General features: G+C 51.2%; 1 protein-coding gene and 1 pseudogene across 2 annotated transcripts; both read right to left on the bottom strand.

Annotated features, from left to right (window-relative positions):
- Nucleotides 1-19,700: 19,700 nt before the first annotated feature.
- Nucleotides 19,701-178,118, bottom strand: COL13A1 (collagen type XIII alpha 1 chain; the record flags this gene model as incomplete). Its single annotated transcript, XM_080694674.1, has 40 exons — nucleotides 19,701-19,733; nucleotides 27,280-27,318; nucleotides 31,330-31,416; nucleotides 36,058-36,093; nucleotides 37,280-37,333; nucleotides 38,384-38,437; nucleotides 41,190-41,225; nucleotides 44,830-44,910; nucleotides 45,778-45,804; nucleotides 46,595-46,636; nucleotides 50,307-50,351; nucleotides 51,807-51,905; nucleotides 52,421-52,564; nucleotides 52,793-52,837; nucleotides 54,004-54,066; nucleotides 55,956-55,979; nucleotides 57,344-57,412; nucleotides 57,731-57,775; nucleotides 59,043-59,096; nucleotides 60,439-60,525; nucleotides 61,332-61,385; nucleotides 62,639-62,665; nucleotides 63,327-63,359; nucleotides 64,164-64,208; nucleotides 73,830-73,865; nucleotides 74,775-74,801; nucleotides 76,423-76,530; nucleotides 80,338-80,403; nucleotides 83,401-83,427; nucleotides 84,404-84,430; nucleotides 84,526-84,552; nucleotides 88,654-88,680; nucleotides 89,805-89,831; nucleotides 90,596-90,631; nucleotides 104,721-104,771; nucleotides 106,913-106,939; nucleotides 110,111-110,146; nucleotides 113,008-113,034; nucleotides 162,464-162,547; nucleotides 177,837-178,118. 40 exons carry the CDS (start codon nucleotides 178,116-178,118, stop codon nucleotides 19,701-19,703), a joined length of 2,238 nt encoding a protein of 745 aa, XP_080550800.1.
- An 83,789-nt stretch (nucleotides 178,119-261,907) lies between these two features.
- Nucleotides 261,908-262,506, bottom strand: LOC308262015 (small nuclear ribonucleoprotein Sm D2-like; annotated as a pseudogene). Its single transcript has one exon. The product of its transcript is annotated as a small nuclear ribonucleoprotein Sm D2-like (transcript).
- Between the last annotated feature and the right edge of the window lie 490 nt (nucleotides 262,507-262,996).

Here is a 262,996-nt window from a genome sequence, read left to right as displayed (position 1 = left end):
AGCGCGGGGATTACAAGCGTGCGCCACCACGCCCGGCAATAATAATTTTTAAAAAGGCTGGAATGTTAGGTCAGAGGGCACATGGGCCCTGGTGGGTTTCACAATGACAGCCATCTGGGTCTCACAAGCAGGCTGCGCCATGATAACGCAGAGGAGTCTGACCCAGTCTAAGGAGCAACTACCAAAAATTTAGAAAATAGTCACAAGGGGGTAATATTTCAGCCCTGACCACCAAGGCCACCCCTCACCACCGAAGAGCAACTGAGTCTGGCTGGTCCCGGGACCAGGCATGACCCCCTCCCTTGCTCTGTCTGATATAAAAAGTTTCTTGCCTCCTCCTAGTACGGCCCTGTCCCGTGAGAGACAGCCGGGCAGCTAATTCCTGCAATAAACTTTCCCTAAGTGGACCGGCCTCCAGGGTCTTGTCTCTTTGGTCGTGCTGATGATCGTACACCTTCCTTATGATTACTTTGGGTTTAATTTACCCTTCTTTTTCTATTTTCTTAAGGTAATCGACTGAGGTTTTTCTCTTTGACTCATTGGCTGTTTAGGAGTATGTTATTTTCACATATTTGTGAAATTTCCAGTTTCCTTCAGTTGACAATTTCTAATTGAATTTCACTGCAGTCAGAGAATATACTTTGTATCATTTTAATCTTTATTATCACTATGTTTTTGCAGTGGGAATTAAACCTAGGGGCATTCTATCTCTGAGCTACATCACCAGCCCTATTTTATTTTTTATTGTGAAACAGCTAAGTTGTTGAGAGTCTTATGTTGTTGAGGCTGGCCCTGAATCTATGATCCTCCTGTCTCAGCCTCCCAAGTACTGGGATTACAAGTGTGTGCCACCACACCTAGCTATTTATTTTCTAAGAGTCTGTTTCCCCCTTCAATTCTATCAGTTTTTGCTTTGTGTAGTTGGGGATCTTGCTAGGGGTTTCTGTGTTTATAACTGTCGTATTGTCTGAAAGGGCTGATTCTTCTTTTACTTTAAAATGTCCTGCTTTTTCTCTGATCACAGCTTCGCCTGTCTCATTGCCTTCGACGAAGCAGACCCTCTCTCAGCTTCCATTACTTTGTTCTTGTTCTTCAAGTTCACAGCTCTGGTGAAGGGGGACGTGCTCAACTGGCTTTCTGCCTTCTTTCCTCCTTAATCGCATTTAATTTTGTTTCCAGGGCAGTCACTCAATGTGGCTTCTTATAGATAACATTTGCCATGGGTTTTGTAAGCTTAAGGACCATGATTAAAAAAAAAAAAGCGACAACATGAGATTAAATGAAGCACAAGAGGAAAAGATTCAATCAAGACACTCTGAAAACACAAGGTAGGATTAGAACTGGAGCAGAAGAGGAGGCAAGAGAGAAGAAAACTGCAGGAGAAGAAAAGGTAACCTCTGAAAGAATTCATGGTGAAGGATGAGACTAGACAATGGCGTGGGGCAGTTTTCTGAAGCCCGGCTTGCGACTGGGCGCTCTGAACTGGTTCCACCCACCAAGTTGCCATGACTACCCCCAAACCCAGTGGCTCTGGGCTGTTGATTTTCACATTTCCCAGGATACTGCTGGGCCCGGGAGCAGGCATGGAAATAGGGCAGGTTCAAGCTCTACAGATCTCTGTTCTTACCAAGTTTTAGCCAGTTTTCTCATACAGATTGTAGAAGTTTTTCATTAATTTCCAGAATTCTGAAAAGTTCCTTCTGACATTTATTGGTCATTGTTCTGGCTGATTTTATGGAGAGAATGTTTGAGACTTCTTACTACTCTGCCGTTCTCAGTGTTTGTCATCCTGGAGAACATTTAAACTTTTAGCACACAGTGTATCCCTTCAGTGTGTCCACGGTTAATCAACCTCTGTTGCTCTTATTCAGAATAAGGAATGATCTGCTTGATTTTACTTCCTCCTTCCAAAAGTTTCCACCACTGTCCTTCCTGAGGCTGGTGGGAGTTTGGTTTGTCCTAGATTCTATCAAAATAACAACAACAATTATTTAGGCGGAGGTATTATTCATTTCATTAATTGTATCCTGTCTTCTTTTTCTGCCAGAGTACATTTTCTGGTACTAATTTCAGTGAAGAAATGGTCTAAGAAATATTCTGAGTCCTCTGATCTGAACATGTACGTATTTTGTTCTACTACTTGAATAATAGTTTGATTAGATAGACTATCAGCTCAAAATTATTTTGCTTTATAACTTTGAAGTTATTTCTACATTGTCTTCTTTTAAATATGTGTTTTGAAATAATTTCAAACTCCTAGAAAAATGACAATGGTATAAAGAACACATACATACCTTCACTCAGACTTGAACATGTTTTATTATTTCCCACAATTGTCTTATTTTCTCTTTCTCTTTATTTTTCTGATCTATTCGATTTGGGGTGGTACTAGGGATTAAACTCAGGGGGACTCTACCTCTGAGGTCCATCCCCAGAATTTTTTATTTTTTATTTTGAAATAGGGTCTTGCTAATTTGCCGAGCGTCTCCTTAAGTCGCTGAGGCCGGCCTTAAACCTAAAATCCTCTGTCTTAAGCTCCCAAGTACTGGGATTGCTGCTGTGCACTGCCACGCCCAGCTTCTCTGATCTATTTAAGAGCAAGTTGTAGACATTCTTTCTCTTTACCTGTAAATACTCAGTGAGTATTTCGTACAGGCAAGAATAACCTCAGATCACATTCAAGTGCTGTCAGTTGCCCTATAATGAACTTCAGAGCATTTTTACTATCTGTTTCCTGGCTTAGGATCCTTTTAGTTTCCATGTCTCTTTGATCTTTTGGTTAATTTGGACCACTTCCTCAGTTTTTCACGACTCTCTTTGTAGAGTACAGGCCAGTGTTTTTTTTTTTTTTTTTTTTTTTACTTTCCCTCCGTTATGGTCTTCTTCCTTCCGATGTTGCCAGTGAGAATTTGGAGGTAGAGGGATTGAACAAGAGTGGATTTAATGCCAGTATCTTCCATCCTATTTATTTGTTTATTTATTTATTTATTTATTTTGGTGGTACTGGGGTTCCTGGAAGCCCTTCTACCTCCGGGCTACACTCCCAGACCTATTTTTACATTTTTATTTGGAAACAGGGTCTCCTGAGCCAGTGCATGGCTGGCTTCGAACCTGCGCGATCCTCCTGTCTCCGCCTCCCAAGTGCGGGGATTACAAGTGTGCGCCACCACGCCCGGCCCCATCCTCTCTTTTTAAAGCCAGAGAGATAAGAAATCTGCTGTTGGTATCTCCAATCCCAGAGGCCCTGTTCAACTCCTGGAGGTGCCATTTAGCGGTTCCTTTTGGGGGGGGGGTCCTGCTTCTTCTGGTGAAGCATGAACTAGAAGAGACCTCTGTATGGCTGGAGCTAGCCCGCATGGCATAAGTCTTAGGTCAGAGACTGTACACTGCTACTGTCAACCACACCTTGAGTGGTCAACAGTAATTCCAGCCACATCGCAATGGAAATGTCAATGGCCACAGTATATCTCCAGCCATTACTGTAGAACACGATGGTATCTGAAGAGATTTAGACTTCAATGTCTTCACTTTTTGTGTGTGTGTGTGTGTGTGTGTGTGTGTGTATTGGGAATTGAACCCAGAGGCTTTTTTTTTTTTTTTGGTGGTACTGGGGGTGGAACCCAGGGGCTTTCTACCTCTGGGCTATACTCCCAGACCTATTTTATACTTTATTTGGAAACAAGGTCTTACTAAGTTTCTGAGAGCCTCACTAAGTAGCTGAGGCTGGCTTCGAACCTGTGCGATGCTCCCGTCTCAGCCTACTAAGCGCTGGGATTACAAGCGTGTGCCACTACTCCTGGCTGAACCCACAGGCATTTTACGTCTAAGCTATACCCTCAGCCATTTTGACCCTTTTTTGTGTTTTGAAACAGGGTCTCACTAGATTGCTGAAAGCCTTACTACATTGCTGAGGCTGTCCTCAAATCTGTGATCCTCTAGTCTAAGTCTCCCAAGTACTGGGATTACAGGTGTGCGCCATCATGCCTGGCTCAATATCTTTACTTTTATGAAGTAGCAGCTTAGGGAGATGAAGGGCTGGTGAAGGCCATAAAACTTGTTAGTGTCATAGCCACATCTTGAATTAATATTCTGATTTATTATTTAAACTTGAAATGATCCAGCACTGCTAAGAAACCACTGTTCATCAAGGGCAAGAATCCATTGGCCACATTAATTAATACTGGAAAAAAGGGGGTGGGAGAGACAGTTCATGTCTCCAGGGCTAAGACGCTGTGGTTCTGAAAGCCCAAAGAAAAACACCAGGTAGATGATATGCATGAGGTAGCATTGGATGGGCTCTCTGAGGTCAGAAACAGACTCCACAATCCATTATCCTAAGAGCATCTTAACTGTCAGCACATTGAATTAAGGGGCCAGTAACAAAGAGATTCTTCCCATTTAACAGGCACCAATGTGAAGGGCCAGAGGTCTTTAATTCAGCAGAAAGACTCTAGCTATATAAACTTAGAGATTTATTGCTCAGCCAGAGACGAGTGCAATTCGATCTAGGCTCCACCTCCTTCCTACATCTGCTTTTGATCAGCTCTGCAGAATTATTTATGTCAAGAGTTCTTAGCCTCAGGCTATGTGGGGATGGGGAGTGGGGGGAGAGAGTGAACAGAGAGAGGGGAAGGGGTTAGAGTTCAGAGGTCAGAAGATTAACACTCATACAGGGCTCCATCAATATGTGCCCAAAGGTTTTTCTTGATTGCATATTTACCGGCAGGATGTATGAGTTGAAAACGATGTAGCTTAATGTCTGTGAAATAGGTCTGGGTGTTAAATAAAGCAAAGCATTCCTTTGTGATTATACAGAAATCTGTGTTTGTGTGTTTCCGTGAAAAACGATACCTTGTCTATACCCTGTACTATACCCTTTTGAGTTATCAGATTATGGACCTATTCATTATCTCTGGGGCATTTTGAAATCCTGTATAAATTGTGGTAACTGATACATAGGTATTTTCTGTCCTGATGTGATAACTGATCTTGTTTCCATTTGCAGTTCATTTCAACATTCTTTACTTCATATAAATCTGTGCTTTTTTCTTCTGTGTGGTTCCCTCATCATTTAAGTCAAATAAAAGCTTTAATAGGTGATCATTTTCTAAAGTATTAGGATAGGAGTGTGATGGTACCTCTTTTGAACATTATTATCTTTTAACAAAAAAGAGTTACTTGCACAGACTGATTACTTTAGAAAGGTTTGGCCACTCTTAATTTTCTTTGTCTTTCTGAGATTTGAGTTCCTAGATCAGTTCTCTGGAGACTTTTTTTTTTTTTTTTTGTCCATACTGGGGATTAAACCCAGGGGCATTCTAACTCCGAGCTATACCTCCAGCCTTTTTTTTTTTCTTTCTTTATTTTTTTCTTTATTTTGTGGTTCTGGGGGTGGAATCCAGGGGCTTTTCTACCTCTGGGCTGTACTCCCAGACCTATTTTATACTTTATTTGGAAACAGGGTCTCACTAAGTTGCTGAGAGCCTCACTAAGTAGCTGAGGCTGGCTTCGAACTTGTGCAGTCCTCCTGTCTCCGCCTTCCAAGCACAAGTGTGCGCCACCATGCCTGGCCTATTCTTTATTTTGAAGCAGGGTCTCACTAAATTGAAGGGGCCCTCTCTAAATATCTGGGGCTGGCCGCAAACTTGTGCGATTTTCCTGTCTTAGCCTCTCAAGTACTGGGATTACAAACATGCACCACCACGCCCGGCCTCTGGAGACTTTTTAACTAGAGCTTTTAACCATCAGTCATTTAAAAGAAAACACAACTAGAATCCTTTTTTAAACACTGCTTTCTGAGTTGTTGTCTGAGTTAATTGGAAACTACAGGACTGTGTACTATAAGTCTGCCTGTTTTTTTTTCCTTTGAATTTTATTTATTTTATTTTTTATTGGTGCATTGTAGTCATACATCTTAATGGAGTACAAGATGGTGGAGGCATACATGCACACATCACCCAATTAGCCCTTACCTAATCAAGGACATGATAGAAGTTCAGGGGCAATAGAAGAAGAGGGAAAGTCAGAAAAGAGAGAATAGAGCTGGGTGTGGTGGCGCATGCTTGTAATGCCAGTACTTGGGAGGCTGAGGCAGGAAGGATCGCAGGTATGTGGCCAGCTTTGGCTACTTAGTGAGGCCCTCTACGACTTAGTGAGACCCTATTTTAAAATTAAAAAAGTTAGGCATGGTGGTGCATGTTTGTAACCCCAGCATTCCGGAGGCTGAGACCAGAGGATCATGGTTCGCGGACAGCCTCAGCTACTTAGTGAGGCCCTCTGCAACTCAGTGAGACCCGGTTTCAAAATAAAGAATAAAAAATAGGGCAGGGGGTGTTGCTTGGAGGTCAAATGCCCCTGGGTTCCATACCCAAAACTGCAATAAATAAATAAATAAATAATAAAATAAAATAAAAATAGGGCTGGGGGTGTAGCTTAGAGGTAGAATGTCCCTGGGTTCAATCCTCAGTGCTTAAAAGAGAGAGAGAGAGGAGAGAAAGACAGACAGAGAGAGAGAGAGAGAGAGAGAGAGAGAGAGAGAGAGAGACAGAGAGAGAGAGACAGAGAGAGAGAGAGACAGAGAGAGAGAGACAGAGAGAGAGGAACACTTCTAAGAAGGCAGTTCAGAGCAGGAAGGGGTTATGATTCCATTTAACAGCAATCCCAGACCCGGGACCCACATCTCCACAGTCTGCCCCGCAGCTCTCTCTACTCAGCCTTTTATAAAAGGAGGAGAGATGGAAACATACGCTTTTCAAAGTCCCTCATTCATCGTGGAGTTCCAGGTTGTACAATGCAATGACTCTGTTTCTGACGGCCTAAGAAGATGGCAGCCCATAGGTGACCAAAAGGAAAAGGGAGTTCAGGGGCCTCTTCCACCTGCTTCCACGTCCTGCCTCCAGAGGGCCTGGACCACAGCACCAGGAAAGGGCCCACAGGGTTCCTTTACCCTTAGATATTTTTTTTTCTCATGAACTGGAGGGAATAAGATGTCAAGTGACTGTGGGGAGTCCACACAAATTCTCAATCTCTCTTCTGTAAGGTGAGAGGATGTAGATGACCTTGAGGGATTCTTTTTCCACTGAGCGTCCAAGGTCAAGCCTTTGGGTCTATGGAAGTGGGGAGCAACCTGTTAATCACCATGGCTCTCTTAAATTGTATCAGTTTGTCATTCACAAAGCATAAGAAGGTGCTTCTTGGTTTAATGTAGTGATATACACAGTAGAATTGCCTGGAACATTCTTTGGATTCCTGTTTACCAATTCCAGGTCCTTTTATTATAGTTATGGGTTTTTTTTTTTTTTTTTTTTTTTTTTTTGGTGGTACTGGGGGTGGAACCCAGAGGCTTTCTACCTCCGGGCTATACTCCCAGACCATTTTTATATTTTATTTGGAAACAGGGTCTCACTAAGTTGCCTAGAGTCTCACTAAGTAGCTAAGGCTGGCTTTGAACCTGTGCGATCCTCCTGTCTCAGCCTCCCAAGCGCGGGGATTACAAGCATGTGCCACCACGCCCGGCTATAGTTCTGTTTTTTAAAAGCCTTGTGAAGTATTAGACACTAATGAAGTTTTCATCAAAACAGGAACAATATATGCAAAACTTAAGTATTTTGCTAAAAATCGTTCAAACTTTCCACTCAGTATTTAACAGGGCATTAAACAACTGTGACGATCGGTCATGGATCTTTAGAAGTGCCAACAGGAAGAGAAGTTAACTTTACACTCAATTTCTTGTTGGTTTCGACCCAAAATAGAATTAGAGCAAAATAAAATATTAAACAGAAATCTTCACATAAGAACTATCCATTTCCCAACCAAAGGACATCACCACAGCTAAGATGTAGTAATCCCGTGCCTTTGAGCACGATGTTTTACTTTCAGAGTATTTCGCATCTGTTCCTTTGTTGAATTTTAAAACAACTGCAGCAGCTGTTTTCATTTTCAGATGAGGCTCCAAGAGGTTCAGCGGCTCAGGCAGGGTCTCACACCTGTTAATGAAAGAGTCAGAACTAAACAGGCTCCCCTGACCCCTAATCCTTGCCTCTTTACATGGCACCATCTTACTTCCATTAGTGAGGAATGAAGGCTCTCTTTAATCATGAAACTCTTTCCCTTCTGAAAGATATTAAAGTAAAAACATCATTTCTAAAAAAAAAAAACATTTCAAAAGACAACAAGATGTAGATGATTCGTGATTTATTACTTGGATTAATTTCCATTTTAGAAAAGACAAGAACGAAATATACAATTAATATTTACATATTTTACAATGAAAAGTATTTACATCATGGAGAATAAATACAAAATAGCAAAATAAAACTCTAGGACAACACAGACAGCCAGGCCCACAATTTCAACAAGGGATTTTTTTGGCTATGTTTTTTTCTTGCATAAAGTGGATAAAGAAAAGTTGTCTATTTTGCTTTTTTTTTTTTTTTTTTCGGTACTAGGCCAGAGACATTCTACATTCGGTACTAACATTGCGATACTAACCCAGAGACATTCTACATTCGAGCTACACCCCTAGACCTATTTTTTAAATTCTTTATTTTGAAACAGGGTCTCACTGAGTTGCAAAGGGCCTCACTAAGTAGCTGAGGCTGGCCGCGAACCGTGATCCTCCTGTTTCAGCCTCCCAAATGCTGGGATTACAAGCATGAGCCACCACGCTGGCCTCTATTTTGCTAATTTAGCCAGTTTTTAGCTTGAGAGCCTCTCCCAAAGAGTCTTTGTTTAGTGTAACTAGGAACCATTCTTCCTACACCAATTCCCTTGGGTTCACCTTTGATCTTTAGGATACTGAGGACATCACTGTGGCTTGAGTTCTACGACCCTGAAGAGAGCAGATGTACTCCTCTGCTACCATTCTCCCCATCTAGGCAGTGGCAAAATTACAATTCAAGGAATAGTCTAATTTGTTCAGCTAATTCAGAATTTTCAAGTTGCACGAATGTTGGGTCCTATACTTAAGAACTGAGGCCCGCAAGGCTGCCCGCTGGCGCACCAGTGGCAGAACTGGGACCAGAACCTGAGCCTCTTCTCCCCATGTGTGGCCTGGGGTTATGGGGTTACCTCTGGTCTCTTCTGTTCTCTGGTCTCTTTTTGCCTTGGGGCTATGGGGTGGTTCCCTGATCTCTTCTGAGTTGGGACCACACTGTCTGCCTCTGTGCCTGCTGCCACCTTGGGAAGCAGAGCCTGAGTTGCCAAATATTTCTAGAGTTTCAAGTCTGTCTCCAGTTGGGGAAGTGGGAAGAAGGGAGTTTCAGACAGGTGAGGTAAGTTGTGCGCCTGCTCGGGGTGTGTGTCCCCCAGTCCCCAAACACTTCAGAAGCCACTTGTGAACACATCTCTTTAGTTGGGATTTAGGGTAACTCAGGCTTCTCGGGGTGTTTTAGTCTGCCATTCATTTTTAGCCTAGAAGTTATATAGAGGAGAAAATATGCTCTCCTCAAGAGAAATAGCTATCTGACCTGCTGTATTCAGGTATTGGCACATTGAGCTACTGGTGATTAAAAAAATTAAAGAAATGGAAAGGACAGAAAAATCCAGCAAGGAAACAAGTTTTGTTGAAATAGCACCTGATAATGGGAAGAAGACCATGTATTTAAAAGAACCAATATTTTAGGGTCAGTATCTACCATTTTTAACAAAGTACTTCCCTACATCTGTTTACAGAAATGAGTAAGAAACTTTCAAAAGATTCAAGGTGGTTAAGAAAATAGAATGCACCAGAAAAAAACCCCACAAAATTAAGAATGATAATAGAACCATTGTGATAATGAACATAATAAAAAAGAAACAGAACTTAAAACATGAAGATATGTCTACAGGTATTCACATAGACAAAATTAGCAATAGCACAACATATATAAAATGGATGTGAAGATTTAAACATTTCTGAAATCATCTGAAGGCTGTGTGAAGTAAGAGAAACCCTATTTCGTGATCAACAAATTCTGTATGTTTACATATTATGCACACAAGGCACCCAATAACAAGAAAAATAGTTTAAATGAAAATCAAGGGTTCAAATGTATAAAATCCAATGCCCTCAGTAAGCAGGCTGGTGCCTTCAGCCTGGATGCTGCGGACCTTTGTAGGGCTCAGTTGGGCAGAAAGGAAGTGTTAAGAAGAAGGGGATTGACACCTGGCTTTTAGAATTGTTTTCCTGGTAAAAATGGCATTTCCAATAAATTATTGAAATATAATAGGAGGTTCTATAATCTGTCTTATAAAGTTCTCAAACACATGAAATAATTAAAATTATTTTTAGTTTTTTTTGCAGTACTGGGAATGGAAACCAGGGATTCTACCTCTGAGCTACACCCCCAGCCCTGTTTTTTTTATTCTTTATTTTGAAACAGGGTCTCACTGAGTTGCAAAGGGTCTCACTAAGTAGTTGAGGCTGGCCACGAACCACGATCCTCCTGTCTTAGCCTCCCAAATGCTGGGATTACAAGTGTGTGCCACCACACCCAGCTTTATTTATTTATTTATTTATTTATTTATTTATTTACTTGCAGGTCTGGGGATGAAACCCAGGGGTATTCAACCTCTGAACTATACCCCCTGACCTATTTTTTAATTCTTTATTTTGAAACAGGGTCTCATTAAGTTGCGGAGGGCCTCACTAAGTAGCTGAGGCTGTCCGCGAACTATGAATCCTCCTGTCTCAGCTTCCCGATTGCTGGGATTACAAGCGTGTGCCACCATACCCGGCTTCCAGCTTTATTTTTAGATTTTTTTTTTTTGGTGTGTGTGGTACTGGGGTTCCTAGAAACCCTTCTTCTACCTCTGTGCTACACTCCCAGACATAATTTTTTAAAATATTTTTAAAAATTTGGAAACAGAGACTTCCGGGAAGATGGCGACCGAGAAAAGCGGGGCTTAAGAGTCCCGCTAACAACCAATCTCCATTACCACAAAAAGAGCGCCTTTCATAGCCAGAAAACACCATCACCAGAAAAACAAAAAAACCACCAGGTTCCAGAGAGAAAGCAGACTGAGAACAGAGCTCAGGGCCACAGAGGAGACACACGCGCCCGAGGACGCGGCAGCAGCGCCATACTGCCGGCAGCAGCGGCGAACTCAGCGGACGGCTACAGCAAGCCGAGGTGAGCCGATGCGGAACAGCCAGGCGGGATCTTTCGGCGCAGACAGCATTTAAAGCTCCCAGTGGCTGAGCTCAGCACACGCTGCAGGGATTCAGAGTGGAAATCAAAACCAGAGAAGAAAAAATACGCCAGTCTCATGGCCGAGGGCGTGGCAGAGGCGCCATATTGCCACCGGCGGCGGCAGCAGCAGTGAATTCACCGAGTCCAGTACAGCTACATCTACGTACTCAAGAACAGTGAGTCAAATTGCAGGCCACAGAGGAGAAATCCCAGTATTGGGCCTCCTGGGACTTGACCCAGTGAGGGAGTGGTGGTGGCAGAGATATCACACCATAGGAGAGCGTGCAACCTGGCACCCCCCATAGTTTAAAGCAGCCTCTATCGACTCCCTGGGTCGGAGACTCTGTGATAAAACCCAGTAAAGGAGTAGTAGGGTCTGAGATAATACAGACTCGAGATCCAGAGCACCTTAAGTGAAGCCATAGTGACCCAAGGGAAGAACCCAGAGAAGGCACAAACCTCCGAAATCATGGGAAAGAGGAATAACACTGAAGTAATGAATGTGCACAACCCCACAACATCAGAACCCGATAAAACAGAAAATCAGAGATTTCTAGAAGATCAAATCAGGAAAATAACTGTAGAAATAATAGAGGTGCTTCGAAAAGAACTCAGAGAGAGCCAAAAAGAGATAAAGGATGCAATTAATGAAGTAAAGGCTTCAATTCAAAGCACAAACAACCGATTAGACCACATGGAGAACAGAATCTCGCTCTTAGAAGATGAGCAATCCAAAAATGAACGCATAGTTTCTAATCTAGAAAAAAATATCCGACAACAGGAATCTGACATTGAAGAAATATGGGCCCATCTTAAGAGAGCTAACCTAAGAATAATTGGAATAGAGGAGGGAAAAGAAAGTGATACCAAAGGGATCAACAATCTCTTCAAGGAAGTAATAGCAGAAAATTTTCCAAATATAGAGCAAGAGGTTGATACACAGATCCAGGAAACTTATAGAACTCCCTTTAGACAGGATCGGAGAAGAGGATCCCCACGCCATATAATTGTCAAAATGACCAATGTGGAAGCCAAGCAGAGAATCTTAAAGGCAACAAAAACAAAGGGCCAAGTGACATTCAGAGGCAAACCAATTAGAATCACTCCAGACTTCCCAAACCAAGTCATGAGAGCCAGAAGGGCTTGGAGTAACATATTCCAAACTCTGAAAGAAAACAACTTCCAGCCAAAAATTTCCTATCCAGCAAAACTTTCTATCAAATTAGATGGAGAAATAAGAAGCTTCCATGACAAACAGAAACTGCAGGAATTTATGTCTTCAAAACCAGCGCTAGAGAAAATACTCAAAGAGATTAACTACAAAGAAGAAATAGGTAACACTCACCAGAACCAGAGAAACAAGAGTTTCCATCCAACAGACAACTAAGATTGGTTATCTGTGGAGATTCATTATTTATGTTAGTCTTTTACCTATCTCTAAATTGTATTGTTTGCCTTTATTGTTGTTAATTTTTAGGATTTCTAGTTGGAATATTAATATACCTTCAGATATAGCATTTGGAAATATTTTATCCAATTCTATTAGTAACTTTTAACTCTGTTTACTTTGTCTTTGGATATACAATATTTTCTTTTATTTTTAGGGAGTTTGTATATTCTTCTGTTGCCTGTGCCATTGAAATCATATCCAAGAAATCACTGCCAATTTCAATGTTGTGAGGTTTTATGACCCAGATTTTCTCCTAAAAGTTTATAGTCTTAAGATTTATATTTAGGTCTTTTATCTATTTTGAGTTAATACTTGTATGTGGGATTAGGTAAGGGTCCAATTTTATTCTTTTCCATGTAATTATTATTTTTCAACAATATTTAGTTAAAAGATTATTATTTCCACCACCAAATGTTCGTGGAAACCTTGTCAAAAATAACTTGACAATATAGGGAAGAAGTTAGCTCTAGGCTTGTATTTAACTCCAATGGTCTATATAACTGCCTTTAGAACAGTACTACACTGTTTCAATTATTGTAGCTTTATATGGTTTGAAATCAGAAAATATACATCTTCTAGCTTTGTTTTTGCTTCGAGATTGTTTTGGGTATCTAGAGTCCATATTCCATATCAGGATAGATTTTTTTCTGAAAAATAAATATATGATAGTTTCACCTAAAAAAAAGAAAAAAATATTCTCTGGTAAGAAAGAAAGCAAAAAGAAATATTGAAATGTTATCTTTAAGACATCAAAAGCTTGGTATCAGACAAAGGAAACTGTTATGTGAGATTATCATTTTTAATTTTGGATAAATTGCTATAATACTAGATGTCAACCACTAAGCCAAGCATGGGAGGGAGGGATGGGGAGAGAATGGGGTGGGGATCGGGTGGGGGCTGACTGGGCGATGTGTGCATGTATGTCTACAAAAGTTTGTATCCCACTATGATGTATGAATACAGTGCACCAATAAAATAAAAAAAAAAAATTTGGAAACAGGGTCTCCTAAGCCAGCGAGGCTGGCTTTGAACCTGCGCGATCCTGATCCTCCTGTCTCCACCTCCCAAATACGGGGATTACAAGCATGCGCCACCACGCCCGGCTATTTTTAGATTTTTAACCAGGGACCATGGGGATGGTTTTGTGCTGGGTGAAGTCTGGTTGAAGGCACTCTGGGTTGTTGGAGACACAGGAATTCTGCTTAGATGGGACCCTTGGTTGGTCCCAAGAGGCTGAGTTTGGGGCCAGGCCTGCAGGAGACCCCCAAAGCCCATCATGCTCTGGGTTATCACCATCCAGTGCAATGGCTTCTGAAGTCTGGGAGCCAGCAGCCCGCTGTGGACAGGCAGAGTGTGTCAACCTTCAGCCCCGCATGCTTTGAGGAGTCCTAAGCAAGTGCTCAGGCACGTTCACAGCAGAAGATGAATGGAGGAACCAGACTTCTTTCAGGGTCCCCTTCCCTGTGGGGACCTCCTTGCCTAATGACTAAATTAATGTTTGGGAGACTGGAGGCTCTGGCTCAGTGTGGACCCAACAGTCCCTCTGAATTTTTGTTTTGGTCAATTAGTGTCTTCATGAACTTGACTCTGCCTCTGCCCTGCTGGGCAAAGGATCGCAGGACACGCGCTGGAACATGGTCCAGGCCAATCACATTCCTAGAGACATAGCCCTACCTCCATCAACCTGTGGCTATACCTCCCCTTATCAGGAAAAACACAGGTACTGATTGTCTTTATAGACTTTTTGGCAGAACCACTTAGAGGCTTACATGTTTACACTGGCATTCTAGATCACATGAAACTGGCTCATTTACTTTTGGCTAATTCATAAACCAAAGAGTTTTTTTTTTTTTCAGTATTGGGGCACTGCAACCCTTGAGCTATACCCCCAACCCTTTTAATTTTTATTTTGACACAGGATCTTACTAAGTTACTGGGGCTGGCCTCAAACTATTGATCCTCTTGCTGCAGCCTCCCAAAGTTGCTGGGATTACTGGCATGAACCAAATGATGGGCCTGTTTTTTCTTTTCTTTTCTCTTTTCTTTTCTGTGCTAGGGATTGAAGCCAGGCCTTGCACATGCTAGGCAAGTGCTCTACCACTGCTGGACTCCCAGCCCCAAAGAGTCGGTTTTTAAGAAAAAGATGAGTTCTTCTGTATTCTCCTGCAAATATCAGGCACTGTGTTTCTCTTATTTCTTGTTTATTGGGGACTTAATCATAGAGTCCAGCAACTCATGCATTGAGGAAACTCCAAATGTATTCTGAAAAGAAAAGGAAAAAATACAGCAAGAAGGGTTTGCTTGACTTTTCCTGTGCGGAGAAGTGTAGCTCTTCTTTGGCCACTGCAAACTTCTATCTACATTAGGGGGAGGGGGAAAGGGCCTGAACCAAAGTGCCTCTTTAAGTGAGAAAGATTAGACACCTACATGGTTAAAACCAATAAAATCTTGAGAGCTACCAGGAAAAATGTGCCTGGCTTCCTGAAATGATCAGAAAAGTTACTAAATTATAGAATCACAAAATGTTCCATCCAGTCGCACCCTTCATATTAAACGCTTTGCACTGTCTGCCGTCTTCCTCCACAGAGATGCGGTGTGTCACAGTCCTATGTAAATCCACAGTGAACCCTAGAGACTTCGCTTATGGCCAACTTGACAAAAATCATCCGAAGCAAAGGAAAAACCGTGCGCTCCTTTGCTATTAGTTCCCAATCGACAACGTTTCATCAGACTTATAATAGAAACTAAAAATCAGATCAAATAAAAGTGTGTAATTTTCTCTCTAATGGGGAACATAACAAGATATATCAGTTAAAGAATCAATTTAAATAGAAGGCACCAGAAAAACAAAGCTGTCAGACAGGTTGACAAGACTGTAGATTCTTTTCCCCTCCCTCCCTCCCCCGGGGATGCAGGAGAGGTGGGCTCAGTGGAAGAGAGCCTAGGGGGCTCTTGGGAACCGAGGGATGAAGACAAAAAAGAGATGGGGACAGGGACAAGGGAGGGAGCCAGGGCATCTGAGGGTGGGAACAAGGGTGGGTACAAGAGAAGGAGGCCAGAAATCATGATTGGCTGTCAAAGGAAAATGGGGCAGAGCTAGGAACAGCAATAGCGAGAGGACCCTCAGAGGGGAAGGGCTGGGGCATCTGCCCTGAGGGGCCAGAGGTTGTCAAGGGGCTTGGGAACCATTTGGTGAAGCGCCAAAAGGCAGCAAGAAGGCAGAAAACTTCCCAGCTCTCTCTCCATCTGCTGGATAAGGTGACACCATGGAGGCCAGTGAGACCAGTCATCATGGTCAGTGTGGTCAGCCAGGAAAGGTCCTGGCTGCTCACAAGTGAGCCCTTTTGGGTAAAGGGCACTAAGGTACCAGGGGCCAGCGTGTGTGCATGCATGTGTGCATGCGTGTGTGTGTGTGTGTGTGTGTGTGTGTGTGTGTGTGTGAGTATGCGTTCGTGTGTTTGGGACTCTGTAGGTGAGGAAGAGGAAGATGGGGGATGTTTAGGCAGCTGGGGTGGGGGGCTTAGAACCATTAGAACAGGAGGTACTTCTGACCCAAATGAGAGTTTAGGGGAAAGAGCCTGTAGAAGGCGTAGGAAGAAGACAACATTTAGCAAAAGGAAGGCATAGCACGTTGAATTCAAAACAGAAATTATAGGAAAACTTAAACCCTTGGCAAGTGATACACAAGTTCAGGTTTTTTTCTTCCATATAAAAGACCCACTGCCTGCAGTATGGACAGGTTCTTACCGAAAATAATTACCGCAAGGAAAAAAAAAGCCATTAGTGTTTTTTAAAAATCGTCTAGGAATCACTCTGGACCCCCCCGCCCCCATACCTAACCTCTAGAGTAGCCTGATAGGTTGTTGACCTTCATTGCGTGATTCTGAAAGTTAGGTTCTGTCTGATTTTAAGAAAATACATTAAAACCTCAATTAACCAGACTGAAGTTTAGAGCAAGACACAATGAAATAGTACTTTTTGTATGGAAATACTGAGGTAATGATTTTTAAACTTAAGACATCAGGTTGGCCACATGGGGAGTCTGTTCAAGTGTCCACAGGTGGGCAATGCAGGTGAGCAGTAGAAAGGAGGGGCTGCCGGGGAGGTGGAGGCAGCGCTAAGCTCACTTAGTCAGGAATATTGCTAACTGGAATTTTAAGGCAAAGTTTTTTTTTCTCTTTTAGGAAAAATGAAATAAAAACTTTATGAACATTTGTGGAATCTACTTTTAAGATGCAACTTCTGGAGTCAGTCTGTCCTCACCTTCACCACCACTGGGCAATCAGGTCTTCTGCTCACTCAGGGACCAGGAAGGCCTCTTTGAACCGTCTTCTCCTCCTCCTCCTCCTCCTTTTTTTTTTTTTTTGCAGTACTGGGGATTGACCCCGGGGCTTCTCTACCACTGAGCCATATCTCCATCCCTTTTATTTTGTTATTTTGAGGCAGGGTCTTGCTAAGTTGCCCAGGCTGGCCTTGAACTTGGCATCCTTCTGCCTCAGTCTTTGGAATAGCTGGGATTACAGGGCGCAACACTGTGTGTGGCTTCTCTTTGAACCTAATTTTGCCAGGAATTCTAATGAATCATTTCTTAAGTGATTCAGTTAATCAAGGTCTACTATTTATAAAAAGGAAGTTTTTTTCTTGCTGTTTATTTTTTTCTAAACAAATGAACACTAACAACCCTACTGTCTAGCCTTGTACAACTCGTTTTGTGTTCCGTGTGCTTTCCCAGAGGTAGCCCTCCCAGACTGGGCAGTAGGCGACACCGCGTCCCCTGTCCAGAGGAGGAGCGGAGGCTGGGAGTGGGAAGCCCTGGCTGAGGCCGCCCAGCTGCAAGGGCAAGCCCACCTGTTCCCTCACCCCCTGCCGGAGCGTGCTTGCACTGGAGGAGGAAGTTCCAGAAGCACTTGTTTTGGTGGACTTCTCAATAAGAACACTTTGTCTCTGGAATGAGCGGAGTGTAAGAAAAACCGTCTCTTAGAAAGGATTTCGCAGCGAGCCCGGGGCCATTTCCTCTCTGAAAACGTGACCATGTTGAGAGTGTCCTCGACTGTCCTTGCTTCAAGGCGGGAGATTGGCTGGCAGGTGTTGAAGACCATTCACGTATCCACAGATGCCCGGGCACCTGTGAATTACGCCAACTCCTCAAGCCCATTCACGGTGTGTCATTTTATATTGGGAAGATTTTGGATTCCCATGCCCCGGCGATGGCAGGGATTGGGTGGCTGGTTAACTTGGCTGTGAAGAATCCCACAGTGCCCACCCAACCTTACGTTGTGTCTGGATCCATTAGCTACGACTTTGCCATGTGCCCTTGACCCCAAAGGGCCCAATGTGGACTGAAGCCTTTTATCGGCAGCCCTGGACATGCTACTCCCAGCTGTGTAAAAAAGCTATTCCGACTGCTCCACGAGCTCCTAACAAGGGCAGAGGAGTGAAATTACTAAGCAAAGATCAGTGTGGCACTTTGTCAAGCTTTGTGGATCGGACACTGTGAATGGGGGTGGGTGGCCCAAGCTTGTCTAAATGCGTGTGTGTGTGTGTGTGTGTGTGTGTGTGTGTGTGTGTGTGTGTTACTGGGGATTGAATTCCCCCAGCCTTATTTTATTTTTTTTATTTGGACATTAAGTAGCTGAGGCTGACTGCAAACCCGCAGTCCTCCTGTCTCAGTCTCCCAATTACTGGGATTACAGGCATGTCCCACCACACCCAGTTTATTTTTAAATTTTGAAACAGGGTCTCACTAAGTCGCAGAGGGCCTCACTAAGTTGCTGAGGCTGGCCGTGAACTTGCGATCTTCCCGTCTCAGCCTCCCAAGTACTGAGGTTACAGGCGTGCGCCCCCACACCTGGCTCCATTGCTGTTTCCTTAACTTTAAAGGGCTGAGAAAAGATGCTGTTAGGGATTTAAAGCCAAGATCCCAGGATTTAAGGTCAGCCTCACCATCTTGAAATGATCGTGGGAGGGATCCCTTTGGGGTGTCAGTCTATTCAAGATCTCTCTCTCTCTCTCTCTCTCTCTCTCTCTCTCTCTCTCTCTCTCTCTCTGTTGAAGCCTTTGCTCAGCCTTCCTCAGGACTGCCCTTCCTTCTGAGGCAGGGGTCCTTTGTGTTCTGTCTTTATCTCCCTGCCAGGGGAGGCCAGGGGAGGTGAGAACAGAGGTGTGTTCACCTTCCTTCTCCATCTAACGCCCCCCCTCCCCCCCGGTTCTGTGGCCCCCTGAGGCCAGCAGTAATGGTTGCAGCTCTAAGTAAGAGGTGGTGGGGCTGGAGGATGACTTAGAAATTGGGTCCTTGTGAGTGTGACCTCCCAGGTTGACATCTGTTATCACAGTATAATTATGAGCAGTGACCTCCTTCACTTGAAAGTGTCCGAGGTTGGGCGAGAGCATCTGGTCACCTTATTCCTTGAAGAAATCATCTGAGCATCACTACAACCAGAGATGTAGGTGGCTCATCTCCTTCGACAATCCTGCTAAAGGAAGGGGGCTTATTCCAGACCTCGATGCTCCGTGGGCTGCAGCCTTGCTCCATCCATGCTGGTTCAGTAGCGGCCGGGCGTGGCTCTGCGGGCCAGCCCAGGCAGCCAGTATCATCACCCGGCCTTGCAGGCGGGCTTCTCTCCTCTACTGCATCTGTTGTTCCCTCCTTTCTGAGGCAAATGCTCTCTGCTTCCCAGCTTGGTACATACATTAGCTTATGACATCTGAAAAAGCCCTGGAAGTCAAAGAGTTAAGGGCAGCAGCACCAAAGACATAAAAGGAGCCCTGTGGAGAAGGATCTGGGAAGGGCACTGCTCTCGGGCCACAGCCTCCTGGGGAGGCTTCCCAAAGTTGAGGCTGGGCATCACTGACAGCCTCTCCTGCAGAGACATTGCTCAAACAGCCCAGTGCCTGAGATAAGGGGCACCCAGGAGCCCTTGAAATTGCGGCTGCAGGCCCTGGAGCGGGAAGGGAGCAGGTGGGGGACCCGGCTCACTCTGCCCTGGTCACCAGGTGATGCCTCCTCACGCCAGCCAGCAGCAGCTCCTCCATCTTCTCTGCCTCTGAGGCCGGTGCTTTCCCCAAGGCTCTGGCCGGATTCACTTCTTGGCCACTAACCAAGGACTCTGGCCCTTGAGGAGATGCAGAGAAAGGGGTGTTTGAGAAGGAGCCTTGCAGGAGACAGGCACATCTTAATGGCACCTCACGAGGGCATGAATTCCCCTCCACCCAACTGCTGCCTGCTCCTTCTCCCACCGTAGTCTCCTTTGTCCTCCTTGACTTCAGAATCCACATGGCCGAGGCTTGCACTCGCTGGGATTTTTCTATCAGGGAAAGGAGCGTGAGCCACAGAGGGGCCACCTGTGGCAGTGCAGCTCCCCCTCTGCTTTATGATCCTTTCCTGGCTACTCTGGCCTCCACAGTGTCCTCTGTCCTCAGCATCGGGTCCCTGGCTGGCTGTGCCTGTCACCAGGCCCTTGGCACACATGCCCTCCTGCTGTGGGCTGTCGTTGACTCCTGGAGCCCTGGGCTATGTCTTAGAGCCCATATTGGCCCTCTCTGCACCTTATCACTGCCTGGCAGGATGCACAGAGCCTGCACATAGTAGGTGCTTCATAAAAACAGTTGATAGCTCCGTAGGCCACAGGTGTGGATGAGCCCTGACTAGAGGGGACACTGAGTGAAGGCCTTTGGGGGACCAATGAACAGGGGAGTCCCTACCTCTCAGGTTCACCATCTAATATGGACCTCCCCACACACACTCTAATGTGAGGTGGAGGAAGAGAAGCGCGGAGTAACGGGGAGAGGTTACCCTCTCCAGGGCCTCAGATCTGAGCTGGGCCTTGAAAGGAGATAGGGCACTGACTGATGGAGAAGAACAGGGGCCTGTGAGGGGAGATTGGGGCTTGAGGGTCCCTGAGCAGACCCTGGGGTGGGGCTGCTGGGGAGGGGACCTCGTCCAGCTCAGCTCTGCACTCACCGTGTCTGCCTTGCACAGGAGCTGGGCTGCTTCCCAGGGACAGGGCCCTTCTAGAGCCGAGGCCACTCTGCATATGAAGTTTTGCCAAAGTTCACCCTTCCCTCGCCACCTGAGGAGCCTGTGGCTCTGGAATATTCTCCTTTGAGAAATGGATGCTGGCTCCTCCCTGGCTTCCCTCCTCTGCTCTCTGTATTGATGGGGCTCTCTGCTCTCTGCTCTCTGTCTTGATGTCTGCTCCTCTTGATGTCCCTCCTCTGCTCTCTGTCTTGATGGGGCTCTCTGCTCTCTGTCTTGATGTCTCTGAATTGCTGCCTGGGGGCCTGTCCTCTCCCTTATTTTATTTTTTCCCCCCTAGTACTAGAGTTTGAACCCAGGGGCACTCTACCACTGAGCTCCTAGCCCTATTTTATTTAAACAGGGCCTTGCTAAGTTACCAGCGCTGGCCTGGAACCTGTGATCCTCCTGTCTCAGTCTCAAGTACTGGGATTACAGGCATGCACCACGGTGCTGGACTTTCTCTTTTTTTTTTTTTTTAAAAAAAATTATAACGTCTCAGGTGTGTAACATCTCAAGTTGTCTGAAAATGTGCCCAGGCCCAGGGCCAGGGGAAAAGCCAGGCTTTTGCAGCTTGTGGGGTCGTGTGTGGGAGGGGACGCAGGGGTCTGATAGGGAAGGCGGCAAACCTTACCACACCAGCCAGTGTTCCCTAATGCTTGTGGGGACACACAAGCTCTAGCACCATTCTTGCTCTCATGGAAGCCCGTGCTTTTCACCTCTACAGGGGCACTGGAGTCTAGACATTCAGTGTTACGATGCACACGCATGCCACACATGTGGTCCTGCAATACCAAGTCCATGCACAGTGCTAACCCCGGGTGCTGGGGCACACAGCGCTCCAGGGTCCAAGTCTCCTCGAGAGCTCACTTGTCCACAGAATCAGAGGGTTTCAGGCTGTCAGAGCTCAAGGGGGCTGTGGAGGGCCCTCATATCTAACTTCCTCATTTGATTCCCGGGGTATCTGAGACCTGGAGTGAGTTGCCCACGGCCAGGCAGCCAGGTAGTGGTTGAAAGAGGACCAAAAGCTGAGTCTCGGACTTGCTGGATGGGGCCTCACGCCTGCTGGGGCTCGACCCGACCCTCTCACCCTGTCTGTCCACTGTATCCTGTCTGCTGAAGTCGGGAGCTGTGGATGGAGGCAGGACAGCAAGTGGGGCGGGGCTGAGGCAGGTAGGCATGCGGGAAGGACTCCCCTTTCCTTCAGCAAGGCAGGATTTCCTCTGGCCCATATGGGCCACTGCACGAAGTGCCCACCTTGGGGGGAGTGCCTGCTGGGGCCTCGATGAGACTGACACAGCGCTGACGGGACACTGCTTCAGTGTTTGTGAGCTAGAGTGTGGCATGTCTACGGGTGGACAATGCTGGGCAACGCAGAACCTCCCGGGGGCAGTCACGGGCGCTGGGACCAGAGAGTGACTGTGGCAGGAAAAGGCTTCAAGACCCAGGACCTTATGGTTTACAAAGAGCTTTCACCAACAGGAAGGCAGGAGTGTTAGGGCTAGGGCTAGGGCAGGCAGTTCTCAGCAGGAGAGCAGAGGAGAGTGGAGGAGAATGAGCATCTATAACCTCCAAGAGCCTCTAGGCCCTCCAGTGACCTCTCCCTTAGGGCTCCTGCAATGAGCCTGCATCTCCCATCCAGGACTTGAGTTCTACCCCGCCTAGTCCTGGTCCATGGGTATTAGTGCCGATGCCTGGTTAACTTGAGTTCTACCCCGCCTAGTCCTGGTCCATGGGTATTAGTGCCGATGCCTGGTTACTTGATGACTCTATGTATATATATTTGGTACTGGATATTGATCCCAGGGAAATTCTATCTCCAAGTTACACCCCTGACCTTTTTAAAAATTTTACTTTGAAATGGGATCCTGCTAATTTTCTGAGTGTCTTGCTAAGTTGCCGAGGCTGGCCTTGAGCGTGCGATCCTTTGGTCTTAGCCTCTTATGTACTGGGACTACAGGTGTGCACCTGGCTTACTCCCAAACGTCTTGGCTACTTGTCTTCCTACTTCTAACCTTCCTGCACCTCACTGGACTCAGAGTTAAGATCCGAGTGTTGAAGCCAGGGCTAGGATGGGGCTGAAGTCAGGGGGCCCATGCACATCTCTTTGCCTGGTAACAGAGGGGAGGGGGCTTCTGGCCCAGGGGTCCCAGGGTATTAACCACTCGGGGAGGCAGTGCGCTTACACATTTGGAGCTAAACTTCAGTAAACTGAAACCAAGTGTGCAGGGCGGTGTGAAGGCCACAGCCAGGCTGGTGGTGGCTTGAAGTGGCACGTGGGGCCCACCTCAGTTGCGGTGGAGACCGTTCCCTGACCAGTTAGGGCCCCCTGCCAATGCTGTTCCCTTCTACTAATTTTTCCTTGACTTAGACTTTTAAATTTCTTTGCACACATATTTATATTTTCTTGCATATATCCTTGTAGGTGACTTGAAATAGTTTGTAGTAAGGAGGCATAGTGCTTGCCCTTTGACTCTTTGAAGGCCAAATGAGTTTTGGTAAGTAGATGGATCACACCGGTTCTGAGACAGGAGAAGAGAGGTTTCTGTTTGCCCTGAGTCACCCTGGGTGTTCAGCTAACATGGAACCCCCATTTCTAGGGGTTTCCTACCAATGTTTAACCTATTCTGAGTCAGGGTAAGGGCAAATTCCAAGGAGCAGAGCTTGTGGGCACATTTGCCTTTGTGGGTTCCTTCCCCCATAAAAGTAAAAAAGTTAGATTTTGTGACTGTTGACAAAAGGACAAATACGATCCTGGTTGGATTCATTGTTATATATTTGCCCTTTTCCTGCTCAATCTAAAAGCATTGAATATTAAACTATTTTGGAGGCTTCTAAGAAAATGGTAGATCCAATGTCTGTGGCCACGATGCCAGGGGGAAGCTGCCCTGGGATGGATCAGGGAGCATGGATGGGGTGAGGGGCATCCCTGGCTCAGAGTGAACTGGCAAGTGCTAAGTCCTGGGGGCTGAGTGCTGCAGGCTTCTGTCTCATGGGGGCGGGGACAGAAGAGCGCCTTTGTGTCTAGAGGATCTACTCTAGTTTAGCAACTTCACTTTTCAAAGGAGGAAGCCAAGACTTAGAGGAAGAGATGGTCTTGGTTTCCAAAAAACTAGTGGATGTAGAATGAAAATTCAGGCCCAGGCAACAAGAGTTGGAGAGTGTGAGCCCACCCCAGCCTGGCAGGGCGCTCACAATGTGAAGTCCACTGAGTAAAGAGTGTGGGGACAGAGGCCAAGTTTGTTTGGACAGATAAAGAAAATGTACAATGTAAACATGATGGGAAGTGTTTAAATTCCCAGAATTCTTTGTTTCCCAGGCTTTTGAAGCACCAATTTATGTTGTAAAATAGCTAATAATAAACCTGCGTGCTGTGCCTTAGTAATAGTTACCTAGTCATTAAAATAGGTTTCCTGAGACCTTTACAAAGCAGTGTGCTATGAATAGAAAGAAATACAACTCTATTTTTTTTCTTCCTTCCTCCCTCCCTTCCTTTTGGTACTAGGGATTAAATACAGGAATGTTCTACCTCTGAACTATACTTCCAGATATTTTTTTTATTTTTTTTTATTTTTTACGGTACTGGGGATGGAACCCAGGGGCATTCTATTTCTGAGCTACACCTCCAGCCCTATTTTTTATTTATTTATTTATTTTTTGAAACAGCATCTCACTAAATTGTGGAGGGCCTCACTAAGTAGCTGAAGCTGGCCATGAACTGCGATCCTCCTGTCTCAGCCTCCTGAATGCCGGGATTACAAGCGTGTGCCACCATGGATGGCTCTTATTTTTTGTTTTTTGAAACAGGGTCTTGATAGGTTGCAGAGAGTCTAGCTAAGTTGTTGATGCTACTCTTGAACCTGTGATCCTCCTGTCTCAGCCTCCCAAGTACTCAGATTATAGGTACGCACCACCAAACCTAGCTACAACTCTATTAAAACAACAGCAACAACAACAGCTTCAGGCTCCCCCACCTGGCCTGGACCTGGGTGTTTTCTGACTGTTCTTTACTAGAGAGGAATAGCAGATGGGGCCAAGCCCCTCGACTGGTTAGTTCTGTGTGTGTACCTTCAAGTTCGTATCATGTGAACAGCATGATCTGCAGAAGCTGGTACTATGACTTGCTCAAAGGGGAAAACCAAACCAAAACGAAACAGAATCCCCACCCAAACCCCACAGCAAAAGCAAATGGCACCTTTGTAGCCCTGTGGGCCCGAGCACAGCAGAACCCCCATGCTCAAAAGACACTGATGCACCTGGGACAAGTCACCAAGTTACAGCAGACGGTGCCTCATGGAAGTCCTCCTTCCCTTTGCTGGATTTAACATTTCAAAGCATCACCCCATCACCCCATGCTTCTGAGGACTCCTGCTCTGGGACTTCCTGCTTGCACAAGAGGGAATCTATTTAAGTGATTAATCAGGATCATGGGCTGTCATGTTTCATCTTTTCTTTTAATAGTGAAAAGCCATAAGAGTTTAAAATATTCTCAGATACATCTAGTCTGGCAAACATCATGGACCTCGACGTTTATGTGAATTCACACATAAGGTAGCAGCACCTCAGTGCTGGCTGGCCTCCTTTGGCACTGGAACATAATAATTTATTAAGCTTTGGTACTTAATAAGCGTGCACAAATATCGTGCAAACATTAGGACCGTACTCACAACAGAAACTGTATTAGAGACATACAGAACATCTTATAAACAAAAGGGAAGGAGTTTTTTTTTTTGTACAAAATATGCAGGTTTCTCTATTTTTTTTTAATAATCTGCAAGATGCATCATATGTCTGGCATTTTCAAAAAGTGAAAACTGTATAAAAATAAATATTCTATGTACAAACACACACACAGGCCAATCCAAGGTTAGAGGCATCACTGCAAAACAAAAGCAAAACAACATTCAGTTAGTTTCAGGGCACTTGTGGGCTAGTTTAAGTAAACTAGGTTGTCCTAGGCTTGACTCAGGAACTCTAGATAGGGAAACTGGGGAATCAGAAGCCGTCCCCAAACCCTGGTGGGGGAAGCAACTCAGTGGACTTTAAGCACCCAGAGGGCAGAAGCCCGACTTTCACTCTGCCCTTCGTGGCCACTAGAGGGCAATCGCTCTCTATGTTGTCTTGGAGGCTGGGTTATTTATAACATTCTTGTAAATTGAATTTACGTGGGAATCAACAGGCAGGAGCCTCTCTAGTTGCTTCTTTAAGAGTCATAGGTGTGTGTGTGTGTGTGTGTGTGTGTGTGTGTGTGTGTGTGTGTGTTGCAGTACTGGGGATTGAACCCAGGGGTGCTCTACCACTGAGCTACACCCCCGGCCCTTTTTAGTTTTTGAGGCAGGGTCTAAGTTGCTGAGGCTGGCCTTGAACTTGTGATCCTCCTGCCTCAGCCTTCTGAATAGCTGGGATTACAGGTGTGCACTACTGCACCGAGCTGCACTGTAGTTGTTGCTAGAGGCTGCTGTTCCCTTGCTAAGCTCAATTATTTCTATCTCTTATCGGCAGAATCTTGAAGGAGTGAGGGGCCGGTGGTCTCATTGGGCCCACCTTCGAGCTGCTTCTGTGGCACTTGAACTAGGTCTTGATGGAACTGAGTGAGAGGCTGAGCTTTTCTTTTCTGTTTGAGGTGCCTGGGCAAGTAGGTATCCAGCCCAGGGCCCAGTGTCCTGGTGCTTTCACTGCTTATACTAACCCCTGCCAGCTAATGAGTTTCTGAGTGTTGTCATATCGCAGGAGACTCAGTCATCTCACTGTAAGGTGGCTCTGCGGTCACTGGGACAGGACGGGACTAGCTAAGCTCCAAGTCCCGAGCAGGCTGGGGTCCCCAGGCCTCTTAGGAGACACACGAGGGCCTGGAGAGAACAGTGGTGGTGGTGGTGGGGGCATTGGTCAGAGGATGCTGAGCGGGAGTGAGGTGGAGGGAGGCAGCACCTGGGTGGGGCAGTGTGGTGCTGCTACCTATGCTGGGGACAGAGGTGGGCTTCTGGATAGCAAGCCAATGGCCCTTAGGCTGGGAGCCCTGTGTCCTGGGGAGCTGTGGTTGAGTGGGCTGCGCTTGTGGCAGGACATGGCTCTAGGGCACCGGCCTGCTTTACCAATGGCTAAGGCAAGTGTGAGTAAGTGAGGCCTCGCTATTGGTGGGAACTCCAGGAGCACAGGAGAGGGTGGGCTGCAGGTAGCCTGGATGGCAGCCGGAGCTCAAGGGGAAGGGCAGAGTGCTGAGCTGGACAAGCTGCTCTGGTAGTGAAACCATTCGGGTTTAGAGTTAGATGCCTTAAATCTGGACAAATGTCCTTATGTGGCTTAACTGTCTTCCTCTGAATGCTAGGAGAGTAGCTAATTGAGAACCTGTATTAAAGCATGGCCTGGAAGTCCTCCGAGGACTCAATTAGCTACTCTCCTAGCATTCAGAGGTAGCTACACAGAAACCACACATTGGGGCTTACTGACACCTTGAAAAGCATCTTTAGACGTTTTCTAAGTACAGCAGTGCTGGGATGCTTCATGGAGACCCTGCCTTTGAAACAGTCCTTTTTTCAACCCATGTTTTCTTGCCTTATCTGCAGAAAGGCAGGATGGAAACTCTTGTGGGCAAGGGGGCAGTGAGCTTGCCCCCTCTGGGCTGTGCAAACCTCTGAAAAGCTTACCTTGTTCCAGCAGCCCTGGACTGGTAAGCCATCTTCACCCTGCAAAAAGGAAGGGAGGCAAAGGCTCAGGCCACACACATTTTGGCAGCAGATTGGGATGCAGCCAACCCACCATTGCCCGTTTCTTTACTCTAGGTCAGAACCTTGGAAGGGTGTGGGAAACATGCATGGCTCTTTTTCCATGGGCTAAGGTCACAGGTAGCTGCAGTGCTGGACTAAGAGGGACATCCTTGCCTGTGAGATCAGCACACACAGGTGTGCTTGGGTACGGTGGGAGGACAATCTGCTCTTGCTCTATGGAGCACTGGATGCTCAAGTCTCCCAGCACTTGGGCCTCAATATCTGCCTCTGCAAAACCTGGACAAGGCCAGGGGTATGGGCAGGATGTGCAGCGACCTTCCCAGCCCTCCCAGTCTCTTACTTGTCTTTCTTCCTCAGGAGGAGGACATCTAGACAGTCCCAGATGATGGTCAGTGGTGGGTGGCATTGAGAGTACAAAGGGACAGGTGACCTCAGGGGTATGACAACACGACCCTGAGATGCCTTCAGCAAAAGGCCCAGGGTTTCTGGCTGGGCCTTGGACCCTGCAGAGGATCTGGGTACAGTGCAGCCACAGGGTGGGGAGCAGCTGCCTGTGATTGGTGCTGCATGGGGCACCCTGCAGCCTCAGGACATTCTGCCCCCAGCGATGGGCCTTCCTGAGTCTTCTCCGGTCTAATATCCTGGCTTTCCTGGCACACTCTGGGGGAGGCTTAGTAATCTTCAGGCAGGGCTGAACCAAGGGCGAAGTTTGGGTTCTCTATATAGGTGTAGAAGGGCAGCCCAGGTGCTAGGAGAGCAGGCTCCCGGGCAGAGCAGAGGGGCAAGTGCTCAGTCTTGAGGGAGGTGAGTGGGAGTCCTCTGAACTGGATGGACAGCCCCCCTCCAGGCACCTGCACCTTTCTCATTACCTGGCAGTCAGTGGGTGCCCCCACCCCGTGCCAGGGCCAAGGGTGGAGGAGGAAGTCTAGTTGTCTTGTACTAAAAGTTAGGATCAATAGTTCCCCTGTCCCCCAAGTCCATAAGAGTGCAGTGCATGGGGCAGGAGAAAAGGAAGGGACGCTCTGGGAGCTTCCACAGAAAATTAATAGGCAAATGAGACAACACTAAGGATGTCATTAGGGAGATGTCACTCTGCATGAAGGATCAAATAGGAATGAACTTCATCTCCTCTGTGTCAGAAGGGGACTGCAGAGGGAGGTGACACAATCCACAGTTCCATGGCGACGCTCCGCTCCTCCCCGGCCCCCACATCACAGTGGCACACTGCACACGGACCCTGGGAAGGACAGGAGCCTCCGGCCACAGCGGCATTCCCATTGGTGCAGGGATGGTGGCAGGGGCGGGGAGGGAAAGTAGCAGGTGTGGAGCAGCAGGGGGACCTTGGCCCAAGAAGGCCCGGCCTTGATCAGCGCAGGCGCTTGGGCATGGCTGGGAAAAGGCGCCTGCACGTGGTGCGCATGCTCGGGCCCAGCGGGGGCAGAAAGCGCGATAGGCTGCATGCTGGTCCCGTGTTCGCTTTTTTATTTTATTATTTTTTTTAATTGTACATGCTGGCCCCTAAAAGTCCCTGGTGTCTTCAGGGGCTCTGTGCTCACCCATGTTTTCTTGCCCCAGGATGGGATGTGAGGCTGGAAGTTCTGGTATAAAAACTGCCTCTAGCTGAGCGTGGTGGCGCACGCTTGTAATCCCAGCATTCAGGAGGCTGAGACAGGATGAGCGTGATTCGTGGACAGCCTCAGCTGCTTAGTGGGGACCTTTGTAACTCAGCGAGACCCTGTTTCAAAATAAAGAATAAAAAATAGGGCTGGGAGTGTAGCTCAGAGGTAGAATGCCCCTGGGTTCAATCCCCAGTACCGGGAAAAAAAAAAAAGCCTCTGAACCCCTACCCTTTTGGGTAAATGTGGGGTCACAGGGGCCTCTCCAGCCAGTCCCCTGGAAATCATAGTCACCTCTGCTTCTCTTGCAGGGTTGTTAGAAGGTTCAAGTGGAGGAGACCTAGGATATCCTTAGCCCAGGGCATGCAGGGAAGAGGGGTCTTTGGTGCTCCCAGCCTCCTCCTCAACTAGGTTTCACCTAGCAGACTCCTCAGTGTAAGCTGCCTGAGAGGAGGGTCAGCACAACTCTAGTAATGTTTTCAGGGATTTGAGTGAGAAGGACAAACCTGTTAGGCTTTAAACACCTAACCTTGGGCCATCGTCTGATTCCAACAGTGTCACCTGGGCAGTGACCCAGGACCCAGCCTGGAGAGAGTGGGAGGGCAGCCTTCCCCCAACTTCAGTTCTAGAACTTCTCAGTCTGCCCGAGGTCTAGAGCCTGGCTTGCCCCTTGTCCAGGTGTGAGGAGGCAGAAGGGCAGAGAGGCAGCTCAGTGCCTAGTGCTGCGAGGGGCCCAGCAGTGCATTCGGAACTAACTGCACTGCACCGCAGGAGGAAACAGAAGTATCCATTCTAAGTACTTGGGAGGCTGAGATAGGAGGGTCACAGGCTTGCAGCGATCCTCAGCAGCTTGGGAGGCCCTCCACAATTTAGTGAGACCCTGTTTCAAAATAAAGAATAAAAAAATAGGACTGGGGGTGTAGCTCGGAGGTTGAATGACCCTGGGTTCGATCCCCAGTTCTGCAAAAACAAAAACCAAAAAACAAAACCTGTCCAGAGAATGCATTTTCCTATGTTTGGTCTTGGGTGGCGGATTTGTCTAGAAGCAGTTGGATAATGAGACTCAGATGCAGCTGAAGCTGGCTCAAGGCAACATGCTTCAGAAGCAGCAACAGGAGGAAGCCAAGAGCACACCCCACAAACTTTGCATGCATGAGGGCAGTATGGCTGGGAGCCCCCCCCCCCCCCGAGACTCGCTAAGCAGGGTCATCACCAGTGTCTAACGGCTGAAGATTCAGGAAGTGTGGATCAGGCAGATGGAGCAGGGCAAATGTGAAGATAGGTACAAACCACACAGGTAGGAAAGCCCAAATCGGCCATGCAGCGAGGGAGGGAGATGCCATACCAATGGGCACGGGGCATCCAGTCCGTCCAGCCCTGGTAACCCTGGCTCCCCTTTCTCTCCTTTAAAACCTCGGTGTCCCTGTTCACAAAACCAACCACGATGATTATTTAGGTCAAGGCTGGCCAGCTCCGAGTGTGGAGTGGAGAGGGGCAGTCCTACCTTGGCCGGGATGCAGGACCCTCCAGGCATCTACAGATAACAGGCTAAATCCCGTCTCATCTCCCAAGCACTGCCTTGTGCCCTCAGGACTGGGGAGAGTTCAGCTATGGTTCGCATATGGCCATCCCTCTCTGTGCTGTCCCCTCCCCATTTACAGACTCAGCTGGAGTCATCACAGTAACCTTCAACTTCAGTGCATCACAAATATCAGGAAAGGCCCTCAAGAAGCCAGGCAGACCCCAGCTACAAATCATTCAACACTGACTCTGCGGAAGGCCTGCCATACGGTATGGGTTGTGTGCCTGCTGACTTCAGCCTGCTGCTTTTCACGTTTTAACTGGCTGGTGGGTGTTGCCAGGCTGGGGATGAGAAGCTCCTCGCCTGGCCTTGTTCTGCCCAGCATTGAGCATCCATAGCCCCCAGGAGACACTAACTCTGGTGTCCTGCATCCTGACCAAGTGAGGATTCAGATAACTAGAACTGCTGGCCGCAGAAGCTGCCACAAAACAAAGAAGGCAAATCCACTGCTCATGAATACTATGCTGGTGGCTTCGAAAGCCACGCTGGAGCTAGGAGCCAAGGCTTCCTCCAAGAATCCCTTTCCTTCTGGTTTCTTCACTCCCATGCATCAATTGTTCTGCTTCTTCAAAGCAAGAGGATTCAAAGGAAAGGGATTTGGTCGTAATTACTTGCAGCTGTGGTCATAAGGCAACCCACAGCAGGCAGAATTTCAAATGAACAGACAGACAGTGGTAGCAACAGGGTAGTCATCTGGTTCTCGTTGGAGCCTATCTGCCTTCTTTGTTAGGGAGGGAACCAGAACGATGCGAGTGAGACATGAACACCTACCAGTGGGCAGGGGGCATCTAATCCGGGCGCTCCTTGGTCTCCCTTATCCCCTTTAGGCCCTCTAGAGCCTTTCTTCCCCCTCTCCCCCTGTAAATAATGGTTTAGTCCAAGAAAAAAAACACATACACACACAAGTCAAAACTTTAGGAACATTCATGTGTTCAGGTTAGAAAAAGGAAAAGAAAAATAAAATTAAAGAGGGAAAAGCAGATTCTCTTAATTAGGATATTCTCCCTAGTAGGATTTGGGTCAATACCCCCCCCAACCCCCTACCCCAAGCATCTGAGAATTTGGCTGAGGGGAGGGGGAGGCGGGGAGGCAGAGGCAGCTCTGAGCTGGAGCTGGAGGGAAACGTGGAGCGGAGATGCTAGCACCCAGTTTGCCACTACTAAGCTCAAAGAGGGTCGGAGATGAGCCAGTGATGAAGGAGGCCACGTCTGTTTTTGAAGGGCTTTGGGCCACCAGTGACCTTTTGTCCCAAGTCATTTTCATCCCTTTGATGTTCTAATAGGGGGAAAGGTGATTTTGTTTACAGCCCTGGGGCACGCCTGCATGTGTGTGTGAACAGAGCAAGCTTGAGCAGAGGTAAGTACATGCCTGTGTGCTGTGTGTGGGGAGCACATGCTTGGACTTGTGTACGCGTGCACATGTGTATTTATGTGTTGTAAAGTGGGCCCTCCTATTTGATGGATGTCTCTGTTCATCCTGTCTGAAGTCATAGCTACTTTTATGTCTTTTAGTTCCTTATAGACTGCTCTTTGTATATAGGGATATTGATATTAGGATTCATTGGTTTTTGCAGAGCTTCAGTAAATGTCATCTTTCAAAATTGAGCTTTTATTTTTTTAATGTGAAAGGGCTCATTTAAACAAGGGATGTGGGGAATCCTTAAAAGTGAACAACCACCTCATAGTGAACTTGGATTTGGACCTCTGCACTTGGTATTTCCTTCATGAGGGGCCACGTGTGACCTTAGAGTCTCCCAGAGCTCTCCTCGCTGAAGGGCAGTGACCTAGTGCTTGGGGCATCCACGGTGCTACTCCAGGACGATGAGGCTGTGAAGGCCGGGAAGAGCGCTGGTCAGAGCAAAGGTCTGGAGTTAGAGCTGCTTCTGCCAGTTGTCAGTGGCCTGACTTTGGGAAGGTACTTACCTTCCCTGAGCCTCGACTTCTTCACTTGTGAAAGTGGTATAAAACACCTGCTTCAACAATTTGTTGAGAGGTCGCTGTGTACACTAAAGGCTTAGTAATGGCTCAAGTAAGTGATAGCTGCTTCATGATAATAATAGTAATGACTATTATTTCTTGCAGGCAGTATGGGAGTTAAAGCTGCTGCCAGAGGCAAGTCTCGGGGCCAGAGGTCTTGTGGCCTCTGCAGAGTTTCCACAGCGGAAGGCTACAGGGTGTTGTGTTTGTTAGAAGGAGGAAGACATTAAGAATACTTTGATGCTTCCCTGGGTTTTTGGAAATTACCCAAATTTCTTGATTCCAGAGGTTGCCTGCAATTGTCAATGCATGTTTTTAACTGAGGATGACATGTGTTTAAAGAGGAAACATGTATGTGCATACTAGGGAAAATCCCATCGGCTCAAGGAGACCCCACCAAGGAGAACGTCATGATGTAAGTAATCCCCAAGCATCGGATAAACTGTTTGCATGAAGAAGCTCAAGGCAAACGTTCTCGGGAGTGTGGCCCCACATTCTCTTTGAATGCGGTTTTCTATTTAAGGAGGTGGGCAAGGTGCTCAAGGATGGGGGTCCCCCCCGTAAAGGAGAGTGGATCATGAGCCAGGCTTTTATGGTCACTTATATCTAGTGCAGTGGCCCCAAGTCAAGTGCCCTTTAAAGGCATCAGAGTAGTAGTGTCCCCCCATTCCCTGCCCCTGCCTCCCCGGGGGGGGGCACAGAAGAGGCTCTGTGAGGGGGAGTTCTAGGTGGTAAGGGGGAAAGGGGCAAATAAAGTCAAGTACAGAGTTTCTTAAACAATGAAAACAAATGTATAGCATTGATTCAGAGGAAATAACTTGGAAGGTGGGAAGAGGAAGGGAAAGGGTGAGAGTTCTGGGATTATAAGGGGGTAAGCATATGTGGGGAGAAAGATCAAAGGAGTAGAGAAGAAAGAGGTGGACCCAAGGCATAGGAGAGAGTGGATGAGAAGGGGGCGAGGAGACGAGGTGCTCCAAGAAGCACGGCACAAGCCCGCGTGCACCCCGGCAGGCATCCCCACGGCAGGCATCCCCACGACAAGCTCAGACCTTTTCAGTTGGCGGGCTTTAAGCAGTGCATGACCAAATTGCTAGGTTCAGGCTATCCTTTATCCTTTGACTCAATTTTGATCTTAAATAGGGTTCCTGGGCCAAATTCACAGAGCTACTTAGAGGCAAAGAGCGGTAACCTTAGTGACAAGGCTGGTACATTCTTTCTACTGTCATGTGTTCTTAGTGAGCTCCCTGTTTGGGGCTGGGCCTTTGCTGACTGCAGTGAGGACCTGCAAGGAGGGTATAAGACCATCCTCGGGTGGGACACGGAGCAACATAATTCGAAGGTTCACCGAGAGGAAGGAGACACCTCTGATTGGATCCCCCAGGCATGATGTAGGCAAAGTTTGAGGGCTGCACAACAGGGCGGGGGGTCACCTTCCAAAACTCAGATGGAGAGTGTTTGAATACCTCTAGCTTCTCCTTCCTAGGTAACAATGGGGCTTTGTCTTAGCCCCTCTGGCACTTTTACCTTGATCAAAACACAGAAGTCCCAGGTTTGCAGGCAGAAAAACCAAACCAAGCAAAAATCTGTGCACTGAGTTCACGTGGGCCTTTTACTGTTGAGGAGGCTTTACCAACAAGCCCTCTCATCTCTCTCAAAGTCCCTGTTGGGATGGTGGCACACAGAGGTCTGAATGAGGAGGTGAGATTTAGAAGTGACTTCCACACATCCAGCATCCTGAGAAAATCTCTTGTCTGAGGAGCATAAACTATTCTTTGATTTCGAAACATGCTCTTTGGGATAAGTCAACAGACTCTGTACAGTGTACTCAGAAGAAGCTTTGTGCAGCTTTACTGTTTTCTGAACTTGATTTTGATGAAGCGACACATTCTTAACATATATGGGATGGGGAGAAATGTGTCAGTCACCAGAAAAGGGAAGCAAAATATTTCCCCATTGATTCCTGGGGCCTCTGAAGGTCACTGGGTAACCCTAGTTTCTTTGGCATCAGAGTTACCAGCCTGATCCATTTCCTCCTCTTCACTCCATCCGTGACAAGGGTATCTTGCTGGCTCAGCCTCCATATCCAAAGCAGTACCATCACCATGACTTAAAGAACTGATTTTGAAGCTTTCAAATGGCTCAGCACCTCAAGCCAACTGAAAAAGTCTTAGGAAAGAGGTTTAAAAATAGGAATTGACTATGATCAAAGAAAACAAGAACACTTTAGAAATAAATTAGAAGTTTAGTATGCCAATGAAGGGGTGGAATGATCACATTTTGTAGAGGCTAGAAAGGCTGTTCCTGGGTCTGGAAACAGGTCTGTTTGTCGAGGGGGCTTCTAGACCTGATCTTGCCAAGGACATCTAGCAGAGGTGACTCTGCCTATGCCCTTTTAGTCATGGAATTTGTGGAAAAATTGACTTGTTTTTGAGCAGCTTCCAGTAAAGAGTATTTAGGCATATGGAAGCATTCAGTAAACACTTCTTAAGTTGAATAGAATGAAATCAATTGCTGCCAGATATAAACACAGAGATTCTGGCACTTTCTATCCATGAACATAGTATTACTGTTCTAAGATCAGACATAGGCCTGGGTGCTGGAATCCATGTGATCTACCTCTAGCTCTCTGAGGGAACTCGGTACATCTTACCATTATTCTGGGATGTTTTTCCCCACCCATCTATTCCTGCTATTCCTACTCTTCTAAGATCCTTAGGTTTTTTGACTCACTAGACAATGACTCTGGGCCTCGAGGGGGCACACTCCACACACAGAGAACCACTGTGAGGATAGCTGCACAGGAGGTCTTCTAGAAAAGACCCATGGCTACTATCTCTAGGTCAGATGTAGTTGAATTATCCCTGCTGGGATCAAATGCCCAAGGTCATCATGATGCATGTCACACACCTATCCCATGGCTCTGGGTGATGTGAGCATTCAGTGTGTCCTAGTGCACATGGTAGAAACTAGAGGAGGAGCAAGGGGCTTAAGCATACTTTATTTCACAGTCCTGTTGACTCTTTTCAAGAGAAATAGCAGCTATGATTATTTTTAAAGGCATGTCTGCTCAAACAGCTGTGTGCTTGTTCTCAGAACTGGGATTTATTTTCTTGCTCACCAGTAGCCTGGAATGCCTGGCAGAACTCAATTTCCAAAGGCGAGGACAAGGTAACGATGGATCTAAAAATATCACTCAGGGGCCCATTGTCTGAGCAATGTGGAGAGAGCCGGATACGTGGCTCCCATTACTGGATGGCAGTGCTAATGTGAGAGCCACCATGGGACTCAGCCTCCCCTGGAAATGTGGAAATATACATGCTTCAATGTTAGGATTAGGCCCCAGGCTCCCTGCATGCCTGAGGAGTAAGATCCTTACTCTATGGCCTTTCAATTTAGGATGACTTATCAAAAAAAAAAAAAAAAACTGTATTTGCCATGTTGAGTCAGAAATCCCCTGTTGATCATTCCACCCGGTCATGAAGACGTTAGTAACCACAGCCAAAGTGTGAAGGCTTAGACTCACCCGGTTTCCTTTGTCCCCGGGTGGTCCATGTAAACCCTGCAATAAGCCAGAGAAACAAAGACATGAGAAAATGTGAAAACACAGAATGGCGACATGGTCCTTCCTTCCAGGCTCAGAATGCGCTTTGCTGATGCTTAATTCAGCCAAGACAGGAATAATTGCTCCATTTTACAGAAGGGGAACAGAGGAGCAAAGCCCTCAAGAACTTGACCTAGAGGCAAACGAGGAATTATGGAGGAAGCCAAGAGCATAGTTCTGGTTTCTTTGCTCTGCAGCCGATGTCCTGGTCACGTTCTTCTGAGATCACACACAAGGGTGAATGGTGTGTCCTGAGGACACGGTCTCCAGGCACAGAATGCTCTTGGCAGAGGAGAATCCCCATGACTCTCCTGCAGGCTCCTGGTAGTAGAATGACTCCACCACTTCTCAGACCCTCTTTGAAGGAGTGAAATGCTCTAGGGGAATAAACATGAGGCAGAGGCTGGCCCGGACAAACCTCCTCAGCCAACGCATGCTCAGCCTTCAAGTGGATGGGAAACAGAAGTCCAGGCTCGTCTAGGCAGATACTTGACTTTTATAATATGCCGCAGGTGGAAGGTCAAGTGTCTGTCCCAGCTCCCTTGGGAAAGCTGCTTGTCTCACAGAGCATCTCCTGTCTGTCACAGAGGTGTGGCTTTGATTCTGCCCCTCCTTGAGGACATGAATGAGTGAATGAATGAATGAAGTGAATGAGCTGAGGCTCATTCACTTGAGTTGAAGGGTTTGGGGTGGATTGTTGCATCCTTCAGGAAGGTCCACGGGGCTGAATACCCGGCCAATGCACCTGACAGTGCCCCGAGGGGAGGGCTGGCCCATCACAGTTGCCTCTGGGCAGCTTTCTCTGTCATAGAAATGAGAATCCTCGCTTGGCCCAAGGTTTGTGCTCAGGTTTTGACCCTTCTGTACTGTGGTACAGGGGATTGAACCCAAGGGTAATCTATTTCTGAGCTACAGCCCAAAACTATTTTATTTTTTCTTTGGAAACAGTCTTGATAAGTTGCTGAGGGTCTCACTAAATTGCTGAGGCAGATCTCAAACCTGTAATCCTCCTGTCCCAGGTACTGGAATTACAGGTGTGCACCATCGTGCCTGGTTGAGCTTTCTGTTTTGACCTTTTTTTTTATGTATGTGTGTGTGGGTGCTGGGAGGGTCAGAGAGAAACCTCTGATTCCAGGAGACTCACAGGAAGCCCGGCTGCTCCGGTTGGTCCCATCATCCCTGGGTCTCCTTTGCTGCCCTGAAAGGAGAGAAGGAACCATGAGTCCTGCCTGATGTGATGGCCACCTTCCGCTGCCATTTTTTCTTCCCATATGAAGCCTGGGAAACCTTTCCAGCCCCCTCCAAGAGCCCTCTGGAAGCAAGGTCTATGGGGAAGGGAAGATGTCCTGGGGACCAGCTGGCTGGAGAGAGGCGAAAAAGGATCAGGAAGGAGGGAAAGAGAACAGGAGAGCAAAGCCTTGGTCATCTCTCTGAGCAGTCATGGGGTTTCCCATGTGGCAGGCTATCTCAGAGAAGCCCGTGCCCCTCTACAGGAGTTGCCCACCCCCTGCACCCCAAGCATCCCCGGAGACAGTCAGCAAGGTGTGGAAGCCAGGGCTGTCAGGGAGGCTCTCCTGTACCATGGGTCTTGGTCCTCCACCCACGTCCTCACGTATACCTGCTCCACGTGGGATGGGACTGGACCTCGGGGCATTGTGTGACTTGGCCAAGACCACTCAGCAGGGACCATGGGAGCCACACGGAACACTCTGGCCTCCTGACTTCTTGATGTCCTCCAGGGGCCCCTCCCTCCCTCCACGTTCTCCCTCTGAACTACATCCCCAGTTCTTTTTATTTTGAAACATGGTCTTGCTACATTACTGTGTGTTGGCATCGAACTTGAGATCCTCCTGCCTCAGCTTCCCAAGTATTGGGATTACAGGTATGTGTCAAAGTGCCTGGCCCTCCAAGATGCTAAACACCCGGCACCCTATTCCATGCTGTTTGCCTACATGATCATAAAATTTAGGCATGTGTAGTGACAACAGCTCCTGGCCTGGCTGGATTGAACCATGGCAAATGCAGGAAGCTCTCCCTCTCATCTCCCCAAATGTCTGTCCACTCTTGGCTCCCCACGAGCTCCCCCTCCCCCATGCCTGCCCAGCTCCCGTAGGCTGCCATGAGGGTGGCCAGACTAAAGGGATGAGGGCTGAGATGCCTGGGTCCCAGGTAGGGGTGAGATGTGGGGTCCAGGTGCCGGGGCTGAGAAGAGATGGCCATGCAGGCTCCTGGCTCATAAAGTGCTCACCCTCTCGCCCTTTGGTCCCGCTGGGCCTGGAACTCCGATTGGTCCTGGAGTGCCCTGGGGAGGTGAAAGAAAGCCGAGGTGAGGGGCCAGGCACTGGGGAGCCCGGGGGTCCCACCCCACACCTAGGATGAGTGAGGTCCAAGGCCCAGTTTTCAGGGTTGGCGAGGCCAGGCTTGTTCGGGGCAGTCATTTGACGAAGCTGTGATCCATGTTTGGATTTGGGGACATCACAGGAGGGAGTGTCTCCCCTTCGCCACAGAGCCAGATTTGTGGGATGAACCCCTTTTATGTCACAGCCAAGCTTGCCAAGGCTGAAACCAATAGGAGGATGATTGCTTGGTTCACTCCCAGAAGCACCTGGGAGGGCGGTGGCCCATCCCAGGAGTGGGGGCCTGGGGCTGGCACCCCTGTGCTGTCACAGCTCCACATGCAGCGGGAGGGTCTTCATGCCACAGAGACGAATGCAGACGTACACACAGGCGGGCATGAGAGGTCACCAGCACCCTGCCCCACACTCAGCCTCTGGCCGGGCCTCTGGTCCTGTCCCCAAGCCTGTCAATCAGGCTGGGACGGAGAGAATTAGTATGCCTGGGGAGTCTGCACCATGCTGGCCTGCAGAGGTGGGTCGTGAGCTCTCTTAAATCAGGGCAGTGGGGAGCTTTGGGCAGGGGCTGCGGTGCCTGGAGACAGAGCAGGGCTTGCTCTGGTGTCATTAAGTATGTTCCCAGGGTTTTCATCTGCAGCTGAACTAGACCAAATCCCTATTTCCCAGCCTCCTCTTTCCCCGCCTCGGTGTTTCTGCGTGTCACTCAGATGAGGACTCAGGGCTTGGGCCGGGCCTGCGGGCAGTTTCTGGTGCTCTGAGTGTAGCTGCGGCAGGTGGGGCACATGCCAGTAGGCAATGCTGGTGGACCTCACATGCGAGAGCGAGCTGTGAGATGTCCTCGGTGCCCCCTTGCAGCACTGAGGAGGAGGGGAGGCTGCAGTTATGGTCACAAAAAGCATAGCAAAAACAAAGAGCCTAAGTCTGGGGAAAGGTTCAGAACGGGATTCAGTCACGGAGCCAGGTACTAGCCCTGCCACAAAGGCCTCCCTTGCAACACTGGAGGAAGTTCCTAGCCAGAGTGTCGGGTTCCCTCTAAAATGAGGAGGGTAACAGCAGAGTCTGCCCCAGGCAGTTGCCACGTCTATAAGCATAAGCATCGGGTGACCCTCAGAACTGTCCATTAATATTGATATGCAGCGCAGGATTCTTTTCCCCAAAAACATTTTCCTTTAAGGTTGTGACTAAAAATAAAGTTTTGGGTCCAAGAGGACAAAGTATATGAGGTTGCCCTGTTTTCCCCTGCCTAAGGCAAATTAGATGAGAACTGAGGGGAAAGTCTTGGTTTCTCTGATGCCAATGCCAGCTCACTCCCCAGCCCCTGACACCTGGGACCTGCAGGTGTGTTTGGTGAGGATAAGGGGAGGCTGGGAGCTGTGTCGGAGGAGCAAGCCACAGGAGTACTTGGGAAACTCTTTGTACCAACTCTATGAAAAGATCTGTTATTTGGGGCCAGCATCACCTCCTTTTTTTTTTTTTTTTGAGATAGGGGGTCTCATTGTTTTCCAGCTGTCTCACACTCCTGGGCTCAAGAGATCCTCTTGCTTCAGCCTCGTGAGCAGTTGGTACTACAGGTGTGCACCAACATGCCTGGCTTACCTCCTCTCCTTTATGAGGGCACAGAACAGGCACTCACTAAGCCGAGGCTCTGATGGGGTCACCTGTGGTCCTTCTACCTCTAAGGTTCTATCTAGGCTTCTTTTGGCATGAGGTGTGAGCTCCCTACCAGGCCCCTGGGAAGGTGAGCATCTCTCCATCCTGTCTGCAAGTCCTCCCTGCCATGCATGAAATCCTGCAAATTCTCCTCTCCCCAGGTGCCATGCTGGTCCACGCATTAGAACCTCATCTTCTGGGCAGGCCGAGGGCCAATGTAGCCCCAAAAGCATCCTGCAAGGCAGAGCTGGGACTCACTGGTCAGATGAGGTTGGGCACATACAGCCCTGTTGTGGCTCCTAAGCAGGGACGCCCAGTCTCCTGACCCTTGATAGTCCGAGATTCCAACCCAGGAGCGCCACAGTTCTGACAACCTCACAGGGTGATCAGGGAGGGGACTGGAAGTGGAGAAGAGGGTCGCTTTCTCCGATGCTTCCGTTGTTAGGCACAAGCAGAAGGGCTAGTGCTTTCTGCTCAAGAGCAGATGATGCCTGATTGCTGGAATCAGGAGACATGGAGAAAGAGGGTCGTGTGGCTATCTGTAATGGACCCCCTGTTGGGCTGTGGTGCCACTGGCCATGAAGGGCGTGGTTCAACGTGCCCATGGCACCCTGAGCGGGGCCTGGACTCTGCTCCTACACACTCTCCTGTCCTCACACTTTCATGTGGTCACCCGTACACACCTCACGGGGAGACACAGGATGGACAGAGCTCACAGCATGACGACAACACAGCGTGACGGGCACATACAGACACTGTTGTGTTTGCTGGGGACGAGTCACGGCCACACCCCTGGGACTCAGCATCGCTTCCAGATCAGGGTCGGTGCTGCTGCCGCCCACACCTGGCAGGGCTGAGGTCTCTGGGTGCATACTACGGACAGGGAAAATCAGACAAAGGCCGGGCTCTCTTTGTTAAGACAGGACCTTCTGGTGTTCGTGGTGGGCGGAGGTGTGACTCGCGGGGGGATGAGGCCACAGTGGGACAGACAGAGGGGTCACAGGCTGGTCGTGGGGCGGGCGGGGTGAGGGGCAGAGATGTGACACTCACCGGTGGCCCAGGCCTGCCGTCCAAACCTGAAGCTCCCTGGACGAAGGGCACCGATGGACCAAAGGAAGGGGGAGGGAGGAGGGGGAGGGAGAGAAAGGGGACACGGGAGGGAAGAGGTGAGTAGAGCGGTGACTCTGGACAGACATAAATGCTGGCAATCAAACACAACGGGAAATAAGCTTGGGAGGACAGGGAGTGGTGTTTACATGGAAACCAACAAAACATGGAGATGCTGGATGCCCTGGCTGGCCACTGAGCAGGTGGGCAGGGGTCAGTGACCATGGCTGCACCCCGCTACCCTCTCTCCTTGTACTTCCTCTCCCAAGGGGCTTCAGTGCTCCGGGGAAAGTGATACAGTTCCTGGAGGGAGGCCTGAAACCAGACCTGTACATCCTTCCTAGCACAGCCTTCACGAGGGAGAACATGCTTTGAGGAGGGGGTTCTTCCCAGCCTTTTTAGCACACCTGTCAAGACCAGGCCACACTACTCCTCACTCCCCACACACCCCCCAGGGGCTCAGCCCTGAGCTCCAGCACCCAGTTTTGAAACTTGGCTAGATGCTGGCCCACTTCTACATCAGCCCTGTGGGAGGTGTGGACCCTGGAATACTAACAATGCCTGACATTTCTCTGGCACTTTATGGTTTGCAAAGCTCAACACAAACTTGATCCATTCATATCTCCTAGACAAGGACCTTTCTAGAAAGAGAATTTGGAGGTAGTGGATTGGATTGTAGGCCTAAGGCCATGTCCTACTGGTGGCAAATGGACAGGCAGGTAGGACCCCCGTGCTCTGCAGCCTCCCGGCTCCGTGCTGACCAGCGATACACACAGTATCGCTGTGGAGTGGAGATGCTCCAAGTGCTGGGCTATGAAGCTGCCCTGTGATCACCTGGGGAGTCCAGGGAGGAATTCACTAAAGATTCCAAGGCACAAGCCAGGGAAGAGGCAGTGGGGTGCTGCACACAGTAAGAATTGAGTTCTTGAAAATTGCTTCCAATGGAGACTCGGCATTTTTTTTAATTTTTTCAGTACTGGGCATGGAACCCAGGAGCATTCTACCTCTGAGCTATACCCCCAGTCCTATTTTTTCTAGTCTTTATTTTTTTGAAACAGAGTCTCACTGAATTGCAAAGGGCCTCAGTAAATAGCTGAGGCTGTCCATGAACCACGATCCTCTTGTCTCAGCCTTCCAAATGCTGGAATTACAAGCGTGCAGCACCACGCCTGACTAGGAGCCTCAGCATTTTAAGGGTGGGGGGAAGCCCCCAGGGAGGGAAAGAGCTGCTTCCTCCTGGAGGAGAGAGTGTTGGGTAGAAGGATTCTACAAGGACTTGTCTCTCAGGGCTAGGACCACATCCTTTGTGGACTGAGCTTGACTCACAGAATAGAGCTGAGCTTCTCAATCTGGCTGCACTCTGGCTGGCCTGCGGCAACATTGCTCCCCAGCCCAACACAATCAGAATCTCTAAGAGCGGGGCCTGGGCCATGCGTGGTGTGCTTGAAAAGCTCCCACGTGCCAGGCGTGGTGGCGCACGCTTGTAATCCCCGCGCTTGGGAGGCAGAGACAGGAGGATCGCGCAGGTTCGAAGCCAGCTGCACGCGCTGGCTTAGGTGACCCTGTTTCCAAATAAAAATGTAAAAATAGGTCTGGGAGTGTAGCCCGGAGGTAGAAGGGCTTCCAGGAACCCCAGTACCAACAAAAAGAAAAAAAAAAAAGAAAAAAAAAGAAGAAAAGAAAAAAAAAAGAAGAAGAAAAGAAAAAAAAAAAAGAAAGAAAAGCTCCCACGTGACTCCAGCGTTCCACTAGCACTGAGGACCACTCCTGGGGTGGCAAATGGAGGAGCTCCGTAGGATATGCCTGGGAGCCAGGCTGCTAAGCATCTAAGTGCAGCCTAAAAATGGAACCGGAGGTCAACAGCCTCTTGCTTTGTCTATGCAGCGTCTGCCCTGGGCTGCCTTGAGAAGTCTAGAGCAGAGGGCATGCACATAGGTTTTCAGGCCTTACGTGGGCCAATGACACATTTTGTATGGTTACGGTGTTGCAAAAGATTTTGATCTGACGTTAGGAAATGGGGAGATTTCATATAAAATGCTAGACATACAGCTTCCTTTGAGAAAAGAGAAGTTTCCAAGATGCTGGGACCCTCTCCTTTTCCCAGGACAATAGCCAGCTCAGCTGGGAAGAGGCTGCTCCCTGTGAGGGGCGCGTGGCCGCTAGTGTGCCATCGGTGCTACCATTCTCTAGCGTTCCCCTCTATGTGGGTTTCTGTCTATGACTGTGATTTCTCTGGACCATGCTGCTGCCAAAGTTGGAGAATTAAACAGATTGGGGACTTTGTCTTTCACCTGGCGTTTGTTTCTTTGACCTGTTTAGTCACGGTGCCACCTGTATGTCAACACCTGACTGCACTCTCCAGAGTTCTCTGGGGTTGTTGGGGCCATGAAGGTGGACAAGAAGAGATTTGTGGTTGAGGGGGGCAGAAAAGTGCTTCCATTGGGAAGCGTAACTTAGTCAGTGTGGACACAGCTTATGACATGGGAAAGTGTCTGCTGGAGTCCTCAGTTTTCTGCCAGTCAACTTCATAAATATTCCCACACATGTTGTGTTGGTGAGGATGTAATCATGCTGTATGGTTGCTGTGATTATATTAAGCAGACCTCCAAGCTCTGCTCCATGGAGATTATTGGCTGCTCATGGTTCCCCAGCTCTTTATGGCTGTCTGGGGGAGGAACTGGCTTTGAGCTGGGGACAGAGGAAAACTGAGTGACTGAAAGGAGTCCCTTTGCAAGGCTATGGTTTCAGTGGAGAAGCAGCCTTTGGCCTGGCCTGGCCATCAATTTCATGTGTGACCTCAAATAACCTTTAGTAAAATGATAAGATGGATTGCTAAAGTCTCTTCCCCGTCATGAAACACAAACCGAGAGTGCCAACTTTCATCAGGGCCTGATGTGCTCACCTGGGCGCAGTAAGTGGTACAAGGCCATCAGCCCACTGAGGTGGGAGCGAAGGGATGCGGCCCCTCCCTCTGGGCAAGCGGATGCCTCCTGAGCAGCCCTCAGCCTCAGCTACTGACTGGGACTCTAGCCCTGGGCAGGCTGAAATCAGAGCTCTCTGGGAACCCCGGGCAGGAGTGGCCTTAACCTGTTGGGACCACAGAATCTGGCTTTTTACATGTTTTGCTGGTGTGGCTAGTGCTTAAGAGGAGAAAGCAAGGGTCATCTTGGTTGGGTCCTTCTGGGAAACGGGGAGGTTACTACTCCATTGTCTGACTGCTCCCTAGCCCTCTAGGCTCGGCCCCCATAGCTGAGTTTTATTGCCCTCAACCAGGCTCAAGCAGGTCCTGAGCTGTTCTCCAGTCACATCTGCCTCTCCAGGTAGGATTTCCTTGGTGTGAGGACCCTGTCTTACTCAGCTTTGCATTCTCCAGGCACCAAGACCTGAGCTCTCCTAGAGAAGGCCCTCAGAAAGAGAACTAGAGCCTGTTTTTGTCCATGAGGGATAGAAAGGCCATGCAGAGCCCTGGATGCTCTGAACTTTAAAACCCGGAGTTTTCCAGTGGCCACCTCTCAGGTCCCTGCCCACCAGGGCCACCCAGCTGGGCTCCTCACAGCAGTCTTGCTGGGTCTGAGACACTTACGGGTAATCCCAGAGGTCCTCGGTCTCCTTTTTCTCCCTGGGCACCTTTCTCTCCTTTTGCTCCGTCTAGTCCTGCTTCCCCCTGGAGGAAAAGGAGACAGGAGGGGATCAGAGAAGGGCTTGTCCCACGCAACTCATTCCTGTACCCTGGGGTTCCAGAGATGGGGCGCCACTTCTAGAGGAGGGAGGGAGTGAAGGTGGCTGGGCTAGAGTGCTGGGCTGGGGACTGCAGGAATCCCTGATTTACTAGCCTGTCTCTGCCTTGGCTGGCATCCTCTGGGGTAACTTGGAGCTCCCCGAAGGGAAAAGGATGGGTGACAATACAGAGGGCAGTTCCTGGTCAGGATTTAACATGGGTGGACATTTGGAGGGTGGGAACCCTGGGATCCTGCAGGATTTGCTAGTGGATGCCTGGCATGCCACCATCAGCGCTCCAAGGCTCACGAACTAGTTGAGCAATGGAACTTCCCAGACTTCTCTGCAGAATGCTGGGACAGGGGCAGGACTGCTGTTACACCACCAGCTTCCAGTCCCCCTTATGCATTTGAAATGCTTTGGGGGAGATTGGAAGCGCCACATCCCAGAGCCACAGGCCCTGGGGAGGAGGCCCACACTATGCTGCCATCTTGCTCTTACATTCAGGGCGAGTGAAGGGTCTGAGGCAGGTGAAATGGGAACAGAATATTATCACTTGCTAATAATCTAGCCTGTCACTGTGTGTAGAAGGATGGACAGATTCTGCACTCAGTGCCTGCCAGGGGTCCAGGCTAGATGTTCAAGGGAGCTCAGGGCTTCATTCTGCCTTGACAGCACCCAGTAGCTGGACCATCTCATGATGCCTCTTAGAGAGAAGGGTCAGCCAGGCCTCTGAAGCATTTTCCTCTTCTCTGCGTTCACTGGTGTGGCCCCTTCCCCACCCTGACCCCACTGTCATGTGACCTCTTCTCACCTTTGGTCCAGGAACACCTTGGAGCCCCTGCATTTGGAATCAAAACAAGGTGTATTAGAACAGCATCTCTAGTTGATGTCCTTGTCCACAGGTGGGACCACAGAAGAGCGAAGGTTTGGGTGGAGAGTGTGGTCTGGGGTCTCTGCCCATGAAGGTAGAAGGGAATGCCAAGAGAGGTCCTGTGTATCCTGGGGTGGAGTCTGAGCCACTCTTTGATGGCCAGGGGCTGACAAAAAATCTTTCCTTGGCCTCTGTGGTGACCCAATATCTCATGAAGGGAATATTGAGGAAACACACCACAAATTAAATTAATGTACAAAAAATGCTTATAATAGCATCTGGCACATACTAAGTTTCAGTGAATGTTGGCTGCTCTCATTATTGCTACTACCACATCTATGATGACAACAGGTAGCATGTGCCCCGGGCACCTTGAACCGCAAGGTACAAACCAGCATCTGCTGATTTGGGGTGCTGGGGACCCTCTCAATGTAAAGCGGAGGGTCCAATGGGAAGGCCAACACAATGGGGATGGTTCTGTTTTTTTTTTTCCAGCTGGGTAGCAGCAGGAAGTAGAAAGGGAAGGAGCTGACATTGGATGGCAAAGGATTAAGTAAATTGTGGATAGAGGAGTGAGCCCAGGGCTGCTATGCCAGACAACCACTTCCAGGGTGCCAGGCAAGGCACAGGCTCCTCAGTGTCACCAGGATGGCACGTTTAACTTGGGAGGGAGAGAGGAGCAGAGATTACAATGGGGTGGTAGTTAGGGAGCTGGTCACAATGGACTGAGCGCTGTCGACAAACCCTGCAAGCTTACCGGAGGTCCAGGAGGCCCCTCTGGCCCTGGTGGCCCAGGTACCTGGAAGCCAAAAGAGAGCACAGTTATACACCACGTGGTCCTCCCTCCTAGCATGGCCCAGGGTCCAGCTAGAGACTGCAAGGTCAAAAGAGAATAGGACTGACCATTGGAGGTCAGCCCAGCACACAGCCTCCCAAGAGAAGGCTTAGGACAGGTCAAAAACTCATAGCAAGCCATTGGCCTGCGCAGAGTTGCAAGAGAACTTTGCCAGGAAGTGTCTCTAACACATATTTTTCCAGGTTTTCTTGAAACACCAGGAAGTTTAGTAGTGTGAGATTTGTGCTGTGTCCATGCCTGGCAGCCTGCCTGAATAATTCCTCCTGCAGAGGAGCAGCATCTTTCTCTCCAGGTGGGGCATGGGATCTTGGTTCACTCCAGTCTCCTCCATACCCATTATCTCTAACTCAGACCTCTGGCATTAATGAATGCCTTGGTTTAGAGGAGCAGGGATAGCTTATTTGGAATGGGGGATGCTAAGATGTTTTTTTCTTTCTTTGGGGGGGGCACTAGAGATCAAACCTAGATATGTTCTATCTCTGAGTTACAACTCCAGACATTTCCCTCTCCTTCTCCTCCCCCTCCTCCTCCTCCTCCTCCTCCTCCTCCTCCTCCTCCTTCTCCTCCTCCTCCCCCCCCTCTCTCGTACTGGGGATTGAACCCCCAGGGGCATTCTACATCTGAGCTACACCCCTAGCTCTATTTTTTTATTCTTTATTTTGAAACAAAGTCTTACTAAGGTGTGGAGGGACTCACTAAGTAGCTGAGGCTGGTCACAAACTGTGATCCTCCTGTCTCAGCCTCCCAAGTACTGGGATTACAAGTGCGTACTACCACGCCTGGCTTATTTATTATTATTATTATTATTATTATTAATTATTATTATTTATTATTATTCGGTACTGGGGATGGAACCCAGGGGCTTTTTACCTCTGAGCTATACTCCCAGCCCTATTTTTTTTTTTTTTTACCAAAAACCTTAAGATATTTAGCAAGGATCATTTATACACAGGTAGGCCCTGCCATTTCACTTTTAATTTCTTAATTTGCTCAATGAAACAAAGGTCAGAATAAACTTAATGAGCTTAATGCCGCCACTTTAATACCTGTGTTATAAGGCTCTCTTAAATAAGTTTTTTGTTTTTTTGTTTTTCCAGCCCTATTTTTATTCTCTATTTTGAAATAAGGCCTCACTAAGTTGAAGAGGGCCTCACTAAGTAGCTGAGGCAGGCTGTGAACCTGCGATCCTCCTGTCTCAGCCTCCCAAGTACTGGCATTACAAGCTTGCGCCACCACACCCGGCTTATTTTTTATTTTGAAACAGGGTCTTGCTAAGTTGCTGAGGCTGGCCTTGAACCTGCTGAGACAATCCTCCTGTATCAGCCTTTCAAATACTAGGACCAGAGGCACGTACCACCTTGCCTAAGACTGAGATATTTCTGAAGAATATTTTCCAAGACCCCTCAGATTTGTATCGAATAGGCTAGGACTGTGGATTCCATTTCTCTCAGGGCAGGTTGCCGTAGAAGAGTGTAGGCTGAACAGTGAAGATGAGGAGCCCAGCCTACCTTCTTTTCTTCAGAGATGGCCCCCCTGCAGGGACCGTCCCTGATGAAGGTGGACATTGATTTGTTGATAGCCAGCCAGTCCGCTACCTTCTGAAGAGCCAGGGTTCTCCTGGGATGCCTCATCTCCCCAGGGTTAAAATCCCTAGAGTGCGGCCAGGCTGAGGATCCCTCTGCCAGGCCACCCTGCACTGCAGACAGGCAGCTCTCTAGTGTCCCTGGGACCTGGGGACTTAACAGCTCCATAACAGTCTCTGTGTAGGAAACACAATCTTTGGAAACTACGTTCTTACAAAAAAAGTTTACTCTAGTCTCTTATTATAAATAATACTGACGCCGGGCATGGTGGTGCACGCTGGTAATCCCCGCGCTTGGGAGGCGGAGACAGGAGGATCGCGCAGGTTTGAAGCCAGCCGCGCTGGCTCAAGAGACCCTGTTTCCAAAAATAAAAATGTAAAAATAGGTCTGGGAGTGTAGCCCGGAGGTAGAAGGGCTTCCAGGAACCTCGGTACCATAAAAAATAAATAAAAATAAGTAAATAAATAAATAATACTGAGAAGCACTACACTGCTAATATTTTGCTTTATTTCCTTTTAATTTTTTTGATATAATTTGATTTTCTGTTATTTTTCACTTAGGATGAAACCCATTTTTCAATCTTTTCTTTTTCTTTCTTTCTTTTTTTTTTTTTTTTTTTTTTTTTAGTGCTGGGAATTGAACTCAGGGCCTGTGCATAGTAGACAAGCATTCTACCTCTAAGCTGAGCCCCAGACCTCATTTTTTTTTGTATGTTTCTCACAAGCCTTCACCCAATGGTGATGTGTTAGTCACTGAATGCATTGAAAATGGGCTATCAAGCCTAGCGTGGTGGTGCATGCCTGTAATCCCAGTATTTGAGATGGAGGGATCACAGAGTTCTAGGCCAGTCTCAGCAAATGAATAAGACTCTGTTTCAAAATAAAAAATAAAAAAGGCTGAGGTGTAGCTTAGAGTAGAATGCCCCTGGAGTCAATCCTAATACCAAAGGGAGAAAAATAGAAAAAAAAAAAAAAAGGAAAGAAAGGAAAAGAAAAAAAAGGAAGGAAGGATGGGAGGAAGGAAGATGAGTTATCACCTAGTCAGGGCTTATAGCAGCAATTGGTATGAAGAAAGTTCTCAAACATGGTGACTACTATTACTATATTATTAGCCCAGTTATTTAATCCTTTCCTTCCTGTTAGAAATGTAGGCTGTTTTCCATTCTTACTTTAATACTTCTGGGAGGAACATTTTTGTGTATAATGTTCTCTTGAGCTTAGGATCACTAAGGAGGCATTCATTTCTAAATAGGTGATGCACATCAGATATAATCAGGTCTCTTTCACTAAATTCAGATGAGACTGGAGATAGCAAAGGGTTGGGAAACCTTGCGGGGGCCTGAGAAGACTTGGTGGCCTCTCCTTGAGCTCGAAGTGGTTTCTGGATTACCCAGTTTCCTCACCACACGCCTCTCCCTCGCCTGTCTATGATCTCTGTTGCTTTTATGGCATTTTCTCCTGAGCCTATAAATATGCCCGATTCTCTCCCCTCTTCTGAAAACCTTGCCTCTGATCTGACTTCCTCTCATTCTGCTGTTCTTTCCTTTTTCTTTACTACCACACTTCTCAAATAAATAAGTAAATAACTCAAACAAAACAACAACACCAAAACAAAAAACACTACTCTCTCTGGCAAACTCCTACGAAGTCATCAAGACCCTGCCAGTATGGCGTGCCTTCTGGGACGCTTCCCTGGTTCCCCCAGAGGCCACCTCTCTGGTGCCCATCACTGAGTGTGGCCACCTAAGGACTGTTCTGTTTATTGTCAGACTCCAGGGGCAGGACGGAAACACAGTGGGTGCTCTCTGAACACGGAGAGGCAGAGGCTGGCGGGAGCCTGCAGAGCAGCCTGAGGCTCTGCACCCGGCCAGGTGCTCAGGGAGTCTGCACGCTCGGATTCCTGCCCTTCCCGTTCAGGTAGCTGCAGGTTTCATCCACATATACTCTGCATCCTGGAGAGACTGTTGTTTCTGATGACACCCTTGTCAAATGATCGCCTGGGACATAGAAGGAAGTGCGAGTGCGACCTACCTCTGCTCCCGGGTCCCCCTTCTCCCCGGCTTCTCCTTTTTCTCCCTGTGGGCACAAGACACCACAGCATGAATGCCGGCACTGGCGTGAGTGCACAGGCACACTATCGCAGCGTGACAAAGTGGAGGGACTGGGCTAGCCCAGGGGTCAGCATGGAACACCTTGGAGGCTGTGGGAATGGCTGATTACAGTTGCCTCCACCGGGGACTGATCGCAGGTGCTGCGACCCAGTGTCTTCAAGGATCTGAGGCTCTTGAAGAGGGAGGAAGGGCTGGTGTTCCATATGGTTCCTGCAGTGGACAGACCCTGGGGTAGATCGGTGACTTGTTTCTCAGCCATGGAATGGGGCGTGTGTCAAAGGTGATGGTGGCCATTCCTGTGAGTGAATTACCAATCACCACATATATTATATACACGAAAACAGGTAGCCTATGTTGAGATTACATTGCAAATGTCACACACACACACACGCACACACACACACACACACACACACACACACACACACACACGACTATCGTTGTAGCATTAGACAGTAGAGAGACCCTTTTGCTAACTTTGGTTTTGAAGTGAGCTGCTGTACTGTGAGAAGCCTGCCCTGGGGAGGGCCATGAGCAGGCTACTGTCCTCCAGGAGCTGAGGGACGCAGTCCTACTGTGACTCAGACCTGAACAAAGCCAATAGCCAGTGATTTGGGAAGAGAAGTCCAAGCTCCAGAGGAGAATACAGCTGGAGATAACCTGGATAGCAGCCTCCTGAAATTCTAAGCAAGAGACCCAACTATGCCTGGACCTCTGACCCACAGAAACCAAGCTCCAGAGGAGAATACAGCTGGAGATAACCTGGATAGCAGCCTCCTGAAATTCTAAGCAAGAGACCCAACTATGCCTGGACCTCTGACCCACAGAAACCATTTGAGAATTGCTGTGTGTTGTTTCAGGTTGCTACGTTTGTGGCAATTTGTTTTGCAGCAATAAGAAAGGGAAACAGCTCCAGCCTGGAGCCCTTGTGGGGCTGGCAGGGAAGTGGGGAAGGAAGCCAGTGCCCTGTGTCTGAAGCTCTTGCTCTACCTTGGAGCTGCCACACTGGGCAGAGGACATGTGGGGAGGTCATTTGGGCCATGTCCATCCCAGCTGGGTGAGACAGCCATGGTCAGGGGGTCGCTGAGGGATTCCCGCACTGGGTCGGATGTGATCTCTAAGGCTCCTTCCACTTCCAAGAAGGAATTCCAAGTCCAAGATTCCAGTACTTTTGGACTAGGTCAGAGCCTGAAGACAGAGGTCACTGTGCTGTGTGCGGAGGAGGCTGGGGCCCTGTTTGCACACAGATGTCGTAGCTGCTCATCAGGAGGACTCCCCAGGCTGGGCGGGCGGGCTGAGGTTAGTGTGGCATTCTCACAGTGCCAATGCAAGGCACCCCTCGGCTGGTGGCCCCTGTGAGAAGCACCCTCGCTCCTGTGCTGCCTGCTAACACCCTCCATTCCCTGCCCTCTCGCCTTACTGTAAATCCCGGGAGCCCGATGGGGCCAGGCAATCCTGTCGCTCCAGGCCTCCCTTGGCCACCTGGTTCTCCTTTCTCCCCAGTTGGGCCGTCTAGACCCTACAGATCGACAAAGATGTCTGTTAGTGAAGCTCAGGGCCATGATACTGAGCATCTGTGACCAGCTTTGGCAGGCATGCATGGCCCCCTTCCTCTACGGGCAGGTCTGGGGGAGCGCCCACTTCACAGATGGAAACAGCTGAGCCCCGTAGGCTCCAGGTCAAGTCAGCAGCCTTCATACATGCAACCTCTCCAGGGTACAGGGCTTCTGCATGCTTTCCAATGAAACAGTGTAATGCCCCTGGCTATCTCTTTTCCAATTATCCATGAGTATTCAGGGAAGATATTATTCTCATTTTGGAGGCTCTACGAGGCTCAGCGACTTTCCCAAGGGCACAGACGATGACAGAACAGGACTCATGTCTCCCAAGTCAGGAAGCTGAGGAGCTTGAGGGGAAACCAGGTGAGCCCCCACCCCTACTTCTTGTGTCCAGCTCAGGCCGCAGCCGGCACCGTGCAGAGCCAACCACAGGCATGCAGGTGGTGCGTGCATGGAGGCGCAGCCCTGCACTCACCGGTGAGCCTGCTTGTCCCGTCTCCCCTTTCTCTCCCGGGCTCCCTGGTTGTCCATTTTCTCCCTTCATTCCTGGAGGCCCATCCTTTCCTGGGGGTCCTTGGGGACCAGGGGGACCCATGTCTCCTGGTTTGCCTCGAGGTCCCTTTAGGAAATATCAATAGCACGTCTTAGCACATTTAATGGAGAAAAAGAGAGAGACCAGGGAAGAATGGGAGGTCCAAAGGACATGGCTTTATGATGGCTGATTGGGGCTGGTGGAGGGACCTTGGGCCCTCCCTGCCCCTCCACCGCAGGGCTCTCAGTTCCTGAGCCTGTCCTCTAGGCCCCAGGGAGAGGACCGTTCCAGGGCTTGTCTGGAGCTGGCTCTTACCTTTTCTCCATCATGTCCTGGAGGGCCTGGCAGTCCAATCTCCCCCTGTAGCAAGAACAACAGAAGGTGACTCTCAGAGCAAAGACAACACTAACTGTGCATTTGCAGCATTTTCTGGGCCCCAGGAAACCTCTCTACACTTTCCCATAGAACTCAGGCATTTTAATTCTCTCTGCAGTCCTGGTAGGTCTCTGCTTTCACTGTCTCTGTTTTACAGATCAGGACCCCAGGGTCCTGAACACATGCCCAAGAACACATGTCCAAGAACACATGCCTAAGGCCACAGTTAGTAATAAGGGAGGCCAGGATCTGTGTCTGGCCACCCTGGCCCCTTGGTGTTTTGTTTTGGTTACAACCTCCAGCAATGTCTCTGAGAGCCCTGGGTGCCCTTGGCTTCCAGTCTCCTGTGAACCAGGTTTCCTGTCCTGGTAGCCCACCTGCCCCCTGCATCTTCACACAAACTCTTTCTTTTCATCTTCACACCAACTCCCTCCCCTTGATCATCTTCACAATGTTTCCTGTGTCTTCACACCAACTCCCTCCTGGCATCGTCATAGCAACCCTTCCTTAGGTCATGGAGGAGGTGAGGCAGGAATGACAAGATGATGTAGGTATCTCTGGGTGGAGTAGGGAGGAAGGGCAGTGGATTCTGCCTGGGCTCAGGGGAGCCTTCAAGGAGAGTGTGATCTTTGAGTTGGGCTTGAAAGGTGAGAGTCTTTGAAAGATAAAAAGAGAGGAAGGAACTTATAGAGCAGGGGAACTCATGAGCAGAGCAAAGAGGGGAAGTCCTAAGGAAAAACACAGGGGCATGTGGGTAGGGGATAAGGGATAAAAAGAAAAGCATAAGCAGCAAGGGAGGGAGAACAGGGAGGGCCCCCAAATGCCACCTTCCCTGAGGGCATCCCGGGATGATCCATGGGTCTGCAGGGGCAGGGGAAGAACCACATCTCTAGGTTCCATCACCTCTGAAGGGTCTCAGCCTTCTCAGAGCCCGAGATGGGCAGCAAGAGGAGAACAGAGCCCAGGGCCGAGGGGAGCCAGAGCAGCTGTGATGTGCAGGCCATGGTGCCTGGAGCTGGGCAGGGACTACAGGCCAGTGTGGTGGTCCTGGACAGATGAGGGGGTACAGGACCAGGGTGCCCTGTGGGCACGTGCTCAGGAATGCAGGATCTTCGCAGGGCTTTTGCCCACCTTGTCAAGGCAAGTTTTACCTTCTGGCCTGGGCTCCCTGGAGCTCCGGGTGGGCCTATTTGCCCGGGAAGACCAGGAGGTCCCTAGGAAAGAACATAAGGACACATGGAAGAACTTCCCAATCAGGAGGTACAGAAGGAGGCTGCCTTAGAGTTATTTTTAAACTTCTATTTAGTAGTAGAAACTTTTTTCTTTTAAAAAGAAGTAACACAGAGAGCCCCAAAGTGCAAAAAGACAAGTGCAGCATGTGTTTGGGTTGAAGTGGGGTAGGCTTAGCACCATGGACAACAGTCTCTTCTTCCCTTCCCTCTCAGACTCCCAGAAGATAAATCTGACCTTCCCAGCAATGACTTATGTCACCAGGAAACAACCCAGATGTCCATCAACAGGTCAACTCACAGTATGTCCATAGAATGGAATACTACCCAGCAGTGAAACAGAACCAATCACGCTTCTCCACACGACATAGACAAAGCCCACACACACTGTACTGAGCCAAGGATGCCAGACAGAGATGACGGCACACTGCGACTCCACTGCATGGAATTCTAGGAAGGACATGTCTAATCTACAGTGACAGCGCAGACCCGCTGTGGCCTAGGGCAGGGGCAGAGTCAGGATTGACTCCCAAGGCTCATGGAGGAACTTTCTGTAGCAAGTAGAGTGGTGGATAGACCGTATTTATTTGTGAAGACGCATCAAACTCTATACTTACAATGGGTAAATTTTATTGTAAGCTATACCTAAGAGTAATTAAAAAATGTTTCCAGGGAAGTTTTATGTTCAGTAGTTATTTCAAGTGATAATGTCTCTAAATAAAGCTCATTGATTCCAGAATCACATAGTTTATAGCAGCATCTGGGACTCAGTTATCATAGAGGTAGCGTTTGATTCTGAATTTGTGTCATCTCTAAATGTGCTCTGTGCACATAGAAAGAAAAATATCAGGCAGATTGATATTCTTACAATCTGAAGACTTTTTGCTCTCATCTCCTTTTGTGAGTTTTGACAGAGAATGTCCCCTGGAAAAGCTACTGCTGGCAATGCAGAAGTGTTCAGAGGTGAAATCACTGAACTGGGCTCTGATCTCATCATTGGATCAGTCCACTGATGGGGTCATAATTTGATCCTTTGCAGGGCAGGTATAGCCAAGATGTGGCAGGTGGGGACAGGTCAATGAGGGCGTGGCTTTGGAAACTCTATCTGTCCCTGGTCCCTTCCTCCCTCTTGCTGCTTTCTGGCTGTCTGGAGCAGTTTTCCTGGGCCACACTGCTGCCATGATGTCTGTCTTTGCCTTGGAGCCAGCCGACGGTGGACTGAACCTCTGACACCGCACCAAATAAACTTTCTGTCCTCTAATTTGTTCTTGCCAGGCATTTTTTTTGTTACACACACACACACACACACACACACACACATACACACACACACACACAAATGGCTGACTAAAACACCTTCCCTCTCTCTCTACCTTGGAACTTAACCTTGGCGATGGTTATATTAATGCCAAGTATTGGCTGAAAGCCTGTCGCTGGGAGTTGCGCCTGTGAAACCCAACATGGCATTCACTGGGTTTTCAAGTGCAGAAAAGGAAATTGACTGGTAGAAAAGGGGAATGTGTGGAGGGCTGCTACTGGTTTTTCAGAAAAGAAGAGAAAAAATGAAAACATCCTCTTGGACAGTGCTATTTCCTGTACACAACTATAATCAGAGCCCAGAGTTACACTGTCACCAAGTGCACAGCTTAGTGAAAGCCATCATGGGGACAGCCTGATCCAGGGCATGGGCAGCTCCAGAGGCCTCCTCCAACCCTGCCCCCTGGCCCCGGCTCGGCTCACCCTCTGCCCAGCACGTCCCAGAAGCCCATAGTATGCTTGTTGGTGGCAAGAAGGTGAGTCCGTGGGCCCTTGCTTACAGACTGTGCTCTCTGTGCCCAGCCCAGAGCTCAGGGAAAGCAGGAGGGAAGACTTACCATCAAGGCCAGTGTTCGGATCTCCTAAAAAACAACACCATGCAGTTAGTTGAGGAGCAAATCTAAGATCATCTGGAAGGTCTCTTCCGCCCAATCATGGCCCCTTGAAGGAGAGGTGTGAGGTAGAGCCTCACAGGTGGGTTCCATGGCTCCCAGACAAGCCCCTACCCGCCTCTCTCAGAGGCCTGTAGAATGGACAGAGAGCAGTGGGCATCTCACAGCTCCAATGTCACTCCCAGCCATTCCACAAGGGAAGCAGACAGTCCTGAAATAAACTGCAGTCTCTCCTTCTCTTTACAACAAAAGGAGAGAAAGCAGCCTCTTATCTCTCTAGTCACTCACTGGGGGCCTTCCTTGTTCTTTCCTCTTCTCTTAGAACTCAGATTTCAAGCTCACAAGACACCTCCATCTAAATAGACTCAGTATAGCAAAATACAGAACCACTCCAGAAGTAGACCAACGGGATGATTGTGGGCTTTAAACATAAGTTTTACCCTTATAAATGATTCACAAAAACTTATGGATTCCTTTAAAGAGTTGTTCTCAGTCTTGGCTATCTCCCTCCTTCCCTGGGAACCTTGCTCATGTCTGAAGACTGTATATGTATGTATATATATAAAATTTGTGGTGCTGGGGATGGGAACCAGGGGAATTCTACCTCTGAGCTACACTTCCAGCCTGATTTTTAATTCTTTATTTTGAAACAGGGTCTCACTAAGTTGCAGAGGACCTCCCTAAGTAGCTGAGGCTGGCCAAGAACCCAGATCCTCCTGTCTCAGCCTCCCAAGTACTGAGATTACAAATGTGTGCCACCATGCCTGGCTGAAGACATATTTTGATGGTCACAACTGAGGATGGGTGCTCCTGGCAGCTGGTGGATTGAGATGCTGCCAGACATCCTATGATGTGAAAGAAGTACAGCCTCCTTGTCCCACCACAAGGATCACCCAGACCCAAAGGTCCACAGTGAAACCTGCTTAAAAAGGTGGGAGCTTATGCCCGTAAGACAGAATGACATTGGTATAAAGAGGAGATGTGTTCCAGGAGGGCAGAATCTACCATGAGAAAGGGGAGTTGTGGGTCCTGGAGAAATGTGGCCTGGAGCTTGGATGGGCAGCACCCTGCTGGGATGCCAGGATACTTCTAATAGCTTTTTAGGCTCACAGAGTCAAGTAAGAGAGCCAGGGCACCTGATGCCAAATAATGGGTGGGGGGCATTTTCCTGGAGGCTGAATGGCGAGAGGCTGGAGGAGGGAGCAGGGAGCGTCTCTTTCCAGGAAGCTCTGTTCAGAGGCCTGGACACAGGATCATGAGACTCACTGTTGAAGGTCATGGCCGAGGTCCACAGGACCTCCACATCTCTAACTCTCTGGCTGTCACCTGCTCACCTGGAGGGCCTCGTTGATGTTTCCGTTGTAGTCCACCATCTCTCCTTTCCCTGGTTCCCCCTTGGATCCCTAGAAGGGAAATGAGATCTCAACCATGGCCTGAGGCCCTGCAGCCCACACTGGCGGCCCCTGCCTCTCACAGGGTGATCCAGCGTCCCTGGCGAGGGTCTATCCAGGATTTGAGGGCCCTTGGAGATGTTCAGGCATGGCAGAACAAACGGAGAAGCCTTCCCTTGAGTAGCTGGGACTTGACAGATCTGGAGAAGCCCGAGTCCAATCATGGTGGCCATGCAGCCCACCCACTCAGAGACAGCACGCTCTACCCCCTACCCAAAAGCCCAAGTAGGGCCGCTTCCCACTGCAACTCCAGGCGAGAGAGGCACATACCTTGGGGCCGGCTGGTCCCTGTTCTCCAGCGGCTCCTGGCTGTCCCTGTTGCATGACAAGAGTGACATGGCTGATACAGCCGAGGGAGAACTGGTGTCCCCAGAGAGGGTCAGGAGGCTCATCTTAGTGTGAACCATCAGGACACACGTACCTCCCTATCCATAAAGGGCAGGCTCTGCCCCTTTAGAAAGCAAGCCCTGAAAGCCTGCCTCTCCCCCCTCTCCCTCTGAGTTCTTGCCTACTTCAAATAGCCATGATATGCTTTCTGTCCTTCCTGTGTTAGTTACTAGTGACTCCTTCTGTCCCTCTGGTCTCCTCCATCAGCTACCTACTTAGGAAGCAGAACCTGGCCTTTGTTTATCTTGATGTCCATTCTGCATAGGTGGCAGGGCTCCATCTGTCTGCCCACTGCCTGGGTGCTCAGGTGCCAGAGTTCACATGGTTCTTTAAGAGCCCACCTGCCTTGTGAAAGACCTGAACTGTAGGATGAAGCCTCGGGGGCCCAGGTAAGGTGTGAGGGGGATATGGGATGGAGAGAGAGAGAGAGAGAGAGAGAGAGAGAGAGAGAGAGAGAGAGAGAGAGGAAGGAAGAAGAAGAAGAAGAAGAAGAAGAAGAAGAAGAAGAAGAAGAAGAAGAAGAAGAAAAAGAAGAAGAAGAAGAAGAAGGAGGAGGAGGAGAAGGAGGAGAAGGAGGAGAAGGAGGAAGAGGAGGAAGAGGAGGATGAAGAGAAGGAGGAGGAAGAGGAGGAGGAAGAAAATGAGGAAGAAGAGGAGGAGGAGGAAGAGGAGAAAGAGGAGGAGGAAGAAAAGGAGGAAGAAGAGGGGGAGGAAGAGGAGAAAGAGGAGGAGGAGGAGGAGGAGGAGGAGGAGCCAGGATAGAAAGCAATGAAGGCCCAGAGAGCGCTGTGGCAGAGCCCAGCTCTGAGGACTCTGTAATCAGTCAGCTAGTGAAGGAGTCTCTGCCACCTCCCGGGAGCTGCCCCTGATCTTGCTGGGCACTGTGAGGGACACGCGGCCTTGGAGTGGCTGTGGAAATGAGAAGTGGGAGCCCCACCTAGAAATGTGGCTTGGGGGGCTATACAAAGCTGGGGCTTGGCATTGCTCCCCAGCCTAAGTGGTGGCTTTTGCGTGACTGGTGACTCAGAGGAAGGCTCTCTGGAGCCCTAGTCAACCAGGAAAGATGGACGCCAGAGGTCATGGCCAGGCAGCCTTGAGCCCCGGGTCCAGGCCTAGGTACAGCTTCTCTGAGCTGAGGCTTGCACCTCTGAGCTGACCCTCGTCCTGCAGATCTCAGATGTGGGGGCTGATGTACCTTGTCTCCTTGCCGCCCTGGGGGGCCAGCCTGGCCATTGATACCAGCTTCTCCCTGGGGAAAGAGTAAGCATTGCCATGAGGGTGTGCAGGGCCACTGGGACAGCTGTTTAAGGCAGCAAAGGATGGTCTTACTGCTCAAGTTCTGCTGTAGTCTTTAGGTCTCTCTCCCTGCTGGCTCTGCTAACCTGCGCCCTTCCACTTGCCTGACTCCCACACACCCATGGGACCAGCCTGGCTCTCATCTCCCTCTGGAAGCCTCCCTACCCCAACCCTTCCTCCTGGTTCTGAACCATTCACTGGATGCGCCTCCCTGCCAGGCCTTCTGAGCCCTTGGGTCAGTGTGTCACGACCATTAGCTCCCTACAGGGAAGTGGGAGCACCGGGAAGGCACAACCCATCAGGTCTTACCTGGTGACAGAGGGAGCTTACGGACCTTGGCACCATGGGCGAGCTGCAGGAGCCCAGGCTGGGAGGTGCAGAGAGAGGTGGAAAGAGGCCCAATCCAAATAACCTCACCTATTAGACATTTGGCTGGACCTGGACGGTGGACCTGAGTTTGGGAACATCACCTTCTAGCTCTCCCACCCTTCTGTCTAAGGCTGCAGACAATGGTGGCCAGGTTTCTCCAACTCTCACATCTTGCAGGCACCACACCTTGCAGCTCATGGGACAGCCCCTGGGGTCTGGGGTGCAGGACTGCCTTTAGCAAGCTCCCTGCAGGCCACACTGAGGACACCATTTGGCCTTGGTTGGAGACCCACTTTGTCTTGCCAGCCTCAAGGGATTCTGGGGCTCCCTACACTCTCCTCCTGTGAGTCACAGGTCTGCTTCTCCTGCTCAGTTGTGAACAAGGTGAAGGCAGGTTCTCTGCGGCCCCATTGCCCATGTGAGGCCTGGCTGCAATGCAGGCGCAATGAACGAGTGCACTGCCTCGGATCCTCTGGACTGATTCCTGCTTTCCTGACGGGCTAAGAGATAGACCCTTCATTTCCCTGGGCTGTGAAAATAAACCAGACAACGCAGGACCCCTCAGCTCTGGGCAGCTGCAATTCCAGCTGGTGAAGGGAGAGCCAGGGCCATCCATTCACGGCTGCCCCCACCACTGCCACCCTCTTCCAGGTGCACCTGCACCAGGTGGGCCTCCTGACTTGAGCCTGCAATCACTCAGACCCAGGTGTGAGGCTTCCGGCTGTGCTAAGGCCTGTGACTGTCGGTCCCCGACCCAATTACATCTTAGGAGCTCTGTCCATGTGACCTTTCCAAATTCAGTGGGCAAAACTAGATACCAGGAGCAGGAGAAGGCTAGAGAAGGCCAGGTGTCCAGGACACAAGCCCAGGGGAATAGGAGGAAGATGCTCACAGTCGACATCTTCCTCGAGCCCAGGAAGACTTACCTTTGGTCCTGGGGGTCCGGGGAGCCCTGGGGGTCCGGGCTCGCCCCTGCCTCCTCCAATGGAGTTGCCAGCATCGCCTTTCTCCCCCTGGGGTGGAAGGTGGAGTCACATCTCTGGCTCCAGAGCCCTCCTGCCTCTTTTTCCCTTGTAGTTCAGGGGAGTTGGGGCAGGAGGCCGCTTAAGGCCCAAGGGATGCCTAGGGGCTTGACGTATCTGAGCTCCAGACAGAGGTCCTCAGACCCTGGCTTCGCCAGACCCAGCTGTGGGGTTGAGGAGGGATGACGCTGCTCAAGCAGGGACCAGGCTGAAACAATAGGTCCATCAGCACCCGTGTGAGCGGCGTTTCTCAAAGTGTGTTCCTTGGAACTCTTCTGTGGGTTGGGTATATTTGAAATATAAACAAAGGTTCTAGTAGCTGAACGATGTTGAGAAATGCAGAGTGACCATTCCCTGCAGGGTTCTCAGAGCTCTGATGGGCTGAGGAGCCCTGTGACTTTCCAAAGGGCCTACCTTTTACAGCTCTCTCCAGACTTATTTGGCCTCAAGTCTTTTTTAAGTGACTTATCCTTTAAAAAATGGCTTTACATGAAATCTTTTTTGGAACTTGTGGACTAGGGGCGGGTTTTCTGAGCACAAAGAAGGAAATCTGAGCTGGTCATAGCTACTGAGGCCTTGAAATTGGGGCTTTCTTTTTTGCCAGTCAGGGCCCAACTTGTGGCACCCCCCACCCCACCACACACACAGCCAGCATCTGGCCATGTTCCAGCCACCCCACCCACGCTCCAGGGTGGGAGAGAGACACTCCCAATGCTGGGGCCCGAGGGGACATGCAGGGCCAGGAAGGACATGGACGCCTTGCAGGGAGCCCGCTGTTCAGAGCTCTCCATACCTACCTTCTGTCCCAGGAAGCCGGGGAGCCCAGGGGAGCCTGCAGCACCCTTCTCGCCCTGTGGGGAGATGCAGACACACCGGGTTAGGGACTGCTTCTTTAGGATGCTCCACTGGCCTGGGGCCTGGCTTTCCTCCCTCCTGCCTAACCGGCCCCTCCTGGAGCTCTACTTCCTCCTGGACCTGAACCCAGGGCTGGTTCCTTCCCTGGACCACTTCACACGGGTGACAGCCTGCAGCTTACAGTACTGGGATCAAACCCAGGGCATTCTATACTGTGCTATCCCTCCAGCCCCCTTTTCATTTTGAAACAGGTCTTGCTAAGTTTTTAAGAACCTGTGGTAAGCGGGGCTGGGGGGGGGGCGCTGAGGAGGGCCAGGCAGGGCTGGAGTGGGAGGGATGAGAGTCCTGATGGGACCCTACCCACTCTGCCTTGTCTGGGCTGCGCCTGGGTGTGCTTTAACCTGGGTGTCCCTCAAACAGGCTGAGTCTAAAGAAAGAGGATGCGGGTCCTGCCTATAGATCCCAGGAGATGCTGGGAGCAGAAATGGGGAGGGAGGCTCTCCTGTGTGCTGGGCTCCCTGGGGAATCAATGGCTTCTGAGAAAGATTTCTGCAGCTTTGCTGGACCACCCTACAGGTCCCTTCTTTCAAGGACCCGTGTGCCCACGATCCACTGTAGGTGACGTGGCAGCATGGGGGAGGGCAGCGAGGCTCACACCCCCTGTCCCCTGCCCCTATTTCCTGGCAAACTGTCCCCCCTCCTGCTGCTCCCAAGAGTTTCCCTTTGAGCTAAGCTGAGAAAGTCACTGATAGTGTGGGGGCGGGGTGAGGGGTGGGGCTGGCCGCTACTGTAGACTAGAGTTTCCTCAGGAACACTTGTCCCCTAAGCCTCTTGTAAGCAGAGTGCTCTGATCAAAAAAGTTCTGAAAATGCTGCATAAGATATTTCCTTTTGGGGGCTTCCCAACACATATTTAGCATAGTAAAGGCTCCAAGAAGGCCTGCAGCAAAGAAACCTGCATTTTAACCCTGTGCTTCTCAAACTTATTTGACCATGGGACATTTTTTTCACAATACATCTCTTATTGTCCTAGATGAGAAAGAAAGGGGGTCCTGTAAGTAGAGGGGACTCTGGCCACTGCCCGCTGCAGCTGGCACGCAGGCAGACCAGGATCCAGGGAGGAGGGCATTGGCAGTGTGCTCCTGACACAGTGCTCAGCCGACCCAGTCTGCCCTTAGGGGGAGCAGTAGCAGCCCCCCCACTACCCCCTGAGCTCCATGCAACCCAGAACATTCCCTGTGGATCAGTACCTTGGCTCCTGGGGTCCCTGGCTCGCCCTGTGTAGAAAAAAAGAAAGAGTGGGGTAAAGAGATGAGAGAAAGAGAGAGAGATGGGCAGAGGTGCTGTGTGGGGAGGTGTCAGTTAGACAGCTGGTCAGCCCAGGCTTCAGCTCGGGCAGGAGGCTCCGGCCAAAGGAAGCCTGCCGGCTGCTGACCCTTCGAGGGCTCTGTCCTCCCTCTAGGTGAAGGTTGGGTAGGTGTTAGCTTAACTGCAGCAAGAGGAAGAAGAGGCATTTGGTTTGGACACAGTGCCCCCTGTAGGTAGATTGCAATGTTCTTCCAGTCCCGTCCCGTCCCGTCCCGTGCCCCCCCCCCCCTAACAACCAAAAGGGTAGTTAGAATGGGGGTTGGGCACCGACTCCTCCTGTCCTCTCTCAAGCTTTGGAAGCAAGTACTGCTGAATTCTAGAACTGCACAGCAGGGAGCTGGCTTCCCTCTGTACAGGTGAGGGAGGTCACTGCTACTTATAAGACGTAACCATCTGTCTCAAGGTTGTGCATTTGGCATGAAAGTTGCCTTTAGAGACACGTTGCCTAATCCTGTCTGTCCTCTCTCTGTCCAGGGGCCACCCCGCCAGCCCCTGCTGCCCCAGCTGTCTTTCTGTGCCACCTCTCCCATCTCGCCCCGCTGTGTGAAGTCATCAGCCACATCTACTGACCTTCATCCCAGCCACTGCAATCCCAGGAGCCCCCTGGCAGAGAGAGAAAGAGGCATGAAGGTTTTCTGCAGCTCAGCTCAAAGAACTGGCCAGCCTCGTCCTGTTGGGATGCGAAGGAGGAAGGCTACCTTCTGCTGGCTGCCTAACACCCCACCCCTGGGGGAGAGTGGGGGTGTGTAGGGCACCAGGAGAGTCTCCCTGAGGACAGGTCTGGGAGCAGTGAGCCTACAGAGGAACCTAGGGTGGGTAGGGGCCTGAGGGCTTGCCCTTGGAGTAGTGGGGCTTCATCAGAATGTGAAAGGAGGAGGAGGAGGTGGAGGTGAATGGGGGGTGGCCTGGAGAGCCTTGGGGAAGGGGAAAATAGTGTGTGGATGGGGGTTACCCTTACACACGGCTCACTCAGCTCCCCCCCACCCCCCATGGACTGGTATTATCCCAAGGCCACTTCTTTTAAAGTGAATATGTGGCTCAACTTGGTAAATCCCAAGAGGAGGTGACTGGGGGGAGTCCCTACTCCCCATTTGGGTCTCAGGACTACAGCCAGAGCTGTTACCTAAGAAGGTTTTTTATGACCCAGATATCCCAGGAGGAGGTCTGGCCATAGCTGGACAACGGTGAGAGATTGCTCATGGTCCAAAATGAGCCTCTCCCCTTGCCTGCCTGCCTGGAGGACGGTGTGGGAGGGAGTGTGCCATCTTCTCAGCAAGGCCGTCTTCTCAGCAGCGTGTGAGAAAAAGGCCAAGAACAAATTGGGACCTGGAGGGACCCGGAGTGCAGAGAGAGGGATTCACGGTTAGGGGCTTGGGAGTTGCCTGAGCCCCCAAGGTGCAAAGGTACCTTGGCTCCGTGCTTGCCGGGCATCCCTGGCATACCCCGCTCTCCCTAGAGGAAGAAACAAGAGAAACCGTGAGAAGAGTGCCAGACTCCAGCCTGTGGCCTGCGAGGAAGGCAGTGAGAACTGCTTGCAGGGGCGCTCCCGCTGAGCCCTGGGGACCTGCCTCGGCTGCAGCCACATGGCCACCCTCCTCAGTTATGTGACATGAGCTTGCAGAAAGACCCGTGCCCAGGTGGCCTGGTTGGGCCTGGAGCTTGGTGCTGCAAGGTAGGGAGAGGTATGGGTGTGAGCAGCCCACGTGGCCACAGGCCAGCTACACACTTGCCCGGCAGCCTGTACCTAGAGCCTGGAGTCTCATGTTCACATGGGGATTTGTTAGCATGCTACCTGCTGGCTGAGCCAGACAGGGGCTCCCTTTTCTTTTTATTTGAATTTTTTTCCCCTCGCCAGCCCCTGTGTCTAACTGTGCCAAGGGCCTGTGGGCCTGGGCCTAGGTGCTGCTCCTCTGTCTGCACCCATCCTGGTCCTGCTCACTTGGAGGCACCTGCCCAGCTGTTGCCTCTCTGGAACGCTGCAGGGTTTGCTCTGTCCCTCACTCAACACTGCCCCCTTTACTTTCAACCTTTTTATTGACCCCTGAGAATGCCAAATCTATGGGAAGAAAGACATAGCATAAAGACAGGAATTGGAGGTGGAGATGCCAACAACGAGTGGGCATGTCAGGACCACAACCCGACACATCAGCTGAGGAAGGAAGGCAGCTCCTGACTCCAAGAGCCGAACCCCACACGAAGCCCCAGCAGGAAGCTATGGCTGGGGCCGGCAGGTTCAGAAACAGGCAACAGCTGCCCAGCTGCCACGGCTTCCTCCACCTGAAGGCCGGTGCTGCAGTGGGCAACAACAGAGTCCCCCTGGCCAGCCCCCAGTGCCAGCCACTCACAGGCTTCCCAAGGATGGGTGCCTGGCCCGGTCTTTCCAGCTGTCTACACTCCCTTCTCTGTCATCTCATGGGAATCCTGGTCCACCCTCTCCTGGCCTATGACAGGACCTCCACTCTGAGATGGGGGCAAGCTCCCCAACACACGGGGCCTCCCCTGAGTCACCACACCCCCTGCAGGTCAAGGCCAGGCTCAGGTTGTGATGGCCACGTCCTGCCTACCTCAGCACCTGGCATCCTGCTACCATCCACGCCCCTAAAGAGCACTGCCCTCCTTCAGGGGTCTATGCCATTCTGCAATTTCCTCAACTCAAACCCCTACTTCTTGTTCAGGGTGCTGGCCAAACACCACCCCTCCACGAAGCCCTCTGCTGTCCCCATAACCCAGTGCTTGTTCTCCAGTGCAACCAGGATCACTTTGCACTTGAGGCCTGCATGCATGGATTCCCACCTGCCTCTGGCGACTTTACTGCCATCCTACTGGGCCAAGTTTCTGAGTTTTGCAGAAGGCTAGAATCCATAGCTCCAAATGCCAGAACCCTCATTCACCCTGTCCTCACCAGTGACCCCCGAGCCACAGGTGGCAAGGTGCCACTAGACTCAGGAAGAGGCCTCAGCAGACAACGAGGTGCCCCAGGTTTGCCCAGCTGCTAAGTGCCTTCTTATGGAAAAGACAGAGAGAGGGATAGCTGTCTACTGCCCTCGCCCTGTGCCTGGCACTGGGCCTTCCACTCTTCCTCTATTGGGTCCCCAAGCTTCCCTTCCTGACTTTCAGGTGAGCAACAGAGGCTCGGAGAGGCTCGGGGAGATTGCTAAGGCATGCAAAACAGGGCTTTGATTTCTCTTGGCTACCACCAATGTCAGACCCGCTTCAATCAGACCACTGGGGAAGGCTGAGAGCAGGACCGGCCCTCTCTGCTGGGGTCCCTGGCCTGTGTCCCCCCTCCCGCCCCCAGGTGGAGACAGCTTAGCTTACTCAGAACTCTGCTCTATGGCCAGCAGAGGGCGCAAAAGGACCTTGTCTGAAGCCGCCATCCAGGCCACAGTGGGCTCAAAGACTTCTCTCAGGAGTCAGCGGAGGGCTTTCCCTTGCTACTATTCCAACGGAACCCATCTGGATGACTCAGCCGGAAGGCCCAGATCCCCTGGTTGGGGGGACAGCATGGGAGGGTCAGTTGGGGGGGTCAGCATGGGAGCCCCTGACTGTTCAGAAGCCTCTGGTTCATTCCTTTGGTCCCTTTCTGTCCTGCCCTCCGCTTCCCACCACCCCTTGTGGGAGTGGGCTGGGTGCCCATGGGCCTAACCACAAGCCCCTTTTCCCCTCTGGGTCCAGGCTCATTGGCACAGCGAGATCAGTCAGGTTCCTGCTCTCCCAGCCAGCCCTGCCGGGCCCCTGCCTCCGCTCTGAGACGGAGGGGGAGAGGCCAGAGCTGGAGAGGCACTCCTGCTGGCAGCACCAGGAAAAGGCTCTGTGGGGGAGGGCTGGAGGATGGGTATCTGCTTCATACTAAGCTCTGCAGAAACTGTGTGGAGCAAAACCCTGGGGAGAGAGGGGTTCCAGGCTAATTGGAGTTGTCTTCGGCCCATGTTGGTTTGAGTTTGTCAAGACATACCATGCACAGCCCAGGGAAATCTGGGCTTGGAGCCTCCCAGGGAGGCAGCCATCCTCCTTAGGGTGACTGACCTTTGCCCCTCCCTGCCCCTCTGGGTCAAGTCTGTTAATTCTGCAAATGACTCAGGCTCCCTTGATTCCCAATCTCAGAGCCTCCCCACCCCTTGCTGGGCAGGAAGCAGGGGTGCCGGCTGATCCCCCCCCCCCTCGCAAAATCCCCTCTCATTAGTGTCACTGCTCAGGGCTTCCTTCTGCAGGGTCGTCCCCACCTGACCTTAGGCTGGAGGTTGGGTCCCTCATAGACCAGGAATCATTGCTCCTGAATGGTGGGGGAGGTGAGAGGGGTCAGGGTCATTCTCCAGGGTCCAGGGCCACTGTGACAGGACACATGTGCTAGTGATGGAGGGCTGGCTAAGGATGGAGGAAGACAGGGACCCTCTTCTGATCCCGGAGCTGCTCCTCCATGCCTTTGTGGAATCTATGAAAAGGAGCTGCCTCCTTTTCATTGCTCATCTGAAGGTTTCCTATTTCAAAGATTTAGGTTAGGAGTCCTGCTCAGTTTAGCTCCTTCAGGGGCCTGGCTCTTGCCATCTGTCCTAGCCCATGGGCTTTGATTTCTCTCTCACTCTGCCTTCCTTGTCTTCCCAGTGGGAACCCCAGAGGCTCTCCCAGGGTCTCTCAGTCACCAATCTGGGCCATCCTGTGCCCGGGTAAGTGGGCGCTCAGAGTGTTACAAAGGGTCTTAGCTGTGACTCCTGGGCAGCTGGCCACTCCTCTGGGAGGCTGGCTCTTTAAGCTTGGTGCCAAAAACCAAGGCATGGAAAGGGTGGATTGCAGTCATTGTGCTGAGGAGGCTCAGGGTGTGTGTATGTGTGTGTGTGTGTGTGACAAGTGGGTGGAAGGGGATTGCCCTGAATAATCTTGTAAGCCCCACCCGATTTAGGAGCCCCACACAGGCTCCCCAGGGGCCCCTGCACCCGAGCGCAGCACAGCATCAACAGATCCTCTATTCTTCACAGCTTCCAGGTGGAAGACTCATCCTTTATAGAAATGACAGGATGGAGCAGGCTTTGGAGGAAAGCTGCGTGTTCCTGCCCTGTGGGAACAGCCCTTTAATTGGTGATTTACTGTTTGCTGAACAAGCTGGGCAGCGACTTGGCAAGAAGATGGCCCAGAGGAAGGGTGGGGGGGTCAAGGTCAGCTCTCCAGCCAAACAAAGGTCACGCAGGAAAGCTAGGGGGTGATGAATCCCCCTAACCTGAGGTCTGGTCTCCTGCTGCAGCGGGGTCTAGGTGGGGAGGGCCCTGGGCAGAGGGCAAGGAACACTGAGTCTTTGTTCTCTGCGGGGGAGAAGGAAAGCTTGTCTGAGTGGGGGTGGAGGGCTGAGGGAGGCCATCAGGCAGTGGGTGCCAGGCTGGACCAGGGCCCTTTCCTGAGCTAGAAAGATGAAGGGGGTGTGCCTCCCCCCTCTCCACCCTGCAAAGAGTTCCCAGGCAGCCCTTCCAGGAAAAAGGCAACTCAGTTCCTGCTTCCCTGCCCCAGCCAGTCTCCAGACCAGTGAAGACCGGAACCACGGAAATCCCAGGTCCTCCGGTCATTAGGACAGCAGGAAGTGATCTAGGGAATTACCGGGGTCGGGCGCCCCATTGAAGGCGAGGGCTTTGGAAGAGCGGCTGGCTTGTAATCTCGATTTGAGATCGGTTGATTTTGTAGTTAGTTCCAAAAAGAAAAGTCAGCTCTAATTAAGCTGTGGACTGTGGAGTACAGAAGACACAGCGGCCCAAGTATGCAGGGTGAGGGCTGGAGTCCCTCCGGGCCCCTGTGAGGCCTCAGATCTGGGGCTGTGTTTCAGTTTTCTGATCTGCTTTAATTTAAATGGCCTGGATGTCCCCACTGGGATTTCATGGCTTTGAAAGAAAACACTGTCCCCACCTGCGGACTCCCATGTGTCCAATGAGCCCTCTGCTGTTTGTGAATGCCCCTGGAGGCCTGGGGCCACGCTGGTCCTCTGGGAGCCAGAGGGCTGCAGGAAGCTTTTAGGAATAGACACTGCGGATGGTTGAGACAAGCTGCCTGCTGTACTGGACGTCAGGGCCAGCCCAACTTCCTGGGGAATCACTGGGTGGGTCAGGGCCCACAGGCAAACATTCCACTTCCCCAGTTCTTCACTAACCAAGACACCAAGTTCCACAGACCTCCAGATGGTGCCAAGTGCCTCCAGAGAGCTGGGGGGGGGCAACCCCTCCCTCCACCTCTTCTCACAAGAACAGTTCAACCTTTGCTTCCTTTCATAGGAAAGAGGAGAAGAAGGGGAAGCCTTAGTGGAAATCATGGGGGGCCTGGGCCCATAAGATGCAGTGAGGAAGGTTATTCAGAATAAGGCTTTGGGTTCAGATTTGGCTTCCTGACTTCCTGGCTGTGGACTTGGGGAAACGACCCCTGTGAGCCCCACTTTGCTCATCTGTAAACTGGGGATCAGAATAAAACCCACCTCCGGGGGCTGTCACAGGGAGGTATTGAAATGGGGCACACATAGGCCTGGTACACATCTGGCCTCTCCGGGAGGCCCAGAAGGTGGTCATAACAATGCTGCCCGTCATTTTACAGAATTATGTCCACCGCATGGGCCCTGGCTCTGACTGGCAGGTGAGGGTCATCATGCCCTATAGCAGAAGTATTGAGGGGCATCTGGGCTCCCCTCCCTGGGTGTCCCTACCTCTGACTGTCCTCAAGGCCTCCAGGAGGCGCAAGTGCAGTTACCAGTGGCTCTGGGAATCCTTCCTCCTCTGTTCTGAAGCCAAATAGCCAGCAGCCTGCAGAAGACTGTGTGCCTCAGGCCTGGGCCACCATGTAAACCCTGACCTTAACAACCAGGCATCATGGGCAGCAGAGGCCCTCCCACTGCGAGACCAGTACCGCCAGCTCCAAGGCACCCATGGGGATTAGCTCCACATAGTCTGACCATTCTCATCAATCCTCTTGAATAGCAGCCGAGGCTGTAATGTTTTAAACACACTGTGTGTCTTGCAACACATTTAAAGTAGATCTATGTCATAAATTTAGATCAAATAGGTACCACAGGGGTGCAGAACAATACCCGCAGTGTCTAGGCAGGAGGGCTGGCCCCAGCCGGCGTGGGGGCTGCACAAGGACCAGCGGTCACACTGGGCTTTGATCTCAAGGAGCTGGTGGAAAGCTGGCCTCGCTGGCCGGGCTGGCCTCTGAGAGGACCCAGGCACAGTCCAGCAGGCCGGGGGTTTGAAGGGTGGTGGTGGATAGAACTAATCATTAGCAAATTGCTCAGGCTGAGAAGTTGAATTCCACCCTGTGTTGAAAGAGAGGCCTCCCTGCATGTGTGCCGAGGGGAGGGCCCATCTGTTACCCCACGGGACTCCCATGCCCGACTGCATGGGGCAACCACATGGTCTCCGTCTTAGCTGCGATCCTACCTGCTGGCACCCTCTCTCCTGGGGTGGTGAGGTGGGACTGAGCCCCTCCATGTTAGTGCCTCCTCCCCAGCCTGATTGCACGCAGAGAACAGAGGGAGGAGAGAGGAAGAGACTCCTGGGCAAAGGCAGGGAGGGAGAGAAACCACAGGAGGCAGTCTCAGAGGGTGTCACTGGCCTAGCATTCCCACGTCCTCGCTTCTACTTCAGCTGTGCAGCCATAGGCAAAGCGTTACCCTCTCTGAGCTTCTCATCTGTACAAAGAGGTTGATGAACTCTAACTATTGGGCCTTGGTAAGGTCCCAGTGAGACCCTGTGGGAGAGCCTCCTCTCAGAGCAAACCTCAGAGCTCCACTGGGCCAGGAGCTGCCCCAGCGCCTCTGTCAGCAGGGCTGCAGTTTTCTGGTTAACCTGGATAGGTGAGGTATTGCCACACTTGCCTGTGGGCATCCAAGAAAAAAACCTTCATCTGAGGATTCTGAGAGGAAACAAACTTCTGCCTAGGCGGGGCGATCCCTGGGGTCAGGATGCCCACTGTCCCAGGGGCTGAGGCAGTGGGACAGGCACTTATGGCCTCCCAGGTAATGGGCCCAAGACTGGGGGACAGGAGCCTCTGCTTCTGGCCCATAGTTCCCCATGCACGCCTGTGGCTGCTAGTGGACTGGGAGGCATTGGGCTGGTTCTGGACAAGGGTGGCTGGCCCAGGTAGGAAGGCATGGAGACCATCGGCCGGCCAGCCGACAGCGTGCAGCGTGAGGCTGGTGGAGGGGAGGAGCAGAGGCTGCAGGAGCCTTCATGAGACCCAGAGAGGCAGCAAGGAGAAGAAGCCACATGGGAGAGAAGAGAGGGGTGTCCTGGCAGGGAAAGTAAGGGTGGGGGGAACCGAGCATGAGCGGCTGGGCCTTCTCCTCTAGGCCTTGTGAGCCCTAAGATGGAAGTGGGGTGCTGCTCCTAGGAGGAATGTGTGGGCAGTCTGTCCCCAGGAAGCCATGGCTTCCCTGAATTGGAAGGGAGTTCTAAAAAAACTTTAAAAAATACTTTTATTAGTGCATTATAGTCTCACATCACAATGCATTTCATGGTGATAGTGACACACGCACACAGCACTTGGGCTTTCTGCCAGCTGCCTCCCCTGGAAGGGATTTAATCCCGTTTCCCTCTGATGTTGAAGCTTCTCTTACACTGCCCAGCCTCTACTTGGCATCAGGAAGCTCCTTGATGCGACTGGAACCGCTCTTCCTGGAGGGCTGCCCATGGGCATCTGCTCCACCCCGAGTCATGGGAAAGGAGTATGACCCCCACACCCTCAGAGCGTGTGATGCTCCCGGCCAGCCTCCTTCTCTCCCAGAGTAAACCTCAGAGCTCCATGGGGCCAGGAGCTGCCCCAGCACCTCTGTCAGCAGGGCTGCACTGTTTTCTAGGTAAATTCAGTGCAGTGAGGATGGAATGATTGTTGCTGCAGTCTTTCTAGGACTGCCACGCTCCTGGGCCCAGGCGCTCTAGCATCGAGACACCCCGGGCCTCAGAGGACACCTCTCCATCTCTGGACAACAGACCCCCAGGATCCTTTTTGGAGGAGTCAGGCTTTTGGTGTGCAGCCCATGTGAGTGCCCATCATGGTACGATGCCGGCCGATGGCATCACCATGACCCCTGTCAGTCCTCAGCTCCCTCATTGGCTTGAAAGAGCTGGTCTGGCTGCTAATGGGAAAACCGACCCTGGGCTGCATCAGGAGGCTGTAAATTTTTGAGTCTGCACAAGTGGATGGAGGCAACCCCGGGAGCTATAATTTCTACTTCCTGACACAATACAAACTTCTCAGTTTATGCAGAACTAATTAAAGATCTCTTAGTTCTTGCTATTTCGCCCACCAAGCACCCATAAAACAATGTGGTCACGGCAGCCGCGCTACTGCAGCGCGAGGAACGTGCTGCTCTTTGATGTGCGTCTTCCCTTTCTAAGGTTCCTCCTCCTCCCTCTGCCTCTCTCTCCTGCCTGTTTTCTCCTTCTGGAAAGCTCTGGAGGATCCCAGCCAGGAAATGGAGGGCAAGGATGCGCTTCTAGATGTGAGGGGAATGGGAGGGTTGTGGAGAGAAGAATCCAAACCTAGACTTGAATTCCTTCTCGCTTTCTATTGTGTGTGTGTGTGTGTGTGTGTGTGTGTGTGTGTGTGTGGTACTAGGGGTGGAACCCAGGGGCTTTCTACCTCTGGGCTATCATCCCAGACCTATTTTATACTTTATTTGGAAACAGGGTCTCACTAAGTTGCCGAGAGCCTCACTCAGTAGCTGAGGCTGGCTTCGAACCTGTGCGATCCTCCTGTCTCAGTCTTCTAAGAGTGGGGATTACAAGCGTGCGCCACCACGCCCGGCCCGTCTCACTTTCTAAATCAGAGCATGGTCACACCAGCCTCATGACCAGTGGTTTCAGACTAGAAATGCAGGTCACACTGAAGGACAGTACAAGCACCAGAACAGGAGTTATGCAAGTAGTGACTGTTATTGAAATTATTGTTCTGTGGTTACAGTCATTCTGATGACTGCTCCTGGCCTTTGCTTGAATTGTGTCCCAGTCTGAAGTACCATTTCCCTTCAGATTTTCCAGCTGAAGGGCTACAGGGATGGATTAAAGTGGTCACATATGCTCTGATGAAGAAGTAGAGCCCAAGTCCCTTCCCACGCTGATGCATGTGATGTGGTCACATGACTTGCTGTGATCATTAGGGCATCGGGAGATGGGATGCAAGCAGATGCCAGGAAGTACCTACACTGACATCTGCCCATTTTGGATGCTGCCCTAGGCCTGCCATGCTGTAAGGAAGCCAGTGCGGCCTCCTGGAGGACAAGAGGCCACATGGAGAACAGAGACCCCCAGCCCCTGCCAGCACTTACTACCAGGCACATGAATGAGTTCATTTGGGCCATCCTGGTCCCTCTATCCAGGTGAAATCAACAAATTCCCAGGTCACCAATTCACAGAATCATTAAAAATAAGTCTTCATTTAAAGCAGTAAGATTGGGATGGCTTATTACGCAGCTATAGCTGACTGACACTCTCTCCATCCCTCACTCATTAATAGGGTGGAACCTTGTCTATCTTTTTTTTTAATTTTTTATTGGTGCATTATATTCATACACCATCTTGGCTATCTTCTCCCAAAACACTTTCCAAATTTCTCCCAGCTTGGATGCCCCTCTCTACTCCCGCACTCACAGAGCACCTTGGGATGGTAGCATTTAACAGTCTGCCCCCACCAGGGTTCTTTGTACAGGAATGCTTTGTCTCTCAGGGCTAGGCCCCCTCCACATCCCTGTCAAGCTCAGCATGGAGCTCTGCCCAGCCAGGGGCCCTGGGAATCTGGTTTCCACTTACCAGACCCTTGGAGAGCCAGTCTAGACATGACCACCCAGGTTGGCAAAATGGACCCTCCTGTGCCTGAGGCCCAGCTGGGCCACTGACCTACCCATGGCCCTGTCCCCTTGGTTTCCCCTTTGGTCCTTGGGTAGAGGCACAGCCCTGCTAAGTCAACTTTGAAAGTGCTGTGAGGCTCACATTGAGTGTGTGTGTGCAAACACACTGTGCAAGACTGGGACCCAGCTCCGTGTGCCCTGTGGAGGCCCTACTTGGGGTACCCACAAAAGAGGAAGGGTTTTCCCCTTCCCCTCCTTCTTACCTTCCGGCCATGGTAGCCTTGGATCCCCGGGTCTCCCTGGGGAAGAAAGAAAAGGCCAGTTAAGAGGTTTTCCAAGGGCCGAACAGACCGGAGCTTTTCCCCACACAATACCAACCCCTCCCTCCCAAGGACGCAGAACACTCTGCACCTTTGACACCCACTTCCAGCCACCCGGGGACAACAGCCTCCAGACGGTCAAGCATAAGCCCTGCTGCAGGGGCTGAGGAGTGCCGGGATGGTCAGCTCGGTAGGGACCCAGGACACCTGACCGTCACTCTGGTTCCATCACCAGCCTGGATGAGTCATGCTCCCCAGGTGCTCAGCCCCATGTTTACAAGGCAGCAGGGCACTTGTACCTCTCATCCCCAGGACCTCGGGGTCGCTGACTTCAGCCTGAGAGGGACCCTGTGGGCTTCCAGGCAAGTTTTCACAATGGAACAGCGACCCCAGAAGACTCTTCCAGGTCGGACACTTTACAGAACACCATTTTATTGGAACATGGTGACAAAGTCATGGGCATCTGGCCTGAGTTTCCAAGTAGAATATAAACTCCTTGGTGGGCAGGACTATGCTTTCTGTGTTAGCTGTAGCACTGGCTGGGCTGGCCTGAGCATGCAAGAAGGGAAATCCAGCCAGGCAGGCCTGCAACCCCAGTAATTGGGAGGCTGAGACAGGAACATCACAGGTTAGAGGCCAACTCAGAGACACCCTGTTTCAAGATGAAAACTAAGAAAGGGCTGGAAGTGTAGATGCGTGGCAGAAAGCATCTGGATTTGATCCCCAGCACCAAAAATAAGATGGCCATCTGTGTGAAACCAATGCAGTTCTTAAGAGGAAAGCAGTGTTTTGGAAAGAGTCAAGCTGGGCCATCTCTCAGCTCCTTCCTCCCTCCCTTCTGCAGGGAACTCCCCTGCCTGTCAATGCCTTGCCCAGGAGGACTCTTACCTTCTGTCCAGGAGGCCCAGGTAAGCCCTGTGGAGGAAAAAAAATAGGTGAATAGGGATGGTTTCCACAGTAAGGGATGAGTTAGTCGTGTTTACAGTGGAGGCTGGGACACAGCAGCTCCAAGTAGCTTTAACAAGAGGGCATGCCAGAGAAGAGTTCCAGATTATCCAGGAAAGGTATCTGAAACCTGCAGAGGGCACACGGGGACAACAGGCTTGGGTCCCTCTCTGGAGCCATGTGGGCACTGTGGGCAACTGCACGGTGCTCGCCCACTGGAAAGTGGGGCAGTGGCATGGGGCTAAATTGACAGTGTGGTTTGGTCTCTCTCTTCACCCACCCGCCTCTGGCTGGGACCCCTCCCTAGCTGTCGACCTGGCCCAGCAGGACCTTGATTCTGCCCTTGGCCCCACTCGCCACCAAGGAGCCCACTGTCTCCTCTGCCCAGTGTGCTGTGGCCGTGGCAGCTGGTGCGGTGAGGTGGGGAGGGACCCTGGACCCCTGGGCGCCGAGGGAGGCCTGGAGGCGGCTCCACCGTGGTCTTGGGCGTAGCTCTGGGCAGCAAGCGTGGGCTGGAGAAAACCATGTTTCGATTGGTTTAGAAAACATGCTTTTTGGATTTTTTTTCTCTTTATAAACAGTCTAACAAAGCAAACCAGTGGGCTTGGGTTCGGTGAGCAAAAGCGACGTGTGGGTCAGGTGGGAAGGCAGAGGCCAGCGAAGTGAATTGTGAGCATTTTGGTTTCCTTGGCTTGGTTTGGTTTAATTTTCTAAAGTCACTTCCTTTCAGGTTTTCAAGTTTCCCATCTAAAGGCTGATGGAAGTGAGACTAGCATGCCCCCGTGTTCAATAATGACCTTCCCTCCCCAACAAAAAAAGAAAGTGGATTTTGCCTTAACCCTAGTCCCTTTGAGACGGTATAACAACTGAGAGCGTGTGATGTGCACCTTCTCTGAGTGGAGGACCAATTTCTTCAAAAGCTCAGCTTCCCCTTGGGTTGTCCTCCCCTGCTGCTCTATTGTAATAATGGCTGAAGGGTCTCAGCCAGGGTTTGAAAATGGGCAAGTTGGTGGCCACTGAATTTGACCTGTCACCTGGTGGGGGTATTGCTGGCCAGTGGAGCCCTGGCCACCTGTCACCTGGTGGGGGTATTGCTGGCCAGTGGAGCCCTGGCCACCTGTCACCTGGTGGGGGTGTTGCTGGCCAGTGGAGCCCTCCAGCGGTTGTCCTGCCATCTTGCCTTTGGAGCGGGGCCCCATACAGCGCCAAGAGGCATGTCTGTCAGGGGAGCAGGTGGTGGTCACTCCTTGTACCTCTTCAGAGCCCAGTCCCTCTTACTTGGGTTTTCCTAAGCTTGGGGGTCAGTTCCAGCCATCAAAGGTGGCCTCGGAGATTTCCCCATGCCCCTCCCTGCTGGAGGGGAAGGGAAGCCACTTCATCGCCTCTGCCATGGTGGACATGGCTACGGCAGGTGAGCATGCAATGTCAGGGATGGGCAGCTTCTTGTGTGGCTGCCTGCGCCCAGTGGCCCTGCCCATTTAGCTGGAACTAGGGCCATTTAGGGCCAGGCTGATGTTGGTAATCCAGGGTTTGGAGGTTTCCAGAGAATTCTCAGGGTAAGTCTTAAAGGGCAGAGGGAGAAGATACTTACAGGTGGCCCCATGGGCCCTGGCAGTCCTGGGTGCCCCAGAGGTCCACTCGGTCCAGGGGGGCCTGGCGGCCCTGGTGGGCCTTGGATACCAGCCTGGCCCTGCTCACCCTGAGATTCGTTGAAACAAGTGTTAGAGAACAGAGCCTGGAGCACAGACCGGTTCCCACCCCGGCACCATGCACCTGGGGCCGCCCCGCGTGGGCTCTGCTGGGATGGTGGTGGTGATGGTGGGTGTGATGGTGGCGGGATGGTGACGGTGCTGTGGTGCGTGTGATGACATGCAAGGTCTGGTGGCAGTGAGAAGAGGGCCAAGACATTCGGTCCCCAAGTGGTGGGGCTTCCAGAGAGAACCTGCTGCACAGAGCAGCTGCCCGCAGGCAGAGAGCCCTGCCGCGGCGGCAGAGAAGCGAGTGAGACAAGACCCTGGCTGCTCCCGCCCTGGCCAGATGGTCAGGTCCAGCCAGTGCGGCCTGGGACCGCCTCCGCCACCGCTCTCAGTGTGGCAGGCTGCGTCATTTCTCCAGGCTCTGGCCTCTCAGCCAGAGTGGGAGCAGAGGCACCTAGCAGCCTTTCTCAGCTTTTTCTCTGTTTTTGAAGATCTAGCAGGAGGATCAAGTGAGACCCTGAGGTCAGAGGCCAGTAGATTTTATTTGGCTCAGTGTTCATTAGCAGGAGCTTTTAGGCAGCAAATTTGGACTGGTGGCTTTGATGAAAAACTTGGAGGCCTAATAACACTGGGCCAACACTCCTGGGTCAAGGAGCGATGTGAGTTTTCTCATTGGGAGCCTTTCTTGCCTGCAGCCTGCTTCTGTTCCTGTGGATCTGCCTGACCCCAGAAAGGAACTGAGTTTGCTTTGAAACTGTAAAGGGCTCCATTCCTGTATGGGGTTGCTGGTACTAGCCCCTCGCCCCACACCCTCCTTGGCCAACTGCTCTGAACCCAGCCTTTATCATCACCATGCCTGTCTCCAGGGTGTGCTGAGGGCCCAGAGAGGTAACAGTGGCATTGCAACCCTCAGCAGCAGGAGAGCTCGGGCTAGGTGACCAGATCTTGGGGCTGGGGACAAGCCAGCCATCCTGCATCTAGACTCATGCAATTATGTTGTATTCTAAGTGATCCCTTCACACATAATATGGGCTTAGCTCTCATGAGGAGGGGCCGGCCCCTGTAGATAGTTCAACAGAACAGCCTGGCAGTTGGGAGGACACAGGAGGCCAGGGTGCCAGGCTGGCCCTCCCTTCTCAGTGTGACTTCATTAGGCCCTATGGCACTATGGAGACAATGTAGGAAGGGGGTCTCCTGCATCCCCCTGTGAAGAAGGGAGCTGATGAGGCTTGTTACAAGCACCACAGGGGGAAGTGGGGATGGCAAACAGTAGTGTACATTCTGGGAATGAGAAATGTAAGATTTTAGCAACATCTGTTCATGCCATCTCACAGCTGGGACACCCTAGGGCAGATGACACCCAGTATCACCCTAAGGACTGGGCCCCAGCCTATCGCACCCTATGAGAAGCCACTTTAGGGCTCAAGGTATCCGTGGCCCAGGAGGTAGGTGCTGAAATTGCTTTGGCGGTTGCCCCTCCCTGCCCAGATTCACATAGGTACCAGGGGCCCAAGTCTCTCTTGAACCAAGAGAGGCTTAACTGAACTCAGTCTTCAAGAGGACTAGCATGGCTCCTTCCAACTAGACTGAACCTGACTGAGCCCCTGGAGTCCTCAAACACCCCCAGGGTCCTCTGTGTTGCTGCACTACCCAATATTCATCACATCTTTCTATGTTTTTGAGGGATAATTCACAAGCAAAGGAGGCTTGATTTGAGTCAAGCCCCTGAGGTTCTTTCTGACTGTGAAATTCAAGAACCATCACAATATCATATGTCCTTTTTTATAGAAGAGAAAACTGAGGCTCAGAGAAGTTGAACTCCCTAACTGAGATCACTCGGAGAAGTCTGGGTGGAATCAGGGTCCAAACTTATAAGACCAGATTCCATTTTTTTTCTCCAGCAAGATGGGCTCATCACCCTACTTTCCGTGCTTTGGAAATGACCTCTAGCATCATCTGCTAAGCACATCACACCTCATATGCAGTTTCCTCTTCCAACTAATCTTAGGTCATTTTGTAGAGCCTGTAAAATCAATATTGATTTATTGATAGGAAATGGGTAAATTTTTTTATGTCCCATGATGGCTGATAGCATAGACACCTTATTCTCCAGGCAGAATCCACAGTAGGCAACCTAGTGGCCCCTATTGGCCTCTCTCTCTCTCTCTCTTTTGGAAACCAGGCAGCACAGAAAGTTCTGGCTTAAGCACCTCTTGTTCTTGTAAAGGGAAAAAGGGACATACAGTGGCCTGGATTGGATCCTGGGCCTTCAGCATCTTCCCCAGTGAAGCAGGGTGATGAGCGGGGCATCTCCGCCACTTTTGGGAGGCTGTCTGGGGGATTTCATGAGATAATCCATGCAGAATTCCCACAATGGGAACTGTAACCCAGTAAGAGCTCAACAAAGAGCAGCTAATACAACAGAGGCTAGGTTGTGGTGTGCCCAGCAGGGCGGCTGCTCTGAAGGCGTGCTCAGCTCTCCTGCAGGTAGACCTGGGATGGGCAGGGCTGAGAGGCCATGGGACACATCCCCAGCTGCCATACTCAGGGTCCTCGCGCAGATCAGAGCACGCAGAGGCTCTCAAGGATCTGACTGGGTAACGTGATATGCAGCCTGCAGCCTTGGGTCGCATGTACACCCTGTGTCCTTGGTATTTTTAGCTGGTCATTGGGATGATTTTTCAACTTTGTTAAGTGAGGTGCCTGAGCACCCTGAGCTCCTGACTCCTGGAGGCCTGTGACTCTAGGCCCTGCTGTCAAGCTTTCAGATCACCACCCAGAGCCTGCAGTCCCAAGCATCCCTGTGCAGCACAAGGAAAGTGAAGGCCAAGGCAGGCCTCGTGGTGTGAGATCAAGCTGTGACCTTTTGTTGAACAGCAGGGAGAATGCTTTGTTCTTTGTGATCTCCTTTTTCAGCCTCCCAGTGAGGCAGGAAGAAGGAAACAGTTGTTCCCAATGCTCACATCTGTTGGAGGTAGACTACACTCCCTCTCCAAATGCCTTCACTCCTCAAACTCAGGTGACAGGTGATCAGATGCTCTGCAGTCTGCATTTCTAAGCATAATGGAAGAAGGTCTGAGAGAGCCTGGGATGTGGGAGCCAAAGACCTGGCTGCCAGTTCCAATTTTTTCTCTTACTGTTTGTGCAACATTGGGCAAATCTACTCACTATTCTGAGCCTCAATTTCCTTGTCTCCAAAAGATAAATAATAGTAGTGATAGCTAACATCATAGCACTTACACTGTACTGGGAACTACTTCAACTGTTTTGCATCTACAACAGTAGCCCTATAAAGTTGTACTATTATTATCCTTATTTTACCGATGAGAAAACTAGGACACAGAGAAGTCAAGGAATTAGCTTAAAACTCAGGCAACTAATAGCAGGCAGACAGCCTGGCTGCAAATGGCTGCTCTGCAATGTATTGGCTGTATGACTTTCTGCACCTTACTCTAGCTTTCTGAAGCTTGATTCCATGTGAAATAAGGATGCTCCTATCTAATTCATAAAAACCATTGAGAGAATTAAATAGTTGGGCCTGAAAGATGGATAACACAGCACCTGGCTACAGTGACGGCTGTTTCTGGTGGCTGTTGAGTTGTGATGGCGTGGTGCAAGTTGAGAATCTCTGGGATCTGTGTGCTATTTCCATGTCTGTGGCGTGCATGGGTCCATGTTTGTCTAATTTAACTGAACCGTGTTAGAGGGAGGTTCTGGCTGTGTCTACAACCTCAGCTGACCTGTCAGGGCCCAAAGACTTGCCGAGCCCCTCTAGGAAGTCACATAGAGTCTGGCAAACAGGTATCTACCTGGAAGGTCCGCCTTTTTATGACTGGGGGTGGAGCCAGCCGCACGGAATTGAGGAGAGGCAGCAGCTGAGGAGAAAGATGAGGTGGAAGGCCAGAGGGAAGAGGCCAAAGGTCGCAGGTATTCAGACCGATGCAAGAGTCGCCAGGAGGGCAGAGCGGCCAAGAGGGTTGGGGGAGAGGAAGAAAGAAGAAAGATTAGTGTGAGCATGGGGGGCAGGAGGGAAGGTGTGGACGAGCACACTCATGGCTTGGGGTAGGCATGGCACAGCTTGCCCTTGGATAGAGGAATGGCCCTCAGTCTGCACCCTGCAGTGGTTTTCAGGTGGGAGCTCCGGGTACTGGCCAGCAGCCCTCGGAGTGGGAAAGTGGTCATCTGTGGCCATGCAGGGCTATAGAGACTGCTTGACGCATGGCCCAACATTGCACTGCCAGCCCCGCCCAGACAGAGGCCACTGGGCCGAGCACTGGAGACTCAGGCTCTGGCGTTGGAGCCACAAGACCAGCTAAATTGGTACTTGCAGGCACAATGTGCAGCCGCCTTCGGGTTCTTTTTTGGTAGAAGGAGGAGGGCTGATGCCAGCAAATTTTAGAAGGATGGTCAAGGCAGGGCTGAGCCTGGGTCCTGGGGTTGAGCTGGCTCAGGGTGTGGTCCATGTGGGCACACACTAAGTGCTACTGAGCTCTCACTCTGGGGCTGGCGGGTTTGGAAAATAGAGGTTAGGGGAAAATGTCTCTGGAACGGTCGACCACTTTTTTGGGGAAAGCAACTTACAACCATATTATTCAATGTGATTTTCTTTCTTTTTCTACTACATCCTCAGCCCTTTTTATTTTACTTTGAGCTCAGGCTGGCTGTGAACTGGCAATCCTCCTGCCTCAGTTTCCTGAGTTGCTGGTGTGCACCAGCATGCCCAACGCCTCAATACGATTTTCATTTCTGGAAATCCCTGCTGCTTCTAATCCCTCTACCCACTGTAGCTGGGCGACCCATGGCTCCAGGAAGCAGAACCCACGTGAAAACAGTGATGGCATAGAATCAACCACTTGTTTTCAAGAGCACTTTAACTCACCAGAGGCCCCTGGGATGAACATTAAGAACCAGAAGCCACCTGGGCTGAGACTGTGCTCAGCTGGGGTATGGAGAGCCCGACCTTAGCTCTTCCAGGTCAGCCCCTCAGCTTGTGTGGGCAGCTGCCACGCACAGAGCCCCCTCCCCGCCACCGGGGGGCCAGGGCAGTGCAATGTTGGGCTCTGCATCCAGGAAGCCTCTGAGCAGAGGGGCCAGAGGACTTCCAGAACCTACAAACCTTCAGGGTAATTATCTGGTTGGAGCGCAGAGCTGCTAGTGTGCTGCTCAGGTATTCCTGGTGTGGGGAGGGGAAACCAGGTGGCAGAGACAGGGTGATGGGAACAGTGAGGGGGAGAACCCACAGGCACCACTCCTGCCCCGGGGCTCCTTCCCACATACTCCCCAGTCCCTCCTCTCCCTCCTCCCCAGTGAAGCCTCAGAATGGAAGAGAGGCAGGGACCAGCCACCCTGCCATGCCTCAGACTCCCTGGAAAGGCCGCAGGCTATGAAGCCCAGTGCATTCCCACTGTCCTCTAAATAAGCTTGCCCTGCCCATCAGCAGAGTCCCCAAGTCCACTTTCAACCCCACCTGCCTCAGTCCTAAGGCCACACTTGTCGTGCTGTGGCCAGGCTGGAGCCTCCTCTCACCACCCCTTCTTTCTGTCCTCTTGGGCCTGATGTCCCTCACCCCCAGCGTTCTCTGAGCACCAACGACATGCCCCAGCACCCGCAGTTGTGCTGTCTTTGTGCGGGGGACTGTAGTCTTTCATTGGGTGTTATGATGATCCCGTGAGCCATCATTTCAAATAAACACAGCTGACCTTCTGTTATTGCCTCAGGATGAGGCTGGCTGGAACACCAGCACCCCCTCTACCCCTCCAGCACCTGCCACAGCAGGCCAGCTCTGTCTGCATGGCTTCCTGCTGGTGTCCTCCAGCCCAGCCTTGGGTTCAAACCCACCCTGGCCTCTCATGGTTCAGCCCCATTGCGGCTTCTCCCTGGCCTAAGAACCCAGAGGTTAGAGACCAGCATGCCTTCCTGCCTCTGGAATGGCTGGATGGAAGGCAGCTTCCTGGGGCCTTCCAGAGTTGGGGCACTCTGAGCCTGGGTTGTGTTTGTCTCCACCCCCTCCTGCAATGTGTGGGGGTAGCCAGGGGAGCCATGAGTGTGTCTGGGCGCAGGGGGTCTCGAAGTGGAGCCCTGACTGCAGCAGGGAGGTCCACAAGGCTTTTCCTGGTGTGTGTGTGTGAGCCCTGGGCCTCTTGTGGAGGGAGCTGCACATTACCTGCCCTCTCCTAGAAGGAGGGGAGGGCACCTCTCCTGCTACAGCACCTGATGTTCCAATCATGACACCCACCAGCGATAACGCCTAATAGGCCAACAGCAGGCTTTGGGTCCTGTACTTGGGGACAGAGCAATGAAAAGGAAGGGTTCGGGTGGGGGTGGGGGAACCATCTTAGCCCTGAGCATCCCTTCCCTTCCCCCTGCCCCACTGCTCAGAGAATGGCTGCCTAGGTTCTTAATAGGCAAAGTAGAGACTTTATCTACTTTGATAAGGTTGATGCAATGGCCCCCATGATATCCCTCCCAGAGGTCTGAGGAATCTGAAGCAATGACTAACCCTAAAGTCCCTCTTATTGCCAGAGCGGGCAGCTTCACATAAAACAGTTGCACATGCACCTGCTCCCGACAGAGGCAGGGAGGCGACACACAGGCCCGCGGAGAGGGCGAGGCGCCGGCAGCCGGGACTCCCAGGCACACCCAGTCAGCAGGCAGAAGGACAGGCAAGCAGGGCCACTTGTGGCCTGTTCCAGGCAAATGCTGACCCTGACCTACAGGGCACACCACAGAGACAGTCAACTGTGCTGGCTGGGCACACTGCCATCCCTGGGCCACCTCTCCTACTACAGCACCTGCTCCCCAGGCTCCAGGTGCCAGAGACTCCAGGGAGGTGAAGGGCAGAAAGGCCCTGTCAGTTTCGGGGGCTCACTTACCCGGTGTGGGTATTCACCACACTGACCCTAGGGAAGAAAGGAAAGGAGAGGGGGTGTTAGGAGTTTATTGGGGAGCTTGTCCTGAGGGGCACCCCAAGACACACTGCCAGTCCTGCTTCTTTGGTTGTGGTCTGAGGCAAGAGATTGGTCCTTCCTTTTATCCTGGCTGGGGACAGGGAAGAAAGTGCCAGGGCCTGCCTGGAGTGTCCCCATGGAGCGTAGACGTAGGCCTTTGCCACACACTGACCACTGTGGCTGCAAGGGTCAGACGTTACACTGACCCTTTGGGTAGGCCCACCCGAAAACCCTGGACCAGAGCCCTGGCTGGGGACAGCAAAGCCCCAGGGACGCCTTCTCTGAGCTCAGTGCACTACTGCCCAGGGCATGCCCACTGGAGTCTTGGTCAGGAATGAGACAGAGAAAGTAGGAGGCTGGGAAGGAGGCCAGGCCAATTGGTTTATACACCTCAAAATCCTAGAGGCTCATGGATTAGGAGCCTAGGAAGGTGCCTGGAGGGAAGGGCCCAGCTTCAGGTAGGCACTCTCACTCCAAGAAAATGGTGTCAAGCTGGGCGTGATGGCACACGCTGTGATCCCAGCATTTGGGAGGCTGAGTCACTAGGATGGAAGTTCACAGACAGCCTCAGCTACTTAGTGAGGCCCTCTGCAACTCAGTGAGACCCTGTTTCAAAATAAAGAATAGAAAATATAGCTGGGGTTGTAGCTTGGAGGTAGAATGTCCCTGGGTTCCATACCCAGTATTGCAAAAAAAAAAAAAAAAAAAAAAAAAAAAAAAAAAAAAAAGAAAGAAAGAAAGAAAGAAAGAAAGAAAGAAAACAATGTCACCCAGGGCAGCTTTGCTTGCACCCCTCTAACACTGCAGTGCCTCCAGGCCTTCCCTGGTCCTGCCTGTAGAACTCAAGTTTGGAAATAACTACTCTGATCCCTCCACCCCAGGAGGCTGGGCCAAGGCAGACCTTCTAGGGACCCTCCTTCCTGCTTACCTTTTCTCCTTTTTGTCCTTGAGGTCCCTACAAAGACAGAGAAATGAGAGGGTTAGGAATCAAAGCTTAGGACTCAGGGCCCCGTGAGTCTCTGCTGGGGAATATAAAGAGGAAGTACACACCGGCTGTCCTCGGGCACCCGCCAGGCCCTGCAGAGAGGAAACACACAGGTCAGCGAGGGGACAGAGGACAGGCAGAGCTGAGACACATGCGCGGGCAGGCGTCGGGCAGATGCTGGCCTTTCCTGGCTTTTCACAATGTCCCAGGGTCCCGAGCTGTGCTCTGCCAGCCATGGCCAGGCCTCCCAGTGTCTGACACATTCAAGGTGGTGGCCTTATGCCCCAAGTCTCAGCTTCTTCAGCCATGCATGAGTGTGACCGAGCGTCCCCTGAACCCATAGATGTCATCCTTCATTCGTTTCTCCACCACTATCTTCTCGCAGGATCACCACATTAAGGCTGCACTTCGGCGGGTTCTGCTGTGCGGGACTTCCTGACTCCTGCTCCAGCTCCAGGACACACCAGCACATTGTATTTCCTACTTTCCTGGGCCCCAGTGAAGCCCATGGAGCCAGAAGGCTTCAGGGACACAGGGAGGCAGGGCAGGCCAGGGCTCAGATGCTGGGAGTTTTGCAGAAAGTTCTAGCACTGAGAGGAAGCTGGGAGTTGGTCCCTGAGCCATGCTCCTGTGGGGATACAGGAGGTCTTAGGGTTTCCTTCAAGGTTGTCTTGTCAAGTTGGGGTCAGGGAGCCCTGTTTCCTTCTCTCAGAAGCCTCAGGTGTGCAGAGCTCACCCTCGCACGGCCTGTGAGGAAGGGGCTGGTGCCAGCTCACCTCCCAGAGAGGGGCAGAGCCAGGCCCTGTGGTCAGTGAACGGCAGCACTGGGATGTGGGCTCAGGTTTGTGGGACCACGGAGGTCCAGCCTTTCCCACTCCACCATGTTCTGGAATGAGCCGGACCTCGGGACGCAGGTCCAGCCCAGTCCAGTCCAGCAACTGGGCTGTTTCTCCTCTAGACTTAGCTGGAAGCATAAGCACTGTCCACACCCAGAGCCCTGAGGTCCCTTCCAGCCCCCATCCTGGGGGATTGTGAAGGCCCACCTGCCGCACAGTCTTTGTGGGGCCTGAGGTTGGGCTGTCTGGGTGGGGGCCTCAGAGTGCCAAGCTATAGGAGAGGAGGCTTTTTCTTGCTCCTGACTTGAAACTAGACCCACCTCCAAACCAGGAGGATCATCAGGAGGGGCCCTTGCACAATCCACGCAACGCCCTGAGCCCATCCACCTGCCAAGTATCAAGTTCAGTGGCATACACATGTGGTTGGAGCCAGGGGCCAGCCACAGGGGACCTGGCCACGCCCTCTCGGGACAGGAAGAGAGAAGTGTGATGAGGTGAGCTGAGGGGCAGGGATGTGGCTAAGAAAAAGAACACCCAGGCCAGAAGTGGGGTGGCACATGCTTGTAATCCCAGCATTCAGGAGGCTGAGACAGGAGGATCGTGGTTCACAGCCAGCCAGCCTCAGATACTTAATGAGGCCCTCTGCAACTTCTTGAGACCTTGTTTCAAAATAAAGAATAAAAAATAGGGCTGGAGTTGTAGCTCAGAGGTAGAATGCCCCTGGGTTCTAAAAAAAAAAAAGGCACGCAGATTTGATACCCTTAGAGACTGAGTCAGAGTCCCAAGCTGTGCTCCATGGGGCTGTGTAGTTTCATTTGTCCCCATGGTTTTATTTTAGTGACCAACACTTAAGAGCAAGAAGAGGGTAAGTAAAAACCCGAGTCTCAAGTTTCTTTTAAACATATGGAAGTGTGAGGGCACAGGGCTCCAGTGAGGTCTTTCCAGGTAGCCGCAGCTGTGGGCGCTGTGCTCGGTGCCAGGCCCTTCCTGTGTTAGCAGCCACCACTGGAACAAGAGCCCGATGCCTGAGTGGCCCGGGTGCCAGGCCCTGTCCGCAGCAGGGCCTGCGGGAAGCTGCTCAGCTGAAGACAACCCTGGGGACAGAACCTAGAGTCTGGCCTCTGCTTTCAGCCCCTGTTGCTCTTGAGTCTGAGGCCCCTGATCTTGTCTGTACAACCCCAGATCTTATCTGAAACCTCCTTGTACAACTGTACAATTACATCTTCTCAACACCTTATGGCAGGTTCTTAGGGCTTTGGTGAAGTGGGCAGCGCAGAGGGAACCCCCTTTCATCAGACGAGGATAGGGTAAGCCCTGGTGCCTCTGTAGGTCTCCCAGCAGAGGGGAAGCCGTGTGCTGAGGGAGCCAGCAGAAGCCAGATAGAAGATGAGCAGGCCAAGATAATTACGCTGGGCAGCAGTGGTGGATTAATAGCTCTGGTCTCCCCGCCAAGCCAAACAGGAGCTATTGGCTCTGTGGCCTGCGGGATTTTGATGGATGGCAATGAAGCAGACAGGGGATTTATCACTCTGACGTGAGCTCATGGGGGATGGAGGGCCCTTCCCTTCTCCTGACTCAGCTCTGACCCTGAACAGACAGGCTGGCTCTTGGGTGGGCAGGCATGGTGGGATGGAGGGACAGAGGGGGCAGAGGGACGATAGGAAGAGGGGCCCATAGAAGGGTCCCTTGCCTTCAAGACAAAGGCGCCCCACAGCACTGGAGGGATAAGACCTGCTGCATGGGTCAGGATCTCAGATCTGGTATTTCAGAGCCGTGGCCTCAGGCAGCATACTTCAGCCAGAATTTCCCCTTTGGTCAATTGGAGATAATGGGCCATTATGAGGATTACAGACAGTGTCTAGTAGATGACCATTATCACTTCAGGGGTGCCGTGGGCTACTGCATTTTTAGGGTTAGGCTGCCAGGAAGGGGAAGAAGGTGGGGGAAGGGGCTGCAGGGGTAAGCAACCCAGAGTCGCAACAACCGAACCCCTATGCCTCTATAATGGCCCGGCTTCCATCAAGTCCTGCGTGTGGATAGCTTGCTGAGGGAGGCTCGGGTAGACAGGGATGCATGTGCAGTGGAGGCGGCCCAGAGGGAGGAAGGCTTGCCTGGGGCCCGGGTTCTAGTCCTGCTCCCCCCCCCCCCCCCCCGCCTCCCATGCCCTGCTGCCCTTCCTCCTGTTCTGCAGACATTCCAGGGATGTCCCTGCCTTGGGGACTTTGCACACGCTGTTCTCTTGTGTCCAGAGTACTCCCTCCACCCGCTTCAGGGCTCATCTGAAAAGTCTCAGGAAAACTGTCTGTGACTCTCAGCTGGGTATGTTGGTTTTTATTGTTGTTTTTGCAATACTAGGGATTGCACTCAGAGGCACTCTACCACCGAGTTACACCCCAGCCTTTTTTCTTTTTTTAATTTTGAGATAGGGTTTCACTAAGTTGTTCAAACTGGCCTCAAACTTTCAATACAGCCTTAGCCTCCCAATTTGCTGGGATTACAGGCATGCACGGCCGCACCTGATCTCATTTGTGTTTGTGTATGTGTGTGTGTATGTTACTTAGAACTGAACCCTTTGGCATTCTGCCTTTGAGATATAACCCCAGCCTTATTTTACTTTTTTAAAAAATTGAAACAGGATCTCACTAGGTTTATGAGAGTCTTACTACTTGCTCAGGCTGCCCTTGAACCTGTGATCCTCCTATTTCAGCCTCCCAAGTACTAGGATTACAGGCATGCGCCATCATGCCTGGCTCTTTATTTGCTCATAATGGCCATCGGTCCCTGTGAGAACTGGCCCCTCATTGGGAGTGGACAGTATGACTCCCCTCTGGAAGGGGTGCCTGCAGAGAGAGAAAATTCCTCTCAAATGCTCTGCATCAGGTGGAAGGGGCCAGTAGGAGGGAGTGGCCACATTCTGCTTCTCTTCTGTGCCCAGCTAGAGTTGTGGCCCCTGGAGTCCTGGGGCAGCTCAGGGCAGATCCTTAGCCGGGAAAGGGGAACCAGGATACGTGCAAATGGCTGGCCATCTCCCAGAGAAAGTGCCCTCAGCAAGGCAACGATGCCAGCTTGTCTCAAAGGTCCACGGGTGCAGGTTGGGATGTCGATCTCGCCACCGACAGCCTCTTGGCACCCACCAAGTGGATTCTCCCTGGACCTTCTTCTCATGCTTCCAGTGCAGGAGTCCTTGCCCACCTCCTCCCTGCCTGCTGTGTTGTGGGGAGCTAGGGCCTGTGGCCTGCACAGCTTGGAAGTGACCCTGAGCGGTGACCACTCCCACTGTTCCTTTGCTAGGCAGTGAGGCCAGGCTGACCTCCCACCCCCACGCATCCTGGGAAGACAGGAAGGCTGGAGTCTTACCGTCTCCCCTTTGGGTCCGGGGTGGCCCTGGAAGGAGAAGAGTGTGAGTGCCAGGAACACTGTTTGCCCTGCAGCAGCCCCGCCCCTGCCTGCCCCAAGGCTGCCCAGCCTCAGCTCCCCCTGCCCCGCTGCTCACCCCACCCTCGCCCTGCCGCTTCCCCACAATGCCCCTGCTGCCTTCCTTTTTCTGGTCAGCCCATCACTTGCTTGTCCACCTAGGCCCTAACCTGCCTGCTCAGGCAAGGTCCTCACCCCTGCCACTTCTAGGCCTCACTAGTAGCTGTGTGCTCCTTGAGGGGAGCAGGGGTAGAGCCTGGACCCCAGCCTTCAGCCCATTCACACCCCAGGACAACTTCAGGGAATGTCTAGTCCTGTGAGATGAGGGAATGACCCCATGGTCCCCCTGGAGCTGTGTGTGGCTTGCTGGCCTGTGGGGCTAGTGACCAGGTCCCCTCTGAGGGGGACACCAGCTGCCCTGGGAGAGGCGAGTGGGCAGGGCCACATCCCAGTGTTTTCATTTGTGGGGATCCCTGAGGGCTTCGGAGAGCTCGGCTCTCTCCCAGGTCCCCTATCCTGGGAGTGGGGTGGGGCCTCCTTTCCCCCATGAACATCTGTGTCGAGACCAAGGATGAAACTAGACGAAGGGAGGAGTCGTGCAGGGGAATTGGTTCTCTCCACGTGGCCTGTGTGTGGGGCCTCAGCCCCCAGCCCTGAGGAGAGTAGAGCCAGAGCCCCTTGGTGTGCCATGCTGGTGTGCTGGGGCCAGGGGCAGAGCCCGGCGAGTAGGGGCTCTGGGTGGGATTAGCCTGCGGAGCTGCCCACCCCTCCACGCTGCTGCCTGCTTGCCTCACCCCCTGCCCAGGGCCTCTCCCAGGAGTGGCCCAGAGTCACCATATTCTATGGATAACTCTTGTTCCAGAGGTTGAGCCCTCAGCTTGACGGCTGTAGACTTGTGCTCTGGGAAAGCTGCAGGGGTCAGGGGCAACTCGGGCAAAGAGTTGCTCCTCCCCTTCCCACCAGTCACGCCTTCCTGGCCAGGTATTTTCTATCCAAAGCATCTTACAAAGGGCCAGGGTCTTGCAGGAGGACCGAGGGTTAGTGAGCTGGACCAAGGAAGGGAAGGAGCCCCCAGCCTGAGAGGGTCCACTTACCGGTTTACCATCCAGCCCAATGGGACCCTGAAAGCAGAAAGGCCAGAAGTAAAGACTGAGCAATAGCATGGAGCAGTGGCTAGGGGAGCAGTTTCTGATGCCAATAAGTCAGAGTTCGAGTCCCTGCTTGAGCACTAACTGGTTATGGGGCCATAGGTAAGCCTAAGCCTCACTTTCCCATCCTAAAAGGGGTGGGGGGGAGGAACCTTTCCCACAGGGTCCTAGTGAGGGGGGATGAATGCCACATACCAGGTGACCAGACCCAATGGATGATATTGTCATTGATGTCAAAGACCTCTATTCTACTCTGAGTGGAGAGGAGACAGTTTGTCCTAGAAAACCAGGGCCGTGTTAGTCAGCAGTGAACCCCAGGAGAAAGGGACCTGGCTGCTAATCTGGTCCTACCTCTTAGAATCTGGCCACGCCACTGCCTCCCCTTGGTGATCCTCCTCTTCAAGTCCAGCCAGAGGGTGATCCCAGGAGCGTCCCTGTGGTGCACCCTCTTTCACATGCTGGTGTCCTGCTGGGCTTAAAGCCTGTGATTTCACCCACCCGGTCCCTGTCCTGCTGCTTCTTATTTGTGTATTTGTTTTACCGTCCTCTTTTGCACCAGGAGCTGAAATTGAGCTGCTCCCCTGGCCTAGTATGTGGGAAGGCTGCAGAAGTGGGTCTGTAGGGACCAGGGTTTGGAAGGGAAAGAGCACTTCAGAGCTGACTTCAGATGCATGTGGTTTAACCCAAGGGAGCCCAGAACCCACCTAGGCACAGCTAACCTCAGTCCTCCCACTTACCGGAAATCCAGGAAAGCCCCGAGTGCCTGGCTGACCCTGAAAAGAACAAGAGGGCAGTGAGGACGAGTGAGGTGGGGTGGACCAGTCCCCTGCCCCCCCACACTCTCTGCTCTGTGTGATCATCTGTGGGGCATGCTCACCATGTGAGCCAGATGCAGGGGAGGACAGAGAAAGTGGAAATGGGTCATCAGAGGAATCTCCTTTGGGGTGGGGAGGCAGCATCCTTTGGGCCTGCTTCTAGGAGGTGGCCCCTGGAGGCTCCTCACTGGGTGTGCTGAGCATCCGCATATACAGAGACAGGACAGCAGGGCTCAGCCCGAGGTGCACTGAACTCCTGCATCATTCCTCCCCGTCCTCTTCATTTACAGTCTTTGCTCATGACCACTTATCTAAGGATGCTTTGGAGAGCAGATGACAGAACTTGACCTTTTCAGTGTGTGCTTTTAAGCTAGAAAAGGCCAGATTGCTCACTCCCCTGTTACCCTGGCCAGCAGGCTTCTCCCAGCAGTCAGCGGCTCTGGACCCCCAGGCTTTGTGGGGTCAGAGCAATTCATGCCCATTTCCTTGGAGGTAAAGAGGGTGACACAATAAACACACAGCACAGCTTCACCGGTCAGAGCCCAGTGGGTGGTGGTCAAGATTCAGGACAAAAGAGAAGTGCTGATTAGAAACAGCATGAAGAGATGCAGAGCAGGGACTGATAAGAAGGTGAAGGGTGATGAAGAGCTAATCACAGGAGTCACATCACTCTTCTCAAGAACCAGCCAGGGCTCCTTTCTACCCACCTGTCAGTCACGGGCATCCTCCGCCTCCTCCTGATGAACCATGTTTGCTTCTTCCCCTGACTCCTCTTTCCAGCTGCTCTCTGCCCAGGCACATTGGCTCACCTGCCTTTCCATGGACACCCAAGTCCACCTCTCAGCTTGGGGTCACCAATGGATACAGCCTTTTCCCAGGAATGGTTTTTTGAGTCTGGAAGGCTGAGTTCTAATCCTGTCCCACCAGCAATGGCTGTGTGCTTCTGAGCAAGGTGTCTAACCTCCCTGATCTTTAATTTTCACATCTGGACAATGGGGATAATAGGATAACCACATAGGAATGTGTGTTGAAAGGAGCTGAACAGAATGGTATCAGAGTAAAACAAGGTTGCTTTTGAACTCAATATGTCTTGGGACCAATGGGGGTTTGTCTTAGTCAAGTGGTAGTTCCAGAATCAGATTCCATCCAGAGGGAGACTTATCTAGATCCGTCTACTGCGATCCTGATGCATCTCCATCCAGATCCTCCTTGAAGCTATGGACATGAGCATCCCAAGACCTCTGCTCAGGGGACACAGTGGCCCTCCTGGCTGGGTGGCATGGGACCCTGCCAAATCAGGCCCAGCAGGGAGCAAGCTGCAGTCTGCCACGGGCTCAGCATGGGCTTGTGGCAACCACCCAAAGGGCAAGAGGGAGGAGTTGGCACTCATGTCAGAAGGGCCCCTGACTTCTCTCCTCTCAAGGATAGTGATGCTAAGAATAGCACTAAGGAGAAACCCCGGAAACCATGCAATGTAATCTCTGAAACCTCCCAGGGTAAACTTTCTGTAAACTACTCTGAATTCTAAGAGGCCTGAAGAAAAGGTCAGGAGGAGAGGGTTCCAAGAAGCATCTTCAAGGCCCACTCAGCATAATGTTTACGCGGTGGGGATAATCACACGGTTTGCTAATGACAGAGCCTGCCCTGGTAGCAGGATGTAGCTCTCCAACCCAGAGCCAAATGTAGTGCTAAGTAGACCTCTTCCAGGGATTTTGGTTGAAATGTTGTCACTGACCAAATGGAAACTGGGACTCTACTTCCCGGAGAGGCTGGGGTTGGAGAAATGTACTTAGGGATACTTGGAACTGGAGTTTAATTTATATCTTCTCAACTACATAATAAGCAGAGATGTCTCTTCTAATATTTGTGTGTGTGTGGTACTGGGGATGGAACCCAGGCCTTGTACATTCTAGGCACTATCATGGAGCTACATCCCTAACCCATTTTTTTTTGTGTGTGCAGTACTGGGTATTGAACCCAGGGGTATACTACCTCTGAGCTATACCTCTCAGCCATATTTTTTATTCTTTAAAAAAAATTTTTTTAACAGAGTCTCACTAAGTTGCAGAGGGCCTCACTAAGTAGCTGAGGCTGGTTGTGAACCCTGACCTTCCTGTCTCAGCCTCCCAAGTACTGAGATTACAAGTGTAGGCCACCACGCCCATTTTTAAGTTCTCTTTTGAAAGAGGATCTCCCTAAGCTGCCCAGGCTGACTTTGAACTTGTGATTTTCCTGCCTCAATTTGCCCAAGTAGCTGGGATTACAGATTTGTACCATCATGCCCAGCAGCTCTTCCAATGTTTGTTGGCCAGTCTTATTTTAGGTCAAAAGTTGCCTATTTGTACTCTGTCTATATAATATATACCCGAGGTGGAGTCCTGCTATGTTGCCTAGGCTGCCTTGAACTCCTGGGCTGAAATGGTCCTCCTGCCTCAGCCTCTCTAGTAGCTACAGGCACATGCTACTATACCTGGCTTTATTAGTATTTTCTACTAGGTCATTGTTTTCCTATTGATTGAAGCTTTTTGTTAAGAACAGTAACTTTTAAAATATTATTTTATTTATTTTTGTGATACTGGGGATGGAACCCAGCCAGGGACATCCTACATCTGAGGTATGTCCCCATCCCTATTTTATTTTGAAACAGGGTCTCACTAAGTTGCAGAGGCTGGCCACAAACCTGTGATCTTCCTGTTTCAGGCTCCCAAGTACTGGGATTCCAAGCTTGTGCCACCACATCCAGCTATAATAACTCTTTAATAGCCATTTATATTGCAAATACTTTTAACTTGGCTTTTGTATTTGACTTTGTTTAAGGTATATTTTTCACTATGTTTTATACTTATGTTGACAAACTCATTAATGTTTACCTCTGGCTTTTGGGTTTAATATCATGTTTCAAAAGGACCTTCCTGGGTTCAGAATTGTAAAACATTCATTCATGCTTTGCCTTTATATTTTATGGTTTTCTGTTTTACATCTAAGTATTTTATTCATTGGGAATTTGTCCTGATATAATGGGTGGGGTAGAGATTTGGCTACTTGGTTTTCCTTTTCCTAAATGGTCTACCAGTTGCCCCAACATCACTTTCTCTTCGTATCATGAAGTTGAGCCTTTATTAGGTACCGAATCCCATATGTATTTGCCTTAATTTCTGGTTTTACACTTTTGTTCCATTTGTTTGTTTGTTTTGGTTGCTCTGCTTTTATGACACATTTTGATATCTGGGAGAACAACTAGTCCCCTCTTTCTTGACCCCCTTTTTCTACTCAGATTTGGGACAGATTTGGAAGGATACTTTACTTGTGTTTGTGATAACCTTTGAAAAGCTTGGAAATAAATTCTGCTTAATTTATCATTTTCTATGATGGCAAAAAAAAAAAGAATTTTCTTCTGGGTGTGGTGGAACACGCTGTGACAGCAGGACCACAGGTTGGTGCCCAGCCTCCACTACTCAGTGAGGCCCTCTGCAACTTAGTGAGTCCGTTTCAAAATAAAGGATAAAAAGGGGGTGTAGCTTGGAGGTAGAATACCCCCTGGGTTTAATCTCTAGTAGAGCCAAAAAATAAAAAATAATCTGAGGAAGATGGCGACGGAGAAAAGTGGCGTTTACAAGTCTCGCTAACAATCGATCTCTATTACCACAAAATTAGCACCTTTCATAGCCATAAAACACCATCAGCAGAAAAATAAAAACTGTAAATACAAGGGACAGAGAAAAAGAGAGCTGGAAGAACAACCAGACACCAGAAAAGAAACCAGCCTTCAGTGCTGCAGCCGGAGCTGCGGCGCTGCGCTGGCGCCATCTTCCCTCGCAGCACCAGGCTCCAGAGAGGAGGGGGACTCAGAACTGATCTCAAAACCAGAGAAGAGATATGCCAGCCTCACAGCCGAGGACGTGGCAGCAGAACCATACTGCCTGAGGCAGTGGCGAATTCACCAGATGGCTCCAGATCAGCGCACTCAACAAGCCACCAGGCTCCAGAAAGGAGGGGTGAACAGCGAGCCGAGGTGAGCAGCTGCGGAACAGCTGGACAGAATTCAGCATTTTTTTCGGTGCAAGGAGCGTCTATAGCTCCCAGAGGCTGGGCTCAGCACACCCTGCAGGGACTCAGAGCGGAGCTCAAAACCAGAGAAGAAATACGCCAGCCTCATGGCCGAGGGCGTGGCAGCGGCGCCATATTGCCAGTGGCGGCAGCAGCGAGTTCACTGAGTCCACTACAGCTCCATCAGCGCACTCAACAACCGTGAGTCAAATTGCGGCCCCTAGAGGAGAAATCCCAGTACAGGACTCCCAGGGACTTATGCAGATAATCTCCCTGGGTCGGAGATTTTTGCAGTCCAACCCAGTGGGGGAGTGGCGGCAGCAGAGATATCACACCATAGTCGTAGCCCCCCATGGGAGAATGCCCAGCCTGGCACCCCCATGGTCTAAAGCAGCCTTGATTGACTCCCTGGGTCTGAGACTTTGTGATACAACCCAGTAAAGGAGTAGTGGTGACTGAGATACCACAGACTCGAGATCCAGAGCACCTTAAGTGAAGTCGTAGTGATCCAGGGAAGAACCCAGAGAAGGCACAAACTTCTGAAATTATGGGAAAGAGGAATAACACTGGAGCAATGAATGCCCACAACCCCACAACATCAGAACCTGATAACACAGAAATTCAGAGATCTCTAGAAGATCAAATCAGGAAAATAACTGTCAAAATAATAGAAGTCTTTCAAAAAGAATTCGGAGAGAGTCAAAAAGAGATAAAGGATGCAATAATTGAAGTAAAGGCTTAATTCAAAGTATAAACAACAGATTAGACCACATGGAGAATAGAATCTCGCTCCTAGAAGATGATCACTCCAAAAATGAATGCATAGTCTTTAATTTAGAAAAAAAAATCTGGAAGCAGGAATTTGACATGGAAGAAATATGGGCCCATTTTAAGAGAGCTAACCTAAGAATAATTGGAATAGAGGAGAGAAAAGAAGGTGAAACCAAAGGGATTAATAATCTCTTCAAGGAAGTGATAGCAGAAAATTTTCCAAACATAGAGCAAAAGGTTGATACACAGGTCCAGGAAACTTATAGAACTCCCTTTAGACAGGATCAGAGAAGAGGATCCCCACACCACATAATTGTCAAAATGACTAATGTGGAAGCCAAGGAGAGAATCTTAAAGGCAACAAAAACAAAAGGCCAAGTGACATTTAGAGGCAAAACAATTAAAATCACTTCAGACTTCCCAAACCAAGTCATGAAAGCCAGAAGGGCATGGAGTAACATATTCCAAACTCTGAAAGAAAACAACTTCCAGCCAAAAATTTCCTACCCAGCAAAACTATCAGTCAAATTAAATGGGGAAATAAGAAGCTTCCACGACAAACAGAAACTGAAGGAATTTATGTCTTCAAAACCAGCGCTAGCTAGAGAAAATACTCAAGGAGATTAACTGCAAAGAAGAAATAGGTAATACACACCAGAACCAAAGAAACAAGATTTCCCATCCAGCAGACAACTAAGCAAAGAAGAATAAACAGTATCTCAAACAGAAATAAAATCTTAACATGTTAGGAATTAAAAATTATCTCTCTATAACACACTGAATGTAAATGGCCTCAACTCCCCAATAAAAAGACATAAAGTGGCAAAATGGATTAAAAGCCAGAATCCATCCATCTGCTGCTTACAAGAAACACACTTTACAAGTAAAGATAGGAACAAACCCAAGGTGAAGGGCTGGAGCAAGGTAATTCATGCTAATGGAACTCAAAGACAAGCAGGAGTAGCAACTATGATATCAGACAAGTTAGACTTCAAACCCAAACTTATTAGAAGAGAAAAAGAAGGTCATATTTTACTGGTAAAAGGAATAATCCAGCAAGAGGAAATAACAATAATCAACATCTATGCCCCGAACATAGGTGAAGCTACTTTCATAAATCAAACTCTTTGTGACATGAAGTCACACATAAATCCCAATACAATAATACTGGGAGACTTCAACACACCTCTCACAACACTAGACTGATCTTCCAGACAAAGGGTCAGTAAAGATGCCTCAGAACTAAAGAACACCATTAACCAAATGGACCTGTTGGACACATATAGAATATTTCACCCAACTACAGCGGAGTTTACATTTTTCTCAGCTGCTCACAGAACCTTCTCCAAAATAGATCACATCCTGGAACACAAAATGAGCACTAGCAAATTTAAAAAATGTTACATACTTCCCTGTGTCATTTCAGACCATAATGGAATGAAACTAGAAATCAACTATAAGAAGACCCAGATAAACAACATAAACATGTGGAGACTGAACACACTTCTGAATGAAGAATGGGTCATAGAAGATGTAAGAGGTGAACTCAAGACATTTATAGAAACAAATGAAAATAAGGATACAACATATCAAAACCTCTGAGACACTTTGAAGGCAGTTTTAAGAGGAAAATTTATAGCACTGAGTACTCACATAAGAAAAACAGAAAATCTTCAAGTAAATAACCTAACGACACACCTCAAAGCCCTTGAAAAGCAGGAACAATTGAACCCCAAAGCCAGTAGAAGACAAGAAATTATTAAAATTAGAGCAGAAATTAACGAAATAGAGAATAAAAAAACAATACAAAAAATCAACAAAACCAAAAGCTGGTTTCTTGAAAAAATTAACAAGATAGATAAACCACTAGCCAACCTAACTAAAAAAAAAAGAGAGAATCAACCCAAATTATGAAGATAAGGGATGAAAAAGGAGAAATTACTACTGACAGTGTAGAAATCCAGAGGATTATCAGAAACTACTTTGAAAAACTATACTTCAACAAAATGGAAAATATGGAGAAAATCGACAACTTCCTAGATAAATACAACCTTCCTAAACTGAGTCAAGAAGATATAGAACACTTAAACAAACCAATAAGAATCAAAGAGATTGAAATAGCAATAAAGAGCTTACCATCAAAGAAAAGCCCAGGACCACATGGTTTCCTAAGTAAATTCTATAAAACCTTTATAGAAGAGCTTACCCCAATGCTCCTCAAACTATTTTGTGAAATAGAAAAAACCGGGACTCTCCCAAATACATTCTATGAAGTCAACATCATACTAATACCCAAACTGAATAAAGACAGTTCAAGGAAGGAAAACTACAGGCCTATATCTCTGATGAACTTGGATGCAAAACTATTAAACAAAATAGTAGCAACACACATTCAAAACCATATCAAGAAAATCATACACCATGACCAGGTAGGGTTCATCCCAGGGATGCAAGGCTGGTTCAACATACAAAAATCAATCCATGTAATTCACCATATAAACAGAATCAAGGACAAAAATCACATGATCATTTCAATAGACACTGAAAAAGCATTTGATAAAATTCAACATCCATTTATGATAAAAAAAAAACACTGCAGAGAATTGGAATAGAAGGAACATATCTCAACATTATTAAGACAATCTACAATAAGCCCACCGCCAACATCATATTAAATGGGGAAAAACTTCAAGAATTCCCCCTAAAATCAGGAATGAGACAAGGATGTCCATTATCACCACGTATCTTCAATATAGTACTAGAGACTCTAGCCAGAGCAATAAGGCAAGAAAAGGAAATCAGAGGAGTACACATAGGAAAAGAAGAACTCAAACTTTCACTATTTTCAGATGACATGATGCTATATTTAGAAAACCCAACAAACTCAACCAAAAGCTTATAGAACTGATAAATAAATTCAGCAAAGTATCTGGATACAAAATCAATCTTAAAAAATCAGAAGCTTTCCTGTACACCAACCATAAATCCACTGAAAAAGAAATTCAGAAAACACTTCCACTCAGGATCTCCCACAAAAAAATAAAATACTTAGGAATAAACTTGACCAAGGAGGTAAAAGATCTCTACAAAGAAAATTATAAAACACTGAAAAAAATAAATAGAAGATCTTAGAAGGATCTTCCATGTTCATGGATTGGCAGAATTAATATCATTAAAATGGCCATCCTTCCAAAAGTGATCTACAGATTTAACTCAATGCCCATTAAACCACCAAGACCATTCCTCACAGACATAGCAAAATCAGTCCTTAAATTTATCTGGAATAACAAAAAGCCCAGAATAGCCAAGGTAGTTCTCAGCAACAAAAACCACGCAGGTGGAATCACAATACCTGACTTTAAACTATACTATAAAGCCATTGTAATAAAAACAGCATGGTACTGGGAAAAAAAAAACAGATACATAGACCAATGGAGCAGAATAGAAGACCCAGAAACAAGTGCACACACTTTCAGCCAATTGATTTTTGACAAAGGGGCCAAAACATACACTGGAAAAAAGATAGCCTGTTCAACAAATGGTGTTGGCAAAACTGATTAACCATCTGCAGAAACCTGGAAATTAATCCCACTTTCTCACCCTGCACACGAGTCAATTCAAGATGGATCAAAAACTTGGAAATCAAACCAGAGACCTTGAAGCACCTTGAAGAGAGCATAGGTCCAACACTGCAACACATAGGCACAGATAAACACTTTCTCAACAAGACCCCAAAGGCACAACAAATTAAAAGGAGAATCAATACATGGGATTGCATGAAACTGAAGAGCTTCTGTTCAGCAAAGGAAACTACCAAGAACCTCAATCGAGAGCCAGCAGAATGGGAGAAGATTTTTGCCACCTACACCACCGATAGAGGACTAATATCTAGAATATACAGAGAACTCAAGAAACTCAACACTAAGAAAACAAAGCATCCAATAACAAAATGGGCAAATGAACTAAATAGACACTTCACAAAAGAAGAAATTCAAATGGCCAATAAATGCATGAAAAAATGCTCAACATCACTGGCAATCAGAGAGATGCAAATCAAAACTACCCTGAAATTTCACCTAACTCCAACTAGAATGGCAATCATTCAAAACACAAACAACAACAGATGGTGGTGAGGATGTGGAGAAGTGGGAACTCTAAGACATTGTTGGTGGGATTGCAAATTAGTGCAACCACTTTGGAAAACAGTATGGAGAATCTTCAGAAGAATGGGAACAAATCTACCATTTTATCCAGCAATACCACTTCTGGGTATCTACCCAAAAGATAGGAAACCAAACTACCAAACTAATGCATGTGTATCTATGTTCATAGCTGCACAATTTACCATAGCAAAACTATGGAACCAGCCAAGATGTCCATCAACATATGAATGGATTACAAAACTGTGGGATATGTACACAATGGAATTTTACTCAGCCATCAAAAAAAAAACTCAATTACATAATTTTCAGGGAAATGGATAGAACTGGAGGACATTATGCTAAGTGAGATTAGTCAGTCACAAAAAATAAGAAATCAGATGTTTTCCCTAATATGTGAGAGTTAGGAAGAAATGGGTCATAGGAGGAACTCTAGATGAAAAAGGAAATCCTATATAGGAGCAAACAAGGCAACCTAAAGGAAAAGAAAGGAGGGGGGAAGAGGAAAATCTCTAAAACACACAATGTACTTAAACATATTGAAGTCAATCACTAAGCCAAGGAAGGGAAGGAGGGACGGGGAAGGAATGGGGTGGGAATTGGGTAGGGGTTAAATCAGTGATGTGTACGTGTATGTACACACAAGTTTTTTACCCCAATATGATGTATGAATATAATGCACCAATAAAAAAAATAATGTGAGTGTGGTGGCACACACTTGTAATCCCAGCATTTGGGAGGCTGAGACTGAAGGATCGCGGTTTTCTGACAACCTCAGCTACTTAGTGAAGCCCTTTGCAACTCAGTGAGACCCAGTATCAAAATAAAGAATAAAAAATAGGGCAGGGGGTGTAGCTCAGAGGCCAAATGCCCCTGGGTTCCACCCCCAGACCTGCAAAAATAAATAAATAAAGAAAGAAAGAAAGAAAGAAAGAAAGAAAGAAAGAAAGAAAGAAAGAATTTTCCTGACATTCTCACAAGCTTATACTTTTTCAAGTAATATTCCATAAATCATTGGACTCCCAACCCCATAAGAAACAGTCTAGGATTAGGAGTATAGTTTATCTGTAGATTAATTTGTGCTTTAGTATTGTGTCCTTCTCTAGGAACAAAGGAAATAAGCCTTACACTGGTCTCTGAAATCTCCTCCCTGACTGAAGACCAGGGTGGAAAGGGAGTCAGGGGACCCAATTTCCAAAAGTGGACCCTTGTGTCAATGCAGCTGATCTTCTACCTGCAACTTGTGTGGGGTAAAGCAACATAGACAGAGAAGTCTGCCTGGTTAGGGCCTATTAGGAAGTCTCCTTTCTCTCCTATTTGATGCCCCAAAGAGGCTCAGTCATATATCTGACCAGGGCGGGCCTCACTGAGCCTCCCCGCCTCTAAGTTGGTTCTGATAACACCATTCAGGGAATGCTGGGAAACACTTGATCCCTGGCTGGATGGGGAGGGTGAGAGAGGAGAACCCCGCTGGCACGACACTTGCAGATGCCTCTGGTGTAAATCCTCCCTTTGTGGCCACTTTTAAGCAACTGATCTGAGGTCACCGAGCTCCCCTAGAGCAGATACTCACAGTCTACTGTCGTGAGCTGCCAGTGTATTCTGGCACCCATGTACCACCCTGAGCCTCCAGCAGCAAGTGGATAGCTCCTCTCAGACATGCAAAGACACCCAGACTCTTCCTGCTCCAATGAGACTCATCTGCAAAACCTGCTCCTCCTCCTGGGAAGGGAACCACCACACCTTCCACCACCTAGCTCCCAAGTATTCCTGCTTTTCCCTCAAGCGCGCCATTATTATCACCAAATCCATCCCCTCTGCCTCCAAAATGTCTCCTCCCCCACCCATGGCCCTGACTGCTCCCGCCCAGCCTTGCTGACTGTGGCACCTTCCAACATGACCCCGCCTCCACCTGCAGCCTCTCTAAACACCTCCCCTCTGCAGCAGGGACAAGGCCATCGTTGTAAACTCCACGTCCCTGGTGGTCAGCGTCACAAAGGCCACAGGTTACCTGCTGCCTTAGGGATAAAGCTCCATCTCCCCAACCTCATGGTGGCCTCTCCACAATCGGGCTCTGGCTTCCCTGGCCAGCATCCCCTCTCACCAGTGTTGGCTGCTGCTCTTGGGAAGGCTCTCCCAACTCGTCACAGCTCTGGGCACCTCTCTGGGCTCAGCTCCCCTTCCCAGGCCTCTGGGTAAACTCTACTGGTCCTTAAGTGCAGTATAGTTATCCCTTCTTCCCAGGAGCCTTCCCTGCTGGCCCCAGCATGTCCTGCATGTCCCTAGGGCTCCCTGACTATCCCCTGCCTCTCCACTGCCCGTGTATGCTGTAATGGCCGGTGCGATTGCCCGTCTCTCCCACTCAGTTGTGGGCCTGGAGGGAGGAGCATGGCTAGATTTCCACCGTCTACCTTGTACCTAGCACGTAGTAGGTTTTTAACAGAAATACTCAGCAGGTATGTCTACCTGATCTAGGAGTGCTCCTTCTGGATGAAGGCAAGAAGCTTAGCATCTTCCTCCTGGCCCCTGAAGAACTGCTGGGGAACTGAGGGAGGGAATGGGCCCCTTTGAGATGGGGACATTCCCTAGCCTGACAGATGACTGCCCAGCACCTGCCGGGCCAGCCAGCAGCTCAGGATCCACCCCACTCCTCTGTTTGCTGGGGCTCCCTGGAAGGTCAACATGTCCAGACCCCCCTGCTGTAGCCTTTTGCTTCCCTGGAATGTAAGCTGTCCTTCTCAAAGGGCCTGATGGTTTCCCCCTTGCCTGGACCATTTACCAAGCTCCACAGGAGTGTGCAGGTAGCCCTTGAATGGGCATCGCTGCTTCTGATTAGCAGCATTGAGTGTGGGCCCTTCCTGCTTAAGTGGAAAGCCACATGTTCCATCCTCCCTGGCTGCGGCTCCCTGTACTTGACCTCTACACTTAATGACAAGAAGACTCTTTTGTCTCCCTATCCTCTGCTCTCAGCAGCCCAGGGAAGCAGGAGGAGCTCAGCAGATGGCCTCTGCTGTCTGGTCACTCTCACAGGCCAATGTGTGAGGACCCTGGGCTTGGTCAGAACTCCTGGTGCCATGAAACCTTTCTTGTGGCACCATAGGCACTGCCAAGGGTAACTGTTTTCTCCCAAAGCAGGGAAGGAGCAGCAGGGGAGGTGCAGGCTTAGGAGTGAGGCCGACCTGGTCAAACCAGGCTCAAACATTATGCCCAGGCCAGCATGAGTGAGTGCAGCTCCCCGTGTCCTTCTCTAAAGCTGGCTGCTGGGGCTACCGTCCGCCTACACTGGAGGGCTGAGGGTGGCTTCACATGTGACAGGCACCCAAGAGGCAGACGTCACTGCTATTACCTGAGCCTAAAGTACTTCTCAGCCACTGGATTCAAGCCCAGTGTGGCAGTGTGTCCTACCTGGGCACAGGCTAGGAGGGGCAAGGCCAGGAGACAGACTACAAGCCAAAGCACATCCTATAGGAGAGGGGTCTTGGCATCAACTTCTAGGTGGCCTGTTGACAGGATTTGCTGAAATCCAGTGTCAGGACCAGCATGAACCTCACTACAGGACATCTGTGGCAAGATCAGGAGTCAGGCCACTGCACGGTGGGCCTGTGTCCTGAGCCCCCACCCTATCCTCCTATCAGCCCTCCCCAGGCTCCACCCTCCATGCCAGAACCGGGGACTGTGTTCTTTCTCTATGACCTTCCTATTGCCTCCTTCTCCAGGAAGAGCTGGGCCCGGGCTTCCACATAAAGGCTCCCCGGTACACATGGAAGTGTGTGCATACCAGAGCAGCAGCCCCCTCGAGCCCAGGAGCACACACGACAGGGACATGCCACCTGGACAGGCACCGGTGCTTACCATGATTGTATGGGCTGAGTCCAGAAGACTAGCTTGCTGACATGGCCGTGTCTTCTTAACCCGGGACCACGAGACATTGCTGCAGCGGGGGCCCTTGCCTGTCTATGGCCCTGCCCCCACGCGTCCTTCTGCTCCTGCTCTCACCTCCCTGGGGGTCTCTCTCTCTCAGCTCCCAGCTCTCACCCCGCCCAGTCCTTGCAGCTGGGTTCGAAGCAGTTTCCTCCCTTAGAGGAACTTAGCAGTTGGCTCTGAAAGTCTCCCTAGTCCTTGGGTAGGAAAGACCTGCGATTCCTTCTGGCCCTCTCCTTTGAAGGCAGGACAATGGGTGGGCTGGACTTCACCCACCCACTGGGCTAGCCTCGGGCTCACCCTTCCTCATACTAGCAGCACCCTACATGGTTGGTCAGGAGAAGTGCACAGCAGAACAAGAAGCGGTATCTGCAGTCGCCGCGGAAGCCTGGGTGCCCGGACTTCAGCTGCAGCCTCTACAAAGGGGACTCTCGCCAAGCCCATTTCCTTCTCTGGGCCTCAGTTTCCCTTCTGAGAGGGTTGTGCTAGACCACATCTGGGTCTCTGTCACCCGTGAGTGGGTACTCTGGGAAAAACATACTTTCCTCCTTCCCAAGGCCGCGGTATCCTGCCTGCTCCATCGCCCATGTCCCTGTCCCCTTCCAGTCCCTGATGGAGCCTCTGAGGCGAGCCCACACTGATTTTCCCAAGCTCAGCTCCCTGGGTGGAGGATAGGAATGAACACACAGGACCCCGCGCTGCACAGAGAGAAGCCTTTGAGGGTGCGGGTGGGTTAGGAGTCCACCAAGGTGCGGAGTGGAGTGGGGTCCTGGCTCAGGGACCCTGGACTGGACCTCTGCTTCTTGGCTTCTGGAAGCACAGGCCTTTCTGCGAAGCTGGAGCACCCATCCAGGGAGCAAGCACTTTCTCCCCCGCTTGTAAACAGCAGGGCCGCCTCACAGCTGCCGGAGCTTTGTGGCTAGAGGCCAGGCCCTCAGAACCCTCCCCTGAGGCTATAATTTAGGTATATTTAGTCAGGCCACTTTCTTTAACATCAACAGCAGCGCTGAGGCCAGCAGGGATGACCACATCGCATGTGGTCAGCACACCCAGAGCCACAGCCAAGATGTGCATCCCCTCGTCCCTCCATAGCCCTCTTCATTAACCCTCCCGTCCCCTGTACCCCAAAAAGAGCAATGACAACTTACAGGTGGGCCACGGGGACCGATGACGGACATCCCGGCATCTCCAGGGGCACCCTGTGGAGAGCGATGAGGGGAGAGGGGGTGTGGGGCAGGTGCAGAGAGGGAGTGGGGCACCAGAGACAAGAGGGAGGGGTGGGAGAGACCAACCCCAGGGGCTGGGGGCAGCGGAGCAGGACAGCGAGGGAATGGTGGCAGAGGGGACAGATGGGAGGCGCAGGAAGGGTTGTGAAGGGCTGCAGAAGCAGCAGGAACAAAAAGAAAAGAGATGCAAGTAAGAGCTAAGATGGGGGCGTCGAGAGGAAAGAGACTGGTGGACCCAGGATGTGAAGAGAGCAGGAGTCATGGCAAGAGGGGCTCATGGGAGGGAGGGGGCTCGGCAATGGCTGCCCAGACCCAACCAAGTTCAAAGCCTTCTTGGTTCTTCCTCATCCCTGTCTGCCCTCAAATATCCACCTAGCGTCACACCCTGAGGTTGGTCACCGGCGACCTGCTGAGCGTGGGGTTGTAAACAGGGAGTGTGCAGAGACAAGACACACCCTGGCTGCATGGCCTCAGCAGCCTGAGCCTGAGCGGTGTCCTGGGTTGATAATGGCATCGAGGGCTAAGGCTGGGTACAGTTTCAGCCCCAAAAGATTGTGGGTGCTGGAGGGCTAGGAGCTCCACATACTGTCAGTGGTGACTGAGATGGGTAGATAAGTACTGTGTGTGTGTGTGTGTGTGTGAGAGAGAGAGAGAGAGAGAGAGAGAGAGAGAGAGAGAGAGAGAGAGAGAGAGAGAGAGAGGAAGAGGAAGGCTGTGTGGAACAGGGATGGAGGAGAGAGAAGCAGCTCTGTCCCCATGCCATGCTGGGAGGAGGCAGGCAGCTCTGTCCCTCCAAGAATCTCCCTCTCAGCAGAGGCAGGCATGGAGTGGAAGGGCCCAGGCCAGGCGGAGCTCTCAGGGCCCACATGCCTCCTCTGAGAGCTGGGGTGCTGAGAGCTCTCTGCAGCCCTTAAGGGGAAAGGGACAAAAATGCATTGTGTACAATCTCGTGCCTCCCACGCAGGTAGGAGTGATTTCAGATTAGTTACTAATATTTCAGATTAGTGATTTCAGATTAGCGTCTCTGGGTAGAGGGTGGAAGGGGGAAAATGACATAGTCATTTTAAATGTGAGGCAGTGTAGTCTAATGGTTAAGAGCCCAAAGATAACAGCATCTGCCCTTCAGGGTGGAGGTAAAGATTTCATGAGATAATGTTGCAAAGTGCTTCACATCAGGCCTGCTCTGTAGAGGGTCCTGGGTGTTTGTCCTGGGCAGTGTCACACTCTGCAGGCCAGGCAGACAGTCCCTTTCCATTTGGAGGGTAGCTCAGCATGGTGGTTGAGGAGCCCCGGCCTTGGAGTCAGATGTACTAGGGTCCTTTCCAGCTCTGACACTTCCTAGCTGTGGGACCTTGGGCATGTGACTTTGCCTCTCTGTGCCTCATGTACATTAAACCTCCCTGGAAGGGTTGTGTCAGTGTTGAGATAATTAAAACTGCCCCTGACACATTTCCTGCTCGATCCATGGTAGTTGCTATTATTATTGTCATCATTGTTCTATTTTGAAGAAAGGAGAAGCTATAGAAGAAAAACTGTCATGTGCGGGCAAGGAAGTACTGAGCTAGGTGGGCAGCAGGAGGTCTGGCTTCCAGCCCCTTCTCATGCCAAGATGCTGTGGCATCTTGGGCAAGCCCAGCCTCTCTCTGGGCCTCAATCTCCTCTGTCAAATGAGCTGGTTCAAGACATAATGCTCGAAAACCTTTCAAGAACATGCTAAGGCCGGGTTCCTGGGTTCTGGCTTTCCCAGGGCTCCTCTCTAGATTCCCAGGGCCCCTGGGCACTTCCAGCCATACAGCAGCAGGCTGGTCTCTCGTCTAGGGGGAGGGTGACTGCCTGCGGCCGGGAACCAGAGTGAGGAGGCCACATGCAGTCAAGGCGGGCAGGGGACCCACTCAGCCAGGAAAGCTGGGATCATGGCCCAGGAATCCCAAGACTCCTGCCTGGTGGTGTGGAAGCTGTTAGGAGAATGAGCTGCCAGCTGGAGGGCACTGCGGGCCTGCGCATGCTCTGCTGGGGCGGGTGTGGCGGGGAGGGCTGGGTGGGTGCTTCTAGAGGCCTCTTCTCCCAACTGAGCATCTCTGGGTAGAGGGTGGAGGGGGGAAGTGCAGACTCACCTTCTCGCCCGGTTGACCCTTTACTCCCTGAGGCAGCCACAGGTAGTGCAGGGCAGAGGGAAGAAAGAGGGAGGGAGAGAAAAAGAAAGGATGAGAGAGAGGCGCTGACACAAGAATCATGTTAATGGCACAGCAACCAAACAGAAGACATCACCATGAAATAAGAAACACAACAAAACACAGATGCCAACACACGCCAGGCCCCGCGTCCAACAGGCACAGTGTGTGGAAGCTGTGGCCACACCCTGCTCCTGCCCCTCCGCTGTTCCTGATAACTGAGAAACAGTGGCTGGGGCTGTAGGAGGCTGGCTCTCTCTCTCTCTCTCTCTCTCTCTCTCTCTCTCTCTCTCTCTCTCTCTGTGTGTGTGTGTGTGTGTGTATGTGTGTGTAGCTACAAGAGAGAAAGAACAAGGGACCTAAATTAGGTGAGAAAATCTGCCCCAAAGGCCATGGCCCAGCCAGTGAGTCAATGGGGATAGAGGCAGGCCAGGGAGAATTTCCCAAGAACCTTCTGCAATGGTGGACTCTAGGAGCTTTGAAAGTCTATCTGGGCATCATGTACAAAGCTCTGCTACGTAGGACAAGCCCAGAGCTGTTAGGGCCGGTCAGGCCACAGGGGGATGAAGAGGCAGGGAGACATCAGTGGACAGAATAAGGCATGTACCTGCAAGGCAGGAGGATGGGTCGGGATGCAGAGGAGATGGGCAGTGGCCAAAGGTCCCTTGTAAGTACAGTGACCATTGGATGGGCAGCTCCAACTCAGCGTTCCCAATAGACCAGTGGCGCCACCTCTGGCGGAGCCTGGGAATGACCCAGGAATTTCAAGGTCCTTATCAGGTGGCTCATGCCAGGACCCCCAGCTGGCAGCCAAATGGGCCCATTGCCACATTGAAAATAGCACCAGCAGCATGAAGCCCCAAAGTAGCTTTGCCCAGGAGGAAGTAAGAGGTGTCCTGTGGTTCCTCACAGCTGTGGGTCAAGATAAACTCAGATGGGCACTTGGGGGGATGTCCTCAAGGCACAAAAGAGTAGGATGGGAGGTGGGAGGTACCACTTTGAGGTTGGCAGCCTTGCCTGCATGCCAGCGGTTGCATTCAGGCAGAGGATCCCAAGGCTTACCTATAAGGGCTAATGACAGTGGGGGAACTGGTTTGGGGACAAATGCCAACTCCATCCCCATCGTGGGTAAATTGAGTTTCAACATCCTCATCTATAAAATGGGGTTCCAATGGGCTGTGGTGGAGGATGTGCCCGGCGGGAGCCCAAACACAGTAAGCATCTGAGAAAGGATGGTGGGGTACTGTTCCCCTGCTCTGAAAAGAGTTCAGTGACTGCTTGGGTGGGCTCAGGGTTTAGCAGTTAGAGAACTGAAGCAGAGGGCCAGGGCCAGGCAGAGCCACCGCATTCTGGGCTGGAATCAGTGGGAGAGCCTCCTGCAGGTGGCTCAGGGCTTCCAGCCCCTACATCTTGATGAACGGGCCACAAGTGGACCCCGGGCAGCTCAATGCTTGGTGCCATGGCACACTCGTCCTGAACTCTGGACTAGCTCAGGCCTCTGGGGCTTCAGCTGCAGGCCCAGACCCTCCTTGTGGCTCTGATGCTATGGGTGCATTGCCAGGGTCAAGAGCACAAGTTTGGAGTCTGGGTGTCTGGGTTAAAGTCACTACTCAGTCCCTGCCTGGCTGTGTGACATTGAGAAAGGTGTTCAAATTCTGAACCTCAATTTTCTCATCTGAAAAGTGGGGATGGAAATGGTGCCTCCTGCATGCAGTTCTTGTGAGGGCTCTATGAACTGATGTATGTGCAGCTATTAGCACAATGCCCAGCATAGAGTTAGCACTTGCAAGGGTTAGCTAGGGTTTGGATGCCTGGTCTCACATGCTCACACCAGGCATGATTCATGCATGAACGCTGTAGCCATGCCCAAAGCTAATCGCAGCCCAGGAAGTGAGGTTCAAGGCAAAGCCAGGAGCGATATGGGGGTGGTGGTATCCACGGTGATGGGAATGCCTGGGGGGGCAATTTGGGGGTTGAGGCTGGTGCTGGTGGGATATCAGGAGCCACGGTAGAGCGTCTCAGCCATACACGCCCTAGACCTGGCTGTGCGGCGGTGGGGCCAGTGCATGCCATCGCTGTCTCAGGCTCTGTCTTCCTAGCCTTCTGGAGACCATTATCAGCCTGAGGTTGCTAGGAAAATTCCTGGTGCCAGGACCTCGGGGACCAGTGCCAGCCTTCCCGTTTCTGGGAAACACTCTCCCTTTCATCCATTCTCATCTCCCTTTCTCTCTCTCTCTCTCTCTTTTTTTTTTTGACCAGGAAAATTTTCATGCTCAGCCTCCAGGCAAAGATTTGGAGGTATTGCCTAGAACCAGGCCTTGTCTTCACCATCTCATATACAGAAGATACCTCTGCAAACTTTGGCTCCACTGAAGGGTGGTTGCAGGAGCAGCTATTCATCTGAGGGCGAGTTGCCTGCTTGGGGGTGGCAGGACGGCGAACTCTCAGTGCTGAGGCTCCAGCCTCACCCTGCCACCTAATAGGTCATCAGCAAGAAGCTTTTTATAAATGCAACTTTTCTTGGATTTTTTTTTTGTATGTGTGTAATAATTCTCTGCCAAGCACTGTAGTCCCAGTGCATCCACAGGACACATATTCTAAGATACCCAGTAGATGTCTTGGAATGTAGCTAAGTATTAGAGTACTTGTCTAGCCTGTGTAAGCTCTGGGTTCAATCCTCAGTACCACCAAAAGAAAAAAAAAAAAAAAGGCTGGGATTGCAGGTTCGAGGACAGCCTTAGCAAGTACTGAGATTCTCATTACCTAGCAAAATAAAAATAAAATAGGTCTGGGATGTAGCTCAGGGTTAGAATTTCCCTAGATTCAATCCCCAGTGCCTCCCCCACCACAGAAGTTATGTGAATATGGCCTTTTTCTCAAAACACTGTATTATACTTAGCAATCCTTCTGGACCATGGTTGACCACAGAAACTGACTGCAGATAAGGATGAGCTACTGTAAAGTCTAATTATGAAGTATGAAGACTGGATAAAATCTCTTTCCTTCTCTCTCCCCGCCCCTCCCTGAAGCCGCCCCTTTCCTTGGGGACACAGTGGACAGCGCTTTGCCATGGTTTGGAGGACAGGCCAGCACAGGGAAGCGAGCGATGACCACCGAGCAGGTATCAACGGGCCAACTCACCACGCGTCCAGGCATCCCGATGGCACCTTTGTCCCCCTGATGAAGGAGTGTAAACAATCAGATGGAGCTGGAGCCAGCCAGTGTGTCCCACAGGCTCGGCGTGCACCTGGTTTGGGGCACAGCCATCCTACTTGGCATGGGCAGCTGAGACACATCCTGGATGATGTCCAAGCATCATGGGGATGAGCCTCCCAGGTGACCCCGCAGACTATTCAGTAAGTGGCCATGCCTATGGAGCAGGCACTCAGGTGTGGTGTGGTGAGTGCTCAAGCAGGAGCCTGGTCCTAGCCTGGGCCTCACTTTCCCTGTGTGTTTCCAAGGCCCTTCCTCCCTTAGACCTCTGCTGTTGCAACCCATGCCAGGGAGGGCCAGAGCATGCCCTATTGTCACCATCAACTTCAAGAGTGAGGTGACCGGTAGCTCCTGTATGACAGATGGGTGAATCATTTGCCCAGGTCTGTCTGCCAGAGCCTTAGTGCCTGTTTCTCTCCTACCCCTCCCTCTGTGCAGGCCATGGATGGAATCCTCCTCCTCCTCCTCCTCCTCCTCCTCCTCCTCCTCCTCCTCCTCCTCCTCCTCCTCCTCCTTCTCCTCTTCCTTTCTGCCACTTCCACCATGGGCAAAAAGGCCCGTGAACCATGTGGATTCAGCCATATCATGAGTTTCAGATGCTCAGAGGAAGCTGCTTTGTTTTGTAGCCAGGGTTACATCTTCTCACTCTGGAAATCTGCTTATTAAGTTTTATTTCTCCCCACTTTGGTAGAAAATATTTTTTTGCAATCATATGAATGCAGACATCATAAAATCTAGGGTGGAGCCTGGAAGGACAGTGCAGAAAATAAGGTCATGTTTATACAGCCTTCTAGGCAGGAGAGAACCGTGTTCCTGTACTCCCCTGAAATACGTGGGCATTTCTGGGGCGACTCTGCATGTACTGACCCCACTGGGGCAAAGTTTCTGGAAGGACAATTGGCATCCCAAGTGTATGTGAGAATGGTACTCAGCTCTGAAAGTAGGCTCCTGTTATACCTACGTTGTCAAGATCGATGGTGTCTTGGAGTAAGGCATTCTGTCTCTGCTCAAAAATGGCAAGGTAGAAGTGCAGGTTATAAGCACTGACTGTTTCTCTAATTCCCCTGAGCACTGGCTTGGTTGAATGGGTGTTCAACCCTGTGGGTTGCTGGGAGGATCCCAGGAGACAATGTCTCTAGAAAGCTTACCCAGGGCCTGGCTCTTGGTAAGCATTGCGTAACCTGCATCTACTAGTGTTGCACCCAGCAAAGCCACAGGCAAGTGTGTAGAATGAGCAGGTCTGTGTTTCACCCCTTTGCATTTCATAACGGCGCCAGCATCAGTGAATCTGCTCATAGGTCACTCCCAGGTTCCTTCATGTGGAAGCATAGGCAGGACTGTGCCGCAGGACCTGAAATCTCTCCTGCCTGCTGAGAACCTGGGCCAGTGCTGGCTGTTGGCTGTGTCATCCTCACAGTCTGCTTGTCTTGGGCTTTTGAATCGTATTTCAGGATGTGCATTTTGGATTCCTTTTCATTTCTTTTTTTAAAGAGCTAATGTTCTTTGCAGCCCTGGCCATAAAAAGCTCAGGTTAGGGAGAGGCATGGAATGGCCAGAGCCTGGAAACTCTGCAGCAGTCCCTGCTCTCTGAATGCTTTTTAAAGGTGAACATTGTGAGAAAAAAACAAAGTCTGCCCACGTCCTCTTTGGTTATATGTTTTTCCCTCCTTGGATTTCACAGGACCTATTCACTGTCCTGCTTTGGTCCATGGCTCTTACTCTTTGGGAGAGTTTCCACTTTCAAGGCTGAACATCCTCCCACAGGCGTTTCATTGAGAAAGTCAATGCTGGGTATGAATTCTAGAAGCTGATGAATTCGTGAAATGGCCATAGTATAATTCATGTCTAAAAAGGTAAGAGGGATGCATAGAATGGTCTGGAATCCAACGGATGCAACTTTGAATAGAGAGAGACAGGGCAGGCAGGTGACGCCCTGAGTTGCTGATCTAAGGGCCCACAGTATCCATGCCCGGCATTCGTCCCATCTATCCAGGCCTGCCGATGTCCTAGAAGACTTTGAAGATGGTTCTCCAATGTCAAGCATGGAAATACCAGTGTGGAAGGGTGTGATAAGACAGGCCTCGAAAGGTCTACCACTGAAGTGTGGACAGTTGGATACTGTATTTGACCTCTCTGAGTCTCAGTTTCCTCATCTCTAAAATGGATGTAATAACACCCACTTCACTAAGTTGCTGAACAAGTCAAGTGTGAAGATTGATTAGCATAGTGCCTGGTCCTATTAAAGTTTCAATAAGAGTTGGTTGTATTATTTCTACTTGTGTTCCTAAGTTTCCCTGATGACTTGGCACAACCTTTCCAGAATTCAGAAATGGACATTGAGCCCACTCTTTTACCAGAGGGCATAAAAGAGGGGGAGCAGTGGTTTGAATGTTAGCTGTTACGAATAAGGATCCTAGTGAGCTGTGGCTTGCCAGCCCCGTTGGCCCCACATCACAGGACCGTAAGCGCAGACCCGAGTTCCGGCACTGAAGGGTCCGCTGCTGGGATCTGCCTGCCCGATGCCCCACAAGGGGCACCAAGAGCCACAGCTGCAGCTGCAGGCTTCAGATATTCTCCAAGGCACCAAGTAGAGGGACCTGGGAGTGGGCTTCACCCAAGCTATAGATTTGAGAGACCTGGAGAAGAACCAGCTACCCAGCCCAGCCAGCCCAGGGATTGAGAAGAATAGCCAGGGTTGCCCAATGCTGGAATGCTTGTCTAGTATGTAAGGAGGCCTGGGCTAACTCCCAGTATCACAATAAATAAATAAATAAATCACAGGAGAGAGAAGCAGAAGAGAGAAGAAATTAACAGAAGTTACTTACCGGGAGTCCAGGTCTTCCAGTAGGGCCCTGAAATGAAGGGGTGAAGGGTGAAGGTCGGTGTATTGGCATAGCTGACCTTTCAATACAGCCCCAGTCAGTGGTGTGACGTTGGGATCTGTGCTTTCTGATATCCTGTTATTTTATGAACGAAAGGAGGGCAGGGCCTTGATCACTAGACCTCCTTTCAGTTCTAGCAAGTATCCATCCATCCATCCATCCATCCATCCATCCATCCATGCATCCATCCATCCATCCATCCATCCATCCATCCATGCATCCATACGTACAGAAAACCAGCTATCCAGGGTCTCTTGCACACCAGGCCCAGGCTGGGAGCAGGAAACAGAAAGACAAGAACGTCCTTCTAGTGACTCAAGGGTCACTGGCTGTGGGTCTTGCCAGTGTGGTCCTCTCTGAGCCTTGCTGCTCTGCTCAGGGCAGTATTCCGTCCACCGCTCAGCCATGCTGGCCTGGCCTAGGAAAGGGTGGAGTGGGCGTCAGGGCTTGGTCTTCCCTGTCTCACCACACACGGAGTGCCTGCTACCCACCTGCACGCTCCTGCTGGACCTGCTACATCTGAGCCAATGACCCATGACCCAGGCGAAGTGCAGGGGCACCTCCCCAGAAGACCCCGAGGGAGGAAGTGCAACTGACCAGTCAGACCACTCACTCCATGATGGGTCAGGACTGGGTGGCAGGCAGGGAGGCTGGGGCTCAGCACATGTGGAGGCCCCTGAGGCTAAAAGAACCTGTGTTCACTGACCACCACTCTGTCTTTCTCGAATCCATTGTTCATAACATTGTGCATAGCACCGGCCTGGTTTCCCTTCCACAGACCCTGCTGTCGCCTACAGCATCTCTCTTCCCACAGAGGAAAGGCAGAGTAGGGGGTGGGGGGCTTAGGTGTCCTTGGAAGACAAGCTCGGCCTGTGTAGGGCCGCGGAGGCAGTCAGGTGGCACTGGGAATAGGCTGTCCCCTCTGTCCCGTGTCAGTGGGGGCCAGGGAGGTCCTTGAGAGGCACTAAGCAATGACCCTCATGGGACCAGGACTCATCCTCATCCCTGTCACACTGCATGACTTTGCCCCATAGCAGAGACGTGAGCTCCAGAGGCGGGAGGTCCCTTCTCCTTCACAAATGTGCCCCAGTGCCTGAGTAGGGCTGAGCTCCTGGTCAGCCTCAATATCATCTGCAAATGAGTCTCCTTTTTGCAGACCCCCTTGAAGACAGCTCAGGTGTTGGGACTCCCCATCACGCCAGAGATTCAGGGCTAAGCCCTCCTCCGTCCCCCCTGCCTGACCTCTACTGCCAGAGAGCGGGCCAAAGGGGGGACAGCGACCTCCCCACTGTGCAGCAATGGCCAGGGTGGGAGTTTCTGACTTCACAGAGTGGATCTACCCTGAATTGGAATTAAAAAAAAAAGCATCTACTTACTCCTGCATACATCATCTAGGTCATGCAACATACAAGAGGGACTTATCTCAGTTCCCAGGACCAGGAAAAGCTATGCTTCACCAAGCCACAGGTGTCTTCTTACCTACTATAGCCCGAGTCTCAAAATACAAAACAAAACAAACAAAAAGGCCTTCTGCTTTCCTCCTTCCTCTGACCACCAGGGAGCTCAAAATCAAGTACTCCTGCCTCTGCTCTTCCTTCCCCACCCCCATTCCTTTATCTAGTTTATAAATCCCCCCTCAGAATGGGGGGGACTTTGAAATAAACAAAATAATACATTAATAATAATTTACAGAATAACAATTTTCTCCTAAAAATTAAAGGCCTACAAGAAACTTTTGGAGAATCATGTAGGGAACCCCTCTGTTCCTAGTACAAAATGAGTTATTTATGCTAAGTGGAAAAATACATACAGACATGTATAATATTCATATATACGTATGTTCCTCAAAACACCAAAATGAGGCAGATACTGTTACTATTCCCATTTCATAGGTGAGGAAACTGAGGCAGGGAGAGGTTAAATAGCTTGCCAGGTCACGCAGCTGGGAGCAGCAGTGCCAGTACTGGTGCTGGTAACCACAGTGTGATTAAAAACCCAACAGCGTTTCACACAGAAAATGTCACCTTGTGTTTCCACAAGAATCAAGTTCAATCAGGTCTGGCAGCTGACATAGAATATTTCCCTATATTCCTCCAGAGAAAGAAAAATTCCTGCTTCCCTTGGTCATCTGTTTGAATATCACTATTTCCATTATTAAGAAATCTAGCCCAGGCATGGCTGATAGACGTCAGCTGCAGCACTCTCTCTGATGGATTCTGAGTGACTGGCTGAAGGATTATGGTAATTGATTAGCAATGTCTGGCTTGGGCACAAAGGGTAGGGCAGTGGTGGCCTCCAATTTGCTACTGCTTCAGCGGTTCCTGTGCAACATGAGTCCATCCTCCATGGTTGTGTGGCCCTCTTGTGCCCACTGGAACTTGGCTTGTCCAATTGGAGGACAGAGACCAGCCCTGAGATTCACCCAGAGGGCAGCAGACAGGAATCAGGCCAGCCCTTGCCTCTGGCCACCAGCATCCTTCTTTTGCAGGAAGTGGAGAGAGCAGGGCTGATAAGGACCCCCAGCTGGCCAGCGTCCCACTCCCTTCTCTTCTTGCCTTGCAGCTTCAGCCAGTGCTGGGCACATGTCTGGGCTCCTTCTCTGGGCCAGGCTCCCTGGGCCCTCTCCCTCGCTCCCTGGTGGTCAGACGGGCAGGGATCTTGAGCAGAGACTCATACCCCCTTCTCACTTGCTCCTTTGCCACAGACGCCAGAGCAGCAGTGACCATCCTGGCTGGGAACTGCGTTGGGTCAGGCCAGCATGAACTCTCAGAATGCTAAATTGCTGTTGAGGGATATCAGAGCTGATGCCCCTTGGATAAGCCCCAGGGGCCTTGTCCTGGGGACTCTGTGTGAAGGAGGCCCTAGGAGGTGGGAGGTGAGGAGGACTCTTTTGGTTTCATAAAGAAAAAAAAAAACCCAACAACACATCAAGACAGGGGGACATGCAGCCCAGGAGCCCAGTTCCAGCAGGTGGTCTGTGCCAAGTTCCCTATGGCAGTTTATTTTGGAAGATGGATGACAGGAATTGAGATCCGACATCCCAAATGTGCCATGATAAATCACTCCTCTTTTCAAGGAACGACAGGGTTTTCCTCTCTCACTGTGACCTGTCAGTCAGGGGGGCTCAGCAGGATCCTCAACACGAGTTGGAGGGCATTTGAGGCCATAGATGAAATATTAAGTAATGGTCTCACTAAACACCAGGCAGGCTGTTCTCACATGTACAGATAGAGAGAAAAATGACTATGGAAATGATTTCTCCGAGTGAGGGATGATAGGGTAGGTTTCAACAACCTTGAGAAAGATCTGATGCCAGGGCTTGGGCCTTTCAACTCCGATCTCCAGCTCCCCCAGCGCCCTCTGGGTCTTTTGTTAGGATATCAAATGCTGTCCCTCAAAGAACACGTGCTCCTACTTTCTGGATCCATTATCTCAGGGAGTCTGGGAGACAGTCTCCTTGGGCTCTTCTCGGGTTCTTTGGAAATGGCCCGGCTCCCCCGCCCACCCTGGGAGTGAGGCCCAGGAAAAAGAGCAGCTTGCTACCTCTAATTCATGTGTTGTCTCCCGGCTGACATTCCTCTAGTTCACAATCGTCACCAGCTCCACCTGCCCCAAGAGACTTGGGCAGAATGGGAGTCCCCCACCCAGGGGCCTACACCTCAAGTGCTCCTGGGCAGCCCACACTTGGCGGCTCCTTGACCTGCTTTCTGTACCGGCAGGAGCCTTTCAAGGGACAGGATGAGCAGGGGCGTGCTCTTTCTTCTTTCTAGTACCTGCTTCTTCTTTGACCTCACTTGTTTCTTTGGGGGACAAAGGAGCTGGTTGCTGGCCAGCCTTTCAGCATGAAATCAAAGCCTGCTTTGCTTCGGGCAGCCATTGTCTTGCCCTACAGGGGCACAGAGGCGTGTGGAAAACAAAATATGGGCCTCTTTCCCTGGAGGCCAGGAGAACATTCTGGAGGGACCCCACAGAAGCAGTCTGCATCGGGACCGCCAGGAAGACAGTAGGGGCTGGCTGGCAGAGCCCCACCCAGCACCGTGTTACCCGTAGACGACAGAGCCTTTCAGATGCACGAGAGCCAGCCGCGGTGAGTACTTACAGGAGGACCTGAAAGAGACAGAGAGAATGCCCAGGTCAGTGGCACTGCCGACAGCACGGGAGGCGGGAGGCCCCTTAGAAGCGGAATCCAAGAACCCTTCTGCGCAGGGATTTCCATCTGGTCTTCAGAGTTTGTATTTTCCTGGCTCACTTTCACCAACATAATCTCTTCCCTCTTTATTTCATCTCCATGTTTTCATTGTTGGATGGGAAACCCAGAGGTCTGGGCCTCAGAATCAGCCCTGCGGGGCACTAAAGCGTGGTCCCCAGGCCTCAATTTCCTGCCCCACCAAACGGGCTTCTCAGGACCTGCCCAAACTTATGTTCCAGGTCGCTTTACAGAGCACAGGGCAGCGGGCACCAGAGCACACCGAGAAGAGCCAAATAACAGAACCTGGCTGGGGAGTGGCGCACGCCTGTGATCCCAATATTTCAGAAGCCCGGACAGGAGAATCACGGGTCCGAGGTCAGCTTCAACATCTTAGCAAGACCCTCAGCAACTTAGCGAGATCCTGTTTCAAAATTACAAAACTAAAAAATGGCTGGAGGTGTAGCTCAGAGGTAGAATGCTCCTGGGTTCATTCCTCAGTACACACACAAATAAAAAAAGAAATTAAAAACAAGTAACAGCACCTGAAGAGATCAGGATTGTTCACCCACAGTCCTCAGGAGGCTTCCCAGGACATGCAATAGACAATGAGCAGGAAGGAGCGGGGCGGGGCCAGCTTCTCCCCCCCCACCCCACCCACCAATGTGCCTGATCCCTATCGGCCGCCCCGTTTCTATTCCAAGGTGCACCAGGCGCCTTGCCCTCCCAGGTCTGCCGGCCACAGCTGCCTGCTTGACGCCCACCTCTTGGCCTCCTGCCCACCCCTCTCGTCCCTTTCTTCTGTATCCACTCTGCCTCCTATAGCCTGTGGACCCCAGCACCGGCCCCTATCTCATTACTGGCAACAGCCAAGAATTATACATGCAAGTGTTCAGAGGAGGGAGCAAAAAAGAGTGGGGGCCCGGACAAAGGAAGGTAGAGAAAGCAGCTTGCTGCAGTAAGGGACCTGAAGGCAGTAACCCTGGGCTGGGGTTCCCAGCTGGGCCTGTGCGTCCGCCCAGCCCTGGTGACCTGGCCACGGCAGCTTAGCCCTACTCCTGTGCTTCTCTCATGCTCGGCCAAGAAGGGCCGTATGTCCCCCTTGCTCCTCACGTTCCCGTTCCCAAGGCAGGCCGGCTCCCTTTGCTCCTCTGCCCTGGTTCCCTTCCAGAGGAAACAGTCTATCTCTCGCTGGCCTCTGTCAAACCATCATGTGAAGGGGGAACAAAATGTTTTGAATTAAAAGCAAAAAAAAAAAGCCAAGAAGTGTAGTGACTGGGCCAGGAAGCCCCAGGCCGGGCGGGCAGGCCTGCACGCAGGGTTCCACAGCAAGCCGGCCGCAGTGTGGGCGGGGGAGGGGAGCATCTGGAACTGATTAGGTCGCGGGGCAGAAAAATGTCACCCAGAATCTGAAAATATCCCTTGAGTGCAGTTTGCCGGAGGGGCCAGCCCAGCTGCAGAGTCCATGTCTCCTGGCCAGGGGACATTGTCCTGGGCACGAGAAGAAGGCTAGTGACAAAGTTCAGCCTGTGGCAATTTGGGGATGGTTCAGCCACATGGAGGGCAGATGCTCGACGCCCGCTGGGCCTGCCGTGACCTGGGTTCCCAGCTCTGGGGAAGGTCCCCAGACCATGGCTAAGCTCTGGTGGCGGCCCTGCCTGTCGTTAGCAATCTCCACTGCAAGGGGAGCTGACGAGGAGAGGGCACTCAGCCAGGTGCCAGGAGAACCGTTTGCTGGGTCCACTCCTGAGGAATGTAAATTCCACTGAGGACTTCCTGGGTTTCTGCATCACCACCATCACCACCTTCGCCGTGCACATCTCTAAGGTCCTTATCAGGTGCCGGGCACAATTCTGAATGTTTTCCATCATAAAGTAGGTTCTATTGTCCCCACCCTGCAGATGAAGAAACTGAGGCAGGAGAAGGATGAGTGTCCCCTGCAGCTAATCAGTTAGTAGCTAGTAGGGCTCCCAACCTCATTGCTATAGTGCCTCTCCCCATGCCGTCACTCAAAAAGCAGCTCAGCCCACCCCCAATTGCCTGCAGACCCACATCCTCCCAGACCTTTCCCTGGGATGCCCATCATGTTTGTCTTCCACTCCTCTTCTCATACTCAACCTACTCATGTCTTTGACAGCTCCTTTGTCTCACAAAGGGAATCTGGCTTTGTCAAGCTCTTCCAAGCTTCCATGACTCCCATCTGTCACTTACAGCAACCTTCAGAAGGAGAAAAGCCCCTACATGCTGACTCCAGAAGAGAATTTAAAAAGAAGGCTTCCAACAGGCTGTGGTGGTGCATGCCTGTAATCCCAGTAATTGGGAGTCTGATACAGGAGGATTGCAAGTTTGAAGCCAACCTCTGCAATTTAGTGAGACTGTTTCAAAATAAAAAAAAATAAAGCCAGGTGAGGTGGAGCACACCTGTAATCCTAGTATTTGGGAGGCTGAGACATGAGATCACAGAGTTGAGGACAGTCTCAGCAAGTGGTGAGATTCTCATCAACCTAGCGAGACCTTGTTTCAAAATAAAAATAAAATAGGGCTGGGGGTGTAGCTTGAAGGTAGAATGCCCCTGGGTTCAATCTCCCTTATCCCCCCAAAATAAAACAATAAAAAATAAAAAGGGCTGGGGGTGCAGCTCAGTGGTAGAGGGTTCCTGAGTTCCACCCCCAGTAATGCAATAAATAAATAAATAGAAATAAATAAAAGGAAGTATTTCTCTATCACAAACACTTTCCCCGTCGGTTTCGGTGATGAGGCTCAGAGTCATTTCCATGGGTCCTCCTGGAAAATCTGCAGGCCCCTTGGGAAATCCAGCTGCTGCCCAGCCCGTATCAACTTTCATCAAACAGGCCTGCAGTGGGGATCCCTGGGATTCAAAGCTTCAGCACCAGCTTCGTGGCTCTAAGGAGGCTGAAGACCCGATGGCTTTGCTAACTCCAGCAGTGCCTCCTTCTCACAGCTTGGTCTCCCACGTAGGCCACAAGGCCACACTCAGTAACGTAGCTATTGGCTGACCCATCACTCTGAACAGGCACCAGAGGAGAGAGCCACCCAGGAATCGCCAAGTCCCATTGTACACACAGAGAAAGAGAAGCCCAGGAGGCAAGTGACCAGTAGCTGCAGGGGTGGGGACAGGGAGGGGGGCCAGAATGAACTCCCCTCCCCTGGGTCTTCTAACAAAAGTGTCCCGTGGCCTGTGGAGTAGGTCTTGGGGAGGAAGAAGCCACATGGACGCCACTGTGACCTGCCCCTGGCCTCAGAAACTGCAGGAAGAATTATTAAGATTGTCTCTAGTACCGGGGGTGGCCCAGTGACCTGCAGCGGGGTTATCAGGAAGGATCCGTGTCAGCTGACCAGTGTGGGACCTTCCGTGTGTCTGTCACCAGCCACCTCAGCCTCCTGCTGTTCTCCCCCAGGGACCGACCCTCTCTACCAAGCAAGGGTGTTCTAAATGGACATGCAGGTGTGGGCCCTGTGAGGAATCCTGGGTGGCTGGCATCGTAGGAATGCCTTTCTTCTAGTTGTTTTTTTTTATATGCCCATGCATTCAATAAACATTTAGGGCTGGGCATGGTGGCACACACTTGTAACCCCAGCATTTGGGAGGCTGAGATAGGAGGATCCGGGTTTGTGGCCAGCCTCAGCTACTTAGTGAGACCCTCTGCAACTCAGTGAGACTCTGTTTCAGAATAAAGAAAATAGGACTGGGGGGTGTAGCTAGAAGGTAGAATGCTCCTGGGTTCCTGGGTTCCATCCCCAGTACCTACTGTGTGTCAATCACTGACCTGGGCTCTGGCTACATAAAGATCAACAACACAGCCGTTGCCCCTAGAGGAAGGAAAACATCATTAGGAAGGTACCGGGAATTGAACCCAGGGGCATTCTCCTTCTGAGATTCCCCCAGTCCTATTTTATTCTTTGTTTTGAAACAGGGTCTCACTAAGTAGTGGAGGGCCTTGCTAAAGATGTCAAGGCTGTCCTCAAACCTATATGATCCTCCTATCTCAGCCTCTCCAGTGCTGGGATTACAAGCGTGCACCACCACACTTGCTTGCAGATATTTCTGATGGTCACGACTGGGAAGGTGCTACTGGGAAGGTGCAGGACAGGAATGATGCTAAATAGACAATGTTCAGGGCCCTCTACAACAAAGACTTTTGGAGCTAAATGTCAGTAGAACTAAAAATGGGGAGCCCTGTGCTGGACCAACAGGACACTCAATACAGTCCCTCCAGCTCACATCCCTGCCCACACCCCCTGCCCAGGCCCCAAGCCTTACTTAATCTGTGGTTTGCCTGCTTTCAGGATTCCATTATTTTATAGCTTTGCCTGTTTTGCCTCTACTCAAGACCTTGTTAGTACAAATAATAATTCATGTTTGGAGCAGTTATTCTGTGCCGGGCGCTATGCTAAGAACTTTATGCACCTTATTTCACTCCATTTGCCTGATGATCCGGTGCAACAGCGGCAATAATTACCACTCCCACCCTGCAGATAAAAAGGCCTAGAGAGCGTAAGGTATGCATCCAGGGCACAGAGCCCATGCATGCCTGCGCTCGAATCCAGGCCTGACACCACCACAGCGGGAACAGAGCTTGGCTCACTGAAGCACAGCCTCTCAGGACTACAGGACTATGGGCCCTGGAGGCCTGAAGGGGGTGTGGGGAGGGGCAAGCAAAGAAACAGCCCCTGCCTCAAAAGCATTGAGGAAGCACTGAGTAACTTCAAGAACCATCTAGAGAAATTTGTCTGCGGCGATGGCCATCAGGGAAGCTGAATGACCTCGGGCCAGTCTCTGGCCTTTGAGGCTGACATCAAAGGGAACATCCAAGCTCTTTCTCTTACAGCCCTGCGGCCAAGACCCTGGCTCTGCGGGGAGGGCCGGGGCACATGTCTGGACTGCCTCCTTCCCCAGAGCAGGATTTCTCAGATGGACAAAGTGCTTCCTCATTGTAGCTCGCCACACGGAAGGGGAGACAGAGGCTATAGGGGGATGTGACTTGCTGATGGATCCGAAACCTAGCCCGGTGCACCCCTCCAGGAACATTGGCCATAGGCAGAGCTTGGAGGGCAGCTGGAGGCTTTAGCTACTTACCCAACAACTGCTCAGACTGGGGGGCACAGTCCTGAGATAGCCTATGGTGTCCTCTTCTTAACTTGGCGCTTGGTGACTTCACTTTGGCAGCTGAAGGCTGGCCACCGTGGGAATATTCACACCATGGAGACTGGCAAAAACTACAAAGCAGACCCACCTCTCACCCCAGAGCGGGTTGTTAAATGTTTGCCAGCGTGCCACAGCTCAGATCTGTGCCGATGATGTCTCTTGGCCACAAGACAACCCCAGACCTTTCCAGCTCAGGTAGATGGAGAGTGACATGTTCTAGGAGATGTGGGCAGCAGTTCACATCACACACACACCTACACCTCCATCCTGCACTTGTGGCAGACATTGTGAATCAATCACAATGACTTTTCCTCTATGAGTCTAGACCGGGCCTCATAGTTCTTTCCAACACAACCACTGTCCATCAAGAGGAGCTGACACTTGAGATGGAACCTAGAACTAGAGCCGGGGACGGGTACAGGGGGCTGGGAGGCTGCAGGTGAAGCCTGAGGGCTCTCTTCTGACTTGGTGGGCAGTAGAGATGGAGGAGGACAGGCTGGGTGCCCTGAACTTCCCAGAGATGCCTCGCATCGGGTGTAGGGACCCAACAAATGGCAGGCCTCTCCTCCCTCTCCTGCCCAGCATTTCAGACTGGAAGAGAGACTGGGAAAGAAGAGCCTGTGATACTCTGCACCCTAGGTCCATGCCCTACACCCAGAGAGTCCTTAGTGGTCTCCACCACTTCCAAGGCCACATCCATGCTGCCGCCATGCCTGTAGCCACTAGAAGGCCACTCTAGTGGCCATTTCCCTGCAAATCCCATGGAACTGGGGTTGCCACTGGTGGCCCTTGGCAAGCCCACCCTGCAGTCTGGAGGCTGTCCCCTTCCTGGCCTCGATCCCCATCTTGTTTGGTGAGGACCTGAGGATGGGCAGGACTAGTGGATGGGGAGGAGGCTCGGATGCCTCACCCAGCACTTTTGGGAAGCTCCTCACTGCAACCTGGGGGCATGCCTGGGTGGCCCACCTCCTTTTTCTTGTCTGCTTTCCCAGCAGCCATTATGCCTCTCCCCATTCTCCATACAGCCTGTGTTTCCAGGGACGATCCCTGGCCTAGCTAGGAAGGGCTGAGATGAAGTCCCGGGCTGGCATCCTTGTGGAGATGACTGTTGGGTTTGAGCAGGCAGAGTGAGGAAGTCCCCAGCAAGGACACAGAAGGGTAGGAGATCCCATTCCTACCACTGAAGGTCCCCATAGCCAGTCAAAGCAGCTGAGGCTCTGAGAAGGGGCAGCAAACAGAGGGGAGGAGAACTCAGGAGAGGGTTACCTGGCTGTAAGCCATGCCTCAGGGATGGCAGGATGGGAGAGAGACCCAAGGTGGCCCAAGGATACACCCATGCCCTCTCCCAGCCCTGTGACATCAATAGGCTTCCCTACCCAGTTGTAATCCTGGGAGGATGCAGGAGAGAGAGAAAGTAATGGCTCCCTGAGCCAGCTGACAAGGGGGCCTGAGCAAATGGGAAGTGGCTGTGTTTCTTGGTGTTAGCATTAGATATAAAATGTCCCCTTATTAATATCCAGGGTGGAGATAACCAAGTCTTGAGGGTTGGAATCCCAGAAGTGGATAAATGCACTGTAATGAATTTACCTGGGTGGTACCAGCAGGCTGGTAGGGCTTGGCTGGAGATGGGCCCCTGGGGGTGTGGCCCTGGGATATAGGAGGGCTTCTTCCTCCCCCTGCTCTCTAGCTCTGGCCCTTGGCCTCTCCCTCTGCCTTGCCCCGAGATCCGTGGTCCCCAGCCTCACATGGACTGAGCCTGAACTGTTAGAAAATGCATCTCTCCTTTACATTGTGTGGTCAGATATTTAGATTATGGCTGCAATCATGCTGCAGGCTACACTTGGAATTTCTTTTATTGTCTTTCAGCAGAGGCAGAGGCAGGGGCTGGAAAACAGAGCTAAGGCAGTACAGGAGGGGAAGGAAAATCTCCTGTTTGCACGCTTGAGCCATGTTCCCTTCACGCCTACTTCACCAGCATTTACAACGTCCCTCGATTATCCGCGCCTTCACTTTTCTGGGTTTCTGTTACCTGCAGTCAGCTGCAATCCAGAAATATTGAAATGGAAAATTCTAGAAATAAACAATCCATAAGTTTAAAATTTCACACCATTCTGAGTAACATGAGAAGAATCTCATACTGCTCACTCTGTCCTGCCTGGGACATGAACCATCCCTTTGTCCAGAGTATCCATGGTCTATATGCTGCCTGCCCATTAGTAACCTGGTAGCCAACTGATCATCAGATTAACTGTTGTGGTATGGCAGTGCTTGTGTTCAAGTAATATTTCTTTTATTTAACAAGGGTTGTAAAGCACGGGAATCATGATGTTGGTGATTTTATTACAGCGTATTTTTCTAATTGCCCTATTTTATTATTGGTGATTATAGTTAATTTATTATAGTGCCTAAATTTACAAATTAAACCTTATTATAGGAGAAACCAGATCACTGTATATACAGAGTTTGGTACTATTTGCAGTTTCAGGCTTTCCCTAGGGGTCAAGGAAGGAGAAGCTTCTGTACATTGTAAACATCTGCTCAGCAGCAGCTCTATGGAGGCCGCACTGCTGGATGCTGCAAATGGCAGACGCTGTCCCTGCACTTAGGGTGCTTCCTCTCATCCCCTCTGAGCCACCTAGAATCCAATCTTTAGTTTGAGGCTCTGGCAAGTTGAGCAAGGCTCATCTGCTGCCCCCCTACCTGCTTCGAGAAGACCCCCAGACTGAGGAACCCCTGGAGTCCCTGTGCCCACACTGCCTCCCTAGTCTCAAGCCCCCTAACGCTGACTTCCATCTAGGTTGGTACTTGGTTGGCTGCTGGTCTCGGAGTGATGCTGACCTCTGTCCCTCCACCCATATTGGTCCCCACTCCTAAGCAAGCTCCTGCCTGGGGTGTCATGTGGCTGGGCTGGGCTATCACATGCAGTCCTGATGCCTTCTTGGGGCTCTTGCTTTTCTTTTCTCGTTTGAACCACAAAACAACCCCAAGAGGCCTGTTTTACTAGTGAGGGGCCAAGGTGCCAAAACTGGAAGTGCTGTCCACAATCCCCCACAGAGTTCCCTTGCGCCAGGGCTTCCCCTCCGGCTCAGCTCTCTAGCCGCTGCCTGCCTGGGGACGGGACTGCAAGGGGCAGGTGGCTTGCCAAGGTCCTCGACTGCCAGCCTCAGGCAGCCCTGGACCTGGAGCCAGGTTGCTCTCCTCCACTGGGCGTCACACGGTCTCTGGGACACCACGCCTCTGACCCAAGGCTGTTCCCTGATGCCAGACCTTGCCACCTTATCCAGTGTTGCCGCACAAGGTGCTGCGTGGGGAAGCTCAGCCATCATGCCAGGCCTCAGCTGGGGGCCCCACAGGCCACTGCTGGAGGAGGGGACAGGAGGGCTGCAAAAGGTTGCAGCCTGGTCAGACTAACACCAAACGCCACCCCTCTGAGGCAGGGCAGAGGTTGCAAACTTTTTAGGTCTTGTTTTGACAGTCAGGCCTGTGTCTCCTGAGGACAGGGTTTTTAATTTTAAAGCCACACTGATGAATAACCCATCATGGCTGCCGTCATCCTGAATCTTTGTCTTCTGGTCTTCCTGCCTGTTAGCACGACTGAGTACTCTGCTCTGTCTCAGGTAACAGTGATTATCCACACCTAGCAGACGGCGACACCGAGGCACCTAGAGGTCATGTCTCCAGCCCCCCACCATGCGGCTGGACCCCAGGTGTGCCCTTGGTCCCAAAGGGATGCACGACAACTCCCTGCCCTGACAGCAGGTTCAGAGCACTTATTGCCCCATTTTGCAGATGGGGATCCTGGAGCACAGAGAAGGTAAGTAATTTGCCCAAGGTCACAGAGCTGGTAAGTGTCAGAGCCAGCATTTGGAATCATAGCCATGTCCTAAAGCTTTCCCTCTTGACCCCAACATGTATTGCTTCAGCTGTGAAAGCAAATTAAGAGTCACCAACGCTTAGGCGGTGGGGGAGATGTTTAGATGGCTGGGAAAGAAGTCTGCAGTAAGTTCTTTCAAGTCCCTTTGATGGTCACAGGGTCTCATCCATGGGCCAACTTCAGATCATGCTCTCTTTCCTAAAACTGGCTCCTGGAGGCCCCTGCTGAGGACTGACCGCTGACCCCATCCAGACGTGGCCCATCAAGGCAGAACCACAACAAACCCAGCACATGCATGCTCACGGTTTCATTATTCCTCTCCTTACTTAGAAGTAATGGAGCTGGGCTCCCATCCCAAATCCTGGGTGGGAGCATGGGCTTCGAGGCACACAACACAGATGAGAACCTTCACGTCGCTATTTACTAGCTGTGTGACCTTAAGCAAATGGCTTGGCTTCTCTGAGTCCCCGTGTACCTCTCTATAAAACGAGGGTAATAATAGTATCTACCTTGCTTGACTTAGAGGAGCAAAGGAGAGAATAGGAGGAAACCGTTTAGCACCATTCCTGGCTTAGAGTAAGCATGCTATTAGCGATAGCTGTGACAATGATTGTGGATAGGAAGTGGGAAATAATCACATGCCCCGCTCCCAGGACCATGTGATCTCTTGCTCTGGGGTCTAACAGAAAAATGGCGAGCCCTGAGAGGGCTCTTCCTGCTGACGACACTCCCCTCAGTGCTTTCTGGATTTTGGCATATTACCCCTTACAAGCTTTGTAAGATGGACCTCACTCTTACCCTCACTTTACACTTGCCTAAGTGAGGTGCAGGGACGTGGCCCCTCCCTCCTGGGGTCACAGCTGGTGAGAGGCAGGCTGACCCAGGGGGAGGCTGCTCACTGCCTCCCTACACGGCCTCTCCATGAGCCCTGGACGCCGGGAGGAGCAAGCAGGCGGGATGGGGACCAGGATGCGCAGAGATAAGCAGGCAGGACGCCTGGGCGGGCGAGTGTTTGAGTCACTCCGTGAGCATTAGCGTCACCAGCTTTGGGCTGGTGGGACAGACTGTGAGTTTTCTTGCTTCCTTGGGCCCCTGACACTTCCAGGTTGGGGTCAGAAGCCGAAGTCCCGAGTGAGGAAATCTCGGAGGCAGGTCTTGCCGCTGGCGATTACAGGCCCAGGTCTGCAGAGTCAGGCCGAGGGCAGGCATTGTTCTCTGACGGGACGGTTTCCGGGCACAGTCTCTGGCACAGGGCTCAGGGGGCTGCTGTGCACAGACGGGGGCAGCGGGCCCAAGTTCCCTGTCAAGTCGCCCCTCGTGTGGTCGAGGTGGAGATGACTCGGGGCTGGGGCTTACCCACTAGATGCTGCTGGCTCTGACCCCTTAACTCTATTTGGATAAGGATCTGGAGTCACAGAACCTCTGAACTTGAACTTGTCACTCTTGACTGAATCTCCCAGATGCAGTGAGATCCTCCCACATGACCTAGAGAGATCTTCCCAAAGGGAGCAACATCCTGCCCCAGCCCTGCCCCTCACCTCGGACCCCTCCCAGGAAGTCAGCAGTTGTACGAGTCAAGGTCCCTTTCCCACATCCAAAAGGCACACGCAGCGCTGCACACCTCCTCCGCCTCCAGGCAGTGGGCCTTGATTTACCACAACCACATGACAACAATATATTCAGTTCATTATTGTTCTGGTTTCTGTATTTCTCTATCTTGTCTTTTTAGTTTGACCCCATGACTTATGACGGGCACAGGCATGAGTTCGTTAGTCATTATTCGAAGAGGAGTTGAGGGAGATTGGTTGCCGCACACTCAGCTGCCTGTAGAGAGCCAGGCTGGTGCCATGGATGAAGTGGGCCAGGAGTGGTGCAATAGGGAGCAGCGGAGAATGCGGCAAAGTGCCAGGGATCTGCCCATGTGCCTGAAATGGACTGACTGCCCTTTGGCTGCAAACCAAATACTGCCAGGTGGGAATGCAGACTTACTATTGCCCCATCTTGAAAACATCCAAGGAGGGAGAAAACTGGAATATTTTATGCAAAATCTGCTGATCTCTAAATGTTTGATACTAATTTAACAATAGTAAAAAAAAAAAAAAAAAAAAAAAAACCACTCTGCAAGTTAAACAGAGTCTGTGAGGGAGGTGAGTTTTGTCCTTAAGCTGCTAATTCATAACACACCATCTCGGGGCCTCCGGGCCTGAAGCTTTCCAAATCCACAACCCAGAACTTCTGGGCCAGAGCATGTGCACAGCAAATCCCTGTGGATACCTGGATGAGTAATTAAGGGAGGAATGGGTGGGCCGGCCCACTGCTACCCTCAGAACTAGAGGTCTGTGAAGGAACAATGTCCTGGCCGTGTTCGGAAGCTGAACGCGTGTTTGGAAGTCAGCTTTACCCTGGAGTGGAGACTGGTCCCTCCCATCCCCCCGCCAGCCTCCCTTCCCTGCACAGGTCTGGAGCTGGAGACACACCGACCAGCCAGGCCCCAGGGTCAGGTGACTTAGAAGGCCCTTTCTTAGGGCCTGGACAGAAAGCAGGGGTGTGTGGAGCAGTGGTGGGTAGCGGTTTACAATCAGGGAAGCACTCATTGTCCCTGGACACGTATTTTTCTTAAATCTTACTGTTACTTACACACAAGCAAAAATGTAAAATGTAACTAGAAATAAGTAAACGTTAATAGTTGGTTATACTGTGTGTGTGTGTGTGTGTGTGTGTGTGTGTGTGTGTGTGTGTGTGTGCATGCTGGGATTGAACCCAGGCTTCGAGCATGCCAGGCAAGTTTTCTACCTCTGAACTACATCCCCATCCTTAATACTGAGGGACAATACAGAGTGTTTTGACTTATAAGAGCATTATCAAGTGAAACATCATTTTTCTCTCTGTGTCTTGGCTAATCATATCTCAAGCAACTGTCTTGTTTACCCATGAGTGTGGACATATAACTGTGGGTCAGGGAGGCATAAAGAATACACTGGGGGGGGGAGCAGAGGGTGACTGAGAATCGCAATGAATGTGGATGTGATTAAAACACAATATAGCCAGGTGTGGTAGCACACGCTTGTAATCCTTACGCTTGGGAGGTGGGGACAGGAGGATCGTGTAGGTTTGAAGCCAGCCTCACTGGCTTAAGAGACTCTGTTTCCAAATAAATATATAAAAAGTAGGTGTCTGGGAGTGTATCCTAGAGGTAGAAGGGTTTCCAGGAACCCCAGTACCATCAGCACGCACACACACACACACACACACACACACACACACACACACAACTTCCAGGCATGGTGAAACACACCTGTAATCCCAGTACTTGGGAGGCTGAGACAGGAGGATCACAGGTTCAACCTAGCCCTTGGTAATTTAATGAGGACCTATTTCAAAAATAAAAATAAAATAGGGCTGGGGTATAGCTCAGAGGTAGAGTACCCCTGGAGTTCAATCCCCAGTACTACAAACAGACAAACAAACAAAAACCATGATATATGTATTTATGGAAATGTCACAGTGAAATCCATACTTTTACAATTAATACGGGTTAATATTTATAATAAAAAGAGAATTACCAAAGCAAAAATAAATAAACAAAATTAGAATACACAGCCTGAGGGGCAGCAGCCCGACACACCCAAGGGGACCTTCTATCACCCCACTTGCCCTAACAGCACCAACAAACCCTCAGAGCCCCACAGGTGGCCAAGAGAGCTATTATACAATGTTTAGCACCGCCTTGGTGCCCGCAGGAGGCTGAGCTATTTCTATTCACTATTACAAATCTTTGTAACCCAACTTACCTGCAAGGATTCTAGCAGACAAATGAGAACACCAGGCTCCATGGTTAAACCGAGTGTACAAGGCCAAATAGCTAATAAGTGATAGAGGCCGGTGTCCCCTGTGGGCCCAGGAGACCGCAGAAGCCATCTGTATCTTCCTAGCACACTGCCCAGAATGCTAGAAACTTCCACTTTGCTCACACAAGAAAAAGTTGCACAGGACCCTCAGTATTCCAGAAAGTTCTGGCAGGGTTGAGACAGGAGCCTAGATGTCACAGACCCACATTTCATATCAGACTACCCTTGGATAGCAAATACCTGGAGCTCTCCCTCCCTCCCTCTCCTCCCCTAGCCAGGGAACAAGACAGACATAACTAATTATCGCAGTGCTGTTTCTTGTGCTTTTGGCAGCCTCAGCCAATCAATGAGAGCTGGCTCCTATGAGGAACATACTTGCCATCCTTGGCTGGAGTCTTAGCACAACGTTGAGTAAAAGAACTTTCCTAACAGAGGACATAGCAACTCTCTCCAGAATCTGGTGGCAAGTAGAGATGGACAGAAACCATGGTCTTTTTTGTTTTGTTTTGGTGGTACTGGGGTTCCTGGAAGCCCTTCTACCTCCAGGCTACACTCCCAGACCTATTTTTACATTTTTATTTGGAAACAGGGTCTCTTAAGCCAGCCAGCGCACGGCTGGCTTCGAACCTGCGTGATCCTCCTGTCTCTGCCTCCCAAGTGCGGGGATTACAAGCGTGCGCCACCACGCCCGGCAGAAACCATGGTCTTTTGAAAGGGGCTTGAGACTTGAGAAAGGGCAGAAAGAAAATGCACAAGGGAAGTGAAGCTCTGCGGTGTCACACGGTGGAGCAGGCAGGCGGGGCTGAGGCGCAGCTGCCCTGTGACTCCCATGCACGTATCGATGTATGAATGTATGAAGTGCTGAGGAGACGGAGGAGCCGAGGAACCGGAGCCACCAGAGCTGAGAAGAGCGAACACTCTTCAGGACTCACATAGGACTTTGCTTGAAAAAAAAATGGGTTTGTTTTTCTGATATTTATTTATCGTTAAAACAGCTCTTTATGCCGGGCGTGGTGGCGCACGCTTGTTATCCCCGCGCTTGGGAGGCAGAGACAGGAGGATCGCGCAGGTTCGAAGCCAGCCTCAGCTGGCTTAAGAGACCCTGTCTCCAAATAAAATATAAACTGGGAGTGTAGCCTGGGGGTAGAAGGGTTCCATCCCCAGTACCACCAATAAGTAAATAAATAAATAAATAAATAAATAAATAAATAATAAATAAATAAATAAATAAAAATAAAACAGCTCTTTATGAACCCTAAAGGACGTTTTGTGAAAGAAAAGATCGCCCTGATCCCTAGCCCCTGCTCACACACCACCGTCTCCACTTTCTCTTGTTCCCCTCCGATCCTAGTCCCAATGCACACCTTTGTTCCCAGAGCAGAAACCAGCGTACCCCAGCCCTCTGCTGCTTTCACTTAATATGGCAAGGCAAACACATCCCCACATTTATCTGCCTCATCATTACATGTTTGAAATGGCTGCACAATGTTTCATGATTTACCTTTTTCTTGGTTATTACCCTTGAGCTTTCTCGACTTGACTTTACTCAATGCTGCAGTGAATATCCTTGTACACTTAAGCACTTTTCTTTTGATTAGCTGTTTTCTTGGACTAAGGAGGTGACTAGTGGATCAGCATGAACGCTCTGTAGGAACAAGCTTTGACCCTCACATGCACAGACTCGTGGGCGTCTTCCAAGTACTCTTCCTCGCTGGGCACCGGGGCAGTCCGAGGAGGGCTCGTGCATTCCTTCACCAGAAGTGCTCTGAGGTTGGAAGGCTCACAAGTTTGCTCCAGGTCACTGAGCAGAAAAGAATCCTCATAGGAACTGGCAGTTGGCCTTCCTGGCTCCTTGTCCAAGCCCTTTCCTACCTAGAGGCCCAGGGTGCCGGGGAGGGATGGGAGGTGGGGGGTGACCAGTACACAGGAAACAGGAATGGGCAGCATCACGAGGAGGCCACAGTCTCTCTGGTGGCTTCCCCTCCTCCTGGAATGTCCCTTCCTGATGGGAGGCCTGGCCTGACTTTTTAATTAAGAGAAGATGCTGTTTGGGCGAGATGGGGGTGGGGGGGCTGTGTTATCAGGCACTGGTTCCCATGAAGCAGCTCCTGTAGCATCTTCCGGTGCTGCAAAGGCCCCTCCACACCCCTGCAGCTGTCAGCCTGAGGCCAGCCCAGCACTTTGGAAGGGAGGGCAGGTGGGCGTGCAGCTCTGTGCAGAGGGAAAGGCTGGGTGGTCTCTTTCTGTCCCAGGCCCTGGGAAAGCACAATAAGCACAGGCTGAGCAGCCCGAGCCCCAGCCGGGCCTGATCCTGGCCATGGTGAGGGCTGGCAGAGGGGCCTCCTTGGCCCACAGTGGCACTCCCCATTCAGGAGAAAGTTTTGCCAGATTTGCCTCCTGCCCACTGGGGTCTCCTAGGATGGGGTGAATGTGACTGTAGGCCTGCGTCTGGGGCACATAATACTTCAGGGCCCAAACCCATACCCAGGGCCAGAGACCTCGCAGGCTCACAGCAGCCCCGCCTCTCCGCCCGTTGAGCCTGCAGCAGCCTGAGAGTCCACCGTGACCCACTGAGCCCCTCTGTGTCTGGCACGCACTGTTCTAAGTTGGTGCTGAGACTGCGGAAGAAAGAAGATGGTCCTGGCATGTGACCCTGGGAAAGTCAGCCTCTGGGTTCCAGAGTTCCCCTCTGTAATGCAGAAGGAAGCAGCACCGAGATCCTAGGGTTCTTGTAGAAATCAAGCGAGAGCCTATTTATGAAGTGCTTAAACCAGTACCTGGCACCGTGAGTGCCATGTAAATATTAGCTTTTATTATTATTATTACCTCTAATTGTGGGTAGTAAATAATAAACAGACATAAGTGGGGGAAATCCAGGCACTAAGAACTGCCATGAAGAAGTTAAGACATGGCAGACAGCAGAGGGGCTGTAATTTGAGAACACTCTAACTGAGGTGGCTGAGGAAGGCTTTTCTGAAGAGGTGACATTGGAGCAGAAACTTAAGCAATGACAAGATCCCTTGTCATTCCACACGAGCAAGAGCAGGTTCTAAGGCCCTGGGGCAGGAACAAACTTGAAGGTCCAGGAAATAGAAAAAAAGGCCTACATGGCCAGACCTGTGGTGTCTACTATGGTAGCTGCTATCCACCTATGGCCAGTATGATTAAAAATAATTAAAATAGCAGGGCGTGGTGGCGCAAGCTTGTAATCCCCGCGCTTGGGAGGCGGAGACAGGAGGATCACGCAGGTTCGAAGCCAGTCACGCTGGCTTAAGAGACCCTGTTTCCAAATAAAATATAAAATAGGTCTGGGAGTGTAGCCCGGAGGTAGAAGGCCCCTGGGTTCCATCCCCAGTACCACCAAAAAAAGAAAAAAATAATTAAAATAAAGTAAGGAATTAAATTCGGTTCCTCGGCGTCATTAGACATCTTTCAAGCATTCAACAGTCACATGTACCTAGAGGCTCAGGTACAATTTTTCTTTTTTGGCAGTGCTGGGGATGGAATCCAGGACCTCGCATGTGCTGAACAGGTGCTCTACCAGTGAGCTATATAGCCCAACCATGGAGGAAACATTTTTATCATTATAAAAAGTTATTTTTTTGTGTGTGTGTGTGTGAGTCTGGGGATGGAACCAGGGGCATTCGACTTCTGAGCTACACCTCCAGCCCTATTTTTATTCTTTACTTTGAAACAGGGTCTCACGGAGTTGCAAAGGGCCTAAGTAGCTGAGGCTGTCTGCGAACTGCAATCCTCCTGTCTCAGCCTCCCGAATGCTGGGATTACAAGCATGTGCCACCACGCCCGGCTAAAAAGTTCTTTTAAGCAGCTCTGTCCTGGAGTTTTGGGAGAAAGGAAAAGATTGATGTGAGCTAAGGCAGGAGAGGCAGGTGGGGCCAGACCTTGATGGCCAGAGCGAGAGGCTTAGCATTTTTCTGGGTGTACTGGAATCCTTTGGGATGTTTGGCTCAGAGTTGAAGGGGGACTACGCTCTCTGAATTTCCTGCTTCTCTGAACCCGAGAATCTTCAAAAGTTAGAGCCCACGGAAGACAGGTGTGTCTGCAAAGCCCAGTGCTCTTGTCTTTCCCAAACCTATATGTTCTGAAGCCTAGATAGAAATGCTGCCGAAACTGCAGGACACCCAGCACTCTTGAGGAAGCGCGGCTCCCTCGGTGAAGTGCAGGTGGTGCTCCTGGTCCATCGGCCCATCACCTGTGGATGTGGTGCTGGGTCACAGATTTCTACTTCAGAGATGAAGGACTTGTCTCCTAGATGCTGCCCGCAGTCCCCATCAGGTATCAGTCCTCTTCAGGAATTGCTGGGATAAAGACAGCCACCTTGCCTCAGACCCCTTTGTGACTTGGGGCAACTTGGAAGGGCTATCCCAGTTCCAGAGACCCCTGGGCCAGCCGAAGCTCAGCTTCCTTCCCCCTCTGCCAGGCCTGCTTCCTTCCCTTCTTTCCTGCTCCAGAGAGCAGGTAGCTAGTCTCCATTTCAAAGCCAGCCTCCCAGGGATCCCATCTGCCTAAGGAGCAACCTGCCACTCTGCTTGTAGAGATGGTTTAAAGGGGCCCCAAAAGAGCGGTTGTCTAGACAACACTAAGTCAGGCATCACTTGACCAGACTTTCAGGGACCTCTGAGAAGGAAGTTTCCTCCAAATGGGAAGGCCACTGGAAGGACCCCTGAAAAGCTTCCTGCACTGGACCTGTCCCCTGGGTAAAAAGTATGCCCCATGGGTGTTGCTCCTGGGCCAGGCAGTTTATGCGCCTGCGCTCAGTTTCCTTACCAGACCTCTTCAGTAGGAGAGGTACCGGTGCCCCATCGCACAGGAGACAAAGCCGAGGTCACGGGAGAGCCCGGTTTCCCGCAGCTCTTCCCTGTCCCATCTGGGATTTGAACCCAGATCGGCTGACTCAGGCCATGCTGCGCTGCACAGCTGAAAGCTGGGAGCTGGGACATTAGCAATCAGATTCATTTTAAGAAAGGGGGACATTTGGACTCCCCTGCTTTGCTGTAGATAAGGATCAAAGAGACTCGGTCCTCCTGCCACCACCCACTCACCTAGTGGGAGCTTTATTGATCAGCTACCACTGCTGCTTCTGTGGGTCCGAGTCGCTGCCTTTCCATACTGCTCTGATAGATGTCACTGCCTTTCCATACTGCTCTGATGTACTAACAGCCGCTCATGGGGGCCGTGAATAATAAACCTTTAAGTGGAGCAACCCAGCCCACTCTCCTGACCTCTGACCTCACCCAGGAGCTGACCTCCCAGGAGGTGGTGGCTGGGACAATTCAGGGAAGCTGGAGTCACCCAGGCAGCTCACACAAGGTGAGGAGGAGCATTGCGATGTCAGCGGACAGGAAACCCTCATAAAGGAGCCACTGGGAATCACAGCAGCCATCTGCCTGGGGAGATGGCAGGACACACCGTCCCGTTCCACAGTTGAGACCTGGCTCCTGAAGAGACAGGTTCCCTATGGGGACGGATGGGGCCATGATCGAAAGGAGATGTGAGAAGAGAAACGATATCCTTTCCTTATAATAAAAATAAAATGCTGCCATTGTGAGGGAATAAAACTACAACCCTTGCCAAAGACCAGGCAGGAGGGCTATGGAGCAAGGTCCCAACCATGTGCCTCCATTAGGGGATGGGTGGGAAATGACAAGGGTGGCATTGTCTGCAGCCCCCAAATACCAGACTGGCAGGCCAGAGCATTCTAGAAGAAGTGGGACAGGGAATTGAAGGGAGGACAGCACCCTCTGACTCTGATGGGACGGAAGAGGAGCTGAGCCCTGGACATGACCTTCTGCTGGCCGAGGGCAGGAACTATCGAGATGTCTAAGACATTTTAAAGATGGTTTTATTACAACTCTTTGGTTTTGGTAAAATTGCTGAGAAAATTCCAGTCTATCTGAGCTGATGAGAGTGGGGGGAAGGAGACAAATAAGAGGAGGGGTCCAGGTAGCCGGGGGGTCTGGGTACAGAGCTAGTCCAGGAAGTCCCGAGGGAGAGTGACGAGGAGCACATGAGGACTGGAGGTGGCGGCCTGTGGCGGTGCAATGTCCACGGTACGTGGACGGGGCTGACCCCAAGGAGAAGGTGAACCGGCCAGGAGACGTCAGGGAGTAATGGCGTGGCCTCTTCTGTCCCCAAGCTGCCCCCTGGGTACCAGCCATTTCTTGTGTGTGTGTGTGTGTGTGTGTGTGTGTGTGTGTGTGTGTGTGTGTAGGAGGATGCTTTATTTTGTTCTTATAAGGGAAGGTGCATCCCATTTTGGTCCAGGGAAACACGAGCCTTCAGATGGTGGCTGAGGGGATGGTCAGCCTTGCTGCTGGGCAGTTTGCGCTCAGTTCTGTCTGCACTGGGAGCACTGCTGTCCCTGTGCAGGAGCCCTGGAGTCACACAGACCTGGGGCTCCCCAACAGCTGCGGAGCCCCAGGCAAGTGCCGCTTCATTCCACTGGGCCTCAGTCTCCTTATTTATAAAGTGAACTAATAACGCTAGCCTGCAAAAATGCTTGAGTATGTGACATTTACAGGTATGTGAGGGTCTTGTACTTCATAGATGCTCAGTAAACGGCAGCTTTTCTTTCTTCCTTCCTTTCTTTCTTCCTTCCTTCCTTCCTTCCTTCCTTTCTTTCTTTCTTTCTTTCTTTCTTTCTTTCTTTCTTTCTTTCATACTGGGGATTTGACCCATGGGCACTTTACCTTTGAGCTAGATCTCCAGCCCTATTTTCTTTTTATTTTGAAACAGGGTCTTGCTAGTTGCTGAGACTGGCTCCAAGCCCATGATCCTCTTGTCTCTGCCTCCCAAGTACTGGGATTATAAGTGTGCGCCCTCTGCCTGGCTAGCTTCGCTTCTTATTACTAAGCTGTTGCGTGGGGTTAGGCTGTACAGGGTGACTGTGGTTAGTTTCAGGTCCACAGTTTGCTGTCTTCAGAAACCTCAGCCTGAAGACACTGTGGCCATCCTTCTTGGAAACTCCCGTATTTGTCCTGCCTTCTACTCTAGACCCTCAGTCTCAGCTGGTCCAGAAGCCTCCTCACCTCTGTGACTTAGATGACCCGAGACTCCATCTGGCCAGACAGCCTCACTATAGGAGGCTAGGCAAGCTGGGAGGAGGGCAGAGGGTGGACTGGGGGCAAGAGGGCTGCCTCCTGCTTCTATGGCAAGCACACTGGGTTTCAGAGGATCTTATTCTCTTGTTCCTCTGGGCCAGGGTCCAGCCCTCAGCAGGGACAGTGAGCCCTTCCTTCCTCCCTCCCTGAAGGCCAACCCCACCCCCACAGAGGGCCCGGACATTGAGAACCTGTTGAACTTTCTTCAGGCTTCCTGACTGATGGAGAGAGGGAGGGGGAGAGCTCAGGACCCCTCCTCTGCTGCTTTGGCGAGGTCCCATCCCCACCTTCCAGGCTCCTAGTCCCCAGTCAGCATGAGCCTGTGGTCGCTGTCTCAGCTGAGATGCTGCAAGCCAGAGGCTTAGATACACACCCCGTTATTTATTGGGAGGCTTAGGGCCAGGATGAGGTCCAGAGGCCGCAGGCACATTCTCTACAGTCCTGGCTCTTCTCACCTGGGTTGTGAGCAGGGAGGGAAGGAGAAAGGGCAGGGGGAGAGAGAGAGAGAGAGAGAGAGAGAGAGAGAGAGAGAGAGGAGAGAGGAGAGAGGAGAGAGGAGAGAGGAGAGAGGAGAGAGGAGAGAGGAGAGAGGAGAGAGGAGAGAGGAGAGAGGAGAGAGGAGAGACGAAGAAGAAGAGGAAGAATAAGAATAAGAAGGAGAAGGAGAAGGAGGAGAAGGAGAAGGAGACGAAGCGGAAACAGAAGAGAAGAGGAACTCATGCTGATGGCCTACTGTGTGTGTATGGTCCTGAGTATGATGCTTACAGGGGTGATCTCATCTCATTTAATAGATCACAGTCAGTGATGGTGACTTTGATACGGCGTGTGTACATGTATGAACAGTGCAGAAATGTGTTTGGAGCAGGGCGGCGCAGTGGGTCCAGCCCTGACTCTTCAAGGAGGACCCTATATACATAGAAACAGTATTTTACCTCTCAGAGCCCCAGTTTTCTCTGTACAACAGGACTAAGAATTCCTAACTTTTAGGGCTCTGACGGCCGTGGTCTGGCATAAGCATGGTGCTTGGCACTCTGTGAAGCATGCAATAGATGGTAGCTATAAAGAGGAGGAAGAGGCTAGAAAAGAGATGGTAGAAATTATTAGCAATTAGCAGAGGGCTAAGAGTGTCTGAGTTGGAGAATTCTCTGCTTGTTTCTGCCTGGGATTCAGCCAGCTTGGGTTTTTAACAGCCCCCTGGGGTGGGAGAAGCCCCTAGGCAAGATGGTGGCTTTGGCTGGGAAGCCCCAGCTAGGAATGATGGAGGGAGATTGGGGAGTTCCAAGCAGTCGAACTGCCTCCACCCAGATGCCTCCAGGATTCGCACCACCAGCAGCCACTGTGAAGAGGGGCTCCTCCAGAGGGGACCTTCTCTCCCAGTGGATGGTGGGATTTGCTCCCTCCTGGGGCTCCCTGCTGAAAATCACAAAAACACCCTGGGTCTTTAGGGAGGTGCCTGTGGGGAGTGCGGGAGGTTAGGAAGGTTGCGATGATGATTAGCGGGTGCTAACAAATTTAGGATGTGGAAGAAGTCTTTTCTTGGCTGTCCATCAAAGGAAGGATTGAATGTCCCTGAACTTGGAGTGAGCAGAGGGGAGGACGGGGCTGGGGGAGGGGAGCAGGAAGGTGCTCTGTGCTGACCAGCTGAGCTTGCTCCTGGGCAGGCCTTCTCCACGCACTGGGGGTGTGTAGGAGCCAGCAGGCAGGCATGCTGGACTGTCTGTCTGTCCCTGAACCAGCCTCCCTATCAGCCTGTCTGTCTGTTGCCACCCCTCCCCCGTGGCCCCAGCCAGCTCAGGTTCTGTCCAAGCAGCTGGGCTGAAAAGTGATCCTGGAGGAAGGAGGCCCTTCCTGTTGATTAGGAACGAGGACACTCTCCCCAGCCCCCTCCCGTCCCCCCAGACCCCTCCTCATCTAGGCTCCCTGTCCTGGGGCCACCTCCAGACCCTGGTCACCCCGGGCTGGGCCCTTCTTCATCTAGGTCCATCTGTGACGAAGGGAGACCCGTACAGCCTCCCAGGGAGATCGCAGGCTGCTCTCAAGAGCCTTCATAAAAGGTTACTTCCGGCTCGGGCTGGAAGGAGGGAGGGCATGGGAACTGTGTCATGTCCAGGAATGGTTCATTCAGAACTGCCTGGGCAGCGGCTCTGTGCCAGGCCTGGCACCAAACAGACAGCAAGGCACTGCCCCTGCCCCTGCCCTGTCCCTAGGAGGTCTCTGGGTAGTGGGAGAAAGAGGGCTGGTAGCAGATATGCTCCAAGGAAACCTGTATACAGCAGTGGCTTTCCAAACTCAGTGGGCAAAAGGACAGCCTGGGCCATTTGTTTATTTATTTATTTTGGTACTGAAGGATTAACTCAGAGACATTCTATGTCTGAGCTGTACCTCCAGCTTTATCGACTGTTATTTTGAAACAGGTTCTCGCCAAGTTGTTGAGTATCTTTATAAATGGCTGAGGCTGGCCTTGAACCTGTGATCCTCCTGTCTCAGTGCCCCTGGCCTCCAAGTACTAGGATTCCAAGTGGCCGCCGCACTTGACTGGACCACTGATCTAAATACAAATTCCCAGGCTGCTCCTTGGGAAAGCAGGGTGCTGTAGCTCTGACCTGAGGTTTGTGCATCTGCCCTTTTAAGCAGAGCAAGGGATTCTGCTGTAGGTGGCTGCCAGAGTTGACTGGGGGAAAGCTGGGACCTAGAGGGCTGGGGTGGCGCTAAGATAGGGCGCAGGGACAGAGCAGGAGGCAGGAACCACTCCCCAGCGGGGGCAGCTGAAGCCGATTCCTGCTGTGGAGGAGGAAGGAGGGAGGCAGGCTGGTGGGTTGGGAAGTGTCCTCTTCTTTAGTGTGGTGGGAGTGGGTGGGAGAGACGCAAAGATGAGGCTGAGCTAGAGGTGCTGCCAGAGTCCCCAACACCTGGGCAATGGCTCCTTCTGCAAATGCCATTAACATCCCAACTCAGAGCCAGGCTGCCCCTTCTGTGACTCCTCCTTCCTCCCAGGATGCCCATACCTGTGTACCGGGGGATGCAGAAGTTACAGGAGGCTGAAGAGAGGGCCTGGGGTCTGGTCTGACTGTCCTCCAGGGAAGTCCTAGGCAAACCAGAACGTTCTACTAGAAAGGACCTTGAACATGACCCGCTGGATGCTCCTTTTTGCAGATAAGGAATCCAGGGGATGGAGACTCATAACTAACCAGAATATACCTTAACATGGCACACTTCTTTGGCTTTCTCTAGCATTGCGAGTTCCTACTTTTCTCTCAAGACCCATAGAAAAAGTCACTTTTTTATTTATTTATTTATTTTTTTTACATTCCCAGACAGAGCCCAGCTCTCCAGAAAAAACTCACTGCAGTCAGGAGCCGAGACTGAGCCCCATCTGCGACCTGACGCCTCTGCAATTGACACTGTGGGGCACCACTCTCTCCAGTTTGCATTCACCTAGCAAATAGACTTCACAGATCTTACTGAAGGCAGTGAGGCATGATTGGCCAGCATGATTTAAGGGCCCGGTAAGCCCCACTAAGATGGACCAGTCGACTCTTCCTGATTATTGTTATTGTTGACAAAAACAATACGATCTGTATCTGTCCTGCCACAGTCTACTGCTAATCCTCTGCAGCGTTCACTTCGAGCTTGCAAAACTATTTTACATGTGTCAACTGTATTAACTCATGTAATTCTTATGACCCAAGGAAGTGGCTCCACTATTACCCTGTTTTTTGGATGGAGAACAACTGAGGCACAGGGTTGACTACTTTACATCTGTGATGGAAGCAGATTCCTTTCCCAGGTTTTCTGGGGACACTAGGTGCAAATGGGGATGTATCTGGGACCAGGCAGGGAGGACAACTTGCTCAGAGTGACAGTGACAGCCTCACTCTGCTCTCTGGACCCCCCAACACATACTGAGAACAGGGCTTGTGGTTCATCCCCTCTGCACCGGGCACACCAAGCTGTCCATCACTTCCAAAGCACAGAGAGCTTTTTCAGGCCCCACGTGTTGGTACATGCTTCCCCCTTTGTCTGGGATGCCCTCCTGCCGTCTCCAACTCAAATCCTACTCCTACAAAGGACGCTTCTTCCAGGAGACCTTTGGGGCTGGCTATTCCTTTCCGTCTACTCTTACATTTCTTGGGTGCTTTTTTTGTGGTACTGGGGTTCCTGGAAACCCTTCTACCTCCGGGCTATACTCTCAGATCTATTTTTATAGTTTTTAAAATTGGAAACAGGGTCTCTTAAGCCAGCGCTTCTGGCTTTGAACCTGAGCGATCCTCCTGTCTCCGCCTCCCAAGCATGGGGATTACAAGCGTGCGCCGCCACGCCCGGCTCCTTGGGTGCTTTTTATGTTCTACATTTTATTTTGGGGGCTCTCTCCTGGAGGACCAAGACCATGTCTTGTTTGAGTTTATGTCATATCACAAAGACAAGGGTCTTGGGCCTCATGGAGCTGTGCCAAGTGCCCAGGAAAGCTGGCACCACCCAAGCCCTGCCCACGCCTCTGGGTGGGGATAATGTCAGTGAAGTAATGAGCACTGGGAGATCAGTGCTTTAGGGGGAGGGGACATCTTGGAAATGCAGTGAGCAGGGTGGGAGGGGCTACAGATTATGGGCATCCTATGAGAGCTGGGTGTCAGGAACCTGGGGTCTGGCCCCTGCTCTCTACGGAAGCCAGTGTGAGCTCTCACAATAACAGTCTGGTCAGGCCATAGCCCTGCTAAGTACCCTTCAGTGGCTCCCCATTGATCTGGCGCTAAAAACCATAACTTTAACAGAATCCATAAAGCCCCAGGTGCTCCAGGTCCTGCTGACCTTCCAAACCTCATCTGACACCACTCTCTGCCCCCGAGTTCCCTGCTCAAGCCACACAAGCTCTTCCTTCCATTCCTCATTTCCTCCACTCTCCCTCCTACCTCAGGGTCTTTGAACATGCTGTTCCCTCTGCCTGGATCGCGCCCCTTCTCTCTTTGCCTGGTCAGTTCCTACCCCCCTGTTACAGGTCCCTTCCTCGGGGAAGCCTCCCTGGATCTCTGGCTGAGCATTTTTTCTGAGTTTCTCATGAAACCCTCCGTGTCCTGCAGTGGTGCTTGTCACCATTGCAAGTTTGCATTTGCTGGTGCAGTCGACGGAGGCTGCATCTCTCGTTAAGCTCTGCAAGGGCGTGGGTCACATTCTGCTTGCCCTTGGGTCTCCAGCACCAAGCAAAGGCCTGGCATAGAAAGGGTGCCCAGTGATGCGTGCTGAGTGCACACATGACCAGAATGATGCTGTTGTGATTTTGTACGGGGCCATCCACACTCTGGGCCTGATGCCTTAAATGATTATTTGAAGAAGATCTACTCCTGGTTGGGCATGAGGAAGACAGAGAGCTGTCCAGAGGGAGGCAGATGTGTAAATAGGCCGCAATGCCACCGCTGGATAAGGGCGTGCCTGCAGCCCAGCTGGGCTCTACGGGAGCTTTTGGTGGTGACGTGTGGCCTGAGTTTGGGGAGATGGGGCTGGGCTGAGAATCAGGGACCACTACAGAGTGGGGCCAAGGCCTGGCAAGAGAAAGCCCAGCTCCTGAGTCTAGGACAGGCAAGGTTAAGCCAGCGAGATGCAGCTAGATGGGACTGGTTGGCTGTGACTGCAAAGGCCTGGTGCCACTTCAGAGTTTCAGGCAGAGGGGCGACAGAGGAGTGTCATCTGGGTAAAAGGAGAAGACTGAACGGAGAAGTCTGGGCCCCTTGCAGCTCTGGCGCCGGGGACTGGAGCCCCGGGCAGGGGAGCGCTGGGCTCAGCCGGGATGGCTCCCGCCTCTGCTGCCAGCAAAGCCCCAAGAGACTGATTTCCTCCCTGACGTCAACTTAAAGGTCACACAAGTCCCAGGTTTCCTCCTGGGGGATCGTTGAGGGCCCCTCACTCAGTTCCCTTACCCAGGTCCCTTAGGGATTTCCTGGCACTCCCAGCAAGGACCACTTCTCCGGTTTATAGTTCCCCGAGGTCCCGAGTCACTGCGAGAAGCAGGCTTCCTTTAATTTGTCCTAAACTTACCTACTCAAGTTTCAAAGGGGGGGCCGTAATCCTAGTATTTCTGGATTTGGTGAATGAGGAAACATATCCTGAGCTGCCGAGGTGGGAAGGGGACCTCGGGACAGCTGACTCCAGGTCCCTGCATCACACGGCTGACACTGTGTTTCACCAGGACCCACCGACAGAGCACAGACAGACTGCCGGCACCCGCCCCCGTCCTGGCCCTCTCTGCTGATGAACTGGGAGTGAACCTACACTTCCCTCTACCAAGTGGATGCACAGCAGGGACAGAAACTTACAGGACCTACCTGACCAGCTCCCTCAGGGTCCCTGGCAACTCTCAGCTCTTCCTCCACCTGTCCCACCCCTCCAGGAAACCTGCTCCTACCAACACCTGGGCAGCAGCCACTCTCCTGCTCCACCCACTTCATGCAAGGGCTCACCCTAACCCCAGCTGCCTCCCCAGTGTTTCTCACCCCACAGCCTGCGACACAAAGGACCACCCATGTCACCTCTAAGTCACAGCCTGATGTGTCCCAGGTCACAGGTCACCTTCTCATGGAGCCCTTCCCAGACCACCAACCAACAGACCTAGCACTACTCCCCCCACCAGACCCTGTTTAAAATATCCCTTTAAGTTGTAAAAAACCTTTAAAAAGAGCCGGGTGTGGTGGCGCACGCTTGTAATCCCCGCACTTGGGAGGCTGAGACAGAAGGATCACACAGGTTCGAAGCCAGCCTCAGCTACTTAGTGAGGCTCTCAGCAACTTAGTGAGACCCTGTTTCCAAATAAAATATAAAAAGAACCCCTTGCTTTATATTTTTATAACAATCAATGAAATTTTCTTTTTTTAATTATTATTTTGCAGCACTGGGGATGGAACCCAGGGGCATTCTACCTCCAAGTTACACCCCCCAGCCCTATTTTTTTTTCTTTATTTTGAAGCAGGGTCTCACTGAGTTGCAGAGGGCCTCACTAAGTAGCTGAGGCTGGCTTTGAACCTGCGCGATCCTTCTGTCTCAGCCTCCTGAAAGCTGGGATTACAAGCGCGTGCCACTATGCACCGCTTTGTTTATTTCTTTGTGTGCTTACTTTGTCTGCCTTTTCCTCTAGACTGGAAGCTCTAAGAGGGACAGATCTGTCCATCAATTTGGCCCTTACGTCCGTGCCTGCTCCCGGCAGGCATTTGTAAATATTTGTTGAGTGAGTGAGCGAAGGGGTCATCTGCCCCAGGAAGACTTCTAAGACCAGCACACTCTCTAAACAACACAGCTGGCACGTACGGGCTGCAGGATATAATTGGTGAAATATTTCCTGTGGACGCTGCTCAGAGGCCCAATCAGGGGATGAGTTTCTAGAAGGCAGAGGTCAGGCCTTGTCCATCATCAAGTAAATCTGAAAATAACACCTGGCGCCTCTGCAGCGAACAGCAGTCCACTTCAGAGCTTTCAAGGGACCTCTGTGAGCATGAACTCGCCGGCCGCTGGCAGCTACTTGGCGAGGCCAGCACAGCCCTGTTTTATAGATACGGGAAGTGGGGCCCAGAGAGTCGGGCCGTGCAGTGTGCTCAAGCATTCGTCCGTCTCCCAGGGCAGATCTTCAGCTTTCCCAAGGCCTGTGCCCACCTGAGCACCTGATGCTCTGTATTCAGCAGGAGCTCAGTGTAGATAGCTGTGTTTCTGCAGCCAACAGGCAGCTTAGAGGCACTCCTGTCCACGCAGATGGCTCTGGGAGGCCCAGTCCCCAGGGCGGGGGTGTTTCAGAGGCTTGGGAAGGAGAGATGGTGGTGGTCCAAGGAGCAGAGGGCTGGGGCTCAGGAGAGCTGGGTAACAGCAGCTCGGCACTATTTATTGGGCACCGCCCCTGCACCAGGCACTGTATAAAGTGATCTATGTGCATCTCCTTATCCCTGTGATGGGGCAATGAGGTAGATGTGGCCATTATTCCCATTTTGCAGGTGAGGAAGCTGAGGCTTAGTGAGGTTAATCACTTGTCCATGGATCCTGAATCTCAACCACCAGACAGTGCTACCACGTTTTAGTCCAGGCACTTCCAAGAACAGCTGAGTCATCTCAGAAAAGCTCCTTGTCTTCTCTGGGTTTGTACATCCTGGGTTCCTATCAGAACCTATGCAGGCCTGTCCAGCTCCACCACAGTGGAGCAGGGAAAGAGACAGGATACAGCTGCTGCCGTCTCTTGTGCCCGCTGAAACACGAGGCAGGGGCTTCGTGGACGCCTTGGAGCAGCGGTGGGCCCTGTCCTGCCCAGGGTCCTGGGGGTAGATTGCCTGGGGAAAACCAGTCCACAGGGCCCAGCCAAAGAACAGTCCACAGAGGAATGGAAAAGGACTTCCAAAGACCAAAAAAGTGACTCCTCAGACCACAGGGGATTTAAGGTGGGCAAATGCTCTGAGCAGTGTCCAGGCCCGGGAGAGGGCTGCTAGAATAAACAAAGGAAGTTGGCCCCAACCTGAGCCTCCTTTGAATAATAAAATCTGATTCATTCTCCATCTGCCCACTCCTTTCAGGGGCCGAATCTTGGAGTCTATCTTCCTACAGGAACCTGATCCTACCGCCCTCGGTGCCTACCCCACAGTGGCTGGGCCTGGAAGACAGAGACGGGTGAGTGTCAAGGCCAAGTGCGGCCTCTCCAGGGAATGTGCTGTGCTCCACAGAGGTGAGCAGACTGGACCTGGGAAAATGCCCACAAAGAGCAGAGAAGTTGAGTATGACCTCACCCCTAGGAATAGTCATGTGGCGGGTGGTGGCTTCAGGGGCCAATCGGTGCTAGGGATGTGGCAGTCAGTACCTTTTGTCCTGCATTACCAGAGGTATCGCCTGTCAGGAAGGACACACTAATGGATGGATGAGCCCGGAACCACATGTCCAGTTTGGTGGGGGCTCTTGGCCTCTGGAGGCTGGGGCCCATGGTGCTGTGCTGGCTGACCCCGGCCACTGGACTGTTTTGTACCCATTTACCATCAAACTCCTGCCTCCCTGTGACCCTGGGAGGGACTCTGGGGACCCATCTAGGAGCCTGGCCAGGGACACGTTGCCATTCCTCTCTGGCTGTATGGGCTCATTTCCCTCTTAGCCTCAATTTTCTCAACTGTAGAATGAAGAGGTCAGATGATGTGGGTGGTTTTACATTGTGCTCATAGAACCCTGGGGGTCTCCAGAGATGCGTTGGGGGAGTCACCAGTTGAACATACTCTGGGCACCCAAGTCCTTACCTCCCAATCTCCACCTTGGGGCTCTGTTCTTATTAATATATGATTTATACATTGGATTCATGTAAGATTTCTATTTTTCTTTTCTTTTCTTTTTTTTTTTTTTTTTGGCACTGGGGGTTGAATGAACCCAGAAGCATTTTACTTCCAAACTACATCCCCAGATCTTTTAATTTAATTTTTTGGTGGTACGGGGGTTCCTGGAAACCCTTCTACCTCTGGGCTACACTCCCAGACACTTATTTTTTATATTTTGTTATTTGAAAACAGGGTCTCTTAAGCCAGCACGGCTGGCTTCGAACCTGCGCAATCCTCCTGTCTCCGCCTCCCAAGCGTGGGAATTACAAGCGTGCGCCACCACGCCCGGCTGCTCTTTTTATTTTTATTGCTTTATTTTGAAACATGGTCTTGCTAAGTTGCTGAGACTGGCCTCGAACCTGCGATCCTCTAGTCTCAACCTTCCAAGTACTGGAATTATAGGTGTGCACCACCATGCCCAGCTTCATGTCAAGTTTTTTCAAAAGAAGGAGCTCACCCCTACCCTGCCTCAGACCCTTGATATCCTTCACTGTTCACAGCCTGAGCTCTGTGGCTGTGAGGAAGAACCTGTGCCCCTGACATCCCAGCAGGGTGGGTTGGGCTGGGGCAGAAGCTCCCTCCTTCATACCTGGTCAGAGGGGTCTTTTGGAGCCAGAATGAAGCCAGCAATGCTCCACAGCTTAAAAGACCCTCTCCCGCCCTCTCTTGATGTGTAGCTTGGGGAGCTCCTTTGCTCCTTTCCCAGCCAAGTTGGGAGCAGTTGGCAGATACCTGTGTTATGATGGTCAGGGCTGGGAGCCTGATTCTTCTAAAATTGAAAGAAATTTTCAAAGCCAAGAACTTATTCATGGTGAGTAAAGAGTGGTTTGATAAGGAAAGGAAATAAGCCAGGCGTGGTGGCGCGGGCTTGTAATCCCAGCATTCGGGAGGCTGAGACAGAAGGATCACGGTTCATGGACAGCCTCAGCTACTTAGTGAGGTTCTTTGCAACTCAGTGAGACTCTGTTTTGAAATAAAGAATAGCAAATAGGGCTGAGGGCATAGCCCTGAGGTAGAATGCCCCTGGGTTCCACTCCCAGTAATGCAATAAATAAATAAATAAATAAATAAATAAGGAAATAAACCACCTGAATCTTTTTTTTTTTTTTTTTTTTTGCAGGTCTGGGGATGGAACCCAGGGGCATTCGGCCTCCGAGCTACCCACCCTGCCCTATTTTTTATTCATTATTTTGGAACAGGGTCTCACTGAGTTGCAGAGGGCCTCACTAAGTAGCTGAGGCTGTCCGTGAACCGTGATCCTCTGGTCTCAGCCTCCCGAATGCTGGGATTATAAGTGTACGCCACCACGCCCGGCTCCACCCGAGTCTTAAAAAAAAAAAAAAAAAAAAGGCCTGTTGAGCATCGGATACATACAACCCTAATTAACTAGAAAGTAACCCAGTTATCCAGAACATCATGCTTAGAGGAGAGGGAACAGGCCTTCCAAACAATACCATGGTAGGGTGTTTCCAAACTCTAGATAGACTTACAGTGTTTTCTCACATCAATCCCCTTCTCACCCCCTTCCCTGAAGTAAAACAGAACAAAAGAACCAGCAAAGACCCACGGCACCAGGGGTGGCATGCTCAAGCATGCAGACCCACACAGTTCAGAGGCTGCCGATGCAGTCACCGCCACCGCCATTCACGAGGAAGGCCTCACACCCCGGGGGCACCAGAGAGGAAAGGAAATTCTTCACTGAGAAGGACTCAGGCTGCTAAAGCCTCGGGCCTAGGTGGCCAGGAGCCCCTCCACGTCAACGTGCAGGCAGATGAGGTGGCACACTGTCGGCCTGCATTGTCCATACTGCCCAAGAGATCAGGACCCTGCCCCGCCCTCCCTGCTGCCCGTCACACTGTGCCAGGCCGCCCTGTGACAGCTCACATAACTATGTAGGGAGCTGGCATCCACTTATACACACGTCGCCTGCTGGGCGTTCTTCTGTGGCTCCATGCCAGAATGGCTCAACACGTTTCCTCCCTGGTTGGGGTTGAAAGTGGTGACAGGCACTGCGGGGACCTCTGCCTGGGCTCCAGGGGGCTTCCCAGGATCCGCACCAGGCAGAGCCAATGGGCAAGGTCTGTAGCTCTATGTACACCAGACTTGCCCATCTCCCTCCTCAACCGCCAGTCCCCCACCCACTGGAGATGTTCCCACAATGCCTTGCCTGGCGTACCGGCCATACACAGGCAGATGGCGAGGGCTGGAGGGAGTGGGAGGAAGCGTCAGGCTGAAAAGGAGTGAGTAAAGTGAGCTGGAAAGGATGAGCAGGCAGGATCCTGCTCCCATTCAGCTCTGTCCCTCTCCCATGCCCACTACCTGCTGCCCCTGGGTGTCCTCCTGCTTCTCACAAGGGGCAGAGCCAACAGGGATCCTTCTGACCCCACATCCAGGCCCTTGTAGGTACCATCAAGAGTGGCTCTGGACCCAGCTCCTTGTCCTGGTCCCTGTCTTGCTTGTAACCAACATCACATGTGCTAGGATCCTAGAGGGTGGCCCAGGACTGTAGCCCAGGCTGGGTACCCATGTACTGCCACAGGAGCTTTGGTCTCTGCACCAGCAGCAGTAGCAGCAGCAGCAGCAGCAGCAGCAGCAGCAGCAGCAGCAGCAGCAGCAGCATTTCCTGAGCACCACTTCACCTATCCTGGGAGCTCCTCTCTATCCCCCAGAGACTAGGTGTGGCACAGAGCCGCCGTTCTGGGGTCAGACCACTCAGGTTTGAATTCTGGTCCTACACACACTAGTTCCGGTGGCCTTGGCTACATATGTGGCCCCTTTAAGTCTCCTCACATGTAAAGTGGAGATACTAATAGCACCTGCTACATAAAGTAATTAATTTTGGGGAGAAACTGAGATCACGCGGTGATGTCCCTGTGCCTAGTGCACAGTAAGCAGTTAACGCATGGCGTTGTGACTGCGTTATCAATGCCCTCCCTCCAGCTTTATCTGACACCATTCTCCTTGGACAAACCTTTTGGTCATTGCCAGTCCTGGGTCTCCCCACTGTGCCCCAGGGTAGCCCTTGAATCACTAGAGGGCCGTTAGCTCCTGATGTCTCAGGGCTGATTTCCAGTCCCAAACCCACCACTTCTCATCCCTGTATCTATCCTTGCAGAGTACTGTGAACTTCAGGGTCCTCATCAGGAAAGTGGGGTGACCTGCCTCTTAACCTCAGAAAAGCGCTGGGAGGAGCATGGGGCAGTCCGGCTGACTGCCAGCAAGGACCATCCAAACCGCCCTGATGGCCAAGCAGGAAACTGCCAGGCAGTGGCCAAAAGCTGAGACACCGGCTGGGTGATGACAAAGAGTAGGGAGGCCAGGGCCCGATTCCTCTGGGGAGAAACTGAGGGCGCATGTACGGGTGCAAGTTCAGACCCAGCCCCTTCTTCTCTGGACCCTTTTTGCCAGAGTAGCACCCATCATTTTACATATATATGTGTGTGTGTGTGTGTGTGTGTGTGTGTGTGTGTGTGTGTGTAAATATATATATGTATGTATACACACATATATATACTTTTATTGGCACACTATAATTATATATCACAGTAAGATTCAAAGTGATACACACATCACCCCCACTTCCTCCTCTCCCCTCCCCATACGTGAGATTGATAGTGACCTTCATGTGTGGACTATCATAATTTGAACTCTTCCCTTCTTCAGTCTTCCCTTTCCTCCTCCCCTAGCCCCTCCCACTGCTCTGCTCGTCTCCCTCTTCATTTAACTGAAACCCCTTTTGTCTCCTTTTTTCTTTCTAGCTTCCATTCATGAGAGAAAACAGATGACCCTTGACTCGCTGAGCCTGGCGGACCTCACTTAGCAGAGTATTCTCTAGTTTCACCCATTTTCCTGCAGATAACATGATTCTGTTCTTTATGGCTTAGTAAAATTCCACTGTGTGTGGTACCGCATTTTTGTCATCCACTCATCTGTTGGTGGACGCCTGGGTTGGTTCCATAATTTGGCTTTTGTAAATTCTGCTGCTAAACCCGGGTGTGCAGGCATCGCTATAGTATTTAATTTTTTGGAAAGATAGCAGAGTGGCGTAACTGGGTCGCATGCTGGCTCCACTCTAGTCTTTGGAGGAACGTCCACACTGATCTCCACACTGGTTGTACTAAGCGTCTGTCATGCTGTAGTGTCACTGAGGAAGCCTCCTCCAGGGTCCCATCTTGGCAGTGCTGGTGGTGGCCAGACCAGCGCCCCCAGCTCTGGGCCAGGGTGGGGGCTCATGCCCTCTGCAATCTGGAACAAGCTCCACTGCACCCTTGGGCTAGGCCGACTGTGGAGAGGCTGTGGGTCCTGGGTGGTGGGTGGGCAGAGGCTCTGGGCCCTGGGCCTCTGTGGGCTGCAAGTGTGCAGCCTCCATGCCTCCAGCCAGCCCTCAGCGTGGCATGCCTGGCCTCTCCCCGCTGATGGCCACAGGGAGGCCGCAGGACCAGGGCTGCCCTCTCGCCCCTCCCCAAGACCAGCCCTGAGAGCCTTTAGTGCTTCCACGGGGGGCTTCCTGCCCCCCAGTTCCCACCTTCAGCTTGTCCAAAATGAGCTCCACCTCCTTCTTCTCCACTGACGCCTCTCTGCTCCCTGTCTCCAAGGGCAAAGGCGCTGCCACCAAGTCCTGGCCTCAGTCTCGTAGCTGAGGACGTGGCCGACCCTTTAACATCTCTGAGCCTCAGTTTCATCATCTTCAAAATGGAGGGATAAATACAGCCTACATCACAAGGGGCCAGATTGGAATATAAATGGTACTGTACATAAAGCACGAGGCACAGGGTCATCTCTTCACTAAATATATGCTGTGACCATTGTGGGTCATCAGCTCAGGTAGCTTCCTGTGACCACCGCTTGCCAACCTCCCCTCTGCGATGCCCCCTCGTCCATCTTCTCGCCCCCTTCCATGGGCTTCTCCGTGTCTCTCTTGGCAGGACCATTGTGACCTCTTCCCATACTGTCCCTGCCTCTCATTCGCTCTCTGCACTGCAGCTGTGCACAGCTGGATCACGTCACCTCTCCTAAGAGACTTCCCACAGACCCCCCTGCCCACCGCGTGCGCCTGGCCTGTGGGTAGAGTCCAGCCCCCTCCATGGCTGTCTCCCCACATCCCAAACTTTGCTCTCCAGTCTTACACCATCCTCCATGTGATCTTGTTTCAACCATGCTAGATGAATCCTCATTTCCCAGACAGGAGAAGAGGGAGAGAAAAAGAGAAAAAAGACATAGTCCTTCAGGTCTCTAGTCTATATTCAGCCAGACAACCGCACCATTGTTCCCTGCCTTAAAATGTCCTTATCTACATTTTCGTTTCCTAAGATCTCTTTGCATACTTTCACTGGTGCATCGTAAAGATACATCCTAGTGAGAGTCCAAGTGGTGCAGACACACATGCCCACCTCACTCGGTGTATGTCTCTCCACATCCCACTCCTCGCTCCTCCTCATGCACGTTAGTGAGGCTTGATTATCCTTTTCCCTCTGTATCTCCCTCCTCCAGTCCTTTTCCGCTATTCTACTGTCTCTCTTCGTTTATCCGAAGTCCCTTGCTTCCTATTTTCTCTCTAGACTGAAATCTTACTTGCCCTTGGGGGTGTGCTTCTTCCGTGAAGCCTTCCCTGATTTCTCTTTTCAAGAGTAATCACACTGTTGGGCGTGGTGGCACACACTTGTAATCCCAGTGCTTGGGAGGTGGAGACAGGAGGGCCTCAGGTTCATGGTCAGCCTCAGCTACTTAAAGTAGTGAGGCCCTCTGCAACTTAGGGAGATTCTCTTTCAAAATAAAGAATAAAAAATCGGGCTGGGGGTGTATCTCAGAGGTATAAGCCCCTGGGTTTAGTCCCCAGTACTGCAAAATAAACAAGGAAAGAGTAACCACATCTGTTTTTGCAGTTTCCAAAGGTCTCTGGCTGTTTAGCATGTCCCTATCTCAGGACAGGAAGGTTGGTATCTGACCACCTTGTACCCCGCTGCACTGAGCAGGGCCTGGAGCAGCTCTGTACACACCAAGGGGCCTGGGTTACTTGCTGATGTAGCCCATGGGCAGCCGGGAGCCCTGAGAGTACACAGCCAGCCTGGGAGTCCCACTCAGCTGGGGTAAGCAGGCGAGAGGTGGGGTTCGCGTAGCTCCTTGGGCTAAAGTTTCCATCCTCCCAGGACAGGGTCTAACGAGCAAGAGACCTATGGGATCCTGGAGGGGGTGGAGGAGAATGCACAACTCTCCCCAGAACTGGTTCGGGATGGCCTTTTCTTTTTTCAGATCTCTGTGACCTCACTAAAGCAAGAACCCCAGAGACAGGGAGAAGTGACCCTGCAGTGGGAGCTGCTGTCTATCTGTGAGTCCACCCAGGCAGACTGTCCCATGTCCTCCTCTTGGTCCTCCCATGGGTTCCAAGGACAGGGGAACTCCTGTGAGAATCCAGAGTCACCCCATGCCAACCAGCATCTACTATGAACAGAGCCCATCCCCTCTGAGGACACAGTGAGGCTTCAGGAGAAGGGACATGAACGTGATTTATGAGAAAAGCGTCACTTTTCAGTGTCTCCCAGACAGTGAGTTCCAACATCTCCTTAAAGGGGCCCCGCAGCACCCCACGTGTAATGACCCACGGTTCACAGCCCTTTGTTTGTACAATATAGCATTCAACAGTCTACCGTCTACTAAAGAACCGAGTTGGACCTTCCCCTGGAATCTTTCATTTGTGTAGTATTCCACAGCTGGTGAACTTAAAGATGGAAGAGGCTCTTCCATTGTTGGAAGGTAATATACAGAGAGCTGGGATTCTAAAGAGGGGTCCTTACCGCACAGCAAATGCTGCTCTCCCGTCTCTCAGGACAGGCATGCACCTGCCCCTTCTGTATCTTATAGTGGCACTATAGCGGGCCTTAGAAATACAGGCATTCTGAATTTTCCAGTGTTGGAGTGGCCTGGCCTCTGACCAGCAGGAAGGGAGGCGGGAGTGTGCTGGTGCATGGGCAGCCCCAGCACATTCAGTGATAAAGGTGGCAGTGCCCCCCAGGATCCCACATGGCTGGAGCCTGGGCAAAGGCTCCTGGCTCCCTCTCACCAGAAGCCCTTTTCTACTCATGGCATGATCACCGTCATCATCATGGAAAGAACAGTCGCTGGAGCCCAGTATGTGTCAGGCCACCCAGCTAAATAATTACCAGTACGTCAGATCCCTCCAGGGACCCAGTTTCCACCTTGACCCTTCTTCCCACTGAATTTGAGGTTTATCATTCCTGTGCATTTCATTATATGTTTACAACCTAAGCGTGTACTTTCTGAACCAAGTATTGTGTTATTTTTTTCCTTCCTTCCTTCCTTCCTTCCTTCCTTCCTTCCTTCCTTCCCTCCCTCCCTCCTTCCTTCCTTCCTTTTCTTCTCTCTTTCTGTCTGCCTTTCTCTTTTTCTTTCCTTTTCTTTTCTTTCTTCTTCTACTGGGGATTGAACCCAGGGGTCACACTACCATTGAGCTACACCCCCAGCCCTTTTTAATTTTTATTCTGAGACAAGGTCTTGCCGAATTTCCTAGGCTGACCTTGAACTGGAGATTTCTCCTGCCTCATTCTCCCAAACTGCTAGGATTTATAGGCATGCACCGTCACGCCTGGAGCTTTAGACGTTGTTAACTTATCATTATTTTATTTTATCATATAAATAAATTATATGATAAAATGTCTCGTATCATTTGCTTTTTTTCCTCCATAGGATGAGATTCATCCGTGAAAGTGCTCGATCCCTTGTCTGGCAGATCTGTCTTCACTGCGGACGGTGTGTCTTTGATAAAAGTACTGCAGCCGAATGGCCTGCCTCCTCCCGTCCACTCTCCTACTGGAAAACAGTCAGCCCTCTCTCCCCTTCACTTCTTCAGTGGTAGGAACGGAGCTGTGCCTCTTCCCCCTTTCATGCACTCTTGGACATGCCTGGGAGGAGAACTGCTTTGTGGAGTAAACTTCCTTTACCAGATCCTGCCAAATAATTCTTAGAAGGCACACACCTCTGTGCGAGTGGGGGACTGAAGGGCCAGAGAGAAAAGAACAACCTGCTCAGAGTCCCTCAGGGCCTGGGGCTGATTCCCAGTTCAGCATTCCAGCTTTTCCGGAACCCCTTATTTCCTTATTTTTATTTCACTACAAGTCTCCTCGACCACCCGGGTGTTATCAGAGCTGATCTAGGAGAAACACATTATCAGCATGGTCCAGGAGGGCTGGGGATCTGGACGTGCTTTCTGGAGGAAACGGGGAAGAAATTAGCTTTGGAGAATTCCCCAGGTGGCTCTAAAACCCAGAGCCCGGGGCTGGCGGGGAGGCGCTTCCAGGGGCAGATGGTGGAGTGCTTTCCCAGCTGGCGGCACCTGGACTCCCAGCAGCTGTGGGTTGCATTGACTCGTCCCACGCCAGTCACCTGACCCTCCTTCCCACGAGGGGGGCAGGAGCTAGGGCTGGGGTTTTCCATCAGTACAGGGGCCCTCTCCAAGGTGACAGGGGACCTCCCTTCTGGAGGGCTCCCAAGGAGGGGCTGCAAAGGACCAGGAAGCACTCTGGTTTGGAGCCGCCGGTCGACCTTATGGATGGCTACCTGGTCTCTAAAGGACAGCATCGCTGCTCTGGGCTGGCCAGCACCCTCTCCCTGTGTAGCCTTGCCATGCCAAAGGTGGTCAGACAGCGGCAGCACAGGTGCCACCTGGGAGCCTGATGGGAGCGCAGAAGGGAGAGGAGCGGTCTCTACCCTAAGGGCAAGGGAAAGGGCTGAAGGTGAGATTAGTCAGTCTAATTTTTTTCTAAATTACCATTCTGATTTCAGGAAAAAGAAGACTGGAGGCCAGTTAGGGGGCCCTGCAGCACGGATGGTCAGGGTGGTGGCAGCTTGAGCAGACTGTGGGGGTCAGGGGATTGGCAGGAGGGTCAGTGATGTGCATGGTCGATGGGCGTGAATGAAAAGGCAGTATCCAGGAGACTCCCAGGACTCAGCTTAAGTCCTGGATGATGTGGGGAAGGACGGCCAGGTGTGGGGGGTAGGTATGGGCTTCTGCGTGTGCCTGTGAGGCCGGTGGCCCATGAGAAGTCCAAGGGACGCCCCCAGGGAGCCGCCCAGTGTGGTTTACACATGGGAAGGCTCTGCCTGCCCAGAAACCACTCCCCCCTCCCCAGCTCTTCCACCAGCAGTCTCCTGGCAATGTCGTTTCCAACGCCTGAGAATCTTGGCCTCAGCCAAGGAGAAACCTCCGCAGGTGTATATATCTCTGTTTGCACTTCGAATTGGAGACAAATTACCTGGCCCAGTAGGGGGTTTTGCCTGGATTGTACCAGGCACTTTCTCAACATAACGTCAAATAGCAGGACTAACAGAAAAGGCTAAAGAGGAGATGGACAGAAGTCTGAAGGCTGGGAGGCTGGAGGCTGCATGCATTGGCTGAGAGGGGTTCAGAGGCACAAAGTGAGAACCAAGAGCATGAAAGTGGACAGCGAGGACACCGTAGGGTCCAGCGGTGGGCTGCCCGGCTCTACTGAAAGAAAAGGGGGCCAGGAGATTGTTCAGGGATCAGGCTGGAGAGAGAAAGTGGGCCTTTCACTGGTGAGGGGATGGGGGTACGAGCACAGGGGAGCCACGGATAGTTTTTTAACAGAGTAGTGGAATCGACAGGACCCAGCAGCTGATGGACCGCAGGGGGCGAGGGTGAAGGAGGTGCTGCTGCTGCTGTACTGAGCCTGCTGTGAGGGGCGTCAGATGGGTCACCACAAGGACTGAATAGTCCTTGGGAGAGGCAGGGAAGGAGGAGGCTGACACAGCAGGCGAAAGCTCATCCTTTGGGCAGCAGCAGAACAAGGCAAAATTTAAATGTCAATAGCAACAGCAATCAAATACTCAGGTCCCTTACCAGGCAGGGCCCTGGGGACCTGCTTCAAGGAATAGTCAGGATGACTCAGAAGTAGCCCATCAATTATTTGCATGTGAAGCAGGGTTTCTAAGCTACCTGAAAACAGTATTTCTTTATTTTAAGAGTTCTCCCTGAAGTACCATCAGCTCTGCGATCCTTTTCTCTGTTAATGGCATCAAGGGACACTTTAGTCTGAAATCTCCCTTTTCTGGGTTAGCTGGGTCTGAAATGAACAGGACCACAAAGAAAGGGGGTGTGGCTGTGGCTTTGCTCTGCTGCAGCACAAGGGAGGTGAGAGGAACCTGGTTTGGGGCCAAAGCCCTGGCCACAGGCTCTATCCATGTAAATGTCATGAAGCTGTTGGGAGCAAACTCTGGTGCCAGGAAAACAAGGGCGAGGCTGGCCAAAGAAAAGGGTTGGGGACGTGTGAGCAGCAGCTCTCACCACCTACGGAAAATAACCAAGGAGGCTGCATAGGCTGCTCCAACCTGAGCATAAATAGGCACTCATGAGGACATGAAGTCCTGTCCACAGGATCACAGACTCTTGTTGCTGGGAGGGGTGGTTCCCCCCTCCCAGGCGGCTCCACACCACTGCTACTTATTATTTTGAAATACAAACTGGACTGTGTCACATCCCTACTCCCAAAACCTTCTCTGATGCTACATTATGTCCTGCAAAGACAACACAGCCAGAGTACAGTGATGTCTACCCGTGGCAGACATCACTAAGTGATTGCCACCTTCTCTGCCTCAGAAGCTGACCTACCCTCACCATGAAAATCATTTGCCTGCCTTTGAACACAGAGAGACAAACTCCTCAGCCTAGCTCTTTGCAATCTTGACATCTCTTCCCACCCTCATCCCTCTGCACATCCATGCCCATCACTAATTACTCTGTGCTCCAGATTCCTTAACCTGTTGGTCATTCCCAAAGCCTTGCCGGCTGTCACTCTCTCTCCTCCAAGCATCTGTCCTTAAGAGTCCCTGGAAAGCCTTCTTGGGACCACAGCTAGATGTTCCTGAAAATCAGTTCTCCCACTTTCCAGAGCAACAAAGTTCCACCTGGGCATATGGCCAACCAGCAAGAAATATCTTCTGGCCTCCCATAGACCTGGGTAACCATGTAACTAAGTTCTGATCAATGGGATGTGAGCAGAAATGGAACTTCTCAGCCAGGTGTGGTGGCGCACGCTTGTAATCCCAGCACTCAGGAGGCTGAGACAAGAGGATCACAGTTCGTGGACAGCCTCAGCTACTTAGTGAGGTCCTTTGCAACTCAGTGAGGCCCTGTTTCAAAATAAAGAATATAAAATAGGGCTGGGGGTATAGCTCGGAAGTAGAATGCCCATGAGTTCCATCCCCAATACCACATTAAAAAAAAAAAAAAAAGAAAGAAAGAAAAAGAAATGGAACATGTCTTTGGTTTCAAGTTCTTTTTCAAGTTCTTTTCTTAAGTTCTGAATATACATTCCCCTAGTCCTGTCCCCTTTTATGCGGGCCAGGGGATGGTGAAAACCAAAGCTGCTGCCAGGGACCCAGAAATGGAAGACAGAGCTGAAGACAGCAGCGCCAGCCCCAGCTCTGGACCACATTCCTGGTGAGTAAGGGAAACCTATAAACCTAAACCTATACCTCTAAACCTATACCGCTATACCCTGTGTCTGAGGACTTCTGGTGTGGCGCTAGCTCGGTCTATACCCTAGCTGTATAATAGCTCCACCTGCTTCCTGGTTCTTGATGACCATCCTCCAGTGCCACCTCCTTAGTGATGTTTTCCTAGAGCCCAAGCTTCTCGGAACTCCCTGCATGCATATCACTTCTCACCAGCACATCTGAACCAGAGGATGGCCGTAGCCTCCCCTCCATCCATTGACTGCCGGTCATGGTGCTAACACTCAAGAGCCGACCCATCACCTGCAAGCCCTTCAGCCTGCCAGTCAAGGTGTGGACCTGGCCTCCTCTTCCCCTAAGAGACAAGGCCCAGGCAGTGAGCCATTCGCTCCAGCAGCTCACATGGTCCTGGTTCTCTCCATGCATGACAACGTACCACCCCTCACAGCCCCAGCCCCAGCCTGGACACAGAATGGCCAGCCCCACCCAGCCCCAGCGAGGCGGGCCTGAAGGAGCTGCTTCCTTGCCAGCTGGAACCTATATTGTCCCACTCCTCTTTTGTTAACAAGAACAGGGACAGAGAATGGGCGAATTTCCCTGATCTTTGTATTTGTCTCAAGTGGCCTAGGAAATCCCACGGTATGTATATCTGTTCCCAAGGCCCTGCTCCTGTCTCACCAGGCCATATGCTCTGCAAACGGCCCACACCTATTCCTCTGAACTTCTGGCCGCTGGGCCCCTCCTAGCTGAGGCTTGACCTCTGGCATCCCGTCCCAGGCCTGCAAGCCCATCACTGCCCTGGAGAACAGTGCATGCAGCCCTGAAGCAGGATGCAGCCAGCTCTCAGCCAGTCGAGGGCTATTTTGGGACAGGGAGGATCCCAGGAGGATGCTGGCGAGGTCAGAGTAGGAAGGGAAGGAGGCAGGTTTTCTGCCCACGATTATGTGTCCCAAGCCCTCTGGATGCTACCCAGGGGCCCAGGGCTGCCACAAGGAAGAACACACCCACCGCAGGACTCAGGCCTAGGCCTTGCTGGCAACACAGTCAAACGGGACGGGCCTGGGTTTGGAGCCATAGGCGTAGATCACTGTGGCCACTGTGGGCAATGAGAGTGTGCTTACTTGTTTGTTTACTTATTTATTTTATTTTTGGCAGTACTGGTGATTGAACCCAGAGGCACTCTACCATCCCAGCCCTTTTTATTTTTTATTTTGAGACAGGATCTTGGTAAGTGGCCCAGGCTGGCCTCAAACTTGCAACCCTCCTGCCCCAGCCTCCAGAGCAGCTGGGCTTACAGACGTGAGCCATAGAGCCTGGCCTGAGAATGTGTTTATTTGCTGGGTCTCAATGGAAAGTTATTTCAGCTTCAGGCCAGACTTGGGGTTGGTTGAGGGAAAAGGCTGATCTGATAGCAGATGGAGACCACAAAGAGGAACCCAACTATGAGGGATAATTACTTGAATTTCTTGAACATTCACTGAGCATCTCTTATATGTGGTGTACAAGATTAAGAGCCAGAGAGCACTCTGCATTTGAACACATACAGCCCTTTAGAATAGCCAGAGTCCCTCTAAAGCATCAGGAGCCATTAATAGCTTATAAATTGACCCTAAGACAATAATGAGAGGGAGAGAGAGAGAGAGAGAGAGAGAGAGAGAGAGAGAGAGAGAGAGAGAAAGGGAGAAAGAGAGAGATGCATGATACAGGTACAAGAAGTATGGTGTTTTACTTATGCATTTGAGGGCTTTGGGGCATTTCAGAACATTAGAATTCCACTCTACCTCTTTGTAGTGCTTTGAGGAAGATTGTCAACAGGAAGCATTCAGTACTGTACCCGGCACACAGTAGGTGTTCACTTGGGGGACAGTGACAGAAACTATTACTTTGACTGGGTTAGTTTTCATGTTGAGGAAGTTCCCGAGAACATTCGTTGAGAAGCCTCGGGTTGTCCAGAGGCGGCAGGTTGGCTAGCCCACACGAGGACATGCGCTGTGCTCTGAGATTCTGTGATGTCACATGCTTCTGTGCATCCTTTCGGGGCCTCAGCTTGACTCTCCAGAAAGCTAGGGAGCATCTCAGTCCTCTTCTGATTTTGCCTCTTTATGGAACCTTCTCTGTAAATTCTCCTGGAGTTACCTACTCGACTTTGATCTTTATGTTGGGCCGAACTGCCCTCTGGGAAATGCTCGACCCCAGAGTACTCAGCCCAGGAGCCCTGCTCTTGTGTCTGCCATGCCGGCCCAGCTCAGTCCTGCTGGTGTCCCCTTCCCCACAGAGGGACTGCTCCAAGCTCCTTCTTCTCCCCAGTGTCTCCCTTCTGCACCACCCTCTGCACTTCTCATTGTCTGTGGGTCCCACGCAGCCTCAGGAGCGGAAGCACTTCCACAGCCTCCCGCCTCCCTGCCACATCCCTCCCCAGGACCACCCGAGCATTCATTCAGAAGCACAACACTGAGGGCTGCTGGTGAGGCGCAAACCTGACAGCAGCCAGGATACTGCTGTCCCCAGTCAGGCAGGGAAAGGACAGGGGTCAGCCTCTGTCTGGCCTTAAGTGTACAGCCCACATTGCCCCAACCCCCAGGATATGGTATTTGGTAAGGATTTATAGCATTTGAAGTACAAGGGGGCAGTTGAGGGAATAATAGTGCTTACTACAGATCTGGTGCTAAAAATCCAGTGAATCCAGGATTATTTCACAGAATCGATACCCCATATTTGAAAAACAGCTGTTATCCCTGGTTTTCAGACAAGACAACTGGGGCACAGAGAGGTTAAGAAAACTCTCTGAAGGTCACACAGCTGGCAAATATCAGAGACGGAATCCAAACCTATATCTTCCATGACTCCAAATCTCTTGCCCTTAATCAGCATTCTGTACTTTGAGCAAAAGTCCGTTGGAATTGCCCAAGAGCAATGGGGGCAGGAGACACAATTCTTTGAAAGGCGAGCAGCCCCAGAAGCCCTGCTGACTGTGCTGGCTCTGGCCAGGCCTGTCACCCCACCTGCGTCCACCTCTCTCACTCACCCAGGCACTCCTCTCCAGGAAGCGTTCCCAGACCCCAGGGCCCGATCTCCTGGGCCCAGAGGGAGGGAGGAGCTTCCCAAGGCTCTGGACACCCTTTTAATTAACCCAACGACCCTCTTCTGACTGAGGCCAGCTGCATCCCATCACGGTCTCTGTCTCCAGGGACAGCCTGCCTGAACCGTGACTCCCAGCCCAGCCCACTCACTCCCAGCTAGCGTGGTCCCTCCATTCTCCATCTGTTCAACATCTGTCAGCTTCTTTCCTTGGCTTGGAGACCTTGTTTGAAGGTTCCTAGGGCTTCCAGCTCCTGTGGCCGGTGGAGGACCTGCCCGAGAATAAGTACAGCGAGTGCCCTCCCAAGGCCACTCGCCTTGGCACGTGGGGTGTTGAGGACGCCACGCAGGGCAGAGCAGGCTAAGCAAGACAGAACTCCCTGAGATTACTTAATGTGTCATCTTGTCTCCCCAGCCCTTTTTTTGGGGGGGACTTCCTGCCCTCTGGCCCATGCCAGTTACTCAAGAGAGTGTGTAACTTACTCATCTGCCGTCCTCATGGCCTAACAAACATGGTCAGCAATCTGGAAAAGCTCTCACGAGCTATCACTTATCAATGGTATTAACTGCAGATGATACACCTGAATCCAGTAGCCAGCCTGGTGCCCAACACAGAGCAGGTGCTTGTACACAGCTTTAAACACATGAAAAGACCCAGTTGTGGAGCAGACCATAGGACACCAAGCACTGCAGACCCCTTCTGTGACGAGTCTGCCCACGCAGGGCTAGTAAATGGCAAAATACACATATTGTACCAAATCACCTGGCAACCCATAACCACACCTGGTTCCCTCTTGTGTGAGCATGTGTGTGTGTGTGTACAGGTGGTCTAGATGCCATGCAATGAACCACATCCCTCTAAGCCACCTAGCCAGGGCAAGCAGAGCCTCAAAACCAGGAATCGTTCATTTATTCAAGTAGAAAATACTGTATACAGGCTATGTTCCTACTACGTCAGGAGCTGGAGATGCAGAAGTGGATGTGGCGAGGAGGAGGCTGATCTCTCCTTGGACTCTGCATAACCCATCATGATGTCCAAGACACGGCCATGTCTATCATCATATCTGATTTCAGCCCAACCTGGCTTAAAGAGTGTGAGGCCCATAGAAGAGTTTATGAATGAATGCATGTGTGTGTGCGTAAGTGGGTGGATGGATGGATGGATGGATGGATGACAGGCTGGCCCATCCGTGAGTGGAAAGTAACTACCACAGATATTGTCATTTGATTTTAAAATAGGAAGTGATGGTCTGAGAAGGATGTGAATGTAGCATGAGCACCTTCTGGTGTGCAGGGTGTGTCCTAGGGAAGTGTGACCTCACTCAACACAGGGCCCCTTACCTGGTGGGCAGTTACATCCTGGCGACATCTTCGGGGCCTCCCGGCGCCTCCGAGAGTGGAGCTTCCATTTCTGTACAAGGAGACAGACAGGAGGAGTCACTGGGAGCTCGTAAACACCAAGCCCTGGAGAGCTTCTGTGGGCTGGTGGGGAGGGGAGGGGCACATGGGGAGCTGGCAGGGGACTGCTGCAGGATCAAAGGCTGGCGGTTAATGGTCCTCCACTGGCCACGGGGCGTCTGGGTAATAAGAAGCAGAGGAGGCCCATCTTGGTAATCTCAGTGTTTGCTGTCTTCAGAGCATTCTTAAAGAAATTAAGCCCAACGGCAGGGCCCTATAAACCACATGCACAATGGCATGCTTTTCTCGGCTCTCTGCTAATTGTGTCCTTTGGGATGGGCCTTCTCATGGATTCTTGGGCAAAGACAGCAACTTCTGCTTTTCTGGTGTCGTTCACAAAACCAGGGCAGACAGGTAGGGTAGTAATAGGCTGGGAAGGGCCGGGTATGGTGGCACAAGCATGTAATCTTGGTGCTTGGGAGGCTGAAATAGGATGATCACAGGTTCAAGGCCAGCCTCAGCAGATTAGTGAGGCCTTCTGCAACTTAGTGAGACCCTGTTTCAAAACAAAAATAAAATAAAATAGGGCTGGAGCTGTAGCTCCGAGAATGCCCCTGGGTTCAATCCCTAGTACCGCAAAAACAAACGAAGAAGCCAGGAAGGTTTTCGGCACCCTTCTGCCAATCTGTTCCTTAATGCTCAAAATCACTGAGCCAATATGGAAAGCTCCAAAGAGTCAGAACACCCCTACTCTCAGGAGCTGCCACATGCCTTGTGGCCAGTACACAAGTTCATGTGAAACAGCCAAGCCCGGCAGGATGCCCACAGGTGCCAACACCCTGTGTGTGACCTCTGCCAAGGGCATCATGCTGAGCCTTACATAAGGACTCTTACTTGACCTTTGCAGTGAAGCAGGCCAGACTAGCCCCGGGGTTTGCAGAGACACCCCTGGAGCCAGGCTGCCGGGTCCACGCGGGGTTCTGGGATCCCGGGCTGAAAAGAGTCCTGACTTCAGTGGGTTCCCGAGAGGACTGAAAGGGCCCATGTGAAGTAGACAAAGAGCGGTGCCTGGCTCCTGGGAAGCTCTCAGCGAATGTCAGCTGTTGCTGCACTCATGTGGCAGGTGAGGAACCTGCCGCCCAAAGGGCAGGCTGCAGCCGGCCAAGGTCACCGGGAAGCCAGGCCGGAGCTGGGCCCAACGCCGCGCTCTCTGATGCTCCTGTACCAGCTGAAAGCTGGTTGCCCCAGAGCCAAACTGGCACTCAGGGTCTTTTACTTCCTTCCCATTGTAGCTTTTTAAATCATGATTGAATGTGTTGCCCAAAGTATGAAGTAGGCAGCCTCCCATGCAAATGTGTACTTTTTTTTTTCCCTGCTAACGATTGGCTAAATCCTCGGTCTCGTGGTCTCACCTCGACCGGCGATGGCCAATTAGGATGCCTGTGACCCTGTGAGCATTTCCCCAGCGTTCGCCACCTCACTACTGTGTCATTTTGCCTCTCAGCTTGGGCCACAAGAGAGGAAAAGAAAGGCGGGGGGTGGGGACGTCACAGGGAAACATCGAGTGGCGGGAAAAGCAGGTCGGGGAGCTTCCTAAGAATTCACAGAAAAAATGACGTCTGCCGAGCCTCCACTATGTCCTGCCACTGAGCTGGTGCTTCCATACACAAAATCACATTTGATTTTTATAATCAGACTCCAAGGTGGGTTTAATAATGACCTCACTCTGTGCTAAAGGTCATTCATCCGGGACCTGGTGGATCCAAGCTATAGACTCAGGCTTTCTGTTCTGCTGTAGAAGTGTGTACAAAGTCCACTCTGCTCTGCTGTAGAAGTGTGTACAAATGTCCCTGGTGACAGGTGGGATGGGAGAGAGCCTCTGAGGGCAGAGGGGGCTGGAGGTGGAGCAGACCGGAAGAGGGGTATCCCAAGGGGAGACCCACATTTAGAAAGAAAGGCTGGGCATGTGGCTAAAAGGTAGATGGGTCTTGGGGCTGAGCTACAGCTGGGCCAAGAGTGGCCGCTGGGCAGACACGTGACCTTTCAGAACAAACTCTGGTGACAGACCCCGGGATGCCTAAAGCTGAGCCTGGCTCATTAGTGCCACTTTTCAGTAAGGGATTTCATGAATCTGTTTCTACATATCTCCCCACCAATAACCAGGTCAGGTACCCAGTAGGTGTGTCACACAAATCTGCTAAATGACAGAACCGGCCAGTGCGCAGCAATGTGGCACCAGTAACCAGGAGGGCCAGCACTCGTTCAAGAGCGACATCGATTAAGATGCCAACAGAAGCATGCCTGGTGGGTCCCAGAGGCCACCGCCGAGGCCACTGCCACTAGTGCGCCTGACCACCTGTGTCTGTGCCCCGCGCCCTTCTCTCCCCTGAGTCACCATCTGTGTCCCACTGAGGCCAGCACCTCCAGATCCCACCCCTCCCCCAGTCCAGGGGCGTCACACCAAGCGCCTGGCCCTCCTGCCTCATGAATCTCCTCCTCTGGACTCTCCTTGCCACCAGAGCCCAACGCGTTTTCTGTCAGAGGTCCCCAGTGAATGTTTTAAGCGGTGTGAGCCCCTGACCCCTGTCACAAGTACTCTGCTATTCTGTCATAGGCCAAAGCAGCCTTAGATGGTTGGAGACCAAAGGAGTACGGCTGCGTTCACGTGAAATCAGGCTTACAGCAGCAGGGTTCGGTTTGCTCCCCCCCCCCCCCGGTGTACTCACTATACAGACTTGCTATTCTTCCCCTCATGAAGGAAAGGGGCACCCTGTCTCCATGGTGGTTAGCTCTTCTCCTAGGGGAACCCCTGGGTGACAGAGTTCACCTTGGCTGCCTCTGGCCTCTGTCCTCTCACCTCTGCTCTTCCTGCACAGGGCTCAGTGCTGCCCAGTGGCCAGGTACCTCTGCATTGCTGTCTGGTGGACTCCCCATCCTCCCCAGCCTAGCCTCTGTGAGACACTGTCTCAGGCTCCCAGGACCCTCCCTCCACCCTGGCTACTCCCTCTCCATCTCCAGTACTCTCTCTTACCCATAGCACCTAGAAGCTGCAAGCCACAGGGGCCCCAGTCCTGGCCTCCCCCTTTATCCTCCAGACCTTTGGGGACTGCGCCTCATCTTTCAGCTTCAGTGCCGTCTAGATGTGATGCTGAAGCCTCCTTTGCACCTCCAACCCAGACCTTCCCACAGAGCTCCCATGTGGCCATCCAGCCGCCCAGCCAGCTCAGCCTCTGACTGGAGCAGCTGAGCCCCTGGCCTGCCCCCTCCCCAGACCTGCCCCCTCAGGCTTCCCCATCTCAGGTGCTGACAGCTGCGTTCTCCCAGCTGCTCAGAAACTCAGAGTCTTTCTCTCACCCACACCCGTGAGCAATGCCTGTTCTCTACTTTCCAGACACATCCGGGATCAGACCCCCTCTCACCACCGCTGCCGCGACCACCTGCTCCCAGCCTCGGCATCTGGCCCAGCCACTGTGATAGCCTTCTAGCAAACCTGTTTCTGGTCTTGCCCCTGCAGCCGATCTCAACCCAATGGCCAGGACAGTCACGCAGACCTCTTGTTCCTGCCTCCGGGCCTTTGCATGTGTGGTCTCAGTCTGGGATCCTCTTTCCCTAGCCGTCCACCTGATGTGCTTCTAATGAAGCCACATTCCTTGCTTTCTGTGACCCCACCATGCTCCTCATCTCTCTCTCTGTTTCATTCCTCTTTAGGATTTTTATTTTGTTTTGCTTATTCATACCACTTATTGCCTTCCTCTACCACTAGAAGGTAAATTCCACAACAATGTAGATTTGTTCTGTTTTACTCACTACTACATCCCTAATGCCTAGTACAGGGCCTGGCACATGACAGGCACTCAATAAATACTAGTTGTTTACAAATCAGATGTCATGTTAAGTTCCGATTTCCTGTCTCTTATGCAACAGGAGGGTCTGGCATCTGTGGGCCAGGGTGAATCAGATGCTGTGTAGTGGCGGTCCCCTGTAGATGGGCATGGATGTGCTGTCCAGGTCAGCGTGGTACTCCTTCCCCCGCTCACCTGCTCAAGCCACCCATGTGGCCCTCTTAGGCATCTGAGTTTGAGGCCCCTGGTGAGAAGCCCAGGCTGGGGCTCAGGGGTACATGGGAAACTCTTCAAGGCCCTGGGAGACCCCAGCCACCCTGGACAGAGAAGCCTTCCCGTTGCACCCTGCTGGCAGCCAGGGCCTCCTGGAATGCCCTGTGTGGTCAGAGCTGAAACATCACCCGCCTGATGGGTCGCAGCTATTAAAATGCCTGTATCAGTATCAAAGGGAAAATGCCAGGCGGCCACCCGCTCCCCCAGAGAATGCAACTCCAGCCGCCTGGGTTTAGGGGCCGCTCCCTCCCCTTGCCCCAGCCTGGGGCTCTTAAAGGGACCTGGCTGCCCGTAGGCCTCTGTCAGCCATGGGGTGGAGAGTGCGCAGAGACACACACAGGCGAACTTCGCACTGCTCTCTGTGGCCCTGGTCACTGCCCCTCGGGGGAGCCTGCAAAGTGGGGGTGTCGCCTGCCGACCTCCAGAGTGCTGATCCAGAGACCTAAGGGGATAACACAGAGGCAGGGGTCGTGGGAGCCAGGAGGCAGTATAAATAATCCTCACAGAGTAGCTACACATATAGAGCCTAGATACCAGGTGCTGTTCTAAGCGCTTTAGGAAAAAAAATGTCATTTAATAATTAACTTAGGAACTGGTGTGTATTTCAGTGGTGGAGTGCTTGCCTAGCAAGTGTGAGGCGCTGGGTTCCAATCCCCAGCATTGCCAAAAATAAAAACAAATTCATTGCTGCTATTATAAGAGTATGAATTGTGTGAGAACCTGCCTGCCCTGGGGACTTTATTTGGGGGTGCAGATGACCCCAGGCTCCAAGGAAGCACCCTCTATCAATGGCCCGAGCCAGCTGGGCAGCATGGATACGAGCCTGGGCCAACCGGAAAGTGCCAGGGCCTTGAGGTCTAGTCCCAACGGCCCCAGTGACTGTGTAGTAAGCTAGAGTACGACCCCTCTGGACCTGGACCGCCTCACTCATGAAGTGGGCATCGTGTTGGTCATCTGCTGGACTCCGCAGACAGCTGGGAAGGTAACAAGGGACAAGAGATGGAGAAGCTGCGTGGGTGTGAGGTGCAACCTCCTCTACTGGCTGGCTGCTCTCGGTGGCAGGCGAAGGCCACCTCTGCCTAAAGCCGCTGCCAAGCCTGCCCCTCCCTCTGGCCACAGGGCACACCCTCCTCCTCCCCCATCTTCCACTGAGGGGAGAGGCTCTGAGGCAGGACCTGGCTGCTCTGCTCAGCGCTGGCTGCCTGGGCTGAAGGAACTCTTCTAGGAAGGCAGATGAGGGCTGACCCACAGCAGGGCTTGTTAAAGGGACAGGCCCATGTGTCACCATGTGCCCCAGGGGACAGGCAGCTGAGCAGGGTGAAATCAAACCGGAGGAAACCCAGACATCCAACCACCCCACCCAAACCGGACTCTTAGCCCAGTTTGCTTCAGGGCCTGTGTGCAGGGAACAGGCGGGGTGTCAGGGGCAGGGAGCTGTCTTCTCCCCCACACCCAGCTCCTTTTGTGCAACAAATTTGGTGCCTGATCACAGACTCATAGGGCCGTGAAACAGGCCAGAGGGTCTGCCAGATGCCACGTGCCACCTCTGGCTCCCCATGGCACAAGAGCCAGATAGATGTGGGCCTACACGCCATGATTCAGAAGTCAAGGAATGGTGGCCCTGGCCCTGCCGGAGCCTTCCCATCTTCACAGGGGGAAGTCCTTCCTTTCATGTAGCCCAAGGCCTCGCTGCGGCCTCCCAGGAGTCAAGGAGATGGGCCCTGTAGCCAGCAGCGGGTAGGGGCCCGCTCATCCTGGGGTTGGGAGCTCCAGGGTCTCAGGGCTCCAGGCTGCAGTCTGGGCCAGTGTGAGTGGTGCGAAGTGTGGCAGGTGTGCATTTGCACGGAGCAGACACAAGGGAGGCTGTCCTGGAGGGGCTTGTACTCTGGAGAGCGGCGCACCAGGGTCTGCAAACCACGTGTGGGGGCAGGAAGCAGTCACTGTCAGTACGGCTGTGGCCGAGAGCCAGTCATGGGCATGAACCAGTTCGCTCATCACCGGGAGGCCATTCCTGAGCTGGGGACAGGCAGCGACGAACCAGGTAAGGACCGAGGCAAGGACGGCTCAGGTCTAGCCCCATAATGTACATCTGAGGAAACAGCCAGCATCTCACCTATATTCAGCCATCAGGGTTCACTACAATCTACCTGATGAGCAGGGACACTGAGGCAGAGGGAGGGAAACTCACCTGCAGGGCCACAGTCAAGAGGGCCAGAGGAGGGAATTGAGCCCAGCAAGCCTAGCTCTGAGCCCCGGCTGTCCGCGCTGTGCCTGTCTGTGACAGGTGGAGCTTGGGTCTTTTCAGATTAAAATATCTGTTACCAGAGTACGAGGCAATGCTCAAAGCACTTTATGGTTCAACTATTTTAATTCTAAAAACAACCCTCATAGGGGGAGTTACTCTTCCTATCATCACCCCCCCCCCCCACTTCACTGAGGTACAATCCAAGGCCCAGAGAGGTTGAACAACTCGGTCAAGGTCACACAGTCAGCAACTAGCTGAGCTGAAATTGAACCAGGGATCCGGCTCCAGAGTCTGTCCTGGCCGTGATTTGAGTGCACCGCCATTCAGCGGAGTTCTGAGACCCAGGTGGGCGATCCTTGGGGCTGGGCAGGGTGGCCAGGGTTGGGCCCCAGAGCAGTAGATATATCCTGGAGTTTTAATCTGGGAGATGGTGTGATTGAAGGAAAGGTTCCCCTGGCTGCTGTGTGGATGATAAAGAGGTCAGGACAGAGTAGGTGGAGGGAAGAGGGATGAGGGGTCTGTGGGAGGCTGACAGTGCAGGGCAAGGCTGGAGGCCAGAGCGTTCACAGGGACGGGATGCAGGGAGGCCGGACTTCCCTCTCAGTTTGGACTTGTTGAGTTTGAGGTGCTTTCGAGACCCAAGACACGCAGGAGACGAGGGAGGGTAGGTACGAAGACTGGTCTTGGGCTTTGATGGGAGGGAGAAACTGGAGCTGGCGCTCTCCGTCCTGAAATGGCCAGCTCCCCATCTTTGAGGGTGTGCAAGCCCGAGGACCAGGGCTGCTGGGCACTAATAAAGGTCCTTCCTTCAACACTGATTCTACAGAGTTGGGAGAGCTGGAGGTGGCAGGATCGCCCTCTCACTTCCCATGTCAGTAAGCTTTGTCCCATGCCCAGGAGACCAAGTGCCAACCTGGGGGATGGATGAAGAGCCCCAGCCAACTCCCTTTTAACCAGGCCCCTTCCTGCATCCCTGTCTGCAGTGGTCACTCTTCCCGGCCTGCATGACAGGCCTCCTTGTCAGAGCAGGACCTGATGTAGAACCCCCGTGGCTTAACAGATGGCAGCGGGCATAGAGTCCCCCAGATGGCAGAAGCCCAGCCCCAGGATAACCGAGGGGGCAGCCAGGCCTCAAGGCTACCCGGTCTGCACTCAGAGAGAGGACAGACCAAGGTGATGACAGGTGAGGAGAGGAGAGGGGCTGAACAGAAGACAGCCCTGGGCTGAGGGGGCTCCAGCCACATGGGGCCTGGGAAACCCCATAGTAGCCTCCAAGCAAGGGCCAAGAGCCCAGCGTCTGCTGGAGTCATGCCCAGTGCGCCTGTAGGCAGTTCTGCCCCTTTGAGCTTAGCTCTCCCTTGATCTCTGGAGGACAGGGGCGGGGAGGCTGCTGCCAGCGCCTCTTCGGTCCTCTGGGCCACAGAGAGCTTGTCTGAGGGGTCCCCATTTTTGGCATTAGCCTCATGAGAGATGGGAACAGTCATTGTATTGATACCAGGAGAACCAGGAACCCTGGCACCCCAGCCCTCCCAGTCCCGGGTCTTGGTTTCCCTCAGAGAAGCCTGCTTGTCCTCTGGTTTTCTCAGGCTGCTCTGGGAGGGGCAGGAGAAGGGGCTGGGCTGAGCTGCAGCATGGCAGAGCGCTTGCTCGGCAGGCCCTGGGTTCCATCTCCAGCACCATGTGTGCATACATACACACACTTTAATGCACACAGATGGGGGGAAGGATTTCTGAGGGGCCTCTCTGGGAACCTCTCTCCTAGATGGCAATCCCTCATCTGCTTTATTTTTAGAAAACAACAGTACAAAGACACTCCCCCCCCCCTCCGACGCAGGGTGTGGTGGTGCACACGCTTGTAATCCCCGCACTTGGGAGGCGGACACAGGAGGATCGCGCAGGTTTGAAGCCAGCCACGCTAGCGTAAGAGACCCTGTTTCAAAAATATAAAATAGGTCTGGGACTGTAGCCCGGAGGTAGAAGGGCTTCCAGGAACCCCAGTACCACCACCACAAAAAAAAAAAAAAAGACCCTTCTGCTGGCCCTTCTTTGACCCTCCCAGCCTTTCAGACTGCTCAGCACACAGTAGGACTTCCACAGACATTTTGCTGTGATCCTCATTACTGCCAGCCTCAGCCCCTCAAGCACTGCAGGGACCCAGATGAGAGTCTGGGCACATTACCCAGGATGCTCAGGGCCCTGGGCCACACGCTGTCTGTCAGCACAACCAGCCTTATCTCCAGAGCACGGTCACCTGTGGAGTTTATTCAATGTACCACTGCTGGACCTCACCCACAGGGATCTCCACTCAGGAACTGGGAAGCTGGGCGGCCAGGTGCAGGCCTTTGAGGACGCTAAGATGATGGGAAGGAAGAAAGAGTAACTTTATTTTCTTTTGCTTTTGTGGTGGTGTGGATTGAACCTGAGTTTTTTGACCCACTCCAAGCTATACCCCTGGCCCTATTTTATTTTTCATTTTGAAACATGGTCTTGCTAAACTGCTGAGGCTCTTGCTAAGTTTCTGAGCTTGGCCTCGATCCTGTCATCCTCCTGGCTTCGCCTCCCAAGTACTGGGATTACAGGTGTGCACCACTTGTGATCCCAGTACTTGGAAGTAATGCCTGGCTGAGAATAACTTTAAATGATTTTTTAAAATTAGGGATTAAACCCAGGGGTTCAATCTACCTCTGAGCTACACCCCCAGCTCTTTTAATTTTTATTTTTTATTTGGAAACAGGGTCTTGCTAATTTGTTTAAGGTCTCACTAAATTGGCTGGAGTTGGCTTCTCAAGTGCTGGGGATACAGGTATGCACCACTATATCTGGCTTGAGAGTAATTTCCAAATGTCCAGTTACTTCAGCACCTCTAACCCTATCTTGTCCCTAAAGGGGGCATCCAAGTGACAGGCAGATCGCTATTAGATAGTTAGATGGGGAAGGTAAGAGAGGAAAAAATAAAAGCAAAGATTGGGTGAGCAAAGAGAACTGGGATTGCAGCTCAGACACAAACTTATGCCCAGGGACCACACGATGCCAGCCGCTGGCCCCTGGCACACTGGATTAGTCCACAGAGTTAGAGAGGCACAGCGCTCGTGGCTCAGGATGCTGGCTCTGGCGCCACGCGCTCTGGTCCAGGCCTGGCCCCGCTACTCACTAGCTGCATGCTCCTGAGAAGAAGACTTAACAACCTCTGGGCCCCATTTTCTTGACTGCAAAAGGGGAACAGTAAATATAGTCACAGCACAAGATAACTGTGAGGATTTTGCCCACCGATAGATGTAAAGCTCTTTGAATAGTGCCTGGCACCAAGTAAGTGCTCAATAAACACTATGAATAAAATCTGTGGGCCTGATGCAGCCCCTTCTCACCTTCTCGGAGGAGGAGGGAGGTGGCAATAGTTACAGTTGCCACCAGCTGAAGGATTTTATTTAATCCTGTAACAATCCTGGGAGGAAGATGTTTTCATCCCCATTTTCCCCTTCAGGATCCTGAGGCTCAGATCACACAACTAGTGGCAGAGGTCGGGATGGCACCGCATGCTGTGGGCCTGCCTGCTTCACTACCCCTCTGCCATGTGCCCCAAACAAAAACCAAAATTGCCAGGCAGCCTGGGGAGGCAAAAGTGGGGCTCCTGACTTCAGGAATGAGGGATGGGAGGGGACAGTGCCCCAGCCTCTCCATCTAGGTGGCAGAGCATGGCATGGAGCCTCCTCCACTCTCCTGGCCAGGACCTGACCTGTAGCTGGGCTCAGCGGGAGCTAACCACGTCACCCTCTGCTGGCTATAGGGAGCCCCCCACATACACACACACTGAGCAGATGCTGGGTCTGGGTTTGGGAGCATGGAGCGGGGCTGAGACGGCTTCCCTAGCCTCCAACAGAACCTTAAATCAAACTGATCGGTGAGGTGGCCCCTAGGTGCAGGGCAAAGTCCCAGACCAGACTCAATAAGAGACCTAGAGACAGCAAGCCCTGGCTTTGTCAACAGGTCCTGTATGGAGAAATGAGACATTTAAAGGCAACTGAGAGGAGGGTACTGAGCCTTTGGTGGCAAGTGGGCTTTACCTCCTGCACTGGTGCCCAGGTGCAGGGGGGTGTCCGCCTGGCGCTCTGTGTGGAGAAGGACTCTGGGCCCACTGAGACAGTGTATTGACTGATTGGTAATGCCTGCCCTGGTTCTGGGTGGGGAAGCCAAAGGCATGTACTTTGTCTATTTTCCTTCTCTGAAATAATGTCGGCCCGGAAGAGCCCCAGGAAGTCAGAGCAGGGAGGGTCCATGTTGGGATGGGGTGGTTCAAGGAGGCTTTTCCAGAGTGCACTGGGGCAAGTCTAGAAAGGTTCAGAACAAGGCACAAAGGCGCCTTCCTGGGAGTGATCAAATTGTGAAACTTGGCTCCAGAGCGTTCACTTTCCCCAACACTGGCTACCCGTGAGGCCCTGCGCCTCCCTTGAAGCTACCTGCTAGTTTTAAGGCATTTGGAGGAGCTGTAAGCTATAAAAACTCTTCTTGACTCTACTGATTATAAGTACACTTTGCATTTTGAAAAAAAAATACCTAAGAATCATGAAAGAGCTCTTCTCCTGCACACCAACTCTCACAAGTTAGAAGTAGCTTCCTAGAAAAGGAACAGTTCAAATAGTGTTATGTCCATGCATGAAGGTATCACTACCAACCTCATTAACATGTATGGGGAGGGAGGGAATGAGGAGTATCAGGGTAGAATACAGAGGGAAATTCACCAAGTGATGTACGCATGTATTAATGTGTCACCTTGACCCTCACTATGATGTATAATTAGATCAATAAAAGTATATTTTTACAAAAGAAGCAACTTTCTGGAACACTGCGTTGCAATGATCTTGAGATCACAGGTAAACTTAGAGGGAATGTGTGCTGCAATTGATTAACAATGTCTGCGAGGGCCCTGGAATGGGAAGCAGGCGTGCATGCCACGCACTGTCCTCCAGTGACCTCTTTAACTGGAAGGAGGAGGGGTGGTGTGGAGGAGAGATGTCGGCTGCAGGCTGGATCCTAGCCCTGGCTCTTCTAATACCAGCTTGTGTATCGTTTGGACCTGTTTGCCCAGCTGTACAGTGAGGGGCCTGGACTTCACTCCCTACCTGAAGGGAATACTAGATTTGGGACACAGGAGAGTGCTGGCTGCATGAGGGTGCCTGGATCTCCGGCCCAACTGCTTCCTGAGGTCCAGGCAGCCGTGATCTGCCAGGACACACTGCACAGACTACCTTCTACCCCCAGGCCACTGTCCTGCTCCTTCAGACCCTATGCTCATCCTCATCCCAGATTCCAGACCTAGGGAGCCCCATCTAGAGCCCAAATCTTTTAGCGACTGCTTTGATCTCTCCCACAAGTGCCTCTTCTGAAAAGGACCCCAAAAGCAGGCCCTCTGCGCACCCTATACATCCGAGACATTCCTAGTACAATTGTTTTTCTTGGGGGTGTAGGAGTTTGCCTGGGGTTCATCAATGTTGTAGCCTGGGAGTTTTAACTATTTCCTCTCTCAGGAAGTTCCTTAACATTGGGTGGAATGAGTCAGAGATCATGGGGTGCGGGTACAGTAACCTCAGTCTTCTTACCTGTGAGATGGGGTAATGAGAGCATCGAGCCCTTGGGGAAGTTGTGGGGATTGAAAGAGTTGTAGTGAAAACAGCTGGAGTATCCATAAACCAAGACGTTCCTTTTACAGTTGCTGTCAGTAGTGCTAGGGACAGGGGTCTGCCCAGCATCCCTTAAAACTCACCTTGAAGATGGCTGCTGAGACCATCCTGTTCTCCCCCTGCAGCCCAAAGAACGGATCTGGCTGTTTTCGATTCCCTCCCTCCTCTCTCACTTCACACTCATGGCCCATCCTAGGTGTCATCTGATTTTCTCCATTTGGGACATTCCAGTTTCATTCTTCACAGCAAAGAAGTCAAGTAACAGGCAGCTGGAGTGCTCATTAAGGGTCCCAGACCAGGAGAGAGGCGCTGATGGGGGAAGAGTTGGGGCCTGAGGTCTGGAAACCACACTTCCAGCTCCCTGGCCCTGGCTCTGACCCACCCCACACCGGCATGGCCTCTCACATCTGCCTCTCATCCCTCTCTCCCGCGGGTCCCCCAGCCCCGCCTTGCCCCGGGCTACCTCAGCCAAGATCCGGCCCTGCACCCTCAGTGGACCCAGACTCCACCCTCGGTGGACCCAGACTCCCGCCTCCGGGCCATGGCACAGGCGGCACCTCCCTGGGACAGCCCTTCCCCGTGCCCTCTGCCGCCCTCGGGAGGGCCTGCCAGGCACTCATGTGGCCTTGAGCACTTGGAGGCGGTACTTTTGAGAGCATGCTCCTAACTGCCATCTCCTGACGGTCTCCAGCAATCCCAGGAGGGAGGATGGCTAGGTAAGGTCACATGGCTAACATCCTGCTCCCCCGAGCTCACGGGATGCCTGTGGCCCTGTGAGAGCAGGGACCGCAACAGACCCACATCACAGACACTTCCCTCTTCTAGCTCCAGCACCCTCAATGATCGCCCTCAGGTCCCACCACCACACCACCAAGTAGAGGCACTCCGGTGCTCTCCCTTCCCCTCTCCATGCTGGGTCCTGGTCCCCTCAGCCCACAGAAGCGCCTGTGTGGCCCTCCTGGTCTGTCTGCTTTAAGCTCCCATCCTGGGGACATACCTGCCCTCCTCTAAACCCTTCAATGGCTCCCATTGCCCCTCTGAGGACCTGTCTCTAAGGCCTCTCTTTACCCAGATTACTCATCTCTCTAGCCTCATCTTCGACCAGCCCACCCTCGCAGTCTCCAGGGTCTTGGACGTTCTTCAGTTCCCCAAGGCAAACCCACCATCTGGCTCCAGCTCCTAGAAGAAGCTGGTCCCTTGGCCTCGCAGCACAGGGCCACATGCCAGCCCCCTCTGCCTGGCAAACTCCTATTCACTCTTCAGATCTTCACTTACACATCTCCAGGAAGGCCGCCGTGACCACCCTGCCCTATATTTCCCAGGCCCGCTTTCCCTCAATATTATAGTATTATCCACAGAACATGGTCACTGCCCCTTTTCTTCCTGTGCCCCACTTTCCATGAAGAGGGCAGAAGTGTGTCTCCCACGACGCCTGGCTCATGGCGGCTCTCAGGAAACACTGGTGGGGCACAGTGGGAAGAACACTGCAATTGGGCCAGAAAGCTTGAGGGTCTCCCTAGGGGAGCCTGAGCAAAACACTGCCCTTCTCTGGGCCTCAGTTTCCCCATCTGTAAAATGGGGGTCACTGCAGATGACCTCTGGGGTGACTTTCAGCTCTTGGCAGATAAGGAGATCTAGAAGGCAGGGAGGTAAGCAGGAAGCTGCAGCCTAGAGAGGGCCTGAGAGCAGGAGGCCTGGCGTGGCCAAGGCTTAGGCAGAGGCTGCAAGTGCTGGGAAGGCCACCCTTGCCCTGATCACCAGGAGGGGCTGAGAGCAACCAGGCTAAACCACCAGGTCACACACTGGCTCTGCAGAGATCAGGGCCCCCGGATACCTGGGGGTGCATCTGACACCTCCTCACCTGCAACTCAGTCACCTGCTCCCACTGCTGAGCCTGGAACTGCCCAGGCCTGGGAGTCTGTGGGCGGCCTGACCTCACAGAGCCCTCTGGGTTCCCAGGGGCCCAGCGGGCATGGGCTCAAGCCCACAGCAGGCATGAGGCCCTTCAGCACCAGCGACTGCCCTGCAGCCGCCCTTTCTGCCTTGGTCCCAACCAGCGGAGAACTGCTCAAAGGCACCTGAAGGAACCTGGCTGTGGGATCTGATGCATCCTGCCCGAACGGCCATTCAAGCTGGGCCCTAATGTTTGCCACCAACACCACCATTCTGCCAGCTCAGAGCTGTCAGGGTATTTGTCCCAGGTTACAGAGCTTCCAAGTAGTAGGAACAAAACCCCAGGGCTGCTGGACTCCACCCACTGCTCCCCACAGCACCAAGGAAACCTGCCACGGCCAGCCTGCTCAGACTCCTGCGGCCTTCACCTGCCTCTCCTTCCCTCCCTCTTGGAGGCCTGGAGCCTCTGTGCTGCCCAGATGCAGGTAAGTCACCATGCCTCGCCCTCTCCAGGCCCAGCCTTTCCTCCAGAGGCACAAAGCAAAGTCGTTTCTCTCCTTCCTGGGGAGCATGCCATCTCTCCATGAACTTTCAAGATCACCATGAGATACATTTTTAGGCTTTGGTCTACTTGGGACAGAGGAAATTTGGAAAAGAGCATCCTTCCCAGCATCCTTTTCCTAGGGGAAAAAAAAACACATTGGGGACCATTCCAAAGGCACCTGCGTTAAGAAACCCAGCGTAGGAACAAGAAGTATGAGCTGACTCATGCCCAAGGATAGAAGAGCCAAGCTTCCCACATTTGGGCGCCAGTGGTCTGGAGCAGTGAGCAGGGCCCAGGACATCACTCTGTTCCCCAGCAGGCCCTTGGATGATCCGGTCTCTTACTCCCTCTTCCCAACGTGGCAATAACACTCAGACAGCACCGACCCTCATGGGGTGGAGGGAGAGGACCACCGGTGTTCAGCAACATAGGCTGTCTGGGGGCCTGGCACACTCTCGGAAGCACAGGCAGGCGCTGGGGCTCTCACCCCGCCCTGACCCGGAGGCGAGGTGGAGCTTGCCGGCCTCCGCGCGCCTCGCTGCGCCCAGCCTCCCTCCACCTGCCCTGCGCTCCCAGACCCGGGCACGGAGGGTGGCGGCGGAGAGCAGGGAGCCGGGGTCACGCAAGCCCACCGAGTGCTCCGTGTGGCTGGCAGGGCGGTGTCGGCCTTGGTGCCGCCCCTCCCTCCCCCTCCTGCAGACTCGCGCGAGCTCGGGGCGCACGGGGCGGCGCGGAGAGTGAGCGCCCGCGGGCACCGGCCGGTGGAGTCCCGGGGCTGCGCGAGGGGGCGCCGCGGGGAGGGGTAAGAGCCAGTAACAAAGAGCACAGACCTCGTCCAGCAGTTGGTCGACTCGTCCCAAAATAGCCGGCTCCATTTGCTGTTCCCCGCGCTCCGCTTCCAGGCGCAGCACCCGGGCCTGCAGCTCCGCGGTCCGAAAGTGGGCGAGCAGGCTGAGCGCCAGCGAGCAGAGGGCCAGCGCCAGCAGCCCGCACGACCCCGGGCTGGGCAGCCGCGCGCAGCGCTCCGCCCGCGCCGCCGGCCCCGGCGCGCCCAGCTCCCCGGAGCCGCGGGCGCCCGCGCCGGCCGCTTTGCGGGCGCGCTCGGCTACCATCCCCTCGCGTCTTGAGAACCAATAAATAAATAAATAGAATAAATAAAGGCGAGTGCGGCTGCCCGACGGCGCGATCCAAACTGCGGGGCAGAGGGAAAGGGCTGGTGTTGCTGGAATACGTCCCTTTCCTTTGGTCCCGGCAGAGAGGACGGAGAAATTAGCAGCAGGAGGGGGAAAGCCGAAAATCACAACCAGCAGTCGTTGGGGTACACCCAAGTGAGAAAAAAAAGTTATTTCAAAGAACACTCCCCATCCAGGAAAGTTAGGAGGATCTGGCCGGCTCCGCGCTCGTCTTCCCCTTCCAGCGTCTGCAGAGTCCTCGAGCTGGTGCCGCGCCGTCGGTCCTTCGGGTGTCTTGCGTCTCCTGAGCGGGTCAGTTTCGATCCCCGGGCGAAGGGGCGCACGTGGAGGGCCCCATGGGCAGCGGTGGGTCGTGGCCGCGGCGGAGGAGCGCTGGGGCCGATTCCGGCGCCTCGGTAACTTGACACACTCTCCGCTGCCGCTCGGATCGGATGAGCGATCCCGGCTACTTCCCAAACTAATCCCTCCGCCCCCTCCCTCCTCCTCCTCTGCACTCCTCCTCCGCCTCCTGCTGGGATTTGTTTATTTATGCAAACTCGCCCAGGGTGGGGGGCGTGGTGTGCGGCCCGCCGCCTCAGCCCGTCGCCCCCAGAGCCCCTCTCCCCGCTCCCAGTCCTCTTTGAAGTGACACTTGGGGTTATTTATAGGCAGGAAGGGGGAAGGGGGTGTGGGGTGGAGCTGGGGTTGCTACTTCTCTCCCTTTCTCCCCCATTCACACCCAGGGCCGGGTTTGCCTTCAGCCCAAGCCGGGGGACCAGGCACCACCTCCCTCTGCTTCCCAAGACGCTGCCTTTGGGACCCTCCAGGCTTCTGGTTGAGTTATTCAGGGCGTCCTATCTGGATGGATCTTCATATCCTCAGCAGGACAATCCGACTGCCTCCCAGGGCCGTTGCACACCCTCCGCTTCTCACCCCCACCCCACTCCCCCAACACACCCGCCACCTTGAGCTGTGCACCTCCCCAGCCCTAGGCTCCCCAGCGCCCAGGATGGGGCCCATTTGGAAAACCCCATCTTTACTCTGAGCAGAAAAGCCAGCCCTCTAGAACCAAGACCTTGTTAGACTCATAGGTGGGTTTCTTCAGGGTATCTGAGAGACAGGTCACTCCTGCTGCCTGCAGGTCCTGATCTTCCCTGTTCAGGTCGGCATTGATCTGAGCATTGATCTGATCCATCCCTCTGCTGCCAAACCAGCCGGCTCCACCATTCATCCCACCGTCCAATAGAAGGTGAGCAATCCCTACACCTACTCATCCTCCTGCCTGTGGGAATCTGGCCTTAGAGATCATCCGCTCCCTTTGCTGGCATTTACTGTTCCTCCTCCTCTTGAGGAAAGCTGGTGGCCTGAGGGACTGTTTGCATTTGGTAGTTTCCTGTCCTCCTTTGTCACCTCTGCCCCACTTTAAGTAACATTTGTGTCCCCAGAGACTTTATCTCTTTCTGTCCCTTGACATTCCTGCAAATGACATGGTGGGATGGAGACTCTGGAGGAAGCCTGTCACTTTGGAGCAGTGGGCTGGGAAGATAAGCTGTCCTTTGAAATGTGAAATGGACCTGGGAGCTACAGGGGCAGTGGGATTCCCTTTCATAAAAGCAGAGTGCTTCACACTCTACATTTTAACCGAGGAAGCTTAATACATAACACAATTGGCTGGAGATGTAGCTCAGAGGTGGAGCGCTTGTCTAGTGTGTGCAAGATCATGGGTACATTCCACAGAACTGCAGTATATACATATGTGTGTATATATATACATATATATGTTAGACATATAAATGTGTGTACATATTTTAGTATATATTATAAAATACATTATACATATTATATACATATATGAGTAGATAAAATACAGCATCGGGGCACATCTATTAGATGTGGCACTCTAAACAGAGTTTATTGAACTTGTAACATAATACTTATATATGACAACTATTATAACATTAGCTGCTGACTCAGTCAGCTACTCTGGAGGACTACTGGGGATGGAAAGATGATGCTGCCAAAGGGCTGGTGGCCAGGAGCGCTGGGCTTCAGTGCCTAGGATTTCCTCGAGGTGCCTGCCTGAGTAAGTGCACCCCTGTTTCCTCATCCCTGTGATGGGTTGTCCCCAAGAGCCCTGGAGTACCAATCTTTGAGAAAGCAGTGGTATCAAAGACCACAAGGGGGCGCTGGAGAGTTTCTCTGCGGGGAGAGGGAGGCCAGGAAATTCTGGGACTTGGGCTTCCCCCATCCCCCTCTGGGCAAGTCTGGAAGGAATAATTGAACTGGGGAGTTAGCTTCATTTCTTCCTTATTCTGCAAGCTGGTCTTTTCCTTTCAGGACTTTTGGGGCCCTCGGGAATGCTAAGGCAGTGAAACCTGAAAAGCTCAGGGCTGCCATTTTTGCAATTGGGAAATTGTAGGAAAAGCGTCCTGTGCTAGCCTGACTTGACCTCTCTTTCCTCCTATACTGTCAGCATTAGAAACCTGTCCAGACGCCAGGGCTTCCTGGCATCAGAGAAACCCAGGTGTAAATGCCACTTGTGTTAACTCTGGAGGCACTTACAGCCTCTGGGCCTCAGTTTTCTCATTTATAAAATGGGTGTCTAATAAAAATACCTACCTGTTTGGGAGGACTTAATGAGGGAGTAAATATAAAGTACTTAGCATGGTACCTGGCACATAGTAGGTGATTCATAAATGGTATCTGCTTTGGAATTCATGGCTGCTAGTGTTAGCTGAGACATAGCTACTTTGGGGCTCCCAGGTATAAAATGGGAAAAATTTGGACCCCAAGAGAAAGCAGATGGGTCACAGAGAGCTTTTATTTTACCACAGCTGGTGGCTGGGGGTAGCAGTGTGTGGCAAGAGAGCCTTTGCTGGCACTGAGGGGCCCTACCCAGAGAGTCCTCTGATTCTTACCCTAGAGACTCACTTCTTAAGCCTTGACCACCCTAGGTAAGAGCTACAGTGTAGCTGGGCTTCTCCTGAACTCCTCTTCCAAAAGGGGTGCAGGCCAGGACTGGGGACTCAGGTAAAAAGACTCTGACCTCCAGGGGTTTAAAATCTAAGAGAGATGTCACGTCATGTCCACAGAAAACAGTCACCCAGCTGGGCTGGGCATGTTGGCTCACATCTGTGATCTTAGTAGTTAGGACTGTGACAGGTTCGTGGCCAGCTTCAGCAGTCTCATGAGGCCCTCAGCAACTTAGTTAGACACTGTTGCCAAAAATAAATAAATAAATAAATAGCTGGGCGTGGTGGCACATGCTTATAATCCCAGTACTTGGGAGGCAGAGACAGGAGGATCACACAGGTTCGAAGCCAGCCGTGCTGGCTTAAGAGACCCTGTTTCCAAATAAAAAGTATAAAATAGGTCTGGGAGTGTAGCCTGGAGGTAGAAGGGCTTCCAGGAACCCCAGTACCACCAAAACAAACAAACAAACAAAATAAAGAATAAAACGTAGTAGCTTAGGGGTGTAGCTTGGAGGTAGAATGTCCCTGGGTTCCATCCCCAGTACCGCAAAAAGATAAATAAAATAGGGCTGGGGGGTGTAGCTCACAGGTGTGATGCTCCTGAGTTCAATCTCCAAAGCTGGCATAAACAATAACAACAACACCCTGGCCAAGGGAACCCAAGGGAAACCCACAGGATGGTATAAAGGCCACCAGAAGGTAGAGTCCCTAGGAAATTGGACTTTCTGGATTTTTAGCAAGAAGAAGCTGTCAATTCTACCCCCAAAGAATTTGACTTTGATCTGTGGTTGTGGCTACACTACTAGATAAAAATGGGCTCTCTTGGAACTGGAATGGAAAACTAAGGAAAAACATACTCTTATGCATACAATCTGTGCCGTTTCTCTCTGGGCTATTCTGCCTTGACGCTCCTACTGGACCCGCTGCCAGCAAGGTTGCCCTTCACTCTCCTCATCTCTGAACCTTAAAATCCTGCCTTCTGCTACAAATCCAGCTTTATCAAATGAACCCGACTTCATCCCCTTGTATCCATGACAGCGGCAACCTTCCTCAAATCTTAGCCACCCCGGCTCCTACGAGCCCGCTGTCCTGTCTCCCTGGTGTCTACTGCCTGCATTCCCCAAACACTCCTCTTCCATTACACAAGTCAAAACTGGAGGTTGGAGCCAAGCATGGTGGTACACACATGTAATCCCAATATTTGGGAAGCTGAGACAGGAGGATCGCAGGTGCACAGCTAGCTTCAGCAACTTAGCAAGATTCTCAGTAACATAATAAGACCCTGTTTCAAAACAAACAAAAACAAACAAAAAGTAAAAAGGGTGGGGTTCAACTTGGTTCAACCCTTAGTACTGCACGCACACGTGCATACATACAAATGGCCGTCGGCCCTCCTCAGACCTGCCGACCTCAAATGTGCTGCTTCTCTGGGAGACTGCTCTGTTTCTGACTCCTGAACTGGCTGCACCCCAAAATCATCTGCTGAGGCCACAGGAGAGCAGATAGCCGTTGTTTTATCCACCTTGAGCCTATTCCCATTCTCTTAGTAACTGTGACTCAGTCTCCTTTGGGAAGCCCTCTTTCTCTCGATCCCAGTGGCTCTGGTGGGGTTAACCCCATACCTGGCCCTATAGGTTATTTAAACTAACTTAGCCAATTAGCCGGTTCTTGTCAACCCTGGCTACAGTGACTAGGCCAAGGACAGGAATGTGGCCCAGTTCCAGCCAGTGGGAATGAGGCTGGGCGAAGGCACAGCGCTTTTTCGCAAGGGCTTTCTGAGAGGGGCAACGGGAGCTGCGGGGCCATCTTGCCACTGGGTAATGGAGGTCGAGGTGCGATGACGCCACGGGAAGCTGGGCCTGAAGACATTTCTTAAGCCCTTGGAGCACGCTGGGCATGGAGCTCATCCAGGCCTGAACTTTCCAGTCCCATGACTGGGTTTTGCTCAAATCAGTCTAAGTTATTTCTTTTCTTGCAAAATTAAGAGGCCTGAGTCCCAGGCTAGGTTCTCACCTCCACCTTACTGAGTCAGAATCTTCTTTCTTTCTTTCTCTCTTTTTTTCCTCTCTTTCCTTCTTTCTTTCTTCCCTTCTTTCTTTCTTTTTTGTACTGGAGCTTGAACTCAGGGACATTCTACCTCTAAGTGACACTCCCAGCTCTTTTTATTTCTTTATATTGAAACAGACTTTGGCTAAGTTTCTGAAGCTGACCTTGAACTTGTGATCCTCCTGTCTCAGCCTCCCAAGTAACGGGATTACAGGTGTGTGCCAACATGTCTCAGCTGACTCAGAATCTCTTCCTGGTGAGTGGAAGGGGGCAGCAGGGAAGCATCCCTCTCACCCATGCCCCTGGAGGGAGCAGGAGGGCTTGGAGAAATGTCCAAGCTGGTCACTGCACCACCACTGGCCCAGGGAGAACTTGGCCCTCCTAGGCCCTTTCCCTCTCTGTGTCCACAACCTGTGATGCAAAGCCAAGCTGGCATTTCCCCTCCTCACACTCCTCACCTCATCTCTCCTCCTAGGGCTCGGGAGCTGTGCCCTCCCACCTCACTGGCCTCCCCAGGCTCTTCCTGGCTCAGGTTCCCTTGGGACACTGAGAGCTGAGCGTTGGCACAGCCCTTAGCACAGGCCACAAGGGGTTGCTTTCTCCCTTCCCTCCTCCTTCTCCTAGCTGGGACTGGGCCTGTGGCTCACACCTCCAGTTTCTTTCAAACCCAGTTCTCCTGTCTGGTTTCCCTGCTCCTGCTGCCTGGCCTACACCCGCCCGTCTACCCAGGCCCAGCCCTCCCATGCAGAAGCCACAGCTGGCGAACCTAGCCCACACAGGCTAGACTGGGGACCTGCCGGAACCTCCCCAACACTCCAGACTCCCACTCTGCACTTCTTTCCCAGGCTTTATGATCCTGGCATGACAGCCCAGCTCCCCAGCTCTGCCCTGGCTCCCGCATGCATGAGTAGGACCAAGTCATCACATAAGCCTAGACTTTCAAACAAAGGAGAAGTCACCGAGTTCATTGGAGCCATCGTTCTTCCGGGACTGTCTTCTGTAGCAGGGCCTTATTCTAGCTGACCCCGGCTGCAAGCTTTCAGGGAAGGGGCTACTATGTCTCCCTCTGTCTCCTCAGCACTCCGCATTGTGCAGGCATCCCAGAAATGGCGGGAATGAACAAGTGAGCGAAGGATGCGCGAATGGGTGGGTTCCAGTTGTGGGTTCCCAGCTCCGCTACTGCATTGCTGCCTCTGTTTCCACTACGTAACAGGTGGAGATTGGTGGACAAGGACAGCCTGTGGAGGACAGAAGAGGAGTGGATGAGAGAGAGCCTTCCCAGCTCAAAAATCCATTCATTCTACAAATATTTATGGAACCCTTTCTAGTGCTGGGCTCTGCTGGTGTTGGGGACATGATGTGGGGAAGGCAGGCTGGTGGTGCAAGCTGACACCATGAGGAGAGATGTCCAGGCTGGTCACTGCACCACCACTGGCCCAGGGAGAACTTGGCCCTCCTAGGCCCTTTCCCTCTTTCTGCCCACAACCTGTGATGCAAAGCCAGGCTGGCATTCCCTCTCCTCACACTCCTCACCTCATCTCTTAAGTGCCTCCTAGGGCTGGGGCTCAGGAGCTCCGCCATGTAGGGGACAGCGGGCCCTGGGGAGTGCAGAGGAGCCCCCTTAGGCTGGGGAACAAGACCAGAGGAAGAGGAGTGGGAGGGCACACCAGCAAGAGGCCTGCTTGTGCAGAGGCCCGGAATTGAGAAGCTCTCTGGGGAAGCTGGGTGGCTCATCATGGCTAAAATGTGGCATGTAAAAGGAAAGGGGGGCTGCGCGGAATGGTGCACACCCGTAATCTCAGTACCTGGAAGCCTGAGGCAGGAGAATTGCAGGTTCAAGGCCAGACTCAGCAGCTTAGCGAGGCTCTTGGTAAGACTTTACTTAAAAATAAAATAGGGCTGGGCTGTATTGCAGAGGTAAAATGCTCCTGGGTTCAATCCCCAGTAAAACACACACACACACACACACACACAAAAAAAAAAAAAAAAAAAAAAAGAAAGAAAGAAAAAGAAAAGAAAAGAAAAGAAAAAAAGGGGATCTGGCATGATATGGGCCTTGGATTTTGTTCTGAGGACAAAGGGAGCCATTAGAAGAACTACTGTTCTATTTTGGATGGGGGAGCTATAGCTCTGAACCAGGTGCAGATCCCAAAGCATAGGAGCCAAGGCCCATTGAGAGTGGAGCTAGGATGACAAGACAGGTGCCCTCGGGGATGCTGACTCTCCAAATGCCTTTATACAGGCTGTAAAATCAAATGCTTGCTCCAGGACAGCAGTGCATGGTGTTGCTGGAGACAGCACTCTGGGGGCCCCGGGGCCAGCCCAAGGCTCCTGGTTGGAGCTGCAGCCCAGACATTGGAGACACCTTTTCCTGAGTCTGCACTTCCTCCCCATTTAGCCACGCGAATCAGCTCCCTGGCTGTGACTCTGCAGAGCAGGTGGTGGGGGCCCAGGGATGGGGGCTGCAGATGTGCAGGGGAGGACCAGGCTGCGCAGAAGGCCCTGGGAGCCGTATTAACTAGGGCCAAAACACATGCTCTGATTACGAGCAGAGTTGAGTGCAGAGACAGTGCTGATGAGCGCACCTAGGGGCCTTGATAAGTGGGTGCTTATGGCTTCAGACCAAGAGTGCCTGTGCATGTGTGTGTGTGTGTGACCCCCAGGTGTCCTTCACTTTGGGTCTCACTGTATGCTCACCTTTTCTGTTCCAGAGTTGTGGGGTACAGGAGATCATGAGCATATATTAGCAGACATGTGCCAGGCGGTACAAGTGCTGTGGGTGACCAGGACTGATGCAAGGTACGCATGGACTGGCTCCCGTGTGTGTGTGTGTGTGTGTGTGTGTGTGTGTGTGTGTGTGTTGTGTGTGTATTGGGAAGACTGAGCCCATATATATGTACCTAGAAAGAAATGTGTGCTAAATTCTGTATGATCTTCTTTGGTCCTGGTGTATATGCAAGACCACGTACATGCTTCTGAATGCTCAGGACCTCAGCCATGTCTTGAAATTTTAAGAACAGTGATGAGGACAGTGAGTGTCGCAGTCACCTATGGCTGTGTAACAAACAGCTCTAACACTTAGAGGCTTAAACAGTGATTTATCACTTCCTTTGTGAGTTGACAGGGCTCAGCTGAGGCTCTTCTACTCTGTGTGCCGTGGCTGAGGTCACTCGTGTGGTTGCATTGTGGGAATCTGCAGGGAGCTCGGTGGGGCTGGGGTATCTGTCCATGATGGCCTCTCATCCTCCAGGGGCCATGCTAAGTAGCCTCTAATTCTACAGCCTCTCCTATGCTTCTTTACAGCATGAGGACTTGGCTTTCACAGGGAAAGTTCTGAGAGTGCTTATCATGTCTCTGCGTGTGCAACACTCACTAATGTCCCACTGGCAACAACCAGTTACGAGGCCAAGCCTAGAACTACTCAGGGTTGTAAATACCAGGCTATGTGGTCCATTGGAGGCCACAGATGTGTTTACTGCAGCAAAAATTGAATGCTGGGCAGGGTGGGCTAGTGGGCCAGTCTAGAGGATCATTTGGTCCAGAAAAGTAGAATTTGAGGGATGTCTTGGTTAGCAAAGACAGTTCCCAGCTGTCAACCTTTGTCCCTGACCAGACAAGCTTTCTCTTGCTGGCTTCCTCTAGAGTAACTGGAGGCCCTGAATGCCTTCTCCTTCCATTCTCTGGTGGTTTGAGAACAATCCAGCAGCAATCTCCCAATAGGCCTTTTCTAGGGCCGGGTGTGGCAGCACGGGGAACTCGTCTTCCATTTGCTTCGAAGGCTATTCCAGGTAACTCCAGGCACTAGATCTACTTTTTTTGTTCCTCTTTATTCTGGGGATTGAACCTACTGACATTTTACTTCTAACTATACCACCAGCTCTTTTTATTTTTCATTTTGAAGCAGAGTCTCACTAAATTGCTGAAGGTTTTGCTAAGTTGCTAAGACTGGCCTCGAACCTGAAATCCTTCCACTTTAGCCTCCCAAGTAGGTAGGATTACAAGTTGTACCACCACACCCAGCCTGAATCCACTGTTTACATTTGTTTGTCCTTGGGCAAATTATGCACCCTCTGCTTCTGATTTGAAAATCAGCTCTGGGGAAGACAACTCCTGTCTCTTGGATAGGAGTGGTTGTGAGGGTAGGATGCCACAGCGTGGGCAGAGCCAGTGCCGTCCATGGGATGTACCGCTGCCCTTTGTAACTGCAGAGAGACTGGCATGTGGGACAAAGATTAAACAAGGGTCTCCCCTCTTTAAGCCCTGTGTCCCTGCAGCTGAGAGGAGGGCTGCTTGCAGGTTGGGGGGGTCTAGGTCATTGACTCCTTGGTCAGTCCATACCTGTTATTGAGTTCCTGCTGGGAGAAAACCCAGAGTCAGGATCTCCCAGGGCTCCCAGGGACTCTCAGGGGATGCTCCCCTCCCAGGGGGCCTTGGGCACGCAGGAAAGAGGAGTGCTTGGTTGAGCTGAGGGCTAAACAAGCAGGCAGATGACCAGTGCCTGGGGACGTGGTGTGTGAAGATTTAGAGTTGGGGGTGAAGGTTTAGAAAGACTTTCTGGAAGAGTCCTGAGCTGGGCCTCAGCATGGCAGGATCCAGATGGAGGAGAGGACTGGAAGAATAAAGCAGAAGGTCCAAGCTTTTATGGGTCATCTTTGCCAGGGGAACATCAAATGACCTCTTGACCCCCAGCCTCCCCAGCCATTAGTTCCTTCTATTTCTCCCTTCTCAGATGGGATGGCCTGATCATATTTGGCAAAAATACCAATACTCCTATTCCCACACCATTGTCAGACATCACTAATCAACTACAGAGCATCAGTCTCCACAGACACACACACACAGACACACACACACACACACACACACACACACACACACTCACTCCACTTAGGCTTCTCAAGGTGGGAAGTCATCAGTCTGTTGAGATTAGCACTTAAGATGAAACTATTTTGTTAACTCAGGGTGAGTTTGAAATAAGCACCCAGAAACTCTGAATCTTGGCATCTCTATCCGCAAACTCTGTGCCTTTCAGAAAATGTCTTAACCTCTCTGGAACTCAGCCTCCAGTCCAGGAAAGGGGAGTATTAAGTCCTACTCAGGGAAATACTGAAACACTCCAATGAGATCATGTGTGTGAGGCCCTCATAAAGCACAAAATCCAGAAGAGAGGCTTGCAATGGCCATGCTGCAGCCAGACGTCAGAAACCACAAGCAAATGCATCCATTAGGGCCCCACGTGCAGCTTTTTGGAGGAAGAACAATCAGTTGAGGAGTGAGGCTGAGCCACAGACGCTCACAGCTGTTAGCCCATGGACACAGAGCTCAGAATCTGGGCACCGAGGTGGTGGAAAGGTGCCCCAAGCATGTGCTCAGAGAAGCAGCCCAGGACCTGTGCTCCTGACAGGCAGGGAGAACTATTGGAAAAGCAGTCACCGCTGTCTAAGAGACAGATGTTTCTGGTTGATGACAGACAGATAACAAAGAGCCCGTTTGTTTACTGAAGCAGATCCCTGTTTACTGGTGTTTGGGATGGCCTTGTGTCTCTGCCCACTCCCCCAACCCCCAGCCCTGTGCTGGCCCAGCACTGAGCCCCTTGTCTTGACCCAGGAACTCAGCCTTGGAATCTCATTTTTGGAGTTGCTCTCCTTGTTCAAAGCACAGAGGAATCTCCCCTCGCCCCCACCCTCATCCAGAGGCCCTTTATAAGTCGTTTAAGGCTCCACTGTACGTGACACCTGCAGAAACCGCACACAGAGAGGCCGGAGTGGCCCAACGTGGCCCAGCACACTGTTATCAAAGGCCGTACCAGCCAGGTCTCTTCCCTGTCAGGCAGCACACAGCCCCCAGGGTCACTCGTAGCCAGTGTCCACTGTGGCTAATGGCCAGCGAGTCCAAAGGAGGCTTTGCTGTCCTGTCTGGGCTCTCCTCCCTCTGGTTCCTTCCCGAGCAGTAGCTACACAGGCAGGAGGGCCTGGAACATCGGCTCCTGTAGACCTCATTACAAAGGCCTTTTCCCCCCTCTCACTTTTTCCTGAAGGCAGCGGCTTTGTTGAGGTCATTTCTGAAATGAGGAGGGGTGCCCTGTTTGTCTTTTCTATATACCCCACCCCCATCAGGAAATGAGGGGGTCTTGCTTTTCTTGAATGATCCGGTCCTGACATCAGCTCGCTGCTGACAGGCAGCTCTGCTGTAGATAGATTAAATCAGGCCTCTCCTCAACGTTATAAGGCTCTGGGACAACATCTGGAAACAGATGTTTGCTCAGAGATGAATCAGGAACAGGAGGCATGGAGCCAAAAACAAACCCAGCCCCAAGGGAGGGGGCAGATGTGGCAAGGGCTCTGGCAGGACCCAGGGCAGCAGGCGAGTGTGGGAGCTTTGGAAATCTGCAAGAATGTCTCCCTCTCCAGGCGGGTTCCCAAGCCAGGCCTGCCCAGGGTGTGGGCCAAGGCTGTGGGGCTGCAGACCCTATCTCTATGGCTTCCCTTTATTACTCCCCTCTCATGGCCCAGGCTTGGGAGTCCATCTCCCTGAATACGGCAGCTTTGTCTCCCAGAGATAGTTAATTCCTACAAGTCTAGAGACTACATCAAAATCAAATTTGTTGCAGTTTCAAATATGAAGCTCAGGGGCGGTGGCCATATTACTAGAAACTTAGTAAAAGAGTGATGGTGGTGGTGTAGTAATGGTAATAATGGTGATGATGATGGTGGTGGTGCTGGCATGACAATGGTGGTGATGGGGATGAAGGTGGTGGTGGTGGTGGTGGATGGGGTGAATGTAGACACTAACTAGGGTGTCACCTGTTTGCCAGTTTTCTTCAGTTGCCATATTTTTGCTAGGCACATGGCCAAATTGGCCAATCACAGAGCTACACATTTCAACCACTGTGATCAGCCCAAAGGGCGATCAAGCTAAATAATTCAAGGACCTTTCTTGGGACTTTTCAATCAGAACCTGGGAGATGGAAATTCTCTTCCTTTTGAGTCACTGTGCAGCAGGCATATAAATCCACAAAGCTCACGTGGATGGGGGCTTCCAGAAGAGCATAAGCAGTAGAGAGAAACAGAAAGAAGATAGGGAGAGAAGGAGAGCTTCCTGTTGGTGCTGGAGTACTTGAGTCCCTTGGACTCGGTCATCACCAGGACCATCTTACCCCTTCCATTTTGAATGTGTGAGCCAAAACCTCCAGTAGCTTTTCTCCCTAAGTTTGCTGACTTGGATTTCTGTCTCTTCTTCTCGTGGGCTTCAGATTGACCGTGAGCAGCAGGTTGTCATGAAAGTTTAAAGCTCATGCCTGAGAAATCCTGGCAGCAATGGTGGGAGAGAGGAGGATGAAAACAGCAAAGACCATGTTGCCGGGAGAGAAAGTCTTCCAGAATGTCAGATGTTGGCCTTGTTCTTAGCTAGATAGCTCTTAGCTAACTGAACCTGGAGCTGGAGAGCAGGGGAAGTGACAGGTGATATCCCATAGAACTTTAGAACTGTATCGAACCTCTAGAACGGAGAGACTTGGGGCTCCAACCCCATCAGGTCCTTTTAAGAACACCCAGGGCCTCCACCTAAGAAGGCATGCAGGTCCAAACCTCAGGCGAGATGAGTGTGGGTGGGACTGCACTGCTGGCCTGTAAGAAAGCAAACATAGAAAAGCACTGTCTTTTGTCTGACCATTTATACTCTAGCCGTACATATCTGAATATTTGCACACCGTGGTCTACTTGGCGAAAAGGAGTTGCTTCTGGAGAAAAACAATAGCTAGTTTTGTGAAGCATTTACTCTGTGCCGGGCACTGTTCTGAGTGCTTTATATACATCACAGCACATCACGAAAAACTCACAACAGTGGATATTTCTATTCCCCTATTTGACAGATGAGAAAACCCAGGCACAGAGAGTTTATGTAACTGACCCAAGGTCACACTATTAGGGAGGGTGGGAAGCCTCATGGTCTGGGCTCTGGATCCCACCCCCAACTCATCACATTAGAAGAAACCTTTCCCCCCCACCCCAGAGAAAAAATGGCCCAGCTACTTCAACAAGTATCTCCTTTTTCATCACTTTCTACCCAGAAAAGAATTTCCCAAGGGGAGGGCCTGAGTGAGGCCAAGAGGAAAGAAGTGAACTTAGGTCCCATGGAAGAAGCCATCCGCTTTAGGGAGCTGACAGGACTTCGCATCCCCACATGCGGGGGGCACTGATGGAGGCCCAGGCTGTTGGGAAGATTCCCTCCGTCCTTGCAGTCAAACTTGTGTGTAGTTCTTACTTCCCTACCTCAGGCTTGTTGTTACTTCTCTGAGACTTGATTTTCACATCTGTAAAATACAGATAATAATATCTATTTTCCAGGGTTCTTTGGAGCATTCGATGTGTAAGGTGCCCAGCCCACGGCCCAGCACACAGTAGGCACTCACTAAATGTCAGCCGTGGTGATTGTAACAGCATTTTAATCCCCTGGACTTCAATTCTCCTCCTTGTCATTCTCCTTCTCATCCATGAACAAGGTTTCTATTCTGCTAAAAGGAGAGAGGCCCAGGAGGGAAAGATCAACCAGCTAAAGAAACCCAGACGCGAATTTAATAGCAATAAGGGTCAGTCCTGGCCCCCGAGCCTCCTCCCGCCCCCAGAAGTTACATAGCCTTGTGGCTGGATTTTTAAAAATAAACACATGCCATTTCCACAATGGAAAGTTTTCTTTAAAAAAAAAAAATAAAGAAAGTAAAACATTCTCCTGTCATCTCTCTTGGCCAAAGAGAACGAAGAAAGATAAATTAAGCCTTTTACTCAGACGCCCCAGGTTCCAGCTCCGGACCCCACCCTGTGTGGCGCTGGCTGTGTTGGAGGCTTGCCCCTGTGGCCCTGGGAGGCCCATGAGGGGTCTACTAAAGGCAAGGGGTGTCCACCTCCCCCCTTTTAATTTTGGCTTTTTTAGTGATGCCTCCTGCAGGCAGCCAGAGCCATTGCACTTCTTAATCTTGTTTCTTTAACTGGAGTTTCCAATATGGTATCCACAAACTCCCACAGCTACCCACAGGGAGACTCATCTGGTGAAAATACTTGCCTCAATAAGAAATCAATGACAGAGCCAGGAGTAGAAGAAAGGGTTGATTTTCTGTCCTGAGAATTCTCTTCCATACCCACCAGCCTCTGGCCCATCAAAGCTCAGGAACTCTGACATCAATTTCTTTGGTCTGGACATGATGGAGAATGCTCTGAATCTGGAGAGTCAGAACCTGAGCTCTGTCTGCTTTGCACTTTTCTCTCTGTGAAACCCCTGGGCAGCCGGGGGGTGGTGGCGCACGCTTGTAATCCCCGTACTTGGGAGGCGGAGACAGGAGGATCACGCAGGTTCGAAGCCAGCCGCGCTGGCGTAAGAGACCCTGTTTCAAAAATATAAAATAAGTCTGGGAGTGTAGCCCGGAGGTAGAAGGGCTTCCAGGAACTCTAGTACCACAAAAAAAAAAAAAAAAAGAAAGAAAGAAACCCCTGGGCATAGCGTAACTCACAGGGATAAGAAGCCTGGCTCATCAGGCTGTTGGTGGCATGAAGGGCCCAGTATGCATCAGGGACTCAATATGTATTTTCAAATTTGAATCACACAAAACCATCATTATTTTTCATGGAGAGTTGCATGGTTCTTTTAATTGATTGATTGATTTACTTGGCAATTTGGGATTTTCTGTGTTTTTTACCATGAGTATACATTGCTTCTCTAATGAGAACATTTCCTCCTCTCCTCTTCCTCCTCCTCCTCTTCTTCTTCCTCTTCCTCCTCTTTCTCCTCCTCCTCCTCCTCCTCCTCCTCCTCCTCCTCCTCCTCCTCCTTCTTCTTCTTCCCTCTCTTTCTCTACTAGGGATTGAATTCAGAGACACTCTACCACTGAACTATCTCAGCCCCTTTTATTTTTTGTCTTGAGACAGGGTCTCACTGAGTTGTCCGGGTTGGCCTTGAGCTTGCCGTCTTCCCACCTCAGCCTCTCAAGTCACTGAAATTACAGATATGTGCCACTGTACTTGGCTAAAATATTTTTTTTTATTTTAAACAAGACTCAAACAAGATGTCTGTGCTTCTCAACTCTATTTCTTTCCCCATTTTCCCTAAGAAAGAACAGAGTTGCCCATAGATGATGACATCTCGGTCAACAGTAGACTGCATGTACAATAGTGGTCCCGTGTGATGATATTGCTTAGTGATATCATGACATCTTAGTGTTAGCACATTCTATGATGTCTGCCCATAGAATGAAATCACCTAAAGACACAATTCTTAGAATGAATTTCTATCATTAAGTGATGTACCACAGGATTGGGATCAGCCCTCTAACATGCTGCATAGACACCAGCCTCCTTACCTGGTGTCCAGGCTTGGGTTCTTGAGGAGATGGACTCTGAAACAGAGATGTGCGTTCAGGGAGTATCCTGGCAAATGTAAGCAGAACTGGCTTGGAGCTCTGATGCTCCTCAGAGTTGCTCTAAGTGGAGGTAACAGGGCTGGCCTCAGTACATCTACCTCAGCAGCAGCCCGGATGCAGGCTTTCCCTAGGAAAGGGGTGTGACCCATCTCTTCAGCCTGGGGGAGCCCTCAGCAGCCCACACCCTGTCCCAGAGAGAATCAGGCTGGTGTGTCCTAGCATCCACCACACCAGGATTGATGCTGGCCCTGCAGGAGGCAGGGATAAGGTGAGCACTTGATGAGAAGCGTCATCCCTGTCTGGGCTCCCAGACCTGGGCTGTACACAACCTGATTCCTTGCTATTGCCTATGTGGCCGCCCAGAGAGAGAAATTCAGGAATCAGGCATCTCATTGGTTATATCTAGCCTCCTCCCTTCCCCCTTCTCACATCTGGGTCCAGAGGCTCTATCCACAGGGCACCTGGGAATATCAGCAATTCTAAATGCTCTTGTTGGGCTATAGGACCTCACAGATCCTCTGCTGAGTATCTTGCCCGGTGCTCAGGAGCCTGGATCTCTAAAGGAGCATCCGCCCCTCCCATACCTGCGGCTCTTCCCAGGCCTCTGTTGAGGATAACCTCTACCTTGTATCTGTCACCACACCTGTGCCAGATATTCCTGTATAAAGTTGCTGCCATGGGCTGTGCAGAATTGGGAGCAACGCAAAAGTGTTTTGAGTACATCAGTTAGAATTCTTTGAGTGGCAGGTAATAGAAAACCGGTTCCACACTGGTTGCTTTTTCACATAATTGAAAAACCCAGAGGGACCCTGAAAACTGAGGCACAGTTATGGATGCTCCTGGGACTCCGGCTGCTGGTAGCAGGTCTGTGGCTGCTGGCTCTGGCTGGCTTTCTCTCAGCTGTACAGTGCTTTCATTACAGTCATGATCTCTACGTCTTGCTCATGGCACCAGCACCCCAGGATCTGGGAGAACAACTCATCCCCCCATTTCTGTCCCTCTGAACTAGGACTAGGCAATCAGTGCCTCCTACTCTCTTGGCTTCAGTCATTGGTTCAGAGACAGACACATGATTCACTCTGAGCCAATGATAGCCAGGCCCAGGGATTTGTTTCCTATATCTGAGGAGGAAATGCTCTTCAATTGGGCTGAATTTGAACCCAGGAGTGCTTATTCTGGAGTTGCTGACAGCCACACTATCACAAGCCTGAAAATGAAGACAACCAGAAGAGAGTAGGGCTGAGAAATAGACCATGACTGCTCCCTAGTGACAATTTGAAACCCTGGAACCAGCTGCACCTGAAGGCAGAGCTAGCTTGAACATTTCAGGAATATTTTCAAAGATTTCACTTTTTTTTTTCCTCTAAAGTTTGATGAGTTGGGTTTTCAGTTTCTGGCAAACCAGAGTCCTAACTAGGGATGCGGGCGCTTGATTTCCCCCACGCCACGCCCTCCTGTGCTGGAAAGTCCTAATTCGTCTTATGCTGAGCCCAGACTTTGAGTGAGGAGGCTGTTTCCCTGCCAAATGCTTCTGCTTGGGAGTGTTAAAACGGCTGCCTATTAAGAAGCAAAAACAGTTGTCTGAATTGGGTCAAAGTCCTGCTGTAAGGTGATCTCTCCTTACTAGGAAGGAACGAGGGTCCTTCCTGCAAAACACAGGAGAAGGAGGCGCTTCAACCAAAAGGAGGCACAAGAGAAAGGCACGAAAGGTCACCCCCTTACATAGGCGTCATGGGGTGCTACATAGGTCATTCCCTGGGGAAATTCGTCTGGGCCGAGGGGAATGTTTCCCAAGGGAATATGCCCAGCTTTGCTGAGCATTCCCACTCGAGCCCTTCCTCAAATGGCTAAATAATCCGGAGGGCTTTGCTATGTGTTTTTCATTCCACATGCTGTTTGCTCTGCCCGCCCGTTTAGCCAGCCAAGTTCAACCCCATAGACGCATTCTTCCTGTGGAATTCAATTTCGTGGAATTCCATAACTCGAGGACCACGTGTCAGCCATCCTACGGTGTAGCTCTGACTGTGTCCAGTCGGCCGGGGTCTCTGGCAGCTCCTTGGGCCAGGCTCAAGTTTGGTCAGTCCTTCTGTGAACACTGACACAAACTAGCTACAACTCTGGCTTCTCAGAGAGATCAGAGTTGAGGAAGATGGGATGTTGAAAGACAAGGTATTGTACACGGTGGAGATAAGGCAGAGTGGGAGAGAGTGGACGGTGTGGGGAGGGCCGGGGAGCGGCAGCCGGCAGCACCCACAGAGCATCCACCTGGGCCTCACCTTCCAGTGCTGAGAGAATGCCACCCTGGAGAGAGACTGGGAGGCTTTCAGGGCTGAGGGGACGCCCGAGCCGAGGCTGGGATGATACGAGGCCACCCATCCATTCTTCCCTTTGTCTTCTGTGCGCTGTTTCAATTGTTAAGTTTCTACTTCTAAAACTCAGTGGTTAAGCATACTCAAGGGGCCGGCTGTCAAAACCAAGCCTTCATGGTGACATTTTGGGCTTATACTTAATGAAGATCTTGTTTTCCTGGCCAGGGTTCTTTTTCTTTGAGTCAATCTGACAGATTGAAGCAAAACCAAGGATTGTATGACTCTGGCCATCACTGAGGTCCCCCCTAACCCCTCCCTACCTCCGGAACACACACCACTGTGGAGCAAGTATTGACATCTGGGGGTCTTGTGCTTTGGGGGGATGAGGGTGGGTGAGGCAGGCACGCTCGGTGAGCCTGGGAGGCCCTGCAGAGCAGATGGGGTCCTCAGTAGGGGGCAGTCTCCCTAAAAACACCCAGCGTTCCCTGACCTCAGCTACTTCTAAGGGAGGGGCTGAGATGACCTGGCCAGGTGGCCACAGGTGAGGGAGATGCTTCAAGAGAAGCAGAAGGCCAAGGACAGAGAGGCTGGGCCCCACACCCCTCTCCCCTGCACTCCAGCATTCCTGACCTATGAAATGCTCCCCTGGACTCCTTCCTTAGCTCCAGGAGAGGGTGTGAGCAGAATGCCCATCACTCTGGATGCCCAGGGGCACTGGCCCTCTGCCATGGCCGCCCCTAGGCCTGCTTCTCAATGTTACAGAAAGTCTGTGCAGCACCCAGGCATGAAAGAAATGAAACTGTCTCTATTCTCTGCCATTAACTTATACTTCAAGACTTTATTCTTTTTTCTTTTTCCCTATGTGCAGGATTGAACCCAGGGGCATTCCACTAAGTAGCAAAGGCCTTACTAAGTAGCTGGGGCTGGCCACAAGCCCGTGATCCTCCTGTCTCAGTCTCTCAAGTACTGGGATTATAGGTGTGCATCACCACCCCCAGCTCAAGGCCTTATTCTTGCTTTCATTGCTACACTGGAGTCCCTCTCCCTTTCTGTGGTGGTACCGAATTTCCTGGGGGCTTAAGTGGCACTCCCAGTGGCACCCCAGGATCTGGTCTTCAGGCTCGTTCTGCTCGCCCTTGTCCACTGGTCCCTGCAGGCTGTGGTAGAGGTGGCCTTCATTCCTTGCAGGGCTGGTGGTGATCTGCCCTCTCGTCCAGTCACAGGCTGACATGGGGGTAGTGGATAATTCTGGTCTTCAGGTCCATGCCAGTGTGGGAAATCTCTGCAAGGCTGGCTGGGACTTTGCTGCCAGCAGATTCCATGAAACCACTTTTCTGCTGTTGTCCTGACATTTCTCAGGGCTTCCTGAATAATGGGGCCCAGGTCTCCTCTGCTGTCAGACCCTCCAGAGCTCTCAGGGGACATTTTGTCTCAAACTGCTGCCTACGATCCATGCTCTGGTGGCATCTGGACCTCCTCAGCTTCCTGCCTCACCCCCAGGAAGGGCTTACCTGCAAACCTCGGGAGAACAGCAGCCCTTGCTCGTGTTTTCTTCCAGATCTTGCAAGTACAAGTTCTTTTTTGCTATTTTACGGGCCCAAGACTTTTCTCCTCCAATCCAGGGGGCTTCTTCCTCAGTTTCCACAGCTACGCCCCTTCCCTGAGAGTGAGCACAGAACAGAATTTGGCGGGGGTGTAAGGAACAGGGCAAAGTGTGGGAAGGGAAATTATTAGTGGATGAAGAATATTAATATTTTAAAACACTACCCTGAAGTTTTGTCTGGGTTCCCCTGCAACTCAGACAGAACCTGTAAAGATAATGCCACTAGTCACACAGATTCAGAAGGAGAACCCGAAGTCTCTTTCTGCATGCTGAGATTTGGGCATCTATTTGGCTTATGGTTAGGAAGGAGTCCAGGCATGGCATTGTCTGCAAGGAGCCCGTTGCTCAGGCACACTGCCCACAGCAAGGATTCCAAGGGGACTGACATCTCGACAGAGCGCGAGATGAGAAGACCTGCAAGACCTCCCACCTGATCAGGCCATCCTGGAAGAGGAAGAGCTGGAGAAGTTCCCCTCGATTATGCACACGGATGGGAGCTGTGAACTCCTGTGCAGCCGTCCATGCACTTGAGGAAGTTCAGAAGGAAAGGAGAGGAGAGTCAGGTGGTGGCCAAATCTTGAGAATCGTTGCTGCCTTGGAGAACATCTGAGAGAGAAGGCCACTCTGGTGAGGGAGCAGAAAACCTTGTCAGATGTGGAAAGGTGGAAGAACGGGGGACACTTACTCTAGAGGAGAGACATTACTAAAGGGTTGTCAGGTAAGGGAAGGACTCGTTCTGGGACTTCCCATAGGACCTGAAGAACTCAAGGAGTCAGACTTTAGCCCCACCAAAGGAACGTCTTAAGGATTCGTGTGACGGTAGAGAGATCTCTGTAGGGGTAATGAGCTCCTTGTCAGTGAGATGATGAAGCAGATGATGGATGGTCTGTCTCACATCATGAAGGGTAAAACAAACCCTTAGAATATCAGATGAGACCCTGGAGGCCCCTGGCCCATTGGGATGTCATGATTCTCCACACCCACTCACCGAGTTCTGGTACCTTCTACCTCATTTGTTTCAATTCTGCTAACTCAGAACTTGTGGCAACTCAGACAGGTCCTGTCTGGAGACATCACCAACTGTGAAAAATTAGTTTGCTGAGGAAGAAAGTGAGCATGAGATCACAAGGGAAGGGCTTGCCCTGCTCTGAGAACAGACTGTTTCTAAGCTTTCCTTCATATGTAAGCAATCACCATGGTAATTGACATCATTGTTCGCTCTGCTCACCACGACCTCGCCTTCCCCTTTTTCCAAGAAAATCGGGACCATCAGGTAGGAGATCTCAATTCCTGGGCGTCCTCACCCTCAGCTCCTGCCCCTGCCTGACTCATCCTGCCTCCCACTGCAGCCTCCGAGGATGAGGTGTCTCTGTTCAAAGCCAGCCGGCCCACCTGCGGGCTTGACCTACTGTTCTGCTGCCTCCTCCAAGAGACTAACTCATCAGTCATCCTTCCTTCTCCTGGATCTCCACCTTTCCCAGTCCGCCGGCTGCTTCTCCATCCTCTAAAATTATACTCAGCCCTCTCACGGCCAAACAGCAAAAGCCTCCCCAGTTCTCTAATTCTGTCCTAATTCTCATCCACCTTCTCAAGAAGTATCCATGACCACTCGGCTCTGCCCATTCCCCACCACTCAGACCTCAGTCCCTGCAAAGTGGTCAATGAATATGGCTCTTAATTGCTCTTGCTAATTTTAATGACCTGGATTGACAAGTCCAATGGGCATTTCTCAGTCCTTGGCTATTGGTTCTCACTGTTATACTGAAAAGTATTGAATGCTTCTCTTCTGGAACTCTCTCCGGTACCTCTGTGACACCTGACTCTGCAGGCTTGCCTCAGGTCTCTGGTCTTTTCTGGTCCCACCCCTATATGGTCTGTGGTAGCCAGTATTCATGATGGCCCTGGAAGATGTCTACCTCCTGGAGTTTACCTTGCATGGTCACCTCCCATGTTATACCAAGGCCAGAGAATGTGACCAAGAGTACTTGGTGGGAAGTGATGGTACGTCACTTCCAAGATAAAGCAGTAAGAGAAAATGGGATTTCCATCTTGGCCTTCCTCTAGGAGAATCCATCTGACATAAAATGAGGACCCCAGGCAGCATAAGGGGAAGCTGCTTGCTAAGGAACTGAGTGTTCCAGCCGCTAGACAGTAAGCACTAGACTAAGCCCTGACCGGCAGTCATCCCAGTGAGCCTTCTTAGAGGTGGATCCCTCCGGATAAGATGGCAGCAGCCCCAACCATCAGTTTGCTGCCTCCTGAGAGACTTTCAGTGAAAACAAGTCACCTTAGCTATTCCCAGATTTCTGACCCCCTGAAGCTATGGGAAAAATAAATGATTATTGCTTTAAACTACTAAGTTTTTTGGAGGGGCAATTTGTGACTCAAAAACTATACTCTCCTTCCTTGACCCTATTCATGAAACTTCATGAGATGTTGCTGCTCCCAGGATTCCACTCTGAATCACCTCCTTTCTCGTTCTTTTCACTCCTGGGGTCAGGCAAACGCTATGAGTTGCCTATCCAGTAGTGATCCCAACCCCACTTCCCATTGCTCTTTTGCTAGAAAAATCTACCTCCCATTAATGAGGCTGAAAATATCAGATACAGACTTTACCTCCCTGCAGCTAGAGTGTGGACACAAGATCCAATCTTGGTCAATGGGGCTTGAGGAACAGCTTGCTGGATGTTCAGAGAAAGGTTTCTCTTCCTGGCCCCCCCCCCCAAAAAAGGGGGGGGGATTAAGGAAAGACTTCTCTTTGCTTATTAGATGTTAAATGTCATCATGGGGGCTGGGTGTGGTGGCACACGCTTGTAATCCCCGCACTTGGGAGGCTGGGACAGGAGGATCACACAGGTTCAAAGCCAGCCTCAGCTTCTTGGGGTAGATCCCTAAGGGAGGCTTAGGGAGGCTCTCAGCAACTTAGTGAGACCCTGTTTCCAAATAAAATGTAAAATAGGTCTGGGACTATAGCCCAGAGGTAGAAAAGTCCCTGGGTTCCACCCCTAGTAACCCCCCAAATAAATAAATAAATAAACAAACAAACAAATGTCATCATGGAAAGCACGATGCTTGGAGCTCTATCTGCCATTCTCTGCTGTGCGCACAATTGTTCTTCTTGGTCCCATCAAAAGCAAAGCCCTCCTTGGCACACAGTAGTTTTCTCTGCCTGTTTCAAGCCTGTGGTTTGTTGTTGTTGTTGTTGTTGTTGCTGCTGTTTTAATTTTTTGCAGTACTGAGGATTGAACCAAGGGGCATTCTAACTCCAAGCCACACCCACAGCCCTATTTTTTTCTTTATTTTGAAAGAAGTTCTCATTAAATTACAGAGGTCACTTCCGGGAAGATGGCGACCGAGAAAAGCGGGGCTTAAGAGTCCCGCTAACAACCAATCTCCATTACCACAAAAAGAGCGCCTTTCATAGCCAGAAAACACCATCACCAGAAAAACAAAAAAAACCACCAGGCTCCAGAGAGAAAGCGGACTGAGAACAGAGCTCAGGGCCACAGAGGAGACACACGCGCCCGAGGACGCGGCAGCAGCGCCATACTGCCGGCGGCAGCAGCGCCATACTGCCGGCGGCAGCAGCGCCATACTGCCGGCGGCAGCAGCGCCATACTGCCGGCGGCAGCAGCGCCATACTGCCGGCGGCAGCAGCGCCATACTGCCGGCGGCAGCAGCGCCATACTGCCGGCGGCAGCAGCGCCATACTGCCGGCGGCAGCGGCGAACTCAACGGACGGCTACAGCAAGCCAGGAGCCGCTGCGGAACAGCCAGGCGGGATCTTTCGGCGCAGACAGCATTTAAAGCTCCCAGTGGCTGAGCTCAGCACACGCTGCAGGGATTAAGAGTGGAAATCAAAACCAGAGAAGAAAAAATACGCCAGCCTCATGGCCGAGGGCGTGGCAGAGGCGCCATATTGCCACCTGCGGCGGCAGCAGCAGTGAATTCACCGAGTCCAGTACAGCTACATCTGCGTACTCAAGAACAGTGAGTCAAATTGCGGGCCACAGAGGAGAAATCGCAGTATTGGGCCTCCTGGGACTTGACCCAGTGAGGGAGTGGTGGTGGCAGAGATATCACACCATAGGAGAACGTGCAACCTGGCACCCCCCCATAGTTTAAAGCAGCCTCTATCGACTCCCTGGGTCGGAGACTCTGTGATACAACCCAGTAAAGGAGTAGTGGGGTCTGAGATAATACAGACTCGAGATCCAGAGCACCTTAAGTGAAGCCATAGTGACCCAAGGGAAGAACCCAGAGAAGGCACAAACCTCCGAAATCATGGGAAAGAGGAATAACACTGGAGTAATGAATATGCACAACCCCATAACATCAGAACCTGATAAAACAGAAAATCAGAGATTTCTAGAAGATCAAATCAGGAAAATAACTGTAGAAATAATAGAGGTGCTTCGAAAAGAACTCAGAGAGAGCCAAAAAGAGATAAAGGATGCAATTAATGAAGTAAAGGCCTCAATTCAAAGCACAAACAACCGATTAGACCACATGGGGAACAGAATCTCACTCTTAGAAGATGAGCAATCCAAAAATGAATGCATAGTTTCTAATCTAGAAAAAAATATCCAACAGCAGGAATCTGACATTGAAGAAATATGGGCCCATCTTAAGAGAGCTAACCTAAGAATAATTGGAATAGAGGAAGGAAAAGAAAGTGATACCAAAGGGATCAACAATCTCTTCAAGGAAGTAATAGCAGAAAATTTTCCAAATATAGAGCAAGAGGTTGATACACAGATCCAGGAAATTTATAGAACTCCCTTTAGACAGGATCGGAGAAGAGGATCCCCACGCCATTTAATTGTCAAAATGACCAATGTGGAAGCCAAGCAGAGAATCTTAAAGGCAACAAAAACAAAGGGCCAAGTGACATTCAGAGGCAAACCAATTAGAATCACTCCAGACTTCCCAAACCAAGTCATGAGAGCCAGAAGGGCATGGAGTAACATATTCCAAACTCTGAAAGAAAAAAACTTCCAGCCAAAAATTTCCTATCCAGCAAAACTTTCTATCAAATTAGATGGAGAAATAAGAAGCTTCCATGACAAACAGAAACTGAAGGAATTTATGTCTTCAGAACCAGCGCTAGAGAAAATACTCAAAGAGATTAACTACAAAGAAGAAATAGGTAACACTCACCAGAACCAGAGAAACAAGAGTTTCCATCCAACAGACAATTAAGATTGGTTATCTGTGGAGATTCATTATTTATGTTAGTCTTTTACCTATCTCTAAGTTGTATTGTTTGCCTTTATTGTTGTTAATTTTTAGGATTTCTAGTTGGAATATTAATATACCTTCAGATATAGCATTTGGAAATATTTTATCCAATTCTATTAGTAACTTTTAACTCTGTTTACATTGTCTTTGGATATACAATATTTTCTTTTATTTTTTAGGGAGTTTGTATATTCTTCTGTTGCCTGTGCCATTGAAATCATATCCAAGAAATCACTGCCAATTTCAATGTTGTGAGGTTTTATGACCCAGATTTTCTCCTAAAAGTTTATAGTCTTAAGATTTATATTTAGGTCTTTTATCTAGTTTGAGTTAATACTTGTATATGGGATTAGGTAAAGGTCCAGTTTTATTCTTTTCCATGTAATTATTATTTTTCAACAATATTTAGTTAAAAGATTATTATTTCCACCACCAAATGTTCGTGGAAACCTTGTCAAAAATAACTTGACAATATAGGGAAGAATTTAGCTCTAGGCTTGTATTTAACTCCAATGGTCTATATATCTGCCTTTAGAACAGTACTACACTGTTTCAATTATTGTAGCTTTATATGGTTTGAAATCAGAAAATATATATCTGCTAGCTTTGTTCTTTTTCAAGATCATTTTGGGTATCTAGAATTCATATTCCATATTAGGATAGATTTTTTTCTGAAAAATAAATATATAAATATATGATAGTTTCACCTAAAAAAACAGAAAAAAATATGCTCTAGTAAGAAAGAAAGCAAAAAGAAATATTGAAATGCTATCTTTAAATCATCAAACGCTTGGTATCAGACAAATGAAACTGTTATGTGAGATTATCATTTTTAATTTTGGATAAATTGCTATAATACTAGATGTCAACCACTAAGCCAAGCATGGGAAGGAGGGATGGGGAGAGAATGGGGTGGGGATCGGGTGGGGGCTGACTGGGCGATGTGTGCATGTATGTCTACAAAAGTTTGTATCCCACTATGATGTATGAATACAGTGCACCAATAAAATAAAATTAAAAAAAAATAAAAATAAATAAAAATAAATTACAGAGGTCGTATGAAGCTAAGCCTTCTCCCTCCTCCCCCCTGCCCCAGAACCTGTGATCCTCCTGTCTCAGCCTGTCAAGTATTGGGATTACAGGTGTGTGCACCACAGCTCAATCTCTGGAATTTGAAACCTCAAGAATTAAATTAAACCTTGAACAAAGGCTTTTTAAGTCCAGGGTTGTGATTTTTTCCCCAGCATATCTCATTTAAAGACCTAGCAATATTATCTACTTGATTCTGGACAACCCCATGTTATCAGTAGCTACATCCGTGGCGTTTATCTAAAATAAAGTTAAAATTTTCTGAATTTTTATCTTGTTCCCATTGGCCTCCGTTTCCTTAAAATTGCTAAGTTTTACGGTAGTTATTTACAGGTGACTTGAGCCTATCAGATTTTAGATGATAACTTCGCCATCAATCCTGGCTGCAGGCTCACATCTTTCCCTGGCTGCATTTAAAGGTTTTTCTTTGTCATTGGTTTTCAGTGACATGATTGTGACGCCTTGGTGTGGTTTTGGTTGTGTTTTTTCTGATTGAAATTCAGTGAGCTCTTTTGGATCCACGGGATTATATATATATTTTTTTTATCAAATCTGGGAAATGATTGGCCATTATTTTTTTCAAACATCCCCCCGCATCCACACTCTTTCTCCGAGACTCTACTTAGTAATATCTAAGACCATTTGTCCAACAAGTTGCTGAGGCAGTGCTTATGTTTTTCTCAGGCTTGCTTTCCTCTGCTTCACTTCATCTTCAAGTTCACTTATCTTTTTATCTCCCGTATCCAATTTGCTAGAAGGACCACCAGTGAAATTTTTATTTTCCAAATTGCTAGAATAAAACTGCATTTTTCTGTTCTTAAAGATTTAGTGTGACTTTCCCCTCATATATTCCACTTTTTTTCTTCATTATCATCATATTTTCCTTTAAACACTTGAATCTATAACAGCTGTTTTAAGGTTCCTATCTGAAAATTCCATTGGTTGTCTCTGGCTTCACTTCTATTGACTGATTTTTCTCTTGATTGTGGATATCATTTCTTTGTTTCTCATATCCAGTAAGTATTGATTGGAATTAGACTTTTTTAGTATTATGATATTGAGTGCTAAATTTCGTTATCTTTCTTTAAAGAGTGTTGAGTTTTATTTAGAAATATACTTGGGGATTAGTTTGATCCTCTCAAAGCATGGCTTTAAATTTCATCAGAATGAGTCTAAATTAGCCTTCACTCTAGGGCTGCTGGTTGAGCACTCCTCCTACTCTACGGCCTTCCTGAGGTTTCTGTTGAAGACTCTGGGTGTCTAATGGCATCTCCCCACTCTGGTTGCCTAAAGTTGAATATATCCCAATGATCCCAATGATTATATATATAATATATAATCTGGGTCCTTGATAACATATTGAGATGATAAAGACACTTCCAAATTTATTTCCAAATGAAATAAGTGTGCTCACTGTCAGGGTCACTTTTAAGTGTGTTCTGTTGTCTGCAGATGGCCCACCCCCTTCCTTGGTTTCTAAGTCCAGGATTTGGTCTACAGCTTAGATCTTCCCTCATAGAGGCAGCTCAAATACCCACCTGCCTGCTGCCCATCTTCACCGGAGGTCCCATGAGTTCCTCCAACTCAACATCCAAAATTGATCCTATTTTCCACCTTCTAAATTTTCCTTCCTCAAAATTTTTAATCGCTATTCGCTTTGTAACCCAATGGCAGTCATTCTAGAATTCTCTCTCTCTTCTAATACCCACAGATCACCAGGTCTTGCTGTTTCCACCCCCTGAGCACCTCTCAATGTCTTCTTCTTCTCTCCATCCCTCTGGGACAGGCCCTGGTCTCCGGCCTGCGGATCCGCCAGCTTCCAATACACGCTCCACAGTACTTCCACAACTGCACTCCGAAACAAAAATGTACCTGCACCACGCCCCTGTGTGAACCAGTTGGTACCCCTATTCTTTATGTAATGAGGTCCAAACCTTTGTCAAAGTTCACAGGTCGCCGGGTCTGGCCTCTCTGGCTGCCGCTGCCCACCTCCTCGTTGCAGCCCGGCCACACCAAAGTCTGCTTCTATGATTCGGCTACTTCTCCCCTCTGGGCCTGGGAGCACGCTACGCCATCCCACGCAGTGTCTCCCTGGCAGCGCAGTCTCAGCCCTGCTTTTCTCTGGCAGGGATGTATTATTCCTACAAGAGTGAGAGCTCCCTGATGGCCCCAGCCCCAGCCTCATTCAGTTACCCTCTCCCGCCCCCTTGATGACTGTGCACATCACGTTGGTTACACCTTCTTCCACCTGGCTTTGCAATCACTGTCCGCATCCATTCCCCTCCAGTCCAAGCTCCCTAAGTGCAGATGTGGGGACTGTCCTCGCCCACAAAGGCTGTTCAATAAGTGTTTAGTGACTAAATGAATTACCAAATAAATCCCTTACTGTGGGTCCCCTATGGACCATCACTGTGGAATGCTTAGTGGTTAGCTCTCTTGAGTAAGTGGATTAACTTAAAAATAATAAAACTGTGTTTCCTTCGAATCATTTTTCCACCAGCCTTTTCCTCTAATTAGTACAATCAGGGCAGGCTGTGTATTTGTGGTGAGGTTTCCATAGTGCTTCTCTCGGAAGGCATATTATATTTCCAGAAGCAAGCAATCAGGGCTTAGGAAGAGAAAATGCGAAAAGAGCATGACATGCCTCCGAGAAGCTCCCGGACAATTTGCCCAGGCTCTGATGATCCGGATGGGCCACTGCGGATGGGTGACTGTGGATAGGGCTGACTTGGTTGGTATCTGATAGGCCCTCCTCCACTCGGCATACCTGTCAGAATCCCACCACTAGAGAGCCACTCCTTCAACTGTCCATCCTCCTTTCCTGTGGAAATCTTGCAAGCCAAGTTTCCTGTGGAAGGAAGTCCCCTTCTCCTTCCAGGGATTGCTTTCTTCTGCCTGGAAAATATCCCCCCACCCTCTCCCGTCCTCCTCCTCTGTCTATCCCAATTTGTCTTATTCTGTAAAAGGTAGATGAAATTCCTTCCCTCCCATGAAGCCTTTGCAGATCTTTCTTTTGACTTTAGGAGCGCCTCAGATTAGACACTATAGTTCATTCCACCTGTCTCTAGGTGCCTGTTACAGAGCCGGGTACGTGGTGGGCGTAGAATAATTAATGGTGAACTGAGCCTGGCTCGGTGCCTACTTGTTTCTCCATCCTCCTGTATTCCAGATGCTTCTGTTGAGGCTGGCTCTCCGGGACCCCGGTGACCTCTTACGCCACGTGTTGCTCCACTGAGACGTTCTTGCTGATGTGACTTGTGAACGCTTCCTGAATGTGGCTGGTCTTCTTGGCAGGGTGGTAGGCCTGGAGCAGGCAAGGGCCGAGAGTCGGCCTTCTTAGATTCTGCCTAGAAGTGAGGGACTGAGAGGCACCTTGTGGATAGTTTCCCAGTGGATCAGATGGAGGGGAGAAGCCTTCTAATATATGGTGTGGGGGCCATATGTCTCACCTCTGCCCCTACAGATGAGACATACTCCTGCTTTCTTTGCAGTGGTAGTGATGTAAATTTGCCTAAGGGGTCACCAGACAGGGGCTCAGCAGAGCCCAGTGACCTGGGTGGTCATTTCTCTTTGGCCTGATGAGTAGTTCATAGGAGCTAAAACCAAGTCGTGGGTCTGCTAGCACAGGCCTGCTCAGACAATGGAGATGTCTAGCTTTAGTTGGTGAGCAGTGCCTTGGAGCTGAGCAGCTCCCAGGCTGTTGAATGTGACGCTCAGTGAGGTCTCTTGCCAAGGAAGCACACGTGGCTGTTCTTGGACAATCTTCCCACATCAGGTCCTCTGTTTCCCCCATTTACATCATTCACATGACCTCTGGCCTTAGAACCCTGGGGACATCCCTCCTCTTCCCAGTCCTAGCCTCAAACCTTCAGTTCTCTTCCCTCATCAGCCATCCCACCTCCCAGCAAACAGAAAACTTACTTCCTTCGATTGATGGCCCCAGTCTCAACTCTGCAAATGAGGAAATGAAGGGACATGTTTGCATTCAATTGCTTCTAGTACTTCAGGGATAGAGCAAAAGGAAGGAAGTTTAACTTCCCTATTAAAAGACACAGAATCGCCGGGCGTGGTGGCGCACGCTTGTAATCCCCGCGCTTGGGAGGCAGAGAGAGGAGGATCGCGCAGGGTCGAAGCCAGCCGCGCACGCTGGCTTAGGAGACACTATTTCCAAATAAAAATGTAAAAATAGGTCTGGGAGTGTAACCTGGAGGTAGAAGGGCTTCCAGGAACCCCAGTACCACCAAAAAAAAAAAAAAAAAAAAAGACAGAATCAGCCGGGAATGGTGGCATATACTTGTAATCCCAGTATTTGGGAGGCTGAGATAGGAGGACTGTGGTTCATGGACAACCTCAGCTACTACTTAGTGAGGCCCTTTGCAACTTAATGAGACCCTGTTTCAAAATAAAAATTAAAAAAAAAAATAGGGCTGAGGCTGTAGCTTGGAGGTAGAATGCCCCGGGGTTCCATCCCCAGTACTGAAAAAAAAAAAAAAAAAAAAGACAAAGAATCTTTTTTGCCCAATAGAGTGCATGGTTGGCCCTTGATATGATTTTGATATGGAATATCCCACCAGATAATCTCATGTGCTGACATTGCAGAAATGCTTAGAGGTAAAATCATTGAATCAGGGCTCAACCCTCATTATTGGATAAATCCATCGATAGACTAATAATTAAATGTACTTATAAGGTAGTAACTGTAGGAAGGTAGGGCATGGTTGTGGAGGTAGGGCAGTGGGTGGGGCATGGCCTGGGGGACTGTGTCTGTCTCTGATCCCTTCTTCTCTCTCCTTTCAGCTGCCCTGAGCAGCCTGTTCTTCCACCACACCCTGATGTCACAACGTTTCTTTCTTGGAGTAGGCCAACTATGGACTAAGCCTCTGAGACCTTGAGCCAAAGAAACCTTTCTTCCTCTAACTTGTTCTTATCAGCTGTTTTGGTCACAGTGATGGAAATCTAATTAACACAGCCCTTGTTCTTCACTCATCTTGCAGCCAGGCCTTGCCATGGCCTTGTACTGGTGGAGCATGTTTCCCAGCCTCCTGACTCAGGGCTTGGCCATGTGACTTGCTTGGTGCCCAGCTCCAAGCAAAATGTACTAGCTCCTTAAGAGGCTTCATGTGCATTTACATCCCTCTTATACTTTTGTGGCTGCCATGAAAGGAACTTGTCCCAGCTACTCCCTGTCTTCAGAGAATGAGAGACACTACCTGTCTGGGGGAAAGACACCCCCCAGCTGACCCACAAGCCTGCAGTGAGAAGCAGCCCAGATCGGCTCAGCTTCAGCCAACCTCCTTGAGAATAAATGATTGTTGTGTTAAGCTACTCATCTGGGATCATTTGTTATGCACCAGCATTGTGGCAATAGCTAACTGATACACCTATCCTGGCTGAAGACCAGCATGAAGCATTTACTAGGTGCACAGCATGCGATGAATGCTTAGTAACTGGTTATCAGTTAGATATAATAATGGACAGGCACCATAAAAGAGTACTAGAATATCAGACCTGCAGGAGCCCTTAAAGGAGCAATGACTAGAGAAACCATTCCAGAACAGAGCTATGAATTTGCCAGAGGCCACACAGGGGATTTGCAGTGGGGCTTAGACTGGCATTTGGGGCTGGTGTTTCCTCACCCCACCGCACTGCGTCTCTGTTTCTCTGGGCCAGCTGATGATAACCATGTCTTCCTCTGCTTCCTACTTGGCCACGCGCATGAGTCGCATGTCATTATACCAGAGCCTTGACAAGTGTGAAGTGGTGGCGAGGGAGAAGCAGCAGCAGGAAGGCAAGGCAGGAAGATGGTCTGGTCTGAGATGAGACTCCAGATGCGAGCAGGGATGTTTTGTCTGTACCTACATCTCTCTCTGCGCCAAATATCCTGCGGTGGGACCCCCCAGCGCAGACCCCAGGCTGCAGGCCAGTGTCCACAGATTGATCTCAGGAAGGGAGCTCACTCTCAGCTGTTCTCCTGTTGTTTTTAACCTCTGGCTGCCCGGGGCCTGGGGACTCAGCACAGGGCAGTGGAGCGGGGCGGGAGGGGACAGGGGCGAGGGGCGGGGGCCAGGGCTACCAGCAGGGCGTCTGCCTCTCCTCCAGGTCTGTGACTCCAGCCCTGGGGCCTGGGGAGGCGCCTCTGCACCCTGCAGACCCAGCTTCTGAGACGCTCACTGGGAGACAGCCCATCAGTCTCCCTGCTGCATCAGGAGCTGGAGAGGGATGGAAGACCAAGACAGGGATTTGCGGGGATTCTTTGAGTTTTCTCTACCAGGAAGTTTGGGCAAAAATGAGAGGAAAGGGAAGCAGGTGGAAAGTCAGCAAATGGTGGTGGTGGTGGTGGGGGTTAACCCTAACTTAGCACTTTTTTGACAACCTATGGGAACTGTGTAAGTCCCTTCCCATATCTGAGCCTCCATCTTCTATTCTGTCAGATGGCCACATTGGAATAACTCTTCAGAAAACATTTCCAGGCCTGACACCCAGTGTTGGCTTTGGGGTTGGAGAGTTTCCTCCATTCCCAGTGGGCAAATGTTAATAGCTCATGTTATCCAGCCTCCATCTGTGCCGGGCAGTAGACTAAGCCCATGCACTATAAGCTCGGCCCAGGCTCACAGCAATCCCATGGAGGAGGGGCTCCCATTGTTCCCATTTTACGCATGAGGAAACTGAGGCTCAACAAGGCTCAGTCACTTGTTTTGGTCACACACTTGTCCATGTGGGGCCATGGTTCTGGCTGGGCTATCTAGCTCCAGGCTGTCTGCCCTCCTGATCTCTCTGTTGTGCCACCAATGAGAGATTCCCCTCCCCTTTTATTCTTTGCTTTCTGGGACCCCCACTCTACTCACACTCAATGAGTCCAGGCTTTAGGCTCTAAGAATGTGGAATGTCTGGGAGGAATCTCTTAAATCATGGGGATGAATGCAGCCCAGCCCATAACCTCCCCCCCCCAACCTCTAAACATGAGATTGAATCCAAGGACATTCTACCTTTGAGATATACCCCCAGCCCTATCTTTTTTTTTTTTTTTTTTGAGACAGTCCCTCACTAAGTTGCTGAGGCTAACCTCAAGCCCTCAATTCTTCTGTTCCAGCCGCACAAGTGCTGGGATTACAGGTGTGTGCCACTGTGCCTGGCTCATTGACCTCTCCTTCCTGGCCTCCTAGGGGAGATGGAGGATGGACCCTACTGTCAGGGTGACAGGCTGACAGCCTGTCTGATGAGCTATGGCTGACCTGCGGTATTCTGGTATCTTGCTCTTTTTGGACTCCTCGACAGAGTTGGACATGCAGTAGGCGGTTTAGGGTTGCATGCTGAGGAGATGGAGAAGCGGCTAGGAGCCACAGTAGAAAATGGTGTCCGGTTGCCCTCATGAGGCTGGGAACCTCTGCCTTGCTGGAGTCTCTGAGCTGCTGGAACCACAGATAGGAAGGCACAAGCTCCCCTGGGGGCGTGCCTCTGGCTGGTCGGCTCCCTGCAGGCTTTCAGGATGTGGAGGAGATGAGCATGCCACTGTACCCCTCCCTGGAAGGCCCTCCACTTGCCTCTCCTTGGAGTCCAACCGGCGCCTTGCACCCAAGCTCCGTAAGGAGCCACTGTGTAACCTGAAGGTTGAGTGTGCCACAGAGAAACATGGAGGGTCCCCAAGGCCTTCCTCCGGAACCCGGCTGCCTCTGTGTGTCAGGAATCCCCATGACTTGATAGCCCAGGCATGGTGGGCAGGGGACAGCGCAGTTCCCAGGAGGGTTGCTCTGAGAATCCCAAGTGTGAGTCCTTGGGCAAGCCGTGGCACCTCCCCGGGCATCAGTCCCCCTGTTTGCCCATTCGTTCACTCGCAGGTTATTGGCGGCCCTGGCAGGAGCGGGTTCGCTGTGCCGTCACAGGCAGAGGCCAGGCTGTGGGGCTGTGGTGCTTTTCTGGGTGATCTTGGTCAGGTCATCTCCCATCTCTGCAGCTTCTGGTCTTGCAGGTCAGCATTGCCCAGGAATCTGCGCTAACGGGTGGCCTGGGTTCAGGGCTGAGGGTATGGTGGGGCAGGCGAGGATCTCTGATGCCTGTCTTTGAGCAAATTGGCTCCACAGGACACCCTGGCAAGCTCCAGGTGGCCTTCGCCTTCCCCCCAGCCTCTGGACCTTGCTTCTAGTAGCAGCTGGATCCCAAGAGGAGCTATTTCAGGGGCTCCTAAGGAACCCCATGGACCAGCCTTGATGGCAGCCAGGCTTATACCCTTGGAGGCCAGTGTGTGGTAACTTAGTGAGACCCTGTTTCAAAATAAAAAGTAATAAAATATGCTGCGGGTATAGCTCAGAGTTAGAATGCCCGGGGGCCAATCCCTAGTACACACACACACACACACACACACACACACACACAGAGAGAGAGAGAGAGAGAGAGAGAGAGAGAGAGAGAGAGGAGGAAAGCAACAGAAGGAAAGGAAGAAGGGAAATGTGCTTTAGTGGAAAAGTTGAAACTCTCCTTCTTTCTCATTTTTTCCCACCAGCAGCAAACTTAGCAGGCATGGAGGTGAAAGGCTGCGGTCACTGATGTCAGAAGCTCTGCCTGGGAGTGGGGGCATCCGAGCTGCCATTACCGAGATCTCAGCCTCATGCAGACAAACTGGCAAGACCGGCAGGTGTCTGCACATGAGTCTCCACGAGGCCCCAGCCACTCCTGAGCATTTCCATAACCTCCTGAGCTTATGCCTCACTTTTATAACCTGTTACCCCCAAATCAGACAGGAGGAGGGAGGGGCAAAGACAGGCCCGGGCAGCCCCGCCTCTTTCCTTCCTGCTCTCCTCCTCCCACGCCACCTTATTGGTTAGTTGGGTTACAGTCCCCAAGACATGGGGCCTCTGTCCCTTTTTGTGTGTGTGTGTGGGGGGGGGGAGCTAGGGATTAAAGCCAAGGGCTTTCTGCCTTTCAGCTATACCCTCAGCTGTTTTTATTTTGAAACAAGATCTCATTAAGTTGTTGGGGGTCTCCCTAAGTTGCTCAATCCATGATCCTCCTGTCTCAGCCTCCCAAGTACACGGTGCCTTCTCGCTGTCACTGTGGCACCCACAGCAGCGCCACAGAAGGCTCTAGGACGCAGGTGAAAGAAGAAGGGGTGGGGACAGCGCCCCTGCACTCCTCAGCCCACTGCAGCTACCACTGACCTCAGGCATCAGCTCCCGCGCACCAACACACACACATACTCAAGGGTGTACAATGCACACAGCACTCACATGCATGCTCTGCAAGCACACGGCAGTGTTGGCGGGGCCCTATTCCTCAACACCTTGGAGGTGGCTCAGAGGTGGGAGGCAGCAATTTTCACAGTGCCCTGGGAATGAGCGTGGAGCTGGAGCCCTCTGCTCAGCTTTTGCATGAAGAAGAGGAGAGGACCTCAGTGTCCTTGAGGACCCAGCTCAAGGACAGAAGGCCAGAGTGTCCTGAGCTTCTGTGTTCTTCCCAAGAGCCCAGCCAGCCAGAGGCTGAGGATGTGTGTGTGTGTGTGTGTGTGTGTGTGTGTGTGTGTGTGTGTATAAGCATCCCTACTTCTCAGACAACGCCTCCTTTGGTGGCCAGACAAAGGGCCATCCCCAAACGCAGAGTGCCGGGCAACTGTGGGAGCTGGCCCGCCCCAGTGCTGTCAGCGCCCTGGCCCGCTTCTTGCCTCCCTTGGCTGGGAGAAACTGTTGAGAGGAGAAAGCCAGGTCTCTGCCAGAGCCTATCTGGCTGAGCTACACTGGGTCTGGACCCCAGGAGCCTCAGCCAAGAGGCGCCTGGGTGGAGGCCGGCGCCCACCACGAGGTGCCAGAGAGACAGGAGAAGGCCCGCTACCTGCCACCAGCCTCTTTCCCAGCCAGCCTCTGCACAGCATCTCTTTCCTCCAGCCACAAACACATGCGTGCACATGCACTCGCGCACACACAGTCCAAGTGTCTCCCCTGAGTTATTTCAATTCCTCACAATGGGATTGTCAGCAGGGGTTGATTTGCAGACGGGGAAACAGGGGCTGAGAGATGCCATATCCTGTGATGTCCAGGTTGCAGAGCTAGGGAGTGTAGCAGTCAGGGATCAGACCCTAGGTGGTGATGTCCCTTGGCCCCTTCTTTCTCCTTTTGCATAAATGCCTCCTCCCTGCGAGGCTTCGCCTGGCACTAGCGTGGGACTCTGTGCTCGCTGTGCGCCGTGCCACCCTCGCAGGCTAAGAGGGAGCATAGGAGAAGTGCCCCTTCCTGCCCCAGCCCAGCCACACTGGCCCACAAGGCAGGGCGTCCCCATCTCGTCTCTCATCCCACTGGACGGCACGGCCCTCGGGGAAAGTCTTTTCCTTCTATGTCTGCACAGCGCAGGTTTCTTCTTGGGTTTTTTGGGCCTAGACAAGGCTGCTGTTTAAAGAAGCAGACTGGCACATCCCGTCCACCAATCCGGTCCCACGCTGGCCCGGATGCCACTAACAGCCACTTCTTATGGATCAAAGCACACCGGGCATGGAGGGTGCTTGCTTGGGGCAGGGTCTGCTGCACAAATGCTCTTTAAGTCACAGCCGCCCCCCAGGGCTGTCACCAAAGAATAAGGAAGGTGGGCTTCCAACCCCAGCTTTCTTGGTTACTGGCCAGGCCTCAGTTTCCCCACCTTTGGAGCGAGGTGGCTTCTGTGCAGGCCTTGAGCCCCTGTTCAGTTCTGTGCTCCAGCATCCTCTGGGCTGACCAAGGCTTGACCCCCCAGATCACATGTGTCCCCTTCTGTGAGCATCTGCGTTCCCACGTCAATGTTTTTCAGACACGCTCTGCTCATCTCCACAAAGGCAGAGGGAGGGCAAGGACCCAGAGCTCCTGCTGACAAGCAAAATAGACAGATGTCCAGAGAGGTTGTGTGACCTGCCCACAGCCACACAGCAGAGGCAACACCAGAGCCCAGCTTTCCTTTCATTGCCTTCCAAAGGCCATAGTGGCTTGTTCCAAGTTGAATGGCAGGAGAAAAGACAGTGTGGGAACAGAGAAAAACCAAGCTAGATGGTGGAGGTTGTGTGTGTGTGTGTGTGTGTGTGTGTGTGTGTGTGTGTGTGTGTGAACATTTCTGTCCCCTTTCATGCAGGGGTTCACCAGCTACATGGGGAATGAGGGAGGGGTGGACAGAAAGGAGACCCGGGTCTGAAACCCGGCTGTCACCGCGAGCACGGAGCAGAAAGTGCCTAATGACTCCAAGCTGTTCTGGAACGTTCTTTCCGCCCCAGCCCCAGGGAGCTGCGGGGAGTCTGGCTGCTGTGCACAGCAGCTGCATGAGCCGCCTGCCGGCAGTGGGCCCAGCCCCCAGGGACACCAGTGACCACAGCCACAGGCTACCGTGGATGGGGCTGGGGACGGGCAGCTGCCTCCTTCCTCAGCCTGCAAGTGGGGGCTGAGCTGTGTGGCCCCCTCCCTCCCTCCCTGTAGGCTGATAGAGAGGGCGCAGCCTAGGCCTGGGAGGACACTCAGAGCACTCGCTCCCACTCAGGACACAGGCAGCACCAGCTCAGGCCTCGCAGGGCAAGTGACTCCTAAGAGTGGCCCTCCCTGCCACCGCCCTGCAGCAGGGAGAGCTCAGGCAGCCGCGAGGCTAACTGCAGGCCTAGCCTCATCCCATGTGGACCCTGTGGGATGGGTACGGTCTCGGGGGCCTTGGAATCGCTGTCCTCATTCTGACTGCTCACCTGTAGCCTTCATCATGAACTGATAAACCCCAGTGTCCCCCCAAACACCTCCTGTGAGCCAGGCTGGTTCTGTGAAGCCGCCAAAGCAAATTATGGAACCCGAGGAGGACTCAAGAAAAAACTTGTGATCGGTAGCTAATCGGGACAGGAGTGTGGGTAACCCGGGGCCCACTAGCTGTGATTGGCGTCTGCTGGGGGGAGGAAGCTTGTGGGGCTGAGCCCTCAACCTGCAGGGTCTGTGCTCACTCTAGATAGGGAGTGTCATCTTTGAATCGAAGGACAATCTATTGAGGTTCAAAAAAAGGAGACGCATGTGTCCCACACACGTAGCCCATGCTGGCCCCAGTTAGACTGCAACCCAGGCACCCAGAGTGTTCGCCTGCTGGAAAGACCTTCATTGGCTGATTTCCACTCCCCATCTTACTTTCCCACTCTCCACTCCAAAACCCCACAAATAAATTACTTGTTCTCAAACCCTGGTCTCAGTCGGCTTCTGGGAGAAGCCAAGCTAAGATGGTGCTTATGTTTGCAGAATCATCTGTCTGACTTCACACTGCGGGGAAATAGACCTACTCGGTTTTCAGTTTTATAATAGGTACCTATTTCTTTTGTCATTACATTAAAATATACAAATTTAGAAAAAAGGTAAATCTACCAAGCATGGTGGCACACACCTATAATCCCAGTACCTTGGAGGCTGAGACAGGAGGATCGCAGGTTCAAGGCCAGTCTTGGTAAATTAGTGCAAACTTCAGCAACCTAGTGACACCCTGTTTCAAAATAAAAAGTAAAAAAGCCAGGCGTGGTGGCGCACTCTTGCAACCCCAGTACTTGGGGAGGCCTAGACAGGAGGATCACACGGGTTCGAAGCCAGCCGCAGCTGCTTAGTGAGGCTCTCAGCAACTTAGTGGGACCCTGTTTCCAAATAGAAAATAAAATAGGTCTGGGAGTATAGCCCTGAGGTATAATGCCTCAGGGTTCCACCCTCAGTACCACAAAAATAAATTAATTAATAAAATAAAATAAAATAAAAAGTAAAATAGGGCAGGGGGTATGTAAATCTGTCAGCATTCTTACAACTATAATCTAAAAGACTGACCACATAATTTAGGAGAAAGAAGACTTATTTTCTTACAGTTTTGGGTTCCATCCTGTGAGGCCAGGGACTGTGGATCTCAGGGCATGGCTGTGGGAAGTGAGGGGGAGAGCACAGGGGCTGTGCTCCTCACATCATGGAGGCCAGAAGCAAGAGAGATGGGGAGGAGGAACCATCTATAATCCCCAGGACCCAGCCTCCCGGGACCCACCTTCTCCAACCACACCTACCCGTCTAAGCCGCCACCTAGAGGAATCCATCAAAATGGATTTACACTGCTGGGATCACAACCCTCACAATGCAATTACGTTAGCTCCAAACACCAACATGGTGAGTGCTCCAAAGGAGCAGTCTATATCTAACCACAGCAGGATGGCTCGGAAGTAGGATGTCCCTGGGTTCAATCCCCAGCACCACAGAAAGAAAAAAAGAAAGACAGGAAGGGAGGGAGGGAGGAAGGGAGGAAGGGAGGGAGGGAGGGAGAAAGGGAGGGAGGGAGGAAGGAAGGAAGGGAGGGAGGGAGGAAGGGGGGAAGGAAGGAAGGGAGGGAGGAAGGAAGGGAGGGAGGAAGGAAGGGAGGGACAGAGGGAGGGAGGGAGGGAGAAAGGGAGGGAGGAAGGAAGGACTGCACTGGAAAGATAAGGTCTGGCCACAGAGGAGGAGAATCAGTCTCCTTCCTCCCAAGTGGAGTGTGACAAAGATCACGGGGACCAGATGACAAGTCCTAGGAGTGAGAGCAAAAGAAGAGCAGAAGGAATGTCTGGAAGCTGCTAGGTGGTCCAGAGGGCTTCCTGGATGAGGTGGCAAAGGAGCAGGCCTTGCAGATGTGTTGGAATGGGATTGATAGTTAGTGGGGCTCTAGACATCAGGAAAGCATGCTCCTCTCCAGGCAGGAGCAAAGGAGAGGTACAGGTGCTTGTGGGGTCATGGGAAGCCCATCCGTGCTGCTGCTGGCTGGGTGATCTGGGCAGTAACTCGGCCTCTCTGAGCTTTGCCTCCCCACCTTCACAACCACACCTGCCTCAGAGGACTAGACAAGACCTGTGGGCAAAGAGAGCTGGCCTGGAGGGTGTGGCCAGGACCTGCAGCTGCCGTGGGCTGAGTGTCCAGAGGGACTCGCTATCTGCTGCATGGACCTCAGCTCAGGCAGGGGCGCATGGCACCAGGAAGGGGCACACTGCCCCTCTCCTTGCTTCTAACCTTCAGAAGGTCATTTTCCCTCTGGGAGCCCCAGACCCTTCATTTGCAAACCACAGCTCCACCTTGATCCCAGGCTCTTCCTGACTGAGGAAACCAACAGGAGATAGTTTATAAACTGTTAAGTGCTGGCATTTTGTGACACTCAAGATAATGGCCACAGTGACTCAAGCTCAAGATGAGAGAGCTCAGGCAGAGATATCATGGGGTGGGAATTCCTGGGAGCCTTGAGCTGTGAGGCCTTCCACAAGGCAAGCCCACTCCCCGACCGACCATGACCCATTTTATAGATGTTCAAAGGAAGGACCAGAAAAGGAGAAGTGTTGACCCAGAGGCCAACAGCTGGCAAGAGGCAGAGCAGGCACCTGAGCCGCGGGCTCTGGGGTGGGTTCACAGGGCACCCTTCTCCCCTGCAGGGGCTGCCAGGAGCATGGCCACCTTGCACAGCCCCGCCTGCACTTCCCCTCTCCACTGTCCTGTCTCAGCCACAGTGTCTGTCTGGCTTCAATCTCTCTGCCGCCTCCTGCCCCAACCTCCAGCCCGCCTGCTACAGCCGCCTGCTCCCTCCATCCCCCCTGGTGACTTGGCTCTGGCGTGTTGAGCTGGGAGAAGCTGTGTTGGCACAGACCCCTGTTTGTAGGACTCCCCACCTCTGTTTACTGGTGTTTATCCGGTTGTGTCCTGTCTACCCTTCAAGCCGGAAGCCAGAGCATGGGCCCTTCCTCCTGGGTACCATCACCCATTCCACCTGGGCTCTGACCTCTGTACACAGAAGCCACTATGAGACAGCCAGCCACCAACCCATACGGTGCCAGGCCTGAAGGTAGGGGTGAGAGGTGCCCCGAGGAGAGGGGGTGTTGTTTCTGGAAGCAAGATATTAATAATCGTCATCACTATATTTATAATAGGCACAATCATGATCATAATAAAAATGCCTTTTTGGTGTATTTGCCTGCAAAGACTGCATGAAAGGCTTTATATCCTCTCTGTCCCATGTGGCCATTATTAATCCTATTTCAGATGACAAGGTTCAGAGAAGGTACATTTGCTAGAGGTCACATAGCACGACACTCTTTGACACAGCCATTCCCCGTCCTAACCATCCACAGACACCCAGCAGACACACAAGGATGTGCACAAGCCCTTGGTGCACAGTACGCATAGGGGCACAGATGTTCACGACGACACCCTGAGGGCCTGACGGCACACGTACAGATGTCCCCAGGGACGCCCCATGCGCTCATCAGCCGGGGAGTGGCTCTCCAAGTCCTCATGCGTCTGTGGGTGGCTGGAGGCGGCATCAAATGAATGAGGCCCACTTATAGGAACTGACATGGGACGGGCTCCAAGACATATGGTGAGCAGAGAGAAGCAAGCTGCCGAACGCTATGTGAGGTGTGTATATGAAACGCCCCAAACAAATCCAAATGACACACATGTGTAAATAAACGCCAAGAAAATGGGTCGTGATGAGGCACACCCCTCTGTAAACAGTAGTTCCCCTGGGGAGAGACCAGTTCCGTGGGGTGGAGGTAAAGCGGGTGCTCGCTCTTCACTCGGTGTCCTTGTGCATGTTTTTTTTTTTCCCAATGAGAATGCGTCCGTGATTCACTCTCGAGTGGCTGTTCTGGGGGCATCTTGGTGGCAGGAGGCAGCAAGCATGGGCTTCTGCTGGGGCAGCAGGTAGCAGCTGAGAAGACGGTCCAGCGATCAGCCTGAGCCTTTGGGGGATGTCCACCTGCCACTCTCCAGGGCAGCTGCTGAGTACCCCTGCTGGGGTTGGCAGCACCTCCCGCCTAACAGGCCCATGAACATCCATCCAAAACTTTATTAGACTTGTCCAAACAAGTCTCATGGAAATTATGGGACCCAGTTGGTGGAGAAGCAGCTCAGAATCACAGACAACAGTGCAGGACCAGTGGGAATCTGGGAGCAGACAGTCCCACCCAGGGGAGCAGAACGTTGGTCTGGCAGAACCTGCAGGGGTTAAGAAGGGGCAGAGGCAGGTGGATAGGAAGAGCAGACCTGGTCCTGGGGAGCGAGGCCTGGACTTCACTGGGAGAGACCCCGGGACGGGGACAAGCAAAGAGCTCACCCTCTACCATGATCTGCACAGAGTGCCCCTGCCCTTGTCTGTTTCCACAGTTTCATAGGGTTTAGTAAGCACTGACCAGAGAGGCTCAGTGGCAGAGCACTTGCCTAGCACATGCAGTCCTGAGTTCAATCCCCAGCACCGCCAAAAAAAAAAAAAAAAAAGTAAAAATTGAGGACTTTTTGGATTGAGATGTGAATAGAAATCCATCCAGCCCTTAGGTCTGGGACAGCACTACAAGGCCCTACACAGTGATACTTTCCCAGTAAAACATCCAAATATTCACACTGAGGGGGAGAAATAAATGCAGTAAATAGTCTCCTGTCTGTCAGCTCCAGCCTTCCTGTCAAATAAATGAGTTATGGAAATCTTTGGTTCTCAGAGCTTTGGGGTTTGGGAATTGTGGACGAGGGATCACAGGTCTGATTTATAAATACCTTCTACGCTCAGACTATTTTCCACTCCCCAAAGTACCTTCTGCGGTCCTGCAGCCACTTCTTAAAGGGGTCTTTTAACCACCACATTATGGGTCCAGAAATCTCGGAGTAAGGCTATGACTTGCCCGAGTGACAGTGGTGAGTGCCGGGGTCAGGGCTGGCCAAAGCGGCTTGGGAGGCCGAGTGAGAAGAGGGTCCGACGCGGGTGGGGTGAGGACCTTCTGTCCCTCCCCGCGTCAAGCCCCCAGGCAGCCGCCCTGAGCCCCTTGGCCCCAGCCCAGCGGCCCGTAGGTGGGCTGGCGTGTGCCCCTGTGTGCGCTGCGAGGACTCCTGCACACACTGCCCGGACACCAGGCTCCGGGGTCTCCCTCTCCATCTGCGAGTGTCCGGGGATGACAGTAATGAAGCTGTAACGGGAAGAGTTTCACCCTCCCCATGTGTTTTCACTTCAGCCATACAACCGAGATATTTCCTGGCATCTGGGTTCAATTGCAGGCGGAGGGGGTGCGGGTGGCGGTGGGGGGAGGAGGAAGAGGACGGAAAGCAACGGCTGGCTTCCCAGTCCCGCCGCGGATGTGCCCGGAGCTACAAGTGCCCTCTCCCTCTCCGGTCACTGCAGCCAAGACCGGGAGGAAAGAGACTTGGCCTAAGTCCAGCCAGATGATGTGGATAACCGGGGTGGCGGGGGTGTAAATAAATAAGGAAAACTGAGTGAAGTAAGAGGCCATGCTGGCTGTGTGGGATGGTTGTCTTGGGGATGGTGATTCTCCAGCAGAGGCAGCTGGGTCCTGCCCTGGAGTGTCCTGGGTAGACAGACTCCTCCTCCAGAGTGGATGAACCTTCCCTGTGGGTCTTTGAGCCTCCGGAGAATTGTATTTGGGTCTGTCTCTGGGGGCTGGGCAGCTGGGTGCAGCCAGACCTGCTCTCCCCCTGGGAAATATCAGGAAGCCACTAGTTCTGCTCCAGAAGGCAGCTGAGCCTCTGCCCTATGTCTGCCTGCTCTGCTACACAGTGAGCTGGGCCCCCAAATCCACAGCTCTCAGGTGAGGCCCAGCTCGTGCTGGGAGGATGTGTCTGTCTTGCTTTATTGTATAAATTTCTAGCCAGTGACCCTAGGCCAAGGTCCTTTCCAGCCGACACCCCACTTGCTCTCCATATCTCCAAGTGGTCCCTCGCTCAGGACACCTACATATGCTCTGGACAATGGTCAGTGGCAGACGGCATGTGGCTGCATGCACGGGCTAAGTCCTGACTCTGTGACACACTAGAGTGACCTTGAAGTCATCTCCTTCACTGTGCCTGGGTTTCAGAATGATTGTGGCAATTTTGCTTGTGCATAGGCTGTGGGAGCCAAATGCTTAATGGACAGTAAGTTCTCTATAAATAGGAGGCGTTATCAGAGAGGCAAAAGCTAGAAGAGACCCTGGAAATCAAGGAAGCATCCCTGCCCTGCAGATGTCTCAGTGAGACCAGGCAGGGGAACCAGAGTATGTCGGTGACAGAGTGGGTCAGAGTCCAGGCCTTCCCCCACCCAGCCTGTCTGAGCTCCTCACCCACCCTCCGGCCTCAGTCTGTCTCTGAAAGCCCTGGGTTCCCCTAGAACAACCACAGGGTGCTGGTTACCCAACATTAACTGAAAGCAAGGGAGCAAACTAACCTCAGTGAAAAGGTGGCACTATCTTCAAAAGACAGAGATACACAGTATGGCCACCCGTAAAAACTACAAGGTCTAGAAGGAAATAAGCCCAATTCCACAGAGAGTGAACACTCCGGTCTTACTATATGCTCTTTTGTTATGGCGATTCTTTCCCTCTGCTTGGCCAGCTTTTTAAGAAAGACAGACAGCCAGACACATTTCCATGATAGAGAGAGATGGGAAGCCTAGGTATATAGACAGAGATGATAGATGATAGGAATATTGAGATAAATGGACAGATAAATGACAGATGTAGGTAGAATGATAGGTTGGTAGTAGCTAGTGTTAGCTTTTTGTCAAAATAACAAATACCTGAGATAATCAACTTGTAAAGAGAAAAGGTTTATTTTGGCTGATAGTATCAGTCTGCCACTCACCTCTTGGCCAGAGAGCAAAGGAGGGAGGAAGAAGAAGGGGCAGGGTCCCACAGCCCCTTCAAGGGCATACCCCAAGGATCTGAAGATCTCCCAGTAGACCAAATCTCCTAGAGGTTCTACCACCTCCCAATAGAATCACGCTGGGACCAAGCCTTTACCCGTGGGCCTTTGGGGGACACTTATCCAACTGTAGCAGGCAGATGGATGGATGATAGATAAATGAAAGACAGATAGGCAGATAGACAGAGCGATAGAATGCATACTTTTAGAAAGCATTTTTGGATTTGACCATAGATGCTCAACTTGCCAACATGGCCCAGGACCTGCAGCTGGGTATGGGCCCTGGTTTCAGAATCACTAGGTGGGGGCGGGGCAGGGAGGAGGGACACACCTAAGGGGTGTGAGTCACGCAGAAGGACAGCAGTGCCTTTTGCCCACCCTTTCTTCCTAGGGGAAGAATGCCCATCTTTATGCTCTCAAGCCCCTGGGACTGCTCGCTGGCAGACTTTTGAATGTATTTGCAGAATCATCTTAACCAGTAATGTTCCCAAGCCTGTCTACTTGGGGGCACAGGAACCATGTGTCCCAACAGGTTTTGGAAGGCATGGCTAAATCTGGAGAAGCCTGGTAAGAAATTCTACTCCTTGTCCTCCTGCCTCTGACCACCAATCTTCAACATCTAACTGGGCTCTTCCCTCTCAGGGGGCTGGGGTATGTGTACAGAGTGCTCAGAGTGGGATAATCTCAGTGTCAGCAAGACATGACTTGGGGCATCATGTGATTGTGTTCCTGGCACCCAACTCAGAGGAGGGAATTGAAGGCATCGGCAAGACCAATAGAAAGAAGCCATGGTCTTACTCTGCTCATGGTAGGAAGCCTCCTTGGTTAGTCTCACCTCTACCGAGGCAGCCTGTTCTATGCTGCTTTGATCAAGGTCTTTCATTCCCCTAGAAATGATTTTCCTTAGTTAGGAAAGGACAAATGTGTTCAGGGTGATGGTAGTAATGGTAATGCTAGTGATGGTGCTGTTGCTGCTGGTGCTGATGGCGATAGTGCTGCTAATGATGGTGACGGTGCTGCTCTATTGACGATGATGGAGATGGTGATACTGATGGTGATGGGGATGGTGATAACGGTGAGGACAACATGGTTCCCAGTGTTCAAAATGAAGGTTTCATCCCTTCTCAGCTTTCAGGGGGAAATGACTGCTTCAGACTAGCTTCTAGTGAACCAGAGAGATTACAGAGAGACTAGGAATATCCAGGGAGAGGAGGCCTCTGAGCACCAATGTCACAGTAAACCAAAACTAGGCTGAAATGGGGGTTCCAGAGAGTCAGTGGTAAAAGGGTCTCGGTGCCTGGGATGGGGCCAATGGCATAGGCAAGAAGCTCCACCTTGAATCTTCAAATGGGCCAGAGGCGGGGGAGAGTCCAGACTAGCTCACTGAGCCCAGAGGTTCGACAGATGGACAGGCAGCCCTTCCGCTCTCCAATGGCTCGCACACAGCTAGCTATGGCCAGCCCACCTTGGATCCTCTCAGACACACTGCGTTTCTCTATATTACGGGGAGTTTTTATACAAAGTGGGTTCACACGGGCCTGGAGCTGCCTTGGGATGGGAAGCATAATGCCGGCCACAGAACAGATGTTCAACAGTGTGTGATGGGTGAGTGCAAGGATGAATGAATGAAGAACTGCATGTACGCCACACGGCCTTGGGATTCTGCCAGGTTCCTGCACCCGGCCCCAGGACTCTGGCCTTCCTCGTCTGGGGAAGGGCTCTCCCTATAAACGCAAACCATCTCAAATATTCCTCCCTGCCATTTCCTGGGCACAGCCCATCTCCTAAAGCCTGGGTGTCCACCCTCCCTGAGGCCTCTCTCCTGGAATCTTCTTCGCCTCTCCTGCTCTGTAAACCTGCCCCCTCCCCTCAGCCTTCTCCCCCCGGATCTCAGGCTCCCTCCTCTCTCCAGACACTTCAGCTCCCCCAGAACTTCACCGGCCCTCCTCCAAGAACTCCTCGGAATTGACCCAGTTATTAGACACCTCGTTGCTCAGTTGTGGGTTTGACCCAAACCCAGAGCCTTCAGCTTCCTTCTTTCTTTGGGGGTGTCATTTGCTCTGAGCCTTTTATTAACAGGGAGAAAACAGGCCCCCATCCTCCTTCACGTCCCCACCTGAGCCCTTCTCTGACATTACATTGAGACCTCTTCGCAGTACATTGTGTCCAGAAAAAGCTTAGCAGCCCCACATGCGGCCAACATTCTGAACTGGGAAAAATGATCTCCATCCTTTAGCCACACAGCCACGTCCAGCACACCCACCACACACACACACACACACACACACACACACACACACACACACACACACACACACCGTGCAGGCCAGAGCCAGGAGGCTCCACCCCGGACTTGGCCTGTGGGAGCAGAGGGTGCAGTGGAGAAGAGGGGGGAATTGAGACGGACAGAGCCAGAGAGAAACAGGAAACATCGCAGTCCAAACTTGCAAATATCAAAAAACGCAGCCAGAGCTGCCTGTCTGTCTTCTCACCCTCTCCACTCCTGTGCTGGACTGCGCCATAATGCAGCTTTCCCACACTGCATTCTGGGAGGTTCTGCTTCAGAGGCCACCACTATCTGCTCTTCTATCTGGTCTTTCTTTTCATAGACATACCCCCAAATGCAGAAACACAATGAATGGAAACTGCGCGTGTATTTCATTGCTCGCCGAGATTCTGCTTCTAAATACAAAACCTAGAATCGCACCTTCTAGAATGTTCCATGCTGGCCCTTCTCCCTGATTCCTCCCGACAGCCATTCATTCCATGAACCATCCGCATCTGCAGCATGCTTTTCCACACCCCCCTTCCCCGGCCACCTTGGGGGCCACTGCTGGACCGTGAAGCGGGCATCTCCACCTGACTTGGCGGAGAGGAACTTGGGTCATGAACCTGTCACTTCAGCGGCTGTCTGCGCACTCTGAAAGGCTCATGCAGCCAAGAAATGCAGCGACGTCGGCTGCTGTAGGGAAATCGAGAAGAGAGGCCCATGGGCTTTAGTGTTCTGCTAAGTAAAGTTGTCGCTGGGTGTCTTGAAACTATGGGATAAACACAAAAGCACTTATAATCACTTTATGTTTATGCTTCGTGGCTTAATTTGAATATTACCATTATTATGCTGGAAAATATTTTTCCTTTAAATATACAATTTAGCTTTGCAGGGGGAAGGGACTGTCATTTCATTACATCTTGGAGTCAAAATTTTCCTTCCAGAGGAATCCATCTCTAACAATTAAAGTCAATGAAAAATTAGGATCCAATATGCAGAAACTAATTATAAGTTGATTTCCCTCCCTTCTAACATCTGTTACAACCTCCCCTCCACCCCATTTATTCTCCAGGCCCTTTGGCATTTAGGGCCACCTCCAGTTGCTTTCTATAGTTCTAACCGACAACCATGAAATCCTGTTTACCTCCTAGAGAAAGATGGTCTGGAGAGGAATACAGAACTCACAGCATTTTAAATGCAGCCAGATCCCCAAAACACAGATGCATGGGAGCCTGGAGTTATCATATCAGAGTCGAGAGAGGACCAGAACTTACTTCTAAGTAGACAATGATCTTTCTTGAGTAACCATCTCTCTGTTTTAACTTTTGCAGGGGTAGAAATGTCATGGTTGTCTCTTTTAGGGGTCTACAACTCTATTGATCTCCACACCCTCACCAGTTTTAGCCTTATGACTGAAGCTGCTAGATTTAGTCAAAGCAAAAACAAAGGACATTCAATTAGATTTTAATTTCAGGCCTCTAGCCTCCTGAGTCTGGGGAAGGATTCTCCCTATAAACATGGGCCATCTTCAAGACTCCAGCCATTTCCTAAGCATGGCCCATCTCCTAAAACCTGGGTGTCTGTCTTCCCTGCAACCTCTGTCCTGGGATTCTCTCACCCTCTCCCACTCTCTCCCCTCATCCTTCTCCTCTAGAATTGTATGGTCTCTCCTTTCTCCAGATTAACCAACAGCAAATTTACATATAAGTATATCCTGTGCTATATTTGGGATATATTTAAAAGTCATTTGTTGTTTAGTTGTGATTCAAACCTAACCAGTGTCTTGCATTTTCTTTTACAGCCCTACCTACAACCATGTCTCAAGGTGATGTTGGCCACAGACTGTGGACGGAGAACCCATGCTTTGAAGCACAAACTTTACACTGTGACGTGGGACTCCCCAGGCTGGCGCGTGGCCCACACTGGGGTCAGTGGGTTGAACTCGGTGTGAAGGCTCATGTCTGATGACTGAGGGGATGGGAGAGGGTGCCCCGACACTGGCCAATCCCAGCAGCCAGTGTGGGACAGGAAGCCCTCCCTACCTGCCGTGTGGAAAGCACCGGCAGGCCTGATAGCCAGAGCAGGGGCTGCCAAGTTGGGGTCAGACAGGAAACAAGAGCCAAGGAATAGACTCCAAATAAAGAGGAGGGGCAGGAAGCAGAGAGGAGGCGGGAAGCGAGCACACGCCGGGGCAGCTTGGCGGACAGGAGGAATGTCTGAAGCAGAGTGTAGACCCTGCATGGTTGAGTCGAAGAGGGCTGCAAGCCTGGTGGGCTGTTCAGAGGCAGCACGAGACCGATGTGGCAGGGTGGGTAAAGCTGAGTGAGTTGGTGCTTAATACTTAGGAAATCAACGGCCTGCGAATGGCCATCTTCCCTCCAGGGTTCATAGGAGAAGTGAGTTCAGCCCTTCCTCAACCCATGAATACCGAGGGTCTAAGGAAGGGCTGAGCACGGTGGGGGTCTTTCTAGGAAAGCCAGGGAACTGCCTGCAGAGCCGGGGTAGGGAACTAAGGAGGACCCCGTGGGAGAACATGTTCCTTCTTTTGATTAACACCATATATGTGGTACTGGGGTTCCTGGAAGCCCTTCTACCTTCAGGCTACACTCCCAGACCCATTTTATATTTTTATTTGGAAACAGGGTCTCTTAAGCCAGCGCGGCTGGCTTCGAACCAGCGCGATCCTCCTGTCTCCGCCTCCCAAGCGCGGGGATTACAAGCGTGAGCCACCACGCCCGGCTTAACACTTTGTATATTTTGGCCACTGGATCAGTCAGGATTCCCAGCTGCAGGTGGAAGAAGTCAAGTCAAGCTGCCTTCAGCCGTGAGGAGAGCTCATGGCCTTTGTGAGGCTGAACAGGATGGGAATGGTTTGCTTTGGTTCATCGGGATTGAGAGGCCCAAGGAATGTTGGCCAGCTGGGCAATGTTGGCCAGGCGTCCACTCTTTGGCTTCCTGGACCTCTTCTTAGCATGTGGATTATTCAAATGGTGGCTCATGCAGCAGGCCAACAATGGCCCTGGGACTCAGTCTCACTGTTGAAACCTCACTGGGCCAGGAGAGTAGAATGGGCTGATTTACTAAGCCCAGATCAAGTGTGTCACTCGGGGTTAGAGGGATGGTCAGCCATATCCACCTCAGGGGCTGAGCGGCTCCTCAGAGGAGCAGAAAGGGGGAGGGAAAGGATGGAGCTGGTGTCCAAGATCATGAACCTGATCCCATATGTTCCCTGCGCTGAGGGGTATTGGTTGCAAGCTATTGACTTTGTTAACAGGGAAGGAAACCGAGGCTTGGGACCTTGTGCCTAACCTGATGTCACAGAGCCAGTTGGCAGCACAGTGGGATGAGGACTCGGGTTTACTGGTTCTGATGGAGGCCCTCCCGGTGTAAACGTGGACCTGGCCCCTGCGCGCCGAGGGCTCCAGCCACCAGCGCTGGACCAGACCCTGCCACTCTGAGAAGACCAGAAAGAAAGAACCACTTCAGCTGGGCGTGGTGGCGCACGCTTGTAATCCCCGCGCTTGGAGGCGGAGACAGGAGGATCGCGCAGGTTCGAAGCCAGCCACACTGCTTAAGAGACCCTGAAGACCACTTCAGGGAGGGCCAAGGAGGTGTGGAAAGGAGGAAGCGAGGAGGCTGTGGGCCTCCACAGCTTGTTTTTGCAAAGGCAGGACAGTTTACTTAGACAATGCCTACCCAGCTGGGAACCTGGGGACCAGGGCTGGGTAAGAGAGCAGCCCGACATGGGGCCAGGGCAGGAGCGTGGCTGCAACGCTTGCACGCCCAGAGGACCTATGACATGCGGCTCAAAGCCCAGGGAAGCAGCCCGAGGCTCCTCAAGCTCACCGTGGACCTTGAGGCTCTGTCGGCCCAGGGACCGCAGGGCCCTGTGTAAACACAGTTGCACCTGGTCCTGGACCTCTGTTTTCCAATCCATGAAACAAAGCACACAGACCAAATCAATGGCTTTCTTCTCCTTTCTTTTTCTTTTCTTCCTTCCTTCTTTTCTTTTTTAGCTAAAATCCAGAGTAAGAAACACCTTGGCCACTGACTCAGTGCAAAAATACATAAATTTCACAAGCGACAGGGACCCTCATTACAAATGATGTGCTCTGATATTTTCTCCTTTGTTTATTTTGTGTGTTTAAAGCTGTTTCTTAATCCAGCCGGTTTTAACCCACACTGGACAGAGTGGTCTCCAAGAACCTCCCTGTACGCTCTGTCTTCCCGCGACGCCTTTGGCTTGGGACATCAGTGGGCACCGGGGCACGGCACGGGAGGACGCAGAGCTGGGGCTGACGCGCCTTGCGTGGGTTCCTCCTGTGCTGATCCAGCTGTCCTGGGGGCCTTCCCCACGGCCAGCAGCTAGGCAGAGCCCCTCCACACTGTGCACCTGGGCAAGTCCTTTTCTCAGCCCTCCATTTCCTGACCTGTAATATGGGGATAATGGGAAGTCACACTGGGTTTACAATGGTGCACTCTGCCTGGCACCCTGCCCAGCTCCATCGCTGCTCCACGGGCCCTGTGAAGCCAGCACCCCATACACCCCAGCCACCCGCTGTGCTCTGCAGTGAATTCTAAGAGATGTACATATGTAATTTTTGTTTCTGAGTACTGGGAATTGAACCCAGGGTATTTTACCTCTGAGCTGCACCCCAGCCCTTGTTACTTTTATTCTGAAACAGGGTCTCGCTAAATTGCTGAGGCTAGCCTTAAACCCGCAGTCCTCCTGTCTTGGCCTCCCAAGTACTGGGATCACAGGCATGTGCCATAGCGCCCTCCCAGATTTGTAAGTGGCTTTAAGGACACCAGCTGCGTTCTGTTGGTCTTTGACAGGAGGTTTAATCAGAGATGGCAGTTTCCATTTGAAGAACAAGGGCGGACTCCAGAGGGAGGCACAGAAATTTGCGAGGGAATACTCGCAGCTGACTTTCTGTCTGTCAGAGGCAGCCTTGCTTAAAGGACTGCCCTGTGGCTCTGAGCGATCGGATCCCACTGTTCTCTTGGAGCCAGGAGTCCCTCTGGCAACTCCCTCCCTCCTCTCCTCCCCTCCTGTTCCCCCAGCGGAACCCCCCACAGTACTAGGCCTTTGCTTCTGCAGAGTTGAGCTTCCAATTGGATTAGGCCAATTCGGGGGTGCTGAAGTTGGTCACTGCCAGGATTTTACATGAACATGGGTCTACTTTAAAAACTAAAGGATTGTAAGTAAAACCAAAAGCCATTTGAGTGCCCCACCCAAGTGCTTCCCCTCATCCTCTTCTCTTCCATCTCCATGCCCCCCACGCAGATCTCTGTATGTGTTAGGTACAAAAATAGGAAATGTCCTACACATGGCCGTGTTTCCTTTTACATGTAAATTGTCTCTGCAGCAGATGTTGTCATTCCCCACCCACCCCACACAGCCAAGGGCACCCCTTCCTTCCCTGAAACTGATACGCCAGGACGGTACAGAAATCTCTCTCTCTCTCTCTTTTTTTTTTTTTTTTTTGCGGGTTTGGGGATGGAACCCAGGGGCATATGACCTCCGAGCTACACCCCTGCCCTATTTTTTATTCTTTATTTTGAAACAGGGTCTCACTGAGTTGCAGAGGGCCTCATTAAGTAACTGAGGCTGTCCGCGAACCACCGTCCTCTGGTCTCAGCCTCCTGAATGCTGGGATTAAAAAGTGTGCACCACCACGCCCGGCTCGGAAATCTCTTGACATCGGGCAGAGAAAGGCCCTCACCTCAGTACACACATTGCCTAAATGACTTCAGTAATCTCTTTCCATTAACAGAATGGTCTAAAGATTAGCAGATGAGCCAGTTTTCGCTAATGAGAGATAAGGGGAATCCTACAGGGGAATGCTTCTCTTACCAGAGAAAAATCCAACGTTTGTTAAGAGAAAACCCTTTCACTCTCTCCTTCTCTTGGCATTGAGTACGAACCTGATATCTGGAGCTATGGTCTGCTTCATGACCACGAGGCACTTAGCCAAAGATTAAGGCTGAGAGGACCACTGAAATGTATACTGAGCAGCTGTCCCAACTCCAGCAATATCACTTCTGGTCTCCTTGTTATTTGAGAAAAATAAGTTTCTCTTCATTTGGGTTATAGTGGGTTGAGTGCTTCTTTACAATGCAAAGGAATCTCCACTCAGGATTGTACTATGTAGGTATATTGCTTTTTACCACTCAACAGTGATTTTGAGACCAATCCATGGAAGACACAGGGATTATCTTTTAACTAATGGATTGTGCTCCCTTGTAGAATAGATCATATTTCAGCTATTCCATACTGGGAATTCTTCGTTTGCTCTCCATTTTTATTTTACCATCAATAGTGCAATAAAAACCCTGCACCTGTGCTAGCATTTCTTGAGGGTAGTTCCTAGAGCAGGATCCTAGAAGCGTCATTACTGGGTTATGGGCTGTGCACGTCAATTCAGCTTAGTAGGTCAGAGCTGAATTGATGTTCAAAGTGGCTGCATTGATTGACGCGTCCCCTCAGCTGTGCATGGGTCCCCAGCCCCAGTCCTGACCCTCAAGAAACTGACAGCTTCACCAAGCTGATGGAAATATTTGTGCTTGATCTCCCTGACTACTAATGCAGAGCAGGCTTTCAACACGTGAGTTTTTGGGGGACAATCCAGATTCAAACCATAACACTGTCAAACTGCTGCTCACCCTTCATAGCCCTGATTTCCAACCCCAGCCCCACAGGCAGTCCCTCCTCCCTGGCATCTCCAGACCAGTGTGTGGAGTGAAGGCCGAGGACAGAGGTGACAAGCTGTTCATCTTTGTGCCTCAGTGGCAAAGAATAAATCTCAACACGTGTATGTTATATTTCTCTAAGCTCTCATCAATTGGGAACCCTTTTCCTCAGTTCTCAAATGACAAGCGTGAGTCTCAGGAAGATTAGGTCACCTGCCCAAAGTTCAGATCTCAAAGGTGAAAAGAGCAGGGTTTCAGTCCAGACAGCCTGGTCCCAGGGCCTGGCAGGGCACTTGCCCACAGGGCTGTACCGCTCCCAGTGGGCGGCCTTTTGTGGACTCTGGGACGGTGACATCTCTAGGTTTCTCTGAAGGTGGCAGAAATGATGGACGTGCATCCAGTCTTGAAAGGCTGTGTCACCCAAGACAAGCTACATAACCAATCTGTGCCAATTTTCCAATTAGCAGAGCAGCAGTGAGCCCATTTCAGACCATTCTCAGTGGAGCATATGGTTCATATAGGCCATAGGAGGAGAGAGGGTATTGAGAACGCTGCTCAGCCAGGCTCCTGTGTGAGATTCCAGCCCATAAACACAGCAGAAGCCGCCAAGCCCCAACTCCACTTCCTCGCAGGGGAGCCAGCTCCTCTGTCCTTACCTGTCTGCTTTGGAAACAGGCAGGGCCCAGCAAGTTGCATCTTCCAGCCTGTCTTCCCCGTTAGCACCCAGGCTTTGTCATATTCCAGGAGCAGCCACAGGACCCAGACACCCTTGAGGTTTCCAGGCAGTTGGAAACCTTGGTTATCTAGCTGGTAAGTGGGAGGCAGAAAGTTCTGAACAGCCACAACTACCCTGATAAGGCCAACTGGGCCCCGGGAGGTACTGGCCAGGAGAGACAGGAAGACGCTTTGAGAGGCCTGGGAGGGGGTTGACAGCAGGTCTCCATGCCCTGGGCCTTAGAGCTGCATCTGAGTCAGGGTCCCTGAGCCCTGGGGCCCGAGATGACTTATTCTGAAAAGATGGAGTAAGGAAACAGCCCCCTGTCCTGGCACGTGGCTGCACGGTGGTTGGGCAGTGATGGGAAGGTGCGTTCATTTATCCAGCCAGTGTTCATGGGACAGGCAGGATGTGCCAGCCAGCGAGTTGAACGCTGGGGAACAGGTACAGTCCTTTAGCAGTAAACTGCTCCTGGCTCCTTGTTTAATCCTCAAGGATATTTGAGGAAGGGCGCCCCCTCCTGTCCTGTCAGCAGCCCTGCACACTTAAACGCCTAGAAATAGACTGCCCTTGGACTTTATTTTGGATATGTTCCCCTCCCCCAGCTACATTCTTATTTTATTCTCTGAACTATCTCTGTATCCCATGGATGCAAAGGTTATGGCTAGATGCAGTGTCAAGAGTGCTGTGATTGATTAGTGATGTCTGCAGTGGGTGTAGGCGTTGGGAGAGAGACTGCAGGTGTGATGGAGTGGTGTCCCTGTACCAAAAAGCATGCTTCCTCAAGTGCATAGGTCAAGTGTAGCATGGCACCTGGGACAAGGTAGATGCTCAGTAACTATGCATTATCCATGAGAGAACAAATGACAGTGAAATTCCGAGACCCTGCAGGGAGGTGTGGGATTTGTCCAAGGACATTTGTGAGTCCAAGTCTCCCCCTCCTCACCCTCTGAGTCTTGTCCAGCCTGTGCACTTCCTACCTCCAACCACTATCCATCTCAGGGCAATGATTTCGAGTCTCTAGCCCACAATATGAACATGCCTTTGAAAACCATAGCTGTAGGTGTTCTGGGCTAGGGGAGAATCAAGCTGGGAGAGAGGGTCACCATGCACTCCACTGCCAGGGTGGACACTGGGACTACATATTGTACCAATTCCAGACTGGAAAGACCAGAGACCCCAGGGCAGCCTCCCCAAGCCTGGGCTCTGCATCCAGAAGGACTAGAGAAGTTAGGGCCATCCTCCTGGGTGTGAGGGTGCCAGGCCTGGCATATATCACCTGTCCTGGAGCAGGAGGGCCAGACCCTCTCTTCTCTGCACAGATCACCAATATGTATTTCAGGTCCAGATCTGACCCAAACAATCCTAAAACAGAAATTTCAAGAACTTTTTAGAGAATCCTTCTCAGCAGCCATGGGGCAGGGGATCCCATCCCCCAACCCTTTGTTAATGAGCCTCTTTTTTTTGTGGTACTGGGGTTCCTGGAAGCCCTTCTACCTCCGGGCTACACTCCCAGACCTATTTTATATTTTTATTTGGAAAGAGGGTCTCTTACGCCAGCACGGCTGACTTCGAGCCAGCGTGATCCTCCTGTCTCCACCTCCCAAGCATGGGGATTACAAGCGTGCGCCACCACACCTGGCTGTTAATGAGCCTCTTGATGGGATTCTTTATTCTTCTCAAAGGGCCTCGTAACCATTCCCTGAGCAGGAGAGAACCACAGAATGGCAGTGCTGAAAGGGATCTTATAAATCCTCAGAAACAGCCCAGAGAAGGAAAGTGAGTTTCCCAAGGTCACACAGAGAGAGGCAGAGCTTGCTTGGACAATCACAGGGCCTCCTGGCTTTCTTCTTGACAGTGGTCATAAGACAACACTGTAGGATTTGAGCATGTTCTGGAAGGTGAGAACAACTGGAAGTTGTATCAAGAAGGGATGAATAGGGGGCTGGAGAGGGCCTCAGGTCAGGCCCCAAACCCACAGTAGCATTCCATCCCCCCGGCAATGCCCAATGGCTGCCAGCTGCCGCAGCCCTGTCCATACCACCCACGCAGGAGTCCTCATTCATTCATTTATTTTTAAATATTTCTGGGTTTGTTTTCCATCCTTTGTGTTTACAAGGAAAACTCCATAAACAATCCCAGAAAGAAGCTACCAGCTCTGGCCAGCTGCTTGGGTTAAGGTTGAAGTCAATATTTTTGGGAAGTGGGTCTTTCCTCCCCTTCCTCCTCCCTCCCCATCTGGCCGAGAAAGGGCCACACTGTTTGGTGTAACTGGGGCAGGAGGAACAAGCGGGCGCTGAGAAGACAGCTCCATAACTAGTTGCTCCCCAGTCCCCAGTGTACCCCAGAGCCCCCGAGTCACCAATGAGAAATGATTTTGCCTGAGGTCACAAAGCCAGAAATTGGTACAACTGGCATTCAAACTCAGGCAGTGTAACTTCTTGTTTCTCTGCTGAAAAGGCATTCTGAGATGGAGGTGGGCTTGGGGAGGGGGAAGCAGGCTGCTGGTTCCTTCTGAGGAAGGCTCTGCAGACTAAACACCTGCCCCCTGCCCATGCTACAGGGGAATGCTATGCAGGATGAACACACATTCAAATGGACGCACGCATGCGCGCATGGAAACGCATGCAAGCCCTTCAGAACACCTTCAAAGCTGCCCCGGAGCAGGAGCGTCCAACCAGGCCTCAAACACAGTGCTACGGTGTGGGTTTGGAATGTCCCCCAAAGACTCACTTATTGCAAACACGGTCTCCCATGCAGCAAGGATCAGAGGTACGGCATGCTGCAAGAGGCAGGTCACAAGGACCATGGCCTTGGGGACTCTATATGTCCCCTGGTCCCCCACTTGGGCAAAGCTACCTGTATTGGTGCCCAGGTAGAGCTGGATGTGGAAATAGTGGCTCCAGTGGGCAGTGGGTGGCAGGCTGCAGGTGCCGGGTGGGCTGCTGGGCAGTAGAGCCTGAAGCCGTGGTGGGGAAGTGCTAGGTGTGGAGTGGGCCGGCGCTACTGGGCAGGTAAGCTGGACACTGGAAATGAGGAGGCCTGGTGCCAGAGATGACCTGGGTGGGGTGTTGATGGGGAAGGCTGGGCAGGTGCTCTGGGTGCTGGTGAGAGGGCGGTGGGATAGGAGGGAAGGTTGACTGGCTGGTTAGGAGGGTGGCAGCTGTCCAGCTGTGGACGGAGGTTGGCCTGGAAAGGCAGCGATAGCTGGAGAGTCTGGGGTCACCATCTGTCTTCCCTCTGGCCCCCTGTGTTTGGCAAACACTCAGCCCTCCATGGCCTTTGATGGCGAGCCAGCCCCAGCTCCGCAGCTCCCATCCACCGATAGCCCACTCCAGCTGAGGGAGCTGGCAGAGGGTGGGCAGGCAGGGAGAGTGGCTATTCCAAGCTGTGGTCAGGGCTCGGCCTACTTGAGCCAGCCCAGAGTGACCTCTGGATGCTTCCCGGAAACCCCTAGCAAGTACCCGCCCCTCTCACATCTCACACTTTAGCTACTTGGGGAGGATGGGGGTAGAGAGACCGCAGTGGGCGACTTTCCCCAGGGAGAATGCAATCTTCAGCCCCAAAAGCCAGGCTGGCTGCAGGTGCCATGATTCCAGCAGAGGCGGAGCGGGGCGGGGCTGAGTGGGAGGGGAGGGGAAGAGTGGGGCCTAAAGAGGGCTGCTGAGGGCCATTCTTCACAGAGCAGCCTGGATGTCAGCATGACTGGCATGAGCTTTTGTACCATGCAGGAAGAATCGTGGAGCCAGATTAGGACTCAAGAGGTCCGTAGTGGGGCTGTGGAACCACCAAAGCCCCAGAAGCAGTTTGCAGAAGTGCTTCAGAGCAGGGCTGCGTGGCCAGATGCTCGGACCCCAGCCCCACCTAACCCCTGGCTGTGTGACCTCAGCCAAGGCCCTTGATTCTCTGGGCACTGTTTTCCTTATCCATGAAATGAGGATAACGCGATAATCCCCACCTTACAGGGTTATGAGAATTAAGTGAGTTAATACATGAGCAGGACTAAGAAGAGTCCTGGCAAATGGCACTTGGGGTACAGGACTGAGTTACTAGTATTGCCCTTTCATTGTGGTGTGGAGACACACTTGCCAACCCCCTGCGCCTGTCCAGAGTTGTTTGCATTTGCATTGAATGGGGGTCCAGGGACAGCTTTGCAGCTTTGTTGGTGAGTTGCCCCTGTCGATCTTCCACAGCAACGAGGCCACACCACTAGTTGACTCCCATGGTCCCGGCAGAGTCAGGCCCTCAGCACCAGGATCAGTCCCTCTATTCCCAACAGCTGCCCCAAAGCCCGCAGCACCGCAGGAGGGAGACAAGAGAGGACGTGCCCTGCTTTGGGGAGGCTGAGGAAGAGAAGGCTCCTGCCGGGCACCTGCCCAGAAGTGCCAGGGACAGGGCTAGGGGCCGCAGAGGAGGGCTGGATGGCCTCGCGCTGGGCCCTCTCACCCTGCAGAGACCTGGACATCGGCTGTCCTGCCAAGAGCGGCCTCCATGGAAGGCGCTGGCTGCCAGAGAGGAAGCCCAGAGCGTGCCAGCCTGCCCCAGGGCCAGGTCTGGGGTCCAGGCCAGCGCTCGGGCACAGCTGCTCTCCTGGCCCATCCCCAGCGACTGCCAAGTGCACAGTCACTCCCGCTAGGCCCGTCGCTCCCTCTGGGATGGACTCTGCCTCTAGCCATCTCGCTTAGTCGTGGCCCTCCGTCTGTCCCTTGCTTGGTCTCAGACACAGAACAGACCCTGGAACCCCAGGATCTTTCCTGATACGCCTGTCAGCACTGTCTCCTCCCCAAAGAACTATGGGACCCTGGGCAAGTGTGTTCACCTCCCCCTGCCTTTCTGACCTCGGCTCTAAAGTTATGAAGGGACAGAGGACATTGGTAATGTCTTTAAAAAGTGGAACGAAGAGATTGAGACAGGAGGATCACAGTTCTGAGGACAATCTCAACAAGTAGTGAGACTCTTATCAGCCTAGTGAGACCCTGCGTCCAAATAAGAAATAAAATTGGGCCAGGGGTGTGGCTTGAAGGTAGAATTCCTCTTGGCTCAACCCTCAGTACCACACACACACACACACACACACACACACACACACACACGAAATGAGGACTTTACAAAATAAGCTAGGTGTGGCTGCAGCCGCGCGTTCAGAAGCCTGTGTGTTGTGACTTTGGTCGCAGAGGCAGAACCAAAGCTTTGGGTTCATATGTCTGTCCTACACCGTTTGCAGCTCTCCGTCATGTTATCAGAGTACGGAGGGAGGCCATCTTGCCCTTTCCTTCCAAGTGGGAGAAGGGAAGAAGAGAAAAGCAAGAATTTGTCTTGCGGTTTTTCCAAGAAGAAACCTGGGCACAGAGAGAGTGCCTGACCATCGGAGGCCGTTCAGTGACGCAGATCTAAGCCTAGGCCCTGGAGGCCATGCGCCCGGAGTCGCGTGCTGGGCTGCCGTGGCCCCCGCTTGCAGCTCTCTACTCCTGAGCAGCTCTGCGCTGTTTTCCTCTCCACTTCTCAGGGCTCCAAGAGGAGGGGCACGGGCCACAGACCCAGGCCAGCTGTGTGTCCTCTGGAGCAGGCCCACAGGAACTAATGGGGCAAGAATGTCCCACAGGCCTTGGCCTTCCTGAGCAGGCCAGACTAGGTTTGTCTGACCTGGTCGTTTGAGGGGACAGCAGCTCTGGAAGCCATGCCGCAGCCCCCAGGGCAGAGCCCCCGGGGATCCTGGCCCCTTTCTTGAGAACAGGTGAGAGGCCAGAGGACAGAGCCTAGGCCTGCTGGTCTGTGGCTGTTTGAGGATCCAGGCTGCAGATGGGAGTGCTGTATACACTGGCTCACCATCTTCCCTGGCTGAGGCCTGCAAGGCAGAGGTTACCTCTAGAAGATGAAGGTCAATAGAGACACAGGGGAGGGTGTCCCTTCCCTCCAGCACCGCTCAGCAGGCAGGAGCACGTGTGCGGCCACGCAGACCTGGAGCTCGGCGGCTTCCTCCTTTGCTGCTCCATAAACCCCAGAAGGGGCCAGCAATGGGGGAGGTCAGCCTTGGTCCAGACAGCAGTGTGGACAGCCCTGTGGGAGGCCTCCGCGAGGGTGGGCCATCAGCCTAACAAGAGCTCGGGTGGCCCAGAGGGTCTTATTCACCACGAGCTCAGGTGAGGTGGGGTAGACCCAGGCCCCAACCCTGTTAGGCACCCTTGGAGACCCGCTCCCCTCCTCTGAAAAACACAGTGCCTAGCAGGAGGAAGGAGCCCTGGGCGTCTCCTCTTGGCCCCCGTTGGTGCCTCAGTTTCCCTTCTGGAAATAAAGCCGTGTTTTCTTATACTTTCCTGGTAGAGAGGCTGCATTTTCTGAAAGTAACTCACTGTAGGGCCCTGGAGATCCAGCCCCATCTCCAACTGTACCCCCAAACTCGATCTCAGCATGTGCCTCCCCCCCAGGCTCAGAACCCAGGAAGCTCCTCTGCTCTCATTCTTGGCCTTTGTCACCTTTCCTGCCAGGGAAGGTGAGGCAGGGCTGGGCTGGTGAGCATTCTCACCAGGCTGTGAATGGCTGCTACCTGGACACCCTGGAGTTGCAATGAGGAAGGGGAGAGGCCAGAGTTACATCCAGGCTTCAATACCGGCTTTGCCCAGCTCAGCAGGCCTGAGGACCGGGCCTGGGGAGACAATGGCCAGGCCCAGTCAGCATCCTGGCCTGTGAGTCCAGGCTGCAAAGCTGTCCCCTGTCCATGACCACCACTGGCTCTCAGGGTCCCTGGCTCAGCCTGAAAGGCCCAGGCTGGGGGAGGGAGGGCCCCAGGCAGGGACAGTGAGCCCAGCTCCTTTTCTTCCCTGTATAAACAGATGACTTAAAGGCTTAGGGACAGAAAAATAAATAGCCTCTTGGCCACAGCTCCCTCGGCAGCAGGGAACTTGCTTACCCTTCAGGAAGTAGTCCCTGGTCTTGGAAGCCTGGGAGAACCACTATCTCCAGCCACCCACCAGCCGGGAGAAGGGTCTGGCTGGGCTTCCTGATGCAGCCCCCTCCCCTGAGTTCCAAAACAGAAAAAGGGAGGACTCCAAGAACCTATGTGCTCTATGCAAAATCCTCCCGTACATACATGAGGTTGGGGGAAGAAAAAAACCTGGAATTGGCCCCCAGAAGCCCCTGGGGGTTGCTCATGGGACAGGGCAGGGCTGTAGATGATTCTTCAGAGCCCACTGCTCTGTGGGCCTCACTGGGTGAGCCTGACCCAGTGACACGACCTCTCTGTGTCTCAGTCACCTAGACAATGGGGGCAGTGATAGTACCTGCCTCACGAGTTGTCAGAGTTAAATGAGATAATACATATATAATGTAGAAAAGCGAGAGCTCAACAGATGGTAGCTATTACTGTTAATGCCACCCGGCTGCTGCCCAAAGGAGCCAAATCCCACCCCAAGGGGCCAACCAGGTGGGGACCGCTCCCCACTCTCGGTTTCGTGCTAACTCTGCCCTGAATCACTGAATGTAATTCACTCCTTTCCTCCAACACAAGCACTAACCCTCTATCCAGATGTCAGCTCTCTGCCAACATGCAGCCTCACGCTCTGAAAACATCTGCATGGTGCGTCTTGACTCTGCACAGTCCAGATGTTGGGGCAGTGTGGACTCCTCTTTCCGGCCTCCCCCAGGAGTAGGGTGGGGGCACAGCACATTGTGGTGAACATCTGTGACTGCAGGGAGCCAGCCCCGCCTTCCCTAAGGCGGGCCTCCAGACAGGGGCCTCCACCCAGGGAAGGGAGGATGGGGGCAGTTGCCCCTGCCTCCGCTCTGGGGTGCGATCTGAGATGGCTGGCCCTGACCCCCAGGGCCCTGCAGAACTGAGAGCCAGCTGACTCCCTTGCCAAGAAGCGAGCAGGGCCAGCAGGCACTCAGGGCTGGTGAGGACAGCAGGAATTGCTGCAGACTCAAAGCCTGGGGACAGGGAATGAGAAGACCTGGGTTATTCAATGGCCATGTTGTAGGCCACTCTTAGCCTTGGTTTCTGCATTTGAACAGTGAGCAGATTGGGCTAGATTGGGTTACCAAACCCATCCAGCCCCAGAAGCCCCCAAAGCCTATTAGATCCCAGGCTTCCTACCCATTTACCACCACCACCACCAAGATGCCAATTCCCCAGGTCTGGGCTGAGACCTGGTTCTGAGAATTTTTAACAAAACCCCTAAGACGTTCCTCCAGGTGAGTGAGCCAGGAGACCAGCAGTGTATAATAACCTGCTGCCCTTCTTGAAGCTTCAGACAAGCTCAGGATCAGAGCTATAGTTTTAGACCAGGCTCAATTGGGCGGGTCGGCAGCCTGGGTACACCCAGGAGGAGGAATTGGGGTCTGAGCGGTCTAGGGGTGCAGTGGCAAAAGAGAATGTGAGTGCATGTGTCTGGGTACATATGTCCTCAGTGTGCATGTGTCAGTGTGTGTGTGTGTGTGCACTAGTGCACTGGACACACAAAGCTGGCTTCTCCAGATCCCACTGCTCTCTGCCACCTTCCAATGCTGCTTGGGGTGAACACGTGCTGAAAGGGCCCAGGAAGACCTCCTTCCCTCCTGATGGGAGGTCCCCATGCCCACCATGGAGTCGCAGGGCTGTGGCTAGGCCCGGTGAGGGCAGGCCTGGGCAAGCTGGAGGCTGGGAGAGCGGCAGGCCCAAGAGGGCCCCTCCCCAGCACTTCAGGAGCTCTTGGGCAGCCTTCCCCTTGGGCAGGAGTCCCAGGACCTTTCAGCTGTGCCTCTCTCCCTTAGCGTACTTTTGGACCACAGAGGTCAGGTTGGGAGCCCAGGGGATGACCCAGGTGGCTACCCCTCTTTCCCCACCCAGGCTGCTGGGCCAGCTTGAGGGTCCTACTCCTCTGGGCTGCTTGGCTTGCCTTGGGCCCTGGTCCACCAGAAGAGGGGATGTTGGGCTAGAGATGGACAGAGCGAGGTGCCATTAGGGGCTCAGCTGGCTCCTGCTCCCCAAGCAGAGGCCAAGGCACCCTGGCAGCCACAGGGTCTGCTCAGCCATGGAAATTGCCCACCATCTGTGGGACTGCTTTTAGCCATCCCCACTGGACACGTTACTCTCCTCCAAGCCTCATCAACAAATGTCTCATCCAGCCACACACACACACACACACACACACACACACACGCACACACACACACACACGCACACACACGTGCGCGTGCACGCACACACACACACACACACACACACACACACACACACACACGCGCGCTTGCTGGTAAGACCCCATCCCAACGCCTGGCTCTCTCCGGCTATGGTGAACATCAGCCCAGCCTCACATGGCTCTGGTCAGGAGCCAGGTCTCAGCTTCCTGCACAGCCTTGATCTTGCTGGGGCCCTAGATTGGTCACAGGCCAGGTTCAATCATAGGCAGATCCCAGGATTCTCTGTGGAGATTAGACCCATGAGAACCACAGTTAGGATCTTATCCAGCAATCACTATGTGCAGAAACTCTGAGGTACTTTATACACAATGACTGCTTTGATCTGGAGGACACCATAAGGTAGGTACTGTTATTACTCCAATTTTTCAGGAAGCAACTGAGGCCAGAGAGGTGAAGCAACCAGCCCAAGGTCACTCAGCGGAGACAGGGCACAGAGCCACTGTAGGTGTTTAACCACTGATCCAGCACCCTTCGATCACCAAGCACCAAGCACCAAGCACATGCCAGGCTCCATGCTAAGTGCTAAGAGTGGACAGCAAAGGCTGTCATGATGCTCTCTTTACCTGTCACCATTGACGGGAAGGTGGTGTCATCTCTCTTATGTAAAACGGACACTGAGCCTCGAAGTCTAAGGCAAACAGCTGCCATTCATACCTGCCCAGTCTCCACCCCCTCCCTGGTGATGCTCCTTAGCCTTGTCAGAAGTAAATTTATATGGCATCATAAAAAATAAGACTTTTTTTTTTTTTTGCGCTACTAGGGATGGAACCCAGGGGCGTTCTACCTCCGAGCTACACCTCCGGCCCTATTTTTTATTCTTTTATTTTGAAACAGGGTCTCGCGTGAGTTGCAAAGGGCCTCACTAAGTAGCTGAGGCTGTCTGCGGACCGTGATCCTCTTGTCTCAGCCTATCAAATGCTGGGATTATAAGCGTGCACCGCCACGCCCGGCTAAAAGACACATTTGAAAGCAGCTCCACAATGTGAAATTCACTTTTTTCAAAAAGGAATCCTGCCACCAGGATCCTGAGTCAGTGCGCAGGAACAACATGGCGGAAAACGGCTGGGCATTTTATTTTCAGCATGGAGCTTCTGTGCTGTCCTCCGATTGGTGGGAACCTGGCTCACAATCTTCAGGCTGAACGGGATGCCGGGGAGGAGTCAGTTTCCTGAAATGTCCTCAGTGTGCATGTGTCAGTGTGTGTGTGTGTGTGTGTGTACGCACTAGTGCACTGGACACACAAAGCTGGCTTCTCCAGATCCCACTGCTCTCTGCCACCTTCCAATGCTGCTTGGGGTGAACACGTGCTGAAAGGGCCCAGGAAGACCTCCTTCCCTCCTGATGGGAGGTCCTCATGCCCATCAGTTTCCAGGAAATGCTTTCTTCACAAAAATACAAGCACACGTAAGGTTACACGATGGCCGTTGTACAACATGGAGCCCAAGTCAAGCTATTCCTTTGATAGAAAAGATCTAATTATATTCTCACAGTCTCCACTGAGGAGCCTCCTTCCCTGCTCCTAGGGCGTGATGATCCAGTGGGGCCAACTCTTGTGGATGGATAGAAAGAAGGCCGGCCAATGCTTTCCTTGTTCTTGCTGGTTTCACAATGGCCCTCTTCTTTAAGGGCCAGGATTTGAGGAAGAGGAAGCAAGAAAGGACAGCTTGGGAAGGAGCAGCCGCGAGCTCAGGAGATGGATGTTGGTAAAGTTGAACAATGGTGTGAATGTATCTAATGCCATAGAGCTGTACACCCAATATTGTTACAACAGTGAATTTTGTGTTATGCATGCTTCATCACAATTTTTCAAAATATTTTTTAAAAGATGAAGAAAAGGAAATCACAGAGGACAAGGCTTAATTAGCAGTTGCTTAGCTCAAAACAACTCCTCCACGAAGCTGTGGCGAGTTGGCGGGTGTGGTGCCATCAGGACAAACCCCTGCCCCAAGCTCTCACATCAGGCCACACGGACAACCGCATTTGCCGTCCTTCCTCTCTGCCTTGCTTCCTTGCCCCTTGCACTGCTTCTGGGGTTGCATCCCACCAGGAAACTGCTTTAGCACAGGCTCTGTTTTTCAGGGAACTCAGGATGAGCTATTTACTTTTGCAAATCCAGCATGATACCTAGCATAAATGAGTTCTAGAGAATGTTGGATGGATGGATGGATGGATGGATGGATGGATGACAGGTAGAGGTATAAAAGGATAGATGGATAGATGTATTGTGGGGAGCCATTAAGGTTTTCCCCTAAAAGAATATTTCTGATTTAGCTGACTGTCCTTCGCCCAGAGTCAACAAGGTTTGGGGTCATGGAAAGTTCAAAGTAAAAGGTCTGAGAGAAGATCAGGTGGTGATGGCACGAGGGTATGGATTAACCTACCTGTAATGTATGTGCTTTGGATTGGTCTCTATTGTATTCTGGTGGTGATAGCACAGGGATGTTGATTGACCTGAAACTATAAGTACCTCAAGAGAAATGAACCCCGTTGTCGACCAGTAGAGATATTGACCCAGGAGCAGGGGTCGGTCAGCCAGTAGATGGTAGGCTGGTGCCCCCCCCACACACATTAGAATTTAAAAATTCATGGAATCAAATTCTTAAGAGTTGAATTCTTCATCTTCACACCTCTCTTTGGAATCCATACTTCTGCCGGCTGGCTCCAGCAATGTATGGATGAATGAACAGATGGATGGATGGAAGGATGAACAGATGAGTAGATGGATGGTGGATGGATGATGGATAGATGGATGAATAGATGGATGGATGGACAGATGGATGGATAGATAGACAGGATAAATACAAGGATGGATGAAAGGCTTGGTTGGCAGGATGCAATAGGAACTCTGTCTCAGTCAGATCCCCACACATTCAAGCTGAGAACTGGCTCATAGATGGGGAAATGCAGCCCCCTGCATGCAAACCACTTTCCCTCCCACATACCAAAATCTTACATACAGACACTCCCTCTGTCTTGGGCATAGCTCTGTCTCTTGCAGGTCAAGTTTCTTGTGAACGAACCAATAATGTATTTGTAGAGTTGGAAAAAAAGACCCCGGTGACTGAAAGAAAACTTGCCGTGGCTGGATTCCCCAGCTGCACAAGAGCAGAGCCAGGGTCCACTCCTGCCCATCAAATGCCGTGCTCCCACCACGCATGGTAACTCACCACATTCTCGAGGCTCCGTGGACACAAATTTGCCCTTGCCTCTTGGACTAAATGAGAAAACTGAAATGCAGAGTGGGTGAGTGTCTTCTTGAAGGCCCCCCGCCAGGAAGAGGCTGGGCAGGCTTTGAACCCATGGCCTTTGAGCTCTGGCAGCTGGGATCCTACCCAGCATTCTCTTTCCAGTGGAAACAGTTCTGTTCTTCACCAGCCTGACCTAGCAATTCTGGTTTTTTCATCATCCCAGCCAGGGCAGCCTTGGAGGAATCAGGCTCCCTCCCTCTGGGTGACCCTTGACTATCCAAGTGACAAAGGGCTTACGGGGAGACCCGCCGTAAACATCTCAGAAGAATCAAGTGGCTCCTCTGTGTGCCTGGCTCTGTCGAGGGAGAGGAGCCAAGGGGCAGCTTCAGTGAATGGAGATTCAGGAGCCTCCTGCTGAGAAGACCTACCTCTCCATGTACAAACGCAAGGCCATGGGGTGTTTTCCTTGGATAAAAAGAGGTAGAGGCACAGCACGGGCCCCAGGGAGGCTGAGAGCATGAGGTGGCTTCACCCTTCCCTACCAGGCAGGCAGTGAAGACACCAGAAGGCTCTGCCCCAGGTCCCCCTGGCTGGCTCCTTCCTGTCAGTGGGCGACAACTCCAATGCCACTTCCATCCTGTGCCTTTTCTCACCAGGGTTTAAAGCAGCTCCTCCCCATCCTGCCCTTAACACTCTCGGACTCTCTTGCCTATTTGCTTACCTGTGTCTTGTCTGTCTCCTCAAACTCTACTCTCTGCAACAGCAAGGTGTCCCGGCACCTCTGTGCCACCTGGCCTACTGTCAATGTTAGGGATCAGGTGCTTGTTAAGTCTCAGGTAAAGAAACTAACTGTACAACAATCTCTGAAGAACAAGCAAATACATTTCGTTTGCTATGCCAATGCAATGCTGTTTTTGTTTTCTATTTTGTGTAAACTTAAGAGATGAGACGCTAGAGACTATTTTCTGATCTGGTAGGTCAGAAGCAAGGTAGGCTATGCAGTGAAATGGTTTTTCAACTGCCCCATATACTGGCTTCACTGGTCCAGGGGAGAAGGGGCTCCTGTCCTTGCAGACTTGGTTTGGTGGTCTGGGAAGATGCCTTGAAAATGTCCCAAGGTGAGAGGAGACTAGGAGGGCTGCAGGCTGAGAACTGGCCCAGGAGGAAGTGTGCTTTGTTTGCTATTCTGGAGGTGCTAAGTGGGAAGGTGGCAGGGCCCTGGCGCACACACTCACACACACAGTGTCTCAGCTGACAGGAAGAGGAAATGCCTTGCATTTTCCAGTTCCTTGACCCCAGGCCAAGCCTAAATACCAGCCCTAAAAATACAGCCTGGAAGCAGAGCTCCGCTAACAGCCCGCTCCTGGCTCTGCCACCCCCCTCCCCGTGTCCTGCTCCTGCAGGTTTATTTTTGAATGAGGACGCTGCGTGAAAGTAACCTGATGCTAAGAAACCAGAGCCCTCTTCTTTCACTCCTCTTCCATTCAGGTTTCTGGGGAGGGAAGGGAAGGGAAGGAACGAAGCTGGCTGCCTCCGGTCCAGCAGAAAGGCAGAGGGTATGAGGAAAGGACCCTCTTGGAATAAGCCAGTGACCTGGTAGGCCAGGGGGATTTGTTAAGCTGAGCACCATTCCAGGCATAGAGTGGGGAGCTTACCATCCCACCTCTAAGGCTCTTGTGGCCTCTGTGGGTCTCCAACCAAAACATCAGAAAGAAGAGCAAGATGTCCAGGGCAAGCTCCAGATTCTCCAACCAGCCCTAAAGGGGTGCCGTTCTGAGCTCACTAAGGGAAATGAAAATAAAGGAAAAAAAGAGTGAAAACATGTCTAGTCCCTAGGACCAGAGACAAGGCAAGGCTACCCATTATAACTCTTTCTATTTGGTATTGCACTGGGATGGAAGCCAGAGCAATAAGGTAAGAAAATAAAATTCAAAGCATCCAAGTTGGAAAGAAAAAGGCAATATTGTCTTTATTTGCAGATAACACGAGAGTGTATGTAAACAATTCCTGTTGAACCTCCAAAAGCTGCTAGAATTAATAAGGGAGTTAGAAGGCTATGGAATTCAAGATGAAAATATAAAAATCAACTAAATTTCTATACACTAGCAACAATTTCAAAATTTGAAATTGGAAACATCATTATTTACAATATTATAGACAAGTGTAAACTATTTAGGGATAAATTTAACAAAAGATATATAAAACTTGTATACTGAAAACTACAAAGTGTTGATGAAATAATTAAAAGACTAAATAAATTGAGAAGTGTGCTGTGCTCATGGTTGGAAGACCCAATATTGTAAGAATACCAATATTCCCCAAATTGAATAGAGTCAATGGAATCCTAATCAAATTATCAGCAGGCTTTTCTACAAGTGGATTCTAAAGTTTTGTGGGAATACAAAGGGTCCAGAAGAGCAAAGCAATTTTGGAAAAGAACAAAATTAAAAAGACTTAATCTGATTCTATGAGGTCTTATAAAGCCATTATAAGACAACACAGTATTGTAATGAAGTCAGACAAATAGATAAATGGAAAGTAATAAAGGATCCAAAAGTAAATCTACACATATACGGTCCATTGATTTTTGACAAAAGTGCTGGACAGTGAGTTAAGATGACCTTTCTAACTGATGGTGCTGAAGCGATTAGATATCTGTATCAATGGAAGATGGAAGGAAGGGAAGAAAAAAGAAAGGGAAGAAGGAAGGAAGGAAGGAAGGAAGGGAGGAAGGAAGGAAGGAAGGAAAACACTTGGATGTATAACTTGTACTACATATAAAATTAGCTTAAAGATTATAGACTTAAATATAAACACTAAGCTTATAAAGCTACTAAAGAAAACAGGATAAATCTGAGTGACTTTGGGTTTGGCAAAGATTTTGTAAGTATAATGCACAAACCATATAAGAAAAATAAATTTGGCTCCATCAAAAATTTAAAAGTTTGCTCTTCACCAAATATGGTCATGAAAATGAAAAAGTAAAACATACATTGGGAAAGATATTTACAATAGTTAGGAAACATATTTACAATACAGTTATTTACCCAACAAAAACTTTGCACCAAAGCTCTATAAAGAACTCTTGCCATTCAAATAAGGAGAGAACAAACAACCAAGTTTTTAAAATGAGCAAAAAAAAAATCTAGACAGACAATTCATCAAAGAGACACAAAGAAACTCATGAAAAAGATGCCCAGTATCATGTGTGATAGAGAAAATGAAAATTAAAAGCACAACAAGAAACAACTCAGCCACTACACTGGATACAACTGGCTCGAAGAGACCAAGCACATCAAACGCTGGCGCGCGTGTGGAGCCCCTGGAACTCTCGTATACCGCCAGCAAGCTTGTAAAGGATGCAATCACTTGAAGACAATCTGGCAGGGTTGTTTTTTATTCTGCTCCTAGGTATTTGCCCAAGCAGAAGCATATGTCCACACAAATACATATTCACAAATGTCCATAGCAGATTTATCTGTAAGAAGCCCAAACTGGAAACAACTCAAATGTGCATCAACGGATAAACGGCTGTATGAATCATGGTACCGCCACATGATGGATTTCCACTCAGCAGTAAAAAGCGATGAACTATTGATACAATAACAAGAACGACTATCAAAATAATTAGATTGAGGGAAAGAAATTAGACCCTAACTAGTACACACTGTATGGTTCTATTCATAGTACATTCTAGAAAATGCAAACTCATCTCTAGTGACAGAGCAGATCAACTTCTGAGTGATGAACACGTTCCTTAGCTCAGTCATGTGACCGTTTCACAGTGTAGACACAAATGAAAAATGCATCCAATTGGACCTTTGAAACAGGTACAGTTGATCATAAATCAGTTATCCCTTGATAAAGCTGTAACAAAAGCATTTAGAAGAAGCTTGAGAGCCGGGCATGGTGGCGCATGCTTGTAATGCCAGCATTCGGGAGGCTGAGACAGGAGGATCGCAGGTTCAAAGCCAGCCTCAGCTACTTAGTGATGCCCTCTGCAACTTAGTGAGACCCTGTTTCAAAATAAAGAATAAAAAATAGGGCAGGGGGTGTAGCTCGGAGGTAGAATGTCCCTGGGTTCCATCCCCAGATCCGAAAAAAAAAAAAAAAAAAAGCCAGGCATGGTGGCGCACACTTGTAATCCCCGCGCTTGGGAAACAGAGACAGGAGGATCACACAGATTTGAAGCCAGCTGTGCTGGCTTAGAAGACCCTGTTTCCAAAATATACATATATGTATATTTTGTACACATACACACACATAGGTCTGGGAGTGTAGCCCGGAGATAGAAGGGTTCCATCCCCAGTACCACAAAGAAGAAGACAAAGAAGGAGAAGGAGAAGGAGGAGGAGGAGGAGGAGGAGGAGGAGGAGGAGGAGGAGGAGGAGGAGGAGAGGCTTGAGATGGGCTGAGGACGGATTCTGAACTATTGGTTATGGTGCGCTGATGGAACCACAGAAAAATCAGACATGAACAAATCCCACATGATTCTAGGTGGGTTTGTGGACTCAGCAGATTCCTGGGAAACCTGTCCTCAGACCCCATGTTCCACATACCTAGTTGATAGTCGCCTCAATCCTGCTAATTTGTCAATTCTAGAATTCCGCTGAGCCCCTTCCCCTTGGTATCACCTATCTCCATCTGGTTTTTGTTTTTTGGACCAAGAACACACATTTCCAAGAAACTCCAGGGAGCTTACAGGGAGGCATGGTGCCTGAGACACAGCTGGGGCTGGGGCGTGCGGGAAGCAAGCCTAGGAGCTGGTCTCTGGTGCACTGCGTGCCCATCTTTGAACCTTTGGCTGTTAAGTACCATGAAGGCTCAGAACTACCACCCTGGGGAAGTGGGGGGACTGAAGCAGGCTTCCTTCTCCGCCTTCCTCTCCTGTCTAGGGCTCCTAAGACAGAGGCCTTCTTCACTGTGGGCAGATGGCCTTGGCCTTGGGAGAGATGAATCGCCTGCTGGTGCACACCTGGTGACTAGAGCCTGGGCACAGGCTGACCCCCTGTCTGTAAGAATGACCCCAAAGGCCGGCCCCAGCCCCAGCCCAGACTGCATTCTAAGTCCTATCAGCACTGGTCCTGACGCTGGCCCCACATGGGCCCCAGTGCACTGTGTACCACAAGGAGGTCCAAATTGGGAACTGTGGGTGCTCAAAGCAGCTGGGCCCTCTGGGCCCGCAGCAAAGCCGCGCTTCAGCCCCGTTGCCTCTGAACATGAGCCGCCACAGGTCGACGCCAATGGTGTCACCAGGGAGAAGGTGGAAGAGGCAGAAAGAGCCGCCGAGTGATCCAGCTGTGTCCTGCCCTCCAAAGCCACAGCCTTTGGCCCTGTCCCACCTGCTTTCAGCTCTGTGTATCCTTAATCCAGAGACAGAGAAGAGACATGGGACAGCATTCCCTCCCCCGACCTCTCCCATTTAGGGGCTTTGTAGGTAACAGGTATCAGCACACCTTGCCACCTGTGCCCTCTGAATCCTGAGTCTCCTCCTGCCAGGAATCCCAGGGGGAGAAAAAGCTCCAGTCTCCCGGCAGAGGGCGCCCTGTGCCTTCCAACTCAGCTCAGTGGTGGTTTCCTGGGTGCCAGGGAGGGAGCTCTTGGCATGCTAGTACCCCGCTGGGTTGGCGGGCAGGAGGGTGCTCCTCAGGAAACCACTTCTCAGGCCGTGTTCCGGGTCCTTCCTAAACTGTAGTCTGTCTATGCCTTGGGTGGGGGAGGCTTGGAGACGCCTTGGGACTTGGGCCCTGCAGGGCCACACTCTCCCTAGATGCCCTCAAAGTGCCCAGCAGTAAATGAGCACTCAACGCCAAATGCCCTGGCGCTCTGGCTTCCCCCGCCTAGCCCTTGCCTCTGGAGGCCTCTGCCCTCCAAGAACTTCTAACCTAAGCCCCCTTTCCATGTAAAAACACACCTGCCAGGGGTAAGGAAGGGTCCCGGCAGGGCGGTCATCCTGGCTGCCCATCAGTGGCCTGAAGAGCTCTGTAATCCTACCACTGACTGCCCCCTCCCATCCCGATGACGGAGGCACAGAGTGGGGCCCAGGTGTGGGTTTTCTTCAGGTCCCAGGCTGAGAACCAAGGGACCAGGGCTGCCGGGTGCTCAGCCTTGCACTTCAGGGGGGTCCCAGGCCTAGCTGCATCTGCCTCACCTGGGAGCCCTTAGAAATGTGGTCTCTGCCCCACCCCGGGCCTCCAGTGTCAGAATTTGCATTTGAACAAGATCCCCAGACACAATGAGGTCTGGAAAGTGCTGACTTCTACACTCTACAGGTGGATTTTATTCCTTCTTAACCTTTTGGCTAAAATCAAGTGTGAGTGGGCTGCTGGGGGCATCTGCTACCCGGGGGCCAGTGAGCAGGTGGTGACAGAACAGGGGCAGCTGTAGGACATTCAAGTGCGGCGACTGAGGGTCCTTGGTGGGGCGGGGTTTTAGGGTAAAGAGGATGAGGGGGGCATCTGGAGGGGGGTGGCACAGAGAAGGACCAGGGCAGGGAGGCACCTGGCAGGTTGGGGCAAGAAGAGGAAGCAGCCTGTGGTGAAGGGCCTGACTTGAGCAGAGGAGAAAACCCATCTGGGGGGAGCTGAGCTCAGCAGGTAGATGCATCTGGCTTTCCTGTAGACGAAGGGAGCCGCTGGAGATTCTTGGGCAGAAGGCCTGTAAATAAGGGCTTTGGGAGCGAGCATAGGGAAAATGGAACAGAATGGTCCCATACCCCTGGACAGACTGATTAATAATGGAAATGATCACAGGAAAAGGAGTAGCTACATTTCTGGGTGCCCACTCTGTCCGGCCTGATTCCAGGCGTGAGTTTTACAGGGAGAGTGAATGTCCGCGGCTGCGCCCTGGGCAGGCTCCTGAGATGCTTCTCAACAGATGGACCAGAGTCCCGAAGCCCCTGTGGCTACACCTGTTGAATGCCATCTGGTTAAAGATAGGCCTTTGTCAACCCGACCTATCAATGCACCGTGGACAAGGAGGGCAGCTGAGGGGCACCTCGATCGCTTTCCTGTTCACTGGAATTAAGAGCGCCTGCAGCTCACTCTGTTCCTGTGGAGATTAAATGAGGTCGTTTGTGGAGCATGCCTAGAAAAACACCTGGCACACCATGGGGTCAGAAATGGAGCTATTGTCACTCAGCAGAGACCCATGTCAGGGGAAGCCCCTTGAGGCTGAAGACTGGAGTTGCATCTATCCCCAAGTCAGACTCCCAGACTTCCTACCTCTCCTGCGCGCGCAGGTTTGTGGCCTGTCTCATCCTCTGCTCCGGCCTAGTGAGCCCGGATCCTTGAAGGCAGCACCTGCTTCAAGTGCAGCCCAAATCTCAGGCTGTGGCTTTGGAGGGCAGGACACAGCTGGATCACTTGGCAGCTCTTTCTGCCTCTTCCACCTTCTCCCTGGTGACACCATTGGCGTCGACCTGTGGCGGCTCATGTTCAGAGGCAACGGGGCTGAAGCACGGCTTTGCTGCGGGCCCAGAGGGCCCAGCTGCTTTGAGCACCCACAGTTCCCAATTTGGACCTCCTTGTGGTACACAGTGCACTGGGGCCCTTGTGGGGCCAGCGTCAGGACCAGTGCTGATAGGACTTAGAATGCAGTCTGGGCTGGGGCTGGGGCCGGCCTTTGGGGTCATTCTTACAGACAGGGGGTCAGCCTGTGCCCAGGCTCTAGTCACCAGGTGTGCACCAGCAGGCGATTCATCTCTCCCAAGGCCAAGGCCATCTGCCCACAGTGAAGAAGGCCTCTGTCTTAGGAGCCCTAGACAGGAGAGGAAAGCGGAGAAGGAAGCCTGCTTCAGTCCCCCCACTTCCCAAGGGTGGCAGCTCAGAGCCTTCAGTATAATTATTATTAGTCCTTCAGTATAATTATTATTAGTCCTTAGCTCCCTGGGCTACCAAAAAGACCTGACGCTCCAGAGAGAGTGAGGTGCAGGAGCCTCCTGACCCATCTCTGGCAGGTGAGGGAGGACTTCAGGACAGGCCACAGGTCTTGTCTGTAGAAAGACCCCTTCAGTAGCCCCCTCCTTGCCACCCTTTAACCCAAAGGCCCCTGGAACTGGCTCATGCTGTGGGCTGACTCCTTGTCTGTGACCCTAAATGACTCACTGCGTGGCCCCTGGCCCCTGGGCACGACCCTGACTCAGCTGCCCCACCATCTCAGGAAAGGTCAGAAGGGTAGGCCCCCACCCCTCCTTCTCCTACCCTTCCCACCAAGTCATGGGTCGGCCCCCCAGCGTCCTGAGAGGTGCTACAGACCAAGTGTTCTCCGCAGTTTCTACCCGGCATCCCCAGGGCTTCCTCATGCGCTTTAGCTACGGAGGACCCTGACAAGCCCTGTGGTGAGGAGCTCATTTCCTTCTGTGTGATCTTCCCAGGGGTAACACAAAAAATGACCGTAAACATAGGGGCTTCCAGCAACAGAAACTTATTCTCTCTCAACTCTGGAAGCCGGAGGCCTGACACGAAGGGGTGAGTAGGACTGTGCTCCCTCTGAAAGTCCTAGGGGAGGGCCCTTCCCTGTCTCTTCCAGATGCTGGAAGGCATCCTTGGCTTGGGCTGTGTGGACCATCTGGGAGTGTCTTCCTTGACCCTCTCCCTGTGTCCCCACTGCCTTTTACCCGTCACTGGGGTTGGGGCCCACCCTAAATCCTGGATAATCTCATCTCGAGACCCTTAGTCAGATCTGCCAAAACCCTTTTTCTAAATAAGAGCACGTCCACAAGTTCCAGATGTGAGACATAAACGCATCTTTCAGAAGCCACCATTCAATCCCCACACCCGTTCTACCCCGAAAGTCCCAAATGTTCACTATGGCACTATCTCCACCACGTTCAGGAACATTTACCAATCTATAAAACATAGTTTGGAGAGCACTTGTCACATGCCAGGGAGGCTAGAAGCAACTGCCGGGATCAGGCTGTCCAGCCCTGTCCATCCCGCTGGTAAAGAGTCTGGGGCCTGCAAGTCGCTGACCCTTGTCCAATCACCCCGAAGTACGTTGCAAGCAGCTGAGTCCAAGCCAAGACTGACATGACAGTTCATGTCAGGTCTGGAGACCTGAGAGCCAGACCACTGTTCCTCCTGCTGTACTAAGTCTTGAAGGGCCACTTCACTCCCGGGCCAGATAAAACGCCGGTAGCCAATCAGACCCAACAGTTCCAGGGCTCCCTCACAATGATCCTGTTCAAAGAGGACACCAGTGGGGGCCATGCACGCTCCCCGACAGCTGCTGGGGGCCTCAATGAAACCTGGAAAATGAATAATGAGGAAGGGCTGGGGGGCCCGACTCCCAGGCTGCAGATTGATGTGGCCACCGCCAATGCGACATAATGGGCCTTGCAGGACAGCCAGGAGGGAGATAAAAGGCAAGGGACATAAATAACGCAGGAAATAAAGGGTGGGAAGCTGGTCCAGAGGAATAAATCCCTGGTCCTCGACAGGCATGGTGTGGGAGTCAGGGCTATGTCAGTGACTGGGGAGGGGCTGGAGGGAGGGCACGGTGAGGGCTGCCAGCCGCACTCTGGGGCCTCGTGGACACACTCCCCCCAAAAAATCACACTCACAGAAGCAGTAGGGGAGGGGAGGAGCCAAGCCCAAACAGGGGCCTCATCCTGATGAATCATCGAGTTACATACCTAAGAAAATTACTGTTTCTGCCTTAGTTTTCTCCTTGAAGAAAATGAGGTAAGGCAGTTGGCCACGGTTTCTAGGAAGGGTTCTGAGGACCACCTGCACCTATATCACCTGGGAAGCTTGTTCCCAGGCCCCGCCACAGACTCCATGATCTCTGAGGGTCTAGGGTCAGGTCTGCTGATGAGCTTGCCAGGTGTGACGCCTGCTAGATCAGATGGACTCTAAGATTCCTTCCATCATTCAGGATGGATAGATGGCTAAAGGGATGAATGGGTAAATGGATGAATGGATGGATGGATGGATGGATGGATGGATGGATAGTTCAATAGGCAGATGGGTAGGTGAGTGGATAGATGGATGGATGGTTGGTTTAATAGGTAATGGGTAGATGAATGAGTAAATAGATGATGGATATTTTGATGAATCGTTCAATAGATAGATGGTGGGTGGGTGGATGGATGGATGGATGGTTCCATATGTAGATGAATAGATGGATGGATTGCTTAGTAGGTGGATAGGTAGATAGATAAAGGGTTGGGTGATGGTCCAATGGATGGGTGAATCATTCAGAGGGTAGATAGATAATAGGTGTCTGCCATCATGTATTATTTTCCTATGTGCTAGGCTGAAGGTATTGCTTATGTTTATTCAATTCAACCCCACTTTATAGAAGAAACTGGCTCAAAGAGCTCCCATGACCCACCCATGAGATACAGGACCAGAACTTGGCCCAGGCTGTGACTCCAGGGCCAGTACTCCTGACTATCATAAGGGGGTGTGCTGGGGGACCCTCCAGTCAGTAAGCATGAGGAGTTTGTTGTCTCTATTACCTGACATCTCTCAAAGTAAAACTGAATCAGAAGAGTCCCCGGCCCCATTCCACAGGGCCCTTCCTTTCTCTCTCTGCCCGAGGGCCTCCTGGATGACAGCAAGAGGATTCTTGAGGTATGGCGGCGACCCTCCTCCAGGCTGCTGAAGCAGACATTCTGCTCTTCCCTGATGCTCACAGACTCCTCCTTTTTTTTTTTTTTTTTTTGTAGATAGCCCAACCTCCCCCACTTCCCAAGGGACCAAGGCTTCTCTAATGCCACCTCTGCTTGCTCCTCTGACATGGGACCCACCTGCTTCCCAAAGCCTCCCCAGGAGGAGAGTGGACTACTGGTGTCTGAGGAATGACTCCTGGTGGATGGAGGACAGGGGGGCCTGGACCTGGCCGTTGGATGTGATTTTCCAAGAGCTATGAAGAGAAAGGCTCTTCTCCTGCTGCAGAAGAAGATGGAAACCAGATGTGTGGGTCTTTAGGGAAATCCACTCGAGACTGGGCATTAGCACTTCATTCCCACCGTCCTCCGTGTGGCTCAGGGTCACTGGAGGGGGCGGGATGGGGGCTCCCAGCTGCCTCTTTTGCTCAGAGGAAGCAAGAGGGGGAAGAGAACCTTCCAGAGCAGTGGAAACTCCAAGCCCTCTGGGAAATCTAGGCTGACAAGCAGAACAAACAGGAGTTTTCTGGTCCAGGCCAGATCACAGAGGCCCAAGGCAGGACACTGCTGAGAAGAGACTGTATAGCACCGCCATTTGGACAAAGGTGGCCCTTGCTTTCTCCCCTGGAGTTCTGCCACTGTCTTTGTTTTGAGTCAGAACACAGCTTCTAAAACATGTTCCCTCTGTGAAAGGAAAAGCTTCTGGGAAGAGCCTGATGGGAAACCATTTCTAGATTCCCCAAACCCAAATTAGTTGTTCACGGATCTCTAATTTTAAGGTGGGGAGGAATCTTCCATAATCTAACCAGTGGATCTCAATCCTGGCCACATCCAAACCGCCTGTGTGGGGAGGGGTGGGGAGGAGGCAAAACACCCGGGGCGCCTCAGCGCCAGGGGAGGTAAGTGATGTGGGCAAGCTAGGAATGCCCCAAACTCTTGAGGGATACTAGGGGTCACACTTCCCCGCTTCCTGTAAAGGGACACTTGTATGCAGACAAACCCTTTAGCCCACTGCTTAGACCTCAGAACCTCAGGTTCCACCAGAACTCCCCAGTCACACTGCACTGGCGCAAGGGCTCTGGGTGACTCTCGCCAGCACTTATAAGCCTCTGGAGAGTGGCTTCATCTCCTCTGTCTTCCCTACCACCCCCAGCAGCGCCCTTCATACCACCCCCACCACATCCATTGAGCCACAGGGGCTGCTTGTCTGTGGTGGGAAGGAGCAGAGGGTGTCTGTGTGCAGAGCCCTCTTTCCGCATAGCCCCAGGAGGTCCAGGGACCTCTTCCCCCTCCCAGGGAGCCTGTGGGTGATTTACTGCTGCAGACACTGCAATGGAAAAGGGTGCCGGGAGACAGCAGGGCTGGCAGCCGGCCTGACCAAACACACCAAGTGTCAGCCGCCGCCTGGACCCTCGAGGAGCCGTGCAGCTTCAAAGATGCATTAAGTCCACACAGAAAAGGACAGGCTGTTTTGTTTTCCTCTTTTAACAATCGAGGCTTGTTCTGGGGACTGGAAGCATATGTTGCCAGGGCTATTCTGGCCTGGCTGCACCTGCTGATTCTGCTTCAAGACCCAAGTAGCCCAGCATGTCCCCACCGGGGCTCCCAGCCCACCTCTGACCCCTTGCTCACAACCCTGTCAACTTCAGGACCAGAGAGGTCCTGAACCCACGGAGGTCCAGGCTGTGGGGTGAAGCCAAGAAGTTTTCTCCCTACTTGGGGCTACTCCAACAGTGGTCCTGAGATGCCGATGCCAGAATAAAGCATAGCTGGGCGGGAAGGGAGGGCTGGCAGTCAGGAGGCAGCTTTTTTGAAGAAGGTCAGTGTGTTCCAGATGTTTTCTGAGCTATGTCACTTCTAAAAGGGAAAGAACTTCTCCTGTTCCTCTGGAGTATCTTGCAGAAGACTGGAAACAGCACAAGTGGCCAAAGGAGAAGGAATAAGGAATAAAGAAAGAATGGATGAATGAAGAGGTCAAAGGGTGGATAGAGAGTAAATGACCAGGATTTCAAACTCCAACATTACAGCAAACTAGACGTTTGCAAAAAAGGCAGATCCTGAATACGTTTGCTGTTCTTTGTTTGGTACTAGGGATTGAATCTAGGGGCATCTGCCTCCAAGGTACACCCCAGCTCCTTTTAATTTTTTTATTTTGAAGCAGGGTTTCATTAAGTTGCTGAAGCTGGCCTCAAACCTGCAACCCTCCTGTCTCAGCCTCCTAAGTACTGGGATTACAGGTGTGTACCACCTTACCTGGTTTAAGCTTGCTTTTGTTTTTGTTCTTTGCTTTGTTTTGTCTTGCTACTGAGGATCAAACCCTGGAGCATTCTCCCTCTGAGCCCCAGCCCAGCCCTTTTTATTACCTGTAGTGCAGGAAGTAAAGAAGTGCTTTTCCCAAAAAGAAGGCAAAAGGCCCAGGAGTCAAACTGAGTGAACTCCCAACAACAAAAGCTATGATCATTTGAGCAACAGAAAAGCTCCATGAATTTACACCAACATGAACAGATGACTTAATAATAAACAAATGATGGAGAATGGATACCTCTTCCTTAAGGAAAAATTCTAATTAATAAATGAGGGAAGAATAAGTGAAATGGAATGTCGCCATCAGAACATGACAGTAATAACCACTGTAGGCAAGAGACACTGATGAATACTAAAATTACTGAGCAAAGCTATAGGAAGAAAGAGGGTATTTACAAAGCATCAAAGTATCTCCCCTCAAACCTGAACTTATTAATTACTGCGGAGGTTTTGACATACGTCCACACATTCTTTGATGCACCTCCTTAGGAGGCCAGCTTACTTCCCCTCTCCTTGAGCGTGGGCTGGATTTATGTTTCACTTCTAATTATCAACTAAAGAAAAGGAAAAACAGTACATTCATAATACCACCCTAACCAAATGATCAAGGTTACCTTCACTAGAAATAAGTCCCCGAGATTATGGATTCCCTGGTATGATGCTTTGGGAAGGGTACATTTTGTTTCTGTGGTATTCTCCCCTCTACGTCCATAATTCTAGTGTCGTCATGAGAAAACATCAGACAAATCCCACTTGAGAGATATTTTATAAATTGCCCGATCAGTATTTCTTAAAAGTATACAGACCAAAGACTGAAGAACTATTATACGCTGGGGACTTAAAAAGACATGACAATTAAATACAACATGGTGTCATTGATTGGATCCTGAAGCAGAAGAAAAAAAAAAGAAAAACAGGAAATAGCAGTAGAGTCCATAGTTTAGTTAACAGTCTTATACCAAAGTTAGTATCAGAGCTTTGATAAGTCCTTGGCTAGGCAGATACTAACATTAGGGGAAGCTGGAGAAGAGTGTAGGGCAATCTCTGTACTGTCTTTATAACTCTTCTAGACGGCTAACAACTACTTCAAAATCAGAGGTTTTCAGAAATAAGGTACAGCTCTTACACACATACATAAAGGAGGCGTCCACATGAAGCTAGACGCCAGGGAGTTCACACACAGACGAAAGTGGATGCTCTAAATGTATACCGCAGCCCTGTCTATCAGTGGGGACAGGGAATAGATGGGGAGAGATGGTGGCCTACACACACACACACGCACACACACACACACACACGCACACACACACACGCATGCATGAACACACACAGGTATGTGTATTAACACAGAGAAAGAGAGGCTATATGTACAGACTACAACCTATGTGAGCAGTCTGAGCGCGGAGACATATATAAAAATCCATCTTTATTCCATTAACCTATTAAATCCCGAGTTTTCATTTTCGCAATTCCAAGGAAATTAACGCAGGTGCATTAAATAGATTGGAAATAATAATTTAAAGCTTTTCTACCTTTTAATAAGACATAGTTTCACATGTCTGGAAGCATATATTCAAATATACACATGGAAATATATACAGATTTTCAAAAGGTCTAATACTTTGCCTATTACTTTCTTCAAGAGAATAGACATTGCTGGGTATGGTGATGTATGCCTGTAATACCAGTACTTGTGAAGCTGAGACAGAGGGATTGTGGGTTCAAGACCAGTCTCAGCAATCTAGTGAGGCCACTGAGCAACTTAGTGAGACACTGTTCCCAAAATAAAAGTTAAATAAAATAAGGCTGAAGATGTAGCTGGGAGGTAGAATGTCCCTAGGTTCAATCCCCGGTAACACATTCTCTCTTTCTCTCTCTCTCTCTCTCTCTCTCTCTCTCTCTCTCTCTCTCTCTCTCTCTCTCTCTCTGCATAACATTTATTTCAAAAGTTACCATAAGTGGCATAGCTGTTGGTCCATTATGAGTGTTCCAAATCTGGGATGATGGGGCTTAATGGAAGCCAAACGGGAAAGAGATGTGCTGAAATGTAGAACAATGCCAGCCTTCTCCTTCAATGTTTGTGTTTTGAAAAACATAGGTATTTTTATAATGTATACAATTTATGTTAATGTGTAATGAGTTAATTATTGCTATTTTAAATGCATTAATTAAATAATTTTAGAGCTTCTTCATTTCAATCTATTAAAATTTAATTCTCTAATGATAAGTATTGATAGATATGATACTTATAAATAAAAGCACTTGGGGGCCCTCTGTTTTTAAGAACATAAAGCTATCCTGAGGACAAAAGCTTTGAGGACCACTGTAGTTCAGACTGGATGAGACTGAGCCTGCCAGTGCACCTGCCTCCAAGAGCCTGTGGTCTAAGGCGCTCACAGATCCCACTTCACAGGTCACAGAGCTGGTCACACAGCAAGCGGCAGAGCTGGAGTTACAAGCCAGACACTCTGGCTCCAAAGCCCGATCTCTTAACTACTACATTATAACTATTACCAGGCAAATGCAGATTTCTTTTTCAACAAAAATTTTCAGCTATGTGCTACACAGGATGCACAACTGATAGAAGCTTCTTGCTGTAAAATCATGGAGAATAATGTCTTCATTCTCCAAGCTAGGACTGGACTCCCCTAAATCCCCAGTGGTGGCTTTCCACATGAGCCCCTTCCAGTGCCCTCCTATTGCCAGGAGAAAAGTGCTGGCTCTCCCTCCACCCTGAGATGGGAGGACAGAGGGGACCTGCCCCCCACTAGGAAGGAAGCAGATCCAAGAAATGGGTGGCCCAGAGCTAAGGCATGGATCTATCGCCTCTTTCATTCCCCCCTCTGCCTTTTCCTGGGCGTTGACAATGGCTGCCCAGTGTGTGAGTAGCACCACCGTTCAGCACTCCCCAGAGGCCCTCCAGCCACCCTGTCCTCCCCATCTGTAAAATAGGAGTAGTCCAAGATGCCAACCTAAAGGTCCGGCGAAAGAAGGTGGGGCCCCCATGTTCTCAAATGGGCAGGCGTGCACATGCGACCACACCCAGAACTCCAGCCCCAACTTTCTTCCCCTGCACGGCCTTGGGGAGCTGGAGTGACGGGGGACCCAATGTGAGGCTTGAGATGTAAAACCAACCACTGGTCTTCGCTACCTCCAGCATACTTTCCCCTGGGCACCGACAGGGAGGCCAGCCAGCAGAATGGCCAACGGACCTTTCTTCCCCAGGGTGGGCTGGAGGGCGGTGGGGTGTCTCCTGTGCAGACCATCTCCCTGGGGAACAGCAGCTGGAGGAGGGCTGGGTGCAGTGCAGGCAGAGGTCGGGTGCCCAGGCCGCATGCCCTTCTCTTCCCTCATGTCATTCAACTTAGCTGAGGGGGTTGGGATTTTTTTTTTTTTTTTTTTGTACTGGAACCCAGGGGCATTGTACCTCCGAACTACACCCTGAGCCCTATTTTTTAGTCCTTTTTAAATTTTGAAACAGGGTCTCACTGAGTTGCAAAGGGCCTCGCTAAGTAGCAGAGGCTGTCCGTGAACTGCGATCCTCCTGTCTCAGCCTCCCGAATGTTGGATTTACAAGCTTGCACCACCACATCTAGCTCAAGGGTTTGGGATGTGTGTGGGGGGGAGGGTACTGGGGTTCCTGGAAACCCTTCTATCTCCGGGCTACTCTCCCAGACCTATTTTTATACTTTTTTATTTGGAAACAGGGTCTCTTAAGCCAGCGATCCTGGCTTCGAATCTGCGCGATCCTCCTGTCTCCACCTCTCAAGCGCAGGGATTACAAGCATGCTCCACCACGCCCATCTTGGGATTTTTTTTTTTTTTTAATATAAATCTTAGCCAGGTGTGATGGCACACCCTTGTAATCCCAGCATTTAGGAGGCTGAGATTGGAGGATTGCAGTTTGCGGACAGCCTCAGCTACTTAGCAAGGCCCTCTGCAACTTAGTGAGACCCTGTTTCAAAATAAAGAATAAAAGCCGGGCGTGGTGGCGCACACTTGTAATCCCCGCGCTTGGGAGGCAGAGACAGGAGGATCGCGCAGGTTCGAAGCCAGCCGCGCTGGCGTAAGAGACCCTGTTTCAAAAATATAAAAATAGGTCTGGGAGTGTAGCCCGGAGGTAGAAGGGCTTCCAGGAACCCCAGTACCACCAAAAAAAATAAAAATAAAGAATAAAAAATAGAGCAGGGGGTATAGCTCAGAGGTCGAATGCCCCTGGGTTCCATCCCCAGACCCCCCCCACACGTATCTTGTACATATCTTATTTTCTCTGATACCCCCCTTTTTCTTAAGAGACATGTTTTTTATGGTTAGACACACAATATAAACTTCAAACCAATCCTGACATTTAGTCTGTGCCCAGTGTTGTAGGACCACGACTTCTCTCTGGAAACATATTGGTTTAAGTGTTAGTTGCTCATTATATGAGACGTGGGAAAAGGAAAAAGAAGTAAAATTACCCAAAATTCCATTCCCTAAAGATAACCAACCACAATTAAAAATCTAAGGGTGTGACTTTCTTTCTTTCTTTTTTGTTTTTATTTGTTTTTTGTTTTTTGTGGTATTAGATCCAGGGATGCTCCACCTCTGAGATACACTTTCAGACCTTTTTATTTTTTTAATGTGCTTTTTTTTTTTTTTTAGAAAAAAACACAGGCTTTATTCCATTTCCAAGGGCCAGTCTTCGAAGGGCGGGGGCGCGCTCTGACTGTGGGGAGGCCCCTACTTGCCAACGTTGAGCGGGTTCCGCAGGACCACAATAACCGAGTCCCCACGCAGAAACATCTTGGAGATGTAGCGGTCCTTGTTGACTGGCTTGGACTTCTTCTTGCCCTTGTCGCTCTTGGGGACCTCGGTCCACATCTCCTTCACATTCTCCAGCACCATGTTGCAGTGCCTGTCAAAGGCCTTTACGCGGCCCAGGAGTTTCTTGTTGTTCGGCAGTTGATGAGCACCTGAGTGTTGTTCTTGACTGACTGCGTGAGCACAGAGTGGACCTGTGTTAAATCCCTCCTCTTCCCGCTTCTGCAGTTCCTCTGGGGTCATCTCATTCTTGGGTTTGTTGAGGAGGCTCATGGTGGTGGCTGAGTTCTCAAGTCACTCGGGTCTCCTCTGCGTTGCTTCGGCCTCTGTCTTAATGTGCTTTTATTAGTGCATTATAATCTCACATCATAATGTAAATCATAGGTTTTTTTTTTTGCGGGTCTGGGGATGGAACCCAGTGGTATTTGACCTCCGAGCTACACCCCCTGCCCTATTTTTTTTATTCTTTATTTGTTTTTTTTAATTTATTTTTATTGGTGCATTGTAATCATACATCACATTGGAATATAAGACTTGAGAGGATATACAAGCACACATCATCCAATTAGCCCTCATCCAGTCCCCATCCCATTCCCTCCCCCTCCCTCGATCCCATGCTTGTTTGGTGATTAACTTTGATACATACGTTTATGTACCTCCTGCTTTTTAAAGAGGCTCCATCCTCCCCTATTCCATACCCTCTGATTGGTCACCTTAATTGCTTCACTATAGGGCCCTTTCCATAGCTCGACTACTTCCTGTT

This window comes from Muscardinus avellanarius, assembly GCF_963383645.1.
Source record: "Muscardinus avellanarius genome assembly, chromosome: 4".
Lineage (NCBI taxonomy): Eukaryota > Metazoa > Chordata > Mammalia > Rodentia > Gliridae > Muscardinus > Muscardinus avellanarius.
Note: the sequence above shows the minus strand (reverse complement) of the source record. Positions and strands in the feature narration are given on the sequence as shown.